Here is a 285,175-nt window from a genome sequence, read left to right as displayed (position 1 = left end):
GGCTGTATATTGATTTATTTTAGCATTTTTTTTCTTTAGGTATGGGAGGGGCTCAGTTTGCAGCCTTTCCTCCTGACTTCTGGTCTGCTGGCTCCCTGTAACTTATAGTTTGTGTGTAGAGTTGTGTTCATACAGGCTTTTGCTATCAGTTTCATTTAGCATGGGTTCCAGCTGAAGGTGAGCAGTTCATGTGCTGTGAGTAAAGCTAGCAGAAGATCCACTTAGTATGTGTGTTGTAAGTGGCCACATAAGGGAGAGCCATGGAGAGCCTTGCATATTATGGGTGAGTGCATGGGAAAGGGATAGGCCAGGATTCATCTGCTGGGGTCTTTCAGTTCCCAGAGTGTGTGCGTACCTGTATGACAATCAGATTATCACCTCAACAAGATGGTTGTAACCCTTGGGACTGTGAGAAGAACTGCAGATGTGTTCAGTGTAGGGTACCACCTGAAGGAGAGTATGTGAGGGGGACATGGCTTGTGTGATGCAAACACTGTGACCTGAACGTTATCAGGTGATGGCTGATACCCACAGGCTAAGCAAGGAGGTGGCACAAATAATCAGAGAGTCTCTCTGGAAGAAGTGGGCCTTCGAAGTGTGGGATGAGCCTGCAAACAAGAGGAAGAATGGACTCCTCAGACCTGGCAGAGCAGAGAGGGGGGAAATCTCCAGACCTGAGAGGCAGAGAGACAGGAGCCTATGGCTGTGTCCCCCAGGATTCTCTGCCCACACTTTTTTTTTCTATTCATTCTGATAATCTTGTTTTTCATTTAATGAAAATCAATTTTTTCCTCATATAATACATTCTGATTATGGTTTCCCCTCCTCATACTCCTTTCCTACCCCACTCCAATCTGGATTCATACCCTTTCTCCCTCTCCTTAGAAAATGCTGCCCACACTTTGTTGAAAACTTGTAGGCGCTGGGCAGTGGTGGCTCACGCCTTTAATTCCAGCACTTGGGAGGCAGAGACAGGCAGATCTCTGTAAGTTTGAGGCCAGCCTGGTCTACAGAGTGAGTTCCAGGACAACTAGGACTATTACACAGAGAAACCCTGTCTCGAAAAATCAAAAGAAAAAAGAAAACTTGTAGGCCTTTGCAGCTTACGGCAGACATTTCATAAGTGATTTTAGGATTCTTTTAAACAAGTATTACCATTTTGGCACTAACTGGTCATGTTGTTGTGGCTGTCTTTTAGAAGACATGGGTTGGAATGGAGAGCACAGGGTTTGAATCCAGTCTGGAGACACTGCCACAATGATGAGGATGTCTGTCAACATTCTCTGCCCACATTCTCTGTCCAGTCAAGTTGAACCCTGAAATTGAAGATCACAGGGTGGGGGGTGTGCCTGTGGAGGGAGAGGTAACCTTAGTGGTTCCCTAGTGCAGGAGGCTAAAAGGAAGAGAGGCCTGGGGTGGGGATCCCCTTTTGTTATATATCTGGGGTCATGGTTCTTAACCAAAGTTGTCCAGGGACTCTCAGCAATGTCTGGAAACATTTGGTAGTCACAACTGGCTGAGAGAGGGTAGCTGTGGCATCTAGTAGGAAGAGGCCATGAGTGCTCTTTGCCCTTTTTGGCTTCTCAGCCTTTGTCTCCTCTGGTTGCCTCAACACGTCCCAGAAGCATACAGGGATGAGTCCCAACCACTGAGTGATATGTTCTAAATGGCCTCGGGGCTCAGACTAAAGAACTCTGGCTTAGTGCAGTGAGGCATTTTCTGTTTGTTTGTTTTTTTGTTTTGTTTTTTTCCTCCTTGCTTATTTGACTGCTTGGTAAGTAACCACCTCCTCCCTTCATAGTCTCAAGCAGTGCTTCTTGGTGTGTCAACACCTTGTTGCCCCTTCAACATTAGGTCTGGACCTATGGAATTTTTGTCCTGGGCCCTGGAGTCCCACTTGTATTGCCTAATAGGTAGTCTTATGACACTTGCACTCCTTCAAGACTTAGAGACATTGCCTGTGCTTAGGATGTAGTTGTGTTTCTTGTCACCAGCCATCTTTTTTTTTTTTTTTTAATGATTTCTTTATTTTTATTTTATGTGCTTTGGTGTTTTGCCCACATGTATATCTATGTGAGGGTGTCATATCCCCAGAACTGGAGTTACAGACAGTTGTGAGCTGCCATATGGGTGCTGAGAATTGAACCCAGATCCTCTGGAAAAGTAGCCAGTGCTCTTAACTGCTAAGTCATCTCTCCAGCCCCCAGCCATCTTATATAGTCATTCAAGAATGAGTGTGCCTAGCCCTGCTACCCAGGGCACTTAGCACATGCGGCCCATCTCTGGTGAAGAACTCATGGGTGCCCGCATCCATGAACAGCAGAAGATAAAAAGGCTGCAGCATCCCACGTGGAGGTGGAGGGAGGAGATCCTCCAGGGGTGGATCTTGTAGAATGCTGCCTCTCAAGACCCTCCCAGATGGTGTGCAGGGGAGAGCAGGCTGGTCTGATGTGGGACTGGCATATGGACTGAGGTTATGCCACGTGGGTGACAGATGTTTGACACCCAGATCCAGTCTCCTGTTTGAGAAGGCATCATAAGTAAGAGTTACCCTCTTTCTGGAGAGAGCAGCCATCAAGCTTTGCTTCTAAGGGGCAAGCAGAAGGCAAGCACAGCCTATGAGCAAATGCTAGCAGAGCCTCCCCTCCCCCAGGAGGCCAGGAAGAGGGTAGTAGGAGGGGCGGTGTGATTACATTCATGGAAATGAGCCTGCTAGGAGAGGAGCCGCACACGAGTGTCAGCTGCTACTGCAGCTCCGTGCATCCGTCCCCATCCCCGGGGCTGCGCCAGCCTTCCCTACCAGGCTCTGCTCACTCCCGCCCGCTGTTTGGCCATTCGGCTTTTGTCTCCTCTGGACGCCTCCTCCCCTGCCCTTGTGTGCTGGCACACAAATGCTGTCCTTGCTCCAGCTCTCCCTGCACCCAGAGCTGGGAGAGCTCCGGGGAGCCTGGGCCTGTGGGATTGCTATACAGATCCACCATGGCCTCTGACATGGAGAACCGAGGACCAGCTGAGGCTTTGATGTTGCTGCCCAGGGCTTGACAGGACACTGGGGCCACAGAAGAGGGGACACGCCGCCGGTAAGATCCTGGTGGATGGTGCATGGAGCGGGTCTGCAGCCCCCCCCCCTTTTTACCTAGATGCAGCCTCTCCCACCCTGCACCCCATACCCTGCAGCAGGCAGCAGGAGCTGACGTGCGCCGCTGACTCTGCATGTCTGTCCTTGGATTCCTATCCTCTTCTTTCTCCTCCCAGGGATTTTCCACAGTGCTTCTGGATAGGAATCCAGTTATTTGTTGTTGTTTCTTCTTGGCCTGAGACTTAAGAGCAAGCCAATAACCAATTCTCAATTTTGGCTTTGATGAGATTAAAAATAGGGTAGCAGAAAGCCAAGGGGCAAATTCATGGCCACACTCTCCTGTCTAGATCTGCCCACCACTTGGGGGTTCTGCTGACTTGGGGCCTTTGGACCTTCCTGATTGGGGCAGCTCAGGTTCTAGCAATACACACTGAGAAGAGTAAGATTTGACCCCAGGTCCTTTCCAGCTGCTGGACAGAGAAAAGGCTCGAGTGTACAGGAAAAGTCAAGGTTGTGTAAAGGACTGGTGTGCAAACAGTCTTTAGGGAGGAGATAAAGTGACAGAGAAGTGACTTCTGAAAACCCCCAGTCTGCTTCTGTTGGGGATGCACAGGGGGTGTGGTGGCCCAGCTGTGCAGTGTGATGGTGGCTGCAGCTGGCAGGCACCAGAATGACAGTGCTTCCCCCAAAATACAAGTGTCCTCTGACCCCCAGAGGAGGGGAGCCTCATGACCTGGGTTCCTGGTAGGATAGGGACTCTCCGGCTGTCCAAGAGCTGAGAACCTAGTGCTGTCTCGGAAGCGTCCAGAAGGCTCTTCCTTTCCCAGGGCTCCCAGCTTTGTCCTGTATAGAGAAAGCTGCTTTGAATCCTGGCTGTGTCACTGCCCCTGCCAGGTATTAAAGGGTAAGGGTCTCTCAGCTGTGAGGACAGTCACTTGTGTTTTAATAAAACTACGTTTTTAGGATAAAATTTGATGACTTAGTTCTTGTTACTGCCTCGAAATCTGACCTCATTTCCCTTCATTGGGTTGCTTAAATTTACAGCACGCAAACTCAGTTTTGAGTTCTAGGATTTATTGGATAAATTGTGTTGATTCTCTTCTCTAAATGATAGTAAAATATCTTCATTTTATAAGAATGTTCTTGGAGCTTTTAAAATACACGTTCCTATTCCATGTCTACACACAAGGAAACTGGGGAGAGGAGAGGTCATGTTTTGTCCAAGGTCACAAAGAAGTCAGTGAAGTCCTGGCTGGTCCTGGGCCTCCTCCCTCCCTCCTGTCCCTGGACAGTATCCACTCTGAATTCAACAGGCAAGGCTGAGGCAAAGGCTGTTGTTAAGGCAGTCATCAGAGGGGCTATCCCTAAGCCTTGAGAACGGGACCAAAGTCTTTCCTCAAAATGCAAAATGTGGCAATAAAATCGTTAATACTCCTACTTCTAAGCAGAGGCCTGGATTGGTTTGCCTGGAAAGAATGTAAACTCGAGTGTATAAATGTCCACATTGGCAGTTTGCCCATCACATCTGTCTGGAGGGTCGTCCATGCTTGCTGCATGTGAATTGAACAGGCTTTGGTCCTGAGTGTGTGAATTTCTTTAAAACTTGTATACTGCAGGAGGGTAGTGAGTCAAGGTGTCTTTCAAGGGCCAAATCATAGCAAAAAGGATCTGAACTGGAATCAAGAGGTTAGACTATTGGCATTAAAATTTCTGTTTATTTTTAATTATGGTAAAATCCATATAACATAAAACTTACCATCTTAACCATTTGAAGTATACAGTTAATGGTGTTGAACAATGGTGGTGTATCCATCCCCAGAAATGTTCAGCACTAAAAGGTTGCCACTCTGTCCTTATTAATCTTCTCACCCACCCTCACCTCCCCAAACCGTCACTGCTCTCTCTATGAGTGTGACCCAAGGACCCTTGAGTAAGGGAACTCTTACAGTGTCCCTCTTGTGACTGGCCATTTTACTGAGTGTCTTCAGGGTTCATCTGGGCTTTTGTGGCATCAGAATTCTCTTCCTTTTAAACCCCTAATAGTGTATTAAATTTTAGAAGGATTGTGAAGGTTTTGACTCAGAAGGAAGAAATGGGGTTGGTTCTCTAAAGTTGACAGACTCTATAAAGTTGTGGTGGGAACTCAGCACACTGCTGGCAGCAAGTGTGTCACTAGGTCTCTGACACCCCTTTCCTGTGTCCACCTTCCCTCATTCTTGGATCCTGATCACTATTCCGAGGACTGGAAACAACTTCTGGCTTGCTATGAAGCCCGGAGCATCAAGCTTTGGGTTTTTCCTCTTTTGCTGTTACCTGAAAGATGGTTGGAAAGTAGGTTGCTTTCTTAGTCTTTCTGAATATGCCTCAACCCCATCACTTGTGAATGGGGAGTTCTAAGTGAGGGAAGACAGGCTCTCCAAGCCAGGTAGCAGTGATCAATAAGAAACTTGGTACTGTCTTTGAATCTGCACCTGCTGCCTTCTCTGCCAGCCCCTCCTGCCTTGCCCCCGTTCCCTGCTGTTTCTGACTCACCACAAGGTACAGGGCTTAGGGCTGTTACTTTCCCCGCTATGGTGTAAGAGCCATACTCCACTGCAGAGTGTTCTGGGAAGCAGCCTGTCAGCGTATTGTTGGTGAGGGACACACACTGATGAGAGGGCTTGCCCAGGGCCACACAGTGGGTGAGTATGGACTGTAGGCGATATAACCAAGTGGCCCTGGGCAGTTCCACAGGTGGGTGCAGTGCCCAATAGACATGGCCCTCATTAGCATGCACTCCAAAATTGTCCATGACCTCTAGGTCTTCTCTGGGACTGCTGCTCCTCCAGGAAGGGAGAGTCCGCTGTCCAGCCATGAGGCAGCAGTAGTTATAGGTTGGGTGAGTATTTGTGGTGTGTAGGCAAGAGAGGAGGCGAGTGAGCTGAATCTGCAGGTGAAGGGACCTGACTGAGATCAGGGTGCCCACTGAGCCAACTCTTCCAGCTCTTTTTCTGCGCCCAATGGTTACAGCAATGGATGGGGTACTTCCATCTTACAAAGAGGCGAGCAGCTGCTGAGCATTGGTGTGGCCCCAGTACTTGAAAATTTTTCAAAGTGTAAGTCCCTGGATTTCCTGGGTGACAAAGTGATATAGGCCTCTGGAGGGGACAGACTTTGGACTTGTTGCCAAGATCACACTGGTTAAGTCCACTTGGGGGCAGACAGTGGAAGGGTTGGTGCCTTGCTGTGGCTGGTGCTGCTGGCTTTCAGGGCTCTTCACACTGTGGGAAGTTTCAGCAGCAGCTTCCTGTATCTGTGCTCTTGGAACTAGGAGAGCCACTGTCCTCTCGGAGTGGGGGCCAGCTCTGTGAGGATGTGGGGAAACTTGGGCTTCGTTTACCACCTCTGCAGTTCTGGGCTGTGCTTAGGTTTGCCTGAGTAAATGAGAGGCAGGGAAGGAGTGGGGAGAAGGAGAGAAAGGAAATACGTATATGCATGTTCAGTCCAGGTCCAGAATAGGAAAGGCAGCTTAACAGCAGAGCTGTATGGAAATATGGGGGAGCCCTGGGCTCTGGGTTTGGGGCTATTACCATGGTAGCCATGCTTTGTATATTTACCTTCTTCACAGTGAGGAGAAGGTGAGCCCTCCAAGAAGATCCATTTCTTAGTCACTCTTCGCTGTCTCCCTGTAGTACTGCATTAAATGTAGACCCTTTTTATCCACTGAGGCCTGGGCTCTGTGGATGTTGGTTAATAATTATGGCGGTTAATAAATATGGTTAATAATAATTAAAAACAAGGCAGGTAGTGTATTTTCAAGCCAAGCAGAGAGGTGTGAGGGGAGCAAGATGATCTCAAAAAGCAGGAAGAAGGAAACCTGCGTTCCAAAGCATGCCTGGACCCCTCTGACTTCACAGCACCCACTAGGGTTGGGTAAGCGCCATGCATTTGAGTAGTGGCTGCAGTGGCTGCTAAATAGAACCTGATGTCACAGGAGCTACATCCCCAATGGGACCTCATGGCACACCACTGGGCAGCTGTGACAAACAGAGCAGGGACTGCAGGACTTCAGACTGATGCCTGCCATCCTGTGCACATTTCTGTTCCTTGGCTTGGAAAGAAGGCACCGTCCCTTTAAGATAGTCCTCCTTTGTATGTGCTGGCTGGACCATGTTTCAGCTCTGAGTTTCTGCCTACAGTTAAAATCTGCACAGCAACATTTAAATAAATGAGAGCTTCCCTTGTACGGCTTTTGCCTTCACAGCTGGGCACAATGGCTTCTTGTTGTTTGGCCTCTTTAATCCCCTTCATTAAACTGGAACCTGGGAAAAGATTGGTGAGGAGACCAGTGCAGGACTGTCCCCTCAGCCTGCTGGCTGGACACCTTACAAATTAACTTTAGAGCATGGGTTCCTGTCCCTCCGGCACAGGCAAGGGTGAGTGATGGTGTAGCAAGAGGACTCCTGAGCTGTCTCCATTGTGCTCAGACTGTGGCAAGGACAACCTGCTGCCCTGCCCAGTGGCCATTCTTTTAGAGAAAAGGGTTTAGCCGCCTCCTGGCACAGAAGCGTGGCTGTAGCACGTGGCAGTGGGGGAGGGGAAGTTGTTTGTTGTTCTGCCATCTGGCCTGTCGGAGCTCTTGTGCAGTTGAACCCTGCCAGTCCTTGGGGTTAGATAGCCTTCCCTGCTGGTGCCCCCAGGTCCAGTAGACTGGGTCACCCAGTGTCCCTTGTCTGTCGCTCCCTTCTCCTTCCCAGCATGGTTCCATTGTTCACAGCATCTGTGTTATCAGCCCAGGTCCCTGGAACCTCCATACCCCCAGCACCTTAGCAATCGTGTAGAACCCGTGTTAAATGAAGCAATCATTGGCATTTGTTTTTTTCTCTGGCACAGAGGCTTGAACTAAAGATTTGCTTTGGTAAGATTGGTGTTGCGTTGGTAAGGTTTGGTGTTACATTGGTAAGATTTGGTGCTTCAGTGGTAAGGCTTGGTGTTACATTGGTAAAGTCTGGTGCTGCATTGATAAGGCTTGGTGCTTCATTAGTAAGCTTTGGTGCTGTGTTGGTAAGGTTTGGTGTTGGTGTTGGTGAGTTTCTGCAGAGGGAAGTACTCTTTAAAATGTTATATATCTCTCATCTTACAGCAAAATTCTAGGAGAATAAAATGAGATCTAGATTGTTTTCTTGTTTTTTTTTTTTATTTCTTCTCCTAAATTCTGGTTCTTCTTTGAACTAAAATGGAAGAAGCATTGATTTCAGGTTATTAACTATTACAGAAGTAACTTAGAGATCACATAGTTAGTGTCAGGAGACTGGATCAAAACAAATGACAACAAATGCCATGGCTTTTTTGTTTTATTTTTAATGTCTTTATTATAACTGCAAACTGGCCGTTTGTGTGGCTGCCAGGACACAGAGGCCTTTTCCCTGGAAACCCTGGGTTAATGTGTCAGACAGGTGACATGTGAGTATTCACGGGAACCCCATCATTCCGTTCCGGGACCTGCTCCCCAAGGCAGCCACAGCCATGAGCTCCTTGGTGTTGGTCTGCTTGGGTCTTGAGTGGCTCGTTCCTGTGTCAGAGCCAGGGATGAATCCTGGCTTCCTCCTGTGGCGGACAGAGGCTCCAGCTCGCCTTCTCTTCTTGAGTAGTTTACTAAGTCTTCTAGTTCTTCTGTTTTACCTTTGCACGTCCCATGAGTATGTCTGCATTGTGCACTTCTCATCCCTGGTCTTTACTCAGGCTCTTGCTTCCTTTGTCCTCCTCCTCTGCAGTGGGGACCCTGATTCTCTCTCAGGTGGCCCCATCCTGTCACACCTCACTCACCATTGATGATAAGAGCTGTTCTTCTTTCTTGGGGAGCATTTGATGCTTTGCAAACAGACGGATTCTGAAAGCCAACAAGCAGCAGATAGTACAAGAGTGGAGATAATGGTGAGCTGCTCCAGCATCCCTGGCCACCCAGACTTCTCACTTACTTTCTCCCAGTATTCCTTTTAGATGTGTTTTTTTTGTTTTTGTTTTTTGTTGTTGTTGTTGTTGTTGTTGTTGTTTTCCTATTTGCAGAACTTACCATTTTGTTAAGAGAAGGTGAAGTGGTGTCTGCCCATTTCACAAACACTTCCCAGTATCTCCAAGATAGTATTGCTATATAGTCCTTGCTGGCTTTAAACTCAGGCTGCCCCTGCCTCAGCCTCAAGAGTGTTGGGGTTATAGACATGTGTTACACACCCCATTCTATTTGTAGCCTGTTTTGTTCTTTGCGATACCTTTCCTACAGTCCACAGTTTACACACCCGCCTGTTCTGCATGCTCTGCCCTTTTGCATGGCAGCTTGTTCTACATGCTTTCTGCCCTATGCCCAGTTGTTTGCCATCCTCAGGCTCCTGAGTTGGACCTGTCCCTCGTCCTGCATTGTGCTCCACTTGAAGTCACTTTAGAACATGTGGCCAGGAGACTGGCTCTCTGCCACTTAGACATCTAATGATTCTGACTTATCTCTCTCGGCTGAGGATTGGGGTCCAGGATTTTTCATTTAGAATTTTGAAGGCCTTCAGAGTCCTCACTGGACTCTGTGGATCTCTTCAGCTATGGGCTGATGAACCCCATTCCCTGCCCTGTAGAGGTCTTGGGGCCTATTTGCTTCTATTTATTTCTCTGTATGACCTTAGTTTTTACTGTGCAATGAACTGATTGGCTGCTCACTTTTAGGTCTTTTCTTGTTGTTCTTCTTATAGATTTGTCCTTTACTCCTTTCTTGACATGTTTTATTTAGATAGGAGGATTGAAAAAGGGAAAAAGATTTAATTTGCAAGAGTATGGGTTTTTGTTTGTTTGTTTGTTTGTTTGTTTTTCTCTTTAATTGCCCCTTTTTCAAGGGTCTGGGTTTTTGCTTTGTTTTGTTTTGTTTTTTGAGACAGAGTTTCTCTGTGTAGTTTTGGTGCCTATCCGGGATCTCGCTCTGTAGTCCAGGCTGGCCTTGAATTCACAGAGATCCGCCTGGCTCTGCCTCCTGGATGCTGGGATTAAAGGCATGCACCACTGCTGCCCAGCTGGGTCTGGGTTTTTTAGAGCGCAGAGTTTTCTGTTCACTATAGGATCTGTTTGTTTGTTTGTGGTCTTACTCTTTCCCACTGCAGGTGTAACTGTAAGAGAGAAGCTTAGGGACAGGTGGGAAGGCTGTGAGGGGGTTGGGTCTTAGGACTTAGGGGCTTTGCTTACTTGGAGCAGGAGGAACCTTTGCCACAGGGACTGTCAGGTCTCCAGGCATCAGCACCAAGGGCTCCCATCCCAACTGGGTCAACTACCCATCAGATAGCTTACTTACCAGCAGCTAATCCATTCTTGTTTGCTTGGGGATAGGTGTATATTCCAGTTCTTTGGCACATAGAGCCCCGTGGCGAGGTACCAGAGATACGATGGCATCCAAGACTCCCAAGAAGGCCTCTGTTCTCATGACATTGCCTTCTGAGTCCCAGGTTCCTGTCAGAGAGACTACTGATGCCCTACAGGAGTGTAGGTTTGTTGACTTTTTAGACTACCTTCCTTATTTTTAAAGTAACATCTTGAGAGGCAGATAGTGAGAAGCACAATTTGAATGTGAAATGCAGATAATGGGCCCTGACTGTCACGTGTGAATGAGGGGTGGGTTCTCTGATTCTGGAGGCAACCACAGAGTTTCTGACTCAAGTGATAAAGGTTAGCAGGCTGGGGATTGTAGCACGAATCTTAAAAGTTCTTATTAATAAAAACAAACCTGAGCCAGGCGGTGGTGGCGCACGCCTATAATCCCAGCACTCGGGAGGCAGAGCCAGGCGGATCTCTGTGAGTTCAAGGCCAGCCTGGTCTACCAAGTGAGTTCCAAGAAAGGCTCAAAGCTACACAGAGAAACCCTGTCTCGAAAAACCAAAAAAAAAAAAAAAAAAAAAAAAAAAAAAACCAAAAAACAAACCTGGAGCCAGGTATTGGGGTGAACGCTGGAAGATCAGAGAAGCAGAACCAGCCACAGCCACCTCACCTCGCCAGTTCCTCAGCTGATCCTGTTTCCTCAGACTGGAAGCCTCTCCGATGAACTGTGCTGCTCAAAAGCCTAAAAGCTTAACCAGGATCTAGTTCCTCACCCTCACGCCTTAAATACCTTCTGCTTCCTGCCATCACTTCCTGGGATTAAAGGCTCTTGTTACCACACCTGGCTTTTTCTAGTGTGGCTTTGAACTCACAGAGATCCAGAGGGATCTCTGCCTCTGGAATGCTAGGATTAAAGGTGTGTGTGCCACCATTTTCTGGCTTCTACATCTAGTGGCTGTTCTGTTCTCTGACCCCAGATAAGTTTATTAGGGTGCACAATGTTTTGGGGAACACAATACCATCACAGGGGATAAGAATTTTTTCCCCCATCAGCTTTGTAGTAAGGATCTGGGATTTATTAGTCTTGTTTCTGCTCAAATGGAGACTCATTGATAATATGATTAACCAGCTATATAAGCATCAAATCAGATCCCGGGTATTGATATCCTCATGAAATAGATACGTTTAAAGTGAACTTTTGCCTCCAGAGCCATGCCATATCAGGATGAGCGTGTGTCCATCTGTGCTATAAACAGAAGTGTCATTCCAGCTCTGAGGGGTCAGCTAAACACTTTACTCCATCACACCAGTATGTCACCAGTGTGAGGCCTTACTCCATCACACCAGTGTGTCACCAGTGTGAAGCATTATTGCAGAGGAGCTGCGCTATGCTTTTACAATCTGTGTCACACTGGGCATCATAGCTCAAGGGTGCACCTTGATTCAAGAAGAGAAGAAATATGTCTACCCATCCTGAGGATGTGGGTGCCCTACACCATACTGTGCAGAAACAGGAGCCAACACTTTGCCCACTGGATACCAGTCAGGGCTTGAGGCACCATAGTTAAAACCATTACCCATTGTCATCTGCAGCCCACAGTATTAAGTGGAAAATTCCAGAAACAAACAACTCATAAGCCTTCATTTGCATTCTGAGTGGCAGGATGAATTTTGCAGTTGCCTGCTCTACCCTTCTCTGTCTGTGACCCTCTGTAATAGTGAAAAACTGTTTACTCATTTTGCTGCTTGTACCTCAGGCTGCCAAAGGTTTGGCCACAGTGTAGGATGGTGCCTGGGCCAGACAGAAAAAGCATCCAATGTAGATGTACATGTAGACAAAACCAGTCTATCTGTGGGTCCAGAGGTCTGCTGGGGTCCTTAGAATGTGTCCTCTGAGGGTAAGGGAATACATCTCTATTCCACTCCCTCCTCAGATCACCCATGAGGACAGACAGCATGTGACTGAATGGGTTATGTAGTCTGTCTGAAATGGTGGGGATGGGGGACAGGAGGCATGGTGACTGGAGATGTGGGAACAGGGACACTTTGCTGGTTTTAATGCTTGTTCATGTGGCCATCTCTTCTGACAGAGAAGTGCTTGGAATGAGGAGCCAGTCACTGGGGGTCTATGGCAGTGTTCATGATGAGTGTGTCTTGATGGTAGGAGCACACTGAATATTCACACCAGGTTGAAAAGAGTGTTATGATCCTAGCCCCCAGAGTTAATGCTGTTTTCATCTTGCTATGTGTCTTTCTAGATTTTCTTCTCTGTTCACAAAGACTCCTCACCCCAACTTTTTCTAAAACAGCACAGAGCACTCAAAGCACTTCACCTCTGGGTTCCACTTTAGGTGCCTGGGCAGCTCCTGGGAGCTATAGTTCCACTTTTGACCTCCTGGGAGGAAGCTGAGGCCTGTCCTCTCCCAGCTAGAAGGCAGAATGGCCTGACAGATGATTAAGGCCTCTCTCCTTTCCCCACTGGGGTAGCATCTCCCTCCTGTTCTCCCTTTGGAGCTGTCCTTGCTCAGCTGTCTAAGAGCTGAAGGTCCCACCTCTCTTCCCAAACCTGCCAGAGTGATTCCCAGCAGCTATCATGTCCGAAGTTGGCTTCTGGCTTCTTTCTTGGTCATGTTTTACCTACGAGTCTTTGAATTTTTTATTTTATTATTATTATTATTATTATTATTATTATTATTATTATTATTTTGTGTGTGGGGGGGGGAAATGCTTTCTTGGTGACATGTCTCTCTTTGCAGTTCCTAGTGACCTGACTGCAGAAGAGCGTCAAGAACTGGAGAACATCCGGCGGAGGAAGCAGGAGCTGCTGGCTGACATTCAGGTTGGAGGGTGCTGGGAGGCTGGCCAATGTAGGAACACAAGGTGCCCTTAAGGGCTGGTGCTCCCACAGCTCTGACCAAAGTGTAGGTGTTAGTGGCTGCCTGTGACTGACCAGAAGGTGGAGTCTCAGAAGGCCTGCCCTGCTGCTGCTTGTCAGAGCTTGAGTGACGCTGGGCACTGTTTTGGCTCAGGTTTGCTGGCACCTTCTGTGGGTCCTGACTGCTCCTCACCAGCTGAGGGCATGGGCTGCAGCTCTGGTTCCTTTACTTCTCTCTTTCCTGGTCACAGGATGAGAACAACAGCTCCCTCACACCTTCCCGTTCTTTACAGGGTGATCCCTGCGGATGGCTGGGATTGTAGACAGCAGTGTTGATGTTTGTCCAAGTTCCTTTTCATGACAAAGGCTGTGCTGGAAAGAGGGCCCAGGAGCCCTGTGGTGGGTTATTTTCCCTCTGAGCAGCTGGATCTTTCTAAGATTTCAGGGGTGAGGAAAGGAGGGCCTGGAACCTCAGCACAGTGAGAGAGAGGACAGGCCTGCTTGCTGTTGGTGACTTGGGACTGTTTGGATGTTTTTCCCCCCAAGTCTCTGGTAACTGCTAGGAATATGGAGGAGCTTTCACCCTCCCCTCTGCATGGAGACAGTCCCTCCCTTACAAGACTGAGTGAAGGCAGTGGCTGGTAGTGATTTTGATGCTGGGGGCGAATGGTCAGCAGATTTAGTGGGACATTCCCATGTCCAGTTATGGCAGCATGAAGCAGCAGTGTAGGTCCAGCACAGCCTTTGCTGGTCCAGCCAACCATGTGTGTGGGTGCTTGTGTGCTGTGAGTTCCATCATACCTGTGTTTGGGAACTGCAGACTGTTCTGAAAGACTATGCCAAAGTGGCTGTTCTTCATTGAGTACACCTTTTTAACAAAGTACATGTGCCTAAAACACTTCTTCCCTAGCCCAGGAACCGTGGGCCAAGTAGCTGCCTTCCCACCTTTGCAGTCCTAAAAAGCTTACTGTCTGGTGGGAGCCCAGGAGACATTTGTTGAGTAAATCCATTCTCCTAGTTGACCTCTTAGAGTTTCAGCATGCGCCTTTGTTGTTGTTCTGCTGTGTCACGGTCTTGGGATGGAGGGAGTTGTGTGAAAGGCTTTGGAAGTGTCACTGAGGTCTGCAGCTCTCATCCTGGTAACTCCTGTTTACAGAGGCTGAAGGACGAGATAGCAGAAGTCGCTAATGAAATTGAAAGCCTGGGATCCACAGAGGAAAGGTGAGTCTGCCTTGCTGCTGGGTGAGCCTTGTGGGTCTAGCTCCCAGTGCACCACCCTTCCCCACATGTTCTGGCATGTTCAAGGAGAAAGTAGGTTTTCTGCCTTGAGGTCCTAGCAGATACACAGAAGCCTTCGTGGCCTTCCTCTGAGTCCTCACTACAGGGATCTGAACATAGGAAACTTTTTTTGGAGACATAGCCTTTCTACATAGCTTTGGCTGTCCTGAAACTCGCTACGTAGACCAGGCTGACCTGGTCACAGAGATCCACCAGCCTCTGTCTCCCAAGTGTTGGGATTAAAGGTGTGCGCCACTATACCTGGCCACAGGACACCTTTCACATGTACAAAACTCGGCTAGAGAATTCAAAGGTACCTGAAAACCTTAAGTCAGCTGTTCTCAGCCTATGGGTCATGACCCCTTTGAGGAACGATCCTTTCACAAGAGTCACATATCAGATATCCTGCATATTAGATATTTACATTATGATTCATAACAGTAGCAAAATTACAGTTATGAAGTTGCAACAAAATAATTTTATGGTTGGGGGTCACCACAGCATGAGGCACTGTATTAAATGGTCACAGCATTAGGAAGGTTGAGAACACTGCTCTAAGTACTCATAAAATGTTGTATAGATTATTTATTTCCCCTTCTGTTATCCACTCTGTATGAATTTTTAAATTTTCTGTTTTACTTTTGTTTAACAGAAAAGCCTAGTAAGTGCTGCTAATGTGATTTTCGAAGGCTGGTGTGCCCACTTGTGTGTGGTATAATGTCAAGTTCACTTGCACTTCCTTATGCTTAAGGGAGAAGAATGTGGAAACGATTACAGTGTAAAATGACAAGATGTCAGTGACTTTGAATGGAATTCCCAGGCCGTTTCTACTGCCTCACTCGATAAATGATCTGCTTCCAGTTAGTTCCCTATGTGTCTGTGTTTTTCTAAGCCTAATCCTCCCTGTCTGACTTCATAAGGCCCTTTGATTTGTTATTTTAAACTTGTGTGGGCAGTGCCATTAGGGATGAAGCTACATCCTCCACAGAGAGCAGCCAGGAGGGCACTGTCAGCCTCTGGGCTGTCTTTTAGGGTCACAGCTTTCTTACTTTCTATTACATTTTTTATTTTAGATTTTAAAATGTTTATGTATTGACTGTTTTGCCTGTAAGTATGTCTGTGCACTACATGTGTGCCTAGTGCCCATGGAAGTCAGAAGAGAGCATCAGATCCCCTGGAACTGAAGTTATGGATGGTTATGAGCCATCATGTGGGTACTGGGAAATGATCCCTGTTCCTCTGCAAGAGGCCACCTCTGCAGCCCCTTACTGTCTGTTAAAAAAAAAAAAAAACATAGAAATTGGTAGATTAAGAATTTATCTAGAGAGCCAGGTGGTGGTGGCACATACCTTAAACCCTAGCACTCAGGAGGCAGAGGCAGGCAGATCTCTGAGTTCAAGACCAGCCTGGTGTACAGAGTGAGTTCTAGGACAGCCAGGGCTACACAGAGAAACCCTGTGTGAAAACAAAGCAAACAAACAAACAAAAGGGTTCATCTAGATTTAAAGCTTCTGCTCTAGAAAAGGTAACAGGCTGGGTGTGGTGTTGCACACCTGTAATTCCCGCACTTGGAAGGCAGAAGCAGGTGGATCTTTGTGACTTTGAGGCCGTCCTGGTCTACATAGTGAGTTCCAGGACAGCCAGGGCTACATAGTGAGACACCATCTCAAAAACCAAAAACCAAACAAACAGGCTAGGGATGCGATTCAGTGGTAGAATACTTGTCTGGCATGTGTGAGGCCCTAGATTCAATGCCACCATCAGCAGCTCTCCCACCACAACAAGCAGGTAGTTGCTGAAGAACTAGGCAAGTCACAAAGTAGGGGAAGGTAGCTGCAGCATGTGTGTCTGAGGACGACCTTGTCCAGAACAGATGCTCACACAGTGCAGTGACACGTAGACTACCCGAGAAGATGGGCACAGATCCTGAGCAGATCGTCATGCAAGAGGCAGTAAATAATAGATGCTCTGGTCTGACGGCGGTTGTGCACGCCTTTAATCCCAGCACTCGGGAGGCAGAGCCCGGCCTCTGTGAGTTCGAGGCCAGCCTGGTCTACAGAGCAAGATCCAGGACAGGCACCAAAACTACACAGAGAAACCCTGTCTCGAAAAACCAAAACAAAAACCAAAAAAAAAAAAAAAAAAAAAAAAAAAGATGCTTGCGTGAAAGAGACTTAGTATCATTAGCTATGAGGGTGAGCAATGTAAAACTACCCTAAAACACAGCCTCACATATCCTGGAATAGCTAGAATCAAAAGATATTAAATACATGTCAAGTGCTGATACCCAGCAATTCGGGTGTTTACTCAAGAGAATGAAAATATGCCCACAAAAACCTTTACCAAGGATATTTACAGCATTCTTATTAAAATTGACCAAGCTAGAAATTGCCCACCTGTCTACCAGTAGGTGAATGCATAAGTAGGCTGGGACAATGGCCCATTACTCAGTAGTATTGGAGGAGCATACTGATCCAGTGCAGGAGCATGTGCAGGCCTCACAGACACAGACTAGAGAAGCCGTTCATATGTGTGTACATAGTACCACATGGACATAGTACATACTTCTGTCATAAAGCTGAGATGAAAACCAGGACGCACTGTTAGGAATGGCAGTGGATTCTGGCAGGTGTCAGAGGGAGCCCTGACCAGAACCTAGTGGGAAGATGGGAGCAGGCCTTCTGGGGTGGTCACCAGGGCACGCATACCTGTCAAAACTGTGAATGGGGCACTTAGGATGTGAGCCTTGCACTGAATGAGAATTATCTCTGTTGTATTTTAAAAGCGACAAGAAGGAGTCACACCATACAACAGGGCTCTTGGGGGAAGGACAGAGAAGAGGGCAGAAACGGTCCCTGGGGATGAGAATGGAGGAAGAGAAAGAGACAGGAGGTGGGCAAGGCCCGCTTTTATTATAAGGAAAGCAGTGAATGTGCACAGGGGGTGCTCTTGGTGGTTGCAGCTGAGGACATATCCTGTCAGGACCTAAGGGCAGGCCAGTACAGATGGCTAAATGCTAACAATCTCTGAATTAAAAAATCAAATTATTGGCCTTTTCCTGGTTCTAAGTGAATTTTTTTTTTATTTTAAAAATTACATTTATTTATTTATTTATTTAGTGGAAGTGAGCACATGTGCCTCAGCACACATGTAGCAATCAGGACAACTTTGTGGAGCTAGCTCTGTCCTACTGTGTGGGTCCAGGGGATTGAGTTTAGACGGTCTGCTTAGCTGCAAGTCCCTGTGCCTGTCGAGTCATCTCACTATCCAGCAATGTATGTTTATTGCAGTAAACTAGCAAAAGATGGAAAGGCATGAAGAAAGCAGATTTCCCATGATCAGCAACCCAGAGAGAACCACAATTAATATCATAGTCTACTTCCTTCATGTGTCTTTTGGTGCCAGCACACATACGTAGAATTCAGGATACTGTTTGCTTAATGTCCTGTGGGTTATCACAGTCCCAGTGGACCGGAGACCCCCCGCGGTGTCAGCAGCTAGGCACTGAGAACACTCAGCTGGTGAACTTAAGAAAACCAGCTCTCTGTTCACTGGGCTTAGTTCTTTTCATGGAGTCCTGATCTGCCCATCCTGAGCTAGAGAATCGTGCCTCGTTTGGAGATGCTCTATCTGAGTGGACAATGGGATACCGTGGTTTTGAGTAAACAAGCAACACCATCATCTGATGAAGCTTAAAACATGAAGAATGCCCGTAAAGGTGACGTGTAAGGGCGGACAAGATGGCTCAGCACACAAAGGTGTTTGCTGGGTAAACCTGCTGGCCTGAGTTCAGTCTCTTAACCTGTGTAAAGGGGATAGAGAACTGACTCCACACCCATGCATGCACATCATGTGGGTGCACACAAACAAAATAAATACAAAAATTTAAAGGTGACGTAAAGAAAAAAGACCAACTTTCATCAGTGCATCTGGTGCTTGGGAGCCCAAGAGCCACATGTCAGTGATTTTTGGTTTAAACTCTGGAGTTTAAGCTAGTTTTCCAATATTGAAGATCAAAAGGAGAGCTGTTCTGCAGATTCTGAGTGTCTGTGTAGTCGGGATTTCTTATTAATTCTGGCTTTTCCATAGGTGTGTTGTCGTGCTTGTAATCAAATGCCTAATCAGCATTCTGTAGCAATAAGTCCAAACACTATGTAAGAAGTAGAGAGAACGTAATACTGTGAGACATAAAGCTTTCTCAAGTTGACCTAGTTGATGCAGCTGGTGTCCAAGGGAGACTGTGCTGCAGTTAGGAAGGCTGACCCATAGGCACTAATGACGTTAGCCAGCCACCTACAGTGACTGTCAGTCATAGACAACAGTGGATAGCTAGGGGCAGGAGGTGACTCATGGAGAACTGGGAGCTTTAGCCAGCTGAGTCCTGGGAGTATACCAGGCAGTCATAAGCTGCAATGCCGAATGGCTGGGGTGGGAGCTGATTCATGGGGAGCCAGTGAAGTTAGCTAGCCACTCCTATAAGCACTCAGAGTGGTCAGAAGCAGCAATAGTAGCTGGCAGAGATCTGAAGTGTACTATTGAAGTCTAGACTCTTGGTTCTGGGCTTGCCAGAGGCGCAGGAAGCCTTCAGTAAGGAACTAGACCAAGGCAAAGAATGCTGAGGGCCCTTGTGGGTGTTTATGTGCCTTGCCATTGTAGGGCCTCTAAGTATTGCATACTCTAATAGGAAACCAGCTGCTTTTTTCTTGGGTTTGTTGTTGTTTGTTTTGTTTTTTTTTGTTTTGTTTTTTGTTTGTCGTTTTTTTGGTTTGTTTTTGTTTTTGTTTTTGTTTTTTTTTTACCTGAGGATCGAACTCAGGGCCTTGAGCTTGCTAGGCAAGCACTCTACCACTGAGCTAAATCCCCAACCCCTTGTTTTTTGTTTTGAAATATGGATCAAAGTAGTTTTCCTGGATTTAGGGAAAATGTAATTAGATAACTTGAGACTCATACCTGTTCATTCCAAACCTCAAGTCAGCCTAGCCAAGCATGGTGGGTTCATGCCTGTAATCCCAGTATTTGGGAGGCAAGAAGATTGTTGTGAGTTTCAGCTCACCCTGAGCTACAGAGTAACCTCCCTGTCTCAACCAGGAAAAAAGAAAAGAGGGACTTTCTTTTATTATTATTATTATTATTATTATTATTATTATTATTATTATTAAAGAGATTTTCTATTCATTTTACATACCAACTACAGATTCCCCTGTCCTCCCTCCTCCCACCCCTCAGCCTTCCTCCCTAACCCACCTCCCCATTCCCACCTCCTCCAAGGCATGAGGAGTCAGTAGAGCCTGGTACATTCAGTTGAGGCAGGTCCAAGCCCCTCCTCCCTGCACCAAGGCTGTGCAAAGTGTCTCACCATAGGTACTAGGCTCCAAAAAGCCGACTCATGCACTAGGGACAGGTCCCGACCCCACTGCCTGGGGACCCCTTAAACAGTTCAAGCGAGACGGTTGTCTCACCTATCCAGAGGGCCTAGTCCAGTACCGTGGGGGCTCCTCAGTTATTGGTCCACAGTTCATGCATTTCCACTAGTTTGGCTGGTCATCTCTGTACTTTTTCCCCTCATGGTCTCGATGTCTCTTGCTCATAGAATCCCTCCTCTCTCTCATCGTTTGGATTCCTGGAGCTCGGCCTGGCACCTGGCCATGGATCTCTGCATCTGCTTCTATCAGTCTACCTTTGGGGATTCAGTCAGTGCTGATGTGCTCCTTAAGACAATAAATAAGTTATTTCTGAATAATACATTTGCTCAGAAACTGTAAAATTACTGTTGGTTCCCAAGTGTACACCAGACTTACAGGAGGTTTTAAAAATGTCACCTAGACTCTACCCCTAAAACTTCTGAGTCACTAACCCAGAACCTGTAACTCAGTTTGTCTGTGGGATTAGATAAAATGGGCAGGAGCCCTGATCCCTTCACAGACACATTAGGTGTGTGAGTGAGAGCTGGCATTCTACATCTGACTCGCTCCCTCAGCTGTTTGTGACCACACCTTGAGAAGCATGGTCTGTGAAGTTGCATTTGTTTAGGCTGATGCACAGTTAAGAAAACTGTTGCTTGTTTGTACAACATCTTCAAAAGTTAAATATAAAAGTACTACGTGACCTGTCTCGATACAACCTTGACCCTTCTGCCCAAAAGAAAGAGAAACGCGCCACAAGGGTGGACATGTGCTGATAACAGCTCCATGCGTAATGACCCCAATCTTGGCTCTGTCTGTCATCTGAAAAGAGATGGAGGTAGACATGTAGAGGAACGTCACTAAGCAGTAGGCAGAGTGTTGTGCTGCAAACCTTGAAGACAGCATGCTAAACAAAAGTTTAGATGCTCCAGATTCTGTCCACACAGAAGCTCCAGAACCAGGCAGATCTGTGCACAGAAAGTTGACTGAGAGCTCCTGGGGGTTGAATTAGGAATGTGGGTAAACTGGAAATGGGTATGGGGAATTTTGTTGGACTGATGAAAATGTTCTAAAACTGGTTATGGTAATGGTCGCACAAATTAGCTTACTAAAAGCTTACACTTAAAATGGGCAGATTCTACAATATGTAGACGACAAAGCTTAAGAAAATAAAAATTCTAAGAGAAACCATGAATCTAGAGGGAAAGAGGGAAATGAGCCTGAGCCTGGGCCAGGGCTTCAGCTGACCATGCTTAGCTGGACCAGTCTTCCAAAGCTGCCAGCAGATGCATGTGAGGACTGCTCTAGCCCCTGCCAGAACTCCTGCTGCCAGAGCACTGATGCTACACTTCTCTTCCAGGAAAAACATGCAGAGGAACAAACAGGTAGCCATGGGCAGGAAGAAATTTAACATGGATCCTAAAAAGGTAAAAAGCAAAAACGAAAGTGACAAAGGCCAGAGTCTGAAGGTGGGGCTTTCTTAGTGGTCAGATGGGAACCAGAGGCGTTTTTTCTAAGCTACCGTTTTCTGGACTGGATGTTGGGTGGTTCCCCCCATTGTCTTGAGTCTGGGGCTCTAGTTCCTAACCTGCAATGCCTCTGTCCGCATCTACTGGTGGATGTTTCTTGGACGTGCTCCAGGGCCCATGGCAGCTTCTGCCTCCCTCGTTGTCACCGGCTCTTTCTGGTCTTTCTGCAGGGGATCCAGTTCTTAATAGAGAATGACCTGCTGAAGAATACTTGTGAAGATATTGCCCAGTTCTTATACAAAGGGGAAGGGCTCAACAAAACAGCCATTGGTGACTACCTTGGGGAGAGGTGAGGCCTTTTGAGAGGGTGTTGTCAGAATCATGGGAGGAAACAGCCCCCTGGTGCCCAAGTTCATGGGGTGGCTGTGGTACGAGGGCAGCAGTAGCCATATGGTGTTGAGTGGAAGTGTTCTGAGGAACACTAACTTACCTGTCTAGGAGTATGCACATTCCTTGCTTGTTTAGTTAGTAAACAGAGCCAGTCCAGTGTCCTCCTATGGATGGCCAGACTTGAGAGGCTTCCTGGCCTGGGACTCAGGAGATACCATCTGCTTGGGATCAGGATGGGTGTTGGCCTTGGTATCAGGGATCTTACTTGTGCTCCATCCCTGCCTCTGTTTGTTTCCTGACAGAGATGAGTTCAGCATCCAGGTCCTGCATGCGTTTGTAGAGCTGCATGAGTTCACCGACCTGAACCTCGTCCAGGCCTTGCGGTGGGTGCACCGTGGAGTGGGAGCGTGCCCATCCTGTATGCTGTTGGGTTGCATACAGTCCTGTCGTTGGGGGTTGTTGTAACTATCTTGAAGTATTTCAGGGGAGGCCATGTGCATGCCTATGAGTGGGAAAGCATTTGCTAGGACTGTTCTTGGTCTTGGGGGTGGAAGGACTGTTCAAATATTGCAATTGTTTCTACTCTTCTGAGTAGAAAGCCCTTTAATTTCTTATCCTAAACTACGAAGCTGTATATTTCATTTTAAAAAGAAAAAAAATCAACTTTTTTTTTTTTAATTTGGTTTTTCGAGACAAGGTTTTTCTATGTAGCCCTGGCTGTCCCGGAACTTGCTCTGTAGACCAGGCTGGGCTTGAACTCACAGAGATCCTCCTGCCTCTGCCTCCAGAGTGCTGGGATTAAAGGCATGTGCTACCACTGCTTAGCAACTTTAATTTTTTAACAAAGCATATTTTGTGCCTTTTGAAGAAACTGTCTTTTTAATTTTCTCTGCTGTAGGTATAAATCCTGAGGTTATTTTTTGAGCAGTAATTGCAGAACTAAACCCATGGCTGTGGGTTTGAATACTCTGTTCATTTTAAATGATTAACATCTGTGCTTCAGTTCTGAAGAGGGGGAGCTGTTCTTTGGAATAGGAAAATCTCAGTTTCTCGGTTTACCTAAGCACCTTACCTCCAGTTAAGGCCACAGTGATGGGCGGTGGCTAAATTTGCTTCTGTTCAATTTCTGTAAAAATGGACTAAAGCCTCCTCACCTCCCTTTGCCCCCTGATACTAAAGTGGACGGAAGCCCCCTCACCTCCCTTTGCCCTCTGATACTAAAGCCCCAACCAGCAACAGAACAGGTCAAAGCAATGCTCTTGTCTCCACCCTTAGGCAGTTCCTATGGAGCTTCCGGCTCCCTGGAGAGGCCCAGAAGATTGACCGGATGATGGAGGCCTTTGCCCAGCGGTACTGTCAGTGCAATAATGGGGTGTTCCAGTCCACAGGTGAGTGAGGGGTCCTCGTGTGAGTGTGGGAGGAGAGCTTTTTCCATAAGGTTCTCTTCTTGGCAGTGAAGGATTTCTAAGACAAGAGGCTGAGTCCATGCCAAGAACAGTTTCTTTTCTTTTTCTTTTTTTTTTTTTTTTTTGGAGCTGAGGACTGAACCCAGGGCCTTGCACTTGCTAGGCAAGCGCTCTACCACTGAGCTAAATCCCCAACCCCCAGAAACATTCACCTCTCCAGGTGAAAGATTGGACGCAACCAGAAGACCACCACTGAGGCACAGTAAGACCTAGTTGTGGCTCAGTGGTAGAGTATTTGCCTCATGTGCATGAGGCCCTGGGTTCAGAATTACCCAACACGTAACTGTTGAGGATGTCTCTAGAAGCCGGCTGCTGTAACGTTTGTCTGTCATCCTAGCTACTCAGGAGGGAGAAGCAGAATTATGACTGTAGTCAGATAAGTACAACCTTGTCTTGGAAAGAAAATCATGATCTTATAAAGATATTGGTGTGGGAAGATGATAAGATCAACAAAAAAGCATATGTATGTGTGTACATGTGTGTATGTATATATATGTGTGTGTGTATGTGTATATGTGTGTGTATGTATGCGTATATGTGTATGTGTGTATACATGTTTGTGTGTTTGTGTATATATATGTATGTATGTATGTGTGTGTATATATCACTTGTATATGTATGTGTATGTATTTATCCCTTATGTAAGTATGTATCCCATAGGTATGTATTGGGAGGACAGTGTGTTATAGTATCTATAAAGTGATTTTATTACATAGTCACATTTATATAGAAGAAAAAAGCAGACCAAATTATTACTGAATTGTAAACAGAAGTGGAGTTTTTCTGTCCCAACCTCCCAGTTCCAAACAAACACACAAACGCTTATATTAATTACAGAATTCTCAGCCACTAGCTCAGGCTTATTATTAACTAGCTCTTACTGTTAAATTAACCCATTTCGGGTTGGGGATTTAGCTCAGTGGTAGAGTGCTTGCTAAAAGGCCCTGGGTTCGATCCTCAGCTTAAAAAAAAAGTTACTTATTTAAAAAAAAAATTAACCCATTTCTATTCATCTATGTATTGCCATGTGGGCTGTGGCTTTACCAGTCCTCTGGCATCTTGCTTCTTGGGAGGATCCCTCGAGTCTCACCCGACTCTGCCCTTCTTCATCCCAGTCCTCAGTTTGATTGTCCCACCTAACTTTATCCTGTCTTGATATAGGCCAAACAGCTTTAGTATTAACCAATGAGAGTAATACATACTCACAGCGTACAGAAGGATCATCCCACAGCACTAAATAGAATTGTAGGTAGTTTTTATTTTTTTTATACATTGTATTGGTTTGGAGTTTTGTTGTGTGGCCCTAGATGGCCTGGAACTCCCTTAAGAGACCAGACTGTACTGGAACTCACAAGAAATCTGCCTCCTGAGTGCTGGGACTAAGGGGTGCTCCCAGCTGGCCATTTTATTGTTCCCCTGTTCCTTTCTGTCTGAAGAAACTGAGTGGCTTCAGTACACTCATGTGTCTTGCCCCTTTCAGAAGCATAAACCTGGGAACAAGAGTGTGTGCTCGGCTCACCCACTCTTCCTGCCCATGGTCTTGTATTCTTGATCTTACTCGGTTTAGTGTCTCCTGTCCTGGGTGGGTGTTTCCTTTGCTCTCACATCCTGTTCTTCTCTTCCCTAGACACTTGCTACGTCCTCTCCTTTGCCATCATAATGCTGAATACCAGCCTACACAACCCCAATGTCAAAGACAAGCCTACAGTGGAGAGGTTCATTGCCATGAATCGGGGCATCAATGATGGAGGAGACCTGCCTGAGGAGTTGCTCCGGGTGAGCAGGGCCAGAGCGGCTTCATTTCATCTGACAAAGCGTTTGCTCAGAACAGGATCATTTTTGTAGAAGAGACAGGGGATATCTTGCCAAGTGCCTGCTCTCTTAATTCATTTAAATATGTGAATTTCACAAAGGCCAGCTGAGAAACAGGAAGGGGAAGAGGCTTCTAAATCTGAAACTAAAGGCTTGAGTAGACTCCAAGCTGCTATTTTTTTTCTTCCTTAATTATCCACCAGGCATCTTATTTTTGTCCCTGTAAGCTGCTGTAGAGCAGAAAAATGGTTGGTTTTTTTCTCTAGTCCTTACCCCAGGCTCACAGTGAATGCCTGTGGAATGAGTAGAGAGGGGAGAAAAAACAGCTGCTTCTAGAATGAGACATGCAATGTCATCTTCTATCCCAGAACCTCTATGAAAGCATAAAAAACGAGCCCTTTAAGATCCCAGAAGATGATGGCAATGACCTCACTCACACTTTCTTCAATCCAGACCGAGAAGGCTGGCTGCTGAAACTCGGTAAGTAACCTTCCCCAGCTTGGGGTCCCTGCAACAGGAAGAAGGGCTGTATGCTCACAGGCTTGGGGTGTGGGGAAGGGGGCATGTCACAGGCATCCCACAGAGACTGCCCTGAGTTGTGTTCTTAAAACAGTCCACCTCCAGACAGGAAGCTGCTGAAGCCACTCACCATAGAATGGAGACTCCTGGACACAGACTTTGCCTTTATAAACATTGCCCATGTGTATCTGAGCCCTCTGTGTTCACTTCTGAATAGATGGCCATGTTCTATGAGGCACTTTCTATGATCCACCACCCGCCTCTGCCTCCTTAACCTTGGGAGGGTAACCAGCCATATCCATCTCTCTACTTCCCATCCCAGATTTATCCCTGCACTCCTGCCCCACCCAGTGCATCATCACTTCCCTCTGCATCTGGCTCCCACAGGCAGTGTGCATGGCAAATCTAGAGCCCTTGGCTGCAGCGCAAACCACAGCACTCTTCCTCATGCTCTGGCAGTGGCCCCCTTTCCGGTCCCAATCAGCCCCATTAATGATTGTGTCATCAGAAGCTGCAGGTTCATTTCTCTTCCCTCTGCCAGAAGTGAGCCTGTATTGTTAAGATTTATGGTCATGCCTTGCCAGGAAGGTGACAGAGTAACTAAACAGAAGAAATTCAGTGGGTTCTCGTGCATATTCATGTCCACCTATGGTTGCTTTATTATCAGACATATGAGAGGTCTCTGAACTCTCTGAACATGAAAATGTTCAAATTTTTTGACCACTAGAGAGCACATTCCAGTTCCCTTCTGCCTTGGCCTTTGATGAGCTGAATCCCATATCAGCAAGAGCATGTTCTATTGGAGACATGCTCTTCTTCCATCTCGGTTACTTGCCCCGATAAGCAGCATCTTGGCCATTACTGACACATCCATGGAAAGTAAGATACATGCCCTCTGCTACTAACTCATCCAGATAGCTTAGGGTTGACATTTCCTTTAAAAGGCCCAAAGCATGTGTTTACACATGACGATTCATAAATTCCTTTCAAGTACTGCTTCACAGATTAGAGCCTTGCAATGGCTGACCGTGGCCAACAGTCAGTAATCTCCAAGCAGAGGGTCTGATTGAAGGCTCTGAAATGGTTAATGCATGGGCAACCTTCTCCACATTCTTCTTGCCCAACCCAGAGAGCGAAGAGGAAATGTGCCGGGAATTTCAAAAGTGTGTCCAAATTTAGATTTACTTCCCTCCAGGGAGATTTGTTTCCATGCGAATGCTAAGTGTTGGCTTTGACAGCTGAGACACTAAAATTAGAACAGATATTATCTTGGCTCTTGTACCAGAATGACATGCAAATTCATGAGGCATCCTATATTTTTAAAAGTCAAAAATTTAAGCTGAGTGCACTGGTGCACACCTGAGATCCCAGACACTTAGGAGACAGAGCAGGAGAATCCCCGGAGCCCATGAAATCAAGCCAGCTTCGTGCTAGAGCAAGGCCTCATCCCAAAGAATAAAAATCTAACAGTATGGGACTCACTTATCGTGGGGCCATTGCTTCACATTTCCTAACTGCCTAGACTCCCGATGGGGTGTTTCCATTGTGGCACATTGAGACTCAGTCCTGTGTGTGTGTGCTGCACAGGGTAGGACTTCGTGCCATCTGTAGTTGTCTGTATATGTCCCTGTATGCAGAGAGCCATAAGCATGTGTGTCCTTGTGTACACACATGTGTACATGTATATCCATGGGTGTACATATGTGCATCCTTGCACACATTTATAAAGTGATGAGTGTCTTAAGGAAGATATTGACTTTCTCAGAAGTGCTGCACATCCCCCTCTTTGCTCTGGATTGTGAGGAGTCTGGCAAACGCTGACCTCACAATAATGGATTTGTGGCACTGTTAGGCCAGGTGTGGTAAGGCCTCCAACCTTGCTGTACAGCATGGGTGGTCCCCTGCCCATCAGTGTTTCCAGGTTCACCTCCCTCTTCAGGCATACATAAATGTGACTGGTGCGCTGCACTTTAAGATTGAGGAACTGGGTTTGATTTCTTTGTTTTAATTTTCTTTTCTCCTCATTTATGTTTCCATGATTTTGGCTCTCCTTTTCCTTGCCCCAAACTCCAGGAGGTATGTAACCCTGCAACCTGCTCGCTCACTCTGCCCAGGCCACTGTCATTGCTGCAGCGTTTTTTTACTTTGTTATTTTTGGTTATTTTGTTTTTTAATTGCTGGTAGTAGTGTTAATGCTGCTTCTAACTTACTGTACAGTCCCTAGGGAACTGGCCAGGATCAGGGGTTTGGGGCAGTGCTCACATTTCCTCTTGGTGGAGGAGAGAGTGGTTCAGCAGCCACCAGCTCGGAGGTCCCCAACTGCGAGTAGTCATGCAGTCCTAGCCCAGAGCGAGCTGAGGAGGGCAGAGAGGCACTGGCTTCCTGCTCCTTGGAATTACTGAATTCAAATTGACACCCGTGCGTCAACCTGATCAAAAGTAATTTCTGATGTGAAGAATCAGAGAAGAGGGTGCTGCCTTGTAACTTCCCAAAGCCATGTGCTTCTGACACCATGGTGGATGAAGGAGTTGAGGAAAGCCTAAATTAGATGGCACTTCTATGAAAGAGAGAAATGGTGTCTTCCAAACCCCAAAACCAGAACCCCTACCTGTAGTCCTTGATTCCATTTCTTGAGTATCAGGGAGGCCTCACAGCCTGGATCCTCTGTCTGTGTTTCTAATGGTGCAAATACTCCTCTGTTTCAGTCATCCTCAAAACCCAGATTGGCCTCTTAGTTCTCTGGTTGCTGATATGGGGGACCATATGGAGGAGCTGAGTGCTCCTCGGGTCTGTGTCTAAGCCTGACTAGAGCAGAGCTGCCCTAAGAGAACAGACACAGGCCCCCTCCAGTGCTTGGAGCAGGCAGGCTGGCCTGTTAGGACAGTGTCAGCCCTTCTGTCTAAGGGAGGGTCTGTGGAGCCCTGCGTGGGAGGGGGTCCTGTGAGTTCCACAGGGACTGTCCTAGGCGCACATTGATCTGTCTGCTTGTCCCATGTCTGTTTTTCTTTCCACGTGGAAGTGTTCCCCGTGGGCCCGCAGCGATGCTTTGTGGTAGAGGGCTCTGTGGTGCAGCCAACTGTCCAGGGGACGTAATGAAGCTTTTATAACCAGACACAACTTCCCAGCTCTGCTTTTTCTCCTTGATTTCCTGCCATCTTGTTTCTTTTGGTATCTAACTCACTTTTTCCACCATTTCCTGAGTCCCATTGTCTCCTGGGTAGTGTCCTGTGACAGAGTGCATGGGAGGTCAGCATGGGTTGACCATCCTTGTGTACCAAGCCCTGTACGAGAAATGGTCTCCCCAAGAGGCTGGAAGACAGAAGCTCTCAGCTTAGAAATGGGAAGGGTCCACTTTAAGACAAACTGCCTTCGGTTTTGAGCACACTCTTCGTCTTCCTTTTCATCTGTTCTAGTTCTGCCCAGCCCTCCCTGTTGCCAACATGCATGTCACATTACTCTTACGTCTTTTCTCATTTGTACCACTTAACCTTGGGGTGCTTCCCTAAAGCTTAGAGATCACCATGAGGGAGAGTGCCTCACTGTATGCCACGTAGGAGACGTGTTTGTTGGCACATGATTGCTTGTGGCATACTCCATCTGGAAACCTAGGTCTCAGTCATTTAGAATCTTGTAGTTAATGGTGGCTGCTTACATTTCCTTCCCTACCCCTCCAGCTCAGGCACCCAGGCAGAGCTGTAAAATACCCCAGAAAGGTCTAGGTCCTAATCTGTTCCGCTGGACCTCTTCTCTCAAATTTCAGGGATGAGCCTGCAGGCAGATGTTGGCATTTGGAAACAGTCTTTATAAAATTTCCCTGCTCTGCATGGCTATTAGCAAGAGGTCAGGAGAGTAGGCATGGCAGGTGTTCCACTCCCCTGCCCTCCTCCATGGAGGACTATAGAGAAGTGATGTTCTCCATAGTTGGGCCCTAGCAAAGGGCAAGTGCTAAGGATCAGGGAGAGGGTGTTCATGCAATGCCATGTGTGTATCAGCATGGGAAGGCCCTGGGTAATTCTGAATGGTTCGTGTCAAGACAGTCTTCCCTTGACCAGAGGTAAGTTGCGAAAGTGGGGATCCTGAGCATGATGCAAGTGAGGATAGAGTTCCCTTCAAAGTGGACAAAATTAAGCACATCCTTCCCCATACCCAGCGTAGAGTAACCTCATAGAGGATTGGAGAGGACTGAGGAAGGCCCTGGCCAGCAGCTAGTCACCACCTCCTGGCTGTTAGGATTGCCTCTTGTAGTTACATAGTTTTCAGGAGTCACATGAGTCCACAGTGGGAAGGCTCCTGAGCCCACCTCTTGGATAAGCTAGTCCTTTCCTGGGGAAGGAGTCCTGCTTCAGTTCACACCTAGAACTCTGGGGACATGACTTTCAGGACACTAACTAAAGGGACTGAAGCCAGTGTAGCACTTCACCACAGGCAGGAGGGTGAGGGAAGCCCATGGATTGGTTGTAAGGGCTCACAGTACCTCACTTTCTGGATCTTCTCTCCTGTCACTTGCGTGGAACTCCCTGCCCATGCCACCTGTGTCAGGGTGCTGACCCTCCCTTCTTCCTTTCCTTCCTTTGCCTGTCTCTATCACACAGGGCATGGCCAGCTCCTCCAGCCTGAAGTACACTTGCATTCCACCATCATCACCCTGGGGCTTCCTCCCTAGCCCATGCTCTCATCTTGCTGTCTGGGACATCTCAGGGTGTCACCCAGACACGCTTGCTCTGCTCATACCATAGACTTTCACTCTGTGAAAGATGCTTCTGTCTTGGCTGTGTCTTGTCACTGATGTAAATTTTGCCATAGTCTTAAGTGTTCTCCTGGTATCCTGCCCGATCCCATCCCCTCCCTGAGAAGAGAGCTGTGTGTGTGTGTGTGTGTGTGTGTGTGTGTGTGTGTGTGTGTGTGTGTGTTTGTAGCATGCACCTGCCTTGGTGTCTCATGTCAAGAGCATCTTCTTTTTGCTCTCAGGTGGCAGGGTGAAGACCTGGAAGAGGCGCTGGTTCATTCTGACTGACAACTGCCTTTACTACTTTGAGTACACCACGGTGAGCTTCCTCTGGTCCACCCGGGGCATGCTGGGCCAATCCTCTGCTTCCAAACCACTCTAGCCAAATATAGCTAGAGGGGACTGGAGAGACAGTCAGATCTGTCCTGTTCTGGGGGTCAGGGAAGAACTAAGGTACATCTCAGAATGCAGCACCCTAACAAGGATGTAGAGTGGCTGGCCAGGAGGCTGTGACCCAGAGCAGCACCTGGTTCTAGAGACAACAGGAGGCACAAGTACCAGAACTAAGAGGGAGCAGTGGACATAGTGTTGGGGGCTGTTTTGGAGCTGGGCTGGAAACAAGGAACTTGGGTCAGTCGCCAAGAAAGACTTGTGAAGCTAGCGAAAGGGATAATAATTGTGATTTGGAGAATTTAGATTTTCTGTAGTCCCAGAAATGCTGAGAGGTTTGATTGAGAAGGAGCAGCCCAGTGATAAGAGGTACAGTAGAGGGAAAGGAACAAAATAGGAAGGGCTGATCTGAGAGAACCCGGAGGTTTGGGGAGCTGAAGTCTCCTCACATCATGGAAATTCTGTTGGTATCCTTTATAGTGTAGGAATAAAAAGGACCTAGTACAGTTCCTCCAGGCTTCCTGTGGGCAGAACATTCAGAAAGCCAGAGGTTGTCAGTGCTCAGACTGTGACTCCCACACTGGTGACATGGCACTCTGGTGCCATCTTCCTGGGCACCTGCAAGCACAGAGTGGTTCTTCTTGCATGCATATTGGACTTGGGTCTCAAAGTAGGTCAGTGTAACTAACTTGGCTGGATCCTCACTGAGTAAAAGTCATTGATCCCACTGAGAAAACAGGGTTGAAGCCTCATTTGTGGTAAAGGTGGAACAAAATGGTGTTTAAGTAACAGTTAAACAAAAAGCAGCAGGAGGATTACCAGAAGCTTTAGGCCAGCTTGGGCTACATAGTGAGCTCCAGGCTAGCTGCATGGAGTTAGCAGGTTCAGTTCAGTCATTCATGCTAATGATGTGCTGTGGACCTGGCAGGAAATTGTTTCCAAAGTACTTCTCGCAGGGCCTCACTCGTGCTGCCCAAGTTCTGCAACTAGCTTTGCTTTTCTGTATTTAAAGTCTTTTCAAATGTTAGAACAATACGTTAAGTATATAAAAATGGTAAGAGTCTCCCTGTTCCATCCCCCAGGGTACTGTGGACAAAAGGCTCAGCAGGTTTCCTTCCGGGGCCCTTCCTTCCTTTGACTTTATAGGGTCTAGGCAGCAAGGAGAGGTTTCCCAGCAAGGGCTACGAAAACACTGACACAGAGTAACCCTAGTGAGACTGAGTGCGTGGGATGAGACAACCAGACCAGAAAAGGGCACAGCTGGTGTGGGCGTCCTGCTCTCTGACAATGGGAAAGAAGTCACAGCTGGAGTTGCAGAGTGGTTCTGCTGCAGCCTGGGCATGAGCTCAGCCCACTCCACCCTTTGGCCTGGAGGAAGACGCAGGCTGGCAAGAGTGCATGGAGTGAAGTCTGCTGTGGGTAAAGGATGGAGAGTGAGCAGACAGGACTTCTCTCTGTGGAGGGATGGTGCATTCTCCCGGGAAGCTGCCTTTGGGGCTTCTGGGAGCCAACAGGTAGAGAGTCAGCTCTTCCCTGGACAAGCTTCACAGGAGCTTCCTCCAGCTCTCTTAGGACACTGTAGAAAGTACAGAATAGCAAACACCTGGCCCCCAGAGAGTCCAGGAAAATCATCTAGGGTCACTTAAATAGTGACCAAAATGATCTAGAAGGCAGAACAGGACTTCAGCTCATGAGAGCCAGAGCTGTGCATTTCTGAATCACTGTGGAGCTATGGAGTTGTGGCTCATTCTTTAGCAAGTCTGTGAACTTTAAGGAGTGGGACATATTAACTAAGGATGTCCTCACTTTCTGCAGGAAGGCAGCAAAATTAGAAGTAAGCACCAGATGCTGGGCACAGGACACAGTGTCAGTGCCAGGAAGTCGATACCTGCAAAATCAGTTTTGTACCGGTGGAATTGTTCCCAAGATGTAGAAGGTGGGGTGCAGGTGGGCGAGTGGATGCTGAGCTCTTTCACTTAAGTCTGGGGCAGAAGTGCTGAGCTTAGCAGGCCAGGTATGCTGACATAAGGGGCCAGTGCTGAAAGTTAGTCGGGAGAATTGACAGCATCCTGCACTGAGCTGTGGAACTAAAACCAGACTACCAACGTGTGGACCTTGTGCCGAGGGCTGCTGCCAGCCACACTGAAAAGCAGGACCCATGTTGAAATTTTCTTAAACACAGAAGTTATAAAAGATACTCAAGTGTAAACTGATGCCTAAACACAGAGCTGGAACTTGGATGCACTTCGCTATAGAGCTGTTGCTAAAATTTCCTAAATACGGAAGCAGCATGGAGATACAGGGTCCACACGGAACTGTGCCGAGACCCGGAATGGATTCATGCCTGTGCTAAGTAACTGGACCCTGTGGCTGCGGGACAGGCTGGGGGTGTTAGAAACTGGAAAGTGTCAGGTGAAGTCAGTGTCAGCAGGGACCAACAGTAGGAAGAACACTTCATCTTTCAAACTGTTCAAGCTGAATCATATGACATTTTTCAAAACAGATGAAACACCTAGCAGTTTTTATAAGGCTGCTTTAAGAATGGTCTTTCATGTCAAGGAAGCATTTTCCTTGAAGTTCCATGTGTTTGCATTTTCTGCCTCAATTTTTTCTTAATAGGATATCTTTTATGAAAATACTCCATGAAATAGCCCATCCTCACAGACATGTTCTTCTCCCTCCACATCACACCAGCCCTCTATACCCCCACCCCACCGTGCTTCCATGTGGTCACCAGGTGATCTGATTTGGAGTGTCTAAAACCTTTTTCTTTTATTCTCTTCTGCAGTATTTTAAATTCTTTATAATGAGCGAGTCATGTTTTTGCAAAGATATTGGTACTTGCTGTAAGAAATCACATAGGCCAAAGGACCTGGCACTGTTTTTTTCTGTCCTTGTTGGGGACATAGATGAAACCAGTGGTGAGGTGTACCATGGGTCTGTTCCTGGACTTAGTATAGAATTATTTGGTTATTTTAATTTTGGTGTTGAGGATAGGACCCAGGTCCTCCTACTGAGCAGTTCTTCAAGCCCCTGGAAATCCACATAGAGTTATAGAATGAGAGGCCTACACAGGGACCCCATTTCATATTTTGGACTTGACATTATTAGCCAGCAACATAACATTGAGTTGTTGGGACCCACAATTCCCAGTGCTCTCCAGATTCTGTGGAATGTACATGAGTGAGCATGCTGGCTTACTTCAGCCACTGTCAGCCTGCAGAACCCCTGTGGGAGATCACCAGAGGGCCCAGTGATCTCCCTGGCTGGTCATAAGGGGCTCCAGAGCTGCTCCTCGGTCTTGGGCAGGAGATGGCGTAACCCTTTTGGTTTATAACTGCACACCTAGAACACAGACCATGTACCGTGCACATGTAGCTCATTGCCCCAGGCCCTGCAGTCTAGCAGAATAAAGAAGCCATGCCTCACAGGCTCTGCATTAGGATGACTTGACAACCCACTTCAACATTGGAGTCCTCAACATGTCCAGGCACCCCGTGGCCAGGAAATGAGAGTGGAGGGGGGAAAGGAATGGGAAGTAGACTGGGAATTGTTGAAGAAGACGGTGGCCACCCTTCCTGTGGCTGCCTGGGGGTTGGTTCCTCCTCAGGAGGGAACTACTGTGAGTCTCGGGACCAAGGGGTGCTCTTAGCACTGCTAAGGGTGGGCATTGTATGCACATAGGAGGGTCAGGGAAACTCAGGTAAGTGATTATCTCCCCTTCTGTAACTGCCATGCGAGGGACTGATACCCCAGGAGAGGGCTGTGAGGCTCTCAGGCAGACTCTGGTCAGCCGTGGGAGAGGACCCTCGTGAGCAGAGAGAGCCTGCAGTCTACACGCTTACTCGGCTTACTTAGTCCCTCACTCTCCAAATGATACGACTGGCAAGTCCAGATGCCTAAGAAGGCTTCTGACCAAGAGCAGGTGGAGGCCAGAGCTGCCTGCAGGGGGGAGGAAAGGACTGTGGGGAGCCGGAGACTGGTCTTAGAGAGATGGCCCATTGAAGCAGGGACGGGAACATAGATGTAGTGAGCCCAGGACGGACCGACAGACATGCTCGTGAAAACAAAACACTTCGGTCATAAATGCAGTAGAAGGGCTGGAAGGAACCATTGTTTCCAGAAAGAGTACAAGGACACAGAGGAAACGATACAGGAGACAAGAGCTGGCCCAAGAGGTCCCTGTGGCCCAGAGAGGATGACAGCTGTGAGATACTGACAATCACTTCAGACCATCCTCAAACGGAAAATGTGCCTCCAGGCTTACCCTGCATCATGCCTGAAAATGGAGCCTCACCAAGTCCATGTTCTTTCTGAGTCTCAGTGCCTAGAGGACAAAGAGCACAGTTTCAGCCAACAGAAAAACTTACACAGAATAGCCTGAGAGCTGAAGGGTGCCATGTGTCACAGTCTGGAGGATGCACTCTCTACCCACACTGTTCCATGCATCTGAGCTCAGGTGAAAACCTTTCCAACATGGGAGACTTTAACAGGGTTCCCCCGCCCTTGGTACTCTCCCTCAGAATACTGTTGGAAGATGCACCCTGTCAAAATGACAGTGCCCAGTAAAATGGGGGAAATCTCAACTGTGGGAACTGGGTCTCAGGCAGTGAAATAGGGAAGAGCTGCAAACTGGGGATAGAATGTCCCCAGGCTTAGAGGCCAGCTGGCTCTGAGAGGGACTTTGCCACAAAGTTAAGGTTAGAAGAATACTCAATATGAATTAGCCTAAGAAAGGAGATTTTGACAAGACGAAACACGTGCAGTTGATTTGGGTGCTGTTTGATAGAAAAGTAAGTAATGGGTGTGCACACACCACCCAATTAGAAGGCAATTTTTGAGTTGGGGGAAGGAGAGCAAATGTGTGGAGTAGGTTACCTGGTACAGATTAGCTGCTGTGTGGCATAGCCCAAGGAGCAGAGTAGTGCTGACAAGAAGCAGCATACTCCAGCTTGATTATTGAGGGGTGAGGCAGAAAGAGCTGGGTCTTTCTCAGTAGATGATGCTGGAAGCTCAGAGGAACAGCTCAGAGAGGGTGTCCTCAGGCCAGCACTGAATGGGTTGGCAGGAAGAGGGTGACTGTTCCTGCAGGGCCTGGGGAAATGGCTAACGGCATTTTGTTTGTTTGTTTGTTTGTTTGTTTGTTTGTTTACAATCAGAACTAGATTTGGTTGGTCGGTTAGTTGGTGGGATGGTTTGCTTTTGACATAATGTGCATGTGTAACTCTGATCAGTATGTTTGAGAAGCTACAGGCCTTGACCAAGGTTAGCTGGCTGGTAGGGTAGAAGTATGTCCCTGATAGGGGCCTTGCTGATGTGATGGCCAGTTCCTCAGAGGACCAGTTGAGGTGAAGGAGGGAATGAGGATCATCGTGGAGCAGCTGTCCAAAGGATAGTGTCACCCTAAGGGTCACAAATTCAAGTGATGTGCAGTGAGCAAAAGCAGTCTGAAACTCAGCTGGAGTCCCTACATCAGGCATGGGCAGGAGTGCCTAGACCTAGGCCTGAAAAGACTCCCAGGAGTTAGTGGCACAGAACTATGCTAGGAAAAGGAAAAGGAAAAACAGATACAGACATGGAAGAGGGGAAAAGCTCTTTCTTAGGGAAAGTAGCTGACATGTTGCCTGCTTGAGGTCCTATGGGTTATTGCCAGGTACACTTTGATGGTACCTGCTGAGGCCCCTGGCCTTGTGGTCTTCAGAGGGCTTTGGATTTTTCCCAGCTTTGCCACACACTCCTAACCCTGGTCCTGTTGTAGAACTCAAAGGTGGCTGAAGCCAACCTGGGAGCTTCAGGCCTGAGAGGGAGGAGTCAGGATGGGCTGAGGGAGGAGAAAGAGGTGTTTCCTCAGCTGCGAGTGAAGTCTTTCTTCACCTGTTCCAGGATAAAGAGCCCCGTGGGATCATCCCCTTAGAGAATCTGAGTATCCGAGAGGTAGAAGACTCCAAAAAGCCGGTGAGTATTCCTGCGATTTTGCCCAGGGCCAGAAGGGGATGGTCACAACTTTGCTCTAAAAAGAGTATCATTGGAAGGCATTTTAAGACAGACATGAGAACCTGAAAAACAAAGCCATGCCTTTACCTCCGCCTGTTTTGATTACCGTTAGTGTTCAAGTGAAAGATGAAACAAATAGCCTTGCTTTGTTCTGTCTGTCTGCCTCAGTGTCACCTACTGACTGGACCGTCCCTCCTAACAGGTCAGCTGTGAGCACCCATAGCTCGGTGCTGGCTTTATGACTAATGCGGTGTGTGGCATGGGAGCAGCTCACCTGCAGCTCTGTGCATGCTCCTGTCTGTCAGGAGTGGAGCCAGCAGGTGTCAGGCCAGCATCTCAGCCAACACATGGGCCTGAGACACAGTTGACATCCTGCAGTGTTCTAGTCTGAGCTTTTTCCTTAGGAAAAATACTTGTGTATGTGTGCAGGTGTGTAGACAAATTACTAAACAGTCTTATTAAATAAAAAACCCGGAGCCAGGTATCAGGGTTAAAACCTGAGTGATCAGAGGAATAGGAAAAGCCACAAGCCAGCCTCACCTTACTGACCCTCAGCTTCCAAAGAGACCTACTTCTTTTTTTTTTTTTTTTTTTTTTTGGTTTTTTGAGACAGGGTTTTTCTGTGCAGCTTTGGAGCCTGTCCTGAAACTCACTCTGTAGCCCAGGCTGGCCTCGAACTCACAGAGATTCGCCTGCCTCTGCCTCCCGAGTGCTGGGCTTAAAGACGTGCACCACCCCTGCCCGGCAAAACCTACTTCTTGTATACCCACGCCTATATGCCTTTCTATTCTGCTATATTATTTACTCTCTCCATCCAGCTACATCACTTCCTCTTCCTGCCCAGCTCTGTCACTTCCTGTCTGTCTGTACAGATGTACAGACCTACAGACCTCCATGGTTAACTAGTGTTGGAGTTTAAGGCATGTGCCACCACACCTGGCTCTGTTCCCAGTGTGGCCTTGAACTCACGGAGATCCAGACAGATCCCTGCCTCCCACGTGATAATATTAAAGGCATGTGCTACCATTGCCTGACTTCTGTGTTTAATACAGTGAGTGGCTGGCTTTTTCCTCTGATCCTCAGACAAATTTTATTGGGAGACACAGATAAACTATCACCACAGAGGTATACATGTGTTTGCACATATGCACATGAGTCATTCCTCAGGAACTGTCTGCCTGGTTTTCTGAGACAGACTCTCAGCTGGGGAGATGGGAAGTGTGAGACAATGTTGACAAGTACAAGAAGAGCCTGAGTTCAGATCCTCAGAAGGGCTGGGTGTGGTGATGTGTGTCCATAATCCCAGCACCCCTACCGTGAGGCTTGCTGACCTAGTGTATGCAGTGGGAAAACAGCAATGGGCCGGTCTCAGACAAGGTAGAAGACGGGGTGATACCCGCGGCTGTCCTCGGGGTTCCAGGCTGGTACAGTGCACCTACATTCACACAAGTGCACACACATACACACTCACGAATTCATTTATTTATTACTTACTTATTTTTGCTTTTTCAAGACTGTATGGCCCTAGCTGTCCTAGAGCTTGTTTTGTAGACCAGGCTGGCCTCGAACTCAGAAATCCACCTGCCTCTGCCTCCTGAGTGCAGGAATTCAAGGCGTGTGCCACCACACTGGCCCACATTTGGCTTTTTAAATGCAGGATCAAACTCAGTTCCTCGTGCTTCTGTGGCAAACACTTTATCAACTGACTTCTGTCCTCTGCCTTCATTTTCTGAAGGTATTCCCCGATACATATTTCTTGAAAGTAAGAATAAAGAGTCTTTGGGAAAATAAATAACATTTTCCTTGGTCAACAGCTTCTTAAAATCTGACTGTACTTTTTCATTTTCTTCTCAGAACTGCTTTGAGCTTTATATCCCTGACAACAAAGACCAGGTGATTAAGGCCTGTAAGACGGAGGCCGATGGCCGGGTGGTGGAAGGGAACCACACTGTGTACCGCATCTCAGCCCCGACTCCCGAGGAGAAGGAGGAGTGGATCAAGTGCATCAAGTAGGTGGTTCCCACTCACGGGGATGGTCGCAGTGTCCTCTCCTTCCAGCTCAGAAGGGCTTCAGGGAGGGCTCCCAGCTTGCTTCCCAGCCGGCCTTTGGATTCCTGCTCGTTAGAGCGTGAGTGTGCCATGTCTCCAGCCTAGGCACCAAGGGAATTCAGAGACCCAGAGTGGGGACAAGAGCCACTTACCTCCATTATGTGTCTGTGGGGAGACATCTCTCCCTGGTGCCTCCTCGGTGGATGGCACTTGGCTTTATTGTACTTTTTCATCCAGTGAGACTGTTCTCCCAGTTATAGACACAGAAACTAAGCCCCTAAGTTCTGAGAGCTTTGGAAAGTCACGGCGCAGTGATGCCAGGTCATGAACCATGTGCTGTGAGAACACAGCCAGCCTGAGTGGAGGGAGCTTCTCCAGGTCCCGCCATGAACTGTGGTTCCACAGTGTGAGGTTTACTACAGGGACAGGACTTCCCAGTGTGGCACGTGACTGGAAAGAGGCTTTGCAAAGCTCCCTGATGTCTTCTGTCAGCATTGTTCCCTGGGACTGACATGAAACCTGGGTTGATGGGCATCTTTCTCCTTGCACCAGGAAGATGGCCATTGAGCAGTCTGACTTCCCTCAGAAGTTATAACACCCTCTCGGCAGTTATTTCTTCCAGCAATACATCCTTACTCATCACTCTGGGGACTTTGGCCATCAGGAGTTATGCAAGTGTTTCCCTTAGAAAGCTTTGCTTGTTATCTGGGCCCTGGCGACCTGGGGAGTGAGGAAGATATACCATCAGGTCACAGGCTGCCTCTGTGTCCTAGACATAGCAAACATGCCTTCTACCCAGCTGCAGCCCGTCCTTAGGACCTGATTGTTACCTAGTCTAATTAGTTTGGGGGACTTGACTCCAACCAGTGCGCTGTTTTGGTCAAGATCAGACAGGGAGCAAGCAAGGTGCTGACAAGCTGGTGTGAAGGGCTGATGCTTTTCTCTGGAGAGACACCACTCACAGTTCCCAGGGAAAGGAAGCTGATGGCTGGGCTTGGATGCAGGTCACCAGTGCAGTCAGTCCTTGATGTGTTTGGGGGTGTGTTACCCATCTCTTCTCTGACGCTCTCAACTTACAGGGCTGCTTGAGGACTGAGGTAGATGCTGAGGCTGATAGCGTGCTGCCTTGACCTAGGCATTGTCCTCAAAAGACAGCTGTTGTGCCAGTTACGGTCCACAGATAGGGCCAGGCAGGCAGCCCATCCTCTGAGCATTGGCTCTGTGTCTGGGAAAGACCTGAGACCAGGGAACAGATCGCACCCGGAGTGTCCTGTGTCCTTTCATGTCTGTTGTTGGGAATTCATTAACTATTCTCTCGATCCAGTAACTGTCTGTCTGACACTGACTCAAAGCACTTTCCCTGGTCCTACCACGTTCTGCATGGCCCCTGACTGGCCTGTGTGGACCACTGTCTTCCCATCTGAATACACACTGCTTCTGTCACTAGAATATGCTTTGGTAGAGGCTCCTTCCCCTTAAAGCTCTTTCAAAGGAAGTTTGGCTATTTTTGTCCATTTTGGCTCTGATGTAAGTTTTTGCTGCTGTAATCAGAAAAATAGAGTGTTCTTTAAAGTCCCTCTTGGATCCTTGTGGGTGCTAGGCCTCCTCCTGGGGCTGCCAATCTCCTCTGACAACTCCCTGCAAATATTCTTGATGCTTCCCTGGGAGCTCAGGCTTGGCCTCTGGAGGATGTGCAGATGCTGGGACTCTGTAGCATGGTCTCTGCATCCCAATCCCCATGGGGAAAGCCCAGAAGATGGTAAGCACTACTCCACAGAGCACTGGGGGAAAAAATGCTTCATGGTGTTGTAGAAGGCCAAGATGCTTTCTCTTGGTAGCTGCCCTTCCTAGGGGTTCCCAGCAGCCTAAGCAAACTCCTAGTGCATTGCATGTGTCCATCTTAACACTGGGTTCAACAGAGTCCAGACTGCAAGCAGACACTCAGTAGTCCAAAGATGCCCACTGTCTGCCATGGGGATCCTGTGTCTGACAGGTGTAGAGAGGTGCGATTTCCAGTTCCAAGAACTAACAAGGCAAGGTCTAGTACCAGGCATGAAGAGGAAGTTAAACATAGCCCATAACTGAGGAGTAACTGATGCCACCCCAGTTCTTGGCACCATTTCCCAGCATATTTTCATTTGGGCATCATGGGCACTGCTGTACAAGGGCAAGCAACCTACCAAAGGGGTTGGCCGTCCCTCAAAAGGCAAAATAGAATCAGCTACCCCTGAAGATGAAAGGCCTCTGACTAGCCGTATTCCTTTGGGTGCTGATTCCCTGTGGTGGTGAGACCCAGCCAGCTCACCAGAGCTGCGGCAGGGAGAGTGCTGGGATGTGTGTGCTGTGGACTCCGGGTCACTGGTGACCACTAGAACTAAGCATCACATAGACTCTGCTTCCCTAGGAGACCAAGCACCAGCTCTGTGGCCTTAGCCACCTCCACTGTCCAGTGCAGATCACGTGTGCCCTCCCTTACTGGGCTGGACAGGCAGCATGGCTGTTCCCCTTTTGCACTAGGCCCCCAGCAGCAGTACTCATCTACATGGAGCTGGTACACATAGGCCCCAGAAGTTCCTCTGCCGTCTATGCCAGCCTCTTGAACACCATGAGTGAAGTAACTTAATGGCAAGTATTGCAACATGCCACTCGGATACAGAGGACAGTCACTTGGTTGAGAAAACCAAATCCCCACGCTGGGAACTCAGCTGAGGAGTGAATGTATAATGGTTCTACTCCCAAATGCTAAGTGATGTTAGTTTAAAATAGGCAGGAACCTCCACGCTTACTTTGTTACATGTCCCTGTGTGTCACCTTAAGCTACCACTTGGACAGAGTGAGGGTGGGCGTTCCTGGTGACAGCTGGCAGCCCAGGTTCATCTACCCCTCATGCCTCTTCTCTCCCTTTCTGTCCTCCAGGGCTGCCATCAGCAGAGACCCTTTCTACGAGATGCTAGCAGCACGGAAAAAGAAGGTCTCGTCCACGAAGAGACACTGAGCGTGCACCAGGGCGCGGCAGCCCCCTGAGCTGGCCCTTTCTCCCGCCTCCCCTGGAGGGGCGCAGCGGAGCCAAGCAGAGGAGAGCAGAGGCCTCCTCTGCCAGTCCCTGCCCGCTCCTAAAGACTAGCTTCAGCTTTTGCAGTTTTCTAAGTGGGAGAAGGGTGGGCAGTGAGGGCTGGGGCTGCTGCCGCCCCCGTGGGCTCCAGCCGCTCTCAGAAGCGCTGCCAGCAGCAGAGCAGTGCCTGCCACGGTCAGCAGTGCCTGCCACGGTCAGCAGTGCCTGCCACGGTCAGCAGTGCCTGCCACGGTCAGCAGTGCCTGCCACGGTCCCAGGCCTCAGCTCCGCAGCCCCATGGCACCGCAGAGAGCTCTCTCTTTACCTCGCAGTGTTCCTGGCCAAGGGCCTTCACCTCTGCTCCACACATGCCTGTGAGGATGACTTTATGGACTGAGGAGAAAGGAGGAAAGGAAAAGAAGCCACGCACTAGAAAGATTTATTTTTGTTTTTGTAAAGCAAACATGAACGTAGCACTGTACTCTGCCCTCCTGTGCCCTGCTTGGGAAGCTTCCCCTAGTAGGGGCTCTGGGGCTGCTGGCACCCCAGGAGCTGCTGCCTCATGACCTATGTGGGCAAGAGGTGCAAAAGCAGGGCTGCTGGCAGGGCCCAGCAACACAGGGAGGCCTCTAGGACCCCAGCAGGCAGCAGGCAGGGCCCAGCAGACACAGGGAGGCCTCCAGGACCCCAGCAGGCAGCAGGCAGGGCCCAGCAGACACAGGGAGGCCTCCAGGACCCCAGCAGGCAGCAGGCAGTCTGGGCAGCTCCTGTCCAGTGCCTATGGGGTGGGATGAAGGTGACTAGCTCCTTGCCTGGCCTCAGTACCCAGGCCCACTGCGCTTTAAAGTGGGAGTCTGCATTTTCCTAGTAACCAAAACTGTGAGGAGGCCACCCGTGCTCCCGGGTGGCCGACGACTGTTTCATAGCTGGTTTTTCTTTCTCCTCCCCAAGGACTCCACTCCTCGTTCTAGAGGAAGGAGTAGGTTTTACCTGATCCCCTTGGGGCTCCAGTCTTTTCTGCCTCAAAAGTATCCCCAACTGGACTATTCTGGTGCACTCTGTGGTAGCCTCCAGGAGCAGGGTCCTCGCTCAGCAGCGTGCAGTGCAGTCAGGCAAGGGTGAGGTGGCCTTTCTGTCCCCTCCCCCCATGGCATGCCACGACACATGTGTGAGTTGGCCCTGATCTCCTAACTCAGCGTGAAGGGAGCCATGAAGCCCAGCATCTCCTGCCGTTCTCTCAGGGACTCTCAAGGGCAGCTCCTGCTCCTTGGCCAGGGCCAGCGTGCCAGTCCAGGCAGAGCAGGTGGCACACTCCTCCGTGTGGCCAAGGCCTCGGTGGCAGAATGCTGCCTCCAGGCAGGTGGAGGAGCCATGGGCCCCCTCTAGGCTGTGTGAGCTCGGCTCCTCCAATCTCAGAAGGAGGTCAGCACCTCTGGAAATAGCTTTGCAGAGGAGGGTGAGTGTGGGGACAGCACTCTGGCCCCCTCCTGTGGATCCGGCCTCGAGTGGCTTCAGGTGCTTGATGCTGGAGTGTGTGAAGGAGACAGTGACAGAGGAGGGTCCAGGCTGGAAAACTGAGCCTCCTGGTAGAGAACCAGGCAGTGCCAGCCAGGCTGGTGCGCGGGGCAGGGTCAGAGCCTCTCCTGAACACTGGTTCTCACAGGTGTGTCCTGGGCAGACCAGCACCTGGATCAGTATCAGTCTATTTATCAGAGGTGTAAATAATTCATACATAGTTTTTCTCCTTTTAGATTATTTTGTATTTGTTTAAAAAAAGATTTGTCAAAAATGCAAAGAAATGACTGAAAGTTGTTGACAGGGTTTTTTTATAAATATTATTATTATTCCAATTGTTTTTTGTTTGTCTTTGCCTTGTAAACTAGCTCCAAGGAACTGCAGCAAATAAACTCCAAATGTGCCCAAAGCACTTCCGTTGTCTGCTTGGTAGTGAGTGTCATCTCTTGTCAAGCCTGGGCTTGGGAGCTGGTGCACCTGTAGGGTGGGCATGGCTCCATCCTGAGTGTGGTTGTGATAAGAAAGCCAAAGTTGGGTAGGGGCTGTGTTTCTGCAAGGGATGGCATAACAAGGGGGGTGGGCTTAACATTTGCCCCCCTCTTTTTGGGAAAGAAACTCAACTTGAAGGCAGAGCAGAAGTATCCACATCAGCCACCTGCAGCCTTGTCGGGCGATTGAGCGGCACCAGGAAACAGGCCACAGGTACATGACCCATGCATGTGGCAGAAGCCGGCGTCTCTGGGCTCCTTTCTTTCTTTCCTTTTCTTGAGGCAGCACTTGGTGTAGCTCAGGCTGGCCTTGAGTTCACTGTGCAGCTGAAGAAGACCCTGAATTTCTGCTCTTCTTGTGCCTGTCTCTCTCCAGTGCTGGGATCACAGTTCTGTACGGTGCCTGGTTTGTGCAATGCTGGGGGTCGCCCCAAAGCTTTCTTCGTGTGACGCAAACACTCCAGGAACTGAACTGCATCCCAGGCCTGGGGGGCGGGGCAGCAGGGCCACAGCCCTTCCCTCACACCGGTCCTCACAGGTGTGTCCTGGGCAGCCCAGCACCTGGATCAGCATCCGTTTATTTATTAGAGGTGTAAATAATTCATAGTTTTTCTCCTTTTAGATTATTTTGTATTAGAAAAAGATTTGTATTATTTTGTTTACAAAAAGATTTATCAAGATACAACGAAATGACTGAAAGTTGTTGACAGGGTGTTTTGAAAATATTATTCCAATTGTTTTGTGGTTTTGCCTTGTAAACTAGCTTCAAGGAAGTAGGTCACTGAGGGCATATTTTTGGAGACTGTATCTTGTCCTCTCTCTCTGCCTCCTGTGTACCATGAGGTAAGTAGCCTCCGCCACAGGGTTCTGCTGTCATGATGCTCTACCTCATCAGATCCCAGGATCACTAGATCCCAGGACCATGGACTGAAACCTCTGAAGCCCTGAGCCAAATGATTGTTATCCCTTTTGTTCCCAGGTATTTGGGTCACATCTGGGGAGCGCTAACAACCTGGTTAGCTCCGTGCTCAGCAAACAGACCACTGCCCTGACTTCCATTAAGGCAGACAATGTAAAGATCAAAGGTGCTGTAAACTTGGTACCAGAACACATGTCCTGATAGACAAGAACAGCCCCAGCAGATACACTATTCTTGTCTCCCTTAATCCAGGTCTCTGCATCTCATTCCTTGACATTTGATGACATTTGCTTATCTCCTCCTGGTTTAATTTTTTTGTACATATTTGATCAAAACGAATCTGCTGATGTGTATGTGGCTCTTGCTGTTTACATGGCTGCATCTTGTTCATAAGCATGAAGTCAGTACTGTGCACAGAACCCCCGTCTCTGTGGGCTCCTCAGCTTTGGGCTCTGTCCCTTCACTTCCTTTCTGAGCCCCATCAGGTGGGCTGGTTCTACCACTTCATTCTGTGTGACTCCAAGCTCTTGAGAGCTGAGTCTCAGCATCTTCTGCTTCTTGCTTGGTTAAGCATGCTCGATCCCAAGCTCTTGTCTTCTTGCAGTAGTTGCATTAGAGTGGCTCGTTCCTCACTGAACATCTTCATTCAACAAACACTGCCTGGGGTCTACCAGACTAGGAAGCCAAGTACTATGTCCATGACTTGACTCGAAAGATTGCTTACTGCTGGCCTGCCTGAGGCCCCCTGGAGCAGAAACAGAGAACAGGGCCGCAGATCAGCAGTGCTGGGGGCAGGGCAGCGGGGTTGGGCAAGCGTGCTCGGTGCTCCTGACTCACCTCTTCCTGAGCATTGAATTGACCACCGGCGCCTGCTAGAGAGCAGTGGAAGAGTAGATTGTGGACAGTGAGAAAATACCAAACCTTTTTTTTTTTTTTAAATGTTACTCAGACTGTGACACAGAGTGGCTTAAACAGAAGCAGCACTTTGGAAAGGTAGGTGGTGTGGATGGCTATCTTGCTATCTTGCTACCCCTTGTGCTGTGCTGGTCATAGGAGGTGACCTTATCACTGTTGGGTAGGGTTGTGCCCTGTCTCTGGAGTCCTTCCTAGGCTCCAGTTTTTCGGCTGGCCTGACCTTGGGCTGTGTAGCCCTGCACGGCTTGTTTGCCAGCTTTGAGCCTCCCTCCACTGTGAATGTGACCCTGAGCATGACAATCACACACATTGTTGGAGGTTCTCTGGGCCCGGTAGAAGGTGAACGTGAAAAGTTTACTCACTGGGGCCCAGCTTTCTCTGAAACTTGCCGGTGTTAGAAAATGCCCAGGGGAGGGCCAGGCTCAGGTCATTTGTGTGTCCCATCCACGGTTCTGGTCCTTCTGGTTAGAGGCTGTCTTGGTTAAGAAGGAGTACCAGTCCTTGGGTAATGAAGTTGGTCATCCCAGCATCTTGCTTAGCTGCCAAGAGCAGTCTCAGGCTGGAGCAGGGGTGGGGGTGATAGGGAAACAGGTAGCATGGAAGCACCCCCACACACCCCGACTCCGCGTCCCCCCACCCCACCCCGTCTCCATCCCAGGTTGCTTCATCACATCAGAATGTGACACAAACCTCTCGGGGGTATGTGTGGGAACTTAGCAGAAGCCAGGCTAACAGCCAGTCATGGGTATGTCATTGTTTACTCTGTAGACCTCTGCATCCCTGACGTGTGCGTGTCTGAGTGTGTCTGCTCATACCGATGCTTGGCTTGTTTTACTTTGTTTTGCTGTTTGTTTGGTCCTGGTTTTAGTTTTGTATTTGTTCTTTTGAGAGCTCACTGTGTAGTCCTCACAGCCTGGAACTCGCTATGCAAACCAGGCTGACCTCAGACTTGAGCAGAGCTGTCCCCTGCCTCTGATTCCCAAGTGCGGGGATGACAAGCCTGTGCCACCACACCCAGTCTCGGATCCTGTCTCATGAGCCTTTTGCTAATTAAGAATCTCACTTTAAGGATCCAGAAGAGGATCATCTCTGAGGAAGCCCATTGCTAAAGCACCTGAGGCTGTGATGCATACCGAAGCCCTAGCTGGTCAGGGGCAGTAGGTTTGCGTCTGAGGCAACATCCTTGATAACTAGACATATTCACACCTGGGGGAAGTAAGGACATGGTGCCTCCAGGCTTTCACATCCAGGTGAGCGAGAACATAGGTGAGAGTGATGGAGGCAATGATGGTGACAGATGCTATCCCAACACTGTAAGCGGACAGCCTTGGGTGTAAAGGGCAAGAGGGAAAAGGATGATGTGGGATGCCAGGTGGATGCCCCTTGGGAGGGCATCTGAGGGAAGTGATGTCAGGAAGGACTGAGGTGGTGACCCACAGGGAACTGCAGAGCATGGCTCTTTCCAAGGTCATAGGAGGGTACAGCCGTTGGTCATGTCACTCCCTAGTGTGATAGCTCCAGAGCATTATGCCCTACATGCATGTAGAGGAGGAATCTGGCCAAGGAGAAGGCCAGCTTCCATGAGTGGGTTGATTTCACCAAGGGCCAGGGCATCCCAGAGTAGGCAGGACCAGCATGACTAGCCAGGTCCCTGGTACTTCTAATGGCAAAGCTGGGCATGACATGACTGTTGACATGCCAAGCCCTTGATGTAGATCTGCAAATCCACCCCACCCACCTCACCCTGGCAGACTGCAGCTAGGTCACAGACATTCATGCTCTCGTGGACTCAGTCAGACTGCAGGGTAACACACAGCGTATTCTTCAGCCAGTGTGCTCCTCAGGCCAGTTCTTGGGCCCTAGGTAAGCTCTCGGGGCCAGGGCTCTGCAGGGGTGCCCAAGTCATTCATTTGTTTTTATTCGTTGGTTTTGGTTTGTGGCAGGCTCTCATTCATTGCCCAGGAACCATTGCCTTGGACTCCCTGTGTAGCCCAGGTTGGCTTCACATACACAGTCATCCTCCTGTTCCAGCCCTTTAAGTGCTGAAATTATAGCTGGAGCTCCCATGGCCAGCTTGAGTTGTTCATATTATAGTGACATGGGGAATGTTGAATGGGGCATTTAGGAGTTGAGACACTTGCCTGTGCTGGTGAGGACCTGATTTACATGAATGGACTGTGGGAAATGCAGAAACCACGCATTTCCCACGTGGTCAGAAGATAATCTGATGTCAAGTCCTTACAGTAACCTCTGAAGAGCTGCTGAGAGACAGCGAGGTAGGCAAAAAATCCAAGATTACCCCAATTCCAGCACGCTGCTGGTCAGAGCAGTCAGGGGCCGCAACTCGGATACAGAGCATGTGGGTCCCTGCCATTGGCTCCGTGGTGGAGCCAGTGACTCAGTGAACTCTGGATGCACACAGGTTGGTACAAGGAAGAGGACATGGTATCCGTTTCCTCAATTAGACAGAGTGTGAAGCATAATTGTCACAACAGTGACAACTGATGTATGTTGGCCTGGCCAACACAGCTAAAGTCCAGTGAGGAAGTCTCTTCCGAATTTCTTTAAATTCATTTTATTTTGTGTGTATGGGTGTTTTGCCTGAATATATGTGTACCACATGTGCCTGGTGCCTGTGGAGACCAGAAGAGGGTGTTAGCTCTTCACAGGAAGACAGCCTAGCCCAGAGCACTTCCATGTTGTCCACACTGCCCAACACATTGGAAACAAGGGGGCATGCACAGAGCTGGGACCCCCACAACTGGAAGACAAGAAAAACAGCAAACAAAAGCAGGTCCCATGGCAACCTAACGATGGAATCTGTTGTCACTCAGTGCCCAATAAAGTCCCTAAGGCAATCCAGTGGGGACAGCAAAGCCTTTTCCGCATGGAAACCAACTGCCTGAGTAAGCTACATACTCCCAAATAATTCAAGATGGAGTGTGACTTGATCTCGCACATAAAGCCAAGACGTTTCTAGATGAAAACACACAAGAATATACTTATGACCTTGGAGTCGGCAAAGGTTCTTCAAGGTAGAATCAGAAAGATCATAGACATCTGACACAGCAAGCATGGTGTTTGTGTAGCCCTTTTCATGGGTACTGGAGCCTGGTTTCTGCTGTGAAGAGGATGGCCACAGCACCCCAGCGAGACACACATATTTAATCCTGCTACTACCACCTAATGTGGGCATTAAGTTCAAGCGATACTGAAGTGTGTGCAAGAGAGCCTGGTCCCCAGACAAGACAGGCCCCCACCAGCTTCCTCAAACAAAACAAAACAGAAGAGGACAAACGCTGCTGTCTGCTGCTTCCTCGGGGAAAGTTAGAACTCGTTCTGTGTGAGAGCCTGAGTAATGGACGCTGAGACCCAGTCAAAACAGAACTCATTCCACGAGAAATACCGAATAACGAACCCATGAAGGGAATACACGGGTCTGTTGAGATAACTTGCCTTGTGTTACAAGAATTGTCTGAGAAAACCTAATGTGTTTTTAGGAAACCCAAGGGGTTTAGAACTGGATGAAACTCTCAAGACAGCTAGCTCGGTGCTCCCTGCTCCTCTAAGGAATGAGGAGACTGAGACCTCCTAGGTGAAGGTACACGTGCCAGGTCCCTTGGCAGCCTGTTAGGAAGCATGAACTCCGCTGGGAAAGCTTTCGCTGTAGTTCTGTGCTGAGCTGAGAGACGCCCACTGAGGTCAGTGTTTTGTTTTGCTGGCTAAATTATACAGACGTAAGTGGGATCGTTTGTGGTTACATCCCTTACTTTAACAACAAATTATTCTAAACTAATGACTCATGCGGCTTCCCGCTCCAGGAGATTTTGTTTTCCTTCCTTGCATCTCAAGTTAGTGAGAGGTGTCCTTTCCTTTGAAAGGTCCCTCTGGGGTGCTGTAGCCTTTTTTTTTTAACCCCCTCGTGTTAGAGTCTTGCTTTGTCCAAGATGGCCTTGAACTCAAGCTTCCAAATGTTGGGACTATAAATACGTACTTCATGTCCTTCATTATTTTCAAGATACGTGTCTCTCTCTCTCTCTCTATATATATATATATATATATATAGATATAGATATATATAGATATAGATATAGATATATCTATATCTATATAGATATAGATATAGATATCTATAGATATAGATATAGATATATCTGTGTGTGTGTTTATGTGTGTGTGTGAGAGAGAGAGAGAGAGCGAGAGAGAGAGATTTCTTTAAGATGTTTATCGAATTTTTGTTGATTACAGTTGTTCTTTGACAGTTTCACACACACATACACACACACACACACACACACACACACACACACACACACACACGACGCTTGGTTTTAGTTCTCATCCCTTCCTCTCCCTTGCCTCTCCCACCCTTCCCCTCCCTCATCTCTTGTTCTACTCTTGTCTCTGTGCTTTGTTTTGTGACCCACTGACTTAACTAGGGTCATCTGTGTGACCACAGGTTTGGAACTGTCCATTTTGTGCAGCTGAGGATGCTAGGCAAGTCTCCTGCCGCTAAGCCACGCCCAGCCCTACATCCATTGGTTACGGCCATTCCCTGAGATTCATCTCTAGGATGTGTCAGTGTCTCTGTCCTGACTGCTGGGACTCAGTGGCAGCCTTCTTCTTAGTTGAACTTTTGGAAGCCCGTCAAGAGAGCGTGGGTGGGAAGCATTCCAGAGCTGACTGGACTCCCCAGCAACAACACCTTCATTTCCCCATTTGGTGGAGGCCTGGAGAGTCACCAACTGTTGCCCATGTCCAGCGGGGGCTCCACAGTCTAGGACTTAGAGCACTTCCTACTTGTATAGATACCTAGTGAGTCTTGTGTAAAATCTGGGGCCAAAGAAGTGAGGTGCGTCATACATCAACCACATGTCTGTTGTCAAACCCACAAGTTAGCGGAGCTCAGCCCAAAATGGGCTTTCCCAAACCTTGCTGTGTACCAGAAGGGAGAAAGCCGTCCATTCATACAGACAAGGGCCTTTTCTCTGGCCATGGGGTGATTCAGGTTTGGCATTTGGATGTAAAGGGACTCTTCTTGGCCAAGTTATGCTTTTGAGGACCTGAAGTGATGAACACAGTTACCAAAGATGACCTGGGACAGTGGCTTCAAGCTTGTGGCTTCATACTAGTGACAATTAGAGATGCGAGTCAAGGTCAGACAGGAAGCATCAAGCTTTATTGAGGAGAATTACATAAAACTGTGAAAATTGAGGCAAAGGGAGAGAAACTGCCCACGAGTGGGAGTGGTTCCTGAGAGATGAAAAGTTGTTGAACTTCCTCATCTGCGGTCCTTATAGAGCGCTGGCAGTTGCTGGTTAGGAGACAGGTTAGTAGTTCTCTGAGCCAATAGAGGACCCACACACTCTGTGCATGTCCCCTGGCTGGACTAGATCTGAGCCAATGGAGGACCCACACTATGCATGTCCCCTGGCCCGAATAGAGAGGTGATTTTGTTCTGTTCATGTGTTGTTCACAAAGCCCCACTCTATCCATCTCTGACTCTAACTTTATTAGCTGTCAGCTTACATGTGCCTGTCTATCCATCCCCTTTAGACAGCACTAATGGACCCAGCATGACCTGGAGCAAAAGGCCATTCATGGTGTTCTCAATAGATTGCAGCCCAAGGCACATTGGTTGTATTTCCACCTGTCTCACCCACATCTCTTAGGCCTGTGCATAATCATCGTTTAACTTTCCCGCAACCGGGCGCTCTGTGGGAGCAAAGCATGAGTGTAGGGTGTTGCCAACCAGTCCCAACTGGTCTACAAATCAAATCTGGTAATCTCGTGTACTGTGTGGAATTCATCCTAATATGTAGTCAAGCAAAAACAAATATCAAGACTTAAAAAGGTACCTGAGTAGACCTTATCTCACTCTCCAGGCTGGTGAGATGGTTGCTAATACATGATAATGCATACTCACCATCTCAGACAATTGCCAGATCCGCACAGTGTGCTCAGCACACTCACGTTGTTGGTGAACCCATCCCTGCTATCCATATCCCACAGTCAACTCTGTGTCCATGAAACATTGGCTTCTCGTTCCCCTCCAACCTCTGGTGAACTTGACCTATAAGGTCCCTGTGAACTGACCACCCCCGGGACCTCATAAATGTCAACAGATGATATTTAGTCTTTGGGTCTGGCTTATTGCATTCAGCAGGCTTCCTCAAAGTTCATCTGATTGATTTTTAGCATTGGTGGTGGTTTATTGATGGATTTGATGTTAGCAAAGAGTCATCAGAGATACACAGTAGAGAGGAGGACTCACTGTCGCAGGCTGCCACCAAGCAGGAGCCAGGCCAGAGCCTGTGTGGAAACCTGCAGTCTTTAGCACTTCCAAGTTCTGGACTCAAGGCCACTGTAGGCCCACAGCCCCCCACCCCCTACCTTTCCTAGGACCTGTGTCCATCCCAGCCTGGCTCTTCCCTGTCCCCTCGCGTGCTGCTCACCGTAGCCTCCAGGACCGTGGTCTCCCCTTTTCCACACATCTAAAAACCATGTTTCCTTCCCTGCCAATAGTCTTGGCAGGGAACCTCCATGACTCCTCACTGTATTGAACATCTTCAGCTTGTTCACCTCTCTCTGACCTCAGCAGCCCCTTAGGGGTTCCTTCTCTTGGGACCACGTTCTGCCTGTGGGATTATTCCACCACCTTATTTCCTATATAAATTGCAAGGACCATGAGGGGCCTTGCCCTCAGCGCTTGGAGCTCTGAACATAGCGAGCTTGCTCTGCCCTTTCATGTCATCGGGTTCAGCCAAGCGCAGGTGGATGTTATCGCACGTGCACAAGGCCTGTTTGTGTGCACTGATGTCACCGCAGGCGTTACAGTGTTCTGGGAGTGATTCAGAGTCGCCAGGACATCCGCAGGTGACATGCAGGGACCACGTCCTAATAAAGAAGGGGCCTGAGCTGCTTGAGACTTTGGAGGACTTCCTGGAACCAGTGCCCTGTGGCTTCTATGGGACAACTATACTCATGGGAGTACTTTCACCTTTTTGTCACTTAGAATGGACTTCCTGGTTAATTACTTCCTCTGCCAACCGTGATGTCGGTCCCTGTCTTAGCCGCACAGCTCAGAAAAGACTTAACGGTGCCTTGGCCCCAAGGTCTTAATACATACATTTTATGATGTTGTGTTTCATTGTTTCTACTGTTTGCTAATAAATTATTATTATTTTTTTTTTTACTTGAGAAGGTTCAGGTATTTTTTCCAAATACTTCTGAGTACTGACGTGATCATGTGTTTTCCCTATCTTAATTTACTCAGATGACAAATCCCGTTCATGGCTAGCTGTCTTTGTCCATGGGCCACAGCATCAGTGTTGAAGCACATGTGTTCTGCCCATGGCCGTGGGGAGTCTGGGATCTTGAGTCTCCTCAGGACCCAGGCCCTTTCCTTCCTGCTCTTGCTCAGGCTCTGCCACAGCCATGCACTAGATTTACCACATGGCCTAGAAGTGTGCCCTGCTCAGGTCCTGTGTGCCAGCCTAGAGACATGGACATTGCCTGTGCTCAGGAGGTTTGTTAAAACCTGTAAGGTGACCTAGAATTCTGGAGGCCCCAAGTCAGAGTGAGGCCTCTGCTGGTGGCTCCTCTGGGGCCACCAGGCCTCTCCTGACTTCTGAAGTGGTCGGTGTTCTATCGCCTGAGTTCTGCCTGCCTATTCTTGTGATGTTCTCCTGTGTATGACCAGATTTTCCGTTTGTGTAAAGACACCAGTCATGTTGGACCTGGGCCCACCGACTCCAGCATGATCTCGTCTTCACCACCACGGTGCTGACGCTCCTTCCAGATACGGTCGGTCGCCTGCTGGCACTTCAGCCTGTGGGTGTGAGGAGGGGGGGACACAGTAGAACTCAGCAGTGGTGGGGGGGAGGACCCTTCATGGTGTCTCATTCTTCCTAGGGTGGCTGCTTGGTTCATACTCCCTGCCTCCCTTGGGCCCAGTGTCCTTGTCTGTGCCCTGCAGTCTGGTAGCCATCAATGTCAGGGTGCACAGGGATTGGGGAGAGCTGTAGTGGGTGCAGGGTCCAAGGGGAGGTGGAACTCTGCTTTTCCAGAGCACTGCAGGGCTCCAGAGCACGTGGTCAGGAGAACTCATTTGAAGATATTGTAGACTGTGTAGTTATTGCATGGACGGGTCCACACAGATCTGAATCTCTAATCTGCCTATTTGAATCATATCTATATTCTCAATCCTAATTAGTATTTTTTTTTGCTCTTATCTTCATCTATCTTTTAGCTATTTGTTTTGTTGAATCTTATTTTGTTTTCTTGTGCTTTTTTGAGACAGGGTCCTGCACCCACGCTGGCCTCAAAGTCAGGATCCCCCTGCCTCTACCACCTGAGTGCTGGGTTTACATACATGTGCCACTATACCCAGCTTGCTAATCTTTTATTTTCTTTTAAGGTTTATTTATTTTTAGCTGTGCATGTGTGTGTGAATGTATGCCATGTAGGTGCAGTGCCTACAGAGGCCAGAAGAGGGCATCAGATTTCCCAGGACTGAGGTTACAGGCAGTTGTGAGCTGCCCAACCAGAGTTCTGGGAACCAAACTTGGGTCCTCTGTAAGAGGCAGCATGTGCTCTTAACTGCTGAACCATCTCTTCATCCCCTTGATCTTCAGACAGCTGAAGTGTGTGTTTGTTTCTGTGTGTGCTTTCCCTGGGCTCAGGAGGGCTGCTCCATGGCTGCTGCTTCCTTAACTGCAGCCCTGCCTTCACTGGGGTGCAGCGGTTAAGGTTCCGCTCCAGCACAGATTAGATGGCTCCTGTGCTTCGTCTCTCTGGCTTGAGGTGGGTGTGAATCCACCTTCGCCAGTCAGCTGCATGCAAACGTGAAGTTCTATTTTTATGCTTCCTCAGTCTCGTTGACAAAGCCTCTCTCCTGCCTAGCAACAAGAAAACCAAATTTAACTTAACCTGTAAACAGGTCTGTCAGGCATCCCCACCCCCCACTCACTGATAACCAACTGGTTTAACTCTGTTGCTCTCAGATAAATATCAGCTCCTAGTCAAGTACTAGGCCCGTAACCTCTGGCTGGCAGGGGAGACCCCGCCACTCCTGTGGTAGTCTGTCCCTTCCCAGGCCTGAGTGGCCACACCTGCAGGCTGTTAGGGACATGGTGAAGGATGGAGTGGCAAGGTCTCTGGTGGCATCGGGCTGTGGCTCACTGTCACATCATTCTCTACTGGTCTCCCAGTGTTGGGCCCCTACAGAATCATGGCCGCTCATTGCCCCTCTTGCTCCTAGATCAAGAAGCCCTCCCAGCCCACTGTGGCCCGGAGGACAGTCTTGTGGCTGCCTTCTGTGGCCTCTCTCCCCAGAGGCAGTTGATAAATTGTTGCTCCCTCGCTCTACCCAGGCCCCCGCCACTCATGTCCGCCGTGCCCCGGCACTGACATGGAGAGGGGTACTGCGGGGGTGCTGCTTCCTGGGTCCGGCGTCCTTGGACACGGGGAGACGCTGACGGCTGTTTGGGGCCTGGGACCTGCTGCAGGGCGGCAGAACGACAGCGGGGCTGCAGGTCTTACTCGGCTTTCACTTACAAATCTGTCACAGTAGACGGGCTCGGGATAGGAAGATGTTTGGGGACAGAAAATGGAGTGGACGGAAAGGAAGGAAAGAAGTAGGCGTGGTCGACCTGACGGCCTTTGGTCAGTTGTAGACCGGCTGACACTTGGCTGCTTGTCCCAGGAACACGGTCGTAGCTAGGCTTTCTGTAGATGTGTATGCCACCTTAGGGTGCAGTTCCTCATGCAAGGGCGGCTGGGCAGTGTGTCCCTGGGCAACTTGGTTTAACACTTGTTGCTGCGATCTCCACAGGGCTTACTCTAACATCCAGTGGTCTGGCAGCTGAGCCCTGCGGTGCTAGCCGGTCCCTTCTGTTCAGCGGCTGTCCTCCATTGCTGTCCTCCATTGCTGTCCTCCATTGCTGTCCTCCATTGCTGTCCTCCAGCAGACCTCTGCTTTTTCTTTCTCTCATTCCCTCTTTGGTTCCTGGAGAGAACTTGTGATGATCTAGGTTGCCCAGAGGTGGCTGTCAGTGTGGGGAACGGAAGCTAAGAGGGGGAGAGGATACCATGTTTGTTAAAACAGACAAACAATAAAAACAGCCCTGCCCTTCCAGGGAGGGTGGCGTCCTCTTCACACCCGCTGTGTTCTTGCTTGGCCTCTGTCTCCGTGGAGGCAGATGGAGGACCAGGATGGATGGGCTCTTCTCCTTACTCCATGGGTTTGGCTGAGGACCATTTGAAAGGTTGCTTTCTCCAGGCAGGTACCAAGGTGTCTGGGGCAGAGGTGGGCTCCAGCATGCCTGGCTAGACCTGAGACTCCTTAGAGTCAATCCTTGGTTTGTTTTGGGTTTTGCTTGTTTGTTTTTGAGACAGATTTTTCACATAACCCAGGCTGGCTTTGAACTCACTGTGTAGCTGAGGGTGATCTTGAATTTCACATCCTCCTGTCCCCACCCCCTGAGTGCTGAGGACCGAACCCAAGGCTAGGAAGCACTCTGCCTATGGAGCTACACCCACCCCGGCCCCAGGGGAGCTTCTGGAACCCCCAATCCTTAGCACTCATGGCAAACCTATTATGTCACGGTGTCTGCAGTAGGACGCTAGATTCAGCATTGCTTAAAGGAGCTTCAGGTGGCTCAGATGTTTTCAGCTCAGGGGAAGGGTTACATACCTGGTGGCCGGTGGGCCAGACATCCCCATTAGTGAATGCCACACAAGCAGCAAGGCCCTTCCAGTCAGCATGTGGGAGACTGACAGGTAGAGGAGGGTAGACAGCAGCAGGAACCCGGTGACTGGGCTCTGCCAGTCCTGGGACCTCCAAGGTGATGGTATGCCATCTATAGTCTGTGGGACCAGGCCAGGGAAAGGGCTCCAGACATCAGCCCGGGAGACACCGTCAAGACCACAGCTCAGTGCGAGTTACCTTCTGGCATCTCAGAGCCAAGGAGAGCAGGTAGCTGGTGGGGTCTCCACAGCCTCAGGTCCAGGATGGCCATCACAATGGTGGGCTTCGCCCAAGTCTTCATCACAGTCCCGTCCTCAGCAGATGCCTGGTCTAGCCAGAGCTGGCAATAGTAGTGTCTCACTAGGAGGCACTTGGCTGGGCCAGGACTTTGGTGATCTATGTGACCATTCCTGGAACATTCTATGACACAACCCATAGCTGCTTTGGGTGCCTATAGCGTCTTCTTGAATTGAAGGAGAGGAGGTGGCTGTCCTGGGTGTCCCCAGGCATGTTTTATACTAGCAGATGAGGTATAAACAGGCAGAGCAGAGCCATGGGCTGACTGCATCGCGGAGGCGCTGGGTTTGGCTGGCCTTTGGTTCTCTGCCAGGTGTCTTAATTCCTGCTGGATCCACACATTCCTCATGGGCGTTCTGGTCTTTGTCATGTCCTCAAGTAGGGAGGGTGCCATGACCTACCTATGCTGCCTGTGCCAACGTTTCCCATGCTTACACCTTGCTGCGGCGTCTGCTGATGTCACCTTGCTGTGGCGTCAGGAGTCCTGTGCATAGGAGGTAAGGCTTGCTTGCTGTAAGCTTGTGAAACTCGCTGCTGCCATAAGGATCCACAGGACACGAAGGAGGAATGTGGCTGGCTGGGATGGCCCATCCTTTACTCGCCTCAGACCCATTCCTGCCTCACACTAGTCTACGGAAGCCCTGAAGGTAGGGGCAAGAACTGACAGCATTTTGGGTCTCTTGGTACCCCTGAGAACTCAGACACCCTGTCCAAACCCCAGAGGGTGTCAATTTGAGTGTCTCTGTCCCTCCAACATTCATGTGATGACATTCAAACCTCAAGGTAGTGACATGAGGAGGTAGAGCTCTGGGGGAGGTGATGAGGCCACAGACTGTCCTCACCTGAGGGACATTAAGAGAGCTTAGGAAAGAGGGTGAGGAGAGCACCTTGGTGCCTTCAGCTCTTCCATCTCCCCCACACTGTGAGGACGAGATATTGGGCCTTCTGCCCTTTTCCTCTTCAATGCACAGCTCCGGGAGGAACCCTCCCCGGTACCGTCTGCCAGCACTTTGATCTCGGACTCCCCCTCTAGAACTGTGTGGCTTGTCCAAGGTCTAGGATTGGGGGACCCCTCCCTGTGTGTGACTCTGTGAATGTCTCGGGGACCCTTCCCTGTGTGTGACTCTGTTCCTGCTGCCATGTTAGCCAGGTCTTGTTATTCTTCAGGTGTCCACGCAGTTTCCTCCAAGAACATGTCATTTTAGAGTCCCAGAGATCAGCCACATGTTTAGACATTGCTAGGAGGCCTCAGAGCTAAGGCCGGCTATACTGAGTCAGATGCCCAAGTGGACAGAGAAGGGAAAAAGACACATGCAGTCCAGAGAAATCCATGCCCAGCCCTCTTTATTCCCCATACCTTCTGGAAGGGGCGACCAGCCTTATCCGCAGCGAGAAATTCAGGAATAAGCATGAAATGAGGCAGAGAATGCTGGATCCACAGCTGTGTCACACAGAACCCACTGTCACACAGAACCCACTAGCTGGCCAGCTCACACGGTCCCACAAGCCTCTCCACGTGGGTCCACCTGGCTGAGGCCCTCTGAACTGCCTCCCTACAGCTTAGATGTCTCATTTGCTGGAATGCCTCCCTGCAGCCTCGTCACTGTACCTTCCAAGGTGCCACCAAAGAGGAGAATAGGGTGAAGATTGGCTGGGGGAGATTTCCGACTTTCGTCCATGGGAATGTGCTGCAGTTGGATATGATTAGTGTTCGGAGTGCTAGGCCCCCGGTGTGCCTCGGGCCTTTGAGGTGGCTCAGCAGGTGACTCATGTGCCCTAAGTATGATGACCTGAGTTTGATCCCTGGAACACATGGTAGAAGAAAATCAACTCCCAAAAGTTGACCTCTGACCTCCACATATACGCTATGGCATGTGTACCCACCCTCATAAGAAAATATAATAAAATATAAAATTTAAAAAGGAGAAATGAGGCCTCATGAGAGGTCATTGGGTCACTGGGGTACTTCCCTCAGAGGGGACTGAGGCAGTTCTCAGGGGACCCTCAGTTAGTTCTCATAAGAGGTGAAAGAGTGAGCCAGGACCCTCCCCCTCTCAGGCTTCCTATTGTCCTGTGTGGCTCCTCTCAAATGTGCTCCCCTTGATGCTATCCATACCCTTGATCTTGGGATCCTCCTGTCTCCACCGCGAGAATGGCCTGCACAGAGCTGGCGCTGCATTACCAGACTCTCATACCCCAGAACTTCTCTACCTTATAAAGAGTCCAGCCTAAAGGGCCTCGTGACGGCCATGGGAGAGACTTGACAGGGTCCTCTATCTTACACTTAAGATGAAAGTCTTAGAGAAGGGCCCTCAACTCGCTGAGTATGATTTAGAAACAGGCTCTTTCAGAGAGTCTAGACCACCCATTACGTAAATCCTAAGTTTGAGTATTTCCTTGACATGCAAGAAAAGGCCACGTAAGAACATTAGGCAAGACATGCTGTGGATTGTGACATGTGATCGCTGCATGTTATGAAATCACAGCCAGCTCTGCCTTTGTGACGCAAATGTGGGTACACAGTCTCAATGGGCAAGTCCCTTCTGTGGGGTGGTCTTGCCCAGGGCTGTTTCCCAACCACACAGCAATAATGCAACCCCCCTCACCCCCACAGAGGAACTCACTATGTAGCCCTGGCTGTCCTGGAACTCACTCTGTAGACCAGACTGGCCAAGAACTCAGATTTGCCTGTCTCTGCCCAGGGTGGCTCTGAACTCACTGTGCAGCTCAGCCTCCAGCTCTTGATCCCCTGATCCTCCTGCCTCCACCTTCCAAGTACTGGGATTACAAGGGACACCAAGCCTGGCTGGAGCCACTTGCTGTGCTCTGGAGACTCTGAGGGTCTCCCAGGCATGCAGCGTGACATCACACCTGGCATGGCTGCTGCCTCACTGTCCCACACCTCAGCGCAGGACCGAGATGGCCGCTATTTGGATGGAGGTGGGGGAGGGGCAGGATGGGACTGAATATTGGAGAGGGGAGCCAGAACCTGAGTCCCAGCACGCCCACATCACTTCCTCTGCATCCTCTTGTCCACAGTAAACCACAAGGCCAGGCTGTGGTGGTATTGTGTTCCCCAAAATATTGTGCACCCTAATAAACTTATCTGGGGTCAGAGACAGAACAGCCACTAGATACAAAGGCTAGAAAATGGTGTCACTCACACCTTTAATCCTAGCATTTCAGAGGTAGAAATCCCTTTGGATCTCTGTGAGTTCAAGGCCACATTAGAAACAGCCAGGCATGGTGACACACACCTTTAATCCCAGAAAGTGAGCCTTTAATCCCAGGGAGTGATGGTAGAAAGGAAAGATATATAAGACGTGAAGACCAGAAACTAGAAGCATTTGGCTGGTTAAGCGTTTGGCTGGTTAAGCTTTTAGGCTTTTGAGCAGCACAGTTCAGCTGAGACCCATTTGGATGAGGATTCAAAGGCTTCCAGTCTGAGGAAACAAGATCAGCTGAGGAAGTGGCAAGGTGAGGTTAGCTGTGGCTTGTTCTGTCTCTCTGATCTTCCGGTGTTCACCCCAATAACTGGCCTCAGATTTGATTTTATTAATAAGAACTGTTAAGATTCCTGCTACACCAGGACACAGGCAAGGGACATCGATGCCCACCTCCTGAGGTGCCTGCATCTTAACTTCCGCTGTGGACTTCCTGTTTCTTGCCTCCTGCTGGGAAGCCCGCGTCTGTTCTGCTTCTGAGACACAAGAGGCTCCAAGTCCTAGATGTCAAATGTCTCACGGCGCCCACTCCGAGCCCACTCCGAGCCCACTCCGAGCCCACTCCGTGCCCACTCTGTTCTTCCTCAGGCCCTATTTATTCCCCGACCACCATCAACACCCACGAGCTCTGTGTGAGCCTGGCTGTCTCGGGAATGCCCGAAGCACCGTGCGATGAGGCCTATGTCCTCCCCCCCCTTCCTGCCTGCTGTGTGCTACCCACCCCTGTTCTGAGGGCTGCCCTCCGGCTGTCCTCCCCACGCCTCCTCTGGCACTCTGCCCTCTACTGTGGCTCTCAGTTTGCTGGTGGCTTCCTGTGAGAGCCTTTGCTGCTTGCTGGAAGCCTCAGTTTGGTGAGCTCGCTGGGCTGTCTCGTGCCCAGAGCACTTTGAGGGGCAGAGCTGGAGCGATGGTGATAGGGACTGGAGCCATGGCATGTGACACGGTGATGTGTGCGTCACTCAGGATATACTGAACCATGCTCCTCTGAGGAAAGGAATCTCAGCATCACAGGGACTGCAGCTTCCTCGTGGCGTGTGCTCACGCAAGAGGAAGGGAGTTGTGGTGAGTCACGCACTGCTGCCACACGTCCAGTCACATGTCACCGGTCCAGAAAATCGTACCAGCATGCAGCTTTGCAAGAGTGCAGTGGTCTTTGCTGCATACCAGAAGGAAAACTGGAGTCTTCATTGCTTCATTACATTTTATTTTTATGTGTGTGTGTGTGTGTGTGTGTGTGTGCGCGCGCGCGCGTGCGTGCGTGCGTGCGTGCGTGCGTGCGTGTGTGTGTGTGTGTGTGTGTGTGTGTGTGTGTGTTTGTGTACGCACATGTAGAGATCAGAGGACAGCTTACAGCAGTCCATCAGGTTTGGCGGCAAGTCCTATACCCACTGAGCCATCTCATTGGTCTGCTGTATTTCTGAGACCGAGTCTCCTGTAGTTCAGACTGCCTTCAAACTCACTGTGTAGTGAGCGTGACCTGGAACTTCGGCTCCCTTTCCTCTACCTCTCCTGTGCTGGGATGACAGTCCTGTTCCACTAGCCCATTGGATGAGATGCTGAGGGGCAAGGCTGGAGCGTTAAAAATAGCAGCAAGCACTCTGCCAATGGGGTGTCTCCAGCCCTAAGAAATGCAATCTCAGAGGATAGCTCTGGTGACTGCCACACTGGGCACTTGCCCTGACGTGCCTGCTGGAAGCAGCATGTCTTGATTTATTGGTTCTTGAAGTGGCCACCTTGCCAGCTCCTGGCCTCACACGTGGGGCTCGTGTACAGCTAACACGCTGGGTTAGTTAAGGAAGGAAGGGTTTATCTGGGTTCACACTTGGAGGGCACAGTCCATCTTGGTGGAGAAGACACAGAGGCAGGAGCATAAGGCAGCTGGTCACATTGCACCTGCAGGTGGGAAACAGATGAATGCTGGTGATCAGCTCGCTTTATTCAGTGCAAGACCCCAGCCCAGGGGATGATGCCACTCACACCCCAGCCCAGGGGATGGTGCCACCCACACTCAAGGTGGGTCTTCCCTCTTCAGTGACACTTTCCACATCTGATCTTATCCCAAAGGCTGAGTAGTGATAGTTAAACCTCTCCAGAAACACGCTAGCGGACACAGCCAAAGCTGCATTTCCATAACAAACCTGAGCCCAGTGAAGCTGACCATGAAGATTGGACCTCAGGGCCTCACCTAGGTCCTCAGAGAACTGGATTGGAGTCAGAGACTGGGCTGACTGCTTGCTGTGTGACCTGCATTGGATGTTGGGCCTCTCTGAGAACTCCCTTCCAGGGGTGGAAAGTGTTCGGATGCCTCCCTGGAAGGTCAGTGGAAGACTATCTGTTGTTCTGGTTGGTTGTGAGCCGATCTGACAAAGCTAGAGTCGTTTTGTAACAGGGCCCCAGACCTTAGCAGGACTTACACCATGACAGCAGTACCCTTCAGGTAGTGAGACTCAGCACGTAGACGGCATCAACAAAGACCTACTCCGTCAAAACCCAGAGTTCTGGGAAAGTCTCTAGATGTTCTAACCTTGCTTTTTGGCTTCAGTAGTTCCATTTCGGGCTAACTGTTCTTGTTAACTGAAGAAGCACGTCAATCCAGGATGTGGCTTTGTACTTAAAAGCTCACCCTGAGAAAGGCCCGGGGCTGCACTGGAATTCTGAACACCTAGTGTAGTCACCAGCTGGCTAATAAAGATTTTCTGCTGTAGTGGTTCTCAACCTTTCTGATGCCGCGACCCTTTAACACAGTTCCTCATGTGGGGACCCCAACCACAAAATTATTTTGTTGCTACTTCACAACTGTAATTTTGCTACTGTTATGAATTGTAATGTAAATATCTGATATGCAGGATATCTGATATGAGATACTTGTGAAGGAGTCATTCCAACCCCAAGGGGTTCATGACCCACAGGTTGAGAACCACTGTTCTTTTGGCTTAAACCTGTGTCTGAGTAGTCTTTTCTGGTGGACACCCCACAACATATTGGGAAGAGGTTCTCAAAATTGAGAAAATGTGTCCATAAGATTGGCCTACAGGCAAATTTGTTGAGCATTTTCTTGGTAAATGATTGATGTGGGAGGGTCCAGACCACTGTAGATGGTGCCATCCCTGGGCTGGTGGTCCAGATAAAATAAAAAAGCAGGTTGAATAAGCCATGAGAAGCGAGCCAGTACGTGCTCCTCCACGGCCTCTGCTTCAGGTCCTGCCTCCAGGTTCCTGCCTCGAGCTCTTGCCCTGGCTTCCCTTACTGATAATGTGACCTGGGAGCTGTAAGCTGAAACCAACCCTGACCTCTGTCTTAGTTAGGGTTTCTGTTGCTGCAATGAAACACCACAACCAAAAGCACCTTGCTCAGCCTGCCCTCTGAAGACTAGAGAGGGAAGCAAGCACAGCTACCATATCGACTAATGACTTTTGATTTTAGCAGGACGTTCTCATCAGTAAACAAAAAGCACCCAGGATTGATGAGCCTTTGGGAAAAGGGGAACACATGACTCCTGCCCAGAAGGGTTCTTGGAAGGCAGAGGAGTGTGGGAGACCTGGAAGCAGAGACAAAAGATTTCATAAGAACCAGCTCTCTGCCACCCATAAAGCTCAGTGAGGGAGGAGGAAGGTTCTACGTTAACTGGGTGGGAGGCAGTTAAGGAAGGAGGCCCCTGGGTGCCATAAACCTAATGGTGTGGACAAGCTGGGACGTCATTCATCTTACTGCAATTAACGGGTCTCCAGCAACATCGTGGCACTCAGTTTATCTGGTGGATGGAGCTGACCGGTAAAGGGGAGAATGCAGTAAAACCAGGAACACAGAGGGTAGCTTTCAGGAGGCCTTGTGAGGTCACTGAGCAATCCACGAAATGGAGGCAGGGGCTCATCACAGATGGCCTGGCTGCTCTCTGTGTAGATGCTCAGTCTCTCCCACTAGGTGAGAACCTTCCCCACACCCCGACTCTTGGCAGCTGCAAGGCATTCCTCATCCTTGTATACTGATGTGATGGCTATTCTTGGTTGTCAACTTGACTATATCTGGAATTAACTAAAACCTAAATGCCTAGGTACATCTGTGAGGGATTTTTTTTTTAAATTAAGTCATTTGAAGTATGAAGACCTACTTCTTTTTTTTTTTAAACTTTCTTTTTATTTATTCTTTGTGTCTTTCACATCATGCCTCCTGGTCCCACCCATCTCCCTCCCCTTTCATAATAAAACAAAATAAAATTTAAAGGGGAAAAAGAAGAAGAACAGGAAAATCTGGTCATGGACTCTGCAGTGTGACACAGTGAGTCACGCAGTAAACCCCTTTATCCATACATTTTTACTGCAGGTGTTCACTGAGAAGAAACATTGGTCTTGTTGAGGCCCCTGGTCTCTGCTACACCATCAATGCTCAACTAGGGCCCTCAACTAGGACTTTCTCTTCCTGGACATTCCGTTGCTGCCCTGTGTTGTGGAGATTCTGTAGCTCTGGGTCTGTAGGACTGAAGCAAGATTCTAGTTAGTCTTAGAAATAAAAACCTGGAGTCAAATATCCAGGGTGAAAGCTGAAAGATCAGAGAAGCAGAACAGCCAGCCACTAGAGACTTCATACCTCTATGAAATCTCAAACCGAATGGGGTGGAGTGAGAATCCTGTCTCTATGAATCCTCAGACTGAATGGTAGGGAGATCCTGTCTCCACCCACCTTATATTTCGGTCTCCACCTCCCAGGTGCTGGGATCAAAGGCATGCACCACCACCGCCGGGCTGTTTCTCTTTTAGACTGGTTCAATCTCGTGTAGCCCAGGATGGCCTTCCTGCTTTCTCCTCCCAAGTGCTGGGATTAAAAGTGTGTACCACCACTGCCTGGCCTCTATGGTTACTAGTGGCTCAGCTCTGCAAACTCTGATCTCCATGCAAGCTTTATTTGTTAGAGCACAAACAAAATGTCATACAATACAGGACCGACCCCCACCCCCACCCCATCCCACCCCTATGCTCCAGCAGATCACAGATGGGGTAGATATTGGGGTAGGCCAACAAATAACCCTGGTTCTGGGCCTGGGCAGTAGCAGGGTTGGTCAGGCTGCCAGCTCTCCACAGTCTTCACCACCAGGGGGAGCTCTCCAGCATTGCCCCAGCTAGTTCACCCCCTGCAGTGATGAGCAAGGGGTGGGGCCAGTTCTCCCGCTTTCTTCAGGATTGGCTCTCCCACACCTACACCTTCAGGGCCAGCTCTACTGTGTTGCCCAGGTGAGGTGTAGGGACCACTCTCCCTAGTCCTGCAGCTGATGAGGGGCAGGGACAGTTCTCTCACTCTTAAGACCCCAGGGCCAGCTCTCCCACCTGTCTCAGCCATTGATGGGCACAGGGGGCATCTCTCCCCTACCTATGCTGCCACATGACAGATGAATCCATGCTCACCACCTTGGGCCTGACTCACCCACACCTCCTCCAACAGAGTCAGCTCTACTGTGCTGTTCAGGCACAGTGCAGGAAAAGACCCACTTCTAATCTGGATCTTTCGAGATGGGAAGATGTAGATGAATTTCTAAACAGTCTTATTAAATAGAAAACACAGAGCCAAATACAGAGGTGCAAGCCATAGAGATCAAAGCAATAGCCACCAACTAACCTTAGCTCACCACCTCGCCGTAGCTTCCCAAGAGAGCCTCTTCCTGTCTAACCTGCGCCTTTATTGCCTTCCTGTTCTGCCTTCTCATTGGCTCTAAGCCCAGCCACATGACTTGCTCGTCACTGCCTGTATATAAAGACCTCCAGGTCTCTATGGTTGGTACTGGGATTAAAGGTGTGTGTCACCACACTTGGCTGTGTCCTTGACCGCACAGAGACTCTGCCTGCCATATGATCGGGATTAAGGGTGTGTGCTACCATCACCTGACTTCTGTTTATGGCTCACTATGACCTCTGATCTCCAGGCAAACTTTATTTATTAACATACAAATAAAATATCACCAGAGGAAGATCTACCTTTAGTCTGGGCCACACCTTCGGCTGGCAGCCTGTATATAAGGACATGGAGGAAGGAAGCTTGCTTTCTCTGCCTGCTTGCTCTCACTCTCACTGGCAAGTCCATTCCTTCACTGGCATTGGAGCCTACTCTTTTGGGATTCCAGTATATACTGAAGACCAGCTGAGACATCCAGCCTCATGGACTGAACAACTACAGGATTCTCGAACCTTCCATTGGTAGACAGCCATTATTGGATTAGCTGGACTATAGCTTGTAAGCCATTCTAATAAATCCCCAGCCAGTGTTAAACCCACCTTCACGCAAAACTTGGCTATTGGAGCTGGGATACGATACATGCCTGTGACCACAGTTACTCATGAGGCTGAGGCAGAAAGAACACGGTGGGTGATTCCAGCCTAGTCTACAGGGTTCCTGGCCTGTCAAAGCTATGCAGGGAGACTCTGCCTCAAAATTTTAAAAGCCAAGTGTGGATACTGTGATGCCAACTACTCTGATTTTCTTCAAACATCACATTAAAATGTGACTTATTTTGACACCAAGCTTTGCAAGTCCATAATGTAAACTGTCTCGCTTGTGCTTCTGAGTCCTTGGTACTCTTAAATTTTTAAATAGTTTTCTTTGTGAAACAAGATCTTGCTCTGCAAATCATGCTGGCCTCCATCTTACTAAATATACCAGGTTGCCCTTGAACCCCTGACCTTCCTGCCTCAGACTTTCCAGTGCTGGGAAGACAAGCATATGCCACCATGGCTCTGCATGGATATTTCTTGTTCCGAAAGCTACACTGGGGTTAGACAGATATTTTTGTTGGGCTTCCAGCTCACAAAAATAACACAGAGACTTATTATTAATTATGAAAACCCAGCCTTAGCTTAGGCTTGTTTCTAACTAGCTCTTATAACTTAAATTAACCATTTCTATTAATCTATGTGCTGCCACTTGGCTCATGACTTTTACTTCTTCTCCTGCATGTCCTGTTTCCTGTGTCCAGCTGATGACTCCTCCTTTTTTCTTCCCAAAGCTCTCTCTGTCTAGAAGTCCTGCCTATACCTCCTGGCTGTTGCTGTGGAATAATCTTTTTGTACACTGTAAATATGTATTACTGTCATTGGTTAATAAAAAGCTGACTGGCCAATGGCCAGAGAGAACTCTGGGAAGAAGAAGGGCAGAGTTAAGGGAGTCTGAGAAGATGCAGAGCAAGCAGGATGGGAAGTACATACATGAGGTAAATAAGTGTAGATGAAATTCTAAATGGTCTTATTAAATAAGAAACACAGAGCCAAATACAGAGGTAAACCTGAAGAGATCAGAGCACTAGCAAAGAGCCAAGACTACCTTTAGCTTACCAGTCGCTGCCAGTGGCTTCCCCTGAGAGAGAGAGAGAGAGAGAGAGAGAGAGAGAGAGAGAGAGAGAGACCTTCTTCCTGTGTGTCTTGTCTTTTATTGCTTTCCTGTTCTGCTTTCTCATTGGCTCTAAGCCCAGCCACATGACTTCCTCGTCACTGCCTATCTATACAGACCTCTTGGTCTCTATGGTTGATACTGGGATTAAAGACTCAAGGGTCACCACGCTTGGCTGTGTCTTTGACCACACAGAGACTCTGCCTGCCATGTGATCAGATCAAGGGCATGGGCTACCACCACCTGACTTCTATTCCTGGCTCGCTAATGGCAATTTCAGAGAAAATATCCCATTATTTATCCTATCTTGGTGAGTCCAAAATTTTGTACCTAGTTCACTTTCTATGCTTAACTGCTGAGCCATCTCTCCAGCCTATACCTCCTATTGGCCATTTAGCTTTTTATTAAAACAATCACAGTGACATCTCCTTACACAGTGTAATCAAATATCTTGCAACACCAGAGACTCAAGCTCAAAACTCATGTGGGTACTTGCTGTGGAATAATCCTTTTGTACATTGTTATTGGTTTAATAAAGAAGCTGACTAGCCAATAGCTGAACAGGATAAAGTTAAGCAGGAGAGCCAGACTAGGAGAATGCTGGGAAGAAGAAGGGCGGAGTCAGAGGAGTCACCAGCCAGATGCAGAAGGAGCAGGAAATGAATGTGCCATGCTAATAAAGGTACCGCCACATGGCAGAGCATAAGTGAGAAATATGGGTTCATTTAAAATGTAAGAGTTAGCTAGTAACAAGCCTGAGCTATTGGCCGAGCATTTTACAATTAATATTTACAATTGTAAATATTTACATTTACAATTAATTAATATTAAGTTTCTGAGTGATTATTTGGGAAATGGCTGCTGGGACAGGAAAACTCCACCTACAGGTACTGGCATTGTGAAGAGCATGCTGTCCCCTTGCCAGTCTCAATCTTGCAGTCCTGGCCTGGCCTTGTACTCTTTGTCCTGAGAATGGCCTAGATGCTACGTCACTGTTCTGCATTTGGAGACCTTGTTGGATAGCGCAAGGCAGGGTGTGGCGGGGGACCAGGCACATGCTTCTGGACCCTATAAGGCAGGCTGTCATTACTGAAGGTGAAAGAGTGTCTCTGTCTCAGGGGCTTTCTCTGTCAAGGAAACAGTAGTCAGAACCAGCTGGTAAGATCTTTTATAGAGCATGAGAGTATAGAGTATCCATTGTCAGACACCTTTTTCTTTTCAAAAACATAGTCAGCACTTTGGAAACAAGCTCCTGAAGGCTCCAACCCAGGACCTCACACTACAGCCCCCAGCCCGGAACCTCACACTGTAGCCCCCCCAGCGCAGGATCTCACACTGCAGCCCCCCCCAGCCCAGGACCTCACACTACAGCCCCCAGCCCGGGACCTCACACTGTAGCCCCCCAGCCCAGGACCTCACACTACAGCCCCCAGCCCGGGACCTCACACTGTAGCCCCCCAGCCCAGGACCTCACACTACAGCCCCCAGCCCGGGACCTCACACTGTAGCCCCCCAGCCCAGGACCTCACACTACAGCCCCCAGCCCGGGACCTCACACTGTAGCCCCCCAGCCCAGGACCTCACACTACAGCCCCCAGCCCGGGACCTCACACTGTAGCCCCCCAGCCCGGGACCTCACACTACAGCCCCCACTCCAGGACCTCACACTACAGCCCCCCAGCCCAGGACCTCACACTACAGCCCCCACTCCAGGACCTCACACTACAGCCCCCCAGCCCAGGACCTCACAATGTAGCCCCCCACTCCAGGACCTCACACTACAGCCCCCAGCCCAGGACCTCACACTACAGCCCCCACTCCAGGACCTCACACTACAGCCCCCAGTCCAGGACCTCACAATGTAGCCCCCCAGTCCAGGACCTCACACTACAGCCCCCACTCCAGGACCTCACACTGTAGCCCCCCAGCCCAGGACCTCACACTACAGCCCCCACTCCAGAACCTCACACTGTAGCCCCCAGCCCAGGACCTCACACTACAGCCCCCACTCCAGGACCTCACACTACAGCCCCCAGTCCAGGACCTCACACTACAGCCCCCAGCCCGGGACCTCACACTGTAGCCCCCCAGCCCAGGACCTCACACTACAGCCCCCAGCCCAGGACCTCACACTACAGCCCCCACTCCAGGACCTCACACTACAGCCCCCACTCCAGAACCTCACACTACAGCCCCCACTCCAGGACCTCACACTACAGCCCCCAGTCCAGGACCTCACACTGCAGCCCCCCCAGCCCAGGACCTCACACTACAGCCCCCAGCCCAGGACCTCACACTACAGCCCCCACTCCAGGACCTCACACTACAGCCCCCAGTCCAGGACCTCACACTGCAGCCCCCCCAGCCCAGGACCTCACACTGTGGCTGAAGAAACTGAGGAATGGACACAGCTGCTGAATGAATCAGCTGTCTTGGAAATCCAGGAGGGGCCTTGCTGACAGCCATTTCAGCTGCCCTGCAGGAAGGCCAGTTGCTAGTAGCAGGTCTAAATTCGCGAACAGTCCACGCTTTTCCTTGCTAGGAAATGGACGGGGAAAGGCTCCCAGTGCCAAGGCTGGTCGTGCCCTTCCCCACCTGTGTTTGCCGCCTTCCTCAACACGTCTGCCCTGTCGCAGCGTTCTCTGGGGCTGGCTTCTTAGGCCTGAGGCTGTCTCTCATTGTCCCCAGAGACAGCATTGGAAGGTCCCCAGGTCTAAGTCATAATCCCACCTTTCATAAGCAGGGAAGCATCTCCTAGTCATCCTGCCTTCCTCACCCCTGCTCGGCCCAGCCCTCCTCCCCTCACTCAGGCCCAGCTCTACACTGGGATGGATGCCTTGGGTGATGAGCCAATGACCTGGTTACATGCAACCTTCCTGCCACTAATCTCATCTTGTCCCATCTGTTCCTTGTCCCCTGCCCCCTCTTTGCCTGCATTCTTTAGTGTCCAATGTCTGTCATGTCCATGATGGTCTCGGTGGCTGTGCCTCTCATTTCTTAGCAGATACTCTTGGTTTTAATTTTCTGTGACACGCACGGGTGTTTTTGCATGTATGTGCGTCATGTGTACCACAATCTGAGTTCCTTGCTTGTTTCCTGCCTCAACATGCAGAGTTTTCCCTACCCCTGGGAGAACCAGGGTCTCAGCTAAAACCAGCCCCATTACATGGGATGGACGTCTTTGGAGTCCGTCTGGAGACAGACAGGTGTGAGTCAAACCCCAGGCAGGAAATCTCTTCTCCAGACCTCGTTCAAATCTATTTTTCCTGACACATTGCATTCTTTCAAGTCACGTTCAATTTAGCAAACAGAGCTGAGACAGGCTGACAGCCAGAGGCCCTGCCAACAATATGGGCCTCACCCTCCCCTCCCTGAAGTTCAGAGCTAGGCTTGACTTAGCAAGGCTAAGGATGGAGGTGAGCAGGAGGGAGTAGCCTGTGTAGAGGTTCCTACAGCTCTCAGCCATAGGTTGCCTGGACAGTACTGGACACCTTCACTTCCATCTTGAAGACACCTTTTCCTAGCCTGACTTGATCTAGACTAAGTCACCGAAGAGGAGATCTCCTGCCACATAATTTAGATCTTTCAAAAGTATCCCAAAGGAAGGGGCTTGGCCTTTTAAGAAAGAAATATTCTTCCAGAGCTCTCCTACTTGAGGAGCTGTGGTGCAATGGAGGCCTGGAAGGGACCGGTCTCTTAAAGAGGCTGTCAACGAGGTAAACTGTGCTGGAGTGAGCCATTTGCTGGGCATGTGGCACCTCGTCCTGCAGCTTGATCTACAGGCAACAAGAAGGGAAACTGAACTAGGTGTACAAAGGCCACCCCCACAGTGACACACTTCCTCCAGCAGGGTCGTACCTACTTCAACAAGGCCACACTTCCTAATAGTGCCACTCGCTATGGGGGCCACTGTAGCTAGAGTTTTCCTGCCTGGCCCACCTCAGGGCAAATCTCAGTCACCCGCCAGTCCCACAGCCGCTCAGACCCGACCAAGTAAACACAGAGACTTATATTGGTTACAAACTGTATGGCCGTGGCAGGCTTCTTGCTAACTGTTCTTACAGCTTAAATTAATCCATTTCTATAAATCTATACCTTGCCACGTGGCTTGTGGCTTACCGGTACTTTACATCTTCCTTGTCATGATGGCGGCTGGCAGTGTCTCTCTCACCCAGCTTCCTGTTCTCTCAATTCTCCTCTCTGTTAGTCCCGCCTATACTTCCTGCCTGGCCACTGGCCAATCAGTGATTTATTTATTGACCAATCAGCAACACATTTGACATACAGACCATCCCACAGCAGGCCACTTTCTTTCCAACCACCACCCCTCTGTTCTGATCTTGGACCATCATGTAGCCAACTAAGTGTGCTTCATGCTGAAGTGGCCCGTGGGATGGTTGTTTCTTATCCTCACGAAGTTTTAAGTACAACAGGCCCCTTCTTGGCCCAGATGTTCCTGACTGAGGGACTAAGGTTCCAGAAACTCAACTGCCACCAAATGTGGACCTGAGACAGTGGTTCTGAGTGCCTTGTCCACCAAGATGTGGACACTCCTGAGAGTAAGCAAAGCAGAAGCGAGCTTTAAGAGATGGTCCCCAAAGTGGGAGGGCTTCCCAAGAGAGGGATTACCTTGTCAGGGGCTTTATAGGACTTCGGCAGAAACTGGACAGAGACGGGGGAACTTTGTCAAGACTGGAGGTCCCCCTGCCCAACCAGGCAGGTGACCATGTTTCGTTCACATGATGTCCACCCAGCTGCAGTGGTCCATCTCTGAGTCCTGCTTTGAAAGATGCCGACCCCAACTTGACCCAAGTGTTAGAATTCCTAGCCATGACCACACATGCACTGTCCAGTAGCCAGGCAAGATGCTTAGTCTTCCTAGGGTCTACATAATCCGTGCACTGTGCTGCGTGATTACATAATCTGCGTGCAGCGTGGTCATGTAATCTATGCACATGCATGACATAGCAATGTGAGTCCATATGTGCATGTATGGGGGGATGGGGGACCTATAAAAGCAGGGTCCACATATCCCTCCTCCTCTTCCTGCATGATCTTTCCACAGGCCTAAGCACACCCCTTCTGTTCCCTTCCCTTAATAAACTCTTACAGTGGGTTTTGTTTCACCTCATGGCATTTCTCTCACAGTAAACAGCACTGCTTAATGAATAACACCAAGAATCATCAGCCCTGTTGTCTCTCTAGCTGACTACGCTCTCTTATCCTTGTGTCTACCAGATTGTGTATAGTTGTCCTGTCACAGCTACCACCACGTAGCTGCAGGTGTTCTTGGTTACCTCATATTTAAAAAAAAAAAAACTTATTAGATTCCTTTATTCTATGTGTATGAGTGTTCAGCACGCATTCATGTGCACCAGTGTACAGCACGCATTCATGTGCACCAGTGTTCAGCACGCATTCATGTGCACGAGTGTTCAGCACGCGTTCATGTGCACCGTGTGCATGGCTGGTGCCCACACAAGTCAGAAAAGGGTCTCAGATCCCCTGGAACTAGAATTACAGATGGTTGTGAGCCATAATGTGGGTGCTGGGAACCGAACCCTGGGTCCTCTGCAAGAGCAACAAGAGCCCTTAACTGCTGAGCCATCCCTCCAGCCCCTGGTTATCTCATATTTAACCCCTTGGTTAAGGGGAGATTTGGGGAAATCTTGAAATAGGTGGAGGTTCGTTAGCAGCCGTTGTTACTTACTGTTTAGTTACTTACTGTTTAGTCTGTTGTAATTAGCTGCCTTAGAAGTAAGAAGATATGAAAAGGTAACAGTACCCTGCTTATGCTGGGGGTGGGCGCGTCTCACGGACGCCGGCTGCTGCAGACACTGCTCTCGCCTCTCAGAGCCCTGTCTGGCCCTGTCAGGACAGCTGCAAGCCCTCAGTGTGCCCTGCTCATTCAGCCCGAGGTCTGTTTTCATCCTGACACTTGTGAGCCCTTCCCCTTGCTACCTTTGGTGAGCCAGCTCCCGCTTCAAGCCCACAACAGTTTGAAAGCTCTGCTTCTGCCTGTCTAACCCCATTAGTTCTGGAAGCTTCTCAGGTGCCTCTCGAGGGTAGAGTTTGTTGTTGTGTTTTGTTTGTTTGTTTTTTGAGATAGAGTTTCTCTGTGTATCCCTGGCTGTCCTGGAACTCACTCTGTAGACCAGACTGGCCTCAAACTCACAGAGATCTGCCTGGCTCTGCCTCCCAAGTGCTGGGATTAAAGACATGCGCCACCACCCCCCTAAGGATAGAGGTCTTGATCTGAGTTCTATTCCCAGCAAATTAATGGAAATTACAAAGTATCTTCTATTTAGTAAGAGCAGGTTGCAGGCACCATAGTACTCGGACCAAACAAGGCACAAGGTAAGAGTGTGTGACCAAGAGACGGCCTGGGCCTCTGCTGGGGAGCTGCACACTGCCCTGAGACCTCAGTGAGTGAGGGGGGCCATTATCTGCCAACCCTTGGTTCTCACGGACATGGATAGGGAGCAAGAGAGAGCAGGCACAGTGACAACCACGTTTCTTGTCTCCAGGGGCCCAGTGCGGGGGTTCCCACAGACCTGAAGGCGCTAATGCTAAACCTGCTGAAAGCGGGCCATACCCTAGGAGGGACACCCTCTGTCCAGATCCCCAGGAAAAACCCTTCCTGGCCCCCAAGCTCAGGCTCCTGTAGTCAGGCAGTAGTCAGAGGCTCTCCTTTTCCAGCCTTCTGTGACTATGGCCCCTCCAGGGCCTTGTCCTGGGCCTGCCAGAGCAGGGTGACATAGAACCCTGCTGTCATCCCCGGCCCTTCATGTTCCGTGAAGTTTGAATGTGAAATGTCCCCCATCGGCTTCTGTATTTGAACACCTGGTCACTGTCTGATGGGGCTGTTTCTGAAGGCTGTAGGGCCTTCGGGAGGTGGAGCCTTGCTTGGGGAAGTGGGTTATGCAGGTGGGCCTTGACGTTTTCTACAGCCTAGTAGCCCCGCCTCCTTGGCGGTTCTGTTTCCTGACTGCAGATGGCTAGCTGCCTCATGGCCCTGTTGCGCTGTCTCCGCACCATGAAGACTGACCCTCAAGCTGTGAGCACAAATAACCCCTTCCTTATCAGACTCTTGATCAAAGCAACTAGAAAAGTAAATAAAGCAGACCCTTTTCAGAGACTGCCTGTAGAGACCCCAAATGAGGAAAAGTCCCCAAGACTACAGAGGCACAGCAGGGCTGTGATCCTGGGTAATTGCCGGGTTGGAGGTCCCCTCAGGTCACACTGTCCTGCCATGAACTGTCCCTCTAGGCTGCCTGGCTGCTGAGGGTGTGGGCAAGGACACCTCAGGCAGGGAGACAAGTCTGCACTTCCTGTCCTCTGCTGGGAACTCAGCGTGGGGACATGCCAACTGGCCAACACAGATGCAGGGGAGCCTGACAGACACAGATGGTCACCCCCAAGTCCCCAGCCCCTGCCTTCTTCCCCCCAGGCCTCCATTGCACTATGAGCACCCCCGCAGGGCAAGGCTCTGCAATCTGAGTTAATGGTGGGTAAATCTTTAATGAGCCCGCCTTCCTAGTTCCCTTCAGGAGGGGAGGGGATTCAGATGAACAGAGCCTTTCATCTCCTGTCTGCTCCGCCCCATACGGAAGGAGGACGGATTCCTCAGCTGGTGGCCCTGGCACAAGAACACCATCGCTCTGCCGGTCCAGCTCCAGTTAGGCAAGCGATGGTGCAGCTTCACACATGCCGCTATGGCCTCTTCTTCCAGCCTGCTATGATGCAGGCAGCATGTCTGTATGGAAAGCCAGAGCGAGAAATCCCTCACTCCCTCTCAGACAAAGCACTGGAGCAGGAAGGGCAACCTCCATGCCGTCAGGAGTCAGTACCAAGCACAGCCCTGGTGCTATGGGTGAAAGGCCTTGGTGTGCTCCCCGCCCCAGGCGGGGCTTTGGTTTCTTTTATTTTTTATTTTGTGTGTGGATGAGGTCCCGCACTATTGCCCAAGCAAAACAGTCAACTTCAGCCAGCTGTGCTGTGCCTGCTCGCAGAGATCATCACAGCTAGGCTTATTGTTTGACAATCGCTCACAGAAAGAGGGAGCGGAGTAGGTCACAGGACCCTCACCTGAGTATCCAGCTACTCTTGCCAGACAGTTTTAGGCAATTCTGCCCTAATTGCCCACGGCCTTAGGGTCTTGAATTTTTTTTTTTTTTTTTTTTTTCTTTCTTGATGTCTGCTGGCTTGGGGACAGCCTTAGGAAGACCTGCCAGGAGGCAGGATAAAAACTGATCTCTGGCTTAAGAGCCATCCTGATTACTGTAAGTTTATTTGCATGGATCCTAGCCTGCTTTCAGGCCCACCCATCTGTGTTTCTCAGATCAGCTCGAGACTGAATGGGAGGAGTTAAAGAGTTAAGGTGAGTTAAAGCCCGCCCAATGCTGGAGAGCGGAGAGCGGAAGTCAGATAGACAGAAGTGGTTGCACGTGGCAGGGAAAGAATCAGAGATGGAGAAGGAGAAGGGTTCAGAGCTTCAATAGAAAGCTTGGGGATAAGGTAACTCTTCATTTACCCGTTCTCTGGCAGAAGTTAGATAATTCCCATGAAGCCATTATACGGCCAAATTTACTGGTATCTGCCCCTATGTCCCATGGCTGCAGCAAGTACCAAGAGAGAAAAATAAAAAATTAAAATAACCAATGGGATCCCAGGCTCCTATCTCAAGTGTCCTTGAGAATAGGTAGTCTGCAAATCGGCATTAACAGCACAGGTTACCTGAACCGTCATCACGATAGGGGTAAAAGCTGGGGCATACATACTGGAAGATCCCCACCCCCAGGGGCCAGACAGCATCCTATACTTAGTCAAGATAGAATGTGTTATGGTATGCAGCCAAGGACCCGGGTCTGGCGTGAGTAATATAGCTCAGGCTGCAGCCGTGGGAAATGGCAGGGGACTCACCAATCGCATGTGTGGTGGTGGTGGCAGTGGCGGTGCAGTGGGCAAATGCATAGCGGGCAGTCGCTGGTCCTCATTATAGGCTTCCAACAACATTCAGCCCCGGATGAGTGCACGGAATTTCCTATCCAAGATCTGAGTCACAGCACCAAATGATAAGTAAATGGTGCTGGTGGCGGTACTGGTTACCAGTAGAAAAGTCATGAGCCACGGCAGAACCCACTGTTAGTTTTTAGAGCTTTATGATGAGGGAAAAAGGGGGGAGGGAAAGAGAGGAGAGCCAGGCCTGGTGGGGGAGGGAAACAGGGAGCAGAGCAGAGAACAGAGAGAGAGGGTGGGGTCCATGTCTGGCTTTTTAAGATGTAGATTGCATGACCAAGAAGTCACCAGTGCCCCCTGATGATGTAAGATGCAAGACCCCGAGCTGCACATATACAGGATCTTAACAGATGCCAGCTAGAAACTACAACTACCAGCTTCCCTTGCAGCTAGAAACTACATCTTCCAGCTTCCCATGCAGCTAGTGGTAGCCATGTAACTAAGCATGGCTCAAAGAGAGTGTGAACAGAGGGTCATGATGAGTACCTTCTGGGCTAAGTCATCAAACTGTCACCTCCCCCTTCCCCCCTTCCCAAGGACTGGTCTAGGGGATAGGGAGGAAGCCAGATCAGAGTTGTTGTCTAAATTCATTGTCATGGTGTTCATTGCTAGCATATCAAAATATATCGGCTTTTTAGACATCAATCTTGAATCTAGCTAGCCATGGTGGCACATGTCTTCAATTCCAGCTGCTTAGGATCACTTGGGCACAGGAGTTGGAGGCCAGCCTGCATAACATAGCAAGATACCATTTGAAGTACATAAATTAAAACCTTGCATCCGGGTGACTCACAGAACTTCTTAGTCCTGCTTAGTTAACTTAGGGTTTCTCAGGATTTTCTACAGACAGGATGGTGTTGCTGTGAGGGGAGGGTTTGTTCATCCTGATTTGAACCCCTCTTGTTTCTTTTTCTTGCTTAGCTTGTGGCTGGCAGCAGCTCTGGTACAGCAGAGCTGTGGTGACAGCCAGCATCCTGGTCTTGTTCCTGCTTTTGGGGGACCCTGAGTGCCAGGAATGCCCTTCCAGGAGATGCCACAAGAGGCAGGAAGTGACCAGCGGTGGAGGAAGCTCAAGACTGCAGGAAGAAAACATGAGATTGAATGTGGTGGGGACAACTAATGACCATTTATAGAGATGCAAACTACCTGGTCACGTCATTAAGACAATATGGTTTCTGAACTACAACACAACTGCTATGTTTTTGATAAAATTAAAATTTTAATTCTAATTTAATAAAATTTAGTGTATTAGAATTGATTTCAAATTTCACATGTTGGAGTTGGTCCCTAGTACAGCAGCGTTACAGTACAGTAAAAAGGCCTGGGCAGATATGGATACCAGGCTGAGACTCCAGCCTCTGGGACAGTGAGATAATAAATGCACCACTCTGCTTTTTAATAATTAAAAATGTTGCTATTACTATTGTGTATATACATGATATGGGGGGTGGCTTATGCATCACAGCGTGTGTGGTCAGAGGACACCCTTCTGAAGCCACTCCCCTCCCATTCTTATGTGGCTCAAATTCAGTTGGTAGGGCTTGTGTGGCAGGTGTTTTTAGCCACTGAATCATTTTACTGATCCAAACCTCTGTTCTTTATCATTTAACCAACCTGTGGTATTCAGCTATAGTAGCGGACAACAGAATAAGAACTCGGGGACACGCATGGGCAAGAGTCAGGGGTCAGCGCACCTTCTGATTGGTGACAGAGAAGCAAGTATTATGAAAACTACAGCATTTCCAGCTTGGGCGGCTATGAGCGCCTACAAGTGTTTAACCCTCTGGATAAGAGAAAATCCATTTTCTTTAAGAATGTGGTCATGGCAAGTCAACCACACTCCAGTGGACGGCCCCCATGCAGGGTGTATGGGCAGCACAAATTGGATTCCATGGATTGTTTAAAGAAAGGGGGAGCAAAATTGGAGGGGAAAGAGTGGATCTAGGGAGAAATAGGGGGAGGAGTGGGGGTGAATATGATCAAAATACACTGCATGGAATTTTTTAAATGTATTTTTTACATTTATTTTTTTTATATGCATTGGTGTTTTACTATGGGTGTCAGGTCCCCTAAAACTGGAGTTACAGAAGTTGTGAGCTGCCCTGTGGGTGCTGGGAATTGAACCTGGGTCCTCTGGAAGAGCAGCCAGTGCTCTTAACCTCTGAGCCATCTCTCCAGCCAGGAATTCTTAAAAATCAATAAAATATTGAGCCAGGCATGCTGTTGCCCACCTTTAATCCCAGCACTCAGGGGGCAGAGCCAAGTGGATCTCTGTGAGTTCGAGGCCAGCCTGGGCTACAAAGTGAGTTCCAGGACAGCCAGAGCTGTTACACAGAGAAACCCTGTATTGAAAAACCAAAATAATAATGATGATGATAATAATAAATATTACATTAAATAAAATATATAAAAATAAAATTATATGATCTGGCAGAATAGAAGGTCTTAATAAGAAAGTAGATGTAAATCTCATCTAGTAGTCATTCTACAGAGTAAAACTGAGCCCAGCGCTCTGTCCCTGAGAAGGCAAGTGCCTTCTGCTGTAGGCAGGCTCAGAGCCCGGACCTTTCCTGCTTCTGTGAACGGTGGGCCAGTCATCTGCTGCACTACCACTGGCTACTTAGATAGCCAAGAGAAGGTTCTAGAAGTCTCAGGTACCTTGACACGCCAGAAGTTCTGTGGCAGTTGGAGCCTCTTGAGGAGCAGAAGCCATTTCCTTACATCGTTGGGAAAGGGCTCTCCAGCTCTCTACAGAAGCACACGTTTGTGTGGATCTGGTGAGCAACTGTAAACCATATTGGGGTGTTGGAAGAGCTGAGGGATCTTGGCACACAGGGTAGGCAGCAGACTCACCAAACACTGTCCCTGATCTACACTTGGAGATGGTCAGTTCAGGCCAGCAGGCTGGCCACCAGGGCCCCACTCCTTCCTCACTCAGCTCTCTGGTACCCCTCCCTGTAGCTGCCCCTGAGCCAGCCCAGCCTCAAGCCTGCCAGCTACCCCTCATGCAGTCCCAGGGGCTGGTGGGCCTGGGAAGCACTTCATGGGACAGTGTTGTAAACTGTCACCTCCTAGCCAGCACCCCAGGAAATGGCACTGCAGATTTGAGATGAGACCATCTGTGAAACCCCAAATCCACAAAATCGGTAAACCAGAGGGTGTTCCCATCAACAGTAGTACCGTCAACAAGACTTAGAGGGGGCCCCTTAAACACGTACCAATAAACACTCAGGTTCCAATGCCTATGCTTTAAATAATGGCGTGGTGCTGGCAGGGGCCAGCTCAGCAGGAGCAGCCAGCAAGCCACGTGTGCTCCAAGACGTCACTACACGGCTCCTCCCATGTGGTGGAGGTGCTACCGTCTTTCCCCTCATTCACAGAAGGCCCCAAACCAGACAGGTTTGCCTCACAGACCGCTCTCTCTCCCCTTCCCCCTTCCTCTCTCTTTATTTTGACCTTGCCACAGAAGCCTTGGGCTCTAGGAATGCCCTGGGTCACTGAAACCACATAGCACCTTCCCACTTCTCACTCAGATGGGGGCAGGGACTGAGCACCAGCTCTGGTGTGGGATGCGGCTTTGAGAACCTGTGTACTGTAACACCTCAGAAGCCTTGAGCCTTGTCTTTGCTCAAGCCAAAGGCTGGCATCTGAGTGCTTCCAATGTGGCCTGCAAAAGCTGACATTGGCAATGGCCAGTTCTAGAACAGGCTGAAACACAGAGCTCCTGAGGAGCCCAAGTTGTGTGTGTGTGTGTGTGTGTGTGTGTGTAGGTGCAAATATCCATATATGGAGGTCAGGGGTCAGTCCTGGATAACCTTCCTCTGTTTCTTTTCAATCTGCCCTCATCCCTTTCCCCTTTTGCCTTGCCCATCCCCCACTTCCTCTTCTCATCCTCCCTACCCGCATGTCCTTCTCTATCTTTTCCAGCTTATTTAATTTTGTGGTCACAATAACACAAGTATACACCATTTACCTGATGACCCCACACCAGGGCAGGAACAGGTGCCCCTCTCTTGTCAACAGCCCGACCACAGATTAAAAACAAAGGCCAATGAACCCCTTTCACCAGCTTGGCTAAGATGGAGATTTGTGGGGTTCTGGGACTCCAGAAACCAGCGGGCACCTGTTTGTTTACAGAGGTCTGTGGTGTAAGGAAAGGTGGTTACGACAATCATGCCGGATCCCAGAATTGAGTATCTGGAGACAGTGTCTTTTATGATCCTCAAGTTCAAGGCAGACAAGTGGGGCAAACTGATCGGAGCCGAGGAGAATGTGGCCTTGTTCTCAGAATTCTTTGACAAAGTAGAAATCCCTGTGCTGGTGTTGACACTCAATCCTGCGGGCATGATCATCCCCTGCCTGGGCTTCCCAGAGTCCCTGAAGTCCAAAGGAGCTTACTTTATCAGGAAAAAGCCAGAGACCATCACCAAGGACAACTACAAGACCAACCTCCTCTATGGGGACATCAGCCCCACACCTGTGGAGCAGCTGATTGCTGTAGTGGAAGAGGTATGTGTGTCTAGACTGGGGGGGGGGGAGCTGGAGCAGCCGAGCTTGGGAGGGACTTTGAGTGAGGGACCCCAGGCCTTGCTGCTCCGACAGTGAACGTGCCCAGTGAGTGACGTCACCTAAGAGCTGGTTGGAAATGCAGACAGACCTGCTCCAAGTGAGGAGGCAGGAGTCCCAGCATTAGTGTCGCCCTCTCTCACTCTCTCAGTGTCAGTAGTCGGTGCCATCTTGCTGTAGCCACAGGTGTGGGCCATCCAAGAACCAGTAGATAATTTCCCAAGCTCCAAGACTTTGAGCTAAGAAGAGCAAGTGGTGTGGTATTTTCTCTACTTCTATGCTGCTGTCATATTCATCCTCACCCTCAGCAGGTGCAATGGGGTAGGGATGGCCTCTGGTGGGCCACACCAGCAGGCTGGGTTACTTAGCCCTGCCAGTCATCGTGGACAAGGACCTGAGACCCTGCCTGTGCTTATTCAAAGAGAAATGGGAAGCCAGGAGGCCGTTCAGCAGGGCCTAGAAGCTGAGAGTGGGGAGCCTGGCAGACCACAGTCAACTCAGCTGCCATGTGTCGGCCCAGATGCTCTTGAAGCTGGAAGTCCTGGGTCAGGGGCCAGCTGGCCCTCTTCTGCCACACCTCTGTCCTTGGCTTGTAGATGGTCACCTCTCCCTGTGTTCCCTCATGGGACGGATTTTTGTGTCCTGATCTCTTCATATAAGAACCCAAGTCCTACTAGGTTAGGGCTCAACCCACTGGCTAATTTACCTGTTGCCTCTTTAAAGACCATGTGAGGCTATGCAGAGATGGCTCCTGCACAGACATAAGGGCACATGTTCCCATCTCCAGTACCACATAAAAAGCTAGGTGTGGCCATGGTGTTTTGTAATCCCAGCCCCGGGAGGTGGAGACAGGAGGATCCATTGACATGTTGGCCAGCCAGTCCAGACGATACATGTCCCAGGTTCAGTGAGAGCCCTTGCTTCAAAAAAGGTAGACAGGCTGGAAAGATGGCTCAGAGATTAAGAGCACTGACTGCTCTTGCAGAGGTTCAATTTCCAGCAATCACATGGTGGCTCACAACCATCTATAATGAGATATGGTGTCCTCTTCTGGTGTGCAGGCATACATGCAGGTAGAACACTGTATACGTAATAAATAAATCTTAAAAAAAAAAGTTGGAAAACACACTGACCTGTGTGACCTCTACATGGTCACACAACACTGCACGGGTTCGTGTGTGTCTTACACTTACACTTACACACACACACACACACACACACACAACTGTTTCCAACTGCAGCTACATATTAAGGTACAGGTCGTGGGGCTATATATATGAGCGTAGGGACATAACCCAGCCTCCCTTAGTCCTTATCCTAAACTTCCTGCAAGGGGTGTGGCATATGCCCTATGGTTCCGAGGTGTGTGGTGGGCACCACCTCTGGGTGATGGTTCAGACACTCAGACAGGTAGCTGGACCATCACTGTTCCTAGAACTCCAGCTGCCTCATCTCCAGAAGAAAGGTTTAGCTTTCTCGTGGTTATGGGCACAGAGGTCTTCCAAATCCCCAGAAGACAGAGCTAGGCAGTCATCATCATATCTCCTTTCAGGTCCTCTATTCTCTGCTAAACCAGAGTGAGAACATGGATGGCTGGCCCCGGGTGGTCTCAGAAGATATCGTCAAACAAGTCCACAGGCTGAAGAACGAGATGTTTGTGATGGGAGGCAAGATCAGGGGGAAAACTCTGCTGCCTATCCCAGAGCACCTGGGTAGCCTGGACGGCACGCTGGAATCCATGGAGAGGTAGGCTGGGTGTGGGGGATAGGGGTGGGGGGAATCTGAGCCATGACCTCAAACTACAGACGTAACTGCAGATTGGTTCTATGCCTTGACATTCATGAGATGCTCAAGTGTGGGAGGGCACCAAATCTTCAGTAGCGGGCACAAGACAGGGGAGTAGGTACTGGCGCCCCTGGGAACCCCAGCTCCAGTCATCCAGTAGTGTCTACACCCAGGAGGGGACCCACCTGCATTCTGTCTCCTCTCCATTTGCACGTGACTGTAGTCACTGTATGGCTCAAAAGGTAATCACACTGGCTTTGAGATGCCATGCTGAAGGCAGTAGAGGGAGTGGGGGGCTGTTGGACAGGAAGATGTGAGTCAAGGTACAGAGGCTGTGGCATCCAGAGGTCAAGGGACTCTTAAGGCATCCTGGCCATTTAAACTGCCCTGTGTGTGAAACCATTAAAAAAGAAAAAGTTACCTGTGTGAACTTGTCCACACACACCTATTGAATGACGGCCCCTAGGCTTCATCCTGATTGGTCCTTCAGGGACTGTCTATTAACCCCCCCAATATAGGCCATGTTGTGTGGGGTTTATTCTGGGGTCTCTGGCCCCTTGGGCTTCTGTGAAAGCTCCTATTCCTCTTTGCTCCGGGCATTGTCCCCTGGGGATGGGGGATATCTTCAGCCTCCCTCAGATGGTTGGATCATGCCAGCGACATGAGACCAGACATGCTGCTCGTGGTGATGGTGGCGGTGGTGGTTGTGGTGACGGTGGTGATGGTGGCGGTGGTGGTTGTGGTGACGGTGGTGGTGGTGGTGGCAGTGGCTGCAGCTTGGAGTTTGTTGTTCGCAGGCTGCTGGTGGGGGGACAGGTAGGTCTCCTCCCTGATGGCACAGGGTTCGAGGCAGTCCGTGTGTGTGTGTGTGTGTGTGTGTGTGTGTGTGTGTGTGTGTGTGGCCACAAGAGCATCATCCCGACTTGGCACTTGACAGGATCCCCTCCTCCCTGGACAACTCACTCCTACATTCCATCGAGACCATTATCATTGATTGGTCCCATCAAATCCGGGACGTGCTGAGCAAGGACTCGGCTCAGGCCCTGCTGGATGGCCTGCACCCACTGCCCCGTGTGGAGTTTGAGTTCTGGGACACCCGGCTCATGAACCTGCAGTGCATCCATGAGCAGGTAGGGTCTCACTCCACCCAGAAGCTGAGTCCTTGCTGGCCCACTTGGGGGCAGCAGGCAGCTCGGTGTGGCCCTCCTAGTGACCCCAAGACACATTCCGGGTACATTCCTCAGCCCTGGCAGCCCCAAGTCAACCTCCCCTGAGGGTTGGGCTGAGAGGCTGTGGCTCTTTCGTCCTCAGCTAAACAGACCCAAGGTAAACAAGATAGTTGAGATCCTGGAAAAAGCCAAAAGCTGTTATTGGCCAGCCCTACAAAATGTCTACATGAATGTCACCCAAGGTGAGCCAGACACCATCCAGGAAGCCACTGGGCCTGTAAGGGAGGGCTGTATGGACTGTCTGTCTTTGACCCTGGGGGGTCTGTCACCCCATGAGCGGTTCTCAAGCCCACTCCTGGGGAAGAGGCTAAAACCCCCAGAGAGGCGCGTTTTTCACTGGCTCCCTTCAGCACTGACCTCCTTGTCCCTTATGCTCAGGGCTGAAGGAAGCCAATGACATTGTCCTCTATCTGAAGCCCCTGCGCATCCTGTTGGAGGAAATGGAGCAGGCTGACTTCACAGTGGTATGTGGGCAAGAGAGAACCCACTGGTGGGTGGGAGAGGCAGGCACAGGGCATCGTAGAGCCCTCAGCGGGGCGGCTGTCTGGCACAGATTCCCCCTTGGGATCCTCTTCTGTGAGAAGAGGCAGGTGGGGACGCAGCAGCAAAGGCTAGCCCCTCCAGCGATCTGGGCTGTCTCTCCCAGCTCCCCAGCTTCATCGTCAAGGTGCTGAGCACAGTCGGCTTCATCTGGGCCACCTCAGAGCACTACAACACGCCCTCCAGGGTCATCGTCATCCTTCGGGAGTTCGGCAACCAAATCATTGAAATGGTGACAACTGTCCCCGGCCTGGTCTTCCCCCACACTCCAGGGACAACTGTCCCCGGCCTGGTCTTCCCCCACACTCCGGGGACAACTGTCCCCGGCTTGGTCTTCCCCCACACTCCGTCCTTCTTAGGTCTGGGCATCCTCAGGCTCCAAGCTGGAGCCAAGCCTGAGGTGGCTCTCGAGCATTTTCCCAGGGTACCTTGCTAGTCAGCACCCTATCAGGAGCAAGGAAGGAAGGAGGACCTTCGCCCCGGGAGTCCCAGCACCCCATCACTTGGCAGAATGCTGCACAGAGCCACCTCCTATAACCCTCAACACACACTTGCCTTTCCCGTCCTCCTCACAAGTGCTGTCTGAGCAGTCACTAGCACCAGCTGAAGGACTGTAACCCAGGCCACCAGAGCATATTAAAATCATGCTTACAGCCTATCCATAGGACCAGGAGAACACCGTGTCTCTTCCATGTCTGGTGATCCCTGATCTTTGGTGGGCAAAAATCCCTTTTTACTGTAGTCTTGACACAAGATGAGCCCCAGGGGGACTGGTCCTCTTCCAGGACCCACTGTGCCAGGACCCCTCCTGAGGACTCATCAAGGATGAGTTAGGATGCCTGTCTTTGCCTGTCTAGACTAGAACCTACCTGAGCCCAGAAGAGGTGCTGAAAGGTCTGCAGGGCGAGATAGAGGAGGTCCTGAGCGGCATCTCCCTGTCCGTGGGAGTCCTCAAGGAGCTCTTCAATGCCTACGACTTCTGTTGTGCGAACATGAAGCTTTTCTTCAAGGTACCTGCAGACCTGCAGAGCCTGGGTCTCAGCAAACTGGGCCATGTCAGTGCCACACACACACACACACACACACACACACACACACACACACACACACACACCCCGACAGGCGGGTGGGCGGGACTAGCTGAAGTAACTATGGTCTCTTCTCTCCCTCACCTCTCCCGTCCTCTCCCTTCTAAAAGGACAAGCCACCTGTACCGTGGGAGTTCCCTTCATCCCTCGCCTTCTCGCGCATGAACTCCTTCTTCCACCGTGTGCAGACCATCGAGGTAAAGTTGGAATTCCATTCATCTTTGCCTCTTTGGAATTCCACTCATCTTTGCCTCTAAGTCCCTCAGAACAGACTTCCAGGGCTGGGCTCAGCAGGAGAGCACCTGCCGGCATGCATGGGGCTTCCTAACTCTGGACCTTAGCCCTGGAAAACAAAAACCAAACAGCTCCAGGATCATCCCCAGTTAGAAAATTCTAAGCGAATGGAAGCTCCTGTACCTTCGTGGAAACTGTCCTTGAGTGAGGCACCCCCCACGCCTAAGCCCGGCCGCCCCCGCTTCTCCCTGGGCACTTGTTCACCAGCCAATACAGTGGCCATTGTCAGCAAGCCAGCAGCCAAGTGTGGTGTCGAAAACCAGGAGCTAACGTCGAGCTAGATACTGAGAGGCAAAAATTTGTTGATGGCCAGGCCATATTTTCAGTCTGCCATAGTAGGAGAATGAAAACGGCCCAGATCAAAGGCAGAGGAGTCTCTTTAACCAAGCAAGCATGTGATTGAAAGTAGAATTTTGTAGTTATTTTTGTGATCATAGGAAAGGTATGCGTTATGGGTTTATGGTCAGATGGTTAACATATCACCAAATAGCTCATGGTCGGTCAGTTCTCAGAACAATGGAAACGATTTACAATGTGTAATTCACAAGATTATTGAGGAAGAACCAGTCAAAACAGTTGACCTCTAGCTAAGGCCATGATCAAAGTCTAACATTGTTTAACTGAAAAGAAAATGGAGTCAGCCACCCCTAACACCAAAGGCAGAGTTAATGCACAAAATCAGCACAAAGGGAGACTTCGGGCCCCTGCACGTGTGGACAGGAGTGACACATGTCAAGTGAGACTTCAAAAATGCGTCAAGATGGTCTCCTCCGGGGAGGAGGGACGAGAAGGTTCCAGCCGGGTAGGACAAGGGGCCTCGGTATAATTAACATGCTGTGTGTGTGGTGAACACACGTGTGAGCATGTGCATGTGCTCCTATGCCTGGGTAGAGACCAGAAGACATCTATCCTGCTCTGCCTTACTCACTTGAGGCAGGATCTCTCTGAACTTGGAACAAGGTGGACGGCCAGCGAGCCCTAGCAATCCTCCTGTCTCTACACTCATATTGCTGGGTTTTCAAACACATGAGACTTCACAGATGTTTTCATGTGTATGAGTGTTTGCCTGTGTGTGTGTGTTTGCCTGTGTGTATGTGTGTGTGTGTGTGTGTGTGTGCGCGCGCGCGCATGCAAGCATGCTCATGCCTGGTGCCCACAGAAGCAGAAGAGGTCATTAGATCCCCTGGAACCAGTGTTAAGGACAGCTGTGAGCTGCTGTGTGGGTCCTGGGAACCAAACTCAGGTCCTTTGTAAAGAGCAGCAAGTGTTGTTGACCCCTGAGCCACCTCTCTAGCCCCACCCCCATTGCGTGCCCCGATTTTTATGCAGGTGCTGGGGGTTTGAACTCTAGTCCTCATGTTAATACAAGAAGCCCTTCCAGCAGCTGAGCCTCCACCCTCCCCCACCCCTCCCAAGCCCTCTACCCTCCCCTAACTCCTACCCCACCCCCCACCCCACCTTGCTTTTTGTCTTCAAACCTTTTACATGAGGTGATTGGCTTTCAACTTCCTGTGCATGGTCCTCAATCCACGAGAAAGAGGACAAGCTGGGGGTGTGGCTCAGCTGACATTGTTTGCTTAGCAATGCACAGGGCCCCGAGTTTCTTTCTTTTTTTTTTTAATTCCTTTTTTTCTTTTTGGTTTTTCGAGACAGGGTTTCTCTCTGTAGTTTTGGAGCCTGTCCTGGAACTCACTCTGTAGACCAGGCTGGCCTCAAACTCACAGAGACTGGCCCGCTCTGCCTCCCAAGTGCTGGGATTAAAGGCGTGTGCTGCCACCACTGCTCTGCTAGAGTTTCATCTCCAGCTCCACTAAGTGCGGTAGATCACACCTGTAACTCCAGCATTTGGGAAGAAGAGGGATCAGGAGTTGATGGTCATCAACTATACAGTGAGTTTGAGGCCAGCTTGAGCTACATGAGACCCTGACTCTAGAAGGGGGCGGGGGAAGGAGGAGGGGGGAGAGAAGTAGCGTATGCTGCTCATTGTCCTTGAGAAACACTGGGGACCTTGTTGTGGAGACAATATCACACAGAGACACATCAGCTGAGGGCATGAATGTGAGGGGCATGACCCTGAAGTGTCTTCTGGGAAGGAATTACCATGGCTGGGGAGAGCTGGGCAGTAGGGAATCCTCATGGAAGAGCACCTGGGTACCAGTGTCCACCAGGCATCAAACCCCTCTCAGTGTGGGATGCTTTCCAGGGGACAGAGAACCTGAGGCTCATCCAGAGCCTGAGAGACCCCTGTAACTTCCTAGCACCTTCCAGAGCTGAGGAAATGGAGGTTAGAGAATCTAGAAAGGTTCTTTGGCCAACGTGGGGCCTGGACCAGATCCCAGGCTTCATCCCCCCTGGTTCCACATGCTCTTAATGTAGAGGTGATTCCTAGGGGAGCCCCCCGCCCCCGTAGATGTAACCAACCGTCTTATTAAATAAGAAACACAGAGCCAATGCAAAGATGAAAGCTAAGAGATCAGAGCTAAAAGCCTTACCCTCCTGCTGCAGCTAGCCTCTTCAGCCAAGATACCTCTCCGAAAGAGACCTACTTCCTGTCTTTTTGTCTTTATATAGACTTTCTGTTCTGCCTCCTCATTAGTTGTAAAACCAACCACATGACTGCCTCGTCACTGTCTGTTGGCTGTATCCTTGAACACATAGAGATCTACCTAGCTCTGCCTACCAAGTTCTGGGATTAAAGGCGTGCACCACCAACGCCCAGCTTTTGCTATGGCTCTAATAGCTCTGACCCCCGGGCAACTTTATTTATTAACATACAATTAAAATCACATTTCAGTACAAATAAAATATCACCAGACCCCCCCACACACACACACACACTTTTGCTCCTTGTTCTAGAAACAGCTGCGAAGCACATAGGCACTAAAGAGCACACCACACACACACCGCTTGCATGACTCGTGTGCACCCCAGCATGCCCCTTGCATGCCTTGTGTGCACTCCAGCATGCTGCTTGCATGCCTCATGTGCACCCTGCAGTGGCATCCCTGGGGGTGCCCCTCGAGGGCTCTCCTTGCTGGTTCAGATAAGGTCCTAGGACCCTTGGCTTTGACCCTGGAGATGAATGGACCGAACGGAGGGTTTCTTGTTCTTTCCCCCTTGTGCTAGAATCTTTACAAAACGGCCATCGAATTTCTGAAGCTGGAGAAGATTGAGCTGGGGGGCGTGCGAGGGAACATCCTGGGGAACCTGGTGACCCAGATCTACGATGAGGTCTTTGAGCTGGTGAAGGTCTTTGCTGAGTGCAAATACGACCCTTTGGACCCCGGAGACTCGGTAAGTCCATGGGCAGGGACTGTCACTGGACCAAGGAGTGGAGTGATGGTGGGTGGAGTGAGTGACGGGTAGTCCCAGGTACTCCAGGACTTTTAATAAGTTGTCACGGGAAGTACAGAAGCTGCGGTCCCTATGCCAAGGAGCAGATGCAGGAAAGGTACCTGGGGTCAGGGATGGGGAGATGGCAGTGTTGGTGGTCCAACCCAGGGCTGCACTCCACCGCTGAGCTTTGCAGCCAGCCCCGTCTTCACTCAACTCATCCTTGAGGCCTCGCAGCCTATTGGGGGTTTACGGCCACTACAGGCTCTCCCTGTCTATTGCCATGCTTCATTTCCTTTTAGAGTTTTGACGATGATTACAATGACTTTGAGACCAAAATCCAAGACCTGGACAGGAGGCTGGCTACCATCTTCTGCCAAGCCTTTGATGACTGCAGCTCCATCGAGTCGTCTGCAAAGGTAAGTGACATTGTCCATCACTGCAGGGCCAACCCCCAGGAAAGCACCACAGAGGCACATGAGATACATGGGAATACCGAGCTGGGCCAGGGGGCCTGTATTTCAGTGCAGGTCAGTAGGGAACACTTCCCCTCCAACCCCCACCAGCCCCAAAGGCAGTCAGAGTGGCCTGGGCATCCCAGGGCAATGGCCACCCCTCTATTGTCAGGGCTGGGTTTCTGGGCCTCAGCTGGAGACTGAGGAAGTTTCTCAAACTGGTGCACCAAGACCCCTCCCTGGCAGAGCCAGGTGCACCTGCCCCATGCTGCTCAACCTTTGTTTTTATAAGTGCAGAGACACTGGGGGTCCCGCGGATGCAGAGGTGGCTGACGTCTAGGATTGCTTGGCTTGGGCCTTCAGGAGAAGTAGCAATAAATGCAAATTAATGCTGTGTCTCCACAAATGTGGTTAAAGAATTTATGCAGTGACACTTGTTAAATCAAAAAAGGAACCTCATCTGTTGTTGCTGGGGGTGAGATGGGGGGCAGTTGTTATACACACACACACATTCGCCTCTGCCCAGCTCTTTACACAGACATACATCTCAGAATCTCTTCCTGAAAACCTCTCCTGTCTAGCTGCTCATCCTCTCTCATCCTCTCTCCTCAGCTCCCTCTGCACACACCCAGCACACACACTCACACTCTGCACAGCTCTTACAAAGCTCTACACATCCGCCTCTCTCTACACTGTCGCTCCTCTCATAACCGAACTCTGACAATTACGTTACATTTTCAGGTCCCAACCCATTCTCCTAACACATGATAAGTCACACAGTTTTTCTCAGGCTAGGGAGGTCGTGCTGACTGGCCAGTGAGTAGCGCTTGGCCATGCACATAGCTCTAAGTTGGAGAGGATTCCCAGACAGAAAGTAAACACTTGGCTGAACCTTGAGCCTGTAACATAAACTGAGGCTGGGCCTACGTGCAAAAGGTCAATTACTGCAGAGAGTTATGTCTACCGAAGTTGCTTCAAGCCTGACCTTGAATCAGTGATAAACACCTGGGAATTCACCCTTGTGAATTCGTCTCCAGGGGCAACCAGTTTACTTTGAATATGTTCTGAAGTCTAAAATTAGCTGTCTTTGTGGCTGAGAATATTGTTGTTTTCCTGTATCAGTTATGAAAAATATTCTAGTATTATTTTTATTCATCAGAATTATATAGCTTAAACAGAAATCATCTTCCTGACCATCCACAGCTATATATGTGTACCCAAAGATAGAATATTTTTATGGGATAAACACACCAGCAATGGGGAAATACCCATAGCTGATATTAGGGAAGAAATGAAGTGTCACATAAGAAAAATTACAGATAGGAGCAACCGGTCATTTCCAGTCAATAGCTCCACAGATTTACCAGGCAGGGCTCCCTATCAGGTGGGTCTGGTGGGTTAACCTGTTAAATACTAGTTGTCACCTACTGTATACTCCCACGGCCTCCTGCACCAGAGAAGTTGAGTATCTGGTCCCTTGACCAAGACGTGAAGAGACACCATACACATCCCAGTCTCTGAGGTCTCAAAGAAGAGGAACACGTTGGATGAAGTCTCTCAGCCGGGCATGAGCTGAGCCACCCCCCCTCATGAGTAATGCCCACATGTCACGGGTTCTTTTTCTGTGACAGGCAGGTGGGCCATTGATGGGTGGAGCCATACTCATCCCAGAATGATAAAATGTCCTATGCCAGGGCTTCCTTCCTCATGAGAACTTGGGTTTGCTTCTGTATTCAGTCATTTTCCAAACTCTCACTTTACAGTGATGCTAAGTTAGAAAAACAGTCCTGGGTGGGGAGACCTTTGGGAGTCACCTCCAGCTGTCCCTGATTTGAGGCTCCAGATGCTAGGTCTCCCTGTCATCAGCATGTCATGCATGGCCTGGGGAGTTCTAGAGCACTGTCCATGTGACCTCCTCCTAGAAGAAAGTAAAAGGACTTTTGTCCCTAAAACGAGAGGCCGAAAAGTCTGTACAGAAAGGAGGGAAGAGGACAGGAAGAGAGCTGTGATGAGGGGGTCTTAGAACCGTTTCCCCAGCTGTCACATGTCAGCCTCTTACAGGAGAGACACCCCTGGGTCACCTCGGAGGACAGTCTGCTGCAACGCCCAGCTCCCGCTTCCTCTACAGACCCACATCACTCCAGTCTACTGTCAGGGGACTGAAGAGTCCCTTCCCTTCCTCGGGTCATGTTGCGGTCTTAAAAGGTCATTTTTAGTGATGGTCATGTTTTCCAAACCAAAACCTGAAGTCAGTCTAAGATCCATGTAGGCCTCTGAGCACCTGCTAGGGGAATGTTAGGGGAGTCCACGGGACTTCTAGGTGCTTCCTAGAAACTTCAGACACCTGGTGAGTTCAGACATTAGGGGACCCTATGTTGTCCCGTCTCTGTGAACAGCCCCTAATTTCTTCTTTTTTTTTTCTTTTTCTTTTTTTTTTTTTTTTTGGTTTTTTTTTTTTTTTTTTTTTTTTTTTTTTTTTTTTGAGACAGGGTTTCTCTGTGTGACAGAGTCCTGGCTGTCCTGGAACTTGCTTTGTAGACTAGGCTGGCCTTGAACTCACAGAGATCCTCTTGCTTCTGCCTCCCCAGTGCTGGGATTGAAGGCGTGCGCCATCACTCCCCAGTTCCCTCATTTCTTTGTGTGTATGTGACTCCTAGGTCTGGAGTCCATTCTCCTGAGCTCCAGACTTAGCTGTCTCTGCTAGTTTCTGTGTCGGTGCCACCACATAAGGCAGAATGGGGTCATACAGGCTCCATTTAACGGCTACCGCATGGAGAAGGACTCCGGTGGAGTTTGTTTCAACAAAGCCTGTGTTTCCTCAGTCCTGAAGTTCGGCCATGTCTGTTTTGTCAATGGCCCCAATAACCCCAAGTTGGGGCCAATCCCAGGGCCGGTGCTGGAAGCCCGGACTCTGGCAACAGCACACCTCCTCCTGTGTCTCCGCAGCTCCTGTACATGTGTGGGGGCCTCCTGGAGCGGCCCCTGATCCTTGTTGAGGTGGTGCCCAGGTACTCGGTCTTGCTGGAGCTGTTCAACACTGAGCTGGACAATGCCAAGCTCATGTACGATGCCCAGATGGCGGCCTCCGAAGACGGCCAGATACCACCCATCCACAAAAATATGCCTCCTGTGGCCGGGCAGCTCAAGTGGAGCCTGGAGCTTCAAGAGAGACTTGAGGTGTCCATGAAGCACCTGAAGCACATTGATCACCCGTGAGTCCCAGACCACGCTGGGAAGGGCCCCGGTAGCCTGTGAATCCTGGCTGCAGGGAGAGAGCCAGTCCACCTTGATCCTTGCATCTTCCACCCGGCTGGGACCAAACAGGCTCTTCACCATGCTTGCCAGAGCGAAGGCATAACTAGACTCCTTTTCTTGAATTTGGCGGGGGTTCTGAGGCAAACTGTGGAGGGGGGTGCTCTGCAGCAAACTTGGGGTGCTGCAGGTATGCACAGATGGAGGCTGTTCCTGGGGAAGCAGGCACTCTGTGGCACTCTGGTCTAGTCAGTCCCAAGTTGGAAAGGAAGCTGTGAACTCCTAACAGAGCTGTGGACAGGTGGGGCTACTGCAATGTGGGCTGCTGTCCGGCCTCCTAGGGTGTTGCTTCGGCTCATGGGGCTACTAGAAGACTAAGAACACAGATATCTGTTCTTTCATGTGTGGCTCAGCCGTCATCTGATAGCACATTCACTCGGTCATCCTGGAAGGAAGGTAGCTAGCAGCCTGCTTCAGCACCCTGAGGCCTGGCAGCAGCTGATGGGGGTGTTAAAAAGCCCCAGAATGTGATGTCAGGGTGAAGCCTGGCACCTCACTGCTCTGTCCAACTCTGACCCAGGGTCATGTCCAGTGTGGAGGCCAAGCTAGTCTATGAGAAGTATGATGAGATGATGGAGTTACTGAGAAGCTGCCGGGAGAAGATCTACAAGCAGTGGGTGGAAGGTGTGGACCAGGACTGCCACTTCAACTTGGGGCAGCCACTCATCCAGCGTGACCCCTTCTCCGGCCTCATCCAAGTCAACTTCAGCAAGGCGGTGGGTGCCCTGGCAGGGTGGGGAGGTGGGGGCTGGGGAAGACACAGCTGGGAGAGGGAGGGGAAAGCCTAGGCCCACCATGCCACAGGCTGGCTCCACCACCGACAGTGAGCATTCATGGAGGTAGCTGTGTGTGTGCAACAGGCACCTATAGCTTTGTTGAGTGTTTTTAAGTATTTGAGATCTGGATGAAATGGTAGCATGCTTGAAATGTCTTCAAGGCTGGAGTATGGCTCAGTGGTAGAGTCCAGGCATCCATGATCCTTACCATTGAGAGAGGGGGAGGTATATTTTAAGATAGTCTTCTTTATTTGTATTCATGTGGTTTAACCAAACACAGGACCTCACACTTCCTAGGCACATGTTCTGCCACTGAGCTACATCCCGCACCTCTTTTACTTTACTTTGAGACAGGGTCTCACTGAGTTGCTCCGTCTGGCTTTGATTCATTCTGTCATGAATCCCCCTGCCTCAGATTTCTGAGTAGCTGTGATTTGGGGCCTATGCCGCCCTTTGGAAAGCTTGTCTGCCTTTCTCAAGATCCCAGGAGAAAACATGAATTTGAAAATTAAAAGTCTGCATGACCCAGAGAGATGGGCCAGCCAAGATGGTGCATTCAAGGCTGAACCCAGGCGGTTCAGGTGTGCATGTGGGGTGGAAGCGAAGTGAGGCTGAGTCCTTGCAGGTACTGCCTTGCATGACCTGTCCTGTCTGGACGTGGACAGTGACACCAGGAAGGCATGAAGAGAACCAGATGAGGGCTTCGAAAAGCTTTTCCTTTTCTTAAAATCCATTCTTCCCTTCAGAACACACTGGCTGGGCACTGCCATGTTTGTGCTTGGTACACCCTGGTGAAGCCAGGCCACAGCCTCCATCCTGCCCTCCTGGTGCTTCCCTAGTCAAGGAAGTAGGGAGGGAGTGAGCAGAGAGAAGATAACCAGTTAGTACAAGCAAAGAGGTGAAGAAGACCACCTCAAGTGCCCCGGGCAAACGAACTAGGAGGGACATGGAGAGGGCGTCACTATGGCTGGAAGAAGGGGGCAGGTGCAGTTAGACCTGAGCCAAGGCTTGCAGGAGCTCACTGAGGTCTTGATGAGAACAGCGCGGAGACAACAGTATTGGCTGCCATGTCAGTCTCGTGGTCAGAGCAGGTGTGAGGAAAGGGAGAAAGAGGAAGAGAGAGAGGACCCAGGGGAAGCCCCAAGGGAAACCTCCTAACAGTCTGGGGCAGGGGGAAGGATAAGGGACTGATGACACTATCCACCCACGATGACGATGCCAAGCTTGCCCTGGCTCGGTTCCATTCAGTAGGGTGAGGACATCCAGAGCCTGCCAGCCAGCGCCACTTCCCACCCACCATGGAGTTCCCTGGCTGTGAAAAGCCAGCGGCAGCAGGCCCATGGGTGAGGTCACCTTCTGACAGGTTCCCTGCTCTTCCCTGGCCCTTTAGTTGGTGGCGGTCCTGAGAGAGGTCAAATATTTGAACTTCCAGCAACAAAAAGAGATTCCAGGGAGTGCGGAGAAGCTCTTCTCAGAGAACGAAACCTTCCGGAAGTTTGTGGGCAACCTGGAGCTCATTGTTGGCTGGTACAATGAGGTGAGCAGCTGTTGTCTTTTGTATGTGCCACATTTGGGCATTCGCATATTCAGATGTGCCTCAAGACACTCTTCCTTAGTCACGTGCCAGAGGCTACGGAGGTGGTGATGACTCACAGCGTCATCGGCGTAAGCCCTGTCTTTACTGGGCTCTGGCTAACCTTGCACAATTCTTTGTAAAGGTTTTGGAAATTCCCAAGCTTGTGGATAATACTAACATCATCCCACATCACTTCCATTCCTTCCTTTAAAGTCAGGGAGGGGCTGAGGGGCTGGGAAATCCATCACTTGGTAAAGTCAGGGAGGGAACCCAGGTGGGAATGACAAGTCTCCCAGTTGGTGATGAGGAAGCTACATGAGGTCCCTGAAGAGGAACCATCATCCTCAGCTTTGTGGTTCAAGAATTCCTTGACTCTCTCTGTCCCTCCAATCTGGGGACCCAGCACAGGTATCACTTACAAATAAGAGTCCCAGGCATTGATGAGCCTTGAGGATAGTCCACTCTGGCAGCAGAGACAGAAACTGTCAGTGAATGGTGGGCATGGGGCATGGCAGGCAGCTCATGTGCCTGCCCTACTCCTAAATTCTACCCATAGACAAAGGCAATGTTAGTGTCTGGCCGTGTATTGGAGGCGCAGTCCTGCCTGTGGTGCTGTTGGGTGGTATGGCACCACCAGGAGGTGGGCCTTGTGAAAGGGAGACAGGACATTGAGGACACAGAAGACAGTACTGGGGCCTCAGCTCCTTCCTTCTTGTTGACTTTCTGATCTCCATGAGGTGGCCTCTGCTTCACATTTCCACCCCCAAGATGTCTGCCTCACCACAGGCCCCAAAACAATCACACCAACCTCAGAATGAAACTTTGGAAGCCATGAGCTAAACCCCTAAGTTGCATTGCTCAGATGTTAAGCAAGGCCAGGTACCATGGTCCCCCAGCCATGGACTGTGATCCAGACCGGGCACTGGCAGGCTCACCATTGCTCCTGTGACCGAGCACCACACTCCAGGGCCGGGCCAGGCACCAGCAGGCTCTCTGCTGCTGCTCTGACTTAGTGTCACACTCCAAGCAGCCCAGGACAACACAGACCTATCATCTTGCAGTTCTCCAGGTCAGAAGTATATAACCTTTCCACTATAGAGGGCAAGGTGCCAGCTGAGGGGCTGTGGGAGTGCTGCGGGTTAGGATCTGTTTGCTGGGCCTCTCTAGCTTCTAAAGGCCACCACCATCCTGGGCTAATGGCTCAGGTGTTGGTCAAGGCTCTCCAGGGAAGTGGAGCCAAGGAGAGACGGTGGTCTATGTGGAGATTAATTACAAGGAATTGGCTTATACAGTTATGGATAAAGGAATGTCACAATGCACTGCCTGCTAGCTGGTGCCTCAGGAAGGGACCATGTAATTCAGACAGCCTAAAACTGAGAACCAGAAAAGCTGGAGGTGCAAATACAAGACCAGTGCCAGGATAGGCGACCAGATGTCCCAGAGAGTGAGCCAGGAAAAGGGAGCAAATTCCTCCCATTTCAGCATCTGTTCCACTGATGACTTCAAAAACTAGATGAGGCCCACCCACACTGGGAAGGCACCCTACTGGGTCCACCCTTACCTGCCCCTTGCTAAGGGCCAGAGACAGCACTGAGTACAGAGATGTGCCAGAGACAGCACTGAGTACACAGATGTGCAGAGACAGCAGTGAGTGCACAGATGTGCAGAGACAGCACTGAGTGCACAGATGTGCAGAGACAGCACTGAGTACACAGATGTGCAGAGACAGCACTGAGTACAGATGTGCAGAGACAGCACTGAGTACAGATGTGCAGAGACAGCACTGAGTACACAGATGTGCAGAGACAGCACTGAGTACACAGATGTGCAGAGACAGCACTGAGTACACAGATGTGCAGAGACAGCACTGAGTACAGATGTGCAGAGACAGCACTGAGTACACAGATGTGCAGAGACAGCACTGAGTACAGATGTACAGAGACAGCACTGAGTACATAGATGTGCAGAGACAGCATTGAGTACGCAGATGTGCAGAGACAGCACTGAGTACACAGATGTGCAGAGACAGCACTGAGTACACAGATATGCAGAGACAGCACTGAGTACAGATGTGCAGAGACAGCACTGAGTACACAGATGTGCAGAGACAGCACTGAGTACACAGATGTGCAGAGACAGCACTGAGTGCACAGATGTGCAGAGACAGCACTGAGTACACAGATGTGCCAGACTGCAACGGGAAGAGCGGCAGGAATGCCCAGTGCCACTTCTGCTGTGAGGCGACGCGCTGAGAGATGCCTTACAGAATGGCCCAAGTACCCAAGCACTGACAGCGCCAGGCATAGATGCCGCCTTAGATGCCGCTGAAGTGAAGGCCTAGAGTGTGAGCAGATTCCAGGAGGCTGCAGGAGCCTGGGGCACCTCTGCTTGTGACTTCCCTTTGGTGATAAAAAAGGCCAGAGCTGAACGGGAGAGCCGGGTTAGAAACACCACACGCTCCCACACACACTCCATCCAGCAGAGAACTGACCGTGGCTGAACTGTAACTGACGTGTGTTCAGCAGAGTGATCAGTCAGGTGCAGGGACACACATCGGTGAGCCAAGCATGTAGAAAGCAGACTCGGCAGGACTGCTGTAAGTTCAGGCCCCGCTTAGGCCACAGAGCGACACTGTATCTCAAAGAAAAACAAAAAGTGCCACCCACTATAGGACTAGCACACAGGAGGTGGAGACAGGGGAATTGCTGTGGTTTTGATGCTAACTTGGGCTGCAGAGTGAGACGCTGGCTCAAAAAATAATAATAAAGGGCTGATGAAATGACTCAGTGGGAAAGCGACTGCTCCTGAGCCTGGTCACCTGAGTTTGATCCCCAGGATCCACATAGTAGGTAGGAGAGAACTGACGCCTGCAGGCTGTCCTCTGACTAAGATGCACGTGTGCGTGAGCACGTACATGTTCACACACGTGCACACACGCGTACACATGTGTACACACACACACACACACACACACACACACACACACGCACACACACACACATGAGATGAAAGTTTCCATTATATTTTCGACTTCCCTGTTTATACTACACCTTTAAAATGCCAGAGTCTGCCTTGCACGGACTTCCTCAACACCCCATGTTTTTCTTCAGCTGTCTCCAAGCACATGGTCCTGACTTAACTGGAACAGCACAGGGACAGGGTGAGGAGGGGCAATAGAAGCCATAGGTTGATGTGCGGGACAGTTTCATGTCAACTTGACACAAGCTAAAGTCGTTCAAGAGGAAGGAACCTCAATGGAGAAACTGCCTCCATAAAATCAGGCTGTAGGCAAGCCTGTAGGGCAATTTCTTAATTAGTGATTGATGGGGGAGGGCCCAGCCCATTGTGGGTGATGCCATTCCTAGGCTGGTGGTCCCGGGTTCTATAAGAAGACAAGCTGAGCAAGCCATAGAGGACAAGCCAGTAAGCAGCACCCTCCAGGGCCTCTGCAGCAGCTCCTGCCTCCTGGTTCCTGCCCTGCTTGAGTTCCTGTCTTGACTTCCTTCCATAATGAACATTGATGTGGAAGTGTAAGCCAAATAAACCCTTTTCCCCAACTGAATTTTTGGTCCTGGTGTTTCATCATGGCAATAGAAAGCCTCACTAAGAGAGGTGGTAAGCATAAACAGGTCTGTGGACTGTACCCAGGGCAAAAGATTTTTCTACAGCAACCTTCTCTTCCGGACAGAAGACTGCTGGGGCCCCACAGCATCATCATGGACAGCCATCAGAAGCCAGCAGTTAGTATATAGGGCTCCCCTGAAATCCCCCCACAGCCTTTGGTAACAGACACACTGATGAGATGCCCTATGACATTATCTCAGGACTCATCCTCCAAGGAAAGGTCCGCCACTGGGAGGAGTCACTGTCCTGTGTGTCACGGCCAGACCCTGATGGATGGCTCCCTCTCCCTTGGTTACTTTTGATTGTTTGGTTTTGTGAATTCACTTTTTCAGGGATCAACTACTTTTTGGGGTGCACAAGGCAGAGTGGGGCAGAAGCAGCGGGCTTTACGCCGTGGCAAACAGATTCACCACTTCTCCCAGACCCCAGCTCCCCCATGACATCACTGAACTTCAGACTTAGATTCCTGACCCCAAAGAGATTTTGCAGCCAGAGTGTCCATCACACATCTGTTTGCCCTGCTGTCATTCTTTCTACTGCATGACATATATAATGAGGAATGGAGCACATGCTTAACCTTTGGGCTAAGAATGATTTGAGAAATCAGAGCCACCTGAAATACAATTCAGTTTCTTTTTTAGGATTTTATTTTTAGCCGTGTGTGCACCATGTTTATGTGGGTATCCTTGGAGGCATCAGATCATCTGCAGCAGGAGTTCCATTTGCGAGCCACCTGACGTGGGTGCTTGGAATTGAACTCGGGTCCCTCTAGAAGAGTAATGCACACTTTTAACCACTGAGCCATCTCTCCAGCCCCGGTGTGCAAGTTAGAAACAGTTCCAAGACAATACTGATTGTGGCTGGTTTGGTGGCATTTATAAGTACTCCTTAATGCTGTTAAATCCCAGGTAGTTTAGAATCGAGATTTGGACCAAACTCTTAACTCCACGACCTTTCTTCTGCAGATAAAGACAACGGTGATGGAGGTGGAATTTCCACTGATCACGTCAGAGTTGGAAGCCATTGATGTCAAACTGTTGAGCGCTGAGACGACGTTGTTCTGGAATGGCGAAGGTACCTAGGTCACCTTTGTTCTGAGAGTCTATGTGTGTGCAGCACCTGTCCTCTGATGCTCTGGGGTAGACACTTCTGCCTCCAGGCTCCAGAGAGTTGCTTGAACTACGGTCATCCATCTTCTTGCTCAGGCCACAAAGCCTGCCCATGTCACTCACAGAACTGGGCAAAACCCCCTGGGGAGCTGCTGAGGGTCCAGCCCTTTCCAGGTGGGGTCCCTGGAGGCCTGGCCTTCCTCATGTAAGTCAGAAGAGAAGACATATGATATGGTCTCTGTTGCTCAAGGCAGATGCTGGAGGAGAGGACGGATGTGGAGTGGCAGGCTCTCCTCCCTCCCTCCGTCCCACCAGCAAACGGAGCCATCACCCTAACTCCCCCCCCCCAACCCTGGGTGTCCCCTGAGGTCTTGATAAGCCACCTTCTGCTACTTCCTTCCTCCTGAGACCTTCACTGTGCCTTCAGCAGCCTTTCCAGCCCCACCGTGTGCCACTGTCTCAACTGGAAGGTGGGACCAAATGTCACCACGTCTATAACATGCAGGCCCCTTTTCCTGCAGAAAGTGGCTACATTTCTTCCCTCATCCTCCTGCCGTAGAGCGTAGCCCTCCTCCTCCTCCCCAGGCCCTGGCAGCTTTGTGCAGGTGCCCAGTCGCCTCCTCGTTCATTCATAGTTGAGAAGGGGCTTCAATCCTAGGAGCCTGGGGTGAAAATGAAGACAACCTACCACCATAGTGGCAGATTGTGCGTGAGTTCCTCCATTTCACTCCAGGGAAGCCATGATGGCAACTCTGGCTTCATGTTCTAGAGCAGGACACTGTAGGAGCCGGCCCACCACACGGAGCACCGAGTCCATCCAAGAAGAGGGTGCATCTTTCCGGGTCCTTCCCGGGGTCAGATTGCTTGTGCTTTGTGTTGCAGGCGTGTTTCAGTACATCCAGGAGATGCGGGAGGTACTGTATAATCTGCAGAATCGAATGCAGAAAGCCAAGCAAAACATAGAAGGAATCAGACAGGCCATGCAGGTGAGTGAGCTGCCAAGGGCGAGGCACTGGGCCACGTGGAGGCCTCTGGGAGGTGCTGCTACGTGATGGGTGGCCAGGGAACTCCACCCGATGCTCTGGACAGTGAGGTCCATGTGCTCCCAAAGCAGAAAGAACCGAGTCACTCTGCAGAACTCACTCAGCTCCACACTGTTGCACTCAGTAGCCTATGCTGGGGCCGGGGGGGAGGGGCGCTGGCTGAGCCTTAACTTGAAAAACACTTGTGGCTGTGTTCAAAGGGAAGTTGTGAGTGTGTAACTAGAGTTTTCCTGCCTGGCCCATAGTCAGGACAAATCTCTTTCACCTGCCAGTCCCACAGCCGCTCAAACCCAACCAAGTAAACACAGAGACTTATATTGTTTACAAACTGCATGGCCATGGCAGGCTTCTAGCTAACTGTTCTTACAGCTTAAATTAATCCATTTCTATAAATCTATACCTTGCCACATGGCTTGTGGCTTACCGGTGTCTTCACATGCTGCTTGTCATGGTGGCGGCTGGCAGTGTCTCCTCCTTCCCTTCCTGTTCCCTTAATTCTCCTCTCTGTTAGTCCCGCCTATACTTCCTGCCTGGCCACTGGCCAATCAGTGTTTTATTTATTGACCAATCAGAGCACATACAGACCATCCCACAGCAAGAGTGAGTGTGCATGTGTTTAGTGTGTGCAAGTATGTGTACATACATATGTAAGTGTGTGTCTGTGTGTGTGCACATGTGAAGAATGGAGGTTGTTGTCAGGTGTTTTCCTCAATAGCTTTCCATATTACCTTTTGAGACAGGGTCTCCTGAACCTGGAGCTCACCAGTTGACTAGTCTGCCTAGCCAGCAAGTTCCAGGAGGCAGCTGCCCCCGCCCCCAGCTCTGGCCCCTCAGTGGGCTTACAGACATGCACCATAGCACCCAGCTTTTACACAGAATCTGAGTTGAGGGCCTTATGCTTCAACAGCAAGCATCTTATCCTTCCCACACCAGAAAGTCTTCTAAAAAATCTTTCCTCCCGTAAATTCTCAGTTGTATAATTTTATTATGTTTCAAGCACCCACACACCCACACGCAGATGCACGTGCAGGGCCTGGGGGAAAGGCAGCTCTGAGCTAAGCATACACATCCTGAAGTGCTCAGGAAGCTGAAGTGGGAGATCTTGAGCTTGAAGCTCATCCAGGTGTATGCAGGAAGACCCTTCCTCAGAAAAACAAATGGCAGCACCAGCAACAATAGAAACAAAAAATGGGAGGCTGGAGAGACAACTCAGCAGCTAAGAGTACTTGCTGCTCTTGCAGAGGACCTGGGTTCTGTTCCCAGCACCCACATCAAGTGGCTCACAACTACCCCTAATTCTAGTTCCGAGAGATCCAATACCCTCTTCTGTTCTGTGGGGACTACATACATGTGGTGTACATATAGACAAACAGGCACACACATCTACAGATAAATGAAAAATAAAACTTAAAAACAGACGGAAGAGCAAAGTCACCGCTCACAATTGTTTTATGTTTTGAATTCAGTTTTCACTTGAATGGCATGCCCCTCAAGAACTTAGCTCAGGAAGTTAGGCACAGGTGCTCAGGGTATACAGGGAAAGGCTGGCAAGAGACAAGGAGGCTTATGTCCCAGAGAACACAGAGGAGGGGCCAGACTAAGTGTATCATCTCTGAAAGGGCCGGTCTTGTGGTTTGCCAACAGGAGTGGTCAGCCAACCCCCTGTTTGAGAGGAAGGACAACAAGAAGGAGGCCCTTCTGGACCTGGACGGAAGGGTAGCCAATCTCAACAAGCGCTACGCTGCTGTTAAGGATGCTGGTGTGAGAATCCAAGCCATGGTTGTGGTAAGGAGACCCCGGGGGAGGAGGCAGGGAGGGTTGTGGAGGAGGGGTCTTTTGGAAGCTGCTTGCTCTTTGTGGAGGGGAGAGAGAGGAGGCCTCACTGAACATTTTATTCAGATGACAGATGACAAGTGCACTAATGGCCACAAAATCTATTAGCTTTCATCCAAGATGGCCTGACCCAAGAGCAGCTGGCTGTCTTCACTGAGCTCCAAAGCCTGATTCCTGTTATGTTCTGTCCTCTGTTTCAAGGTGACCAGAGCGCCACCAACCCCTGCACTATAGTCCATATGGACTGGTGATATCTTCACCCTAGGCCAACAGGGACAGGCTGCTGTGTGTTTGTGTGCATCCTGCATGGGTACATGGTGGACACACGAGGTCTGAGGAGCTCTCCCATGTGTGCGTGGCACATTACAGCCAGCATGTGTCAGCGGGCAGATGGGTTACATGCCTGCTTTGCCACCTGGAAAGTGGGTGTCTTTGACAGACCCCCAGCAGAAGGAGCAAGGCTGAGTAGATGGAGGCCAGAGAGCCAATGAGACCCATCTCACCTGTTCCAGCTTCAGCGAGACAGTGCTGTCCCCGTGCCGGGCTTTGTTACCACGTCCATCCACTGCGGTGACAGCTACTTGAACCATTCCTTTCTACCCCACACTAAAGTTACCAGAGACTCTTATCTCCTCTCTCCTTTGCCTGAGAATATGGACTGAGTTACATTCATCTTGTGTTCACCTGTAGCACTCAGTGTCTTATAGAGTCACCCATTTGTCCCTCTTCCATCTGTTACATATTTCTTCATCCACCCATCCTTCCTTCTACCCCTTCATCTACCCCTTCATTCATCCTCAACCCAACCACTCATGTATCCATCCATCCAACCATCTATCTATCTACCCATCCATCTACACGTCCATCTACCCACCTATCCACCCACTCACTCATCCATGCTTCTATTCACTCACCTCCCACCCAGCTGTTCTCCCATCAATGTTTCTATCCATACATCCACCCACCCATCCATCGACCCATCCATCCATCTGTCCATCCCCTGTGCACTGAGCCCTTTACTACTCTAACCCAGATACTGTCAAGCGTCAAAGGTGCAACTGCAGAAAGGATAATTGAAGCTCTTTGTCACAAAGATGGTCATCAAAGGACAAGATAATTCAGAGTTGTCACTTGTGCTGTAGTGGCATGAACAGCAGGTTGCTTAAGAGAATGTGGGTGAGGTCAGGGATGGGAATCCTGACCCAAGACCAATAGTGGACGCTCAAGGACAGCCATTAGGAGGAGGTCACATCTGAGCTGAAAACTAAAAAATGAGGTATACCTTACAGGAATGGGGGGAAGCCCCCTACATAAAGCCTTCTATGGCAAAGAGCCCAATACACCCAAGGGGCTTAAAACATCTGCTTTGAGTGTCTCTGAACTAAACAAAGACAGGGATGACTCATCCTGTCATGGGCTAGGCAGAACAGAGAGCTAAGTGTGCGTCAGTAAAATCACAGCCAATGGTTTGCTTCCACGCAGGAAAATGCAGAACTGTTCAGAGCAGATACAACCAGCCAGTCCTGGAAGGATTACGTCAACTATATTGACAGCATGGTCTTAGATGAGTTTGACCGCTTCGTCCGCAAATCTCTAAATTACTTAATGGACAACATGACTATGGACGTAAGTTATTGATGTGTGTGTGTGTGTGTGTGTGTGTGTGTGTGTGTGTGTGTGTGTGAGAGAGAGAGAGAGAGAGAGAGAGAGAGAGAGAGAGAGAGAGAGAGAGAGATCTGTGTTGGAATCTGTGCTTCTGATTTGCCTGAGGAAAGAGCAAGCAGTTTTGTGGATTAACAGATTCAAAGTCTGTTTGAGGTGGCCAGCTTGCCATGGTTTTAAAACTAAAGGTCCTGCAAGCCAGAGAACACCCCCAATTGCAGGCCCTCAGGATGACAATCACCTTAGATCTGCCATAACCCAAATGCACCTTAGGGTACCTGAACAGGTCTGAGAAAATGCTCCCACCTTGCTGCTGGGTGATGTCAATTACCCCTGTTCCCTTCTCAGGATTGTGGCAGAGGGACTCTTCCCAGTAACGTCAGTAGCTAAGCTTCACCTCTGTGTAACCAAGGTGTGCCAGTGAGTCTCACTGAGTTGCGTTCTCTAAGGGGATGACACCTTCCCTCCCATGCCTTGTTACAGTGTGACAGAACACCTGAGAACTCAAAAAGTAACTTCAAGGAAGAAAGATCTAGTTTATAGATCACCATCCCAAAGATTCTTGCTTCTGGGCTGTGGTGAGCAGAGCCCCATGGCGGGGAGCCCATTGATGAGCAAAGATGCTCACACCATGGCAGCCAGGAAGCTACAAATCCATCAACAGATTAGTCCATTGATGAGGTCAGAGTTCTCATGGTCCCATCACTGCTACACCAGGGACCAGGCACTTAAGCTCCTGGGCACATTTCAATTCTATACTGTAATACAACAGTTCCCAAAGGATCCTGACGCTGCCAGTAGGGGAAGGCAAAGACCCACCCAGCCCAGGACAGGGTGGCGGCATTGAGAGGACCTCCCAGAAGCCACAGAGGGCAGATGGGTCATGTGCAAACCTGACACACATCTCCATTGCTGGTCAGTAATTGTCTTGGTATGTTCTCTGCTGCTATAGCAGAATACCAGAGGCTGGGTGAGTTAGAGACAACAGGCGTACACACAGCTCACAGTCTAAGATCAGCGAGGGGCCCTTGTGGAGCAGGTCTTAATGTTGTGTAATTTCATGGAGGAAGAAGGAAAGGCCCAAAGGTACAGACTTGCAGCTCCAAGCCCACTGTAGTCAGACTCTACCCTCGTGACAAGAATTCTGCCCATCTCATGTCAATCACAGCCATAACAAATTGCAGACCTAAAATTCTGTTGATGTAAGCAGGCATTGCTCCCGACCATAAGGTTCACAAAGCAACCCCACACTGTTGCTGGATGTCAGTGATAAAGCTGACAAGGTGTCATTCACAGCAGCAGAGCAAGGGGAGTCGCCACCAAAACCACAAAGGTCCCCCTCCCCACAACACTGCCAGAGAGTTCCCATGGCCCCATGGCAGGAGCCAGCCTCTGCATTAGTGTTCAGAAAAACCTGGTCATCTTTCATGATGACTGACCATCAATACCCTGTAGGGCCTCTCAACACTAGTAAATAGCTCTCCTTGGCATAGAGAACTTGGGGGCCCAGAGTCTGTCTATCTGTCATGGGTCTGATGGGACCTGAGTCTGAGGTGGACACTTGTAGGCCATGGCACATAACCCAAGAGTCCCTGGTATAATGGGAAGAGCCCTGGCAGATGGGGCTCATACCCCGTGGCTTTGCAGCCTCACCAGAGGCATCCAGACATAGACTGGCTGCAGGCACATGGGAATATGAGAACTTACCTAGCTACATATTCTTTGTCCTCATGGTAGCTAGGAGTGATGGATGGCCACTGTCTCCATCCTATGAAATGATGATCCTGGCTTTACGTGAAGTGACTCTCCCAGGGCCAGGCAGCTGGTGATTGGCCACCCTGAGCTCAGCGATCTGTCTCCTCACACTCTTCCCTAGCCTGTCCTTGCTGGCCTTGAGCCCACGACGGTGTACCTGGCTGAAGTGGTCTGAACCAGCAAGAGCTAGCCACTCATTAGCTAGAGCCTTGAATGGGCGACTGGGCCTCATTTAGCAGCAGCTTGAGGCACTGAACCCCCAATGACTAATTTCAGGAGAGTATCGCTCCCCTGTTTGAGATCCGCATGGAGTTGGATGAGGAAGGACTGACTTACAACCCGTCTCTGGAGATGGGCGAAGAGGACGGCTTCCTGGCACTGATCGAGGGCCTGATCAATGACCTCTACAATGTAGCCAGGCTCATCCCTCGTCTGGCCAAGGGCAGAATTAACTACAAGGTCAGTCTTGGTCCACTGCCACCTTTCTGCCTTTCCCTGCTTGGGTACCAGCTGGTGATGGCCTAGCCTGGCAAAGCCTGGTGATGAGAGTAAAGAGTTTGTGGTTGCTGTCTGCTCAGTCCCCAGGCGGGAAGAGAGCGATGGATGTTGGGACTCAGCCGGCTTTCTCCCTGATGCTTTAGTCTGAAATGGTGCCTCCTGCATTCAGAGTGGTTCTTCACACCAGAGTTCAGCCACTCTAGGAGTTTTCACAGCCATACCGAGAGATGATTCTAAACCCATCCAAGCTGACCATGGAGATGAACTCTCGCAGATGCTGTCTGCCACCTCCCACACCCATCGGATCTGAGCGTGTTGATTGTTGAGTCTGCTCAGATCCTGGGTATGGTAAAACACAAAACCCAGAGTTTCGGTGTCGATCCCAGACTGGAGCCATTGGATACCCTGCCCCCATTGAGCAGTTACAATGAGCCAGGCCCGGGAAGCAGTCCTGGTCATGAGAGCATCCCTGTGAGGCTGGGGCACTGTTTCCACTGTGGTCCCATTTAAGCTGACAGAAGCCCGTCTTTCCGTGGGTGCACACTAAACTTTTGAATGCCTACTGGTGGCAGCCAGGATGAGGGCAAGGGGATATGAAGACAGACGATGTGAAGGGGATGTCAGGTGACTTTTCCTGGGTAGACATAAACAGATGTCAGTCCATCTCAGATAGAGTACCGACAGTAACCCCGGGAGCCTGCCCCACTCAAGTCTGGCTCAGAGAACCAGTGAGTTTACTGGGGTTCCTGAGCGAATTGTGGGTTGCTCAAAGGCAGCTGTTCCACCAAAAAGCCCACCCAAGGACAGGAGACAAGTCACAATGGTTGCCTCTCTGAAGCAGCTTGCAGGAGTCGCAGGCAACCCTCTCAGAGTGTCCCCTTGCCTGCACATACTGCTCAGACGGCCGGGGGTCAGCTTGGAATCCTGTAAGTGTCAGGAGTGTCCTGGCCCTTGTGAGGTCCCTCTGCTTCCTGAGTTCTGGGGGAGCCTCCTTGGAGAAGGAATGTTTGATTCTTGAGCATAGCTACACAAGGTGGAGGCGTTTCCTTCTCTAGGTTTCTGCCTCATTGGCACTGTCCAGTGGTGTGGGTTCTCTGATAGCAAGCAGCTGGAAGGAGGTGTCTTGGGGGGGGGGGAGACGGGGGAGGGCGGGGGGATGTGTGTGCACATGTCTGTTTTCGTCAGAAGATTTAAACTTGCATGATGAGAACTAGTGAAGGATGAAAGGCATCAAGATCAAAATAAAAATGAAACTTGACAGAAATCATTAGACATGTAGAAATGTACAAAAACAGAATACCACTTTCCCTAGCATTACTAGCCAGAAGCAGGGGCACATCTGGGAGGGAGTTTGAAGCGCAGATCTTCGCAGAATGTAATGAGGAATTTTAATGACCTCATAAACGGCCAGGTGCAGATCCAATCAGTTTTCATATATCATAGATAACATTTACTGAGATTTAACAAGGGGGTCATTTTCTGGGTTTGTTATGATTGGACAGATGTCCACTCCCACCTTAAGCAGTCCATGTGAGCCCTGTCTGTGTCCCTATTGCCCATCCCAGCACATGTCACACAGCCAAGGTCTGTACAAATACAGAATGGATGAGCTGGCACCCAAGTCACCTTGGGGTCAGACAGACCAAAGTCACCTTGACCAAAACTTGTACCATGAGGGTACTGCACGCAGACAGGCTCCCCATCCGGGTTACTCAGCAGCACTCTCACCATAGAGAGCTACTCTTCTGGGCTGGGAGCAAATTCCCCATCCATTGTCCCCGCTCCCCTGCCTGCAGACAGACCTGGAGGACACTACAGACCTCATAGAGATGCGGGAGGAAGTATCCAGCCTGGTCATTGGGGCCATGAAGGTGGCTGAGGAGTACCAGGACTCCTTCGAAAGGTACTCCTACCTCTGGGTGGATGACCTTCAAGAGTTTATGAAGAACTTCCTCATCTTTGGGCACGCACCCACCCTTGAGGAGCTGGACACCCGGATGGACGACACCATCCCCAAGACGCCACCCACCCTGGCTCAGTTCCAGCAGCAGGTGTGTGTGCTGGAACTGTGTGCTGTCCCCCCCGGCCCCCCCCCCCGTCATCTTCTCCTGCATCTTCTGGTAGATGACCTCGGGGCCTGATTTGAAACTTGGGAGGCATGGTTACAACGTGGGTTTTGCTGTGGCTCAGGGCTGGTGAGGCCAGGAGTGGTATGCCATACCGAACCACGCCACATGGGGGACCACAAGTGTCCCAGGACGCAGAGCAAGGTTGGGACACTAGTGCCCCTGCGGCTCCTCTATGCCAAGGCTCTGGGAAGAGCCTTCAGCAGGTTCTACTAGGCTGGTAGTGTGAACAGCTTCAGTCAGCTTGGTGAGGGTACTGTGCTGAGCTGGTCGGTGTCCTGTCCTGTGGTGACGAGGACAGGGGACTGTTGATCGTGAGCATAAGACTCCGTGAGAGCCCAGTAAGAGGTGGTTGGGAGCCCCGCACTCAGGCCGGCTCCAGGCAAGGGCTTGTTGTCTAGGAATCAGCCTCCAGGGTCAGCAAGGGCCCAGGTGTCAGAGCATCAAATCCAGAAAATGAACCGGTCCCTGCAGATCTCCACATTGAGTGAGAGGGAACCACCCCCACCCCTGTCCCCTGCAAGTGAGAGGAAGCCACCTCACAAGGATGGGATGGCCCAGAGTGGGCAAGCACTCCCGTGAGTTGAGGGGCAGCCTTTGTCCCCCAATCCCATCCCCCTCTGTCTGACCGTTCCCTTGAAGGGAAGGAGCAGAAGGCACCCTGGGGTGTTGGGACAAGGACAAACAGGTGGTGTAGTGGTCTTGGCACCCTGGGCCACCTGGCTGCCCTTCACAGCCAGCCAGAAAGCAGTGCTGGTCTCAGGGGAAGCGCGGGCGTGTGGCTGACGGAGCCCGCGGCTGTGTTGGGTAGATCGACTCCTATGAGAAGCTGTACGAGGAGGTGTCCAGGTGCGAGAACACCAAGGTCTTCCACGGCTGGCTGCAGTGTGACTGTCGGCCCTTCAAGCAGGCCTTGCTCAACACCATCAAGCGCTGGAGCTTACTGTTCAAGCGACACCTGAGCAACCACGTCATCAACAGGTGAGGCTGCAACCCACTGTTAGGACACCCAAGTGTAAGACCCACGCGGGTCTCCCTGGGACCCCTGGACAGCCCGGGAGAGAAACTGGGGCCTTCCACCTCTGCCTGTGGCTCAGTGTGTGACCAGTCGGGGGCAGGTAAGAGGGTGAAGCCAGAGGGGAAGTGAAGTACCCCTCGCGCTCCGTGAGGGAGCCTTGGGTCTGGAAGAAAGGCTGCCGGAACAGCCCGCCAGTAATTGTAGCATCAGAATCAGCCGCAGCAACATGAGCATACTCTCCAGCTGAGCCCATCTGGGAGGCCTGCTGGCCACTTTGAGCTGTGGCTTTCAAGGTCCGGCTCAGGAACCAGCCTGGTCTAAGTTAATAGGATCTTTGTGACATCTAGACTGAGGGGACCATATGGGGCCAGCGGCTGTCCCTCTCCTGGTGGTGTCTCGCATGGCAATCAAGTGTCCTTACCGAGCTGACACTGAGGCAGCACCCAAGGAGGAGCTGAGCGCCTCACAGAGAGTCCCCTTGCTCTGTAGTCTTGCTGATCTGGAAAGCTTCATGACCATCACTCGATCGGGCCTAAAGAAACCTCTCAAGGAGGGGGACTACGATGGGCTGGTGGAGGTGATGGGGCACTTGATGAAAGTCAAAGAGAGGCAGGTGGCCACCGACAGCATGTTTGAGCCCCTGAAGCAAACCATCGAACTGCTCAAGACCTATGGGGAGGAGATGCCGGAGGAGACCCACTTGAAGCTACAGGTAGGTCCCGGCGGAGCTGAAGTGCTCTGCCAGGTCACCGCAGGCTCCACACCCGCCGGACTCTGGATTCCCAGAGGTACCGAGGCAGGAGACGGAGTCCTCCTGGAGAACAGGGCCAAGGTGGTCCCCGAGGCTGGGAATATCCTACTGATGGTTTCATGGGGTTAAAACCATCTCCATGTTGCACATATCCTCTTGAGTGTGGAGGTCACTCCAGGTGGGTGTGAAAGCTGATGGAGACCAGGGCGGAGAGAGCCCCTGGAGATTAGTGAATGAAGAAGGGACCAGAGACTGTCTGTGCCCTGCCACTCACTGCTCACATGACATCCGTTGTCAACATGAAAGAAGTCTATGCTGCTGAGCTATAGGCTGAGCAGGATGGGGGAAGTCCCTCTGGGGGACCTCCAAGGAGGCCCTGCCTTCCGCCATCTCCTTCCAAGCCCATCAACTAACCTCCTTCCCTCCCTTCCCCCATCCCTCCGTGTCCAGTGGCACCAGGTCCATTCCCCTGTCTGTATGCACCAACTCTAACCACTGTCCAGACCCATGGCTCAGGAGTAACAAGGGACAAGGAGCCACAGGTCCATGGCCCTGTGCTGCAGAGGGCCCAGAGTTGGCTGGGTCTGAACCTTAAGCAACAGGCTTGTGCCTGCCCCAGCCAACCTGCTCACAGTCCAGTTGACGCCATAAGGGCTTGACGCATGTAGCCAGTTTCTAGGGGCTCCCAGGCCATGCAAGGGGGCAGCTGGGGTGGATGGGCACCACACAAGGCAGGCTGAGCAGGAATGCCTCATCCTGCTCAGGGAGGCTCGATGGCCTGGATGTTACCACCTGTTTTGTAATTTCCGGTCCTGGGTCCTTAGCCTGACCGTGGGACATACACACACCTCTGCCTGGGTAAAAGGCTTAAAACTATACACTGGTGCACAGGCACACATGCACAAATGTACACACGGGTGCTCACATGCACGGATGTGCATATAGGCACTTACACAGGCACACACATGCACACATGGATCCATACACATGTAGACACACACATGCACATGTGCACAGTGTGCAACGTAGACAGGTTCAGGCTGCTGAACGTGATGAAGGGTAGAGAAAGTTCTGGTTGGCAGAGGACACAGAGCCTTCTCGGTTCACCATTCTGGGGCTGAGTGGGACAAGAGCACTTTGTGCCACTTAGAAGTCTCTCCTGAGCCTGCAGTTACCTCACGGGAGAGGGTTTAAAAGTGAGGGGCTGGGGAGATGGCCTGGATTTAGTTCCCAGCACCCACATGGCAGCTCACGACTGTCTGTAACTCCAGTTCCAGAGGATCTGACACCCTTCCTCTGATCTCTCCGGGTGCTGCATGCACATGGTACACATATCTACATGCGGGCAAACACTCAGACATATTAAATACTTAAAAAGAAAAGAAAAAAAAAAACTAACTCCAAAGGCAAAACGGGAAGAGACCTCCCTGGCCTTTGCCTCCCACAGGAGCTGCCGGAGCAGTGGACCAACACCAAGAAGCTGGCCATTCAGGTGAAGCAGAACGTGGCGCCCCTCCAGGCCAACGAGGTTAACATCCTGCGGCGCAAGTGTCAACAGTTTGAGGTAGCCTGATGGGGGGGGCACGGGGGGGGGCGCGGGGGGGGGGAGTGCAGCTGGCTGGGATGCTCTGAACCAGGCATGGCACATACCGCCCTCCCTTGCTCTCTTACAGCTGAAGCAGCACGAATTCAGGGAAAAGTTCAGACGTGACGCCCCCTTCGCCTTCAGTGACCCCGACCCCTACAAGTCTCTGAATAAGGTACCTACATACTGTGGTGAGATCCTCGTGGTGCCCCTGGGAACCTCGTGGAGTGCCGATTAGGAACGTGGCTTAAATGAGACCGCCCTCAGGCCAAGCATGTGCGTGCATGGGACTCGTGTGTGTGCGTGTATACATGTGTAAGTGTGGACATGCAGAAGCAGGAACCCCCTCCTAGCCACACAGCCTCTGCTCTACCACACTGCTTAGAAGCTACTCCAGGGCCACTGCCCGTGCCCTGTGGGCACCCACAAGCCTCACAGGCTGCCTTTGTCACTCTCATCCCCAACTGTCTTCCCATGAAGCAGTTTCCTGTCACCCGGACTTATCTCCTGTCCCCTCCTCTCTCCCATCCAACCAGCCACCAGGTGTTACCTATGTCTCCACTCTGCTCTCACTGCCCAAATGTTAGACCCTGGGGACCTTAGCTCACTAGGCAGATGTGAACCCCACAGGGTCCCTCAAGCCACCTCACACTTCCTCTGCCCTGCACTCTCATTCTTAAAGTCAGCTCTCCTTTTCCTTCATGGCCATTTCACACGTCACTCTCCCCGAGTCACAATCTCGATGCCACTTTTAAAGCAATCCTGTGTCAATCTTGTCGTTTTTAGTAAGATGAGAATATGGTATGGAAGCGACGGGTGTCAGGGGACGGATCCCTGCAGGGACTGAGGCATCCATCAGGCTGTGGTGGTGCATACCAGTTTGTCTCAGCTCCCGAGAGGTATAGGCAGGAGGGTCAGAAGTTCAAGGGCAGCTTCAGCTACGGAGAAGGTTTTGATCATCCTGGGCTACATGAGACCCTATCTCAAAAATAAGTTAATGAATAAAAGTCAGCATAGACACGTCACAACCTGCCCAGCCTAAGGAGTGACCTACCTGGGGCTGCAGGGAATAAAGAAATGACAGACGAACAGACAGAAAAGCTGGGCTCAGGTGGGCTGTATGCTTGGATGATGACACAGCCATCCAGAAACTCAACGCACTTATTGTATAGTCTGAATCCAGGAGGCGGGTTTATTGTATACAGCCGACAGAAGAGATCAGTCTAGGATCATCTCGGTAGAGGGTCTCTGTCGTCAGCAGTCTCAGGCTGTGGACACCTGGGAGGAGGGAGGAGGAAGCTAGGGTTGATGTTTTCTGCACACACTGTCAACATCCCACACAGGGATGTTGTGGGGTCCACATCACAAGATGTGACCTTGCGGGGTTTACATCTGCCCAGCAAGCTGAGGTCTGCAGGGTCTAGACCCTGGAATGGGTGCAAGAGGCCTGTTGAGTTCAGAGCTGACCCAGGCTCTGAGAACCCCATATGTTCCTGCCCTGGGAGGATCTACCCTGGCTTGGGCAAGATGACCAGGCCATGGCCGTGGACCTGGGCATCAGATACTGACTCTAATATTTAGGCAGTGAGAACAGAGTTAGGGGCTTATCTTTACCATCTCCTTGAGCCTGACTTTGGAAAGGCCTTGCCATGTCCCTGGGTCTGAGGCACTGGGGTCCTTGCCATGGCTGTGCCCATGCCAACAGCACACATTCCCTCAGGACTTCATCTACTCCCACACAGATCTGAGTCTTTAGAGACAAGCTGCCTCTTACTACATCCCAGAGTGAGGGTATCACAGAGGCAGCTGCCATCTTTGCTGGAACACTGGTCCACCAAGGGATGGGAAGTTGCAGCTGGGGGATGGAGAAGATTGGTTAGGACATGGTCGAGAAAAGAGACCAAAAAGGCAGGAATGGGGGCAGGGTGGGGCACTCAGGTTTGGGGATGCCCAGGCTGGGGCAGCCCACTGATGTCCACTCCCATCCCATCCCAGCAACAAAAAAGCATCTCGGCCATGGAGGGCGTCATGGAAGCGCTGTGCAAGTCTGCCAGCCTGTTCGAGGTCACGGTGCCAGACTACAAGCAGCTGAAGGCCTGCCACAGGGAGGTCCGCCTGCTGAAGGAGCTCTGGGACATGATCGTCATGGTGAGCCGGGCCAGGCCTCGTGGGATGCGGGTGGGGACTCTGCAGGTGGCGGTGACAGCACCCAGAGGGACCTCTGGTTTTAAAGACGCAGCAGCAGCTTCCCAAAGGACTCATCTGGGGCCACTTCCCAGAGGCCTTTGCAGTTGGGCTTTGCTCTGTGCAATATTGCCCCCCTCCCTCCTGCCCCACCTCTCTTCCCTCCCACTCCTCCAATCCATCCTTCTCTCCTTCTCAATAAGACTCCTCTGACTTTCATGGCTTTTCTTTCTTTTTTTTTCTTTTCTTTTTTTTTGTGGCCTATTGAGTGTAGTGTAAAATTATTTACTTCAGCAATGGCAACTTACCAGTGGCTACACCACTGAGGAATATGGCCCCCTCAGAGAGGGGTGGGGCCTCGTAAGCCCCTCACTGTCCATGATTGACTGTTGAAAGACCAAGTCTCGTGTGGTTCCTGTGGGTTGTGAGTTCATGGGTGCAATCGCCACGTCCAGAAGACAGTAAGGAATGCCCCAGGAATGCACACCAGCAACCCCAGCACCAGGGAGGCAGAAACAACAGGAAGTTCAAGACAGGGTCAACCTGGGCTGCACAGCAGGTTCCAAGCCAGCCAGAGCTGCAAGGGAGTCCATTAGAGCTACCGCAGAAAAATACTACACCCTGGAGGCTCCTAGATGCTGGGTGGAGCTTCTTACCCTTCAGACCTGGGGAGTCCCAAACTCATGCAGACTTGGCGTCAGATGAGGGCGGCTGCTCCCTTAACAGACATCGGCCCAGGAGATGCCACGGGCATGAGCAGGCAGGGTGGCTCAGGAAAAGGCGTCGGAAACCCATCAGCCGGCACATACATGGTGATGAGATGCAGCGTGGACTCCGACCTGCCCGAGTCCTGTTCAGGTGAAGGTGTCAGGACTCCTGGCTCCAGCTGCACTTCCTGCAGGCCCTGGGTCATTCTGGGTCATGCATTCTTGCCATATCCAGGCCTCTCCAGTGACTGTGCCAGCAGTCTGGGTCTGTGGCTGACTAGTGGCTTCCAGCTTGGAGCCTTTTTTGACACCCTGGACAGAAGCACACAGGCTCTCAGCATCTTCTGGTGCTGTTGTCGGTAGAATTTTTTTTTCAGGTGGTTTGTTTATTCTGTTTCTTCTTTTTGTCAGAAATGAAGTTTCTTCTCTGGTTTTCTTATTAGTCAGTATAAGCTAGGTTATCATGTAGTAACAAGTGTCCTAAACATCAAACAACAACAAAAAATGTATTTCTCACGCTCCTGTTCCAGGCAGCTGTCCATCAAAGGTAAGCTTGATAATCCAAGTTGTGTATCAGTGTGGTTGACAAGGCAGATGAAGAGCATGCTGAGCCAAGTATGGTAATCGGGGCTCCTGAAGTCCTGGCCCATGTCCTGGCTGAGGCAAGTGGCGTGGTCATTCCCAGAGGGAGAGGGAGCCAAATCCTGCCAACCACTAGAAAGGCCCAGCATAGGCTTTCGCCAGCACGCGCTTTACCCGTTCACCTTTCAACAGTGGCTTCTATGGCAGCTGTTGGTTCACCCTTTTTGTGAAAGTTTGATGTCAGTTCTAGATGGTCCCCCGCTGGACACTGTTGATGGAAGAACCGGGACTGTGGTCTCAAGAAAATGACCACACAATCCAAAGTGTCATCAAGGCACCCCTGGCAGGGTCGGGTCGTGCTTAGCTTTTATTTCTAATGTAAGGGGGTCCTGAGTGGCCAGAGCTCGGCTCAGGTTCTTACAAGGTTGACCAGTCAAAGCAGCGCAGCTGATAGTAGAATACAATTGCGAGCACCTAGTGCCACCACAAACACGTATTTCCATTTTTATAAAGAAGCGCTGATCCTGGAGGAATTTGAATTTCTGCTGAGCAGCTTTTTTACAACCTCTTTATTAATGGAGTTTGTCTTAACACTTTTTTTTTAATCAAAGACAATGCATCGCGTCTTACACTCCCCACACACTCCAACAGCAGATGGAGCAGGGGCTGAGGAAGGACGGGAGGTGATGAGGATGCCCTCCCTGCAGGTCAACACCAGCATCGACGACTGGAAGACCACCAAGTGGAAAGATATCAATGTGGAGCAGATGGACATCGACTGTAAGAAGTTTGCCAAAGACGTGAGGTCCTTGGACAAGGAGATGAAACCTTGGGACGCCTTCGTGGGGCTGGACAACACCGTGAAAAACATGATCACGTCCCTGCGTGCTGTGAGCGAGCTACAGAACCCCGCCATCCGAGACCGCCACTGGCAACAGCTCATGCAGGCCACCCAGGTACCTCGACTTGATGCGGGTAGAGGGCGGGATGGCTGCTGGTAGTTGGGCTAGCCTGAGCTGCCTGAGTGGTGGAGGCGGGGTGTGCCGGTGCACGAGGTTGACAAAGCCTGGCATGGACCGCTGCTGCAGTGCGGGTTCAGAGCTCAGGGAGCCCCGCTCGCCTTCGGCTCTGCTGGTATCTCTCTTTTTAAATTCTTTGACTTCATACCGGTGCACAATGCATTTTGGCCATCTTCATCCCCCTATTACCATCCCTCACCCCCTCCTACTCCCACTGAACCCTTTCCTCTTCCCAAGCCCCCATTATTTTCATGTCTTTTTGTTTGCTTCTTTTATTTATTGTAGCTCACTGAGTTTATTTAGGGGTGCCTCCCTGAGCATGGGTGTGAGGTTATTTAACTAGAGCAGAGGTAACTTACCAGTGGTCACACCACTGAAGAAAATGACTTTCCTTCCACCAGCAAACATTAATTGCTGTGGGACCCCTCCCCCCTCATGCTGAAATCTTTACTGACTTGATCTTGTACAAGTCCTATGCAGGGTTCTCACATCGAGAAGACTGTCTCACAGTACTCCTTCCCATCCCCCCCCCGCCCCTACCCCCACCCTCCGCTCTTACATTCTTTCAGCCCCTCTCCTCTCCCTCGATGTCCTCTGAGCTTTGGAGGGCACGATGCAGATGGCCCATTTAGACTGAGCATTCAGCCATCAGCCGTTCCCAACACTTTGGCCAGTTATGAGTCACTGCACACAGAAGCTTCTCTGGCTCTAGCCAAGAGCAGCACTTGTCTTTGGGTATAATCATAAATATTTAGAAGGCAGTGTGACACCGTGTCCTTGTAGCAAAACAACAGTAGTTTGCTCCCCCTATGGCCTATGGCCTCCCCAGCTGTGGACTTCTGACTGGGTCTATAATAACAGGCAGAAGTTTCCCCTTGTGGAGTAGGCCTCACGTCCCATAAAAATGTGGTTGGTTCACCTATGGCAATCAGGCCACTGGTGCACTAGTGAGCATATCTTGTCTGGCAGGCTGATATTTGCTGCCATGACCTTGGCAGGAGAGGGAATGTACTCTTTTTTTTTTTTAAAAAAAAAAAAAAAAAAAAAAAAAAAACAAGGTTTCTCTGTGTAGCTTTGGTGCCTGTCCTGGATCTCGCTCTGTAGACCAGGCTGGCCTTGAACTCACAGAGATCCACCTGGCTCTGCCCTCTGAGTGCTGGGATTAAAGGCGTGCACCACCACCACTGGCGGGAAATGTATTCCTTTCCCTCTACTCACCTTAGGCTGACTGAGCCCTGTTCGTTGTCCTGACAGAAGTCACCTCTTGGGGGTGTGTCTTAGGGTTTCTATTGCTGTGAAGAGACACCACAACCACGGCAACTCTTACAAAGGAAAACATTTAATTGAGTGGTTTACAGTTCGGAGGTTCAGTCCATTATCATCATGGTGGACATGGCAGCATTCAGGCAGACATGGTGCTGGAGAAGGAACTTACTACATCTTGATACGCAGGCAACAGGAAATGGTCTGAGACACTGGGTGTGGCTTGAACATATATGAGTCCTCAAAGCCTGCCTCCACAGTGACACACTTCCTCTGTGGCCTCCTTCAGCTGTGACCCAAAGCCTCACTACTTCTTCTGTCACCTGACTTAGCGTGCACCTGGAGATCCAGGATGACCTCATCCTGAGATCCTCAACATCTGCAGGTCATGCCTGAGATCCTAAGTGAACTTGTGTTCTGGCGTACACTTTTCACCCCACTCCAGAGGGTTCTGTGGTTACATGGTTTTATAGGGAAAAGGGTGAGGCTTGGAGAAGGAACTGGCCTGAGTCACAGAGCCTCTGTGCTGTGGAATACAGTGTACAGATTTGTCAGTGTAAAGATTTGTCACTCAAACTGGTTTAATGAAACGTTGATGGGCCAGTAGCCAGGCAGGAAGTATAGGCGGGGCGACCAAACTAAGAATGCTGGGAAGAGGAAAGGCGGAGTCAGGAGTCACTAGCCACATGCAGAGGAAGCAAGATGAGAATGCCATACCGAGAAAAGGTACCAAGCCACCTGGCTAAGCATAGATAAGAATTATGGGTTAATTTAAGTGTAAGAGCTAGTTAGTAATAAGCCTGAGTTACCAGCCAAGCATTTATAATTAATATAAGCCTCTGTGTGGTAATTTGGGAAGCAGCTGCTGGATATTTGGGAGTTGCTGGTGGGACAGAAACTTCTGTCTACACCCTGAGTCGCAGATCAAAGCTTGACCCTGTGGCCAAGGCTCCTCTGAGGGGCCTGCTTCCTGCCACTGTAGAACACCTGGTCTCATATGAAGTGCACCTGTTTTTTCCCTAGGTGAAGTTTGAAATGTCAGAGGAGACCACCCTGGCAGACCTGCTACAACTGAACCTCCACAAGTATGAGGACGAGGTCCGCAACATCGTGGACAAGGCCGTAAAGGAATCGGGAATGGAGAAGGTAGGCACCATCGCTGTCATATGGTCTTCTCCCCAAAGGATCCTGGGACTGTCGGATAGGCTCAGTGACTGTGAGGGACTGACCTCAGACAGCCTCTGGCTCTGAGAGTTCTAGCAGCCTTCCCTCGAGAGCTCAAGACAGAAAAACCACCCAATACCTACAGACCTCAGTGTCTTCAAATAGCCCCATTCCTGGCTATTCTCTCCCAAGCACACCACAGTCACTATGAGGAGGCCCCAAGGGCATCACTCACCGGGGAATGAATCTCCTGATCTATGAAACAGATCGGGGTTTGCAGAGAGAGCTCAACAGTTAAGAGCGCTTACTGTTCTATCAGGACCAGATTGCAGATCCCATCCCTTACAGCAGAAGGTTCACAGCTGCCTGTGACTCCAGCTCCAAGGGATCTGATGCTCTCTTCTGGCCCCCACGGGCAGCCAGCACACATGTACACATAGGTGCATGCTCACATATACATACATAAGTAGCTGGGCACGGTGACACACACCTTTAATCCCAGCACTCAGGAGACAGGATCTCTGTGAGTTGGAAGCCAGCCTGGTCTACAGAGCGAGATCCAGGACATGCACCAAAACTAAAAGGAGAAACCTTGTCTCAAAGAAAAAAAAAAAACAAAAACAAAAAAACCCTAAACAGGATGGAGGTCGGTGTGAACTTAACATTCGCTGTTTCAAAATGCCTTCAGCTCAGAAGTCAGTTTGCACCCTAGCTTTGTTCCGAGTCCCAGGAGCTTTGCGTCCTCCCTGAGCTGGCCACCCCGGATGCTCGATGCTTGTGAATTAGCTGTTTTTTCATTGCTGCAACAAAATGACTGATGAGCAGTTTAAGGAAGGAAGGGTTGATTCTAGCTTAGGTGAGAGGGTACAGTCCCTCGTGGGGAGCAGTCCCTCAGGGGGAGCAGTCCCTTGTGGGGAGCACTCCCTTGTGGGGAGCACTCCCTCGTGGGGAGGCATGGCAGCAGGGCCAGGAAGCTGCTGGTCACAGTGAATCCACAGTGAAACAGAAAGTGAACCAGAAGTGAGCAGCACTGTACAGCCTCAAGTGACCCACCTCCTCCAGGAGGCGTCTCCTCCCACAGGTGACACAGCCTTCCCAAACTGCAGCTCTGGGTCGGGGCCAAGTGCCTAAGACACACGAGCCTGTGGGTGACATTTTACATTCAAAACACTCCCGATTTCTGCTCCCCTGAAAGGTACTGAAAACCCTGGACAGCACCTGGACCACTATGGAATTTGAGCATGAGCCACACCCAAGAACAGGCACCATGATGCTCAAGTCAGACGAGGTGCTGGTGGAGACCCTGGAAGACAACCAGGTGCAGCTGCAGAACCTGATGATGTCCAAGTACCTGTCCCACTTCCTGAAGGAGGTGACCAGCTGGCAGCAGAAACTGTCCACGGCAGACTCCGTCATCTCCATCTGGTTTGAGGTCCAGAGAACCTGGAGCCATCTGGAGAGCATCTTCATTGGCTCAGAAGACATCAGAGCCCAGCTACCAGAGGATTCTAAGCGCTTTGACAGCATCGACCTGGAGTTCAAGGTGAGCTCCGCCACTGGGTGTTTCCAGAAATGGCTACTGTGGACAAGATGGGCTCCAGCGCTTCTCTCCTCCCCCACCCCCCCAGGCCTTGATGGCAGATGCCGTGAAAACACCAAACGTGGTGGAAGCCACCAATAAACCGGGCCTCTATGATAAACTGGAGACACTGAAAAAGAGGTGAGTCCCCGTCTCCATGCGTCCGGCCGCGGTGTTGATGGGGCACGGTCCTGTGCCACCTGCTGTGTGAAGGCCCAGGTCACAGGCTAATAATATTCCATCCCTGAGGTGGACTAGGAGCCTTGTGTGTGATCAGAGCTGGTGAAGAATGGGGGCATCTGGTTAGAGTCTCTGAGTTCCTGTGGGTCTGTGGAGGAAAGGCAGGATGCCTTGAGTCATTGGAGAGATGGGCTGGCCGAGAGCACTGTAGAAAAGGACCGACTGGCCCTTCCCCCTCCTTCCTCTTAGCTTGGCCGTGTGTGAAAAGGCATTGGCTGAATACCTGGAGACAAAGAGACTGGCTTTCCCAAGGTTCTATTTTGTCTCCTCGGCTGACCTGCTGGACATCCTTTCCAATGGAAACGACCCTGTGGAGGTAGACAGGGCCCCAGCTGTGTGGACCCCTGCACCCAGGAGCCCTGGCTGGAGGACAAACCCTCCGTGCACTCTGCACACAGTGTGACTTTGACCACGCCAGCCGACACATGGCTGCTTGTTTTCCTCCTATGGGATGGGGGGGGGGGGGCTCCACGGGCACCCGAAAGACACACTGAGCTCTTCTCTGTGTGGCCCTCATAATCTTTGCCCTGATACATACCTGGGAATCTAGGAAGACACTTCCCAGGGCTCCTTGGAAAGAGAGAATAGGGAACCAGGGGGAGAGAAATGGTCGTGTTTCGTTTCAATAATAAAACTATAGAGGAGGCATGGAGCAGGGGAGATGCCGGGAACCTCGATGGAGGCTCTGGTAATGGTGTCCTGCCCAAGGCCAGTTCTTGCCAATGCCCGTGGTTGCCTGAGCCACGCTCAGTGAACCTCAGTCAAGGATGGGGCAAATACTCCCAAAACAAAAGAGAAAGGATAGAAGAGAGAGAGCTTAAAACCATTGGAGGGAGCCCGGGGCCATCCGCAACTCCAGGGTCCTTCCCGCAGGTGGGCCGCCACCTGTCCAAACTCTTCGACAGTCTGTGTAAGCTCAAGTTCCGTCTGGACGCTGAGGGAAAACCTCTCAAGTTTGGGCTGGGGATGTACAGCAAGGAGGATGAGTTCGTGGACTTTGACAAGGAGTGTGACCTCTCAGGCCAGGTGAGCCCGCGGGGAGGGGACAGGCCTTGTGCCTCAGCCCTCTCATCTGCCTCTCAAGGACATGCTTGGGGACCTTTTTTATCTGATTTATAAATATATCTGTGTGTGGAGGAGTGTCTGTGTCATGATGTTCAAGTGGAGGTCAGAGACTAACTTTCGGGAGTCAGTTCTCTCCTTCCACCCTGTTGGCCCTGGGGATTGAACTCATGTTGCCAGCCTTGGCAGCAAGCACCTTTATCTGCTGAAGCCATCTCCCTGGCCCCAACTCATTACAGAATCTACAAAACAGCCTCCCTACGGTGTGTAGCATGCATCTAAGGGGCAAAGGAAGGGGGAAGAGCTGGGATTGTCTGCATCATTGAATTGTTACGGTTTGTGCAAAGTGAGGCTGTGCCGTCTGAACTGCCAGTTCCCAGTGTGTGTGTGTGTGTGTGTGTGTGTGTGTGTGTGTGTGTGTGTGTGTGTGTATGTGTGTGAGTGTGAGTGTATGTGACTGTGTGTGTGTATGTGTGTGAGTGTGTGTGTATGTGTGTGAGTGTGTGTGTGTGTTCTTGTCTCATTTTGATCATGTTCGTGCCCAATCATGCAAACCCATGAGATGGTGAATAGGGAATTTTCCCTAAGAGTTGACTGAGAGGATACATCCTGGCACACTGCCCATGTGCCCAAAACTGGTCCACACTGGACTGGTGCACCGCTTCTAGATCCAGGAAGGAAGTTACTAGCTAGCCATGATCAGGGTGATTGGTGGCTCTGTTTAGAGAGAATGAGTGAAGTTCAACACAGGTCCTCGGCGGCCACTGCTTCATTAGGAAAGGGACGTGTGGAGGGCTGAGGCGGGGTCTTGGACTGCTAAGTCATCCCTACGCTTGCCCACTCAGGTGTGCAAATCCCTGGGATGGGACGCACAGGGGCCCACGAGGTCAATGTGAGGTCTCTCCCCAGGTGGAAGTGTGGCTGAATCGGGTGCTGGACCGAATGTGTGCCACACTGCGCCACGAAATTCCAGAGGCCGTAGTGACATATGAGGAGAAGCCGAGGGAACAATGGATCTTTGACTACCCAGCCCAGGTCTGACATGGATGGGACCCACTGCAGTGCAGCTCCATGGGGATCTTCTTGTGTCTCCAAGGCCCCAGGCTACCCTCTGTCTGTCTGTTGGGAATAGGTTTAGCTGCTTGGCATGAGGTCTTTTAAAAATTTGTTTTCCTTTATTTTTATTTTGTGTGTATGGATGTTTTGCCTGTGTGTATGTAAGTGTACCACTTATGTGCAGTGCCTGCGGAGGCCAGGAGAGGGCATCGGATCTCCTAGAACTGGAGTTAGAAATGGTTGTGACCATCCATGTGGGTGCTGGGAGTCAAACCAGATCCTCTGGAAGTACAGCTAGTCCTTTTTTTGTTTTGTGTTTTGTTTTGTTTTGTTTTGTTTTTTTGAGACAGGGTTTCTCTGTGTAGCTTTGGTGCCTTCCTGGATCCAGCTCACAGAGATCTGCCTGGCTCTGCCTCCCGAGTGCTGGGATCAAAGGCGTGCACTACTGCCACCTGGCCAGCTAGTCCTCTTAACCACAGAGCTGTCAGACCAGCCTCATGACCTCATCTTTTCCTTTTTTCTTTTTCTTTGGGGGGGGGGAATGAGGGGGTTTCAAGACAGTTCTCTATGTAGCTCTGGCTATCCTGGAACTCACTCTGTAGACCAGGCTAGCCTAAACTCAGAGATAGATCTACCTCTGCCTCCTGAATGCTGGGATTAAAGACATGCACCACCACCGCCCGGCTACGACCTCATCTCATTATCCATAAAGAACAGTTTCTCATGCTCTGTGTTGTTTTCAGGTGGCGCTAACATGCACGCAGATCTGGTGGACAACTGAGGTGGGCCTGGCCTTTGCGAGGCTGGAGGAAGGATATGAAAATGCTATTAAAGACTACAACAAAAAGCAGGTGTGCGATCCCTGGGCCCTGAAACTGCCAGGCAGTAGCCAGAAGCCTCTTCTTTTAATTAGGGTTTCTATTGCTGTGATAAAACACCATGACCAGCCAGGCGGTAGTGGCGCACACCTTTAATCCCAGCACTGGGGAGGCAGAGACAGGCGGATCTCTGTTTGCTCAAGGCCAGCCTGGTTTACAGAGAGAGTTCCAGGACAGCCAAGGCTGTGACACAGAGAAACTCTTGTCTCAGAAAAAAAAAAAAAAAGAAAGAAAGAAAGAAAGAAAGAAAGAAAGAAAGAAAGAAAGAAAACAAACAAAAAGCCACCATGACCAAAAGCAACTTGGGAAGGAATGGGTTTCGTTCAGCTTACAGTTCACAGTCCATCATCCAAGGAAGTCAGGGCAGGACCTGAAGCATAGGCCATGGAGGAACACTGCTTTCTGGCTTGCTCCCCAAGCCTTGCTCAGCCTGCTTTCTTATGCAGCCCAGCACCACCTGCCCAGGGATGGCCCCACCCACCACAGGCTGGGCCCTCTCAGTCAGTCACTAACTAAGAAAATGAACCATGGCTTGTCCGCAGGCTAATCTGCTGGGGGCATTTTCTCGGTTGAGGCTCTCTCTTTCAAATGACCCTAGCTTGTGTCAAACTGACATAAAACCAGGCAGCACAGGCCCTTCTCCAGGGCGTTCACTCTGTTCACTGTCTGTGTGGATCAGTAACAATCCAATATCAACCTCAGAAACACAGAACTCAGTGTCTCCTCCAGAAATCACATACCACCACTGGCTTTAAAAACAACAACAAAAAAGTGTGTGTGTGTGTGTGTGTGTGTGTGTGTGTGTGTGTGTAAACCTTAGGTGGTTCCTCAGGAAGTTGTCCACTTTTTTTGTTTGTTTGTTTTTTGTTTTTGAGACAGGGTTTCTCTGTGTAGTTTTGGTGCCTGTCCTGGAGCTCGCTCTGTAGACCAGGCTGGCCTTGAACTCACAGAGATCCACCTGCCTCTGCCTCCCGAGTGCTGGGATTAAACGCGTGTGCCACCACCGTCTGGCCCACTTTATTTTTGAGTCAGGGTCTGAAGCTTGCCCATTAGGCAAGAAGGGCTGGCCAGTGATCTCGAGAATCCTCCTGTCTCTGCCTCCCTGGTGCCGGGATTACAAGCACGTGCCACCATGCCTCACTACTTATGTGGATCTGGGAATCAAACTCAGGTCCTTGCGAGGACAGCACTTGACTAGCTGGGGACACCATCTCCCCAGGGCCACGGTCAACATTTTCTCTTGTAGCTTCAGAACCTTCCTCATGTGTAACTTGATGCATCGTGCCAGCTTTGGCGGCGGCAGCTGTTCTTACTGAATTTTCATGATCCTTCTTCTAAAGGCATCCATGGTCTCCCCACCTGGGAGGAGAGGAACCTTTTCATTTTTTCATTGTGATAAACAAGGGCTGGTGAACTTAAACACACACATGTGGAGAGGTCACTCTCTGTGCCCCCCTCCCCACCCTCCCACCTCCCAGCATCCAGTGTGGTAGCTGCCGAGCAGGGTCCCAGCACAGGCACTTCTTTCTGCAGATCAGCCAGTTGAACGCACTCATCACTCTGCTCATTGGAAATCTCACTGCTGGGGACAGGATGAAGATCATGACCATCTGCACCATCGACGTGCACGCCCGAGACGTGGTGGCCAAAATGATCACTGCCAAGGCAGGAGCACCCCTGTCCCGGGCAGGCTGGGGAGGGCTGGGAACTGGGCTTGGGGTTGACCACACACTCAAGGACTCCAGCCTCTACCCTCTCCTCTTCCCAGGGAGGTGACCAAGGAAGTTGCTGTTCTTCACACACACAGACACACAGACACAGACACAGACACACACACACACACACACACACACTCCATAAAGATCAGATGAATAGGGTACTAGAAGTTTTCATTCTTTTGTGTGTGTTCATATGTGCACACATGCATGTGCATGCATGTGTGCACCTGTGGAGGCCAGAGGGCAACCTTAGACAATGTCACTCAGGCACCATCTACCTTCTTTTTGGAGGCAAGGTCTCACATCGGCCTGGAACTCAGCAAGCAGGCGAGGCTGGCTGGCCAGGGAGCCCCAGGGGTCCTCCTGCCTCCGCTCCCCAGCGCTGGGATTACAAGCACACACCATCACACTGGCTGGTCTGGGGATTGAACTCAGGGTGTCTTACACTCTCAGCAAGTTCCTTACCGACCGGGCCAACTCCCCAACTCCAGACCTTTCTGTTTGTAGCGGGCTGAGGCCGGAGGTATCAAAACAGTTGTACATAGGATTGAGAGGGGAGCCCCAGGGACTGGCCTGGAACCAAGACACATGGGGCTTCCTTGTGCAGGTGGAGAGCTCGCAGGCCTTCACCTGGCAGTCACAGCTGCGGCACCGCTGGGATGAGGAGAAGAAGCACTGTTTTGCCAACATCTGTGATGCCCAGATCCAGTACTCCTATGAGTACCTGGGCAACACACCACGGCTAGTCATCACCCCCCTCACAGACAGGTGAGGACACGACACCCATCCCTCTACACCACACACCTCCTTGGGCCCTTCCCCACGGTTCCTCCCACCCTTGGCTCTGAGGCTAGAAGAGCCCACATCTGGGTGAGGAGGTTCTGGGCTCAAGACCCAGCCCAGTCACCAGGCAGGAGCCCAGTTTCAGGCTGTGAGTCCTTGGTCTGACACTGGCTGTGTCTTCAGGGGGTTACTTCAGCTCCCTGAGGCCTACAAAGTGGGGAGAGTCCTCGTGAGTGTGTGAGCATTGAGCAAATTGTAGGACAATAAACGCACTCAGCCTAAAAACCGTGTCTGCTGAGTCCAGAGGGCCCACTCCCCAAACCCACAGGAGGGCCACGCCTGCACCACACCATCACATCCCAGTGTTCCTGCTCTCTGCCTTTTGTCCCTCAGGGGGCTGAGCTTGTACAATAATAGCCCCACAGTTCACAGAGTAAAGCACAGTGTGGAACAGGCCCTGGGGTCACAGTGCCCCCAGTGACTGGAGGTCCTTGGCAGGTGCTACATCACGCTCACGCAGTCCCTCCACCTAATCATGGGTGGAGCCCCTGCGGGCCCCGCTGGCACAGGCAAGACCGAGACAACCAAGGACCTGGGCAGAGCCCTGGGCACCATGGTGTACGTCTTCAACTGCTCGGAGCAGATGGATTACAAGGTGTGTGGAACCCACAGACAGAACCCGGGGGACAGTGACTGGGCATTGAGAATACCCTGCCAGCACCCCCTTTTGGAGGTAGGGGGGATTGTTCCAGTAATTAGAGACCACAGATAAGGAGTGAGTACCCACTTATGCTCAGTGTGGGTTTAGGGTGAAAGTAGTGTCCAGGTGGACTCTGAAGGGGACAAGAGATGGGAGGTCAGTTCCATCAACCACAGAAACTTCAGGGTCATGTCTACTCAGAGGATGAAATGGGAGGGGAGAGCCCCCAGTGGTAAGAGTCCCACAGTCCCACAGACCACAGCGGTAACAGGAAAGGTGTGGGGGCCCTCAGTCTGCAGGGGACTCCCTCCCCTTAGATGAGCCCCACAGTCTAGGGGTCCCATCCTGAGGCCGAGGGCAGTGCCCATGACCTCTGCTGACTGACGGTCATACCATCATGTCGCCTCTCCATGAGCCCTAGAAAAGTGACATCAGATGATCCTAAAAGGTAATTCTGTTTGGACTCCATGGGTGTGTCGATTACCCTGCAGGGGACAGAATGTCACACTCATAGGCGAAGGTCCTCTAGGAGCTGGCAGCCCCAGCCCACCTTAGAGGACTCCTCCTCCTCCTCCTCCTCCTCCTCCTCCTCCTCCTCCTCCTCCTCCGTGTGCATAAAATGAGAAGGTGAAGGGGAAATGGCTGAGGTATTTCCAGCCCTGCCTGTGCCCGAGCCTTTTGCTTAGAGAAGCGCCAGGGCTGTACGAGTTAGGCATGAGAGGATGCTGTCTCCAGGCATGTGCCAGTTGCCACATGAGTGTACTAAGACACAAATCTGCTTCCTGCAGGCCTTTGGAAGTCACACCCTTCCTCTGACCTGTCTTTCCTTTCGTAGTCCTGTGGAAACATCTACAAGGGCCTCGCGCAGACAGGAGCCTGGGGTTGCTTTGATGAGTTTAACCGGATCTCGGTAGAGGTCTTGTCTGTGATTGCTGTACAGGTAGGGCCCTTCTGCTCGGTCTCTGGGTCAATGGGGGGCCTGGAGCTTTTGCCGGCTTTCATGCTATCTCAGACACCAGAGACCCTGTCCACTCCAACAGCTGGGCCCTGGACAGTGGGATGACACAAAGATGCCTCGGCCCCCTGCCCTGGTTCCTAGGGGCCCTAGGTAGTTTACACACAGAGAGGAAATAGAGTCAGAGACGGTAGACCCTGTGCTAAGGGAGATGTGGAGGCATAACTGGGTCTGCTTGAGGGTTCTAACACAGAAAATTGTGTTGGGTGTGGTAGCAAGGACTATAATCCCTGCCACTTCGTGATGCAAAGCCAGGAGGCTCCCCACAAGTTCAAGGCCAGACTGGTCTACGTAACAAGCTCTAGGTTAGCCAAACATAGATTGAGTGTTTTGAAAAACAAAGAGGGCAGATGGGGGCGGGGGAGGGAATATTTAACAACCCTTAGTTGCCTTTGTGATTGTACAGCCGGGCAGCAGGGTAAACCAAAGAGGTCCAGCAGGTCCCTTCCCACCACGTAAGCAGGCTGTGTGTATAGTCTGAGGAAGGAAGTGACTGCGGCATCGAGACAGCTGGGCTCCGTCTTTAAACATGGTTAGAGCAGTTGCCTGCCTGCAATTGGCTGGGACTCAGCCATGTGCTTCCTGAATTAAGTTACTGTGTGTTTACGCACAGGCTGGGTTACAGCGCATTCACTAGATATCCATGTAGAGAGAAACGACTACCCTAAGTTCAGTATGGACGTGGCCTCAGGCCAGACCAGTGAACCTGACAGAGGACAGCAAAGGGCTTCGGCGCGTAGGAATCGGTGGAGCTGGGCTTTGGTGAACGTGGGAGTGTCTAACAGGAGAGGAGCAGGAGGGGAAAGCACGGCTGTGTGTCGAGGGAATTCCCTAGCAGGGCACAGGACAGCAGAGGGGAATCCAAGGCAAGGCAGGAGCAGGTTCCTCAGACGAGGTGGGCAACTATGCCAGCACCCCCAGCTTTTTTTTTTTTTTTTTTTTTTTTTGGTTTTTCGAGACAGGGTTTCTCTGTGTACCTTTGCGCCTTTCCTGGAACTCACTTGGTAGCCCAGGCTGGCCTCGAACTCACAGAGATCTGCCTGGCTCTGCCTCCCGAGTGCTGGGATTAAAGGCGTGTGCCACCACCGCCCGGCTGCACCCCCAGCTTTTAAACTCACCATCACGGCCCTGCCATGTGTATTGAACAGGCATTGCCACATTTCAAACAGAAGCCCAGCAACCCTGGTGCCCAACAGGCTGGAGAAACCGTGGGCTCTGAGGTCAGCTGAGGCTGGCCTCTAATCCCCGATCAACCTGCAATCCCGTCTCTGGAACCCTAGGCCAGAGCTCCTACTTTGAAGGTCCTAATAAACCAGGCCTCAATAGGGACAGCGTTGTTGTCCTGGGTAGTGTGGGGATATGCTGGTCTGGGAAACGCTAGCAAGAGCTCCAAGGTTACCCAGGAAGGGGTGCTGGGGCGGGGTTTCCAGTCTTGTCATAAGACATTGGTCCTTCAAACCTGTTGTCCCTGGCGCAGAAGTTGACATCACAGACAATTAATCTAAGAAAAGTGAGTCAGATGACGGTCCGGGCACCCAGCTTTCATCCCGCTGTCCCTTACCCACCACCACCTGTCCCTCGAGTGACAAGTGAGTGCTTTGTGGTAGGAGCAGCAGCTAATCTTGTTGGAATTTCAGTAGGAAAGCTAGTGGGGAGGGTTCCTGACCACCCATGCAGGGATGAAGCAGGGGAGAGAGGACCACAGCCTGGGAACCTTACCTCCAGAGCTCTTGGCAGCTCCCCATCCCCCAATCTGAGGCCAACTGAGTGTGCCAAAGTGGCAAACACCCCTCACCCTCCTCATTCTGGGCTTAACCACCAGCCCCCAACCAGTACACACTTGAAGTTCCTGCCTCACTCCGAAGTCAGGGAACAAACCCTAGAATGTTCCATGGAGCAGGTTCTGCTTATGGACGAAGACGACCTGGGAGCAGAAAGGGAAAGTTCTGACAGCAGGAGATGTTCCCGGTTCTCACCCTCTAGTCCTGCCCAGGTGTGAGCCCTGTGGGCTACAAATTAGGAGGGAACCCCATCATGACACAGCCGGGCCTAGGAACCAGGCCATCAAGCTGTGTGGTGGGAAAAGAAGCCCATGGTGGAGAGACTTCCATCACGAGCCAGGAGCTCCCTCAAGTGGTGACCTTAGGGTTTGCAGCCTTCTGAAGGTTTCCCTAAAATCCAAGCAGCCTTCTGAAGGTTTCCCTAAAATCCAAGTGCTGCCCAGCTCCCTGAAGCCCCTCTATCCTGGTAAGCAGGAGGTGGCCTCAGTGACCTCTGGTAGGTTCTTGTCAGAAAACTGACAGAATTCAGCCACGGTCATGGCCAGAGGGCGCTCTTGAGACAAAAGCCCACCTGAAGTCTACTATATAACACCCATGAACTACAAAATCACCAGCAGGAATCAAGGGTGTGAAGGTCATAGCTAATTCACAGCTGTCAGATTCTGTAACTGAGGTGGGGGTGCAGGGGTGAGGCAATAATACAATCAGTAAAGTGCTTGCCACATAGACCTATAGATCTGAGCTTGATTCCCAGAACTCATATAAAAGGCCAGATGTGGGGACTGGAGAGATGGCTTGGAGGTTAAGAGCACCTAGTTCTTTCAGAGGACCTGAGTTCAGCTCACGGCTTTGGGGGAATCCGACACCCTCTTCTGGCCTCCTTGGGCAGCCAAACACACATGTACATACAGACACAAATGTACACATAAACATATTTTAAGGGTAGGGGACAGATGCTGCCAGGTGCGGTGGCACACGCCTTTAATCCCAGAACTCAGAAGGCAGTGGTAGGCGGATAGCTGTGAGTTTGAGGCCAGCCTGGTCTACACAGTGAGACCCTGTTTCAAAACACAAACAGAATCAGACACACGGGGTGTAATTGCAGTGCTGTGGGAGAGAGATGAGGGGAAAAAGGGAGATGACTCTCTGCCAGCCGGTCCAGTCGCTTGGGGAGCTCCACATTCAGTGAGAGCTCTCAAAAACTCTCAAAAGAAGTTAAGTGTAGAGCCATAGAGGAAGACGCCCATTGCCATCTGGCTTTCACATACGTGCATACCAACACACATGCACACACACATTTGCACATACAAGTGGTTCCATGTTGGTGTGTGTCTGCGTACCAACTGTCTAGGTGAAGTGTGTCCAAGATGCAATTCGGGCCAAGAAAAAGAAGTTTAACTTCCTGGGTGAGATAATAAGCCTCATCCCCACCGTGGGCATCTTCATCACCATGAATCCTGGCTACGCCGGACGCACAGAGCTGCCGGAGAACCTGAAGGCGTTATTCAGGTGAAAGGGGAGGGGCCCTAGCAGTGGGGAGGGGGGCTGAAGAGTGAGTGGGGGTGGAGGAGCCCAAAGCTAGCTGCCAAGATGGAGTAGGGGCAGCAAGAAGGCAGACAGGTCCGTCAAAAGCCCTGAGGCTCCTCAAGCCGGGGCAGTCCCTAGCTGAGACACTGGCTGCTCTCCATGAGGAGAAGGACAGCCGGTCAGAACAGGAGGAAGGCCCGGAGCTTTCTGAGCTGGGTGTGTGAGGAACGGTGGGGAAGGGCTGGATCCCAGCTCCATGTGCCCAGAGCCGACGGGCAGGGACCCATGCCCCAGTGAAGAGGGGCAAGTGGCAGCTGAGGGGCCAGAGAAACCGACGGGGAGAAAGACGGCCACTTGCTCACCTCCCAGGCCCTGTGCTATGGTGGTACCCGACTTCGAGCTGATCTGTGAGATCATGCTAGTGGCCGAGGGCTTCCTGGAAGCCCGCCTACTGGCCCGCAAGTTCATCACCCTCTACACCCTGTGCAAAGAGCTGCTCTCAAAGCAGGTGTGTTTTTCCAGTTCCTGGGGATCCTGGTTGGGCCTCAGGGGACCCACACTTCTGTCTCTGCCCTCCCTAGCCCCGAGACCCACTCCGAGCCTGGCAGTGTCAGCTGGCTGCTGTAGGGAGGTGCGTTCACATCCGTGTTCCCACTCCCCACAGGACCATTATGACTGGGGCCTTCGGGCCATCAAGTCTGTGCTGGTGGTGGCCGGCTCCTTGAAGAGGGGAGATCCCACCCGGGCAGAGGACCAGGTGCTCATGAGAGCACTGAGGGACTTCAATATCCCCAAGATCGTGACTGATGACTTGCCTGTGTTCATGGGGCTGATCGGGGACCTCTTCCCTGCTCTGGACGTGCCTCGGAAGCGAGACTTGAATTTTGAGAAGGTAATTCTCACCCCCACCCCCACCCCCACCTCCATCCATCCCAAGAAGCCTCCTCTTGGCTACAAGAATTCTGGGGCTGTGAGCTCCTTCCTGCGTCCCATCCAGGCCTGGGTTTCAGAGCTGAGGGTCACGGGAGGCTCTGGAGTTGGGGCTCTGGGGGACACTAATGCCAACACTTGGAAGCTCATCCACACCGAAGGCCATCTTCCTGCATCCCCTCCCTCCCTCCTTGTCTCTCAGATCATCAAGCAGAGCATTGTGGAGCTCAAGCTGCAGGCGGAGGACAGCTTCGTGCTGAAGGTCGTGCAACTGGAGGAGCTGCTTCAAGTCCGACACTCGGTGTTCGTCATCGGGAACGCAGGCAGTGGCAAATCCCAGGCACGTCACCAGCATCTGCCAGCATCCCCCATCACCTGCCACCCATGTGTCCCACCTGCCTCCCTGAGCTCCCACACACACTCACACACTCCTGCCATTGCCTAGGGCCATGGTGAACCCTGGAGGGTGGCACCCGGCGACACCAAGGGCGGTAACTCTGGCATTCTGAGCCAGCCAAGTGTCTGGCCAAATGCCTCCAGGGTGGGACGCTTAGGTTCTTATCAAGATCCATTTCTGAAGACAGAGGGGCCAGGGGACAGCTCAGTTAGTGCAGCTCTTGCCTCACAAGCACAGAGACCCAGTCTCCAGAACCACATAGAAGCCAAGCATGGAGTCCTGTGCTTCTTCTAATTCCAGCACTAGTGAGGAGGAGACAGGAGAATCCCTGGGGCCTGCTGGCCACCAGCCCTAGCCAGCCTGATTGGTAAACTCAGGCACAGTGAGAGACCCTGTCTCAAAACGATGGCATCGTGAAGATGATACTCGAGGTTATCCTCTGGCCTCCACATTGCATGCGCACATGACATACACATGCACACACACACACACACACACACACACACACACACCTCTGAATTTAAAAAAAAAAAAAACTAGCTGGGTGTAGTAGTATACACCTTTAATCCCAGCACTGAGTCAGAAGCAGGTGGATCTCTGTAAGTTCAAGGCCAGCCTGGTCTACATAGAAAGTTCCAGGTCAGCTGGGGCTGCATAATGAGACCCTGTTTAAGAAAGTAAGTCACAAGGGGTCCTGACAGCAAGTTATTGTTTAAAGAGCAGAAACTGTTTGTATTTGGCATTTAAAAATAGGATGTGCATGTGTGTATGTACACACAGAATATCCTTCAGTGTCCTTAAAACCCATTTCTCTGAGTGAAAAACTCCTGAGTGGTTTTCCTCCATTTCTTTTGTTTTTCTCCATGCATTACCTGTGTGGTGAGAATGGATCTCAGGTGCCTTTCCAGGTCCTAGAATAGTCTCAGGCTCGCTCTCTGGGACCAGTCAGCCCCCATCTCCCAGCCTGCACGGCTGTCCAGGGGACACAGACCCAGCCACACCTGCCTCTCACTTCACCAACACACCTGGAGCTGCAGAGGGCTGCCCCGTGTGGACTGTGTGCCAGGCTCGGGGACAGGTGGTGTGGACACTGCGTCAGTGAATGATCCCACCCTTGTCAGGTCCTCAAATCCCTCAACAAGACCTACCAGAACCTGAAGAGGAAGCCGGTGGCGGTGGACTTGGATCCAAAGGCTGTCACCTGTGACGAGCTATTCGGCATCATCAACCCGGCGACCAGGGAGTGGAAGGACGGTAGGCGGGGTGGGGGGGAGGTGGGGGGGTGGGCGGGGTGGGGCGCAGGAGTCACCTTCGGGACAGTCGCTGTGTTCAGTGGAGTAAGGCTTTCTGAGACCCACCCGGTACCCGAGCATGCTCCCCGGGAGGAGTCACAGCCTGCGCGGGTCCACACCGCTGCAGAGGAGCCAGCGGAGCCGGTGCGGGAGCACTCGGGGCACAGTGCTCCCGCACCACCAGGCAGGCAGGAGAGGGGCTGAAACTGACTCAACACAGTCCAGGTAGAGGCCTCTCACCCCAGGGGGACCCACAGGTGGAGCTGCACTGAATGTGGCAGCCTGCAGCAGGACGCCTCTGGACGTGAGGTAGGCCTCTGTCCACAAGGGCCTCAAAAGAGGGGTCAACGGTGGAAAGGGGTGGGAGGGTCAGAAGAAGGCCAAGAGCAGGGCAGAGGGCAGACACCATGGAGAGCAAGAGGGCCACCAGGGTCCCTTTAAGTGGGTACCCGCCACCTCTGAGAAAGTGAGAGCCAGGCCAAGGTCAGATCACCCGGGCAAGAAGGAGTGAAGGCCCCAGAGTGCCTGGCATGCCATTCAGGCCCTCAGATGTGGCTGTGAGTGTCACAGGCCTGCCTCCCTACAGGCCTGTTCTCAACCATCATGCGGGACCTGGCCAACATCACGCACGATGGTCCCAAGTGGATTGTCCTGGATGGGGACATAGATCCTATGTGGATCGAGTCCCTCAACACAGTCATGGATGACAACAAGGTACGTGACTCCTGGATTCCCAGCTGAACCCCCAGTCTCCACCATGAGAAGGGAAAGTGTGAGGACTAACAGGCAATACACATTGTACACACAGTGCTGGGGGTGGAGGGTGGAGGCAGGGTGGCTGGGAGGGAGTCTCTCAGGAAGTCCTCACAGAAAGTCATGAACTACAGACAGCCACAAGACATTCTCCATGGAGGACACAGATCCACGCACTCCTGAACCTGCCCATGTTTCTGCCTCAGTGTGGGCTGGAATAAAGCTCAGGACTCATTTTCCAACTCACATCACAGGAACACACTTGGGGAGGCAGAAATGGCCTCCAGAATAGTCTAGAAGCAGCTTAAGAAAATGATTCCTCTCAGCACCAGGGAAGGCGAGGCAGGAGGATCATGAGTTCAAGACCTGCCTTGGGCTGCATAGCAAGACCTTGTCTCAAAAACAGGGCTTCTCAGTTGGGTAGAAGACAACACAGAAGGATCCCCATAGAGGAGACAGCGGTGGTTTTGAAGGGATGTCAGTGTTGGCTAGGAGCCAGGCCGGCGTGCAGGGGGCTGGGGGCAAGGAGAGCTGAGAGATGCAGGAGCCACGTGGCCATATGTGCCCTCCTCAGTGGCTCCTCATTTAGAGACCGCCGCTGACCAATGGGCTTGCTCCACCCCCAGGTGCTCACCTTGGCCAGCAATGAGCGGATCCCCTTGAATCGCACCATGAGGCTGGTGTTTGAGATCAGTCACTTGAGGACAGCCACCCCAGCCACTGTCTCCAGGGCCGGCATACTCTACATCAACCCTGCTGATCTGGGGTGGAACCCGTGAGTAGTGCTTGGGCTCGCTTACTCCAAATTGTGGCAGAGAAAGTGGTCAGCGGACTGTGTCACAGTGGCATTTGCTTGCACGTGCCCATTCACTCACATAAGTACCACGGGCCATTTCACCTCATGGTCAGTGGGCTGTAGCAGGGCGGTCCATGCCTGTATGTACTATACTGTTCACCTCACTGTCAGCGCAGTAAAGGGGTGAGACATAGGACAGGAACTCAGTGACGCCACAGTGCGGCAGCTGATGAAACCTGTGGGTGCTGGGATAAGGGGAGGCCGGCCTGCTTGGAGACGCTGTTACCTCCAAAGACTGAACTCAAGGCTGCCACCTGAGAGGAAGCACTCAGGAAGTCCAGGATCTGGGTCAGCATTCCAGAAGACTGGCACTGATGGGGGCCCTGGGTGGATGGTAAACGAAGGCTGAGGGCCAGGAAGAGAGGACCATTTGTGACATTAAAAGTGCTTCCAGCCTTGCCTGTGGACAATGGGGATGGGGTGGGGAAGGCATGGGGATGGGGTGGGGAAGGCATGGGGATGGGGTGGGGAAGGTATGGGGGTGGGGAAGGCATGGGGATGGGTGGGGAAGGCATGGGGATGGGGTGAGGAAGGCATGGGGATGGGGTGGGGAAGGCATGGGGATGGGTGAGGAAGGCATGGGGATGGGGTGGGGAAGGCATGGGGATGGGGTGGGGAAGGCATGGGGATGGGGTGGGGAAGGTATGGGGGTGGGGAAGGCATGGGGATGGGTGGGGAAGGCATGGGGATGGGTGGGGAAGGCATGGGGATGGGGTGGGGAAGGCATGGGGATGGGGTGGGGAAGGCATGGGGATGGGTGGGGAAGGCATGGGGATGGGGTGGGGAAGGCATGGGGATGGGGTGGGGAAGGCATGGGGATGGGTGGGGAAGGCATGGGGATGGGGGTGGGGAAGGCATGGGGATGGGGTGGGGAAGGCATGGGGATGGGGGTGGGGAAGGCATGGGGATGGGTGGGGAAGGCATGGGGATGGGGGTGGGGAAGGCATGGGGATGGGTGGGGAAGGCATGGGGATGGGGGTGGGGAAGGCATGGGGATGGGGTGGGGAAGGCATGGGGATGGGGTGGGGAAGGCATGGGGATGGGGGTGGGGAAGGCATGGGGATGGGTGGGGAAGGCATGGGGATGGGTTGGGGAAGGCATGGGGATGGGGGTGGGGAAGGCATGGGGATGGGTGGGGAAGGCATGGGGATGGGGATGGGAAAGGCATGGACTTGAGTCTTAAGGAACAGGAGATTGATGTTGATATTTCCTGCTTGGACATGTGGCCAATGGTTGACAGAAGAGTAAAACTTCAGGGGACACAGAAGAGGTAGCTGGGAGTCAGTGTCCTTAGTCAGCTGGAATAGAAATACACACATGCTCTAGGAACCATAGGCTCAGGATGAATACCTGAGTGGGAAATGAGCACTTGCTCATCAGTCCATCTACCCACCCATCTGTCCATCTACCCACCTGTCCATTTATTTATTCATCCACCCACCTACTCACTCATCCATCCATCCACCCATCCATCCTACCACCCATCTATCCAACTGTCCCTCTATCCACCTGTCCATATATTCATCAACTTTCCCATCCATCCATCCACCCACTCACCATCTTCTCATCCATCCATCCATCTATCCATCCATCCATCCATCTACCCACTCAACTATCCATCTACCCACACACTCTGCAATCCATCTACCCACACACTAATCTATCCATCTGTCCATCCATTTATCTGCCCATCTACCCAATCATCATTAGCCCCTTTCCATCCATCCATCCATCCATCCATCCATCCGTCTTCTACCCACTAACCCATCTGTCCATTCACCTATCCCCACCCCCACCCCATCCAATCGATCCTTCCTGCACACCTTCTGTGTCATTTGAACACTGAGCATCCCATGCTGGGGAAGCTGATTTTCCAAGAAAGATGTGAGTCGTGATTGCAGAAGTTAATTTTCTGAACAAAACTCATATTGTTTTGGAAGAGAAACAGATACCCAAAAGTAACTTCAGAAGAGACACAAGGGGCAGTGGTGAGCTACAGACACTGAGGAGAAACTGGAAGGAGCAGGAAGCTGACAGGATCACACACCTCAGAGACAAGCAGGCTCAAGGAAGGAAGTTGGCCCGGACTTGGCAGCCAGGTGCCATCAATAACTCAAGATGGATCCGTGGAGCCAGCACAGAGGAGGCCCTGGAAGTGAAGCTGTCTGCAAGAATTTTGAATTTAAGTGCTGTGTGTGTGTGTGTGTGTGTGTGTGTGTGTGTGTGTGTGTGTGTGTGTGCTGCAGCAAGGGAATTTATCAAGGTGAGAAGCAGTCTTGGGTGCAGGGAGCAGGCCTGAGGTGTCCAGCTGTGCACATCCATGGTGGAGAGGAGATGGAAATTCATAGTCAGTGTCTCGTCCCTCTTGAGTGGGAGGTGAGATGTCTGCTGGGAGGTTGGCCGCAGAGTGAGGGCACCGAGGCCCTGGTGGGCACAGGACTGGGAGCTGGCCAGACACCAGGAGGCTGCTGAGACGGGAACCTCAGGGGCATCTGCCCAGCAGCACTTGCCAAGTTTCGGGCACTGCCGTGAAGAAGAGGTGCATGCCAGGCCACCACAGACAGCAGTCCATCCTCTGAGAACTGAGGCCAGGAGCCGGAGGTCACAATGGTGGCACACTGGATCCTTGGAGGCTATTGGGCAGGATTGGTCCCAACTTTTACCAGTTCCTGGTGGCTCGTGACCACCACGGCTCTCTCCACATGGCCCTCTGCCAGGCACCAGATTCAGGGTCTGCTGTAACCCAGGATAACCACATCTTGAGATCCATACCTCGATTATGCCCACAAAGGCTCCCTCCCTAGGTGAGGCCACATTTTTAGTTTATGGGTCGGTGTGGAAGGACAGCTATTCTGTCCCGTGCAAGCAACTTAGGTTTTCAGGGACAGCAGAAGACAGGAAGGACTGAAGCGAAGCCTGACTAGAAGATGAGATGCAGGAGAGAAGGCAAGTCGTGGGCACACCAAGAGATGGGAGACATCAAGTCACAGACGCTCCAGGATACAGGAAACGAGGTCACGGGACACAGCTGTGGGAAGCAGGAAGAAGAGCCAGAGGTGAAAGTGAATAAGGACAGAGGCAGGAATCGGACACTCCTGGGGTGTCGGGAGGAATCAGAAGAGGTAAAGTTCTGCTGAAGGGGTGAGGAGAGGCAGTACAGGGCCTGCAGAAGCAACAGCAGCCTCAAGCAGACGGCTACAGGGGAGGCCAGGACTCCAGCCAGGAGCCAGCCAGCCCACAGGGACATAGGCCAATGACATGCCAGAAGTGCCTGGACATGTCAGGAAGACTGACCTGTATCTTCAGGTATGTCTGCCTGAGTTTGTGCACGGATGGAAGCCAGTACGCACAGGACTGATATCCATGACACCACCAAAGCGATGTTACAGTGTGACATGGGAGTCCTCAGCTGGGGCAGTGAAGCAGCCGCCTGAATCTGTATCTGCATGCCACCGCCTGCATGTGGAGTTCACACCGCACTGCATCCTGCAGGGAGACAGAGATGGTAAAGGCTCCTCTACCACAGCTTCCTGTCCTGTGTCCACAGCAGAGCAGGAAGTCCCCAGCAGGGCTTCCAGCATGCTCATGGAGAGGCCGGTGGGTCCCGGCTGTGGACTGTGGCCTCCTGTTTCATAACCTGAGCTTCCTGCTTATGCCCCAGGCATCCTGGAAATGACGCACACCCTCAGCTCGCTGACCCTCGAGGGAGCCTGGCACTGTTTATGCTTTTAGCAGATACTCCTCTGGCACTTAGCACGGGCCCGGCTCCCTTCTGTGAGCTTTAAGAAGAGCAGCCCACATGGTCCTCTGGAGCAGGGGTGATGCAAACATGACCAGATTACAGAGGAGAGCTGTTGAGTGACTTACCTCAGGCTGAATCCGGCTGTGGTCCACCATGCTAGCCCAAACAACTGTGCTGGGGCATGACCCTGTGCCATACAGCCTGGAGTGCTTCCCAGGCGTCATCAAGTATATGGACTTGGACTCGTCCGATGGATGTGTCAAGTTCAGCTTCAGCTCACACCAAATCTCTGTCTACATGTATGTGCATATATGCACACATATGCGGATTCCAGTCACCAAGTGGGTCCTCCAGGCACAGCCAGATGCAGAGGTCCAAATGATGTCATGAGGGTCCCAGTTCCTCTTCTCTCTTCCATCCTTAGCTGTTTCCCCAACCGCAACCCCCAAATGACCTCATGAGATCTCTTAGTCCCCAGCTCTTGGCATCAGCTGCAGCTGGGGGAAGATGCTTCCTAGGTGACAAGAATGACTCAGGAGACTGGGGATGTAGCTCAATGGGTCGAGTGGGTACCTAGTATGCACGAAGCCCTGGGTTCACCTAGTACCACATAATCCAGGCATGGCCATTGTACGCCGGCAATTCTACCAGTTAAGAAGTGGAGGTAGGTGGGTCAGGATGCAGTCAGAGAAAAACGCACTCCCCACCGGCCCAGCATCCCCATCAGACCCTCTGAGGGTCTGTAGCTGGCCCTGACAGTGTCCTCCCTTGGCACTGCCACACAGTAGGCTAAATCACATCCCCTGCTTCCCTGGCCACCCCACCAGCGATGTGGAGAGCCTCTAGGAGGACTGACAGCAACCATCACTCCCCCCTCAGGGTGGTGAGCAGCTGGATCGAGAGGCGCAAAGTGCAGTCTGAGAAAGCCAACCTGACCATCCTCTTCGACAAGTACCTGCCCACGTGCCTGGACAAGCTGCGGATCGGCTTCAAGAGGATCACCCCGGTGCCCGAAATCACGGTCATCCAGACCATCCTCTACCTGCTGGAGTGCCTGCTCACGGAGAAGAACGCCCCGCCCGACTCCCCAAAGGAGCTGTACGAGCTGTATTTCGTGTTCGCCTGCTTCTGGGCTTTCGGGGGCGCCATGTTCCAGGACCAGGTGACAGGCACCCCGGGGACCTGCCATCCAGACCAGGCCACCCTGCAGCTCCCTTAGCTGAGCCCTGTGGCTCTTCCTTCCTTTTCTTCTTAACAGCTCATTGATTATCGAGTCGAGTTCAGCAAGTGGTGGATCAATGAATTTAAAACGATCAAGTTACCCTCGCAGGGGACCATTTTTGACTACTACATTGACCCCGAAACAAAGAAATTCCTGCCTTGGACAGATAAAGTGCCTGCCTTCGAGCTGGACCCTGATGTCCCCCTGCAGGTAACCTTCCCCAAAGCCATGGCCGGGAGGAGGCTCAGTGTCCCCTCCCTCCCAAGTTATAGCAGGACCTTTCAGTGGCGCTGGGGTCTTAGAAATCCAATGGAGTCTGTACACCAGCTGGAACCGGGTCTGTTGTCTGCTAGCCGCGCCCCCTTTCCCTCCCACCACTCCCCTACCACCCCAGGCCTCTCTAGTCCACACCACAGAAACCACCCGCATCCGGTACTTCATGGACCTACTCATGGAGAAGGCGTGGCCTGTGATGCTGGTGGGCAACGCTGGCACCGGCAAGTCTGTGCTGATGGGCGACAAGCTGGAGAGCCTAGGCACCGACGACTACTTGGTGCAGGCTGTGCCCTTCAACTTCTACACGACCTCAGCCATGCTGCAGGGTAGGGGAGCCTGGCTCCATCCTCACATCTCTGCCCACCACCTCCCCAGCCCATCCCCTGTCACCTCCTCCCACTGTAGGCCTGGGTACTTCTGGACTACTAGTCTTGTCCCCATGGAGGCACCTGAGTGGTGTCCTGGGCAGACGCTGCAGTGGTGGTCAGTGAGGGTCACTGAGGGTCCAAGAGGTGGCTGGTCCAGCTAAAACGATCTCACATCAATTAGGGTTGGCACCAAGGTTGACCCAGTGAGCCAGATCAAGGGTCCTGCCACCTCCACCTCCGAATGATGTTTTAATACAGAAGCTAAGTTGAGTGGCAGATGGTGGACCCTTGCTGGCTATGACACCCCACAGAGGGTCTCTCTCTGGACCAGGCACATCTCATGATCCTGACCCCTTGCCTCCAACCTCCTTCCTCCCACGGGAGACAGTAGGTCCCTGTAAGGACTAATAGGCACCAGCTTGGGATGTATGGGTAGTGAACAACCTTCTGTCCCTCCCAGGTGTGTTGGAGAAGCCTCTGGAAAAGAAATCAGGGAGGAACTACGGCCCCCCGGGCACCAAGAAGCTAATCTACTTCATTGATGACATGAACATGCCTGAGGTGGACAAGTACGGCACTGTGGCCCCACACACCCTGATCCGCCAGCACATGGACCACGGGCACTGGTGAGGGGCAGTGAGTGGGCTGAGGAGCTTGGAGGCGTGGCCACAACTCTGTGGGGGCGGGGCTAGAGCTGGGCAGCCACGTATGGGAGTAGAGGGGGTAGCAGGAGTCTGCGGGGCTGGCAGTGAGACCATGAGGTCATCGGGTGGGGGCGGGGCAGTAAGGACCATTCAGGTTCTGTCCTGTTGCCATGCCACAAACATGTCAGTAACTGAGGCCAAGGGGGAACAGATAGCTTCCCACTCAAGGAGGTGCATGTCTGCTGTGGTAGACTAAGGGAGAGCTCTGAGGAAAAGCCCCAGGTCCATCACAGAGGAGCCCCTGGTTGGTGAGCCATCAGGCAGCTGGGAGCTGGATGCTGTTGATGCTGAGAGGCAGAGGAAGGCCAGGTGCAAAGGCCCTGTGGCAGGAGGGGACGGGCCACAAGGGTGGACTGAAGAAGGAAGGGAGGAGGGTGCAGGTGACAGCTTCAGCCTGAAGCAGGGGACTTTGTCTCAGTGGCACTGGGACACCCAGGCGACACACTTAGGAATAATCAGGGCATTCAAGTCATTTACGTCTTCAAATCAGGAAGCAGCCCAGGCCAGAGCTGGCATTAGTTGAGATCAAAAGAACCCCAGAAGCCAGTCAGTGGGTTACAGAGCCCCCCTCAGGACTACCCAGAAATGGGGGGTATGTGTCCAAGGGGGCCAGGCTGCCTGTTTGAGATCACAGTCCTAACACCCCGCAGCCCCCCTTTCCCCAACAGTCAGCACTGACCCATGGGGCCCAGAGGGTGACAGCACATCCCAGGTGGTGGCTGCTTCGTGCAGTGGCTCTCAAGGCGAGTAGTGTATTAGTGAAGGAGGAGAAGGCAGCAGTGAGGTGATAGGGTGCCCCGCTCCCCCGCAGCTCTCCTGTGAGGCTTCTGAAGACTCGGTGGCCTAGCCCCCACGTGGACCCCTGCTGAGCTCTCTATCTGGCTTTGTAGCACCAAATACAGCAGACACTACTTGCCAAGACCTCTGTGCTCTCCCCTCCAAAGAGGCTCTCCTGCTGGTTAATCTCCAGCTGCAGCTCGGCCCACACTTACCTTCAGATTTTCTCTGAAGAAACTTGAGGGAAGGGAGGACTGGCTAGATTTGAGGGGTTTTTTGCGAGGGGGGGGGCGGCGGCGGCGGCGGGGGGAGGGTTGGTTTTTCGAGACAGGGTTTCTCTGTGTAGTTTTGGTGCCTGTCCTGGAACTCGCTAAGTAGACCAGGCTGGCCTCGAACACACAAAGATCCACCTGGCTCTGCCTCCCGAGTGCTGGGATTAAAGGCGTGTGCCACCACTGCCCGGCTAGATTTGGGTTTTCAAAAGATTCCTTTAGGCACCAAGCGGGATGGCTCGGCAGAGCTGGCCACCAGATCCCTGTGGAAGCAGAAAACCATCTCCTGCAGCTTGGCCTCTGCCACCCCACATACACACACAGTGTGACAAAAACCTCCCTGCAGATGAGGTCCAGGTGGCCGCGATGGCGGGGACAAAGGGATCCTACTGAGGTCATGTCAGGAAGTATCAGGAGAAGGGTACTTTGGGTGCCTGACCCACAGACATGGCGGGGACACTGGAAGTCAATCTCGAGGTTCTGAGGGAGGTGGGTACAGGGAAGGGCTTCTCAGACAAAGCTTTGTGAAGCAAAACTGGGGGCGGAAAAGCAGCTCCTGTGACTAACATCGGAGTTGTGGGATCTTGTTCAACAAGAGCGTAGGCCAACACATGACAGTTAACAGACAGGGAACCCTAACTGTGTTCAGTTGATGGAGGAGCAGGGGAGCTGGCTGGAGAATACAAGCAATTCTGGGCTCTACCAAGGGGCAGCGTCCGCAGAGAGAAAACAGTGGGAAACACACAAAGAGGTACAGCCTCACATTGGGACAGCGACATCACAGAATGCTCAGCTCCCCTCACAGTGAGTGCCACCAATCAGCAGAGCGAGAGGCTGGGGACGCGGCTCCGTGGGTAGAGTATGTGCTTAGCATGCGGAGACCCTGGGTTCAGTCTCCAGCACTGTATAAACCGAGCGTGTTCTGGTGGTGTCTGCTTGTAATCCCATCACTTAGGAGGTAAGAGCAGAGGACCACAAGTTTAGGGTCACCCTTGGCTACACGGGAGGGTTAGATACCACCGAGGATGCATGAGAGCCTGTCTCCAAAAACAAGTTGAATGATCCATAGGGTATATGTGTGGTGGCACATGCCTAGGATCCTAACATTCAGGAAGCTGAGGCAGGAGGATTACCACTAGTCCAAAGACAGCCTGAGTTATGTAATAAGACTCCCAAAACATGTGCAGGAGTGCATACATGCACACACACAAAGATACTCATAAGTACCTTACAGGTACACCTGCCTACACAGGCTCCTGCATCCTTGTAGTGATGCCCAGTGAAGGCAGGAGTACCAAGGTGCCCAGTGGTTATTCCAGTCCGACAGGGCCGACCGCCTCCCCCTAAGAGCTGGACTGGAACTCACAGCTGTGCTCAGTGGCGCTTCTGCCATCCATTTCTAAGCTCCTCTCAAGGCACAGCATCCAGCTGGCTCTCTCACACTGCCACTCTCCTCTAGCTGTCTTCCTTGAGCACCCACAGGGTGATTCGGGGGAGGGGGGCTTCTCTGAGCCTGTGGGGCAATGTTCACACTGCCCCCCACCCCCACCCCTGCCCAGGTATGACAGGCAGAAACTGACCCTGAAGGACGTCCACAACTGTCAGTACGTGGCTTGCATGAACCCTACTGCTGGCTCCTTCACCATTGACCCCAGACTACAGGTAAGCAGAGGTTGAGCATTCCTGTCAGGTGCTGAAGGCTGAGGCAGCTCTGGCCCTGGTTTTGAGCATTAGAGCTTGGGCTGGCATGCTCCAGAGAATTCCCTAGCCTTTCGGTGTCAGGAAATTGAGGGGAGCAGGAAAGGTGAGGCAGCCCTCCTCATGACCCCAGAAGGAAGCCAGATGTGCCAGTGCACACCTGTAATCCCAGCCCTCGGGACATGGAAGAATCCTGAGTTCAAGGCCAGGTGGGCGACATTGCTCGCCTGTCTCGGAACACCAAAGGTTGTGGTTGTTGCTTTCAAGAACACTTGACTAACAAGTACAAGGTCCTGGTTTTGGTCTTGTAAATGCCCAGCTGTACCTGAATTTCAGATAATCTACGATTTTTTTTATAAGCATTTCCCCTAGGACACTGGAGACAGACTTAAACCCCAAAATTATTGTGGGTGTCTGGGACCCAGTTTAAGCAGGGTATCATGTAATCTGCAGCTGTGCCAGGGCTGACCTTTTCAAATAAAGCCACACCCAGACCAAAGCCACAGGGATCTGGGATACACACCCAGACCTGGTCTGCATCATGCCGTGTCTCTAGGAATATTTTCCTGGACAGTGTGCATGGCTGCTTCACATAGGATGGGTGTTTCATGCGATTTTTCCATGAATCTTTACTATGGCCCCCCAATGGCAACGGGGTCTGTTCTCCCAAGAGGGTTAGCCATGGCCCTCCAGCTAACGGGCGCCCACGATTGTCTGTGCAGCGCCATTTCTGTGTGTTTGCCGTGAGCTTCCCCGGCCAGGAGGCCCTCATCACCATCTACAACACCATCCTGGCGCAACACCTGTCGTACCGCTCAACCCCCTTGGTGGTCCAGCGACTGAGCAACCATCTGGTGACTGCGGCCCTGGGTAAGCTGAAACCGCCCCCTCCCCGGCCAGTCAGTGGACCCACCGCTTTACGGCCAGCGGGTCTTCCTATTTCCCCCTGGTAAATATTTTATCTATTCTTTGGAATCGATATTTTTTAAATGGTGCTACGTTGCAGCTCAGAGAGATGTGAAATCCAGCTGCCTGGGGGTGGGGGAGAAGAGGACTGATTTACAGCAGCCGCCAGTGCCCGCCCTCCTCAGAGACTGCGCAGATTTCTTGGTTAAATCGTCACCATTTCACAGTCCATTTGCTTTAGGAACTTTAAGCCCTGCACTTCCTGAGGCCATTAAGAGTCCATAAGAATCGATGTGCCTTTCTCCTGTAACAGCTTTACACCAGAAAGTCGCCGCGACGTTCCTTCCCACGGCCATCAAGTTTCATTACATCTTCAACCTCAGGGACCTCTCCAATATTTTCCAGGTACTTTGTAGCTTTATGTCACGTTGCCTATGGCCAAGTGATGATGGTGACACTGAGGATGGTGGGTGATGGTGGTGGTGGTGGTGGTGGTGGTGGTGGTGGTGGTGGTGATGGTGGTGGTGGTGGTGATGGTGGTGATGGTGGTGGTGGTGGTGGTGGTGGTGGTGGTGGTGATTTGGTGATGGTGGTGGTAATGGTGGTGGTGGTGGTGGTGGTGGTGGTGGTGGTGGTGGTGGTGGTAATGGTGTGGTGGTGGTGGTGGTGGTGATGGTGATGGTGGTGGTAATGGTGGTGGTGGTGGTAATGGTGTGGTGGTGGTGGTGGTGGTGGTGGTGATGGTGATGGTGGTGGTAATGGTGGTGGTGGTGGTGGTGGTGGTGGTGGTGGTGGTAATGGTGTGGTGGTGGTGGTGGTGGTGATGGTGATGGTGGTGGTAATGGTGGTGGTGGTGGTAATGGTGTGGTGGTGATGGTGGTGGTGGTGGTGGTGGTGGTGGTGATGGTGGTGGTGGTGGTGATGGTGGTGGTGGTGGTGGTGGTGGTGGTGATGGTGATGGTGGTGGTGGTGGTGGTGGTGATGGTGGTGGTGGTGGTGGTGATATAGGTCATGTGATAACAGTGGTATAATGATGATGATAATGGTGACAGGCTGAAGATTATGAAAATTGTAATGACAAAGTTGATGTGATGATAGCAATCATATTCCCTTCTTTAGTGACTGCTTAGTCTGAACCAGGCTTTAAGTCTAGCTATTTATTCACCCATTGTCTCCTCAGCTCATGCCCTCCATTTAACAGACGGAAGATCTAAAGCTTGGGGTTACATTGTGCTGGGAGCCTTGCAAAGGCCTCTGCACACCCCATGTCCCTCCCACTGTCCCGCTGTGGCACTCACAGCACAATGCAGCATTTCCTTGCTCTCTTCCCCAGTCACATCTCTCCAGTGGAATGCAAGCTCATAAATACATAAATAAATCCATGATGGTCCCTGGGCCCAGCGGGTGTTTGGCAAATAGAAGCCTTTTAGCTAGCACCTGCTAAACCTGTCTGGGCTTACCCAGTACCCAACCTTCCCCAGGCTGGACCCACACTGCCTGCTGCAGAACCTGAGTTGTAGCTTTAGTTCACAGCCTTTGAAAAGCTGGCCCTTGTCAACCACCTTGAATGCACTCAGTGACAATCCGCCTCCCTGTACCTTCTCTATTATGCTCCTCACTAGAAAATGAACCCCTAGGCCGGGCGGCGGTGGCGCACGCCTTTGATCCCAGCACAGGGGAGGCAGAGCCAGGCGGATCTCTGTGAGTTTGAGGCCAGCCTGGTCTACAGAGTGAGTTCCAGGACAGGCACCAAAACTACACAGAGAAACCCTGTCTCGAAAAACAAAAAAAAAGAAAAAGAAAGAAAGAAAGAAAGAAAGAAAGAAAGAAAGAAAGAAAGAAAGAAAGAAAGAAGAAAGAAAGAAAAAGGAGAGAAAATTAACCCCTAACCCTGCCCTGGGAGGAAACTCTCCATGCTTCCCAGGAGACAGACACACCCTCCAGCCTCTAAGCTGTTTTTGACCTCCACAGTGAGTGGACCCCCTGGTAGCTTAGTGGCCCACCCTCTAGGAAAGTAGCCACTCCCCCATCCCTTCCAAATGCAGTGCTTGCCCTCACAGCACAGGTAGAGCTGCTGACCACCCAGAGTGGGCACAGAGCTGACCATGCATCGTGTGTCTGGGGCAGGGCATCTTATTCTCCACAGCAGAGATTCTGAGAAGCCCACTGGACCTCGCCCGCCTTTGGCTGCATGAGGCTGAGCGGGTGTACGGGGACAAGATGGTTGACGAGAAAGATCAGGAGACACTGCGCAGAGTCACCATCGCATCCACCAAGAAATTCTTTGATGTAAGTTGAGCCACCGGATTCCCCTGCTGTGCCCACAGACAGTTCAGTGTCCCGGGCTAAGGACGCCCACGGCCCTTTGGGAAGGCCCTTTGTTGGAGACAGGGAGAACTGATAAGGACTCCAAGATGTGGCAGTGAATCCAGGAAGAAAAAGTTAGCCAGAGCTAGAGAGATGGCTCAGTGGTTAAGAGCACTGGCTGCTCTTTTAAAGGACCCAGGTTCAATTCCCAGCACCCACATGCAGTTCACAAATTCTAATAAAATCTTTAAAAAAAAAAAAAAAAAAAAAAAAAGAAGAAGAAAGAAGAGAAAAGAAAGAAAAAATTAGCCATTCCAAGAGAGTGGCTTCCTGTAGCAGGGCACAGCTGCCTCAGTCCTTGTCACCTGCTGGCATGTCCCATGTGCTTTTGGACCATCCATTCATCCCACAGCATGGACCATCCCATGGAGATGGAGTGTCCAGTGGTCTGTAAGGGCTGACACAGTCATGGTTTGAATCGTTGGAAACATGCCCTGGCCTCCTACAGGCCTCGTAGGACCCATGGTGGGTGTGGTGGCCATTGTCAGGCAGCTGTGTGTCCTTTTGGCCCCAGGATCTTGGAGAGGAGCACTTATTCGCCAAACCCAACATCTTCTGCCACTTCACCCAAGGGATCGGTGACCCCAAATACTTCCCCGTCACGGACGTGGCTCACCTGAACAAACTTCTCGTGGATGTCCTGGACAGCTACAACGAGGTCAATGCAGTCATGAACCTGGTGAGTAGCATTTGAGCCCACAGCCTAGACAAGGGGCTGGGACACAGCTCTCCTTCCTGAGTCACTACATCACACCGAGACCTTCCACGACCCTTCACCCCCACCCCTTGTGGGTACCCAAACTGCTGTGGTGTTTCCTTCATGCATGTCTGTCTTAAGTGTAATTTATAAACAAACCCACATGTAAAACCACAGCTCAACAGGGCATGAGCCATTAGCCCCTACCAGGGATTAGAAAGAGCCTGTGCTCTCCGTGAGGTTGGCCCATGCAGGTGACTTCCTCTGAGCACAAACAATCATGTGATCTTGGTGAGAGCCTGTGATCTCCACAGGGGTGATGTTATGACCTTGGCAAGGGCCTGTGTTCTCCAAAGGGATAACTCTCATGACCCCTCTGACCTCTCCAGGTGCTGTTTGAGGATGCTGTAGCACACATCTGCAAGATCAACCGTATCCTGGAGTCTCCTCGGGGAAATGCCCTGTTGGTGGGCGTGGGCGGCAGTGGGAAGCAGAGCCTGTCACGCCTGGCTGCCTACATCAGTGCCCTGGACGTTTTCCAGATCACCCTCAAGAAAGGCTATGCGGTCGCAGACCTCAAGGTGAGGGCCCCAAGGGAGGCAGAGCAAAGGCCCACCATACCCCTTCCCAAAGTGAGGTCAGCCAGTGCCCTTGACCTCAGAGAAGGCCAGGACACAGTGGACTGGTACATAAGCTCCTGTAACAAGGGAGAAGAGCGTGTCTCAGTTACCCAGTGTTTCACCTCAGTGTAGGAGGGCAGAGTGGAGATCTACGCAAAGAAGGGTGGAGGTCCGTGCGAGAGCAGTGAGAGTCCTGCTGTGGTCGCTGGTGAACTCTGCTGTCCCCAGTTCCCCACGTTAAAGAATTCAGAGGCACTGCTGCGCGTCTCGTCGCATGCCAGACCCTGATGCGAACAGCTCATCCTGAATTGACTGAGTCCACATTAGTGCAGTAGGTCCGCCGTTCCCCGGGCATGCTGCTGAGCCCTGCCATTGATTTCTCCTTCCCGAAAGCCGGTCTCACAGGGAGCATGTGCCAGTCAAACACTATTAAGCCAGAACAAGTTATCGGAGTGCAGGGGAAGAAACCTGACATTGATCAGCCCACACGACACAGTCATATCTACGTTCATGCTGGAGCTGCCTCTGCAGGGTCTGGGCGATGCTAGACCAGCCCAGGGAGCCCCTAGGGAACCTTCCCCACAGCAAATACAGCAGTCCCTGGCCTGGTCGCATGGGTCTGGAGGTTGGAGAGCTCAGTGCCTGGGATGTGGGGTGCAGGTGAGGACCTGGCACCCATAGAGACCGGGGAGATTGAGAGTGCAGTCTGGGAACCACCACCTCTGGATGAGCCTCCGGCTGCTGGCCCCATTTCCTGTGCTTTTCTGTGGATTCCATGCTGAATATCACAGGACTAGCCAACTATGTCTTCAAATCCTCATGTAAAGGGACAGAGCCTCCCACACGAGGCCTTCCTGCACCATGCCAGCACACACGCTTTTGCCTTCAGTGACATCACCATGCCAATTCAAGTGCTGTCTGGATCCCCCACCCCAGGAGCCACGTGTTTTCGAAGGTTTTGTCCCATCCATCAGCCAACTCCTGTTCTGTCCCTGTGGGGGCTTTATTACCGACTCTTTGCTTTAGAGCCGATAGTGGGTGCTCAGTCTTTTACTTGTGGTCATCAGCCACAGCAGCACTGTAATTATGGTCTAGAAATCCGTCACTCCACACCCACGGTGAACAAGCTTCCTCCCTCCGTAGAGCCAGTTGAAAGAGTTAAGAAAAAGCTGGGGAAGAGAACCCACATCATAAGAGGGGCGCAATCTCCAAGCAGTTAAGCTGTCTTACAGTAGTGTCATGGTGCTGGTGTGACCTGGCATGAGCTGGTATGAGCCGCCGGCACACGCATTCATGATGCTTTACAGCAGTCCTTTAAAGTGAGTCCCGGAAGCGGCAGGCACCTGCCAGAGGCTAAAGATGGGGGAGAAGATTTCGGAGTGTGCTCGGAAGCACTTAGGATAACGTGTGGAAATCACTGGTCTCCATCCCAAGATGTGTAAGCTAAGGCCTGCTGTATCTTAGAACAAAGCAGAGACACAGTTGACTGAGAGACGCAGAGGATGGCCCGTGGGGAAGACGTGGCAGGCACACAGGAGATGGCCGGTGAACACGGTCCACCTGGGGTTTGTAAGTGCCACAGAGGATGAGAGGCGGGTGGGCTCAGCAGCACAAGAGAGTCGATTGTAGTGATGGTGGCCTGTTGCTAGAGTTTTCCTGCCTGGCCCACAGTCGGGACAAATCTCTGTCACCTGCCAGTCCCACAGCCGCTCAGACCCAACCAAGTAAACACAGAGACTTATATTGCTTACAAACTGTATGGCCGTGGCAGGCTTCTTGCTAACTGTTTTTATATCTTAAATTAATCCATTTCTATAAATCTATACCTTGCCACGTGGCTCATGGCTTACCGGCATCTTCAAATGCTGCTTGTCATGGCGGCGGCCGGCAGTGTCCCTCTCCGCCTTCCTGTTTTCTCTGTTCTCCTCTCTGTTAGTCCCGCCTATACTTCCTGCCTGGCCACTGGCCAATCAGTGTTTTATTTATTGACCAATCAGAGCAATTTGACATACAGACCATCCCACAGCAGTGGCCCCGCATGCAAAGTGTTCAGGACAAGATGCTGGACAGACCACCAGTCAGCAGAGACGAGGGACAGGGTTAGGCTACAAGGCCGAAGCTGCAGAGGTTCTGGGCAGGCCTCAGTGAAGAACATTCCTTGTGGTTTTGGTTGTAGCAGGTTCTCCAGGGAACCTGGGAGACAGGGTGCCCAAAAGGATGCAGATGAGGAGGTTCCTCACACAAGGGAACCACCTCGCCGTGTCTTCAGGCTTCTGTGGCCCAACAGCCTCTCCAGAAGCTGCCATTTTGGCCTTAGCACTCAGGTGGCAGGCTCCTTGCTGTGGACTGTGGGGGTGGGCCTGCCAGCAGCAGCTTCCGGTGTGTCATCTGGAAAGGGCTACTGTCCTTCCTGCTTCCTGGGATGAATGTTGGATTCGTCACTGAGCCACAGTGCTGAGTGCACTGAAAGATAAGATCAGTGTCCTCACTCCGACCTCGCTGGCTGTCACAGCAGGCCCCCACCTGGAGGTGTTCCTGAGGTCACTGCTGTGGAGAATTCCCCTGCAGCCTTGGCTTTTCCAAATTCAGAGCTGCTTTTTTTTTCCCTCACTTTCAAAAAAAAAAAAATTTAGCTTGCCAAAAATATGGAGTTTGAGACTTGCTTTTGACCAATCAACCCCAAAAGAGGAACCTTGGCGATGTTTCTCTAAACTGGGAGCCCTTCGGGACTTGGGCTCCTATGTAGTGGGTGAGCTAAGCCACTTCGGGCCTTTCATAGACATCTGTAAAACCTTTTAGAGAATTACAGAGCCTTTAGAGAATTGGTAGGCCTTACTAAGCAAATCAGTCTGTGTGGTGGGCACATACCTGTAATCTTGATATGTACAAGGGAAGAAACCTTGAGAGTTTCAGACTGTAGGGAGAGCCAATCTCAAAAAAACAAAACAAAACAAACAAACACCAGCCGGCTGTAGCTCGGTGGTGGGACACTTAACAGGCATGCACAACACCACAAGGCCCCTGGGCCCATCCCAAGCACTATATGGAAGAGAGGCAGGTGTGTGGGCTAGTTTTACCAACATGACACAGCCATGTCATCTTGGAAGAGAGCGCCCCATCAGATGGCCTGTCGTGCATGTTCTTGATTGATGATTGAGACAGGAAGGCCCAACTCACTGGGGACAGTGCCACCCCTGCAGTGGTGTCCTGGGTGCTATAAGAAAGCAGGCTGAGCCGGGGTGGGGTGGAGTGGGGGGTGACGCATGTCTTTAATCCCAGGCCAGCCTGGTCTACATAGTTAATTCTAGGTCAGCTAGGGATACATAGTGAGACACTGTGGAAGGAAGGAAGGAAGGAAGGAAGGAAGGAAGGAAGGAAGGAAGGAAGGAAGGAAGGAAGGAAAAGCAAGTGTGGTGGTTTGAAAGACAACAGCCCCCAAAGGGAGTGGCACTGCTAGGAGGTGTGGCCTTGTTGGAGTGGGTGTGTCACTGTGGGGGCAGGCTTGAAATTCTATGCTCAAGCTACTCTCAGTGTCACAGTTCACTTCCTGTTGACTGCAAGATAAAGGACACTTGGCCACTTCTCCAGCACCATGTCTTCCTGCACGCCACCATGTCACACCAGGATGATAACTGACTGAACCTCTGAAAATGTCAGCCACCCCTTACATTAAAAGTTTTTCCTTTGTAAGAGTTTCCATGGTCATGGAGTCTCTTCACAGCAGTAGAAACCCTGACTAAGGCAGCGAGCAGGCAGGCTGGCAGGCTGGCAGGCTGACAGGCTGAGCAAGCCGTCAGGAACAGGCCAGTAAGCAGCATTCCTCCACAGCTTTTGCTTCAGTTCCTGCCTTGAGTTCCTGATGCCCTAGCTCCCTTGATGATGTAGCATGAGTTGAGAGCTGGAAGCTAGAATAAGCCCTTTCTTACCAAAATTGCTTTATTTTTTGGCAAGATCTTTCCATGCAGACCATGGCTGTCCTCTAACTCACAGAGATTCACCTGGCTCTGCCTCCTGAGTGCTGGAATTAAAGGTATATTCCATATTGTTTTTGGTCATGGCGTCTTATCACAGCAATAGAAGTCTTAACTAAGACAGGAATTAGTACCAGGTTGTAGGGTATTGCTGTGACTGACCTGTGTGTTTTGGAGAGGACTGTGGTGGCATTTGAACTTTGGGCTGGAAAAGCCACTGAGTGCTCAGAGCTCAGTGAGCTGTTCTGTGGGATCTTGGAAGATGAGCGTGCTGAGAACAGTGCAAATGATGGAGACTTGGCTTGTGACACTTCAGAAGCTTGAGAGTCCCTTAAAGACTTTACCAGGGCCCTGCGTGTGATATTTTGAGCTAAGGACCTGTCAGCTTGCGGTGAAGAAACAATTATGAATAACAAGAGCCCAGGACCACTGAAGCAAAACCTTTGCTGGGATGGCTGAGGCTGGTCAGCTGAGGCTGAAGAATTAGCCGTGATTAAGAAGAGACCAGCGTCACTGAGGGGAAGTCTTCTAGAGTGATTCCTCAGGGTCAGAGCATGGATGCTGTGGTTCAGAGGGGCCATGGCTGCATCTCATGCTGGCAGCCAGAGTTGGGAGTGTTAAGAGCCACCCAGGTGGTGCTGGTTTTGAAGGCATGAAGGGGTCATGGAGAGCAGCTGAAGCTTGGCACTGTGTGGCAGGGCTGGAGTCCCTGAAGAGAGCCCAGGAGAGACCACTGGTGAAGGGGCAGTTATTTCTTTAAATCCTCCCAGGAATGTGGAAGGAGATTGCTGTGGTCATGCCACTCTCCCAGGGTTAGGTCCTGGAATCTGAATGTGAATTAGTTTTATTTAGGGCCTTTTTCAGAGTTTCCGCATCAGTCTTCACCTGACCCCTGTATCCTACTGTGTGTGTGTGTGTGTGTGTGTGTGTGTGTCTGTATGTGTGTGTGTGTGTGTGTGCAATGAAATGCTGGTTCTGCATTCTGCGTGTGGACCTTGTTGGCCAACCGTCCATCTCCAGGAAACTTCTAGTCTTACAAAGTTAGCCAGATGTGGCACACACCTGCAACCCCAGCTAGCCAGATGTGGCACACACCTGCAGTCCTAGCATCAGGGAGGTGAAGGTAGGAGAATCAGGAGTTCAAGTTTAGTCTTAGCTATACACCAAGCTCAGGGCCAGTCTGGGCTGCATGAGACCCTGTGTCAAAACCAACAGGACAAGCAAGATGGCCCAGTGCTTGAAAGTTCGGTCCTGGTACCCCACATGGTAGAAGGAGAGAAATGATTCCCACTGACCTTCACACATGCACACATTTAAAAATGCAATAAAATAACATCAAAAAGCCTTAAAGTTGAAACTCCCCGCCTCCCCTTCATCGGCCCTGGCACCTGCCTTTCTCCCTCCCTTCTCTGTGAATGTGACAGTTCTAGGGACCTTGTGCAAGTGGACCCTCGGTGTCTGTCCTCTAGTGTCTGACTGTTTGAAGCATGGTGTCCTCAGGTTCGTGCCTGAGGCTGCAAGCCTTCCTTTTTGAGGACTAAGAGCCTTGCACCTAGCACGCGCCCATCCATCCATCCCCAGGAAGCGGGGCTGATGGCTGCCCAGAGCATGGCAGTGTCCCCTTGAGGTCTCAGGCTCCTGGAAAGTCGGTCCGCATGTGCCCTTGCTGAGTGGCTGTGGACAACGGCCCTAAAGGAGGAACACTGTCCTTCTTCAATGCAGATTGACTTGGCTACCCAGTACATCAAGTCCGCAGTGAAGAATGTGCCCTCTGTGTTCCTGATGACAGACTCCCAAGTGGCTGAGGAGCAGTTCCTGGTGCTGATCAATGACCTGTTGGCCTCCGGGGAGATCCCAGGGCTGTTTGGGGAAGATGACCTGGAAAATATTATCTCCTCCATGCGGCCACAGGTGAAGTCCCTTGGCATGGCCGACACTCGAGAGATATGCTGGAAATTCTTCATTGAGAAAGTCCGCAGGCAGCTGAAGGTACGATTCCGCCTTGACAGCTGCCTAGGGGTTCAGCTTTCCCCGTAACCTGGGTCTTTCTCTGTAGAGTTGGGGCTATTTCTTCCCAGGACATGAAAGCCAATCAGGAAAGAGTGGTGGCAATGGGGTGCAGCTGAGGAGCTAGGGCCTAGAGTTCATTTCTTAGGGCTGCCAGAGGTACCTGGGGGCTAGAGGAAACCTTGTATAAACACACACATCAAGTGTAAATAGATTGAATACCTTGAGGGGCTGGAGAGATGTTTCGTCAGTTAAGAGTACTGGCTATTCTACCAGAGGACCTGAGTTCCATTCCCAGCACCCACATGGTGGCTCACAACCACCCGTAATTCCAGCTCCAGGGAATCCAGACCTTCCTCTGGCCTCTGCAGACACTTGTACTCACATTCTCACCCCCCCACACACACCTGTTTTCATACATAATCATTTTAAAAATTAAAGAACACACCTTTAGGGGTGGGAAGATGCCTCAGTCGTGAGCCTAGTAACCTGAGTTTAATTCTTAGAACCAGCAAGAAGGTGGAAGGACTAGACACATGAAGTTGTCTCCTGATGTCCATACACATTGTATACAAACATATGTCCCACCAACGAGATCCCAAATAAAGACATGGAGACGTATTATTAATTGTGAATGCTCAGCCTTAGCTTAGGCTTGTCCCACTAACTCTTTTAACTTAATCTGGTTTTATTCACTTACATTTGCCTCAGGGCTTTTTACCTTTCGTTCTTTGTGTCCTACTTTCCTGCTTCCTCTGGCCCCTGGCATCTCACTGGCATCTCTTTTCCTCCCCCAGCCTAAATTCCTCCTCCTATTTACTCTCCCTGCCTGGAAGTCCCACCTATACCTCCTCCCTTGCTATTGGATGTTCAGCTTTTTTTTTTTTTTTTTTTTTTTTTTTTTTTTTAAAGATTTATTTATTTATTATGTATACAGTGTTCTGTCTGCACATATCCTGCAGGCCAGAAGAGGGTGCCAGATCTCATTACAGATGGTTGTGAGCCACCATGTGGTTGCTGGGAATTGAACTCAGGACCTTTGGAAGAACAAACAGTGCTCTTAACCTCTGAGCCATCTCTCCAGCCCTCAGCTTTTTATTAGAGCAATCAGGTGTCTTAGGCAGGCAAGATAAAATGGCAATACATCTTTACATAATTAAACAAACGTTACATACCCTGACATAAACAAATGCAACACATCTTTACATAGTTAAACAAATTCAACTATGTATAGTTAAATATTCCACAACACATATGTACAATAATAAATGAAATTTTTAGAGCAAGAAAGCAACCCTTGACCTTGAACATTACCTGTAGAAAAGCAAGCTAAACTCCCTAAGACCAAAGGCACCTAGAACATTTGGCTGCTTCTCAGGGTTCAGGTGGAGTGAGCCAACCCCCTGCCATGCTAAGTATCTATGGTCATGTGCTCCCCACTGGTGCAGTAAGACAGTGTCCCCTGTGTCCCTCTCAGGCTCACAGTCCTGTCAATAGATGTTGCTTGTGGCACTTAAGCTCCTGACAGCTGCAGCCTGCCCTCACGGCCTGTTAGGGCCCTGACCACCAAGGGCTACAGACACTGTATCACCTCTAGAGAGAGCAGGAAGTCAGGTCATACTACTGATCCACACAGCCCCTTCCATCCAGACACTATGCCCCAAAAGAAATGCCAGAGTGAGCAAAGGGAGCCTGAGACTCCATAAGAAGCAATGTCCCCATCCACCAGGAGAGCCCAGGACATTTCTCCACAGCTCCCCTCCATCTCCCAGGGAGGCTTGGGAAAACAGAGCCCCAAATGGAAATCAGCCCTCAGGGACTGGAGGACATGCTACTTATCTAGCTGGGTTCAGAAGAAATCCCAGCTTCCCAGCTGTCAGTCCTCATCTGCCGAGTACAGGACCCATTCCCCACCCCTTCCTTATCCAGCCAGGTGTGGAGCTATCCTGCACTTCACGGCATGAGGTAGAGCCATGAAGCTAAACACTGGTTCAGTGAGGTACCCAGCCATGCCTCACAGGGCTCTGCAGAAGTGCCCCCATGGACACTGAGGCCCGGAGAACACTGTGCTTCCAAAGGAGCCATCTGCCAACATGACAGGATCTAACTGTAGACGAATTTCTAAATGGTCTTATTAAATAAAAAAACATGGAGCCAGATATAGGGGTTAAAGCCTGAGAGAGATCAGAGGAATAGGAACAGCCACAAGCTAACCTCACCTCACCGATACCTCAGCTTCCAAATGCGAGTGACTTCCTGTCTACCCACGCCTATGTGCCTTGCTGTTCTGCCATCTGATTTGCTCTCTCTGTCCAGCTACATCACTTCCTCTTCCTGCCCAGCTCTGTCACTTCCTGTCTGTCTGTATAGACTTCCAGACCTCCATGGTTAACCAGTGTTAATTTAAGGCATGTGCCACCACGCCTGGCTCTGTTTCCAGTGTGGCCTTGAACTCACAGAGATCCAGACAGATCTCTGCCTGCCAAGTGATAGGATTAAAGACGTGTGCTACCATTACCTGACTTCTTTGTTTACTTATAATGGCTGTTCCTATTCCTCTGACCTCCAGGCAAGCTTTATTTATTAAAGCACAAATAATATATCACCACATTTCAGCAAAAATAAAATATCCCCACATCTAACCTCTGCCAAATGACAGGGTCTAACCCCAGCAACAACAGATGGACATGGTCTAACCTCAGCAACAACAACTCCCACAGACATGTGTTTTGTCCCACATTCAGGTGATTCTGTGTTTCTCCCCTGTGGGCTCCATCCTGCGTGTGCGAGCCCGGAAGTTCCCGGCCGTGGTCAATTGCACAGCCATCAACTGGTTCCATGAGTGGCCAGAAGACGCTTTGGTGTCTGTGAGTGCTCGATTCCTGCAGGAGACAGAGGGCATCCAGGTGAGGCCGAGCACACCCAGATTCTGGCTTCAGTCCCTGACACAGGTGTCCCATCTATGCAGGAATGGCCCTGGGTGCTGGCCAGGGATGCAGCACAGGAGAGCACCTTTTCAAATCAACCAAGATTGAAACAAAGTTGTTTGGGCCATTTGTGGGGCAGAAGCTCCAAGGCTTTGTCCTCAGGGAGGATGACAGATGATAAGCCCAGGGATCCAGTGCCAGAAATGCCCAGCAATGCTTGCTGATGTAACTGGCATAGAAAAGCATGTTCTCTTGTGAGATGGAGACAGGAGGGTCAGGAGTTTTAAGGTCCAGCCTCCTCTAGGCAACAAGTCTGAGCCCAGCCTGGGCTACATGTCTCATATAACAAAAACCAAAAACAAACAAAAAAACAAAAAACCCAAAATCTGAGCTCTGCACTTCCCCAGTATCCAAGCCTGTGAAAGCATGGGAATGTGTGCACACGTGTGTCAAAATGATAAGCTCTACTGCATCCCAGACTCTAGATTAACCTCAGTGATACAAAGTCACCTGACACTCCCTCTACCCAGCTCAGGGGGCGTTGCTCTCCTGCATCTCTTTTTAGTTCTTTTTCTCTCCTTTTCTTTTTTTTCTTTTTTTTCTTTTTTTGGTTTTTCGAGACAGGGTTTCTCTGTGTAGCTTTGCGCCTTTCCTGGGACTCACTTGGTAGCCCAGGCTGGCCTCGAACTCACAGAGATCCGCCTGGCTCTGCCTCCCGAGTGCTGGGATTAAAGGCGTGTGCCACCACCGCCCGGCTTCTCTCCTTTTCTTTAAAAAAAAAAAATTTAATTAGCTTTGTGTCTGTGTGTGCATGTGAGTGTGTAAGCACACAAGTGTTTGGGGGGTGGCACACACATGCCACAGAGCAGGTATGGAGGTCAGAGGAAACTTGAGGGTGAGCCCCAGGGGATTGAATTTGGGTCTCCAGGCTTGGTAGCAATTAGCTTTACCCACTGAGCCATCTTGAAAACCCTCTTTGTAGGGTGTGTGTGTGTGTGTGTGTGTGTGTGTGTGTGTGTGTGTGTATGCTTATGTGTATGTACACACATGCACATGGAAACCAGAGGACTACCTTGGGTGCCATTCTCAGGAACATGATCTACCTCCTTAGAGAAACGGTCTCTCACTGCCTTGGAGCTTGCTAATCATCTAGAGCAATGGTTCTCAACCTGTGGGTCACAACCCCCTGTGGTGGGGGGGGTCAAATGATCCTTTTACAGGGGTCACCTAAGACCATTGGAAATATCAGACATTTATATTACAATTCACAGAATAGCAAAATTACATTTATGAAGTAGCAACAAATATAATTTTATGGTTGGGGGTCACCACCATGAGGAACTGTGTTAAAGGGTCACAGAATTAGGAAGGTTGAGAACCACTGCTCTAGAGTCTGGCTGGACGGTGAACCCCAGGGATGCTCCTGTCTCCACCTCCCCGGCCCTGGGATTGCAAGCATGTGCCACCACACTGGGCTTTTATGTGGGTTCTGGAGATCAAACTCAGCTCCTCGTGGCTGCAATGCACTCAACTGACCGAGCCATCTCCTCAGACCCTCTCCTGTATCTCTTGGCACTAGAGACAGGTCAGGCCTTGGCACATCTCATGCAGGGTCTGAGTGAATATGCTACGGCCCGCAGTGGCCCCTCTTCTTGTAGGCCCTACAGGATGAGGCTGGGGCCCCAGGAGGCATGGGTGTGTTGCATGGGGTCCCAAGAGGAGCAGCCCAGCTCATCTCATCCATCCCGGCTTGCAGCCTGAGGTGAAGACCTCCATCAGTCTCTTCATGGCCTATGTGCACACCACCGTCAACGAGATGTCCAAGGTGTACCTGGCGACCGAGAGGCGGTACAACTACACCACACCGAAGACCTTCCTGGAGCAGATCAAACTCTATCAGAACCTGCTGGCCAAGAAGAGGATGGAGCTGGTTGCCAAAATTGAGCGGCTGGAGAACGGCCTCATGAAGCTGCAGAGCACGGCTTCTCAGGTAGGAGCCAGACACCCAGGCTGCTGTAGTGCTATAGAACCTTCTCACGGCAACAGGGCTCCCATGGGGGACAGCCACATATGGAGGACAGCCACACGTGGGGTTACAGTCATGTGTGGGGCTGAACATCCCAGGCAGTGGGATGCATGTGACTCCAACCTTTGAGAACTGGAGAACCGATGTGCAATCTAACACAAAGCAACAGATGTGAAATGCTTTGATGATGTCAGCGTTAAAGTGGGCACCCTGCACATGTGATGTGTCTTAGGGTTTTTATTGCTGTGAAGAGACACCATGACCACGGCAACTCTTACAAAGAAAACATTCAATTGAGACTTGTTTATAGTTTCAGAGGTTTAGTCCATTATCATGACAGGGAGCATGGCAGTGTGCAGGCAGATGTGGCATCAGCTACATCTTGACCAGAGGCTGCAGGAAGTTGACTGTCACAGAGTGACGCTTGAGAAAAGAGACCTCAAAGCCTGCCCCACAATGACACACTTCCTCCAACAAGGTCACACCTCCTAATACTGCCACTCCCTTTGGGGGCCATTTTCTTTCAAACCAACACATGGTGGTATCCTGCCTTGTGTCCAGGGAAGCATGCTTCTCAAGTTCAAGGCAGCCCATGAAAATGCAGCCATTTCTACATGCTGCTCATACCGGGTGCCTCTCACAGGCTTCTTAGAAACTTCCCTGTACTGTGTTGATTTTCAAGGTTTCTGCCTGGCTTTAAACCCCCTCCATGTGGAGCCCAGACTGTCTCCACAGCCCCCTGCCCAAGATTGCCAGGAGGCCCAGCCGCCTCCTCCCTACCAGGTTGGGCCAAGATGAGCCTCTCACCAGCTCGCAGGAGTTTTTGAGCCCAGTCTGTTTCTCCCCCACAAACCTGCAGGACCTCAAACACCCCACCCCACCCCTGCCTGAAGACCTTCCACAATCTTCTCAACTGAAACTTTTTTGTTAAGAGTACACTTTGTAGTCCTATCCAGCCTAGAACTCATTATGTAGACCAGGTTAGCCTTAACATTTTGGCAATCCCCCTGCCTCTGCCTCCCAACTGCTGGGATCACACACTTGTTCACCTCCCTCCCCACCCTCCAGTTCAGTTGACATTTTTTTTAATCTTGTCATCTTATCTCCTAGCACACTAGGAGTGTGTCTTAGGTATGTAGCTTCATGTATACACTCGGTGCTCAATATAAACTTTCCTTGGATATATTAAAAAGGCTCCAGAGTCACTGGGAGCTGGGAGCCACCAAGGCTGTTCTCCTGAAGCTGAGGCTGCCCTCAGCAGGCTTCGGGCCTCTCCTGGCTCTGCCTCCCTAGGTGGACGACCTGAAGGCTAAGCTGGCGGTTCAGGAGGCCGAGCTGAAACAGAAGAACGAGAACGCAGACAAGCTGATCCAGGTGGTGGGCGTGGAGACAGAGAAGGTTAGCAAGGAGAAGGCCATTGCTGACGAGGAAGAAATCAAAGTCGAGGTCATCAACAAGGTGGGTCTCAGGGGCCCCTGAGGGGTCAGAGGCCACCCAGGGAGAGGACTCAAGCTGAGACATCTGTACAAGGACAAACCTCTGGACCAGGGAGGCTGGGAAAGAAGGCCCCGTGCTCGCTGGCTGGGTTCTAAGAGGACTCTCCTTAGAGAAAGCCCAGGGGCAGCCAAGTTCCTTACAGAGAGTCCCTCCTCTGCAGTACGGCCAGGCACCCCTGCTGCCCGGTCCAGCCTGGCCCTGCTCGAGGGCAGCACCTCACCTGCGGCGGCGGCGTCTTTCCCGTACTGTCTTTTGGTGTGCTGTTCTGGGTTCAGTGGATCTGGAGATGGAGCCTAGGACCTCACACATGCTAACTGAGCAGTGCTGACCACGGAGTCACCTCCCCAGTCCTATTTTGATTGTATATTCTGTGTATTCTTTCACTAAGTTGCCCATGTTGGCCTTGAACTTGAAACATTCCTGCCTCAGCACCCCAAGTAGCTGAGAGTGCAGACCCATGTCACTAGGCTGGCTTCCCTCTGCATCTTAATGGAATGCTGCATTCTGTGTGTGAGGGTCAAGGTGATGCCACCTGATTACCAGTCCTTATACTGTGGCTTCTGCTCTGGGTTCCCCCATGTGGGCAAACTGCCAGGTAGAAACACTTGCTTAGGGGAACATCCTCAGGCCCATATCTGGACAGTGGATAAATTTTAAGTCCCCACAGTTACTGCCCACTCTTTCTGGAATGGCAGCTGGCACCCATTCCCCAAGGAGCCCTTCACACCCTGGGCACATAGCTTCTCCCTGGATCAGCCAGGTAGGGCCCGAGTAGTTCCCACCTAGTGCTGGACAGGGAGACGACCCAGGTTGGGATGACCAGGAGCTGGGTCCCTGTTCTTCTTTTAACCTGCAGAGCCACAAGCCTGTGAGGGAGATAGGGAAACTGAGGCTTGGGGTGGTCCATAACTTCCCTTGGGTCTTGAACTAGTGGGTGACATAGTCTCTAAGGTTTGGACATGGGACCCGAGACCAGACAAAGACCTTGTGACCCTGTTTCTCGATGACGGCATGCAACAATTGGTGTCCTGGCTCTTTCCACTCCCTAGCCCTCCATCCACAAATGTCCCACATGGGGTGCTTTGGGAAAAAGCTAGGGTTACCCCATCACCACTGCTGATCTCTGCCTCCTATGTCTCTTCCCTTAGTTATGCCCCACGGGTGTCCCTAAAGGATCTTCAGGGAGAAAAGACTATCCTCTGTCCTTCTCCTGGGGCCCAGCCACATGCTCAGGGTCTGGTGACTGCCCCCCACTCCCCTGTCACCCAACTGCTGCTCCTGTGCAAAGACACCAAGTCACTCTGATCTCTGAACTTTGCAAGAAGGCTGAGGGTTTTTTCCAACCAAAAGCAAAGGGGTGCCCCCATGAGTGGATGCTCATGTGCACTGTTGTCCTTTTATTTAACTGTTGCTGCCTTTTAAGCCACAGCTGTCGAAACAGCAACTGAAACTCCACCACTACCTGCCACAGTTAGGCCACAAGGGCCATAGCCAGAGGAAAATCAGTTTCCTCAGGCAATGACTCTTTCAAAGCTACAAAGGGAACTTAACTAAAACTCTGTCCCTCTAAAGAACTCTAGATTCAAAGGTTAAGGAGGAATTCTGCTTCTTGGAGAGGCTGAATAGCAAGTAGCTCACCTCCTCTCCTTGTCTCTTCACCCCTCCTTAAAAACCCTTTCTCACCTGGCTCCTCCCTACCACTTCCTGTTAGCTAGTTGCTGACTCAGCCTCTTGATCCCATGTGAATTTTATTTAATCAAACATCTTTGCATCATTAAACAAATATTCCAGAGCATAAACAAAAGTAACGTATCTTAAAATAATTAACTTTAACATAGTAAGACTGTACATAAAAAGAACAATTATCAAGTAAAGATTGCATTCACAATGTAATAAATTCCAGTTCATTTGTGTTTGGCAAATTAAAAGAAAATACTCCATTATCTATCCTATCTTAATGAATCTAAAGTTTTATACCTAATTTACTCTCTACCATAACTCAGGAAAACTGCAACTATAACTATCTAGTCTTCAACTCCATCAAAGACCCCAGAAGGATAATATTATTTAAAGTAAACAAAAGGTGCATTGCAAACAACTTCCAAAACTCTAGAAATGACAGAGACATCTGGCTGCCTGGACAGTAACTCAAAGTTCCTTCTGCAACCTTGGCGCCTCCGTCTTCAGTCTACAGGCCTAGAGTATCAGGCAGACTTCTCTGTGAAGCGGGAAATTTGAAGGACTGTGCTATCTTGTTTTGGCAAAATTCAACAATTCTTTTTCCTATGTGTCCTGCATGTCCAGCCTGCACAGCACGTTGTCAGCAGTCAAAGGCAAGAACAGTTTCTTTGCCCAGTGGCTAACCTTGGCACAATAAAAGCAAACTCCATAGGAGTTTCTTCAATGTCCTATCATCTCTGAAGTAAATTGATGCTGCCAGAAGCAGATGTGTCTCATTGTCATAAAAAACTTTAAGTTAACAAAACATTTTAAATGCCACATTCCATAGGTCTTTGAAGTTTTTGAAGACCATCTATCTAAAATATATCTATTTAACCTAGAAAACATACCTAACATGTCTACAAATTTGATTATTATAAATGACTAACTACTAACCTATGTTTCTTGATTATCCTAAATAGTTCATAATAATAGCTTTCAAATTTTAACTTATATTTTTAAATGAACCGCACAGGTACAATACTTTAAACAAGAGTAAAAACATATACACAATATGTCGTAACAAAAACAACCTTAAATTTGTATCAGTATACAAAAATCCTTTAAACAAGAGTAGAAACATATATACAGTGTAACAAAAATAACTTTAAATTTGTATCAATATACTATATTCTCCTAAATAATAACAAACATCCATAACCCACCAAATAACCAAAGACCTCCTTCATACCCCAACTCTTGGGAATGTGGGCATAGTTTTCTCTAGACTGCTCTGTCTGTAGACAAAGCAGCTTTGGGGTCCCAGAGAGAAAATTTCAGATAATGGCCAAATCCTGGGAAAACCGCAGTAATCTTTGCTGTCAAGAGTCAAGAGATCTTGCCTGATCAAGCCTGATCCATATTAACCCTGAAGGAATCCACAGCTTCTCATCTCCTGTGGGAACAAAACTCCAAAGCATTTTTTATTTCCATTTGACAAATATAATTTTTAACTTTTTAAAAGTTAAGGCATTCCTAAAGTATACAGGCTGATTTATTTCAACAATCCCTCTTTCAATTCCAGGTCTCTTTGCAGCTGTCCTTTGCTTTTCAACAATCAAAAATTCAAAATCAACACAATAACATACAGGATTCAGACTCCCTGTGTATTTCCCATCTTACGTGGCTTTTTTCTTTTATATTATTTTACTCCATCTTTAAAAACTTTATTATTATTTTTAAACTATTCATTTCTTTCTATGACTATACTCTTTTTCTTTTCTTAAGCCTATGCACATTGTTAAACACACTGGAGCCTGTTTAGAGGTGTTTCTGTCTGGACTTTATTGGGTATCTTTAGCCTTTTTTGACCATGTGAGCAAACCTTTAAACTGCTAACCTACACCTGGATCCTCTGCACTCGGCTCTCAGCTGGCTCCGCCTGCTTCTCGGGTTGTGAAAACCAAGCAGGAAACTCTGCAGCCAGTGGGAGATTTGTCTGACCAGGAACTACGTTCAGCCTTCCTAGAGCTCTAGAATGCACTGTTGCAGGCTTTTTACTTAGCATTTTGTTCCTACTTAACATACTGGCTGCTGAAGGGCTCACTGACCTGCCCAGCTGAAACTCTTAAAGGAGCCATATTCCGCCCGCTCCTCCCCACTTTTTTTCCTTTTCAGTTTTCTCAGGCCCTGGGGATATTCCAGGGCCATGTTGGCACACCAAAATGTTGTTCTTTGTTTTTGCTCTTTGTCTCTTTGGGGGCCTGCCACCCAGCTCCCAAATAAATCACACACAGAGGCTTATTCTTACTTATGAATGCCTGGCCTTAGCTTGGCCTGTTTCTTTCCAGCTTTCCTTAACTTATCCCATCTACCTTTTGCCTCTAGGCTTTTCCCATTCTCTTATTTCTGTAAATCTTACTCTGTGGCTTGCCGTGTAGCTGGGTGGCTGGTTCCTGGAGTCCTCCTTCTTTGGCTACTTTTCTTCCTCCCAGATTTCTTCTCCTATTTATCCTCTCTGCCTGCCGGCCCCGCCTATCCTTTCTCCTGCCTCGCCATTGGCTATTCAGCTCTTTATTATACCATCAGGTATTCTAGACAGGCAAAGTAACACAGCTTCACAGAGTTAAACAAATGCAACAGAAACAAAAGTAACACAGCTTAACATAATATTCTACAGCAGTGCATGAAAGAATTAGCACTTGAAGTCATACGTGAGTCAGGGCTGGCGTGCTCCCATTAGCGAGCGAGCACTTGTGAGCTCCCACAAGTCCAATGCTCGCTCTCTTATGTGAATGAGGGTTGGGTGACATGTTTGAAACGCTCTGTTTCGGAAGGATCGCACAATGTGATCTCAGAGTAACGAGGGACAGGGAAAGGCTGGAGCTTCCCTTCAGTCCTGGAAGCTGGAGCTGATAGAGGGACCCAATCCCATTTGAGCATCCCATGTCCCTCAGCACATGGTTGCTCTCATCTGAGAGCAAGAGGCAGGGACCAAGGAGACAAGGCAAGAGAGGCATGTCTTACGAGTGAGCACACCCAGAGAGTCACCAGTGATTGGGGTAGCCAACAAAGACAGCAGATACATGGTATCTGTTGGCAGGAACTCAGAACCACTGGGGCTTGACTGTAGCTAGAGGAAAGTTTGCTTCATTCTCCCATCCCCCTGCCTACCCTTCTCAGATGGGAGAGTGGGTGGGAAGATGGATGGATGGATGGATGGATGGATGGATGGATGGATGGATGGATAGAGGGACATCTGCATGGATGTTTGAACAGCCTACACTGAACCTTCTTGTTTGTCTCCCTTCTAGAATGTCACTGAGAAACAGAAGGCCTGTGAAACAGACCTGGCCAAGGCAGAGCCGGCCCTGTTGGCTGCACAAGAGGCCTTAGATACTTTGAACAAGGTGACACAGGAAGTGGGAAGAAAAAAGGGAGCAGGGCTGGTCATGTGGGGTCCATGGTGACACTCAATGTGCTTGTCCCCACAGAACAACCTGACAGAGCTGAAGTCCTTTGGCTCCCCACCAGACGCTGTGGTCAATGTCACAGCTGCTGTCATGATCCTGACGGCACCTGGGGGCAAGATCCCCAAGGACAAGAGCTGGAAGGCGGCAAAGATCATGATGGGCAAGGTGGACACATTCCTAGATTCTCTGAAGAAGTTTGACAAGGAACACATCCCTGAGGCCTGTCTGAAGGCCTTCAAGTAAGCCTAGTGCAAGGCTCGGGCTGCACCTTCTCCTAGAGCTGTGGTGGGAAGGTCAAGGCAAAAGCGCCCTCACTCAGAGAGTCCTCACTCCAAGGAGCCCTGCCATCTCTGTCTCCCCCATGGGAAGGGAACTGGAGTAGATAGGAAGACCTGCAACTACACATTTAGACCATGGCTTCTCCCGTGTAGAGCTGACAGGTAGCCAGGGGACAACCTGGGGCCACAGGACTAGGGAGAGGCCAGCCCTGCCCAGAGGTCTGTCCCTGCCAGAGCAGCTGGCCACACACACACATACGTACCTAACACACATTAATATAACCACACACATGCCTGCCCACATCCCACATGTTCCTGTCGTACACACAGCCATGAGGACTTACCACTTATTGAGTATTCACTGGGGTTCTGGTGTGTGCAGTCCCACTGCGAGTGCCTTTCTAGGGGATAACACTGGGACTTGGGAAGGTGTCTTGGGGACCCCACTGACATTTACAAGGCACTCCCATTTTTGTGAATACACCAGGCTGTATGTTCTTGTCTTGTGTACCCTCTGATGACCCATCTTCAGGGGCCACTTGTCCCTGACTGGAAAAAAGGCCACACTGTGACCCCAGTATCTCCAGCCCCCATTGTGAAGGAGACAGTTCAAATACTGAAACTATTTGATCAACATGGATAACTTAAGGCACAAGAAAAGTATGGTGTAGGGGCTGGCGAAATGGCTCAGTAGGTAAAGGTGATTGTCACCAAGCCTGGCAGCCTGAGTTCAGTCTCCAGGATTCATCTGATGTGGAAGAAGGAGGGAAATGACCCTAACAGTGTGTCCTCTATCCTCCACACCATGTACACATGCATACAAACATGCACATATGCACAAATAAAATGTAATAACGTGTTTAAGTTGGGCATGGTGGTGCACACCTTTAATCCCAGAGACAGGCAAATCTGAGTCTGAGACCAGCCTGGTCTACAGAGAGAGTTTCAGGACAGCCAGGGCTACACAGAGAAACCCTGTCTCAAAATATATACACAGACACAGACACACACACACACACACACAGAGACAGACAGATAGACAGACAAACAGACAGAGCAATCATGTTTTAAAATAATTGTGTTCAAGTGTGGGCATAGGTGTGCCACTCTCACTGTTTGGTTAGAATGGAGTGTGGGTGGGTGAGTGGGTGGGTGGGTATGCAGGCGGTGGATAGAGAGTGCTGGGGTGGAACCCAGGGCTTGGCACATTATAGGCAGGCACTCAGTCCCTGGGCTATTGTCTTTCTTTCCAGTCCTTTTTCTAATACTTTCCCTGGTTGAAAGAGCACTAAAAATGTGCCTCCATATGCTCAGGACTAAATACCTGACAGATGCACCTTAGAAGGGTCTGTTCTGACTGGCGGTTCAGAGGGGACTGTCCTTCACGGCAGGGAGGGCACAGTGCTGGAGCAGTTCAGCCTCTGGCGAGAGAAGCTTGAGGTTAGTCACACGGAGAAGAAATAACTCAAGTCAATATCCGAAGAAGAAATCACCTCCAGGCCTGACCCCAGAGACCCACAATCCAGTGAGGCCACAGTCCTTAAGTTTCCACAGTCTCCCAAAACAGTGTCACCAGCCGAGGACCACGTTTCAAATACACGACCCTAGGGAGGCCGGAGGTCAATGTTGTGTGTCTTTCTCAACTGCTTGTCATCTTACTTTTGAGACAAGGTCTCTCACAGAACCTAGAGCTCACGGATTCTGAGAGAATACCTGGCCAATGAGCTCCAGAGATCCTCCTGCCTCATGCCCCACTGACACAGTGCCAGCACTACAGACGTGTGGCCATGGCTACCATGTGCAGTATTTACATAGCTGTCCTGGAACTTGCTATGTAGACCAGGCTGGTCTCGAACTCAAAGAAATCCACCTGTCTCTGCCTCCCTAGTGCTGGGGCTAAAAGGCGTGTGCCACCACACCCAGTTTGTGATCTCATACCGCTGTGAAATAGAATTCACATGGCCGCTCCTGAATGGCTGTGTGAGTATTGCCCTGTGTGGATTTCTCCCTCACAACATCTGGCCAGACTCTGACCAAGGCTGCAGCAAGCCTGTCACACAGTCTGTTCATGGGATAGGCCACAGGCTCCCCTGAGAGTGCTCTGTGAGTGTGTCCTGTCCCGCCACTTCCTGTCAGTGTTATGACAGACAGGTGCCTTAACCTCAGTCTTGTTGCCTATTAATGGTGTCATTGGCAAACTAGAACAAGATCAGCTATTTAGGGCACTAGGAACAAAGGAGGGAAACGTACCCCAAATTCTGCTTGACAGGCCAGTGTTTTAATTTGCACTGATGTATAATGGGGGCAGGGGAGGCAGAGAGAAGAGAGGACATGGAGGTGTACCGGCACCACAGCACACACATGGAGGTCAGAGGATACCTTTGGGAGTCAGTTTCCTCCTCACAGCTTGTGAGGCAGGTGTCTCTCGTGTTTCCACTGCTCTGTGTACTCCAGGCCAGCCGGCCCACGAGCCTCCCATGTCGTGGGGGGCGGGATTACAGGTGCCTGCCACCACTCTGCATGAGCTCTACAGATCAAACTCAGTTGTCCGGCAAGTGATTTTACCTGCTGAGACATCTCCCCAACAAGAGAGGCCAAATTTTTATGTTGCGTTCTTCTTTTTTGTAACCGTTAACACGTTCAGTAAAGGAGAGGGCGCTAGGGTGGCCACTCCCTAGGTAAAGTGCTTGCCGCGTAAATACGCAGCCCTGAGTTTGATCCCAGAATGTAAGTAAGGGGCCATGTGCGGTGGCATGTGCTTGCAATCCCTGCACTGGGGAGACGCAGACAGGAGGATTCCCTGGACTCACGGATCAGCCAGTCTAGCTGCTGGAGGAGTTCCAGGGCCATTAAAGGCCCTGTCTCAGAAACAAGGACGATGGTGACTGAGTCACAACCCCTGAGGTTGACCTCTGACCTGTAGGCACGCACAGGTACACAGATGCCCATATCACAAGAGTGACTGCACACACACACACACACACACACACACACACACACACACACACACACCACAAGGATTAAAAAAAAAAGACATTACTATTTCCCGGTGCTGCTTCTGTAATCATAGCTACATAAGCCTGAGATGCAGAGGCAGCCACGGGGAGTGGGGACCAGGGCTTGCTTGACACCCAGGGTTTCCTTCCAGGCCCTACCAAGGCAACCCCACCTTTGACCCCGAGTTCATTCGATCCAAGTCCACAGCTGCCGCGGGGCTGTGCTCCTGGTGCATCAACATCGTACGTTTCTACGAGGTCTACTGTGATGTGGCCCCCAAGAGGCAGGCCCTGGAGGAGGCCAACGCTGAGCTGGCTGAGGCGCAGGATAAGCTGTCCCGGATCAAAAACAAGATTGCAGTAAGTGCTCTCAAGCCCATGGCCCTGTGAGACACCACGGCACCCACTCCCTGCCAGTCAATGTTTCTGTTTGAAACACGTTGGCACAGTCTACGGTCATGAATTATTAAATGACATGAGAAAGCGCAGGCAGAGGGTGGGACCGTAGAGCAGGCCAGGGGACTGTCGGGGATGCTTGGGCCTTTGGGCCCTGAGCTTCTGAGAGCTGGGAACATCTCCCAACTTGACTTTTCAGGAACTCAATGCCAACCTGAGCAACCTGACTTCAGCATTTGAAAAAGCAACAGCTGAGAAAATCAAGTGTCAGCAGGAGGCCGACGCCACCAACAGGGTGATCTCATTGGCTAACAGGTAGGCCTTGCCACGGCCACACCTCCTGTCTCCCAGACCCCAAAATCGATATGCTCTCAGAAGGCTTGCCCAGAACACTGTCCAGAGCCACCTGCTCTCAGGCAGCACGTGTCCTTGGCGTCCTTGGGGAACGATGTCTAGGCCTCCTAGGAAGCCCAAAACCCACCTCCGTTGAACTAGTCTTCAGGCTGTAACTGTGTAAGGAGGAGCACACAAGCACAGTGGAAAACTTCCACACACACTGCCAACGTTCACACTTGGACTTGAGGACTTCACCAAAGCTCCGCCCTCACCTGGGAAGGCTTTGCCACTCCTGTGGGGCTGAGGCATTGGTCATGACATGGCCGCATCCATGTTAACAACACACACTCACTCAGGACACCGCTGGGTCCCTACAACTCTTGGTATCTCCCCTCACCCACCCACCCCCATGCTCTGTAACTAGGTGCTAATGGCCTGCGGTTTAGGCAGCTGACAGAAAGGAGCCTGCTGTGTTCAGGACAGATGCGGTGTTTCTTCCGCAGACAGTTCTGGCTGCTTTACTACAAGCTGCTCTCACAGTGACGCACATGGGTCACGTTTCACTGCTCACTTTGCAGTCTGTGCACACTCACTTTGGACATTATGCACTGCCATGGATTTGGATGGCAGGGGAGTACTGGTCCCAGGAGTCAAATATGGCCTACTTCTGTGCTTTGCACACTCAGGCAGCCCCACTGAAAAGTACGGCAGTGTGAAAGAAACTGACTTTACAGTATCTGAATCATGATCCCATCCACGTGTGATCAGTGGAGAACTACCATCCAGTCACCTTGTTGCCCCAAGCCCTGGAAACCCAGCATGGTTCTGCTGCTGTTGACACCAGGTCTCGTGTAGCCTAGGCTAGCCTCAAATGTCCTGTGTATCAGAGCTAGTCTTCAGTAGTAACTGTGACCGTGAACTTCTGATCCCCCTGCCTCTACACCCCAAGTGCTGGTGTGACAGACATGGGCCACCATACTTGATTTATGCAGTCCTGGGGATTGAACCTAGGGCCTTGTGTGTGCTAGACCACTTTTCTACCCACTGAGCCGCAGCCATAGCGCTCTTGTTTTTTGTTTGTTTGTGAGACAGTCTCACTATGTAGCCAAGGCTGACCTCGAACTTGCAGTGATTCTCCTGACTCTTCTTCCCAAATGCTGGGATTACAGGTGCATACCCACCACGCCTGGCCCTGAATGCACCCCGAGAAGGCCTGCCACCTCACTGCCACACGTGGTTCAGAGCCTCCACGGTGGACACCAGGCTCTGGGGTTCGGGTGGCAGAGTCCATTCTATGGCTGCCTGTTTTCTTATTTCCTCCCAACCTGGGGGCTGCCAGCCATTGATTAGTCAGTGATCAGAATGATTCAGGAGCGGAGGGTGGGGTCCCAGGTCACCTTAGCTGGTGACACAGATACACCCCTACCATCTGTCTAAGGGAGGTGACCTCATCAGTTAAAATCCAAACAGCCTACTGGCCTACTGGGAATCAAGGCCATTGGGCATGGCACCTATACACGGTATTAACCTGAGGCAGCACCTTCAGACCCACAGGGCACCAGTTAGGACCAGGTACAAGTCCTTCAGCTGGTGGCCTGGGCATTACCACACACACACCCCACCCTACAAGGCCAGCAGCCCTCTGGGTGCTACTTTGTCCTCTAGCCACCATGTTCTCCACCAGGCTCCAGTGCCTGCTAGCCAAGTGTGCCGGTTGTAGATGTAACTGACCGTCTTATTAAATAAGAAACACAGAACCAATGCAAAGAAGAAAGCCAAGAGATCAGAGCTAAGAGCCTTACCCGCCTGCTGCAGCTAGCCTCTTCAGCCAAGAGACCTCTCTGAAAGAGACCTACTTCCTGTCTGTTTGTCTTTATATAGACTTTCTGTTCTGCCTTCTCATTGGTTGTAAACCCAACCCCATGACTGCCTCGTCACTGCCTGTCTGTACAGACCTCCAGACACACATTGGAGCATGTGTCTCCAATGCTGGCTGTACTTGAACACACAGAGATCTACCTAGCTCTGCCTACCAAGTGCTGGGATTAAAGGCGTGCACCACAAACGCCTAGCTCTGCTATGGCTTGCTATTAGCTCTGACCCCCAGGCAACTTTATTTATTAACATACAAATAAAATCACATTTCAGTACAAATAAAATATCACCATAGCCGGTGGAGCGCGTGACATCGGCACAGTGAAGGGAGACAGTCACAAACGGCCTGGGTAGGGTATGGGGGCAGATTCAGCATCCCCAAGTGTCATCAAAAATGTGCTTTTTTTTGTTTCCTGTGACTTCCCTCCAGAACGTCCTACCGCAGAGCCGAACAAGCACTGGTGACATTGTGCGGACTCCAGATTCCCCAGGTCACCTTGCCGTCCATAAAAGCCCCCCTGACAGTTTGTCCACTGGCTGACAGGCCGCCTAGCTGGGCACTCCAGCCAGCTCTCAGTCCCAGCCCCAGGCTCTCCAGCTCACCCAGGCACTCCCCCTGTCCTTGGACTCTTGCAGGCTCGTGGGAGGACTGGCTTCGGAAAATGTGCGCTGGGCTGAGTCAGTGGAGAATTTCAAAAGCCAGGGGGTCACCCTGTGTGGGGACGTCCTGCTCATCTCTGCCTTTGTCTCCTACGTGGGCTACTTCACCAAGAAATACCGGAATGAGCTGATGGAAAAATTCTGGATCCCTTACATAAATAAATTAAAGGTAAGAAGTACAGTGGTGGTTATGACTCGGGGAGACTGAGGGGCTCCCCCCAGGGCAGACACAACCACACTGCCTCCTCACTTGGGCTCAGTCAGCCTCATCTGCTGGGACTGACATCATTTCTGGCCTGTCACAGAGCTGCTTCTATAAGCACTGTGAGGGCTGCCTCCTCCGCTAGCTCGCTCTTCAAGTGATGCGGCCAGCACCAACTTCGGGACATGGGGAGGCGGCGAGCAGTGGGGAGGTGGTTCAGCCAGCAAAGTGTTTGTTGGGGAGACGTGGGGACCTGAGTCCGGATCCCCAGCACCGCACACTCATAAAAAGGCAGGCAGGGGACCATGCACCTGTAACCCCTGGTGCTGGTGTAGGGGTGCGGGGGTGAAAACAGAGAAGGGTTCCTGGGGCCTGCTGGCCATCCAGACTCACCAAATAGGTGAGACCCTATCTCAAAGCATAAACCAAGGTGTGCCTGGGGAGACGGCTCCATGGGTAAGAGCAGTTGCTACTCTTGCAGAGGACCTGGGTTTGGTTCCCAGCCCCCACATAGCAGCTCACAACCACCTCCAGGGAAGCTGATGCCCTCTTCTGTCCTCTGAGGACACGTACATACACCTGGAGCACATAGACAAGCAAGCAAAGCACTATACACATAAATAAATTAAAAAACAAGACAAAGGGTTAGCAAAATGGTTTAGTGGGTAGGGCAACTTGCTGCCAACCCTAATTATCTGGATTTGACCCCCAGGACTGACATGGCAGAAGGAGAGAGCCAACTCCTACAAGTTGTCCTCTGACCCCTGTCCACAGATGCACCATTGTGCCCAAGCTACACACACACACACACACACACACACACACACACACACACACACACTGGGGGGGTGGAGAAAATAAAGTCTCCCTCCCTCGGCAGGTTCCGATCCCCATCACAGAGGGCCTGGATCCCTTGACTCTGCTAACAGATGATGCAGACGTGGCCTCCTGGAACAACCAGGGTCTGCCCAGTGACCGCATGTCCACTGAGAACGCCACCATCTTGTGCAACACAGAGCGCTGGCCACTGATTGTGGATGCCCAGCTTCAAGGCATCAAGTGGATCAAAAACAAATACGGCAGTGAACTGAAAGCCATCCGCCTGGGGCAGAAGAGGTGCGGCCGGTGCTGGGCAGGGCTAGGGAGGGGGCAGGACTGTCTGGGTCCGTGTGTACGTGTGCACCTCAGGCCATGTGAGTGACTTAGATGGTTGTGTGCACAGGGGACACCTGGGAGATGGCCAGGTCCTGTGTGTGCACCCGTGCCTTGGGTCTTTTGTGTTAATGGATAGCTGGGGGCCCAGGAAGCAGCCCGGGGCTTGCTTTCACGCACAGCTTGAGCCCTGAACACTTGTCAGCTGGCTCACTAACCTGCTGACAGCTTGATGCGAACAACAGTGGAGAATCAAAGCACGCCTTTCTGCCACCCCCACTTCACAGGACTGGGGAACTAGACCGAGCTCTTGGCCTCCTCTTCGGCGCGTTGTCTGCCGGGGAGGCACCGGGCTGGTCTCTCACCCCAGGTGTAGTTTACCTTCTGCTCCCGTAAATGAAACAAAAACCATGGGCACCAGGGTAAGAGTGGCTGCCAGGCAGCTGCCTGGTGCCCTAGAATAGGCCCAGACAGGGGGGGGGGGGGGCGGGGGGGGGTTGGCTCTGCAGTCTGAAGCCCCTCCCACTCCCAACCCCAGGCTCCCACCCAAAGGCCCCATCTCCAATCTGCAGGCCCATACAGATAATGAGGAGGGAGGAATTGGGCTTGACTCCCTGGTGACGTCCCTGGACACCTCCTTCTTCAGGGCCAGGGCCACCTCTTGAGGCAGGCATTGCTTCCTATGGCCCCCAGGCCACGCCCTGTCTCTGTTCTGTGCCCAGCTATCTAGACATCATCGAGCAGGCCATCTCAGAGGGCGACATCTTACTCATTGAGAACATTGGCGAGACTGTGGACCCTGTGCTTGACCCGTTGCTGGGCAGGAACACAATCAAAAAGGGGAAGTAAGACGTCACCCCACAACCCAGCCCAAAATGAACCTCTCTCCTGGGGCAGTCCCAGGACAGGGGAGCGTGGCGAAGGGCCTCCCTTCACTAAAACGCTGAGAAGGCTGAAGTGACCCAATGCTTGAGGGGACTAGAAAGGCCAGCTCTACCCCATGGGGGAGGGACCAGCTGGGGTGTGGGATCCTTAATATTGCCTCCACCTCTTTTCCTATGCATTTGAAAATCTTGAGATTTACGGTACTTTCAAAAAATTCTTTCACGTTATATCCTTGTTCCATCCCCCATTACCCTCTTGTCCTGCCCCCTCTCCCTCTGGATGGTTTTCTCTTCCCAACATGTTCCCTTTCGGCTTTCACATTGTGTGTGTGTGTGTGTGTGTGTGTGTGTGTGTGTGTGTGTGTGTATGGATGTTTTGCCTGCATGGATGTCTGGGCACCACATATGTGCCTAGTGCCTGAGAAGGCCAAAAGAAGGGTCAGATCCCTTAGAACTGGAGTTACAGACAGTTGTGAACCACCATGTGGTTGCTGGGAATTGAACCCAGGTCCTCTGGAAGAGCAGCCAGTGCTCCTAACCGCTGAGCGGTCTCTCCAGCCCTATTCTATGTCTTATGTTTTAATAGCCCCCTGAGTTTAATTATGGTTGCTTGCAAGAGCATGGCCAGCATGGGGCTACTAACTGGAGCAGAGGCAGCTGACCAGTGACCACGCTCCTGAAGAGAGTGACCCTCTTCCCCTAGTAGCCATTAATTGCAACAGCCTCTTGAGTTCTCCTCCCCTTTTCAATTTTTTTTAGTTTTCAAACTGTTTTTACCTGCATTTATTTACTGCATTTATGTGTGCGCGTGTGCGTGCCTCAGGATATGTAGGTCAAAGGCCAACTTATGGGAGTTGACTCCTACCACGTGAGTCCCAGGGATTGAACTTAGGATGCCAAGCTTGGCAGCAAGCCCTTTTACCTACTGAGCCATCTGGTTGGCCCCTCTAACTTTTTTGTTTTGTTTTGCTTTTGTTTTTGAGACCGAGTTTCTCTATGTAGCTCTGGCCATCCTGGAACTTGCTCTGTAGACCAGGCTAGCCTAGAACTCAGAGATCCACCTGCCTCTGCCTCCCGAGTGCTGGGATTAAAGGCATGTGCCACCGCCATCCTGCATGGTCCCCCTACTTTTAATTCTAAAAAACATGATTGTGGTAAAGTTGGCATTTCAGGGGCAGCTATCACATTTACCATGTTGTGTAACTATCACCTGTGTCTCGTTACATATTTTAACCATCCTACAAGGAAACCCCACGCCCACTCAGCATCTTTTTGTCTCTGTGGCTTTGCCACTCTGGACATTAATCGTGCAGCACGCATTGTTTTGTGTCTGGTTCTTCCCACTTAGCATCCATCACATTGTCAAGGATCGCCATGCTCTAGCATCTGTCAGTATTAATTCCTCTTCACAGCTGAGTAATCTCCCATTGCCTGGATCTACCACATTTAGTTGTCTTCATAACACAAAGAAAGTAAACCAACTTATAGCACAGACGGGAACCACCTGTCAGTGCTCTGGCGCATACAGAAGCCTAGAACAGGAGTGAACACCCTGATGTCTTGGTCTCTGATAAAAACCTAAAATGTGTGCTGACACCCAAGGACTGCAGGGGGGTTGCCCCAAGAAGTGAGCTCAACCAGGAAAGAAGGGGAGCGGAGCCTGGGAGGAGTGACCCACCGTGGGTCAGCAGCTCCAGGCAGAGGGTCATTGGCACACAATGGTGTTCAGCACTGACCATGGGAAAAGCTGGTTGCTCTTCCATCCAGACGCTCCCTGAGAGCAGGCTACAGACAGCTTTATGAACACCCCTGTGCAGACAAAGCGGACACCAGAAGCAGGGATAGACATGGCCTCCAGTGGCCACCGTCCTCCTGGGAGTGTGGGGGAGAGGTGGGTGGGCCGGTTTGCAAAGTGGCCCTGTGGCTAAGCTTCAGCCTGCCTCTGCTCCTCACCCACCAGGTTCATTAAGATCGGTGACAAGGAAGTGGAGTACCACCCCAGTTTCCGCCTGATCCTTCACACCAAGTACTTCAATCCCCACTACAAACCTGAGATGCAGGCGCAGTGCACGCTCATCAACTTCCTGGTCACCAGGGACGGGCTCGAGGACCAGCTCCTGGCCGCTGTGGTGGCCAAAGAGCGCCCGGATCTCGAGCAGCTCAAGGTGACTGCCTCTGACAGACATTAGCATGCGGGCCACTCACATGGTCACCGTGAGACCCGTGTCTCTAAGCTCCGTCAACCCCAGCCTTTCTTCCTTCCTTGGTACTCTCGTCATTCAGCCCTACCTCAGTTCCAAGTCAGCAGTCAATGCACTTACACCAGGGCTCAGCACCCTGAAGATCAAAGAGGGTCCCCACAGCAGCTCCATGCCGGGCTGACTGGAGCTCCTTGGCAGACCATTTGTCTAGCACGTGTGAAACTCTTGGCTCAACCCTCAGCATCATCTAGCAGGAAAACTCAGGGGTCTGGGGCTGGAGACACGGCTCAGGACGTAGACCGTTGGCAGCATAGGCTTGAGGACCTGGGTTTGACCACGCCCACCCCAGAACCCAGAACAGGCTGTCATGTGCTGGTAATCCCAGGGCTGGGGAAGTGGTGATGGGAAGGATCTCAGGGACTTGCTGGCCAGACAGCCTAGCCTAAAGGGTGAGCCCCAGATCCCAGTAAGAGACTCTGTCTTAAAAAAACAAGGTGAACTGAGTCTGAGGCGCTGGCTTTCACACATACATGTGCACGCATGCATGAGTCCGTGCACAAACACACACATGCACACACAAAGGTTATGTATAGCCAACTGTGCACCAACTGCTTCCCCAACTCTGCCTCAGCCACACACACACACACACACACACACACACACACACACACACACACACACGGCTCTCAGTCTCCACAGCAGGAGACCTGACAGCCTGGAGAGGAGGCTGCGCGTCCAGGGGTGCCCTGCCTGCTGGGTGTCCTTTCTCCTCCTGGGGGCCTATGCTTCCACTCTAGAGAGACCAGGCAGCAGAGGTGAGGCCAGGCCCCAGCTAACGTTGCTCTGCTCCTGGGCCCTGCCACCCCTGCAGGCAAACCTCACCAAATCTCAGAATGAGTTCAAGATCGTGCTGAAAGAGCTGGAAGATTCTCTCCTGGCCCGGCTGTCGGCTGCGTCAGGGAACTTTCTGGGAGACACTGCCTTGGTGGAAAACCTGGAGACCACCAAGCACACAGCCAATGAGATTGAGGAGAAGGTAAGCCCAGCCTCTCAGGCCACCCAGCACACATAAGGCTTGCAGCCTGCTGCGTATGTACACCTGGGTGCCTGTGATACAACCTAGAATTGCCAGAGAAACGAGTCATAATGAGGAATTATCTGGACCAGGTTGGCCTGTGAGTGTGTCTGTACAGTCTTTTTTTTTTTTTTTTTTTTTTTTCAAAACAAGGTTTCTCTGTGTAGCTTTGATGCCTGTCCTTGATCTCGCTCTGTAGACCAGGCTGGCCTCAAACTCACAGAGATCTGCCTGGCTCTGCCTCCCAAGTGCTGGGATTAAAGGCGTGCACCACCACCACCACCACCTTGCTTAGGCAACAGTCTTGATTGTTAATTGATGTGAGAAGACCCAGCCCATTGTGGGTGGCACCTTTCCCTAGACAAGAGTCCCAAACAGTATAAGTAAGGAGAAAGCTGAGCATTGGCACAAACTAGCAAGCATCCACCTCTCCCTGCTCTTGATTTTGAATGTGATGCTCTAAGTTCCCGCCTTGACTTCCCCATAATAACAGGTTGTAGCCTGGAACCAAGAGCCAAATAAACTCCTTCCTCCTGCTAAGTTACTTCTGTCAGGATATTTTACCAAAGTAACTGACTGGGAGAGCCAGCACCTTGCTGTCTGAAGGCCCCCTAGGGGGCTTCGGAGGAATGAAGGGATGGGGCAGGGTGGGCCCTCCTGTGAGTGGTTTGTCTTCCAGATCCCTCCAAGTTGATTTTGTCTGTTTTGAGGTCCAAGAGGCAAAAATCACAGAATCGAAGATCAATGAGGCCCGAGAGAACTACCGCCCCGCAGCAGAGCGAGCTTCCCTGCTGTACTTTATCCTGAACGACCTCAACAAGATCAACCCTATCTACCAGTTCTCACTCAAGGTCAGCCACACCGGGCAGGCGCAGGTCCAGGGATCCTTGGGGCAGGGTACCCTAAGGGTGGCCCAGGTCAGGGAGCACATGGGACTGCAGAAACCCGAGAGTACTGGAGAAGCCCGCCTGCCGGGCTAGAGAAGGTTCCTCCACCCCACCTCCCCCCAGTGCCCCAGTCAGAATTAACCAGAAGCTGCCAGGGGCTGCAGCCCCCATGTTCACACTGCCCACTCCTCAGGCCTTCAACGTGGTGTTCGAGAAAGCCATCCAGAACACTACGCCTGCCGAGGAGGTGAAGCAACGCGTGATAAACCTGACAGACGAGATCACCTACTCGGTGTACATGTACACGGCGCGGGGGCTCTTCGAGCGGGACAAGCTCATCTTCTTGGCTCAAGTCACCTTCCAGGTATCACGCCACCTTCGTACTCAAACTGCAGCCTGTGCCCCTAAAGCTGAGGATCCCCAGGCTTGTGTCGGGAGTGCAGATTCTCAGGACCCCTATCCAGGTCTGATGAATGCACACACGCTAGGTAGCCTAGGAGGACTTTGAATTTCCGATCCTCCTGCCTCTACTTCCCAAGTGCTGGTGTCACAGTTGTGTGCCTCCATACCTGGAATAAAACCCAGGGCTTCCTGCATGCTGGGCAAACACTACAGACTGAGTGACATCCCCAGACTCCACACCAGCTTTTAACCAGCTTCCCAGGCCAAGTCTGAGGTGTCTGGTGGAGGCCACTCCGGGAGCTGTGTTCAGGGGATACTGAGGAAGCATAGCAGATGTTTCCATGGGAGACACGGGTGAGGGGAGGTTAAAGCCGTTTGTACAAAGAACTATCATCAGTATGTCAGTGCTGAGTAAATGGTCCTTAATCCACCAAGGATGCTGCATACATCTTCAGCAGTAAATGGAAGAGCTTGTGGAGATGGCTCTGTGAGTCGGGGCACTTTGCTGCAAAGCCCCAGGACCTACACGGGAGAAGCAGGGAACCAACTCCCACAAGTTGTCCCCTGGCCTCACACATGCGTTGTTACACACACATGTACAAAGAAAGAAAGAAAGAAATACAAGGGCTGGGGAAATGACTCAGTCTAACCTAATTTTCAAGGCCTAGCTCCCAGTGAGAGATCCTGTCTCAAAAAATAAGGTGGACAACCATGAGCCCATGGTTGACATCTGACCTCCACTTGTGTGCAATGTCTGCACGCAGGAGCACGTGTGCCCACACACACAAACAATCACACACACACACAAAGATGTATGGCTGTTCCAAGGAAGGACATTTGCATTTGTGTGCCGGAAGTCCTGCTGAAGTTTATGTTCTGTTCAGTTGGCTAACCAGCCTGTCTCAGCCGGGCGTGTGGCATGAGCTCAGAGCCTGAGCACTCAGGAGGCTGAGGCAGGGGTAGCACTTGAGCCAGGGAGTCAGCATCAGCTGTGAAGCATAACTAGGCCCTGTCGGGAAGGAAGGAAGGAAGGACGGATAGATAGATGGACAATGGCCTCAGTCCCCTTTGAAAGCACTGCTCACAGTGATAGTGTACTTTGTCTCCTGGTTCTGGAGTCAGCCTTCCTGCTGGCATGAGAGAACAGGACGGGGTGGACCCCCTTCATAACAAGCCATCTCCCCAAGAGATGGCCCAATCTTGGCACTGCCTCCATGTCTTAGTTGCCTGTCACCTGGTCCTACATCCCAGCAACTGCTGACCTGAGCATCATGATCCCACTGTAGACCAGGTGTGATGGCACACCCCTTTAATTCCATCCCTTAGGAGGCAGAAGCAGGCAGAGCTGGGTTCATATAGCCTGGTCAGCCGGGGCTACATAGTCTCTCTCTCTCTCTCTCTCTCTCTCTCTCTCTCTCTCTCTCTCTCTCTCTCTCTCTCTCTCTCTCTCTGTCTCTCACACACACACACACACACACACACACACACACACACACACAGATCCCAATGCAGGCTGTTTATGGGAGACATCTGAATTACCGCCCAGCCACCTACACTACATGTACCTATAGCCTGAGACCTCCTTAGTAGATAGGGGATTTTTTTTTTTAGGTTGGTGGGAATGTTCTAGAACTAAGTTGTGGCTGCATACCCTTATGAGTGTACTAATGCCAATTGCCTAATGTGCTTTAGTGTGAGTACAACGTGTTTTACATGTTTCACCCCAATTTAAAAAACACAAAAACAAGAAAAGCGCTTGAGCCCCACAGCCCCCTCGGCCCACAGGTCCTGTCCATGAAGAAGGAGCTGAATGCGATGGAGCTGGACTTCCTCCTGAGGTTCCCCTTCAAGGCAGGCGTCGTATCGCCCGTGGATTTCCTGCAGCACCAGAGCTGGGGGGGGATCAAGGTGGGTCCTCGCACTCGGTACCGCACCCCTTCCAACCAGTGTGGAGGATGCCCGTGCCCCGTCACAGGTGCCAGGGCCAGAGGAGGGGAGAAGCCAGGATGTCCGCAGCTCACAGACAGCCCTGCACTCATATTGAGTGTGTCATCATGGGTCTCCGCTGGCCTGCTCCGTGGGGACCTGCAGCAAGTCCCAGGCCACCCTGTGCCGGCATCCCTACACCCTGCCCTGTTCTAGGTCTGCTCACTCCTCAGGTTCCCAGATTCATGGCCAAGAGCCCTCAGGTCCCAGGTGTCAAGTTTCAGTCCAAACTGACCTGAGGTAGGCAGTGGCCTGAGGTGGGACAGCCCTGACAGCACCTCCTTGGAGGGAAAGGGTTAATGTGAGCCCCCAGGCCACACACCCTCATGGAAGCCTGGCCTGCAGGTGACAGGAAGAATAGCTGTGACCTTAATAACAGGTCACTGTGGTCACCGAGGCACCATGTCTGACTTAGGCCTTGTCAGAGATGGACGAGTTCAAAAACCTGGACAGTGACATTGAGGGATCCGCCAAGCGGTGGAAAAAGCTGGTGGAGTCGGAAGCCCCCGAGAAGGAGATCTTCCCCAAGGAGTGGAAGAACAAGACGGCCCTGCAGAAGCTGTGCATGGTGCGCTGCATGAGGCCCGACCGCATGACCTACGCTGTCAAGTGAGTGTCCCTCAGCCCCCGGCCTGGGCCTCTGGAACCCTCACTGTCTCAGGTCCTCTCCTAGCCCAGTCTGCAGGGGACACAGGCACTGGGTGAGGTGCTCTCATCCTGAGACCTAAGCTCCTTCTTTCATGTTTTAGATGTGGTCTCACGCAGCCTAGGCTGACCCTAAATTTTGTGTGTAGCCAAGGACTTTGAACTTCTGGTCCTTCTGTCTCTGCCTCCAGAGTACTAGGAGTAGAGGTGTACACCACCACACCCAGTTTTATGGGATGCTGAGGTTTGAACCCCAGGCCTTGTACGTGCTCGGCAAGCACTTTATTGACTGAACCACATTCTCAGCCCTGATCCTGGGTTCTTGTTGACTCTTGGTGTCTCAGGGTGTGATCCGCAGGACTGCTGGCCCTACTGGCCTGTGCAGAGGGACACCCTGTGACCAGAGATGAGAAAGCAGAGTCTCCCACACGAGGCTCTAAGGTTGAAAGAAGAGAGGAAAAAGAAAAGGAAAGGCCACCAGCACTGGGGAAACTCTCCGTGCCGAAATTTAGTGTCAATTGTAAGCGATGTAACTTTAAGCCTGAGCCCTCCCAGGGGGTGGGGGTGGGAGTGGGGGTGGGGCTAAAGGAAGGGAGGGATCACAGAGGGGGGGGGGCGGGGGCAGGCTAGAGTGGGATGGGCTAGCTTCTGAGCTTTCCATCTTTCCATGCAGCCTGGACACCGCCAGGTTTCCTCAGACCCACTCACATCCCCCAGAACCCCCTCTGACAAAGCAGGGCCCTGATGCAAGTTTATTCACGATTTGAGGACCTTTTCTGTTTTGTTTGTCTTGGTTGGAAGAGGACAGGGCCAGGATGGGTAGGGAGGAAGGACAGAGTGAAAAAATAGTTGTCACTGTGGCTGAGCCTGTGAGAGTGGAGAAAGGAACCTGGAACTAGCGAGGTAAAGAGGCTGGACAAGCAAAGGCGCCCGAGCATCTCAGATGGGCAGTTCTTAAGACCCTCCGGCCTCCCAGACCCCCAGGGCCTTCTGATCATCTCCCTGCTGTGTCTGGGAGCAAGTCCACAGCACAGGAATACAGCTGTGGTGTAGCCGTGGTCCTGCTTTCAAAGCTGGCGCTGGGCAGTAGCATCTCACTAGCTCAGGAGACTTAGACTGTTAGCCACCTGTGATGGAGGAAAGTGTGCAGACACTGAGATCCAAAGGTCACTCCAAGCATTGGACCGCATGCAGGACCACCCAAGGGACCCAGGACTTCTGGGCTGGGTCAGAAAGAGGGAATCTAGGGGCTCTAAAGCCATACTCTGCACAGAGCTTGCTCGACCCGCCCCCCTCCCCCCTCACAACATCGCACATGGACCTGGAGGCCCTTCGCAGCCAGGGCGGCATCCTTCCTGCCATTCCCTGGGCCTCTGGGATTGAAGGAGGAGAGCACTGCTGATTAAGACGGGGATTCAGCCAATTGGTAGAGTGCTTGCCTGGCATGCACAAAGCCCTGGGTTCATACCCTACCCCTGCATAAACTGCATGGTGACACCCAGAAACCTGTAACCCCAGTACTTAGAAAGTGGAGGCAGGAGGAGGGTCGTAGCCACGCAGCAAATACCAAGTCAGCCTGGGCTACTGGATGACTCCAGACCTTGTCAAAAAAAAAAAAAAAAAAAAAAAAGTAACGCTGCCACGTCCTTCCCCTTGACGTCTTCAGAGGAGGTCCACCCAGAACGGCTCACCCCCCTGGACCAAAGCCACCCACACACCCCTAGCCCTGGTCCCAAGCAGGGCCCAGCTGCCTGAGGTCCACAGAGCATGTTCCCCTCAGGAATTTCGTGGAAGAAAAGATGGGCAGCAAGTTTGTGGAAGGCCGGAGCGTGGAGTTCTCCAAGTCCTACAATGAGAGCAGCCCCTCCACGCCGATCTTCTTCATCCTGTCTCCCGGCGTCGATCCCCTCAAAGACGTGGAGGCCCTGGGTAAGTACAGCTGCAGAAGTGGGCCCCTGCGGGAAGGTGATACAAAACCACAGAGAGACCCCAAACTCCATGGGCACAGCTAAATCAAAACCGGGAACTGGCAAGGGGCGCTGCTGGGGTAGAGAAAAAGCAAGCCTACCAGTGGAATAAAAAGTGGGCAGCAGGGAGGCCACTCTGTACCCCGAGTCACCACGGCATCTTCCAGTCTGAGAACGGGTTGTCCCGAAAGGTTTAGAAAGGAGGTCCACCAATAAGCCCCTGCCCTGGCTAGTTCTATGTCAACTTGGCACAAGCTAAAGTCGTCTGGGAAGAGGGAACCTCAACTGAGAGAATGCCCCCGTGAGATTGGCCTGTGGGCCTGCCTGGGGGACATTTTCTTGGTTGGTGATTGATGTGGGAGGGTCCCGCCCACTGTGGGCGGGGCCACACAAAGCTAGGGGTCCTAGGTGTTGTAAGGAAGGGAACTGGGCAAGCCAGTGAGCAGCGCTGCTCCTCCCGTGGCCTTCATCAGCTCCTGCCTCCAGGTTCCTGTGTTGACTTCCTGCCCTGACCCTTCGTGACTGGGACTGGGATGTGTAAGCCAAATAAACCCTTTCCTCCCCAAGATGCTTTTGGTCACACTGTGACAAACAGTGACGGAAATCCTGACTAAGATAACTTACCACGTGTATTTTCTCCCAACAACCAAAACCTAGAAACAACTGGCCTCGGTTACTTTTTATCACAGCTGGGACCAAAAAAAAAAAAAAAAAAAAAAAAAAAAAAAAAAAAAAAAAAAAAAAAAAACCAAAAACCTGAAAAGGTAACTTAAGAAGGGTTTATTTTGGGTACGGTTTGGGGGTTCAGTCTATTGTTGTGGGGAAGGCACCATGGCAGGAGCCTGAAGCAGTTGGTCACATTATACCTGCTGTCAGGATAGTTCTCCTTGGACCCCAGCTCATAGGGCAGTACACTCATGTTCAGGGTGGCCTTCCTCCTTTTTTGAACCACCTCATAGAAATATCCAGAAGGGAGTTTCCATGGTGAATCTATACCCAGCCATGCTAACAATCAAAATTACCCATCACACACACACACACACACACACACACACACACACACACACAAATGGATTGCGATAGTGTAGCCAGAGCTTGCTATGGGTTATGACTCTGCCATTAACAAAGTCCATGTTACTTCATGGATGGAACTTAAAAGCATGGGGCTCATGCAAGCCAGTGGTAAAGCCCCCCGGTGAAGGTCTCAGAGTGTGTGATCCCATTTATATGAAATGTCCGTGACAGGCTGATCTACAGGGTTGCAGAATGAACAGCAGCTGCCAGGCAAGGAGAGTGGAAAGGGAGTCACTTCAAGGTCATGAGACACTCTGGGGTAGTGATGGTGGTACCAGAGACAGCTGCATGGCATGACCAGTTTCCCGAATCTCCCTGGGCCAACACCTTTCCAGATGGCTGAAGCACGGTCGTGTTACGGGATGTGTGTTTTCCCCACAATAAACAAGACGGGAGGCGTATGGCGTTCCTGGCTGCAAAAACGCAGAGCCTAAACCACTGCTCTGAATCATCCTCTGCTTTTCCTGTTTTTCCCCTCTTTAGGGAAAAAACTGGGATTTACCATAGACAATGGGAAACTCCACAACGTGTCCCTGGGTCAAGGACAAGAGGTGGTGGCGGAGAATGCGCTGGACGTGGCTGCCGAGAAAGGGCACTGGGTAATTCTGCAGGTGAGGGCTCCTCTGCCGCCATGGCCATGTCACTGGGGATAGGACAGAACCTCTCCCCTGCCTGGGGTGTCACCCCCCTTCCTCACGGTGGGAGGGGTACTGGGGACCACGTTGTCTGTGCTGTGAGCCCAAGGGACAAGGTTCATCCTAAGGCTTAATTACAGGACATGCTCTTCACCAGTTAGGGCAAACAGGGTCGGCGTAGGGCAGCCACCTTGCTGGGTGTTGCTCAGGGTGTTGTTAAGAGGCCTGGGGTTGCCATGGGGGTCCATCCGGGCCTGAGGCAGGGCTCCTTGCTGCAGAACATTCACCTGGTGGCAAGATGGCTGAGCACCCTGGACAAGAAAGTGGAGCGTTACAGCTCAGGCAGCCACGAGGACTACCGTGTGTTCATCAGTGCGGAGCCCGCCCCCACCCCGGAGGCACACATCATCCCCCAGGGCATCCTGGAAAACGCCATCAAAATCACCAACGAGCCGCCCACGGGCATGTATGCCAACCTGCACAAGGCACTGGACCTTTTCACTCAGGTAGGGAGGGGGACTGGGTGGCTCTCCACGGCCAGGCAGAGGAAACCGAGGCCCAGTAAGCCAAGACTTACCTCTGAGAGTTCCAGAAATTTCTCCATACTGACCCCCCATCCACACCACACCAGCACACTCACACGCTCAAGTCACCTTAAAGTATGTCCCTGAAGGCTGGGCAGACTCACCGACCCCCAAAGCCGTAGACGCCGCATGGCCTCTGATCAGCCTCAGGATGCTGTCAGTTGGCGGCGGTGCCCAGGATTACTGTGGCTCCTGAGGCCCCATCCCATCCTGGGTCACAGCACTCCCCTGACCCCACCCTCGGGAGGTGTGAAGCTTATTTGGGGCCACCTCACTGCTGGGGCAATGGGTGACTGCCAGGTAGTGGTGACACTGTCCCCACAGGAGCTCTGGCTCCATGGCCAAGTGTCCTCTGATACTGCCCTAAGCAAGGCAGCAGGTGATCAGGTCCTCCTCCACTGACAGGTACCGTGGCTTCTTGTTCCCTCCAGAGAGGAGGGTGGATGCAGGGGCTTTCCTGGCACCCTAGGGCTTCAGAGTGTCTACCTCCCCCCGACACAGTCTCTACACACAGGGCTCCTCCTTAGACCCAGTCTCTCGGTCCTCCAGTCAGCTCTGTGACCCCCCACCGTCTCATCCCCAGGCCACTGCTCCTACAAGGCTCTGGCACCTGGCTCCCCTCATCAGTTTCCGCTACAACCTCCTGTGACACACACTGCTTCTCCAGGCTGCAGCCTAAACCTCTGAGGCTTTGGGACCCTACATCCTCCTCACACACACCTACCCAGAGGGGACGTTGAGGAACACAGAGCTTCCTGTATCTCACTTAATACGCGGAGTATGAGTCCTCCACAAACCATCCCCAACCTGCTTTTAAAAGGCCACACCGCCATCAAAGTGTGACTGTCACAGAGAGCTGTGCAGATGCAGGGACAACTGACAGGCAGCACACACCTTTAATCCCAGCACTTGGGGGGCAGAGGCAGGTGGATCTCTGAGTTCGAGGCCAGCCTGGACTACAGAGTGAGTTCCAGGATAGCCAGGGCTACACAGAAACCCTGTCTGGGGGCGGGGTGGGGGGGGAACACCTCTATTGAAGAGCCAGTGAGGTTACTCAGCAAGTAAGGGTGCTTGCCACCAAAAATCCTAACAACTTGAGTTCTATCCCCAGACCCTACATGTAGGCATGCAGGATGCAGAGAACTGACTCTGACCTACACACTCACATGCAGACATGTGCACGCACACCATGGCACACACATTCACAGTAAATTAATGTTAAAGTTTAAATATATATCAAGGGTGGGTATGCATGCCTGTAACCTCAGCACCCAGAAGACCGAGACAGGATTTTGAGTTCCAGCTGAGCCTGATAGGTAGCAAGACCCAGAGTTAAAAAAAAAGAAAAAAGAAAAAAAGTATATCATATAGGAAACACATAAACCAGGAACACAGTTGTGTGGATTTCCCGGGGAACTAACCCTCCCTGGGTTCTCAGATGGGCGCCCCTGTGGCTGCTGTGAGGGAGCAGTGTGATGGGGCCAGTCAATGGCTTTAGCCCCCCCACCGGCTGGCCGATACAGAACTGAGCATCTCAGTGTAGAATCAACCCTCTTGGCTTCCTCTTGTCCACTTGACAGGACACCTTGGAGATGTGCACCAAAGAGATCGAGTTCAAGTGCATCCTCTTCGCCTTGTGCTACTTCCACGCCGTAGTGGCCGAGAGGCGCAAGTTTGGTGCCCAGGGCTGGAACCGGTCATATCCCTTCAACAATGGGGACCTCACCATCTCCATCAATGTGCTCTACAACTACCTGGAAGCCAACCCCAAGGTGAGCACTGCACGCAGCATCCCCACTCCCTACCCCCGGGATGGGACATAATCGATCCTTCCTTGCATTCCTGGGGGTTGCTGTCTGGACCAGGTATCTCCAGATCTTGGCATCATACTCAACACATTGGAAAAAGCGCACACAGATGGGAGTGTGGCAAAGAGTTCATTGAGAAGCGAGGTTGCTGTGGTGCAGATCAAACACACTGTCGGCGAACTTCGAGCTCTGTGACTTAGTGTCCAGGGTCCCAAGTGCTAGGAAGGAAGGATCTGGTGCTGAGGGCATTTTGATGGACAGCTTGGGTCACGTGTTTCTCTGATGCACATGTTCTTCCTGACGATGCGTCTTATTTTAACTGTATACATGCCCAATTATGCACAGGCATGAGAAGGTAGATAGGGGGCTGGAGAGATGGCTCAGTTGTTAAAAGCACTTGCTGCTCTTTTGGAGAATCAGAGTTCAGATCTCAGCACCCACGACAGGAAGGGACGCCATCACCCATAACTGCAGAGCCAGGCAATCTGGCCTCTGCAGGGACCTGCATACATGTGCACACGCCCAAACACATACACACTTTATTATTTATTTACTAATTCATTCATTGGTTTTTCAAAACAGGGTTTCTCTTTGTAGCCCTGGCTGTCTTAGAATTCCCTCTGTAGACCAGGCTAACACCATCCAGCACACTTTTTTCTTTTTTTTTAAAGATGGTAAATAAAAGTTCTTCCCTAGAAGTTCACTCAGGACAGTCTGCCTTACCACGCATGCACCCGAAAGTACCCGAGGTCTGATCGGCCCATGCTGATCACTCTCATGCGTCCTGGTGTTTGAATGGAAACTGAGCACAAAAGGGAAATGACCACGGTACTCCTAAGAAAGGAGCAGCCTACCCCACTATGGGAGACCTGGATGGGCAGGTGAGGGTCCCAGGCTGCCAGGTGCAGTGTGAAGAGAGGGGTGTGTACACAGCCCGAGCCAAGCAGAAGCTTGGTGGTTAAGTTTCCATTCTCCTCCTCCCTCCCTCCCTCTCCCCTCCCTCTCTATCCTCCCTCCCCCTCCCTCTCTCCTTTTTCTCCCCTCCCTCTCCCTCCCTTCCTCCCTCTTCCCTCCCTCCTTCCCTCCCTCTCTCCTTCCTGCTCTCTCCCCTCCCCTCCCTTCCTCTCCCTCCCTCTCTCCCTTCCTCCTTCTTCCCTCTCTCCTCCCTTTCCCTCTCTTACCCTCCCTCCCTCCCTCTCTCCCTCCCTTTCCCCTCCCCTCCCTCCTTCTCTCCCTCCCTCCCATCCTTCCTTAGTTCTTTACCATATGTTTAAAAGATGTTGAGTGGGTTCCATAAACGGAAGTAAATCTAAAGACCCAGCTGTGACTCTCCCAAGGCCTCTTATGTCTGTCAGATGAGGGCAAGCAGAAGAGTCACCCTGGATCGGATGCCAGTCTCCAGAGTCCCCTCCTGCTGGCCATCCCCTTAAAGAAAGCTTAATAAATGGCATGGTGGTGCGAGCCTGTAATCCCAGCACTCAGGTGGGGGGGGGCAGGTACAGGGAGGGGACCCGGAGTACAGGGAATGCAAGGTCACCCTTAGCTACATAGCAAGTCCAAGGTCAGCCTGGGATACATGAGACCTGGAAGAGAGAGGAGAGGCAATGGTCAGGAGAGAAGGACGCTCCCTGTGGGCAGCCAAGTGACATGTGGCCTGAGGCTCAGGGGCCGCTGCACTCTCCCTCAGTGCACAGGCCCTGCCTGGTTCTAAGCAATCTCCAGCAGCGATGGCATTGGTCACCATCTCATACAGCTGTCCTCAAAAAGTCCTTGCTAGTGCCCTCTGAGGACCACTCAAGTGATTCTGCAGGCAGATGGGAGAACTCACCCCATCTCTCCTGCAGAAGGCACCACCTTCCTTGACGGAGACTGGGCAATATAATGTTGCCTGGACCACAGTCATGGCAACCAGTCTGAGCCACGGTTCATTGTCCTGGCAACACACCCAACCTGGCTGGAGCAGGAAGGCAAACTGGGGAGATGCCACCGCCTGCAGGGACACAGTCCCCACCTGTGGGTGATGAGACCGTCCCTGACTGCATTTCACCTGTGACACTCCCAAGCGAATGCAGAGAGAAGATGCCAGCAGAGGGCCTCTGGGGAGACAACCAGGAGGGGCGATCGTGCCAGGGTTGTGTGAGGACCTCAGCCCCACAAGCACATGGGTTCCAATCTGCTGAGAACATCCTGTCCTACGGTGACAGGAGTGTCCTGGCAAGCCCAGCATTCTGTCCAGTCTGCACTGCCGACCTTCCTCCATCAGAGCTCAGGCTTCAGGAGGCTCTGGACACTCCCTCAATACCGGGTCAGGTCTGATGCTAAGCAACCTCTGGCAGTAGTCTCCAGTGGCCACCATCTCATCCCCCATGCCTGTCTTAAGGATAGATCCGGGACTTGTGCGGCAGGTGAGAGAACCCACCTGTCTCTCTGGGGATCAGGCCCTGAGCCCAGCTGCTTCTGAAATGGCTGCTTAGAAAAACGAGAAGACCCAGAAAAGAAAACTCTGGTGAGGAGCTGGAGAGAGGGCTCAGTAGCCAAGAGCACTGGCTGCTTTCGCAAAGGACCTGAGTTCAGATCCCAGCACCCACATGGTGGCTCAGAAACTGTCTATAATTCTAGATCCGGAGCATCTGATGCCCTCTGAAAAACAATGATGTCATTGATGCACATCAAAATACTAAACAATCCAATTAAAAATGGGCTATGGAGCTAAACAGAGAATTCTCAAAAGAAGAATCTCAAATGGCTGAAAGACATTCAAGGAAATGCTCTACATCCTTAGTCATCAGAGAAATGCAAATCAAAACGACTCTGAGATACCACCTTACACCTGTCAGAATGGCTATAATCAAAAACACTAATGACAGTCAATGTTGGAGAGGATTCGGAGCAAGGAGAACACTCCTCCACTGTTGGTGGGAGTGAAAACTTGTACAACCACTGTGGAAATCAGTATAGCGGTTTCTCAGAAAATTGGAAATCGATCTACCTCAAGACCCAGCTATACCACTCTTGGGCATATACCCAAGGAACGCTCAGTCATACCACAAAGATACATGCTCAACTATGTTCATAGCAGCATCATTCATAATAGCCAGAACCTGGAAACAACCTAGATGCCGTCAACTGAAGAGTGGATTAAGAAAATGTGGTACATCTACACAATGGAGTACTACTCAGCAGAGAAAAACAATGGCATCTTTATTTTTAAAAATATATTTATTAAACAAAACAAAAACTCTGAAGTTAGGAAATAACAATTCAGGACCAGGTGGCTCTGTGGGTAAAGCTCTGAATGTCCGAGTGTGCCAATCTGAGGTCAGATCCCCAGCAACCACACCTGTAATCCCAGCACCCCTACAGAGACAGGATGGCCCCAGAAACTCAAGAGTCAGTTAGCCTAGGGTACACAGCAGTAAAGAAGTCCTGTCTCAAACAAGGTGGTCCTCTGACCTCCACATGCATGCCACTGCATGTGCTGGCCCTCACACAAGTGTACACACGCACACACAAGCACACACACACACATACTACACACTCATCTCTCTCTCTCTCACACACACACACACACAATGAGAACTCAAAGCACACTTGTGTTTTGAGTGAAAGTTCACAAAACTAAGTCAGATAAATGGTTAATCAACCAATTTCACTAAAACTCCATCAAGCGCTCTCAGGCAGGACACTGTGGTGGCTACAGAAATGCCAGCCACCATGCCTGGGGAGAAGGCATGCGTGTACAAGCTGTAGTCGGCTGAGGGGACTTGAGTGGTGCAGTCCTACCGCAGTGCTGCCCAGACAGCAGAATTGGGGTGCAGAGGTGCCGGTCCACAGGCTCAGCCAGAAAGAGGGCCTCAGGAACAAGACCCACCTGTCACAGGTCAGGAAGCCGCTGACTTTGCTTCAAGAGGCTGCCAGAAAATGCAGATGTGCAGCTGTGGCTCCCTGCACTCTCTCGGGCTGCTGTGGGCAGCAGGAACGGGTCACATGCGGAAAGGCCTGGCTTTGTAGATAAGGAGACATGTGAACCAGGCTTTGAAAGACCAAGCGTATCTTGGCCAGTGATCCTAGGGCGAGGGGCGTGGACTGGGCAGAAGGTAGGCTGAAGGGAACCAAGAAGACACAGGGTGGACAGTCCACCTGACCCAACGGGAGAGGCAGCGCTAGCAGCGCCAGGCTGTGAAGTGCACACATCTTTTCTAGAAGCCTGGGGAACCCAGGATCTGGCTGGGCTTGCTGAGCACCCAGCTCCCACAGAGACCCACACTGACAGAGCTGTGTAGGAAGAGGAAGTGAGGTAGCTGGGCTAAGATAGCCAATGAGAGGGCAGAACAGCAAGGCAATAAAGGCATGGGGAGACAGGAAGTAACACGCATTTGGAAGCTGCAGAGTTGGTGAGGTGAGGTTGGCTGGTGGCTTTCCCTATTTCCCTGGTCTAAGGCTTTCACCCCTATATTTGGCTCCGTGTTTATTATTTAATAAGACTATTTTAGAAATTCGTCTGCACTGCACAGCTCCATGAAGGACAGTTACTGGTAGAGTGTTATTGAATAAGCAGAGGCCACAGCTGTTCAAGATGGGTCAGAAGACCCACTGGTTCACATTAGACATGCAATTGACTGGACTTTTAGCCAACAGAAGATGTGGGGGCTGGCACCAACTCTCATGAGCAGAATCCAACTGCTGTCTGAAATTCAGACCGACGGTTGAGGCAGAGCCCAGGGAACCAGGAAGGAGTGGGTGACCCATGACACCTGGGGCACCAGCAGAGGAGCCTTCAAATTGTCCCTATGAAGGAGAAAATGAGGCTGAAGCCAGCCTGAAACCATAGCCAAAGCAGAGTCCCAGAGGGGCTAGCCTGAGACTCAGACACTGAGGTGCAGGAATGGGAAAAGGTGCCCCTTGGCAGCTAGGTGGTCACAGGTGACCCTGAAGGAAAGCAGCCAGGGAGCAGGCCTTGCTGAGCCATCTAGCCTCACGAATGTGAATGACAAAAGATGAGGGTGGCGCTCATGTCCCCCCCCCCTTTCTAAGGTGCCCTGGGATGATCTCCGCTACCTCTTTGGTGAGATCATGTACGGAGGCCACATCACTGATGACTGGGACCGCAGGCTGTGCAGGACCTACCTGGCAGAGTACATCCGTGTGGAGATGCTGGAAGGAGAGGTGCTGCTGGCACCCGGGTTTCAGATCCCCCCCAACCTGGACTACAAGGTAGGGAGAGGCGCCCTGCTTGGGGGCTCGCTATGCGACCAGGCCAGCCAAGACCAATCCATCCTGACTACTCCCTGAGGGGCCCACACCCCAAAAGACCTATCAGGTGCTAGGGGTGTAGATAATGGACAGAGTGCTTGCTTAGCATGCACGGAGCCCTGGGTTCCATGTCCCAGCACCAAATAAACTTGTCATGCTGGCCCGCAACTGTAATCCTAGCACTGGGGAGGGCCGATCCTAGGAGTTCAAGGTAGTGAGTTTGAGGCCATCCTGGGTTACAGGAGACCCTGTCTCAAAAACAACAAAAATAGCCCATCAGTAACTGAGCAAGAATCCAAGTACCCAAAATGAGGAGCAGCCCGTGTGGCCCCAAGGAAGCAGGTGGAAATGCCATCATGTCTGGGGAAGGAGGGAGGTGGTCAGCAGGATTGCCCTAGGATAGACCACGTGGGAGGTGCCACTAAAGAAGCCAGGCGGTGGGCTGGTGAGATGGCTCAGAGGTTAAGAGCACTGACTGTTCTTCCAAAGGTCCTGAGTTCAATTCCCAGCAACCACATGGTGGCTGAAAACCATCTGTAATGAGATCTGGTTCCCTCTTTGGGCCTGCAGGGATCCATGCAGGCCGAATACTGTATACATAATAAATAAATAAATTTAAAAAAAAAAAAAAAAAAAAGAAGCCAGGCGGTGGTGGCGCATGCCTAAACTCTTAGCACTTGGTGGGCAGAAGCAGACGGCTCTCTGTGAGTTTGAAGACAGCCTAATCTACATAGCGAATTCCAGACAGGCAGAGTTACACAGAGAACCCTTGTCTCAAGAAAAAAGAGAGAGAAATGCCTAGAAGACAGTGGACCTCAACAGCATAATTAACCACTCTTTTCCAGGGCTACCATGAGTACATCGATGAGAACCTGCCCCCCGAGAGTCCTTACCTGTACGGCCTGCACCCCAATGCAGAGATTGGCTTCCTGACAGTCACCTCAGAGAAGCTGTTCCGCACAGTCCTGGAAATGCAACCCAAAGAGACAGACTCGGGAGCAGGCACAGGGGTGTCACGTGAGGAAAAGGTAGGACCTGTCCATGTCCCCAGCAACAGGGACAAGCAGGGCCTAGAGGGCTAGGAGGCACAGTGCAGCCTCGCCTAGGGACAGTACCTGGGCAGCTTGTTGAGTTGGGTGCACTCAGCCTTGGGAACTACAAATTCTGGAGTCAGGGTGTGGTCTACAACTGGTTGCAGACATGACTGGCCTCATACTTTGGGCACAGAGCTGTGGGATGCAGCAAAGTGGTTCCCCTAGGACAAGGAGCTCGGAGGACAGCCTGGGCACAGGCAGTCAGAAGACTGCATGACAGCACTGTGTAGACTCCTTTGCCCGGCTTGCCTTGGCACCCCGAGGCTCCAGCACCTTCCTCGATTTCTCTTATCTCCTGGGAAAGATCTGTCACACCTCAGCTAAGCTTGGGGCGAAACAGTAAGTAGGCCAAAACTGTAATCAAAAGCCCCTGCTTGCTATCCAGGGTCTGGAATTATTGACCTAGCAATTGAAACCAGAAATCTACTGTTGAGCCAGGTGTAGATTACACCTGTAATCCCGCATTCTAGAGGATGTGAGGCAGGAGGATCTCAAGTTAGGGCCAGACTGGGTGGCGTGGTGTTCCAGGTTGGACTGAGATGACAGTCTACTGATGGATGGTGGTGGATGACCATCCTTCCCACTGTGTGTTTGTGTGTGTGGAGGTGATGGTACAGCTCCACAGAAGGCTCAACCAGTTCTGTGCCCGCTCGGGCACCTGATGTGGTGAGGAAGCTGGAGCATGTGTGCCTGGAGTCACTAGGCCACCAGGCCTGATACACTTACAGCCCTGGTAAATGTGGCTGCTCCCCACAACCCCGCCCCCTCAGGTTTGAGCAGGCCCCGCCCCCAGACACTGCTGGGGGTGTGGTCTCCATTGGTGACTACCGCAGTAACAGGAGTTTGCCTGGCATTGGCTTTTAGGTGAAGGCTGTGCTGGATGACATCCTTGAGAAGATTCCAGAGACCTTCAACATGGCTGAGATCATGGCAAAAGCTGCTGAAAAGACCCCCTATGTGGTTGTCGCCTTTCAAGAATGTGAAAGAATGAACATCCTCACCAACGAGATGAGACGCTCACTGAAGGAGCTGAACCTGGGGCTGAAGGTAAAAACCATGGGTCATCCAGGACACGGGTCTGGAGCTTGTGAAACGGGCTAGTCTGCAGACAGCCAAACAGTGTACCTCCGGCCTCCAGCCTGGCTCCTGGAGACTGGTGTGGGACCCTCTGACCCTTGTCTAACCCCTTCCTTCCCTGGTCTGGAATCCTGCACCCTCCAACACAGGCCACCAAGATCGGCTATTGCCTGGCCATGATCTCTGGAGGTGCCACAGAGAGCCATCCATGCTGGGAACTCAGGAATATAGTGAGCCCCCCTGCCCCCATCCTGACCACATCCCTCCTCCAAAATCTGACCATGTCCCTTAGGGTGAGCTGACCATCACAACCGACATGGAGGACCTGTCCACAGCTCTGTTCTATGACACTGTGCCTGAAACATGGGTGGCCCGGGCCTACCCCTCCATGATGGGCTTGGCGGCTTGGTATGCCGACCTGCTGCAACGTATCAGGGTAAGTCACAGGACCCTGGAGCCTCCAGGAACCTATGCACCATGGCCTGCCTCGGAGTCCCCAGCGGCCACCACTGCCAAAGCAGGTGGGAAGGCCTGGCCACAGTCATGTCCTCACGGTTCTTCTTCTTGATCATGCACCACGCACGCACGCACGCACGCATGCACGCACGCACGCACGCACGCAGCGTGACTTCCCAAGGAGGGAAACAGCAGAGGAGAGTGCAGAGAGCTCAGGAGAGCCCCAGAGGGAGGGCAGAGGCAAGTGCAAAAGCTGCTTCTGGGTCCAGCATCGAGCCATTCCCTCACCATTCCCTCACCATTCCCTCACCATTCCCTCACCATTCCCTCACGGAAGGCCACAGGCTTCTCAGGTGAAGCCAGCCTCAGCCGAGAACCCTCCCCTTCCCTAGTCTGTGCCCACAGCAAGTCGTTTCCTTCCAGGAGCTCGAAGCCTGGACCACAGACTTCGCCCTGCCCACCACTGTGTGGCTGGCCGGGTTCTTCAACCCACAGTCATTTCTCACTGCCATCATGCAGTCCATGGCCAGGAAAAATGAGTGGCCCCTGGACAAGATGTGTCTGTCTGTGGAGGTGACGAAGAAGAACCGTGAGGACATGACTGCTCCTCCCCGAGAGGGCTCCTACGTGTATGGGCTCTTCATGGAAGGTAACAGTCTGTCCAGGAAGCTTCTAGAGCCACTCCCATTCAGCTGTGGATGAGACAGGCTGGGCAAGCCTGGGGTAGGGGTGGGCTTGGAGCCACCCTGAGCTCTAGAGGGGACTGACGGGTAGAGGCCTGGAACAAAGACCCACTCCAAGCTGAGCACGGCGTGCATGCCTACATTTCCAGCACCTGTGAGGCCGAGGCTAGAGGACTGCTGGGATTCCACGGGCAGTAGGAAGAGCCCATCTCAAAAGACAAACCTCATCCCAGGCAGCTTGGGCTCTACCCAAGACAGGAGCATTTGTATGCAGGCAGTTGAACCAGTTTAGACGTGATGAGGAATGCAGCCTCCAAACTGAAGCAGCTTTGTTGAGTCAGGGGCTCCAGGGCACATGGGCTGACCCTCAGCCAGCACTCCTGAGGCTCCCCCAAGCAAAGGCTTCAAGGAGGAAGGCCAGGCTGCCCATCAAGCCAGGAGAGCAGGAGGGTAGACAGGTAGAGGTGCCACTAGAATCCATGCAAGAAGGCTGTGTCCTCAGACCCACTCCAGCCAATTCCCCCCGTGCTATGTCAGGAGCAGGCCAGCTGAGGCTCACACCCCCATTCTCCATGTTTATTATGGAATGCCACACAGGACACAGGAACACAAGTAGACAGGACGAGAGATGACAGCAGTCTGGCTAAGGGCAGATAGTGTTTATATAGGCATATATATATATATATAACTTATTCCCTATGTACAGAGGGTAGACATTCATTACACAGGAAGGATCAGGAAGGGACGGTGCTGGACTCTTCAGCTGTAGTCAGTCTGCTGCTGCTGCTGCTGCTGCTGCTGCCGTTCAGAAGGCTGAGATGAGGCTCTGAGGAGATGCGGCCTCAGAGCCGTTACAGCATTCAGAGTCGCCTCCAAGTCCTCAGTTCATACCCCATGTTTGGCACTTTCAGCCCCTGGCACCTGGCCTGAACTCTTCAGGGCTCCCACTTCACTGGCCTCTCTCTCTGCTGGTGCCTCCCTCATTCACAGTCAGCACTCCAAACAGGGGGCTCAGCCTCCTGTACATACCCAGACCGTCAGCTACATTGTCCCCACAGGAGCTCGCTGGGACACCCAGACCGGAGTCATTGCTGAAGCACGGCTGAAGGACCTCACACCAGTCATGCCTGTCATCTTCATCAAGGCCATTCCTGTGGACCGAATGGAGACCAAGAACATCTATGAGTGCCCCGTGTACAAGACGCGTATCCGAGGACCCACCTATGTCTGGACCTTTAACCTGAAGACCAAAGAAAAGGCAGCCAAGTGGATCCTGGCTGCAGTGGCCCTGCTCCTGCAGGTGTAGTTGCTCCTGCAGCCCGACCCTGTGGTTCCAATCGGAAACGCAGCCTTGCAACTGTCACTTTACAGGAACTGACAGCAATTTTTTTGACTTCTTACCAACTCCAGTGCACCCGGACCATGCAGAGGGCAGAGGTGGGTGGGAGCACAGATTAAAACAATTGCAATCACGGTACCAGTCTGACTGTACTCAGTGCCTGATGTCACCCAGGGCCTGGCCCAGCAGTGAAGCCTGATTCCCAGCAGCTCAGAGAAAACACCCTGGGAACCAGACCCTGAATCCTGACTTCCGGGAGGAGGGAACTTATCTCGAAAGGAGCAGCTGGGGTTAGGGAGCGGCACTCACCCTGGCCGGATACTGCACACAAAGCCCACAGCCGGGGACCAGGTGCGCCCTCCACACCAAGCTCTCAAGAAAGGGAGCGCCTGAAGTAATAATCTCAACAATGTCTTCTTCCCTAAACTCTGTCCTAGACAACAACATGCAAACCATGACGCAGGTGCCGCCATGCTCTGTATGCGGCCGTCCTTCCCCACTGAAGGGACCACACAGAACACAGTGAGAGCAGGAGCAGCGGTCCAGGGTAGCACCCACACACACACCCCGTGGTTTTTGTCTATTCTGCCCCTTCACCCTCAGTCCACACTTCTTGCAGGTGAGTGTGCACACGTCCCTGGGACTGCTCCGCTAACTGTGGGGTGCCTATGTGGGCTACTCAATGGTTTTATTTCACCTAATACACACCCCCCTTGTCAACCAAACAGCCAGTAGGCCCATTCACACAGTAAAGCCCCTGCCCCAGGTGATGGTGGGCAGAGAGGTGACACTGGCTGAGGCCCCTCTGACTGGCTGGTTGGGAGTCTGTCTGCATCAGTACCATTAGCAGAAAAAACGAAGCCTGGGCCTCAGAGACTGGTAGTGCTGATGCTGGACATGCAGCCAAGTGGTCAGACTACAAGCAGGTGGCAGGGTGAGGGGAGCTAGACAAGAGGGTGACAGGAAACAGCCAGCCAAGCCTCTAACTCCAGCCAAGGGGCTCCCTGGGGAGCGAGGCACTGCTCAGGGTTTCTAAGGCTTCAAAGCTGCAAAGGAACGCAGACCTCGCAGAAACAAACTGTCCACCCCAGCTTGTCTGACCTTCTGTGAACACTGCCCTGATGCCTGAGCCCCAAATGGGGACAGAGGAGCTTCAGGCCAGGCCTAGTTCCTGGGCAACTTCTTCTGCTGGCCAGAGGGGGTCACTGCAGCCCCACAGGACGGCATAGCCAGCAGGGTTCCAGGCAACCTGTTCCAATCCCCGGTCATAACCACAAATGGGTTTTTCCAATTTTGCCTCTGGAGTCTGAAATAAAACAGTAACTCTCCACATGTACAAACTGTCTCCATACCTCCCAAAGGCCAAGTTCCCCGAAGAGAGCTGGAACAGTCCTGGCGTCAGAATTAGGGAGCCTAGATCTGCAGAGGGAGAACCTACCCAGGATTTCCTAAAGGCCTGAGCAGGGCAGAGGGAGCAGGGCAGAGGAGGGAGCTCAGCCCCATGCCACACACTGCCAGCAGAAGATGCGGGAATGCAAGTGCTGGGTAAGCCAGCCTCTCCAGACGGTTTCTGTGACTTGTGTCAGTCAGCTGTCGCCCGGGGCAGCACCGCTCTTGTCTTATTAGCAACTAAAAGCAACAGTCCTGTGGAAGCCTAGGTGTTTCTGACTCTGGAGCCCGACCGGGGACAGCCAGTCAGCCACAGCCATGAGATCTCAAGAGGCAGCCATCACTGCTGAGGGGCTCCTCTACGGGCTGCTGTGCCTGGATCCAAAGGCTGTTCTCTGCACACCAGCTGGACTGGCGTGGCGGTAGCCAATGAAGTGTCCAGGCTGCCTCCCAGAGCAGGCTAACACAAGTGCACAGGGCATGTGCACTGGGACCTGCTATGAGGAGCTGTACCAAATATGAACAGGCACACTTTTTATTAAGCTGGAGACCTGAGCAGGTGTGGTGGTGCACGCCTTTAACCCTAGCACTCGAGCCAGAGGCTGGCGGATCTCTGTGAATTCCAAGCCAGCCAGGGCTAGTGAGACTTTGTCTCAAATAAAGTGAAAATGAAGGTGTGACAAAGGAGGAGCAGGAGTAGGAGAAGCAAAGATCCAGAGACCCTGTGGGTCACAGTGGCCAGCTCTGTAGAGGTCTGTCTGCACAGCACGGTAGCGCAAGAAAGGCCACCATGTTCTCCACCAGAGAGACGCACCACATTCTCCCAGTGCTCAGGCTCCTGGGCAGGCAGAGTCTATCCCATGGCCAACAAGAATATCACAGCTGCCTCTCAGATATCACACTAACCTGCTACGTGTCAGGGAGACAGGCTGTCCTATGTCACCGTGTCCCCTCCCACCCCAGCGCACTCCAGAACAGCTCCTCCACCATTGAGCACTGTCTGCTGCAGGGCCACACTCAGCAGAGAACAGGGAAGGAAAGAGGCCCCTCTGCCCCTTGCCCCACGGCCTCTCTGGATCCTGGCAGGAGCAGCAGAAGGGAACAGAGGCTGCTGGCCTACCCTAGGTGGCTCTAGGCCTAGGCAGCAGCAGCAACACCTAAGGGGAGGGAGAAACAGCCAAGTCCAGCGTCTGCTTTAAAACCACTGTCCACAGCTGTAAACACTGCTCTGTGGCAAACGAAGGAAGCAGGGGAGAGCCAAGGCCACAGGGTCCCCTCAAGAGCTCTAGCCTTGGCCACACTGGCCTACTGAGTTCCCAGCACCTGCCTGTTCTCAGAAGAAGTTCTTGATCAGCGGAGTCACCATCTTCACCCACAGCTTCACCTGCCGATCTGGCTGATCAAAGGTGGCAGAGGAGACCACGCCCGATCGCACGTAGAGCTGCTCTTGTTCCTAAGGAAGAGAGGGGCGTCAGGCACTAGGTGTGGGGTCAGCCTGTGACTCCTCAGAACACTACCTGGTACAACAGTGACGCCCATGAGGCGGGTCAGAGATGCCACCACACCGCCTCCTGAGGACTCCGGCCAAGGGGCTCCATCACTACACACTGTGGATTTAGCTGAGATTACAGCTGGTGGGAAAACTATTTTAGATGTTTACCCCTCACAAAATAGATTAGTACAAGTTAAAGTAATAAACTGGTCTGGGCGGATTCCAATTAGGGGTAGTATCAGCCCAGCAAGGGCACAGACCCTGAGTTCCATCCCCAACACGGAGAACGGTGTCTCTTAAACAAACCGCTGGTTACACTGTGCTGTCAGCATCGGCCAACGCTGCTGATGGAAAGTGACACCCACCAGAGCTTATCCCAAGACAGCACCTCTGCATTCCACCGCACACTAAGATCTAGAGACACTTGTGGTGCCACATGTACAGTGGGGGAGGCTGGAAACCACCTAAACATCCAACATTCGCTTGTGAATTAACCCAGATGACAAAGCAATGTCAGACTAACATCACAGAGGAAAGTGACAGAAAACTAGACACGAGATGTACAGCACACACCTGGTCCCCAGAATCCACGGCCACTACAGATTCTCAAGCCCCTCAGTCAGATGGTGGCATGTACATCCTCGTGTAGATCTGCTTTTATCTTTTCTTACAGTGCTGGCAACTGGGCCTAGAGCCTGCTCTCCATGCCTGTCTCAACTCAGGGTTCTTTAAAGCATCTAATACAGTTGTAAATATAAGATGTAATGTATCAGTGCCATGTAGGATGTTACATTTCACTCTTCAGGAACACAAGACAAAGTCTGAGCACGTCCAGGTAGGAGGGCAATTCTCCCTACGTATTCCCACCACAGTGGTTGGCTCCTTGGACTTGGTACATACAGGGAAGGAAGGCTGAGAGTCGGGCCTCCCCACAGGCTCCCAGAACAAAGACAGAATGATCCAAAGGAGTCAGATGAAGAAGCGTCTTCTGTTGCAAACCATGTTTAAGCTTTCACCTCTCAACCCAAATTCTAAAACACACCTGTGGACTGACAGACAGCTGCTGGTAAAGGCACTGCCGCCAAGCTGACTACCTATACAGTAGGAGAGAACCGACTCCTTCAAGTTGTGCTCTGACCTCCCTCCCTCCCTCCCTCCGCAGTACGCATGTACACAAATACACAGGAGGGTGCCGTCAATCATATTAGGTTGTGGGTAGCCTACAAATGCTGTCCTCTTCTGCCTCATGTCCCTGAGCAGCTGGGGCCATATCTGCACCCACACTGAGGGTCAGCACAGGAGCCCTGACTGACAGGGCTTGCAGGGCCAATATCATCCACAGGAAGGAACATACTCCTCAGCAGTTCCTCCAACCAACAGAGAAACCCTGCACAAGTGTCTGAGGCTTTGCCCATACAGAGGTGGAGACCTAGGGCCTGCCTTTACCTCTCCTGCACCTCCCCACACTTGTGACCTTCATCATGAAAGCAGCACCCTGAGGCCATTGTCCACACCAACCTTTCAAACTATGTCCCCACAGCTGGCTTTTCCCATCATGACAGTTCCATGTCATGAACATCAGCCTAAGGTTCTATGGGCTGGGCCTGCAGAGGAGCCAGCTCTGGTCTAGGGAGGAGGACGGCCTTGCAGAAGTCTCCACAGACCCAGCTCCAGGTCGGCTCTTTAGTAAACACCCAAGATCTCAATTAAATTACCAGAAGTGCTCCAGTGTCCTCACAGATGCCACAACAGGGATGGAGAAGGAAGTCAGCTGGCAGAGGTCACAGCACTGTGCAAGGAGTCTTTCTTAGGTCACAAGTGGAAAGCTGTGTTCTCTGAACAAAACCAGGAAGCTTTCAGTTTTTATTGTTGAGGGAGGGACTCAGAGTTCTGATAAAAATATCTTCCATTCTCAAGACAGGGCCCTTCCCTGAGTCCCAGGAGAACTCCAGCAGGCCTTCTGAGTACAGGGATCACAGACTGCAGGACTATAAGCTGGGGGCTGGGCATGTGCAGCACCACATGGGGCAATCAGACACTGGAGGGTCAGGAGGCTAGCTGCAGGCCTTAAAACATACCGAAGCAAATGGAACCATCTAGAAATACATTTCTACACTTCACAGACCCTGAATCAATACGCATGTGCTGCCACCTTCCCACCATCAAAAGCCCCTGGGAGGCAGGTTTGGGAAGAAAATATCCCAAGTATGTCATTTGAGAAATCAGCTCAGACCACAACCAGCCAGGCCTTTCTCAAGATCCAGGATGTGGGTTTAGCCCCCCATCTCAGGAAGTGGGGTCTTGTCAGCACTAGAGAGCACAGCAGGCCTAGGCACTTGCTCACCAAACTCTCCCAGAACTCGTCCTCGCCTGGAGAGAATCATTACCAGCTCTCTCTGCAGAGGCGTCTGTACACACAGCTCTCTCTGCACCCGTGAGAACAGTCCAGGAGACCCCACGGTCCAGAGCCAGACTCATCTCTTCTCCACAGCCTGGCTCCAAGGCCAGCAGTTGCCCTGTTATGGGAAGTCCTCAGCTTGAGAGCTTCCTCAGTCATTTGCCATAAGCCTTTCTTCAGAAGGAAATCTGCTAGCACACCCGTCACCCCACTGGCCACAGGGCATGGCTGTTGTCACTTCCTCTTGCCCAGTCACAAAGCCCTTACTGGCACCTGGCCCTCGGTGACAAGATTCCCAGACACAGGAGCAAGTCCAAAGAACAAAGCCACGGCCACTTCCTCCCCCATCAGCAAGGGCTTTGAGAGTTCTGTAGCAGTGACTCCCAAACACTGGAGTCTAAAAGTCAGGATGGCTCAGCACATAAGGAGGTGGCCCCACAAGCCTGAGACCCGAGTTCAATCTTAAAACCCACAGTAGGAAAACTCACTTCAATAAATTGACCTCTAACCTTCACACAGATATCATGGCACATGCGCATCATACTCACACACATCCCATACACATATAATAATATACAGTTAAAAAATGATCAAAATAAAAGCCAGTGGGTGCTGTTCCTGAGGTCTGGCTGGGAGCAAGGGTCCTGCATCCCAAGACCCCAAAGGAAATCTGATCCAACCCACACAGGGGTTCCTGCAAAGGACACAAGCTTCCAAGACCAAAGCACAGGGTTCTGAAGTCAGAGCCTACTGCAGGAGAATTCACAGGAGAGCATGCATGAATTCTGAGCTTTCTGTTGTCTGCTGCACAGGGAGGGCCAAAGCCATGGCCAACCCATGAGATTCACCCCTGCTTTTAGAAAAGGCTGGACCCCATTCTACAATACCCATGTCCCAGTAAGGAGATGGTGGTCTCTTCCAGCATGGAAAGAGGGAAAGGCCTGGGGTGGGGTACAAGCCTGTCCCGCCTGGCCTTCCAAGGTTCCTCTTAGACTCGAGGGACCCAGGGTCGGTCGGTCCGTCTGTGTCTCTGTGTGTGTGTCTCCCCCCCCCCCCCCCCACTGTCTAAACTGACGAAGGCAGAAGATGCCTGTGAGGTCAACAACGACATGACACCAGCTGCACCCCATGTACCCAAGAACCCCACCACTTCAACACACCTGGTGGAGCTGCTGCTGCAGGGCTCGGCTCTCCGTCACGATGGCAATCTGGGCTTCTAGGTCCCGGTGAACTGACCTGTACCCAAAATTAGGAGAGCCAATCAGCGTGAGGCAGGGCAGGCTGCTCCCTGCCAGGTACAGCCAGAGGCCTGCAGGAAAAGGAAACGTGCAGACAGGAAGTGAGCTCAGCATCTGCCAGGTCTTTGCCACACACTGTCTCAACCTAGGAGGAAAGCAGCCAACAAGGGCGAGCATCAGGGAGCTGGCTGAATCAGGCTCACCCTCCTGCCTACCACTGCTAAGGTGCTGCAGACTGCTGAGTGCAAGGCCATTCTGCTCTCTGCTACGTCTGCTGTGGTTCATGTCCCGAGCAGGGAGGTGGCTCCTTCAAGGCCACGTTGGCAATGCTGTCCTTGGGGTCTTTTCTGACACCCCTGCCTTAACTACTCCCTGGGCCCCTCTCTAGAGAGGCCACTAGCCCCAGCTCTTCCAATTGCCTGCTGCTGGCAAAGTGCAGCTCAAGGTCCCTGAGGGCCAGAGCCCGCCATCCCTCCTGGGAGCTCCAAATAACCAGGCAGATGGGCTCTGCCCTACAAAGCACCAGAGGGGCGTGCGTCACCTGGAATGCAGAAGCACTGGGCAGGACCAGGTCTGCCTGTATACACACTGCCCACCTTTTCTACCTCCAGACACCCAGGAGCTCATCCACCTCTCTAGTCATCATCTGGAGCACAGAGAAGCACTGCTGCTAGTGGGTACCACAGGGCACACCAAAGCTGCCTTGTCACACCTCACACGGGACACTCCTGTAATGAAGGTCATGGGTTCTACAGAATCTAAAGCACCACTAGGTATGCCCATGGCAGGTACCATTCTGTGCCCTTTTCCATGCTCTCAAGGTCCAAGGCTTCACAGCCCAGCCACCGAGAACTAGTCCTGAGTCCTCCCCAGGCCTAGCCTGGCCTCTACCCTTCCCCTTACTAGCCCAAGAAAACCTATCTGGGCAAACCCAGTCAGCTCCAGGGAGACCAAGCACTCCCAGGCCTGCCACAGCTCATCCATCAGCAGGAGCCTCGCAGTGGCCCACAGACATGCACGAACATCACAGACAGACACCTGGCCGGCATGTAACATACATAGCTACACCAAAAGACAGTTTCCTACTGTTCACGTAGAGCAGAGTTTCCAAGAACACCTTGGGCAGGAGCTGAAAAAGGCTGTCGCTTATTCTGTGACTGGTCCCCTGCCCTAAAAGGCCACATCAAAGCCACCTGCCTGCAGTAGGCCTCTACTTAGGCAGGAAAGTCAAGAGGCCAGAGAGACAGGTGTCCCTCCCCACTTCCATGCTGGCAGCTCTGTCTACATGGCTCACCCTACCCAGGGATCCAGGCCATGCCTGCTCTTCCACACCTCTGGCTTTTCAAGTACTTAAGCCTCTCTCTGTCCCCAGAACATGGAGCTGGCAGAAAGAAGCCTCAGGACAGGAGCCCCAGCAGTCTCAGAAGACGGAGCCCCCTTCCCACCTGCCGCTGTGGGGCCGTCGCCACTGCTCCCACACGGTGTCGCTTGGGACCAACCACCCTCCTGACACCTGCTCAAAGACGGGAGGGGCAGCCCCTGCCTGGGCCAGGCTGGTTCCCATGTACAAAGAGTAAGACTCTCCTTTAGCACCCACTCCCTAAGCACCAAGCCCTGAGACACCATGACCCTGTGGGGAGGGTCTAACTGCTGCCCTCTCCATAGCCTCCTCGAAGACCTTCGGGGCCTACTGTCCCCAAGTCCCAGCTCCTAGGCAGACCTTCAGGGCCTACTGTCCCCAAGTCCCAGCTCCTAGGCAGACCTTCAGGGTCTACTTACTGTCCCCAAGTCCCAGCTCCTAGGCAGACCTTCAGGGTCTACTTACTGTCCCCAAGTCCCAGCTCCTAGGCAGACCTTCAGGGTCTACTTACTGTCCCCAAGTCCCAGCTCCTAGGCAGACCTTCAGGGTCTACTTACTGTCCCCAAGTCCCAGCTCCTAGGCTGACCTTCAGAAATGTCTCTTTAGAGACATTTCTAACTTACTGTCAGGCCCTAGCTCCTCACTCCAGAGCCTGACCTTTGGTCCTAAGGTCTCCACCTTTCCAGGAACCAGCAAGAAAGACTATAGTCTGGGAAGGAAAAGGTGTCTAGGGCGTGGAGTAGGGCAGGGCTATTCCTAGACAAGAGAAATTATGTAGCACTGAGTACCAGAGACAGCTAGGGACAGGAGGCCACTGAGGTCACTATCAGGCTTGGTACTCATCACAACATGTACCTAGCATAAACACAGTGACCTGGACTCAGAGCCCAGAGACCCTTTTGGCCTGAGGCCTGAAAATACCCTACCTAGCGCCCCTACGGGCTTGTTCCTGTCCAAATGAAGTGGGGGGGGGGGGACCTCAGCTGGTAGAGTGCTGGCCTAGTGTGCAGAAGAAGTCCTGTGTCTGATCTCAGCATAGAGTGGGAGTCCAGGAGGTAGAGGCAGAAGGATCAGAACATCAAGGTCATCCTGGCTACAGCATCACATTTTTTCTTTGTAAGATTATCACTACATGTGTGAGAGACACTGTGGGGGGAGGTTCAGCACAGACATCAACTTAGTGGAGTCTGTTCTTTTCACCTCATGTGGTTCTGGGGACGGAACTCACAACGTCAAGCTTGCATGGCAGGCACCTCTGCCTCCTGAGTCACTTTGTCAGAGCCTACAGATCAAGTTCAGGGCTAGCCTGAGGTACAAAAGACCCTGTCTCAAAAACAAGTTGATAAGCAGCAGGGCATGGTAGCACATATCTGTAAGCCCAGCACTCAGAATGATGATTTCATATCTGAGACCATTTTGAGCTACAGATTCAAGTTCCAGGCTAGCCAAGGCTAGACCTATAATACCAGCCCTTGGAAAATGGGGACAATAGGAACAGATGTTTGAGGTCAGATTCCCTCGGCTACATCAAGAGTTCAAGGCTAGCCTAGGCTGCATATGACAATGTTCCCCACCTCTCTCTCTCCCTGCCCCCGCCCTTGCTCGCGCTCTTTCTCGCTTTCTCGCTCTCTCTCTCTCTCTCTCTCTCACACACACACACACACACACACACACACACACACACACACACACACACCCTAAAGAGAGACAGACGAAACACCGCTGAGAGATACTGCCCATGTTATGGACAGTGGTCGGTCACTGGTGCTGAGTCCCAGGGAAGCCTGTGGTGGAATATTTGTACATTGAGTGAGGATGTGTTGCTGTGACTGGTGTAATAAAAAGCTGAACGGCCAATAGCTAGGGAGGAGAGATAGGTGGGACTTCCGGGCAGAGGAGGAGATAACCAAGGCACATGGGAGACGCCAATGGAACAAATGGGACATCCGGGACAGAGGAAAGGAAACTGAGCCATGTGACAGAACACAGATTAACAGAAAGGTTAATTAAGTTATAAGAGCTAGTCAGAAAAAAGGCCTAAGCTAAGGTCAAGCTTTCATAATCAATAGTAAATCTCGCCTGGGGGTGGTGGCACACGCCTTTAATCCCAGCACTGGGTAGGCAGAGGCAGGCGGATCTCTGTGAGTTTGAGGCCAGCCTGGTCTACAAAGCGAGTTCCAGGACAGCCAGTGCTACACAGAGAAACCCTGTCTCGAAAAACCAAAAAAAGAAAAAAGAAAATAATAATAATAATAATAATAACTCTGTGTCATTATTTGTGAGTTGGTGGCCCAAAGGAAAGCCTGTGAGGCCAGCATGCCAGGAGTCTCCACTTTTAGACTCCAAGTCAAGAGCTTCAACCATTGGCTGATGCCCTGGGGACCCATCTTCCTCGCTTGGTTGGAGCCCAGCTGTGCCACCAGCTCCCTCCAGATGCAGGGGAGGCTCTGCAGGCAGGAGGAGGAAGCACACTTCCAGCACAGGGCTATAAACTGGTCATCAAACCCCAATTCCTCACCCCAGAGCTTAACCTTTGTGCCCAACGTCTCCACAATTCCAGGAACCAGCAGCTTGGGGAAGGAACAGTGCTTTGGGGAGTGAACTGGGGGTAGGGCAAGGGAAACTCTGTAACCCTGAGTACCAGCGAGAGCAGGGAACAGGGAGACCTCTGCAGCCACTGTCATGCCGGGAACACTAGAGGTGGCACAGGCCTCAGAGACCAAGTACCCTCTGTCTCTCGACTCTGAACTCTTCAGAAAGAAGCCACCTTCCTGGGAGTGGTGGCTCACACCTACAATCCTAGTATGAGAGGCTAAGGAGGGATTCTTAGGAATTCAAGGCCAGTCTAGGCTACAGAATAAGATCCAGTGTCAAAAACAAGAAGATGAGGCCACACATCTGTCCTTTTCCAGGCACCTTGTGCCTTACCCAACAGAGGCTCCAGCACATTCAAACAGACCCTGGTCATCCTCTGCCCTGGCACAGACTGCACTCCTACTGCATCCAGCCAGGCAAGCAGAGGCCTGGTGACTTCGCTGTCCCATCTGCCCTGGGCAGGCATGATGTGCCCTACATTCAGGCCTCTGCACAGAGAGGCCTCCCTGAACTAGACCCCCTACCAGCATGGATCCCTTCTGCTTAGGGCTCTTGCTTGCCACAATCTGCACAGGACCATCTGCTAGCTATGTGTTTCCTGTGAGACAGAAGTCTCAGGAGAGCAGGAACCACAAACCCAGTGAGCATGCCCAGTGCTTTCCATGATCCATGCAAGGCACATGGATGCCAGATTAATATCAGAGTGGTGACTGCCTCCCAACTAAGTAGATTAGATCACATGTTTTTAAAAAAAAAAAAAAAAAGCAAGAGTTTGGGCTGAGAAATGGCTCAGCGGTGAAGAGCACTGGCTGCTCTTCTAGAGGACCTGGGTTTGGATCCCAGCAACCACATAGTGGCTCACAACTGTAATTCTAGTTCTAGGGGATGAAACATGCTCTTCTGACCTCTAGGGGCACAGGGCACACATACATACATGCAGGCAAGACACCCACACATGTAAGATAAAATAAATAAACCTAAAGAAAATCAGGAGCTCTGCATATGCAGGCTGGAGTCTTCTCTGAGAACTTCTCCAGAAAGATGAACTTCCTCCCACAGCCCCAGTGTTCTTCGAGACCCTCCAGAGTCTCAGACCCCTGCAGAAACCAGGAGAAAGAAGACATCACAGCCCTGCTCTTCCACAGGGGAGCACCAATCAATTCTGGTGTCAGAGGGATTGACAAACTCCTGAGAGCTCAGGGCTGGAGTCTACTGCCTGTGATGGCCATGTCCACCACTGCCCCCATTACTCTTAAGCACATCTGCCGAGTCCAGGTGACAGCCATGCCACATGGAGCCCAGGTAAACAGGGTGAGGCTGCCAGGCTGCCTCATCAGCTCACCTTCGGGCAAGATGCCAACCAGCCTGTCGGGAAGACAATAAAAATAATGGCATCCTGTCAGTCATTAACAGATTCCATCTGCGCAGCCAAAAGTCTCTTAATCCAAAGATCCCTGAGCACACAAAGGGTTTTGTTAATCTAGAATGCTTCGTCCAAGAGAAATCAAGTCAGTATGCTCAGTCCTTCCTGATCCCCCACAGATGTGCCCCCACTGAGCCCATGGCCCTGGCAAACAGATGGGCAAGAGTAGCTTAGTACACAGTGAGCAAGGGTGTGATCCCTGCCTGACAGGGCTCAGCTCTCAGGACAGAGCAGGGACAAGGCTGACACGTGTCTTGCTCAGGGCAAAAAATCAAAATGATGGCCTGAACATCACAGGCTTCACCATGGGGCAGAACTGAGACACAGATGCAAAACACTCGCACATGTGAAATGCTAACACTGCCCCTCGGGCGCCGCGGTAAGCATGCTGGAGCTCAGCAGACTCCACTGGACTAATACCCGTGTCCTAACCCCACTCCCCATACTCCACCAAGACCCAGTGGACGCAGTGAACCCACAGCACCTGCTTAGACAAATCTGTTGAGCATCTGAGAAGCAGTCAGACTCTAGCCCAGCCCCTAGAACCCTTCCCCCTACACCTACAGGCCAAGCCAGAGACTGTCAAACCAGCAGTCAGAGGCACAGCCAGGAGCCTAGCTGTGCCCACCACCTGCTCCCGAGGACTCTCTGCAGCCAAGGACAGAGCTTCCCTTCACAGCTAGAGGTACAGCAACAAACCTGCATACAGATAACTTAGGACGGCCCACCTAGTTCACAAGTGTTTTTAGCTTCCTGATGGTGAGAAAGCAAAATCCATTCAGAAGAAACCACACTCCAGCTGGGGCGGGGAGGTGCTGCAGTCTGAGGACAGCCCTGGTGCGTCTGAACTCTACCCCAAGCCTCTCACCTTTACACTGTGAGCACGGACCCTTCGCTCCTGGTGGCAGCAACAAGTCACAGCACTCTTGGGCTTAGATGGTAAGAAAAACCCTCAGTACACCACAGCTTTCTGTGTGGCTAAGCTAGGACCACTGTGAGCTAAGACACCGATATGCAGGTGACAAGGCCAAAGACCTACCTACACTGGACCAGTCATCCACTCTGCTCAGAGGGAGCCCTCACTGGCTGTGGGCTGCTGGTCACTTAGACACACTTGCCGTCCCCAGAGGACGGGGGACGGCATGCCATCATCGCACTCTACAGGAGCTCCTGTAGGATGAACTGAGCTCTAGGGACCACTTCCAAAAACTTCCACATAAGAACTCAACGAATAAGCCACACTGCAAAAGAAGTCTCCAAGGCAAACACTGACACTGTGGGCCACCCCTGTGGGTTACGATAGCAGCAAAGCCTGTAAGTGACATGAGTTCTACCAATTGCTTCAGCAGCCAACTGCCATGCAATCAACTTCCCAGCAGGCATTCGAGCAGCAGCGAGTAATCCAATCCTGCTGTTCTGTCCATCCTGGGCTGGCCTCCATCCCTACCTCTGCCCCCACTGTTAGGGTCACAAGGCTGCACCCAGCTCCCCAGCAAACACTACAGAGCAACCCTAGTCTTCTGAATCGCCGCAAGGAGACCCACAGCGCAACTGGTGTGGTCATGTGCCAAGGCAGCTTCCCAAGGAAAGGGACCAAACCATCTTTCCTGCTAAGCCACCTCACAGGGCCACCAGCAAGTTCAAAAGGTCCTCCTGGCACCCTATGCCTGGTCCCTGGGGAAAGCTATGCTGTTAAGTTATATCTCTTGAGGCACACGGATCCAGACAGATCTAGAATGCAGTGTCCTGGCTTCTCAGGCATTCTTCCTCTGAGGCTTTTTGGGAACAGGAATAGTTGAGACCAGCCCAAGCCTGTCCTGTAGGAGCTTGGGCAAGAGAACCCAGATATCAACTACATAGTAATGCGCAGGAGTTTTCCAGGAGCCCCAAATAGACACAAACAGGCCCATGTCCTGTATCCAACACAGGCCCTGCAGGACATGGTCCACTGCACCAACCATCAAAAACCAACAACCACCCTGTGGACTCCCTATTCATCCCATACTGATACTGAAGCTGTCTGCAGGTGTGCCAGAAAAGGGCCGTGACCCACTGTAGACAGCAGCCACTAAGCAGGAAAGGGTGCTGGCCTTTCACCTTTGCAGAGTAACCTCTGACCTCTGATTCCTGGAGAGACCCCTATTCAGAAGAAACGGCTTCAAGCCGGTTGTAATCCCAACACTCAGGAGGTCCAAAGTTCAAGGTCATCCTCAGTTACATAGCAAGTAGCTCAGGCCACCTAAGACCCAATTTCAGAACCAAACTTCCAAGCACCATCTTCCCCCACCCAGCTCCACCATCTCATCCTCCGTTCAACAATTCTAGGATCCAGATACGAGGCTCTCCCTGCCCCCCTACACACACACACACACACACACACACACACACACACACACACACACACTGATCCTGCATTCACAGATGGCAGGGCCCCACCCACATCAGGGCAGGCAAGAGGGAGGGAGAGAGGGAGGGAGAGAGGGAAGGAGCAGAGGGTAAGAGCACACAGTCCGGGAAAAGGCGAGGCGAGGTGCACAGGAAAAGCCAGTTGGGTGTAACTGGGGTGTCACCACACACATGAAAGTTGATCAGTGAGGCTTCAGGGGAACACGGCAACAGAGACCAGAGTCTCTCCAGCTGTAAGGCTGGGCTAGGGCCTGAGGCACAGTGGACTTGGAGGAGCATCTGTCTGGCCTGCCTCGCTGTGCAGGGACCTGTAAATTACCATGCTTCTCCAAAACTCTGGCTTCACCCGGTTGCTCAGTTCTTCCCTCTGTGTCCCCACCCTTGGGCCCTGTTGTCGCTCCCAGAAGGAACTGGGCCAACCTGAAAAGACTTTCCATACACACCCTCTGGCCAGCTCTACCTGCCCAGAGATAGCGAGACCGCAAGCTTCACTCAGCCCACATGTTAAGCTGAGACCAACAATGGGGCAGAAGCTTACCACACAAACAACGTTGCCTGCCTGGGCAGGACTGAGGGCTTCCATGCACAAGCAGGGCCAGCTGGACAGGCCAATCACTTCCCCAGTCTTTGGGGTATTACGTCCTATGTAAGGCTGGGGTGGAGTTCAGACAGGTAGAGAGAGTATTTGATGCATACACAAGGCACAGGAATTCATCCCAGCACCACAAAACACAAACAAAATAAAACAAAGAACAGCGAGATGGGTCAGTGGGTAAAGATGCTTGCCACCAAGCCTAAAAGCCTAATTTTGATTGATGGAATTCACTTGATAGAAGGTGAGATCTCATTCCCACAGCTACCTTCTAACCTTTATAAACAGGCCATGGCATGTGCACACTCCAACAACACACACACACACACACACACACACACACACACACACACACACACATACACACAAGTGAGGGTTTTTTTTGTTGTTTCTTTTTGTTTTTTGACACAGGGTTTCTCTAGGTAGCCCTGTGCTGTGGGATGTCTTCCTGTACGCTGTGAATATATGCTGTTTCCATTGGTTAGTAAATAAAGCTGTTTTGGCCTATGGCAATAAAGCTTACAGCCAGGAAATCCAAGTAGAGATACAGAGAGAAGGGTGGACTCAGGCAAACAGCAGCCACCGCCCAAGGAGCAACAAGACGCCAGCAACCAGTAATACCACGGCTCCGTGGCAACTTATAGATTAACAGAAATGGGTTGTTATAAAAGCTAGCTAACAAGAAGTTTGAGCCATAGCCTATCTAGTCAGTAACTGATATAAGCCTCTGTGTGTTTACTTGGGTCTGAGCAGCTGCAGGACCAGGCCAGACACAGGAAACCTTCCGACTACAGCCCTGGCTGTCTGGAACTCACTCTCTAGACTAGGCTGGCCTTGTGCTGTGATTAAAGGTGTGTACAACCACTACATGGCTCAAATAAATGTTTTTTAAAAATAACTAAAACAACAATACAGATAACTGGATTCAGCTCTAGGACAGCAAGGAACTTCATTATTTCTTAAAATATATCCCCACTAGCCAGGCATGGTAGTGCATGCCTTTAATTCCAATACTCAGGAGGCAGAGGCAGGCAGATCTCTGATTTCCAGGATTGCCTGGTCTACACAGAGAGTTGCAGACCAGCCAAGGGTACATAGTAACCCTATCTCAGATAAGTAACAACAAAAACAAAAAAAGTATCCTCACTGAAAATGCTGGATTCGGAGAGTGAAAAAAGTTCTATCTGAAGAGTCAAAGATGGCCTCAAATTTCAAGAGCCCAGATATGTGCTCAGAGGCCAGACACTACCTGGAGAAGCCACAAGAAGCCAGCACTCCACAGATACTGTCCACACCTCTGCCACCTGACAGAAGACAGGCACTGGGGTAAGGTGACTCCTCAGGCAATGTCATCCTGAAGCCGGCACCCTCAGCAATACTCCACAAGGCAAACTGTTGTCAGGTACAAGGTTTTCAACACGTTTCATCTACCCGTCAGAGAGGTACTCCCAAGAACCTGCCTCACCTGGGCTGTTCTCTTTGGATCACAGCAAGTACCCACTGCAGACTATAACCATCTCTACCACAGGGCTGAGTGTGGATGGTCCAGGGCACTGGCTGGGTGCCCAGCACAGCTCAGTGATGGACACCTTCCTAGCACGGACAAGGCCTGGGCCTCAGCCCCAGAACCACAAAGAAGAGACCAAAGGCTACATGACTTCCACCGCCCTGTCAGGACTACACACTGAGCATGTGCTTCCAGCTTCTGAGTATGGGGAGAGGAGTGCAGGGGCTGGCAAACAGGGACAGAATCCATCACAAGGAGGCATAGACAGGAGACCGGGCTATTCCCAGGACAAATCAGCAATGTGCAGTGAGTCCTCTGTGCAGCAGGCAGGTATGAGCCCCGAAGACAGAGAAGACGGAAGCAAGCCTTCCATGTTTCCTGGTGTTCCTCTCAGCAGACAGGAACATGTTCCTCAACAGGCACCAAAGGACTAAGGACTGAAGTAGGTCAGCAGCAGAAGTGAAAGCCTGGGGTTGGTCCCCAGAACCAGGGGAAACATGGAATATTCACCGAGTAGTTTCCATTTTTAAAGTTTTGTTCACATAAAGGGGAAGTATTCTGTACAACTAAATTCTGTCCCCAAAACGGGACAGAATCACCCCTCTAGGACATGGGACAAGCAGGAAGTACCTGCAAGGGCTGCTGTAAAGATAACACAGTGCAGGACTCTCTCCCACATGTATTCACAAAGACCCCAGATCTGTGTGGAACATCCCCAATCCCACGGGGGGGGCCCTGGCCAGCCCCCACCTACCTTTGGCGTGAAAGGTCCATCCCCTGCGCCAGTATTCCTGAAGCCGGACCCGATCCTGCTGCCCCAGGCTACACACTTCACTGTAGAACTGTCGCTCGATGTGCACATAGGCAGCAGGGATGGCGCCGGCCACGCCCTTGGCCCCAAAGAAGCCATTCACCTCTGGTGAGGCTAGGAGGATCTGATACTCGGCCCGAGTACCTAATACCAGGTCCATGTAGGCCTGGGTCAGGTTGAAGTAGCCAGTGGTGAGGAAGACCTTAGCTCCCCGCTCAGCTTCCGTCAACAGGGTCTCAGTGACTATCTCATCTATCTGAATCTCAAAGGGCTTCATCTGGATCAGTGGGTAAATCCAGGTGTCAGGTGCTGGTCTCCGGTCACCAGCAGCCGCAGCCTCTTCCTGACTCAGCAGAGAGTCACTGTGGAAGGTCTGTGCATGCAGCATCTGTTGTCGGGTCCTGGCTGAGTGGATCACATCCATGACCCGTTTGTTAGCTGCTCTGCAGTACGCAGCCCGGTCACCTACAGGAGACATACGAAGAGGAAAAAGAACAATGGAGAACCACGTAGTGGTACACACCTATAATCCCAGCACGTGGGTGGTAGAGGCAGGAGGATCAGGAGCTATGGTCATCCTCAGCTACATAGTGAGTCCAAGGCCAGCATGAGCTACATTAGACCATTTAAAAATCATCAAGACTCTGCTGGCTCGAGGCACACACCATGTGACAGCTAAGTGCAAATGCACAAGTTTTTACTGGCAGAACACAGACTAAGCTCAAGGAGCAAAGGAGGCAGCAGCCAGCAAGGGCCCTGCCCACAGGACCCATGCAACGAGACGTAGTAGGGCACGACACAGGTAATTCCAGCTACAAAAACTCAAAGACAGGGAAAGGAATGTGGGGGTGGCAAACACCAGGTTTTTGGTACCTTGGGGATACAGCTGGGGGTTAGGTAGCTCTGGGAAGGCCGCTGAGCTGCACCTCTGTGGTGGCTGTCTGGTTCGCACGCTTTGTGCTTCATAAGAAAGATCATTGAAATAAAAGACATGCGTCAGGGATAGGTGTGGTGGCACCTGATTACAATACTGGCACATGGGAGGAAAAGGTCAAGGCCAGCCTGAGCTACACGAGACCCTGTCTCAAAGGAAAGAAAAAAAGTGAAAAGTTAAGAAAAAGGACGTGTTCACATTAAGAACAGAGAAAACACACAGCAAATGCACGCAGCACAGAATGCACAGGGCAGGAAAGCACGGGCACCATAAACAGAAGCCCTGAGGGCAGGCTGGACTCTGCAAAAACACCTTCCCCATAGGGACAGGATACAATGACACACACTCTTCAGACACACTGCAGGGAAAGACACAACTTCAGGTGCTGTCACTGGACGAGAAGAGGCTGAGAACTGACTGTGCCTGAAGTCTGGGGAGAGCAAACCAACACTGCAGATCAGGAAGACGACCAGTCCACAGACAGGCCAGAAGCAGGAGGTCAACATCAGACTCAGGAGACAGAAGTCTCTGGCAAGGCTAGAGAAAAGCAGCACCAAGTGGAGCTGCTGGGTCACCTACGCTCACGCAGTCTGCACTAAGAACAGAGGCAGACACTTGGGTGCCTCGGGACTAGACTAGGAAAAGAAAAGAAACCAACTGTACAGAAGTCCATCCTGCCAGAGGGAGCAACAGCCAGACACTGAGCAAAATGTCCCTGTCCCTGTCCTAAACATGACACATCTCAGCTGTCCCTAAACACAGCCATTCCCACTAGCTGTGCCTAGCCTGGCACAGTACACCAGGGCCTAAGCTTTTCTTCAAGGCCCAGATAGTATATATTTTAGGCTTGAGGACCAAAAGGTAAACCTAGGGATACACAGAGGGAAAGAAATTTTCCACAAAATGTTTAACTGATGCCCTTCAATGCACAGTGGTAACAACTAAACATTCCCTGGGGCAGACCGGGCCATCAACAGACCACAGCCTGGCTGGGCAGTCACAGCTCCCTGGTACTGCACAGAGCTGTCATCAGGCAAACCACCTGACATGAGAGCTTGTCCCCTCCAAGGGCCAGGTTTTACCCCTTCCCCAAGTTGTCCCTAAGCCGTGGAGTCTGCTGCACACTCAGCAGCAGCCCTTTAAGGGCAGGAGAAGCCGTAGCCACAGGAATCACAGGAATGCAAGTGCCCAGAAATGCGGCGCAAGGGCTTGCCTGCAGCAGAGCTCAGCTCTCCCATTTCACTTTCCAGGCAGGAGGCCGCAGAACTCACTGCTATGATAGGAGATTTGGGGAAGAGGCTGACTGCTTCCTGTAAGATCAAGGCAGTCTCCCGGCCCACCCTACCAAGGTATAAGACCTGACCCAAACTCCCACCTTCCCAGGCTGGCTCTTGCTTACAGGGCATGTGAGCATGTGAAAACCAGTAAATCACACTCTCTGGCTTAGAAACAAGTGCTGAAATCCCTGATGCCCCGTTTCCTATACCCGGGCAAGGAGCACAAAGACGTTCCTATACCGTCAGTCCACAGGACGATGTCAGCAGCTGCTGCAGGCTGCCCTACCTTTGTAAGGGTGCACCATCCCATCCAGGACGTCCACCGTGTCATCCCCCTGCAGCTGAAGGGACACATCCCCCACTGCATCCACCAGCTCTGTGAAGAAGTCTGCGATCTCAACACAGTCTTGTAAGAACACATAGCGGTCCTGGCGGTTGGTGAAGTAGGAGTCACTCAAGTTTGCACTAGAGAGAGAAGAATCGGGTGAGGACGCAGCCAGGAGGATGTGTGGCCCAGTGACCCAGGCCTCGGGGTGAGTAGGTGAGCAATGACAATCCCATGGTGTGAGGAAACCAGAGCAACCTTGTGTAGGACACGAGCCCGGCCGACACTGAAGACAGGACAGGGATGGCACCCACCAAGGAGCCAACCCGGGCAGAGAACAGGTGCTGTAGTCCACAGCTGTCAGTGACATCACAGCCCACAGACCTGGACTTCCATCATGCTCAGTCTGTGTTTCCTGGGCTCTGTCTGGCAGTTATGTGTCCTCTCTGGTCTGTTCTCCTCACTTGAAGTGAGGAGCAGAGTGACAGCATCACCAAGAGCAACAGTGACCTGGTGCAGAGGCTCAGCATAGCCGCCAATGCTAACACAATGCTAAATGGGGGCTGGTCTTCCAATCGACCTTCCACACAGGAGGGGCTACTAAAGAGAGGAGCGCCATCGACAACCTGCACAGCACCCCCTCTAAGGAGTTAGGGGGCAGACTGGCCTCGTGCCTTGAACTGGACTCCCAGCTAGAGAACACAACAGAGCGCTCACCCACTCAAGATGATGTTGTTGTCAAAGAGGTACACCTTGATGTGCTGAAGTCCGATGGTCTCGTTGAAGCGCTCGGGGATAAGGAGTCGGAGGAGTCCTCGGAGATTTGGCGTGTGGAAGAGGGAGACACGCACGTGCTCTGGAAACCTCTGCAGGAGAGGGAGCAGCATGGTGCGCGAGTTCTTCCTACCTGTGTGTGAGCGGCAGAGGAAACACCTGTAACTTTCCCACCAGGAAAGACAGATGCCCTGACTGCCAGACAGACCAACTCCCTGGGAGCCTCACTTTACCTGGGGTGGCGTAACAAGCCACATCAAACGGTGCTGCTTCTCACCACAGCACACCATGCTCTAGGGCAGGACTGGCCCTCAGCCACACTGGCTCCCCGTCCTGGGGGCCACTCCCACTCAGTGCCCTGACCTCTCATCCCAGTTCCAGACGAAAACATGCCAGCCTGAGCCAGACACGACATTAACTCAGATCTAGTCCATTTCCTACAGCAGTCACTTAGAAACTTTGGCCTGAATCTCAGAGAAGGAAGGAGACTGCCTTCCAAGAAGCAGGTGTCCTGGGAACTTAGCCTCAACCACCAGGGACCCACACACACAGCCTTAAAATAAAGCAAGGCCAAAGGAAGCAGGGAGGAGACAGACCCCGAGTAGCCACGGACTCAGGAAAGCTCCTTTTCTGCCCTGACTGTTCCAAGCTGGGCTACATACAGCTACCTGCTGCAGAGGAATCGTGACTGGGACCAGCAGGCAGCCCTACACAGGTCTGATAGAGGGCAACTCCTCAAACCAATGAGAGAGGAAGTGCGGAGCACCTACCTCTTGAGCCCCGGGTGAAGTCTAGGAGGATGGAAACCTTGAGGTCAGAAGGAAACTTCGATTGCAGTGATTTCTCCAGAGAACTTTCCAGACAATCCACCTATAAGGAAAGAATCAAAGGGACACGTGTGAGACCAAAGGGCTGTGTCTGCCCCTGAGAAATGAATCCACTCACCACACTATCCGGAAACACGGAACTACTCTACATGAGCTATCAACCACTGCCAAGCTCCCTCTCCAGCCTGGGCTCCAAGAAGAAGGTTGAATGCAGGGCTGAGGTACCCTGTGCTTGACAACCTGGAACTCTCATATCTCCATAAACATTCTCCTCCAGACACAACACTGGTGCCCTACCCACAATGGGAGGTACTAGTTGAGTATCCACTGAATGATGAAGAGATCCAAGATGTAACCTGCCCCCTGCCTTCCCCTGTAGTTTGGACATTACCTCCCTCTCCCATGAGAAGAGATGGGCTTCCCAAGTTTGCCGTCGACAAGAGAACTGGAAAATGGAGGGAGGCCTCTGCTCCAAGTCAAGATGTGGAAGTATTCAGGCTAGCCTACCATCCCCCTGGCTCCACATACCAATGCCTGCATCATTTCCCAGCTCCAAACCACCAGTTTCTAACTACAATAAATCCAGAAAGAACACATACCTCAGGCACCACACCTTCCACCCCACGGAGAGAAAAGTGCCCACTGACAGGACAAGTAAGCCATGTTCACAGGCTCCAGCTCAACCCAGACGCTGCCTGCCATGGGCAACTCTACAGAGGCATCTCTGGACTCATTAGGAAGCTTAGGCTCCTCCCAGCCCTCTCTTCCTTACTGAAAATCACAGCTATGGCACACCAGAAAACCCAGGGAGAACAAGACTGACTAAACCCTGACACCCACTGCCAGCCTTGGTACACCCAGCAGCCAGCCAACCAGCCAGCCCTAACTGCACTTGGGCTCATCTGCCTAGAACACAGTCAGAAAATGTTTTCTGAAAAGGTCCTCGGAGTAAATATTTTAGGTTTTGTGAGCCAGAGATGGTCTCTGCCAGGAAGACTCAGCTGTGTGGCTGTCACAGGAGAGGAGGAGTGTGCCATACCCCACTACAGCTGCACTGACACAGGAGAGGATCAGTGTGCCATACCCCACTACAGCTGTATTGACAAGTGAATGTCATGCACCCTACATGACTCACACTCTTTGGTTTTCTTCCAATCTCTTAGAAATCAGTTGCCATTCTTCAGGCCACACAAAAGCAGGCCACAGACCTGATATAGCCTCTGGGTTATGGTCAGGTAGAGCAGCCCAGAGAGCCCTGTAAGGGTTGGGAAGCTGTTGGCCAGCACATGATTGAGTCTCTCATACCATCTTCATGCACTAATGAGACACCTACATGTAGAGGCCAGAAAGGCAGCTGGAGTCAACTGTGACACTGTGGAGCTGGCTCCACCTGCTGCTGGGACCACCTGCCCCTAAGCCTTACCAGTTCCTGCTCCAAAGGTCCTGTCCCCAAGTAGAGGGATGCCATCACAACTCGCCTCTTGGCTATTTTTATCTGCCCCTGGAAGAGGAGAAACAATTCTACATTACAATCACTCATCTTTTTCATAGTCCAAATGGAGGCAAATCATACTCTAAGGTGAATGGCTCTCCATCCTCACCATTAACACTCCAAGTAGCCCAGTTCAAGGCACCTAATGGGACAACAACATGCAACACAGCCACTAACGAGTGAAGGATATCACAAGCGCGTGCCTGCGTGTGTGTGTGTGTGTGTGTGTGTGTGTGTGTGTGTGTGTGTGTATTATGTATTTATATATGCATATTTGTGTGAGTGCTGGTCACATGTAAGTGTGTAGACATGCATATGGGGACAGAATCATCTTGGGTTTTTCCACCAAATGTTTTGTTTATTTTTGAGACAGGGTATCACTAGCCTGGAACCCACCAAGCAGGCTGGCTGGCCAGCAAGCCCAAGAAGTCCACCCAGCTCTGTACCCCAGCCCTGGGATTAAGAGTGCACACCACCTCACCCAGCCTTTTCCCATAGTGCTGGGTACGGAACTCAAGACCTTCATGACTGTGAGGCAAGCACTTTACCAACTGAGCACATTTTCCAAGCCCAGGATGAAGGAATCTGTGTATCCTGATGAGAACTCACCCCCACAAATGCTGCTAAAACAGAATACACACAACCTCACCAATAAACCCCACAGGCACACAGCTGCACTCATGTGCATGCATGTACATCCAGGTCCAAAGGAGCAGAGAGACTTCTAATCTCTCTGAGAAGCAGGAGCGGCAGAAGGGGAGGGTGCATGCAGCTGCACTTGCCATCATCTCAAGTCTAGCTGCCTGTAATCAAGCGTGGGTCCACACATGCACGCACACGCATGCACGGGCACACATGAAAAGACAACACATTCCAAGTTGTCTCCACAGCCGGTGTCCTCTCCCCAGGCCCTGCCCCATCTCCAAAGCCCTAGGCAGCCCCACCCCAGAGATGTTAGCAAGCACACAAAGCACCAGAGTGCACACCTGTCACACCTGTCCTCCCAGCTCTGGGGAGACAAGACAGGAAGATCAGGAGTTCCTATCAAGTTAGGGGCCAGCTAGGGCGACATGAGACTGTCTCCAAAAACTACAAAGCTCAACTCTAAAGGACACAGGAGAGCAGAATTAGGAGGAGGAAGCCACAAAGCACAGCACATGCCTGCGACTTAAGAAGGGATATCACCCAGCTAGTGTTGTCCACTCAGGAAGTTGGGCATATCGACTAGACAGATGTATGAACACACACCCTGGGAAATGCTTAGGCACAAGGAAAAAACAAACAACATCCTCAGGCTGCTACTTCCTTTGTTTTGTTATCTATTAAAATCAAGGTTGTAGAGAAAAAACAACAGTCAGTCCAGCCCCAACCACCAAAGTGTATACATGGCTGCTCACTACAGGACCCCAGGACCCCAGACAACCCCTGCATCAGGAAGGCAGAGGACCAGCCAAAGACCAGAGCGTCAACATCTGTCACATAGGTCAGGGGATGAGAGTCAAGCAGCCTGTAGGCCCCCAGTCTGCCCTCCTGTCCAGGACAAGGTACAAAGGCCTTGCCTCTTCTCAACCCAGATCCAGGCCCCCTGCTGCCTCCTGGCCTCTTCAGCTTCACCGACGTGAACAGGGGCAAAGCCTCCTGACCAGAAGAGTCTGTCAGTCAGTCAGCATCTGGAATAACCTGTTTCTTCAAGTCAGAGGGAAGACAGAAGCAAGAGCACACTGCAGGTTCATCCTCATGAACAATGAGGAAGAAGACAGAGAAGCAGGGTGTGAGGAGAGCAAGGGGGCCCCCATTGGCATTGGCCCACACACAGGAATGAACCCAGATCAGCCCCTGCCCGTGGGCACACACACCAAGAATGAGCCAGCCAGAAACGTAGCTAAGTGTGGATCAGGCAGACAGCAGGCTTTCTGCAGATGAGCGCTCCCTTTCTCCAGAGGTGAACCTGCACCTGTGTCCCCTGCTGTCTCCCAGCACCCTGCTGGCCACCAGCCTCAGCAGATCTCCATTCCAGAGCCATTGTTAATATGAATTCAGAGAGTTCACATAAAGATTGACTAGTGCTGAATTACTTCATTCCGATTAGCAGTCCAACCATGAGCTAGACGTGTAATGTGAACCTGAGTACTGTGGAAAGCAAACCCTAGGTACATAGTGATCCAGGAGGCCAGGACCCCAGGCCGGGGAGTACAAGCCTCCTAATGTGAAGTGCCTTGTCACCAAGCGGCCACTGCGCGTACACATCAGATCCTACCTCAGATCCCCACAAGGCAAACACAGCTACCATGATCAAGCTGCCACCACGCAGGGGGGTTCACATGCACAGCCCCCTTATCTCCAGCAGAGAAGGACTGGGGGCTACAGTTCTCACTGCCTCCAGGCTCAGGTTCTAGCCCTGTCCTCGCTCCTCCCTGCTGGGGGACACCAGCTACCAGAGAGGCACAGATGAAGGGACACTGACAGCAGGAGCCACAGGCTGTATCTGCAACAGGTGTCAGGACCCACCAAGCCCTGCCACCCCCATCCAAATCCTGCTCTTGGTCCCTCAAGCAACTTACCTTCAAAAGCTCGAAGAACTCTGCCGGAGAAGAAAGCACCCTGACGTGAGAGCTGGAGACTCCGAATTCCGGGACCAGGTTTCTGATCCACTGAAACCTGTGCACACCCTCGGGACATAGGCAGCAAGGTGGGGAGGTGACCTGAGGAACAGTTGGGGACAGCAAGGGAGCCAGTAACAGCCATGGCGACCTGGTTAAAGAGACATGAAATGAGCTACTCTGTCCAACCTCTCTGGGGACTGACTGACTCCTGAAGGTTTGGCCCTCCAGATTTTTTCCATATAATTGAAGTCCCCCTCCCTCCTAGCACCTTAAGGAGTCAGTGTTGCACAACCAAAGTGACAATGCCTATACACAAACACCAAAGTGACAATGCCTATACACAAGCCCGGCCAAACTCACCCCCAGTAACTCAGGGACTAACTAGAAGCAACCACAAGGAAGCTCGCAAAAGTTCCTGCCTGGCTCACTCTGCCCCTTTGACAGAAACACACCTCAGAAAACTCCTACCTACTGTGGGATATCTCCCCTAGGAGTTAGTTACTTGTCAGGGATGAGGCCCCCAAACAACACAGGCTATTGCTGTTGTTTTTCTTTTTTTTTCTAAGATTTATTTATTCATGTATATGAGTGCTCTGTCTTCATGCATATCAAGAGGAAGCTGATCCCATTATCGATGGCTGAGAGCCACCATGTGGGTGCTGGGAATTGAACTCAGGACCTCTGGAAGAGCAGTCAGTGCTCTTAACTGCTGAGCCACCTCTCCAGCCCTTGTTGCTGTTTAGTTGCCCCCATAACTAGATAGCAAGACCCTACTGCTGAAGACACAGCACACTTTGGCTGCAGGACATAGAGACATTCATCTGGGACTGACCTGAAAACTGCCTCCCTTCCGGGTGGCTTTAACAGTGCCCAGCGGTGCTTTGTATCCACTGGTGGAGAAAAGTCATCAATGGGTCTTATCCAGCAGTGACCCCTGCAGGCTACTATACTGACATGTCAGGCAAAATGTGCCCATGGTGCAACAGTGGCATGAAGGTAATGGGGTAACCAACCACCTTCTGTTGGGATGTAAGGCCTGATCCACAGGAAGGAATTCATTCGTGGTACTGTAAATCTGATCACGGTCCATGGCTTGGGAAGCCATAGGCTCTGGAGGAACCTATCACTGTTTTGTTTTGTTTTGTTTTCTGGTTTTGTTGTTGTTCGTTTTTTTGCTAAATGGATGTGTTGCTAAACTGCCTTCTAAATACCTATGGTTATGTCCATGGCTTGCTCTCAGCAGTGGGCAGCAGTTAATGGAGACTTGTAACTGATGCGAAAGCTGAGGATAAGTGATTGCTGAGTGCTCAGTCTAAACTGGACATCTCTATTGACCTCACCAAAGCTCAGAGAGCATCCAGGAAGAAAACAGAAAGGACTTAAGAGCTGATGGGTGAAGAGGAGCCCTGTGAAATGGACGTGATGTGGCTGCTGCGGTTATCAGCACAAGATCGAGCCAGTAAGATCAGTCCACATTCCAGCAGGCAGCGCTCACTGGGCTCACTGGAGGAGGAGAGCTGGAGTAGCAGCTCAGCAGTTAGGGGATCTTGCTGCTCTGGCAGAGAACACAAGTTCAGTTCCCAGCACACTTGGTCAGCTCACACCAGCAACTCCAGTTCCAACGGATCCAACACCCTCTTCCGTTCACCACAGGCATCAGTACATGTAGCTCGGGGCAGAAATAAAAAGTAATAATAAAAATTGGTTTTACTCAATTACTGGGCAAGCCTCAATGAAACATTTCACTATTAGGATAAGAATTTATACTGTATCAAGCTGATAATAGAAAAATAAATAAAAATGAAAAAAAAGGAAAGGATATGAAGATCCTGCACAGACAGGATCAAGGCACATTGTATAAAGCATGAAATTGCCAAAAAATAAGTAAAAGACACATGTTTTTAAATCCTGCCTACGGATACTGGAAACAAGGTTAGCCTAGAAGGATGAGGATAAAGACTCAGCCGGGAGGGAGACTCATGACGCATGGGGCTTCCTTCTGTTAGAGGTCCTAGAAACATCCATTTTCTCTTTACAACTCAGATTTGGGGAGAAAGGCTGTTCAGTACAGTAGGGAAGAGACCTATCTTTCAAGGGGCTGGCCTTGACAAGAAGGGCCCCTTAACTGTCAGACACATCCTTCCAGGGTCCCACCAATACCAGCCTGACTGCACAAAGCATGAAGCTACACCCCAGGAAGTTTCAGTGTGTCCAAGCTGAGCCATGCCCCTGCTGCCCTGGGCAAAACCCCACACAAACCACTCTAAATCCCAGGCTGCAAACAGCATCAGGAGACCGTTTGCAGTGTGTGACTGGGAAAGGTTCTGGGCAGCATTTCCTCAGCACCCTGGGGCTCAATGAGGATTCCAGGAAGATGATTTCACCACTTGGTCCAGGCTCCAGCAACGAATCTCCCCAGGGCTCCAGCACTGCAGGGATGCCAGACGGCCCCCAGCTGCACTTCCCAGAAAGCCCACCGGTCTGTCATGACCAACTCACTGCCAAGAAAACTTTAGTCAACAGTGGAAGGTACTGGGTCTGGGTCCTGGGAGGACTGCAACAGGCCCTGGCCACCACCCCTACAGAGGGGAGAAGGCAGCGGTTTCCCTGCTCTCACTATGGAAGCTGAGGGCACCCCTCAGTGTTTGCTGGCTTCCAAATAAAAGTCCTGAGGGTGAACAAGGGATTGCTGCCTCTGTCCCCCATACTGACCAGGCTTAGAGAGAAGAGGAAAAACCAGGAAACAACAGGGAAACCTCACAGCTAACCTGTGAGGCCCCCAATAGGTACAGTGCAATATTCACGAGGGGAACATGGTCTGTGTGCAGCAGTGAGCTTCCAGCTCACAGCACATTGCCCACCTTGTAGAGTATGTAGGGAAGAACTAAGGGTCTGCCTGCTTCACTCCATGCCACATCCTCAGTCCCCACACAGCCACCATGTGGGCAGAGAGATGCCAACCAGCTCACAAGGAGGAAGATGAGGAAATACCCATGCACACCAGACAATCCAGAACAGGGCCAGAGTTCCTGGAACCCTAACTCATGCCACCATGTAAATACCTAACACACTATGGAAATGTGCAGCCTCTGTCTCCACACTTGTAAAGGACTCATCAACTCACACAACTGGGATTACAGAGATCCAAGAGGAAATGCTAAAGGTGATCAGATAAATGTCAGATAGACATGGTCAAAGGGGAGGGGCAGGTGATGCCTGGAGCTGCTGGGAGGCTTTCAGCAGGCAACCTTGAAAATCTTAAAAAGCAGCAAAATTCAAACTGTACACAGAAGGAAGGGGGCTCTGGGCAAGGTGAAATGTGAGCAACAGAAACTTCCAGAAACCAGTCCAGAGACTGTGTGTACCCATACTCATACCCTACAAAGTATCAGAGCAGGCCTAAGCAGTCACCATGGCAGGCAGTGGCTGCATGGGTGGCAACCTTGAGGAGGTCTCTCCCCTGACAGACAGCTCTCCCTAGAAATGTTCCACCAGGGCCTTGGTCCAAACGTTGTTGCAGGCTTCTCTGCAATGACTTCCTGTTTAATCTGTGCACTGACAGGTTTATTTTTGCGAGCAAGAAGGAGCTTTAAGCCAACCAGCGTTTGCCGATTCACTGTAGAGGCAGCCTAGACTTCACGTTGCTTTCACACACTGAAGTGGGTGTGCACAGTAAAGGCAGGGAGCATAAAGGACCCCACAATGACAGCACACGTAGGAGACCCATCTGGACTGGAGGGAGCTTGAGTCCCAATGAAGGGCAGCAGCCTGGTCTGCTCTGGGGCCAAAACTGTGGAGGCTGGCTCCTGGCTTCTCATAATGCAACTCCTGCAGACTGTCCCAGAAAAAAAGTTTGTCCTCACAACAGCACTAGCCCCACTGTATAGTAATCTAGTCTCCAGGGGCCACCCACCTGCACAAGTGATTCCCCTAAGCCAGGAGGTTTACTAAGAAACCACACGGCGTGGGTCAGTGGTAAGGCCCTTGCTGACAAGCAGACAACCTGAGTTCAATACCCTGAAACTCATACGACAAAAAAGAAGAGAGAACTGAGTACAGCCAGTTAGTGGCACTCACACAGAGACAGACAGACAGACATACAAACACACAACATAAAAAAGGATTTTTTTTTTTAATGAAAAAAAGAATGTGTCCCATCGAAAACTACGTGTGAGAGTTTCAAGGCAGAGGCTGCGATGACAAAGAACCAAAGTCATCACGCTCACACTTAAGGACCCGAGCCACTGCACATGCAGTTTCCACTCTACAGCTGCTTCCCTAAGTCATCTGCCTAGATACCATCTACACCCAGTTCCAATCACAGAGGAGGAAGTGGTACAAACAGACAACCAGGTTCTCTGGGCCTTGCTTCTCTGAAGGCCCCTCCTTTCTCCTGGAATGTCCAGGGAGTAGAGAGAACGGGGCCTGCAGGCTAGTGGAGCCCCCCCTACCCGACACCCAAGGTCTAGGAGCACATGTCACTCTCAGCATGAGGGGCCAACAGCGCAAAACCATCCTCAGCCTGTAGTTCTGAGGACCCAGGACAGCATCCTCTCGCAATTAGCTGCTTAGGTCACACCCACAGGATACCTGACAGTGGGTGAAAGTTCAGCCAGACTTAAGGCTTCCTGTAGACACTGCAGATAAATTCCCTGAATTCAGGAATGACTGGAAACCCTACCAGCAGGGTCCTGTGAAGTGGGCACAGTGAATGTGAAAGCAAGGGGATAAACTAGGCAGAGAAATAGGTTTCTTCCCACGACCCCAAGGATCTACAGATTCAACCAACCCAGAGCACAGCATGGACACTCTTCTGAGCCCCTGGACAGATGGTGAAATGAGCCTGACATACCAGAGTCCTAGGCAAGACAGTGTCCTCCCTCAACACTCCTCCAAGAGGGGTATGGGACAATAGTATCAACTGAGCTCAAAATTGCCAAGCTGCCACCCAACAGAAAGCCACACGCCCTTGGGTGGAGCAGCAGGAATGATCATCACACCAGCATTTAGGGGCTGCATGCATTTATGGAAAGACACTGGCTTGCCTCACCTGTGGGTGGGCCACAGCGAGACCCAGCCTAGCTCCATTCCAGTAGAGACAACTGAGAAAGGCAAACCCCAGAAGCAACTGTTTTCTACACTTCACCCTCTGTAGCCCCCCAACACCCTGGAGCCACTGTCCCCAATGCCTCCTACCACCAGTGGGACACTGGGACTAAAATTCCTTCCCAGGGGTGATGCAAAGCCTCATCAACAAACCAGGGAATGAATGCACCAAAGTTCACCCTGGGTGAGTAAATGAATTTAGTGGACTTTACTTACTGGAGTATATGTGCTACCCACAAAAAGGCCACATCAGAAATTCTTTATCCAGCAGGGACAATGACTTTCACACTGACAGCCGAACAGTTCCATTTTCCCCAGCCTATACCCTAGCCCCTCTCCAAGGCTACATGCAGTGAGAGCAGCATTGCATGCAACAGGTGTTATGGAGACTATTTACTCAGGTGAGGTCTCTTGCCCCCCCCAACCCTCTATGAGGGGGTGTGAACAGTCAGTAAGCCCAGCAGGGATGATCTTTTCAAGCCGGCACAGCTGAACACCCCAAGATGGCGGTTGTTGGACTCAGAGGATAGACAGGTACAACAGGCAATGGCAGGGCTGTGGGCGGAGGCAGGGCCAGGCCGGTCCTGGGTCATTTTGCATCCTTCTAGTGACTGTTTACTCAGGTGAGGTCTCTTGGCCCTCCCAGGCCCTCTGCGGGGGTGTGAACAGACAAGCACCACTTAGACGACAGTTGTTTGGCCCTGAGGAAAGACCTGTACAACAGACACAAGCTGTAGGTCAACATGCAGGGCTCTGGACAGAGTGCTGTGAATCGGGAAGACAGCTTCCTGACCCTGCCAGAGAATCCACAATGGCCAGGAATGCTTTGTCCTGCACAAGATCTCAGGGTTCCTTCCCTCTGGGAAAGAGGGTTCCTGGCACAGATGATGGAATCCCAGTCAAATCTGTCCAAATGGCCCCCTCAAAAAAGTCTTTAGAAGAAACTGTGGTATTTTGTCATCACATTTTCAGAAACTACTTTTTAAGAAAAGTCCACCCTCTGCCCGCCCCACTTACACGTCATACACATTTAAATGTAAAAAGTGAACTGATGAGAAGAGCAAGAGTCATAACTTCCTGAGAAGCCCATACTTCCTGCAGCCCTGGCAGCTGGGCCCTCCCTGACTTCTGCAGTCTGAGCCCCAGCAAGGGAAATGATGCTGTAGGTTACTCAAGACCGTGGCCACTGGACTCCCCCAGTAAGTACCGCTCCAGAGGCCCAGCTGCCAGCATCCAGCTACACGCTGACCACAAGCCAAAAGGAAGTCCATGACATTGGGGGACTGAAGAGCTAAAACGTCTTTAGAACCATGGCTAGCGAGGCATAACAGGAACAAGGTACACGACACGAACCAACCATGTCTACCCTCACTGGGCTCCCGCCAGGCTGCCTCCTTTACCATTTATCAGTATTTACAAGGGGATTAGCTATCAGAGCATTTTAATCCCAGGCTGTTCTCCATCTGCCTAGCAGCACACGGCCAGCTGGACCTCACTCACCCCAGCTAAGATGCATTCAGGGACACCGTCAATAGCAACTGACCAAGCTACAACTGCAGTGAGTCAGTTGAGAACCAAACGTGAAGTCACACAAGGTCACATCTGAACTCTGAGAAAATTAATTCCTCTTGGACTCCAGATTATCTCCCTCCCACCCAGTCTAACTGCATAAATAATAAACCAAGAGGGGACTGAGGACACAGAGCAGTGGTAAAGTACTTGCTTAGCATATGCAAGGGCCTTGTGTTCAAACCCCAGTACAACAAAAAACCTTGACAAATTCATTAGAGCCTAGTACAGCGGCATGTGAAGTACTCAGAGGCAAGGGGGTCAATCAGTGTCCACGGTCATCCTCAACTACATACTGAGTGTGAGGCTAGCCTGGCCTACATGAGACTGTCTCAGAAACTAAAATAAGCCGGGTGGTTTCGCACGCCTTTAATCCCAGCACTCGGGAGGCAGAGCCAGGTGGATCTCTGTGAGTTCGAGGCCAGCCTGGGCTACAGAGTGAGATCCAGGAAAGGTGTAAAGCTACACAGAGAAACCCTGTCTCGAGAAAAAAAACAAAAACAACAACAACAACAACAAAAAACCCTAAAATAAACCAAGAGACAGAGCTGTAGTGGGTTGGGAAGGCTGAGCCCCAACACCAAAAATGGCCAAAGAAAAGTAACTGCTGGAGTGTGATGGTTCCTCGGAGTAGAAATTTCTCAGAATGTACCACTAACCTTCCAAAGGTTTTACAAAGTAAGAAATTCCAACTCAAAAGAGCCTTCTGTGGCCACCTGTTTCCCTCTCACAGGCCAGGAAAATTAGGAACAATGTCCCTGTCTCTCTGCCCCTCCCTAAGAAAACAGGCTTAAGTTTAAAAAATAAAAGACTTAGTTACACATATAGCTAAACTAAATGTAGTTTAGGAGGAAAATCTATAGGCCACAAAGAATACTTCCTTATATGGCAAACAAAGTCAAGGCTAGAAAAGAATGCCAACTTGAGAATTTCCCATAGCTCTCATCTGCTCCAGTCAAGGAGCCCGTTCTGTGCATCACTCACTCCAAAGCCCTCCATCCAAGATGTAGCCCTCTCCTGAGCACTGGGCACCACTACCTGGATGCACCTGAATGAAGCTCAGGAGCCAACAATGGCCTTACCATCATCCCCAAACCTGCAGCTTTTACTCCCAAAAGCTGGTTTAGTTAAGTGCTACAACATAAGCATGACGTACCTCAGCCTCACTACCCTATACCCAAAGCAGGACTGACCAATCTGGCCCTCTAATTTTATACTCCCACTGCCCCTGACTATTCATAGGAGCACCCCAACCCCCTAAAACTCAGGCTGTACCATTCACAAAAGAAATCACACAAGGCCCTAAAATGTGCCTTCCTAGGTCTCTGGTCCAGGAGGCTGACTTGCGTCTAGCTCCTCTCCTACTTAGCAACCCTCTATCAGTTGTTAGAAATGATTCAAGGGCCTGGTGGTGGCGGTGGCGGTGGCGGCGGCACACGCCTTTAATCACAGCTGCTCCGGAGAATTCAAGGCTAGCCTGGTCTACAGAGCTACTTCCAGGACTGCTCGGGCTGTTTCACAGAGAAACCCTATCTCGAGAAAAAAAAAAAAAAAAGAGCTTCAGGTGCTGCCTGCCACACTCCTGTTCACATCATTTGCCCCTTAAACACCTACTCCCCTTCTTCACTCCAAACAGCTCTGTGCTGCTCCACCAAGTAGCCTTCAGTATCTCAGGAGCCTCTCCAGGGTGCCGCCATGACCTTACTTTCCTGGAACTGTCTGCTCACAGGTCAGGGCAGTGTAAAGACAGGGCTGTGTCGTTATCTCACTTAGTACCTAGCAGAGCGATGACCCATCCACACGAGGAATGAATGAACTGTCTCATTCTCCCAATGACAGTGAGTCAGACACTCGCTTCAGAGAAAGCAACAGGATTTCAAGATCACTAATAAGATTTTCTCATGTTCCTAAGTCTCTATGGGCACCTCTAAGCCTGAGAGGAAACCACGCTGTGAAGAACTGTTCCTCCTGCTGGCCGCAAGGATTCACCAAGCCCCCGATGGCTGAGTCAGACTGGCAAGCCAGAATCTAAAATAACTTAAGCTCATGACTACACAGAGCTATTATCAATGAATCAGTGATCAGACAATTACAAGAAACCACACCATTCGGGGAATGAGGGATTGGGAGGTACAGGAGAACAAAGGAGAATTGAAAGCTAGCAGCTCAGAGTGAGTGGCCACAACTGACAAACACTACAGCCCCAGAGAACCGGAAAAGCTGAAAGCCAAAGTAGGCAGAGGCAGGACAAAACCACGCAGGGTCACTCACTGGTGGAAACACTAATCCTCTTCCTACCCTAAATGTTATCACTGTAAAACAAGAGCTTCTGAATGCCTGGCAAAGAAACTCAATTTCTGGTTCTGACTCACAGAAATCCACCAATCAGGATCTGGCCAGCTTTAGTCTACAGAGTAAGATCCAGGACAGGCACCAAAACTACAGAGAAACGCTGTCTTGAAAAACCCAAAAAAAAAAAAAAAAAAAAAAGAAAGAAAGAAACCCGCCAATCAATCCCGCACACCTCTACACCCCCTGGCTTAACTGTAGGCTTAATCTTCTGATGGAAAGGCGCAAAGCTACACAGACAAACCCTGTCTCAAAGAAAAAAAAAAAATACGGGGCCACATGTACTGTGAAAATTTTGGGAAGCTGTGGTGATTGTGGTGGCACATGCCTGTAATCCCAGAACTCAGGTGAAGGCAGGAAGATCAGGAGTTCAAGGTCATCCATCTTCAGACATAGCTAGTTCAAGACCCACTTAGGAAAACGAGACCCTGTCTCAAACATGAGTCTTGTAAAACCAACTTAGACTACCCTCACTTCCACACTGCACCTGCAAGCCCCCATCCGTAAGTTTAAGGCTGTCCTTAACTACATAGCAAGCCTGGTCTACATAGGAAGTTCTAGGACAGCCAGAGCTACATAGTGAGATCCTGTCTCAAAACTATATTAATGGGCTGGATAAATGGCTTAGCGGTTAAGAGTGCCCACTACTCTTGCAGAGGACTTAAGTTTGGTTCCTAGAACTGACTGCAACTTTAGATCCAGGGGATCCAATGTCCTTTTCTGGCCTCCAAGGACACTTGCACTCACATGCACTTACACACACAGACACACACATAAATAAAAATAAAACCTTGAGCTAAGTGTGGTGGCACACACCTTTAATCCCAGCACTTAGGAGGCAGAGACAGGTGGATCTCTATGAGTTTGAGGCTAGCCTGGTCTACATAGAGAGTTCCTAAGTCAGCAAACTATATAGTGTGAACCTGTCTCAAACAAACTAACAAAATCTTTTTCTTTTTTTAATTTTTTAAAGGGGCCAATGAGATACCTCTGTAGGTAAAAGTGTCTGCCACCAAACCTGACAACCTATGTTCAATTCCTGGGACAAACACATGCACACACAATGAAGTTTTTTTTTCATTAAAAAAATAAAATAAAAAGGCAAAGCAGGAGGAAGACAAAAAGAAAGTGTCCCAGCTGGGCATTGTGGTACAAGCCCATAATCGTGTGCTCAGGAGACTAAGGGAGGAGGACCCAGAGCTCAAGGCTAACCTGGGTTACACAGCATGGGAATTGGGGGTGTAGCTTAGTTGGTAAAGTATATATCTGCCTAGCATGCACAGAGCCTGGAAATTACCCCTGGCACCACATGAAACTGGGCACAGTGACACATGCCTGTAATCCCAGTACTCAGATTGTAGACAAAAGGATCAGAAGTTCAAAATCTTCAGCTACAAAGCATGTTTGAAGGTAACCTAGGCTACACGAGGCCCCTCCCCTCCCCACCCCACCCCCCACAAAAAAAAAAAAGTAGCTTTAGGAGGAGTACAGCTCAGTAGTAGAGTGCCTGCCTATCCTGGATTTGATACCCAGCAGTAGTGCGGGTAGTTTGTGTAGAATGCCTCAGCACCCTTCAGTGATCAACACCAAAGCTAAACAATTACTAATAAGGCTTCAAAACGAAGAGGAAATTAACAAAGCTTTCTAAACCCCTCATCTTTCAGGCTGAACTTCTGAAAACTTAAACTTAAACTAAATTTTTCTGTGGCCTGATAGCATGATGTAAGCATCACCCGACTTTACCACCCAATAGAATGGCCAGGTCTTTCGTTGTGCCTCAGTTATGGAATACGGAGTGGCCACCTCCTCTACATCCGGGAAATCAGAGACATTCTGATCAGTAGGCATCCAAGACTTACTTTCTGCCTCGAATCTGTCACTTGAAAGTTCCTCTGAATCAAACCTGTGCTTGGCTGCCAAGCTCCCTCTGTTAGTCTGTGAATCACTGTTCCACATCTGGAAACCAACACAGGACACTGCACCCCTAGCTGTCTAGTAAAACCACAAGATCTTACCCATGGAACTCAGATATCAAAAGCTAAGAGAGTGGACCACTATAGCTCACACCTGGGACCCCAGCACTGGAAAGGATGAGGCAGAAGAATCAGGAGTGCTAGCTAGGCTAGCCTGACATACTTAGCCAGTTTAAGGCCAGTCTGAGCTACATGAGACCATGTCTCTAAAAGAACTGGGGGACCATGGAGCTTGCTGCTGCGCCCAGTGACCTGAGTTCAATCACCTGAACTCACATGATAAAAGAACCAACTTCCACAGGTCGTCCCTACTACCACCTGAGCAGCAACGGCATGTGAGCACTCTCACACATTCACACACAAAAAAATTATAGGGGGTAGGAAGGGAGGGGGGTGGAGGAGGGGGAGGAGGAGAGAGAGGGAGAGAGGAAGAGAAAGAGAGCCCGAGAGCGCCAGGGATGGTTCTGGGTTTGAGTCCTAGCACCAGAAGAAAAAGAAAACACACTTACAAAATCAGAGCGCTGAACATTATTTCAACTAATAAGGTAGGTTCAAAGCTTTCGTTAGAGCCAGGGTCTCTAAACATTTGCACACAAGAGAATATATCTCTCTCTCTCTCTCTCTCTCTCTCTCACTCACTCACTCTCACTTTCACTCTCTCTCTCTCTCTCTCTCACACACACACACACACACACCTTTTTTTTTTTTTTCTAAATATTAACAATAGCATCAGGCCTCTTGGGTGAGCCCGTTCTTGGCAAATGTTTACTTTAAAGGACCACTGCCCGAACAAACTACTTCAAAACCTACTTCACCCACTGCAGTTTACACAACCCACTTCAGTACTTTCCCAGAAACAGGCCCTTTGGAAACGCGAAGAAAGGGTTCCGAGAGTTTCCTCTTCACCGGCCTGAGTGCTGACTGAGTCAGGATTGAGAAATGGCTCGGGCAGGATATGTGGAAGTCAGCCGGCACCCGGTTCCCGCAGGGCTGATTCACTCCCGCCAAGTCACCGCGTTAGCACAGACCGCCGCGCTCACCCCGCGGGGCCAGAGAACACCGGCCTTCGCCCCGGGGCCCCGCCACAGCCCCGAGCGCGCCCCGGGTGGCTCCTGCACGGTGCACGCCCACGGGAGCCGCGGCGGGGCCGCCAGCACGCGGAGCCGCGGCGAGGCCCCCGCCCGGCCCGCCCCGAGCGCTCTCACCTCCGGCGCCGGCGCTCCCGGCTCCTGCCCAGGCGGTCGGAGAGCCGGCCCAGGAGCGCGGCCAGCCCGGGCCGGCCAGGCAGCAGGCCCAGCAGCCGCCTCCAGAACACCGGGCCCGCTGCCGGCGCCGCCATGGAGACCCGCCGCTTCCGCTTCCGGCGCTCGAGAACTTTATTGACAGCGCGAGCGCCGACTCGGAGCCAGCGCGCAGGCGCGGAAGCGGCGGCCGAGGCTGTAAGGGCTGTGCAGCCGGGTGTTGACTCGGTGTGCCCTCTGGGACCCAGGGTCGCGCCAGGGAGGGAGCTCCAGGGCAGGCAGCGTGGACCACGGCCCTGAGCTCACCTGCACTGCTCCAGCAGCGCCTCGAATCCGGTCAGCTGCGGCCCTGCACCCTGCACTCCTCCGCCTTGCTCCAAGAGGAAGGAAGGTTGCTCAGCGCGCCCTGACACCTATCCTGTCAGCTGCTGCCCTGGGCTCACTGGAGGGTCCAGGAGAGAGGATGTTGTGACACCTCAGCGCCCTGACACTTGTCAGGTTGATAGCTGCTGTCCTGAGCCCTGTGCCCTGCACTCGCCTGCCTTGATGGCTCAGCACCCCAAACCCATCAGATTGCCAGCCACTGCCTTGCGCCCGCATTAACCTGCATTGCTCCAGGATGGTGTGGGCTCAGCACCCTGAAGCTTGACCCTCCTCCGCCACCTGTCAGACTTACCTGCCACTGATTCCTTCCTTGGCTCTCGCAGGCTGGGATTCAGAAACTAGAAACATTGTAAAACATAATCATAATTCTTTTTTTTTTTTTTTTTTTTTTGGTTTTTTGATTTTTTGAGACTGGGTTTCTCTGTGTAGCTTTGCGCCTTTCCTGGAACTCACTTGATAGCCCAGGCTGGCCTGGAACTCACAGAGATCCACCTGGCTCTGCCTCCCGAGTGCTGGGATTAAAGGCGTGCGCCACCACCGCCCGGCCATAATTCTTTTTACCCCAGAGATGTTGGGGAGTTAAAACTGTGGCACTTAAACTGACATTCTGAATTTCACTTCCACCAAATTATTCCAGAGGAGTTAATCACACATTCCCACAAGAATATTTATCTCAGCATCTCGCACATTATTGAAAGTGTAGAAACAATCTCAGTGAAGAAGTTGATTAGATACACTGTGGTGTATCAGTACATTGGATGACCGTATCTCCGTGAAAAAATGATATCCTAGAAGAAGGGACACCCTTTACAAAATTACCGGGGGCTGGCAAAATGGCTCATTGGATAAAGGTGCTTGCTACAAGCTGAGTTGAAGCCTCAGAACTCACATGGTGGAAGGAGAGAGACCCGACTCACAATTTGTCTCTGACACTTATGCCATGGCACTTCCACTGTGCCCCCTCCAAATCATGCATATGCACATAAATAATAATAGTACTAATTTTTAAAATAGTCTTAAACAGGCATGATAGCCCACATTATAATCCCAGCCCTCATGAGCCCTCAGGAGGCAAAAGCAGAAGTATCTAAAAAAGAAAGAAAGAAAGGAAGGAAGGAAGGAAGGAAGAAAGGAGCCCAGCAGTGGTGGGGCACACTTTTAATCCCAGCACTCCGGAACCAGAGACAGGCAGATCTCTGAGTTTGAGGACAGCCTGATCTACAGTGTGAGTTCCAGGACAGCCAGGGTTATATAAAAAGACCCTGTCTGTAACAGGAATCTTAAAAGGTCTTATTAATAAAAAAATAAATAAAATAATAAAAAAAAACCTGGAGCCAGATATTGGGGTGAAAGCTGAAAAATCAGAGAAACTGAACAAGCCACAGCCAACCTCACCTCGCCAATTTCTCAGCCTCCAGAGCTAGACTTCCTGTTTACTCTCGCCTTATACACCTTTCTGTGCCCTGCCATCTTACTTTCTTCCTAGTGCTGGGATTAAAGGTGTATGTGCTTCCCAAATACTTGGTAGCAAAGGCATGAGATCTCAAGTGCTGGGATTAAAGGTGTGTGCCACCACACAAGGCTCTGTTTCCAGTGTGACCTTGAACTCACAGAGATCCAGACAGATCTCTGCCTCTCGAGAGATAGGATTAAGGGTGTGTTTCACCACTGTCTTGCCTCTATGTCTAATCTAGTGGCTGGCTCTGTCCTCTATCCCCAGATAAGTTTATTAGGGTACACAATATATTGGGGTACACAATATATCACCACACCTGTCTCAATAAATAAATAAGTACATACATAAAAAAACCTACCTAATTTTGTGAAAGGCAGGGAGAATACAACACTACCAACCCGGGTGTTCTCATGGATCAGCTGCTGATGTTTAGGAACTTCCAAATCACTTACAGGCAGTAAGTATTTCAGATTGGCTTTAATGTTTAAGTATATAGTTTTACAGATACTAGGTAGAATTTGATTTAGTTCTTCCAAGTTAGAAACAGTGAATCATCAATTTCCTAACTTCCAGTAATCAGTGTGAGATTATGGTGTTGCCTTAAGCCTGTTACGGAAGGAGCAAACATGAGCTCATCAGCTGCACCTTCACCCTCCCGCTCAGTGGTGATCGTCACAGGGGTCACAAAGCCTCCCGATCATGCTGAAAAGAAAAGAAGCTGCCTTGCCCATGCGCTTCTTTGCTGTGTGAGGCAGTACCCAGACATAGGGCTGGCTCACTGGGAATTTCTCCTCTAAAATACATTGCAGTTACACACAGTGATAGTGACTCCGTGGGCGAGTGAAATTAATAAATATTTTCATTCCTAGTAAACACAGAAGATGGCCCAGCCCGTTCCAAAACCACACACCTAGAGCCTTGAGCTTCGTGCCTAGTCTAAAACCAGAAGCAGACTGAGGCAGCCATGACTCTTCCAGGACATGTATGTCTTAGAGATTCCAAAATTTTATAGACTGACTCTTACAGATGGAGCAATTTTAAAATTCATTTTCTATCTTTTAGATTTTTTTGTTTGTTTGTTTTTTTGAGACAGGGTTTCTCTGTGTAGCTTTGGAACCTGTCCTGAAACTCACTCTGTAGCCCAGGCTGGCCTCGAACTCACAGAGCTCTGCCTACCTGTGCCTCTTGAGTGCTGGGATTAAAGGCGTGCGCCACCACCGCCCAGCTACAGCAAGTGCTTTTAATTTATAAGCCATCCATCCAGCCCATTCATTCATTCATTTACTTTTGGTTTTTTTTGTTTTGTTTTGGTTTGGTTTGGTTTGGGTTTTTTGTTTGTTTGTTTGTTTGTTTTGTTTTGTTTTGTTTTTCAAGACAGGGTGTCTCTGTGTAGCTTTGAGCCTTTTCCTGGAACTCACTTGGTAGCCCAGGCCAGCCTCGAACTCACAGAGATCTGCCTGGCTCTGCCTCCCGAGTGCTGGGATTAAAGGCGTGCGCCACCACCGCCCGGCTACTTTTGGGTTTTTGAGACAAGGTTTCTCTGTGTAGCCCTGGCTTTCTGGGGAAATCACTCTGTAGACCAGGCTGGCCTCGAACTCAGAAATTTGCCTGCCTCTGCCTCCCGAGTGCTGGGATTAAAGGCATGAGCCACCACACCCAGCATCCCCTTTATTTTAAAATTAATCTTTTATTATTTATATTTATATTGTTAATAAAAAATGTTTTATCAGAGAAGCTAGGGACGGAGACTGGAAGCCCTTGCCCAGCTGGCTGCACATAACAAGCGCAGCATGCCTGAGAAGAGCTCCCCATAGACAAATGGAGAAGCGCCCTTTTTTTTCTGTTTTTTTCTGCCTGCAGCAGAGGGAGTTTTAGTGTGGCCCAGTCATTTCCTTTTAGATTGTGCATCTCTGCTTCTTGGGCCTGAAACACTAATCACGTGGGGAGGTGCGTGAAATGCACTAGTCCATTACCAGCTTTCATAGTGTCTAAGGTGGGGATAGTTAGCTTAACTTCCCCAACCCCATGACAGAATCTTTATTATAAGAGGCCAGGGGCACTCTATCTCAGAGTACACATCCAGCCCTTGTCTCCAGGTTCCTCTTGAACTGGAGGCTGATGCATCCAGGACCACAAGGACAGAAGGGCTTGGTTAACTTCATTTACTAATAAAATTGTTTAACTTTTAAATTAATTAAAAGCAAAAAACAACAACAAAAAAAAAAACCTCAATGGCTGAGAAGATGCTTCAGTCAGTAAAATACACATCTCCAACCATGAGGATCAGAGTTTAGATCTCTAGAACCCACATAAAAGGTCAGTCATAGTGGCCTGTGACCCTATCAACGGCAAGCTGGGTGATCAAAACAGATGGGTAGCCGAAAGCTCGCAGGCAAGCTTCCTAGCTTACGTAGTCAGGTCCTGTAGTAGGACAAGACCACAAGGTCGAGGAAATTGGCTCAGATCAATTGCCAAGGCATGCACATAATATACTTCTTACGAGCCAACGTGGAGTCTGCCTGAGGGCCTAGCAACAGGAGCTGTCAGAGTGCCTGGTCATGCCCAGCCAATGAGGGACAACCACACAGACTAGGTGCTGGGAGGAGGGTATATGAGGCCTTCCCTGTTATTGAATAAAGGATTTTATTTGTCTTTAAAAAAAGTTTTATTCTTGGACAGTTTCATGTATGTAAATAGTGAACGTTAGTCCTTTCCCCTCTACCCTGTCTCATCTCTTCTTCTTCTCCCACTGAAACCATCTTCCCAGCTTGGCCCCTCCCCCCTTCATGTCTTCTGTGTCTGGGACCCCACGGAGTTTAAGTGGGGTTGCCTGCACAAGCGTGGTGGGCAACTTGTCGGTGGCTACACCACTGAATATAGTGACACCTGATACATCTGCAGCTGTTAACTGTCAGTACCTCTGTGTGGGAGGCCAGCTGGGAGACTGGCTCCCACATTTTTCCCCAGGGTACTCTTGAGGAGAGAGGGATAAGAGATTTAGATAGAAGGATAGAGGGGAGAGAAACAGATAGAAACACAGGATAGCCTCGGGAGGGCCTGGATCCTTATCCACTGCCCCCTTCTGTCTCTTCAAAAGGGCTTTTTATAGAAATACCAAGAGGTGGAGCAAAAGACCTCCTCCTAGCACAGCCAAGTGTAGACCCTTCCAATCACCTAGAAACCACGCACATGGTCAAGCAATCCTCTAATGCAGCTCTGCTGGGTAAGGCAAGCTCAGATCTCACTAGGAAACCTTGTGGGCCTACACACTCCTGCAATAATTTATAAATTTTATTTTTGAGGGGCTAATGGCACGCATGCCTTTAATCCCAGCAGAAGCAGGCAGATCTCTCAGTTCCAGGCCAGCCTGGTCTACAGAAAGAGTTCCAGGGCAACCAGGGCTGTTATACAGAGAAATCTAGTCTTGAAAACCCCTCCCCCCCCAAAAAAAAATGTGTTTTATTTATTTATTTTTATGAGTGTTTTGCCTGCATCTGTATATGAGTACCACTTGCGTGTCTGGTGTCCATAGATGCCAGAAGAGAGTGTCAGATCCCCTAGACCTGGAGTTACAGATGGTTGTGAACCACCCTGTGAGTGCTGGGAACTAGAATGGGTCCTCTGCAGGAACAGCAAGCGTCCCTAATCTCTGAGCCATCTCTCCAGCTCCTGGAGCGTGTTTACATTTGCACGGTGACAGAAAGTACATTCTTCCTGCCCAGAGACCTTGTCTCTGAGTTGGTTGGTGAGAGCAACTCGGGGAGATGAGGCATTTTCAGATGACACCAGGGCCTAGATGAGCTGCCTGGGAGGGCCTCTGTATCCCAAAGCTGCTCAGAGGGCTCTGGATTGGGGGGTGAGCCATTTACTGTGAGTGGAGTTTTCTGATGCACACCTTGAGGGTGTCTTGCCCCAGACAAGAAGGTATCTGTCATCTTGGAGCCCACGCCTTGGAGACCCATCCACTGAGTCCTGCCCTGCCTCCTGCCTCCACCCACCGCCTTCTCGTTAGTTCCCCTCACTTCTTCCCAAACAGGAGGTGCCAGGGTGAGAAAGACGGTCAATGGGCTTGATGACAGACAGCATGTCTTCCCAAACGGAAGAGGAAAGCCATTCATTGGAAGCAGAGTTGACGTCAGGGAGCAGGGGCTAATGCCCCAGAGCAGGCTGCTCTCCCAGGCAGGAAGCACCAGGAAATCCTGAGCCAAGGGCCCTTACTGCCTCTGATTCACTCCCTGAACCAACATCCACAGCAATACCAGAGGAAGGCCATTGTTCCCCAGCCTGAGCGAGATCACTCCCTGACAAGAACTACTCGCAAATTCAAGGACAGAGGGGCTGGGGAGGTAGCTCAGTGCTTTCCTAGCATGCACAAGGCCTTGGGGTATCAACCCATCACCACATAAATCAGGCGCACATCTGTAATACCAACACTTGAGAGGCTAAGGCAAGTTTAGGGCTACCCTGGTCTACATATCAAGTTCCAGGCCTGCTTGGTGACTCAACTGAGACCCTGTCTACAAATAAATGGCTAAATGAATAAATAAATAAAATCATTAAATGTATTCTAACTTCCACATTAGAAAATAGATCGCGCCGGGTGGCACACGCCTTTAATCCCAGCAATTGGGAGGCAGAGGCAGGCGGATCTCTGTGAGTTCAAGGCCAGCCTGGTCTACAGAGCGAGATCCAGGAAAGGCACAAAGCTACAGAGAAACCCTGTCTTGAAAAAAAAAAAAAAAAAAAAGAAAGAAAACAGATTGCTTGCTGGGTGGTGGTGGCACGTGACTTTAATTCCAGTACTCAGGAAGCAGAGGCAGGCAGATGGATCTCTACAAGTCTAATCTGTATAGAGTGGTCTACAGAGGGCGTTCCCAGGACAGCCAGGGTTGTTACACAGAGAAACCCTGTCTCAGGAAAAAGAAAGAAAGAAGGAAAGAAAGAAAGAAAGAAAGAAAGAAAGAAAGAAAGAAAGAAAGGAAGGAAAGAGGGGGGAGGGAAAGAAAAAAAGGAAGGAAGGAAGGAAGGAAGGAAGGAAGGAAGGAAGGAAGGAAGGAAGGAAGGAAGGAAGTCTTGCCAAGCTGAACATGGTGGCACACACCTTTAACCCCGGCCCTTGTGAGGCAAAGGCGGGCAGATGGCAGATCTCTGAGTTCAAAGCCATCCTGGTCTACAAAGCAAGTTCCAGGACAACCAGGGATTCACAGCGAAACCTTGTTTCAAAAAACAAATACAAAAAAATAACTTGCAAAAGCCAGGGACCCTACCCACACCTATCATCCCAGCAGGTGGGGAATTAACCGCAGGAGGAATTAACTGACAGGAAGATTGCCACAAGTCTGAGGTTAGCCAGGGCTATAGAATAGACCCTGAGGAAGAAGGGATGGAGGCAGGGAGGGAGGGAGGGAGGGAGAGAGGGAGGACTGGTTAATTGCCAGAAAAGAAGTTGGAACTTTTATGAAGGCTTCTACCAGAACTAAGTGATTAGAACTAAGTGACTATGGAAAATTGGAATGCTGCATGTCCAGTAACATTATCTTGGGCTATCTCTAGCCCTGTTAATAACCACTCCTCACCTACCTCTGTGTTTGACCTGACATCCTTGTGGCTATGACACAAAACCTTTGGGGACACATTCATTTAAGAGAGCCCTAACTTCCACCAATCCAAACACTAAATGTCATCTGAGGGCACCTGATACCTACAGCAGAGACTTCCACCAATGAACTTGAAAAGTGCTGTGACATATGATTTTCTTCTGTTCTGTAACTGTAAAAACCTCAAGAGATGGGCTGAGGGGCTGGAGAGGCAGCTCAACAGCTAAGAGCACTGGCTGCTCTTCCTGAGGACCCAGGTTCAATACCCAGCACTCGCAACCATCTATAATTCCAGTTCCAGAGGATCTGACACCTTCTTCTGGCCTCCAGTGGCACCAGACATGACATAGTGCAGGAGAAGCACTCATACACATAAACAAAATAAAATTAAATTAATGCCAGGCGGTGGTGGCACATGCCTTTAATCCCATCACTAGGGAGGCAGAGGCAGATGGATCTCTATGAAGCCAGCCTGGTCTACAGAGTGAGATCCAGGCACCAAAACTCCACGGAGAAACCCTGTCTTGGAAAAAAAATTAAATTAAAAAGAAAAAGAAATAAAGCCCTGGGTTCCATCTCCATCATGGTCTAAAACACATACTTCCAGAACTGGAAAAAATAGTCAGCAGGATTAGAAATCTCAACTTATCCTTGGCTGCATAGGGAGTTTGAGGCCAGCTTGGGCTCCATGAGAACCTGTTTCAAAAATCAACATTTTTCTTCATTTATTTTATTTATTATTGTTGTGTGTTTGCATGTGGGGATGATATGAATGTCACAGCATGTGTGTGGAGATCAGAGGACAACTTTATAGAGTTTATTCTCTCCTTCCACCTTTATGTGGCTTCTGGGACTTGAACTCAGGTCACTGTAGTATGAATCCTAATTGGTCTAATCATAAAAACCCAGAGTCAGATATTGGGGTAAAAGTTGATAGATCAGCCGGGCGGTGGTGTCGCACGCCTTTAGTCCCAGCACTAGGGAGGCAGAGGTAGGCAGATCTCTGTGAGTTCGAGGCCAGCCTGGGCTACAGAGTGAGTTCCAGTTTTGGACAGGCTCCAAAGCTACACAGAGAAACCCTGTCTCAAAAAAACAAAAAAAAACAAAACAAACAAACAAACAAAAAAAGTTGCTAGATCAGAGAAGCAGAGCAGCCAGCCACTAGTTCTTACAACTCTACAAAATTCTCAGCTGGAAGGGCCCCCAGCTCCTGTCTCCTCCCACCTTACATTCCTGTCTCTGCCCAGTCATATCACTTCCTGTCTCCACCTCCCTAGAGCTGGGATTAAAGGCGAGAAATCCCGAGTGCTGGGATCAAAGGTGTGAGCCACCACTGCCTGACCTCTGTGGCTAACTAGTTGCTTAGCTCTGCACTCTGGTCTTCAGGTAAGCTTCGTTTGTAAGATCACAAACAAAATATCACCACAGGTCATTTTGCTTGAGCAGCGAGTACCTGTATCTGAACCATTTCACCTGCTGCCTAAAACAAAAATGTTCATTGGAACATGTTAGTATAGCCTAAATCCTGTTCTGTGACCATAGTCATTCATATTTGACTCCAGAATCAACTGTCCTTGGGGCTATTGAGATAGCTCATCAGGTAAAGGCACTTGCCAGCCCAGGTACCAAGCCGGGCAACCTTGGTTTGATCACTAGGACTCACGGGGTTGAGGAGAACCAAGTGCACAGTGGTCCTCTGATCTGTGTCACACACACACCACACACACACACACACACACACACACACACACACACACCACACACATCATACACACACCATACATACACACACCACACACACACACACACACACCACACACACACACACACACACACACCACACACACACCATACACACACACACACCACACCACACACACACACACACACACACCACACACACACACACACACACACACACACACCACACATCATACACACACCATACATACACACACCATACACACACACACCACACACACACACACACACACCACACACACACACACACCATACACACACACACACCACACCACACACACACACACACCATACACACACACACACACACACACACACACACACCATACACACACCATACACACACCATACACACACATACACCATACACACACCATACACACACACACACACACACACACACACACCATACACACACACACACCACACCACACCCACCCACCCACCCACACACCCACACACACACCCACACACACACACACACCATCCAGGCATGAGGGGGGGGCGGGGGGGGGGGGGGCGGGGGGCAGGTTGCTCTCCCACATCTATAACCATGCACCTCTCAAGGGTCCTTCTGACCTACAACTCCAGTGAGGGGAAATTACAGAGGCCTTCTAGAATCCTGGGACCAGGCTCTATGTCCTCTAGAGCTGAGGGGATGCCTGAAGGAGCCAAGGCCATGAAGAATTCCTTCCCAGCATGGAAGTTTAAAGCAGCCACCTCCCTGACCCAAGAAGGCTGCTGCTGGCCAAGGTCTGTCCACTTTTCATTTCAGCTTTTCAGTGTCGAAAAATCTTGTCATCAGCAAAACAAAGCATCTATTGCTCAATGGCACCTTACCACAGGGCAGCCCTGGACTTTCTGGGATTTAACCAACAAGAAGTCAGAACCCAAATTTCTGGAAACGCCTCCGGGGCACAGCATCCTGGTTGTTTCTCTGTCAATGTGAGGATAAATGCAACTCTTGGTTTCAGGGGACTCTTGGCCTCTTGTGGTGTGGCAAGCAGCCAGCACCATAGAGCCTTGTGACCCAGCAGCCCAGCACATGGGGAAACACAGCCGTCTGTGGGAATTGTCCCAGGGCACCGCACTCTGTAGCCAGAGAGGTATCTGAGGGGTCCCCTCAGAAGCACACCCTGCCTCCACCTCCCCAGCTTTTGCCTACCTGGCCCATGAAACAGAAGAGAGAGGCTGTCAGGAGGGTCCTCCTATTGGTACTAGTCTGGCTTGAGAGAGAGGCAGAGTAGGCCAGGCCAAGGCAGGGGGATTGAGAGCCTTTTAGCCTGGAACACAGGGCCAGGCTGAGTAGTTGTCTGGCTTCCTGACACTCCTGGCCAAGGAGAGCAAGGATAAGACAATTGCACTGGGGGAGGGTTAGGGCTGGAGAGTCCAATATCCCAATAAAGGGCCAATGGACGATGCTGGATGCAGGCCCACCAATGGACCATCCTGGGTGCGGGCCCACCAATGGACCATCCTGGATGCAGGCCCCCCAATGGACCATCCTGGATGCGGGCCCGCCAATGGACCATCCTGGGTGCGGGCCCACCAATGGACCATGCTGGATGCGGGCCCGCCAATGGACCATCCTGGATGCAGGCCCGCCAATGGACCATCCTGGGTGAAGGCCCGCCAATGGACCATCCTGGGTGAAGGCCCACCAATGGACCATCCTGGGTGCAGGCCCACCAATGGACCATCCTGGATGCAGGTCCGCCAATGGACCATCCTGGGTGCGGGCCCGCCAATGGACCATCCTGGATGCGGGCCCACCAACAGAGGCCAAAGCCCCAAAATACAGATATAAGGTTTCCAGATTTTTGTCATTGCTTTGTTTCTTAAAGGTTTACTTATTTTTATTTTATGCATATATGTAGTCCAGGCTGGCTCACATTCACTGTGTAATCAAGGGTGACTTTGAACTCCTGGGATTACAGATGTGTGGCACAATGCCCAGCTTGTTCTCTCTGCCTCTGTTTCTGTCTCTGTCTCTCTGTCTCTGTGTCTCTCTCTGTGTGTACAGAAACATGCCACAGCACAAAAAGGGAAGTCAGAAGACAATGTTGTGGTATTGGTTCTCTCCTTTCATCTTTACATGGGTTCAAATCATCAAGCAGCAGGCTCCTTGACCTGCTGAGCCTTCTCACTGGCTCATTTCCAGGTTTTAAATGCTGTCTCAAAAAAATTACGTTTTAATCCTATGTGAGTGAACCAATCCACTTACACACTGTGGTTCAGCCTGGCTATCACTTCCTATGTTTCTGTCAACAAAAACCCAGGCAATCCTAGGGAATGGGAAGCACAGGACAGAACAGGAGAACCCAGCCACTAGCTTGTGCCTTTCAAACGTGGTCCCAAATGGCTGCTTCTCCACTGCATTTTCAGTTGACTAAGTTCCAAGGAGCCCTGATCCACCTCCCACGGACAGAATGAAGTTGAAACTTCTCATCATATTGAGTAGCTGCTTAGCGAGTGGAAAGGTGTGTGAGCAGATGTGAGCCCAGAAGACACTGGACAACAGAGCTCTGGGTACCCAGAGCTGGTGAGGAGCCAGGCCTATATGCCCTTGAGTCTTTCCCTTGCCTGGTTGTACAGAAAGTCAGCCAGGACAAAGGAGCCAGGCTCCAGGGAAAGCCCAGGAGTTTGATGAGCAGTCTGGGCCCCAGTGTGGCCCAAGTGGGGACACTTCTCTAGACACTTCAGCTTCCCATCAGTCTATCTCTGTCACTTCCTCAGGGAAGCCCCTTTGGATGGTTTCCCACAGTGGGAACAACTCTGGCTTTTTCCACAATGTATTGACTCTAGAGCCTTCTGCATGCTAGGCAAGTGCACGCGCGCGCGCGCACACACACACACACACACACACACACACACACACACACACACACAGAGCCTTCTTTTATTTTTCATTTTAAGACAAGGTCTCAAACTGGCCTTGAACTCTAGGCCAAACAGGCTTTAAACTTTCAACCCTACTGCCTCATCCTCCCTAGTAGTGGTGATAACAGACCTGGGTCACCAGGCCAGGCTTATGACATCTTCATGGCACTTAGCACCATCAAAATTAATCAATTCAGATGTCAACTGTGGAGGAAGCTTGTTTTGCCAGGAAAGACCTAAGCCCAGACTGATGAATTACTGAGGCCAGCTCAGTTCCTGACCAACTGGCCAATTAAGGAATAAATGAATGATTTTGTAAAAATAAATGTGAAATAAGAGGCAAGATGTGCTCGGGAGGCAGAGGCAGGCAGATCTCTGTGAGTTTGAGGCCAGCCTGGTCTCCAAAGCGAGTTCCAGGAAAGGCGCAAAGCTACACAAAGAAACCCTGTCTTGAAAAAAAAAAAAAGAGGCAAGAGGTAACTGTAAACCAGGCATGGTGTTACATGACTTTAACCCCGGTGCTAGGGAGGCAGAGCCAGGCGGATCTCTGTGAGTTCTGGGTCAGCTGGTCTACAGGGTGAGTTCCAGTAAGCCAGGCCTCCAAAGTGAGAGACTGTTGCAAAAAAAATAAAAAGACTAGCTGGGCGGTGGTGGCGCACACTCAGGAGGCAGAGCCAGGCGGATCTCTGTGAGTTCCAGGCCAGCCTGGTCTATAGAGATCTAGGACAGACACCAAAACTACACAGAGAAACCCTGTCTCGAAAAACAAACAAAAACAAAAAAAGAACTAATAAAAATTAAGAAAGGAAAGAAAAAGAAAATGAAAGAAAGGAAGAAAAGAAAGAAAAAGAAACTCCAAGCAATACACGGTGGGTGGGGACGTAGCTCAGTGGGGGGAGTGCTTGCCTAGCATCCACAAATTCCTGAGTTCAGTTCCCAGCACTGCATAAACAAGGTGGACCAAACGTGAGTGCCTGTAATCCCAGCTCTGGGGAGGGAGAGGGGAAGGGCAGAGGTTCAAGGTCATCCTTGGTTACATCCAAAGCTAGCTTGGGATTGAAACCCCGTCTTTGATAATCGTGGTGGTGGTGAGACAACCTGGATTCTGGTTCCCAGGTCCACATAACAGAAGGAGAAGACAGATCCAAATGGGTTGTCCTCTGACCTTCCCGTGTGCTGCGTGGGTCACATGTCCTGACACACACACAAACAAAGACAAGTTAAAGAATTAGCCGGGAGGTGGTGGCATGCCTTTAACTCCAGCACTCAAGGCAGAGACAGGCGAATATCTGAGTTTCCCGGCCAGGCTGGAAAAATTCTTAAAAACTCAAAAATACTCCAAGGAGGCTAGAAAGAGGGCTCAGTGGTTAAGAGTTCGTGCTGCTTTTCCAGAGGACATGAATTCAGCTCCAGTGCCCCTGTCAGCTGCCTCACAATGCAACATCCTGTAACTCCAGTTCCAGGGGATCCAAGATCCTCTTCGTGATTCCCGGAGTTACTTGCCCTCACATGCAAATTCCCACACAGACACTTATGCATACATACAGATAAATATATTTAAAAACCTCTAAACAACACCCATATTGGGGGGCGGGGTCAGGGAAACTACCTCAAGGTCAGTCCTTGGAGAGCCCCAGCCTCTCACCTGACCCACTTGTCCTCCATGAGGCCTGAGACCTTGGGAGGCAGAGGCCTGTCTTTCTACTTTGAACCTGCCTAGGGTTCAGTGAAGCCAAGTGCACAGCGGTGCCTCCTCAGAGGCCAGGTGCTCCGGAGGACACCTGAGATTCCCCTACAGAAGGTGGGCAGATGTTGCCTGGGTGAGGAGCACCGTCCTTAGAGCCAGGTCCTCCCAGCCTTGTAGCCCAGTGGCCTCTCTGGAGGGCTTCCCGGTCTGTTTTAGCTCATCACCCCACCCAGGCTGGGCTCTCCTCCCCGGGACAGCCGCTTCTGCTCTCGGCATGTGGCCAGGCCTCATTTGCATCGAAACCCAGATGGCTCACCGCAGCCTGGCTTCCCAGAACTGCCCAGCTGCCTTGGTGTCTGTTCCCTAGTGCAGCCCCAGCTTGGCCTTTGTGGGTGCTTCTGAGCAAACAGTCACTTCCCACCCCATCCCTGGACAGAGCAGGGTGTGTTGGTTTGGAGGATGGGATGGCAGGGTAAATGCCTGGAAGCTGACTTCCCTCATCATCTACCCCCAACTCAGAACTTGTGGACTCCTTTGTGATAGACAGGAAGAAACTTCCCTTCTCAGCACCCCATTCTATTCTCTCTGCATCCTCCTCCAGCACCCAACCCACATATACCCATTACCCCCCCCCCAAGCTCTCTGTGGGCGGAGGATTGGTCCCCAGGGCAGGGGTCCTGGCACTCAGGCCAACCCAGTCCCTGGAGGGCACCAGGAATCTGAGAAGTGAGGATTGAGTGAGTGTGTGGTGGGTTGCTGAAGTGTTTTCTTTTTCTTCCCCTCCTCTGAGTTTTCTGGGAAACGCCAGAGGCTGCCGGGCCTGGAATGTCAAGCTTGAAAGGACTCTTTAGCTGCCGCCCCACAGACATCTGACCCGCAAACCTTTTCTTTTAGCTTGAGGCCCCTCCTGCCTGCAACAAAGGCCTGCCAACTGGAATGTTGCTTCCCGGCCACAGGCCATTGTCCTAGACTCCCTCCACCCCTTCAGATTGTTAGCAACCGGAAAGGAAGAAATCGGGGTCAACTTGATATGTGACCCCGGAGCTCTTCTCCTTGAATGAGAAAGGTTCTCTGTGACAGACTTGTTCCAGCCTTTCCCCTGCTCCTCAAACAATCCTGGAGGGCAGAGAGAGAACCTAGGCTGCAGCTGAGAGGTGCACCCACGGCAGGCCTCGGGGAGCCTTGCTGTAGCTGCAGGGCGCACAGGAGAAACAGGCTCCCTGCCTCTCTTTCCGGGTTGACCCAGAGAAAGTGGAGTAACGGAAAAGCAGGCCCCTGTCCCATACTAGACCAAATTTCAGGACCTCTTGATTCCTGATTTGTATTCCCAGATGTAGGCGATAAACTAGCATGGAGTTGGGAACAAACGGACAAGGACCCGATGGCCACACATAAACAACCTCCAATATCTTTGAAGACAGGGCACCCTGGACTTGGTTTTAGTAAGCTTATGATCTGAGGCAAGCCTCCCAACCCTGCAGATCTGGCCACCAAAAATGGTGATCTTAGCATCTGTGCCCAAGGTAAGTATGGCACCTGGGGCCACCAAGTCATACCATTGCTTCCTGCCTGCCTAGGCGCCAGCATTCCTCTCTGGGCTCAGAGGATGATCTCAGCAGATGTCCCTTGCCACAGGCTGGCAGCTGAAACCACAGGGCTCTTCCTCTCAACTGCAAATGCTTATCTTTATTTTTTTTTTTATGACCCTGCACCTTTGCCTGGAAATGGGATTCTGAACACATCCAAGTTCTGCAACAGGAGAGATTAGAAAAAGGTGGTGGCCTCCTGATCCCTCAGACGGGAAAAATGCTAGGTGGAGCTCAGGGGCCAGACCGAGATAACTGGGTCTTTTTCCCTTTCAGCTACCCAGCAGATAAGAGGGGATGCAGACAGTGTTTGAGCTCTGCCCTTGGTCTGTCATCTCTCAGTTCAAGTCCTTGTCCTAGCGTGGGTCCCTGGAAACGTGCCCTGCATTAACCAAGTGTCTCCTCCCACTTTTCCAGGCTGTTTATCTTCAGATTAGCAGTCTAATAATCGCCAGTAAACTAGCCATGGGGCTTCCCAGAACCCATACCATCTAACCCAGAAACCAGCAATTCAGAAGAATGCGGGTTGTGGCATCTAAGACTCATAGGAAATAGAAATCCACACACACTGGCCCTTAGGGTCGTTGAGGACTTTCAATGCACCAGGCTCCAGGTTCACAAAGGAAATGAACCCAGGGCTCGGTGGTTAAGAGCCATTGCTGCTCACAGTGACCTCTAACCTCCAGATCCAGGTGAACCAGATGCCTCTGACCTCTGTGCACATACCCACAGGTAGGCATACACATACACACTTAATTTTAAAACAACAATTAAAATTTCATCCAGGCGGTGGTGGCGCACGCCTTTAATCCCAGCATTTAGGAGGCAGAGGCAGACAGATCTCTGAGTTCGAGTTCAAGGTCAGCCTGGTCTACAGAGCCAGTTCCAGGACAGCCAAGCTACATAGAGAGACACTATCTCGAAAAGTAGAAACAAACAAATATAAAATTCAAAATACACACACAAAAAAAGGAAATAAATGCAACATCTTCCCTCAAGATTCTCCCTGAATAAGTGGTCAGAACATTTTGATGAGTGTGGTGGTTTTAATGCCTAATTGTAAAGAGAAAGTCCAAATCAACCAGCCTGGGAGAGGTAGTTTCCTTCCCAGGGAAGCAAGTAGGCAAAGCTGGGGGGTGGGGGTGGGCGGCCACAGAGCACACATGGGCTACTGCACCTGCGGCCATGCACTTCTCAGGGAAAGTATAAGGTTTTCGTTCATCATCCACTTCAGAGATACCACATTCTGACAGCTGGTGGCTAGGAAGGAGATACTTAGTGTCATCTTGACACAGGGTTGTGGGTTTTGTTTTTTGTTTTTCCGTTTTACATATCTTCATTTTATGTGTGTGGGTATTTTGTCTGAGTGCATTTATATGTACCTCATGCATACCTGGTAGTTGTACAGGCCAAAAGAGGGTATCAGGTATCAAATCTCCATTGGAGTTAGAGACACTTGTTAGTTAGCTGTTACGTGAGTGCTGGGAATTGAACCTGGATCCTCTGTAAGAGCAACCAGTGTTCTTAACCACTCAGCATCTCTCCAGCCTCTAGGGGTGTGATTTTGGTTGTTGTTTGGTTTGAGACAGTGTCTCACATAGCTCAGGCTGGCCTCAAACTCCATATGCAGTTTAGGATGACCTTGAATTTCTGGTCCTCCTACCTCCATCTTTTGATTGCAGGGATTACAGACGGGAGTCACCAGCTTGAGTTCATCCACTGTTCATTAGATCCTGGATGCTGCCCTTGCAGAGATCAGCCAGGCCTTATACCCCATTTAATAGGTACCCTAAGCTTCTAAAGTCCCAGCATGTAGCATTCCAAAGGTAGAGTGGGGTGATAGGATTAGCTTCCTAAATTATGATCTGAGGCCCTATCTGGAATTTTCACTAGGCCGCTTCCCGTCGAAGCTCAGAGCCGATTATCCTCAGAGTCTATAAATGTAAGGAATGTCCTTTGTTCTGGGTTTTTGCCTCTGGATCTTATTTCAGCTTCTCCCAGTGCAAGGGGGGCCAATGTTATAAAAAGGTCTGGCCACCTAAAATCCATCTCAAGGCATCTCTACTGAATCTGGAAAGAATCCTCAATATTTAAAGCAGTTGAGCCAGGTGTGGTGGCGCACACCTTTAATCCCAGCACCCCGGAGGCACAGGCAGGCAGATCTCTGAGTTTCAAGCTAGCCTTGTCTACAGAATGAGTTCCAGGACAGCTAGGACCACACAGAGAAATCTTGCTTGGGAGACGGGAGGTGGGAGCTGGGGATGGAACCCAGGGCTTCCCTGGGGATGGAACCCAGGGCTTCCTGCGTGCTAGGTATGCATTAAATAGTGACCTCAGCCATTTGTCCCAGGCTCTGAGACTTCTAACAGTAAGCACATCAACTGAGCCACATCTGAAGCCTCAAAGGTCCTGTCCTAAGCACCATAGTCCTCACAGGAACTGGGGGGGGAGGGGGGGGAGGAGGGCTGCAGAGCTGGTAATGTCACACAGCTACTGTGTCACACAGTTACTGTGCCATGGAGCCAAGGAGCAGTGGAGGTTCCTAAGACCATGCATGGCACCCAGCTTACCCATCCATCTGCTGCTCTGACCTCTCTAGCCACAATAGCCACACTGGGAGAGCAGAGGCATGCCTGTAGGTCTTGTCCCACATCTCCTCTTCAAACACTCTTGCCCTCTACTCTGAGTTGAGTCCCCTGCTGGCCCTGCAGAGTGAAGGCTTTCTTGACAGCATGTCCTGTTAGGACTTGTGCAGAAAAATGAGTCTCTCCAGGCAAGCAAGGACTCCCAGAGTGCCAGCCCCATTCCTGCCCCCTCCCCCTCTCAGATTCATTTGTTTATTTAATTTAGACAGGGTCTGTCTATGTTGCTCTGGCTGGCCTAGAACTCTGTCAACCAGGCTGCCCTTAAACTCATAGAGATCTGCCTACTTCTGCTTCCAGAGTGCTGGGATTAAAAGTGTGCTCTACCAATACTATGCAAGGCCCAAGATTTTTTTTTTTTTTTTTTTTTTTTTTTGGTTTTTCGAGACAGGGTTTCTCTGTATAGCTTTGTGCCTTTCCTGGAACTCACTTGGTAGTCCAGGCTGGCCTTGAACTCACAGAGAGCCTCCTGGCTCTGCCTCCCGAGTGCTGGGATTAAAGGCGTGCGCCACCACCGCCCAGCTCCAAGATTTATTTCATTTGAATTGTGTATATGTGGGGAGGGGGTGGCATGTGCACATGAGTGCAGGTTCCCAGGAAGCAGTTGAGATCCATCCTACATGGGTGCGGGGAACCAATCCCGTCTTCTGGAAGTGCAGCATGTGCTCTGAAGAGCGAAGCCAGCTCTCCAGTCTCTTTATTTCCCTCTTACCCCACCTCAGGAACCATCACTGCGTCTCACTGGGTCACAGTCATTGACTAGTCCTTTCTCATAGCCTCTTCCCTGCTGCAGGATCAGCCCGGCAGCCCTGGCATCCCAGCACTTCAGCCCAGGCCCCACAGAGTCAGGCTCAAACGAGGGTTTGTGGAATGGCTGAATGAACTTGACTTCTGTCAGGGCACGGTAATTTACAAAGCACTTTCCCGTCCATTAACTCCAGGGCTGTTCCCTAAGAGTCTCCCTGTCCTCCACTGCCCTCAGCACAGAAGCATACGGTCAACGCAGCTGCTGCGTAACACTCCCTGGATGAGATGAAGGCGGGCTTGTCCGCAGAGGAAGGGAGAATCCATTTCAGGCGCCACCGCCGCCGGCAAGTGTCTTGAAGACAAGGACCCGCTCTCACAAGTTATCTCCATGTGTGAACAATGCCTGGCCTGTCCGCACAACGTCTGAGAAATATTCTAAATGAGGCCCCCAAGCCTCTTGAGTACTGGCATTGCTAGGGTGCATCACCATGCTCCTTCCTATTTAACAATGACAAGCCTGAGCCCAGAGAGGCTGTGCACCTGCCCGAGTATTAGTTCCCGGGCATCAGGGAGCATATGGGGCACAGTGGGCCAAGACACTGAGGCACCTCCCAATTCCACAGGAAGGGGAGCAGGCAGCCCTCCCTTCAGGCCCAAGCTACTGTGTGTAGTCATCTCGTTCCCCTCCAACTAGTATTACACAAAGCCTGTGGTATCTAAGAGGGCGGGCCAGAAAGCCGGGTGAGAGCAGCCACCTCGTGTGTCACTTAGCTGGTTCTCAGGTGGCTCCAGTATCCTGCTGCCTGTTGCAAAACTTGCCTTCAGGCCTTTATAGGTACTCAAATGACCAGGAGCAAGTCAACCTTTCACCTCAATCACCTGCTCTTACCAGTAGCCCCGCCAGGAAAAGTTCGGACACTCACTTAGAGGCAAGGGAGGGCCCACCCTAACACCTCAGTGGCCACCTGCCAGTGGGCTGAACCCATAACAACTGCTCTGTGGACGTTCTGCCTATTCGACATTCCCAGGTTTGAACCTGGCCTGGAAGGTGAACCTCCTCTCTTCCAGGTTGCCCATTTCTGTTCTTGAATAAGGAGTCCCACAACCTCTTCTTTCTCCAGGGCCTGGGAAACAGCAAAACTCTGCTCGCCTACCAGACTCCAGTGCGCCCTCTAGCGGACTAGGGCGCGAGCTGGGGGGGGTGTCATGGTTTCCTCCCTCGAGCTCCCCCGCCGAGCCGAGAGCACCTGGGTGGACTAGCTCACCATGCAGGTTGGGAGACTCAGATGAGTGATAGGGTGATAGTTAGCGGCTTCCTCCACCTACCCCCCACCCCACCCCCCGCAAAGGGCATCAGCACCCACGTCTGTCACCAAAGAACCAGGCAGTGGGCCGGTGAGCCGAGGCCCGGCAATTGCCTCGAAGCCGGGGTCTCCTTCACTTCTGGATCTCCCAGCTTCATCTTTTGGACCTGTCCACAGGTTAAGTGTCGCGCATCCCCCACCTTCATTTTGTAGGTCCCCAGTGAGCTGGCTGTGGAATGGCCCTACTTCCCTTTTGGCTGGCACGGGGCTGCTTGGAACTGTAAATGAGGACCTCGGGGTGGCCTGGGTGGGAGCGAGGGGAGCGTCCCCACGCAGGATCCAAGAAAAAGGGAAGGGGTGCCGGGAGCTTCTCCGGGCCGGCCTCCTAGAACTGCCCGCGCGCTCCCATCGCGGCGCCCCCGCCTCTGCCAGAAACCAGCCTTCTTAGAAGGGAGGGGGTGGGGGGGGGGAAAGTGTGAATGAGAAGTTGGGGGCGGAGCGCGCGGGGGAGGGGCCGCTGCCAGGAACGCTCGGCCACGGCTGGCGCCGCGCCCGACGGTCGGGCAGCCTCGCGCCGCGCTTTGTCTCCCTCTTGGTGAGTCTCGGCGGGTCCTGGAGGCCCCAGCTCCAGGCCCGCCCTCCGCCGCCCGCGGCCCCTCCCTCGCCCTCCGCGCACAGCCTTTCAGTGCAGAGTAGTGACTAAACATTACAAGAAGACCGGCCGGGCAGTTCCAGGAATCGGGGGGCGGGGCATGCTGGCCGCGTAAATACCCGCGCGCGCGGCCTCGGCGGCGGCTCTAACTCACACTCTTCGGCTCTCCTGCCCTCACCACTGCTGCCTCTCCGGGCTCCCGGACGCCCCCTGCCCGGCCCAGCTCTCTGTCGTGGCCCCTCGCCCGGGTTCTTTGCCTGATCCATCCCGGGGCGCGCCTGATCGGCCCTGGGGGCAGCGAAGCCAGAGGGGACGCACGCTCGGGGAACCCTTTGTGGACTTCACGACCGCCAACATCTGGGCGCAGCGCGGGCCACTGCTGGCCGCCGCCTCGCCTTGGGGACCGTAGGAGGAGCAGCCCCAAGGCCGGAGACTTCGCTTCGGGACTAGGTAGGAAGGAGGGGCGCGGTGTGGGGAAGGGTGGGGGCCTCGATCCAGCTCGGGAGCTTTTCCCGGTTTCTCCTCCCCTTCCCGGGTCATTCCCGGTAGGGAGGGGACGAGGTAGGGAGCAGAGCGGATGAGAGGCGAAGATCCCGGGTTCCCGTAATACTCGGACTAGGGCCCTTGGGCTTCTCCAGTCCCCTCTCCCACATATCTCGGGTTTGTCACCCCCCTTTTCGTCCTCGCCACTGAGGGCACCGGACTGAGCGACGCCCTGAGCGTCCCTGGGGCTCTTGTCTCGCTCCCCATCCTGGCGGTGCTCCTGGAGACCCAACTTCCACTTGGGAGTTTCTCTCGGGTGTTCTTCCAGAGCGCGCTGGGGAAGGGACTGTCTGGGGTTGGCTGGCAGGGACCGAGGTTGGGAGAGCTCCGCGAGGTGGCTGGGTCTGAGACACAGCCTTCTGCCGGGCAGCCGAGTGCCCCGGGCGCACGGCGGAGGTTGGAGGGCTGGGCACACTGGAGGGTTCTGAGCACTCACGCGCCGGGCGCTTTCCTCTCCGCAGCTCCCCGGGATGCGGTAGCGGCCGCTGTGCGGAGGCCGCGAAGCAGCTGCAGCCACCGCCGCGCAGATCCACGCTGGCTCCGTGCGCCATGGTCACCCACAGCAAGTTTCCCGCCGCCGGGATGAGCCGCCCCCTGGACACCAGCCTGCGCCTCAAGACCTTCAGCTCCAAGAGCGAGTACCAGCTGGTGGTGAACGCCGTGCGTAAGCTGCAGGAGAGCGGATTTTACTGGAGCGCAGTGACCGGCGGCGAGGCGAACCTGCTGCTCAGCGCCGAGCCCGCGGGCACCTTCCTTATCCGCGACAGCTCGGACCAGCGCCACTTCTTCACGCTGAGCGTCAAGACCCAGTCGGGGACCAAGAACCTACGTATCCAGTGCGAGGGGGGCAGCTTTTCGCTGCAGAGTGACCCCCGGAGCACGCAGCCAGTACCCCGTTTCGACTGTGTACTCAAGCTGGTGCACCACTACATGCCGCCCCCGGGCGCCCCCTCCTTCTCCTTGCCACCCACGGAACCCTCCTCCGAGGTGCCGGAGCAGCCACCTGCCCAGGCGCTCCCCGGGAGTACCCCCAAGAGAGCTTACTACATCTATTCCGGGGGCGAGAAGATTCCGCTGGTACTGAGCCGACCTCTCTCTTCCAACGTGGCCACTCTCCAGCATCTCTGCAGGAAGACCGTCAACGGCCACCTGGACTCCTATGAGAAAGTGACCCAGCTGCCTGGACCCATTCGGGAGTTCCTGGACCAGTACGATGCTCCACTTTAAAGAGCGAAGGGGTCAGAGGAGGGCCTGGGTCGGTCGCCTCTCCTCCGCGGCACACGGCACAAGCACAAGAATCCAGCCCCAATGCTCGGTAGCTCCCAGTGAGTCAGGGGCAGGTAGGCTTCTTCCTCAGGCCCCGGCTTTGCAAAGTGGGGCAGACAGGACCTGGAATGTGTGAGGGGAGGGGAAGTTGCCACCTGCTTTCCCACCCTCCAGCTCCTCTCAAGAGGATCCATTGACAAGTGACTCTCCTCACCTCCTCCCTTCCTCCACACCCCCTCTGCTTCCCGGGGAGCAGAGGGCGGGAGGGAGGACACCTCCAGTGTTGAACTAAAGAGAGCTGCAGGGGAGTCTTCGAACTTTCCCACGGAACTTGTTTGCCCTTGGATTTGGCTGAATCCTGAGCAGACGCCAGGCCCGGGGGAAAGATGGAAGAGAAGAGGGCGTGCAGGGCTGCAGGCTGGCCAAAGAAATGAGCACTCCCACGACCCAGCCTAGGTGAGGAGCGGTGGCTCCCGGCACAGGGAGAGAGGCAAGGGGTGACCTGGAGAGAGCCATTCTGGTGCCAGGCTCCTCTCCCTTGGGGCAGCTAGTGAAACCTCCCAGAGCCCTCCCGGATGCAAAGAGTCGATGGCATGTGGGAGGGAGACGGATGGGGCTGGTCAGCTGGCCACCTTTTCCAACACCAGAGGGAGGCAGATGAACAGATGAGCCGTCTTGGAGCCCAGGTTTCCTTAGAGAAGATGGGGGACTCTTTGTTTCTCCTATGTCAGGCTGGGAGACTTGCCTTAAATGCCCTCTGTCCCATGGATAGGGATTGGCACATGAGGAGCCAATCACAGCCAACAGGCGGAGGAGCTGAGGGATTCTCCAGTGGCTGCAGGTCAGGGGAAGTGGGTGCAAGGAGGAGACCCTGTGTGATCACTGGGAAGAAGTTGGCCAGTCCTAGGCACCTCTTGGCCAGCGGAATCAGCAGGTCCCAGGGCCCTCCAGGTCCTGCACAGCCCCCTTTCTCACCTGGGTGGGGGGAGGCAGGAGGTGACGGAGAAACCTTCATCTGCCACTCAGCAGTGGCCACTCACAGGAATGCAGCAGCCATGGAATTACCTGGAACTGGTCTTGTTTAGGGGAGAAACAACCAAGTTTTCTGAGTCAGGTATGGGGCTGGGTGGGGCAGCTGTGTGTTGGGGTGGCTTTTTCTCTCTGTGTTGTTTTGAATAATGTTTACAATTTGCCTCAATCACTTTTATAAAGATCCACCTCCAGTCCGCTCCTCTCCCCATTCAGGCCTTCGAGGCTGTTTGAAGATGCTTGAAAAACTCAACCAAATCCCAGTTCAACTCAGACTTTGCACATATATTTATATTTATACTCAGAAAAGAAACATTTCAGTAATTTATAATAAAGAGCACTATTTTTTAATGAAGAACACGACTCGAGCCTTCTTTCCCTGACAATGGAATGCGGGGAGGGGGCTGGCTGTGCCTCTTGGGTCCCTGCCCACAGCTCTGAGGTAGAATCAGAGGCACTCTCACATCACCGGCAGCTCTCCTGTGTCACTGGCGGGCTATGGCAGCCACCTAGACTGTTACCGATGGTTAATTCCTGCCAGTCTGATTCAGCTCTGACCAGAATATGCAAAGCAAGTTTGCGAAGGAAGTGCGGCCTTCAAAGGGCTTGCAGGGGGCAGGCTGCACTGTGGTCAGAAGCTGGTAGAGGCTCCAAGCTATTAGCGCTCTCTGGCTGGGCTGCTTGGCAGGGAGGTGTTCCGAGAAAGCCTAGATGTGGGGTCCTGATGGTGACTCGTGACCTCAGCACAGCGTCACAGATGTCACAGCACGTAGGGGGAAGGGTGATCCCCATACAAGGCTGGAAAGCAGGTGGGGCCCTGGGACAGGTGTTGATGGCCTTGCTCCCCCATACACTCATCTTGTAGCCTTAAAGGTCCTACCTGGGCCATGGACCACCAGCCAGGCTCCTGGAAGACACCCATCTATTCACCTTTAAGTCCTACATCTGGGCCCGGAAGAGGCTGACTCGGGCACTCGCATGAGACACAGCTATGCTTCTTTGTAAGCAGGAGTTAGCACAACTTAAAGTCGTCATTTCTGGTGCCTAGAGAGGTGAAGGGTAAATATTTATCCACTGAGTTTGGGGCTGACACGACAGACACGGGTTCAGGGAAATTAAGCAACCTGCCAAGGACACAACACCCAGGAATGTGGGGACAACAACAAAGGATTGGTGCTGAGGGGCATTGACTTCCCACATTGTCTCCTAAAAAGCCAAATGCTCGCTCTCTCTCTCTCTCTCTCTCTCTCTCTCTCTCTCTCTCTCTCTCTCTCTCACACACACACACACACACACACACACACACTCAGCAATAAGCTTCTGCTAAGAAAATGAACACCACACCATTTGTGAGATCTTCTGCTACCCAGACCTGAAGAGCTTTGAGAAGAGTGTGACCTCCAGCTTGGGGGCTCCTCAGCCTCCCTGTCTGATACTCAAGTGCCCGAAAGAGGCTGGAGCTTCCTTTGGTCCCACAGCACCTGATAAACAGCTGCTCCGAGTCAACTGTTTAAAAGGCAACTGGAAGACTAAGCAAGACCATTTTCTTTCCCATTTCCTGGGCCTTGAGGGGAAATGATCTAAAGAGATAAGGGGCTGGGCCAGGCATGAGACCAATGTAGACAGCATGCCATACCCACACTAGAGGAACTGTCGACTTTGGAAACAGGACTGCAGAGTAAGGCAGAGTCACATCTCTCCCAGAGTCCCCAGTGTCTCAAAACCTTCCTTGTCCTAAAGCCTACCCAATGGCATCCATCTGCCGCTTGTTGCTGCAGAGGGCCACTTCTGTGGAAATTACAGCCTCCACGGAACCAGGGAACCTGGCCATGCAGTTGGCCCCTGCCCTTGACCCAGAAGGTGGCTGTTTAGCCACGTGTCCATGTTCATAGGACAGGGCTCCTATCTCTTGCCTACCTCCTGGAGGCTCAGTTTGGTTTGGGGAAGTCAGGACAAAGAAGGGGTTTGTTTTCCCTGCCTGCAACTCATGGTCCATCTCTAGCCTTCTGTGTCTCCAGCTCAGATCACAGCCTGAGGACCAGGAAAATGAGGTCCAGAGGAGCAGAACTTACATCCACACAGTGAACCAGTGGCCACAGTGAGTAACTCTCTCTCTCCCTGGCCAGTGCCTCTTTCCTTTCTTCTCTCTTCCTCCAATCCCTGTTACACAGCCCTTCTGTGGCTCAGTCCTTTCAGGGTAAAACTCTCCTCCAAAAGACCTAGTGAGGGCACCTGGGTCCCGAGGAGGACCAGCACCAGCCAGAGGAGGGGCTCCTGGCTCCAAAATGCTCTATAAAGGGCTTTTAGGGAGTGGGGCCATCCCATGTAATTTGGGCCACAGAGACCGGGGAGGCTGCTCCCTACCTCTGTACTCTTTTGCCCTGCTTCTAGGACTGCAAGAATCCACCCGAGAGGCCCCATTCTCCCTGCTGGTGCTGCTTTGGGCTGGCCTCCTGAAGACTTGAGCCAGGAATGGGAAACCCAAGGCCTGCTTGTGGGGAAGGAGGGAGGGAGGGAGGGAGGGAGGGAGGGAGGGAGGGAGGGAGGCCACCGACAGGGAGCTGAAGATGGAAAATAAGCCCTCACGAAAGTATCCTAGCGTACAGAATGAGTAAAGATGTCAGTCAGGAAGGGGGTACTGCGGGGGTACTGCGGGGGTACTGCAGGGGTACTGAGAAGTAAGGCAGCCGGAGCAGAGACACAGGGGGTGAAGGACTCGGCCCCCAGGAACCCTGGCTGGGTAATGGTAGGGGGCAACACGCACGGGGACGTGAGGTGTGCCCACCGAGGCCCAGGGTGGGCAGAACCTCCTCAGAGCCCCTTTATGCGCCCCGCCCGTCCTCCTCCTGTTTAGGGCTCTGCGCTACGAGCCGCCCTCTGCCAGGAAGAGTCACTTCCCGGCCACCGCGGGAGCCCAGGAGCAGCTATGCGAAGAATGTCCGCGCAGAGCGCAGGGAGGGCGTTCCCTTCAGGCCCCGCTCCCAACACGCCCTCTCCACAAAACCACGCCCCCGACACGCCCCCTCCCGCTCAGCGCCGTCGCCAGGGCAACAGGATTACAGGCGCAGAGCGCTGTTTACTCTCAGCCTGGTGCCAGGAAACTCGGCCGGGAGGCGGTCAGGCGCACCTCCCTGGGTGTGTGTGTTGGGTGGGGGGAGCCCGTCATTGGTCACAAGGGTCACTTACCCCCGGGAGGCGACACAGAACGCCCTGACTTCCCTCCCGGCTAAGGATGGTTCATGTCTTCTGGCCCTGCCGGAGCGGAGAACACCTTCCAGGCTAATGGAGCAAAGCCTGCCCTCCCCGTCCAACCAGGGAGCCCCGCTGCTCCCTCCCTTTGCCACTCACTCATTCGTCCACTCAGCAAATATCTGCCCAACACATCCTGTGTTTCAGGGAATGTTCTAGGTCCGGAGGAGTTCGGCAAGACGAGGCCTGCTGGGGTTTGGCTCCCCATTGCTTCCCAGGAGTTGAGTTTGAGTGGGAGAAAGCCAGCAATAAACTAGCAAGCATGTAAATTAAATAAATAAGGACTGCCAGTTGCACTATCAGATCGAATGTTCCCTACATATCCACAACTTTGCCATGGGAAGCCACTGGCTTGGTTAACCCCCAAAGCCAGACTAAGGGACAAAGGCACCGACTGACTCTTCTGTCAGAACATATCCACACGTTCTGATAGAGAAACTCAGGCCCTAAACCCAAGGACAATCCTTCCAGGATCATGGAAAGGATTAGACAGAGTCAATGAGACTACCTAAACCCCCTTTCAGTCTGCCTAGAGTCCCCCAATACCTCCCAGACCTCCTGAAGGCAAAGAGAACCATGGCTGGGCCCCAGGGGGAGTAGAAAAAAAATTGCCTGATTCCTGGACTCCAACCGCAGCGCTTGTGAATCACATACAGGAGGGAAACTTGCAGTCTGAGAATCCCCAGTTCTCCTGGGTGACCCACCTGCTGCTCACTTTGGGGAAGGCAAGCCTGTGTTTCCGCTCTTCCTGGAAAGGGAATTTCCTCCTAGCACCTTGACTAAGCCCAGGCTGGAAAGTGAAGTGGGGAGGGAAGGCCTGGAGCTCACCACAGCTGTGACAAGCCTGGACAGGCACAGCCCTTTTAGGTCCCCAGGCTCCAGACCCGGAGGCCCTGAGCCCAAGGACAGCAGGGGTTGTGGAGGAGGTTACTCCTCCTTAGCACTGAGCCCTCCCAGCTGTGCTGTGCTGGGAACAGGCCAGGCGTTTGTGAAATCCTCGGGTGAGCCTGACCCACTCTCATGAGGACGGCCTGTGGAAGCAGTGCTGGGAGGGGGAGGGGGCTGTTCCCAGAAGCAGGGAGAACTCTGGACTTCCCACTCCTGCACTCTCTGGACTGCAGCACAGACTTCAGCAATTGCTGCAGCCTGGAAGGCAGCTTGCAGAGAGAAGCTGAGACCCCAGGCTTTTCCAACGCGAAGCCAGGGTTCTGGATGCAGACAGTGTGGACAATAACCGCTGTCCTTCGCAGCAATGCAGGCAAGCCAGCTTTAGGAGCACTCGGATCTTATTTTATTACACTCATTTGTTGTGTGTGTGCATGCCTGGATGCACACTTGTGCCACGGTGAGCCTGTGGAGGTCAGAGGACAGCTTGCAGAAGTCAGTTCTCTCCTTCTATCATAAGGTTGTCAGGCTTGGCTGAGCCATCTCATGGACCCTAGAAACACCAAGAGTTTTTAAAAAATCAATATATATATATGTGTGTGTGTGTGTGTTATGGCATATATGTTAGATATGTATGACATTATATATACATATATAATATATAATATATAATATATATGCCACCTGTCGTGGTGTAAGCCTTTTAATCCCAGCACTTGCAAGGCAGAGACAAGAGGAGCTCTGTGAGTTTGAGGCCAGCCTGGTCTACAGAGCTAGTTTCAGGGCAGCCAGGGCTATACATAGAAATCCTGTCTAAACACTACCCCTCTGCCCCGGGGACAAAGAAAAAGTGCACAGGGACTGAGGAAGACACTCAACATTTACTTGTAGCCTCTAGACATGCATATTACACACACAAACAATAAAAACATTTTAAATTTTAACTATTGATTTATTTGTGTTTGGTTCTTGGAGACAAGGTCTCACTGTGTAGCTCTGGCTAGTTTGGAACTCACCCCACCATATCCAGCTCTACATTTTTTTTAAACAAATTACATTTATTTATGCATATGCACCTGTGTCCACATGGGTGCATGTATGTGAGTATGTGCATGGGCACATGCGTGTGTGCACGTGCTGTGGCACCCATGTGGAAGTTAGAGGACCTCCTTCTAGCACAGGGTCTGGGGGATGAAACACAGGTCATCAGTCTGGTGGCAGATGCCTTTACCTGCTAAGCCATCCCCATGACCTTCCACCTTCTTTTGAGACAGATTTCTTCATTGCGTCTGGAACTGACCGATTTGGTAAGACTGGCTATTGTATGAACTCTAGGACTCTGCCTGTTTTCACTTCCCCGTGCTGGGGTTACAGGCATATTCTGCCATGCCTGGCTTTTACATGGAGATCTGAATTCATTCAAGTCTCCATGCTTACAGCAAACGCTCTGCCCATTGGACCATCTCCCCAGGCCCCAAATACCCAGATTTAAAAGGAAAACACCACAGTGCAGGTTTGTTAGTACAGGCTGACCTCCGACATGTAGCCAAGGATGACCTTGAGTGCTGGGATTATGAGCATATACCACCACATCCAGTTTGTGCATAGTGGGGGTTAAACCCAGGACTTCACACATGATAGACAAGGAATCTACCAACCGAGCTACACCCTAGCCTGAGAAACATTGTTTAGCATGTATAATGTGAATATGAAAGCTACAAGGACCCTGTCTCCCAGGAAGCTGCTGTACTACACACGTGCCAAGAGTGCTGTTCACAATACAGTCTGTGTGCATGAAATACTAAGAGGCTGCGAGATGAGGGACTGCAGTGATCCTGAGCTTTAGGGTGCAACAAGTACAGCCTCAGATCGACACAGATTCGTGTGCGCGCGTGTACACACACACACACACACACACACACACACACACACACAGATAATTAAATGTAGACTTCCCTCCCTCTGTGGGAACTCAACGACAACAAGATAGTTTCCTGACTTCAGGTTCACAGTCTGAAAGGGGAACCAGGCTGAAAGCTGAGAAGGTACCCTAAAAGGGAATGGGTATAAAAATAAAACAGTTTACAAGGTACAGCTTGGGGTGTCCAGAAGGAAGTGACTGACAGTGGCTTCCCAGAAAGGGACACGGAGCTGAGGCCGTCAGCAGGTGCTTTTCCACGTGTCTGGGAGAGAACAGGCATCAGACACGAGAACAGGGGAAATGGCAGGAAAGAGGAAACCGGGGGAGCTGGGAGAAGTTTGGTATGTCCCAACAGGGCACATCCACATCAGACCTCATCCTCTAAAAATACCACTTTTGTCATGGCACACGCGCAGCCCAGCCCATGGAATCCACGAGGCTGGTTCCCCTTGGTGCTCTCCACCAAGCCAAGTTTCCAAACCTTCCAGGCTCTAAGTACAGCAGAAAGCTTGCTTTCACCTCTGCCGCTCCCCCATTCCACCCCACACTGTGAGACAAGTCTTCCCAACAAGGTGACCTCCACACATGCACATCCCATGGCTGCACCCTGTCCTTCCAGTCACTTTCCTTGACAGCCCCAGCCCTGGAGACCTCCCTCCCTCCCCAGCCTCCCGTGTGTACGACAGCAGCATCCTAGCCTAAGTGCCAGGAGCAGAGCACAGTGGTTTTTAAAGAAGTCAGGCTTCCAAGAGGTCAGATTTACCAGGCTGTAAATTTTAGCACTTGGGAGGCTGAGGCAGGAGGATTCCATGTTCTACACCAGCCAGTGCTACATAGCAAGGCCCTGTCTCAAAAGAACAAACAAAATAAAGGGCTAGGGATGTCATTCAGTGGTGGGATGCCTGTCAAGTATTGTCAAGGCCCTAGGTTCAGCCTTCAGTATTGGCGGCAGCGGGGAGACAGGCAGACAGACAGACAGACAGATACTAATAGGCTGTTTCATTCCAACATAAGTACAAAATAACACATTTTCCAGATGAGCATTGTTGAAGTTTGGACCTGCCTCCAACCACAGACAAGTGCGTGGTTTGACTTAGAATCCAGACCCTTCCACAGTAGCCCCTTCCTGGAGAATCTCCATTCACACCACCCAGAGGCTCCACAAAACACTGCCAGTGATGGCTGGCTGCAGCTGGCTGTTACTGATGCCTTGGTCAGCCCTAGAGGCAAACCCTGCCCTCCTGGAGAACTGTCAGCTGGTCTCATTGGGAGAGCCTCAGCAGCTCCCAACAGGAAAGGTCTCTACAGACACCCGGAACCCCAGCAAGGGCTCTGGCCACCCACTATCTGGGACTTGGGTCAAAGGTCCAGGGCACCCCAAGCTCCTCCAAGTTATCCTTTCTGAAGCCTAAGGTGGGGCTTGGGAAATGGCCTCTAGATTCCTTTCTGTCTAGAGTCCTATGAGAAGGAGTGAGATGGAGAGATGCTGGCTAGTCCTGCAGAGAGGCAGGCTAACTTCCAAGTGTGGTCCCCAGTTATTCACCGTCCTTTCAGAATCTCTGAACCTGCTGAAAGTAGGCAAGGGGGTCTGGCAGGACAGCTGTCCAGTCAGTACCACTCAGGCATGGGGATGGCTGTGAGTGGCCCTGAACTACGGCTCTGCAAGTCATGGGTCTGGGTTTCCCCCACTGGACTCTGCAGGCCACTACAGGACCAGGGTTTGACTTCCAACTCAGCAAGGACCCTGAGCAAGCTTGGACCAGAGCCCTGTAGTGGAAAGGTTGGGGCAAGGGCCCAGATGAGACCTCCCCTGGCCCTCGTCCAGGCCTCTCCAGCCTAAGAGAAAGAGCTAGGTCAGCTAGGGGCCCCTGTTGCAGGAAGAGATCTTGTGCTGATACACAGGATAGGGCCTGAGCTGTCAGTCTTGAATAAAAAAAAACAGCAAGGCCCTCTGGTCACCAGGCCAGACTCTGTGGCTGGTAGGAAAACTGCCTGGACAGCAGCCAAGTCAGAGAGCCAGATGCCAGGCAGAGGTTGCAGGCCCCTGGCAGAAAGATGGGGAAGTGGCCAAGGATGACAGAAGTTCCCGGAGGCCAGGCAAGGCACAGGGGTGTACACGTTGCTGCACGCACACTGTTGCTCAGCACATTCTGAAATCCTGTGTAAAGATGACAGACAGACAGTGCACTGTACGTGGTCTTTCTACGGGCAGTGAGTGGCTGTGAATCACTCTGGCCTAAGTTCCTTTGTGGGCAGGAGAGTCAGCCCAAGACATCAGCTAGTTCAAGGTGGGGGCTCTGGCAGGGCTCCAAGCTTTCCACCAGGGGAAAGCTGGCTCGGAGCAGGATCAAAAAGGGATCTCAGGAGTGAGATGGCTCAGTTGGTAATGTGCTTACCATGCGAGCATGAGAACCGTGTTCAGCCAACACACATGTAAACAGCAAGGCACAACACTCCACACATACGATCCCAGCACTGGGGAAGCAGAGACAGGAGGATCCCTTAGGCTCACTGGCCAGCTAGTGTGATCAAATCAGGGAGTTCCAGAGTAAGCGGGAGACTTGGGTGTAATGGCCTATGCCTTTAATACCAGAACTTGGGAGGCAAAGGCAGGCAAATCTCTGTGAGTTCCAGGACAGCCTGGTCTACATAGTAAGTTTCAGGGCAACATAGTGAGACACTGTCTCAAAAAAAAAAAAAAAAAAAAAGTGGAAGCCAGGCATTGTGGTACACATCTTTAATCTCAGCCCTCGGGAGGCAAAGGCTAGTCTGACTGACATAGTGAGTTACAGACCAGCCAGAGCTACATAATGAGACCTTGTCTCACACGGTGGTGATGGGGACAATGATGATGACGGTGCAGAGGTGACGATGATGTAGCGATCCGTTGAAGATGACATTGATGTTGGTCCCTGCCCTCCATATGTGTTCACGTACACATGCACACGCACACACACACTCATCATCATCACCATCATCATCATCATCATCTTAGTCTAGGCAGCAAGCATTGAGGACCTGAACCAGTCTACACAGTCTTGGGTGTGCTGTCGGCTGTCTCTGGAAGATTCCGTTAGACACAGATGAGAACTGTGGGAGATTATCAATGGCCCTGGTCGCCTCTTGGCCCGCGGAGGGGGAAGATGGGTCACTGTGGCTCAGCCCTCCTTGGTGCTGGCCCTGCTGACCCGGCCTGCTTTGTTTATCCCAAACACTCTTGCAGCTGTCTTTCCAATGCAGTCAGCACGTGAAATGTGGCAACTCAATCAACTCTCCTGTCACCCATGAGTTAGGGTTTGTTTTGTTTTGTTTTTGAAACAGGGTCTTACTATGTAGCCTTGGCTGGCCTAGAACTCTCCATGTAGACCAGGCTGACCTCTAACTCAGAGATCCACCTGCCTTTACCTCCAGAGTTCTGAGATTAAAGGCACATGCCACCAAGCCCAGTATTTGTCTTTTTTTTTTTTTAAGATTTATTTATTATGTATACATACTGTCTGCATGTATGCCTGCAGGCCAGATCTTATTATAAATGATTGTGAGCCATCATGTGGTTGCTGGGAATTGAACTCAGGACCTCTGGAAGAATAGCCAGTGCTCTTAATCTCTGAGCCATCTCTCTAGCTCCCTTATCCTTATTTTTTGATGAGAGTCATGTAGCACAACCCGGTTAGGAACTCACTATGGGAGCCAAGGCTGGCCTTGAACTCATGATCTTTCTTGCCAAATTCTGAGATTATAGCGTGAACCAAGCCATCTCCCTTGTTTGTTTGGTTTTGTTTTTGAGACAGAGTGTATTTTATCCCCTGGCTGGCCTGGGACTCCCTACGTAAATCATAATGGCCTCACTTGCGGCAAACCCCCACCTTAGCCTCCGAGTACTGGGATCATAGGTACTAGCCACTATGCCCAGCATGTGCCAGCGTTTTCAGTGGAGGGAACCGTGGAATGGGGGGACAGCATGACCAGCCTAAGGTCACTCAGGCAAGCTCAGGTGGCGCTGGGGCCCCAAGCTGAGTAGTCTGGCTTTAGCACCTCCTTCACACTAGGACACAGGAGCCCTGAACTGTCAGGGGCTAAGTGGTGGGAGCAGAAAGGCAAATAGGCTTGGGTGTGCCCCACAGCACTGTGAAAGGTTCATGACCTTGGGCAAGTCCTTGGGGTTGTCATCAACACCTGCTTCTCAGGCTGTGGTGGGAGTTTAGGTCACTATCTTTCCCAGGGACCTAGCCAGATCCGGATACTCTTGCATCCCTGTCCACATGTCCACATGGCGTTTAAGCACTCATCCTCTTGGAGGGAAGTGGCCACTTCTTCTGAGGCCATTTCTGTGGGGAGAGGAGAAAGCTGCAGAGACATCCTTCTTGCTCCCCACTTGTCCCCCAAGTCGCTGCTTTGTGTGGCCTAATCCCTTTCCGTCTGTCTTCTTTACTGGACCCATGTGACCTGCATTCATGGTAACTAGTGTCCTGGGGCTGTCATTATAGAGTGCCACCAACTGGGCAGCTTGGGACAACAGAAACTCCTCTCTCCATTCTGGAGGTCAGAAGTCCAAAACCCAATGTGGTGCTGCACCAGGCTGTCTGCATGCTCTGCCCAGCTTCTGGTGGCTGTTGGGAGTCCTTGCATTAGCCTGGCTTGTAGATACCAACCACTCCAGTCTCATGGCTTTCTTCTGTGTGTGCCTGGGTCAAATCCCCCTGCCTCTGTGTGTCTGTATGTCTGAGAGGGTAGAGGCCAGAGATCTACATCAAGTGTCTGTTGTTATCACTGTCAACCTTATTTGTTTGTTTTGTGTATGGGGTTAGGGTGGACATTTGTCGTGGTGCTCTTGTGGGGATCAGAGGACTTTGGGGAGTCACTTTTCTCCTTCCACTGTATGAACCCCGGGGATCAAACTCAGATCATCAACATCAGCGGCAAGCGCCTTTCTCTGCTGAGCCATCTTTCAGCCCCTGCTGTCAATCTTATTTTTTGAGACAGGGTCTCTCAGTGAACCTGGAGCTTACCAGTTGGCTAGAGTGGCTGGCCAACAAATCCTTGAGATTCTCCTGTCTCCTACTTCCAGGGCTGGAATTACAGGTGTGCACAGCCATGCCTCACCTTTTTTGCGGATGTTGAGGATTTGAACTCAGGTCCTCACCCTGTGTAGCAAGCACAATACCCACTGAGCCATTTCTCCAGCCCTACATCCTCCTCACCCCACCCCACCCCCAGTAACCAAGAAGGCTGATGTAAGAGGATCCCTTGGGCCCAGGACCAACCAGGACAGTATAGTGAGAACCCTTCTCCATATGAGGGTGACATGGGGGAGGGAAGATGAGAGAGAGACAGAGAGAGGCTCTGTAGGGCACGTCGGTGATCCTGGCACTTGGGAGTGGAGTGTGAGTTAAGGCCAGCCTCAGGTACTGTCTCTAAACCTGCTCCTACCTGTATCACGGAGGGATGACATCTTTTGTACATCTGTCAGGAGGACCTGAAAATTATGGCCCTCCTTGTTTTTATCCCCACTAAAGGTGCCTTGGGTACCAGGGCAGACTGGAATGATGTCAAGGGATGGGGCAGGTGGGTGGCCTGGCTAGTGGTGGTGGGGGCTGGCATGTGGTGGTGGGGGGCACACGGCTGCAGCCCAGCATGTGGTGGGGGGGGCTGGCATGTGGTGGGGGGAGCACACATCTGCAGCCTGGCATGGCTGGGCCTGCTCAGACATTGCCTCACTCGCCACAGGGATGTTTCCTGTGTTGCTCTGGTAAGGAGCTCTGGACCCGGCAGCCTCAGATGACCCCCTCACAGGAACATCAGCCTCCAGAAAGCTTCTTGCTGAGTTCCCTCAGGCAAAAGGGAGGGAGGAGAAACCCAGGAGCTGCACACAGGAAACAGACAAAGCCACACTTGTGACAATGTCATTGAGAGAAAAGTTTAGATGACCAACAGTAGCCAAGACCTGCTTGATCTGAAATAGACAGTGTTGGGTGGAGAGCTCACCCCTGAGGGGCTCCTCTGGAGTCCAGATGGCCAGGCTGGGGAGAGCTGGAGAGAGGAGGCTCAGGGGATCAAGGGCATCTTTGCGGGGAGGGTTGGAAAGATAGTTAAGTGGTTAGGAACACTTGTTGCTCTTCCAGAGAGGTTCAATTCCTAGCACCCACATGGTGCTGGGAATTGAACAACTATTGGGTACACAAAGATCTAACTCCATTTCCAGGGGATCCAATGCCCTCTTTTGACCTACTTGGGAACCAGGCATACGAGCAAGCTCATACACATAAAATAAAACAAACAAATCTAAATCTGTGTCTGTTTTTGAGACAGTGTCTCTCCACATACCCTTGGCTGTCCTGGAGCTCACCATGTGGACCAGGTAGGCCTGTCTACCTTCCAAATGATTAAAGGAATGTGCCACTACACTCTGATAAATTATTTTTTTAAGCATCTTTTGTGGGGCTGGAGAGATGGCTCAGCTGTTAAGAGCACTGTCTGCTCTTTCTAGAGGACCTGGGTTCAATTCCCAGCACCCACATGGCAGCTCACAACTGTCTGTAACTCCAGTTCCAGAGGATCTGGTACCCTCAGACAGATATACATGCAGGCAAAACACCAATGCACATAGAAATAAATAAATCTTTAAAAAATAAAGTGCCAGGCAGTGGTGGCACACGCCTTTAATCCCAGCACTTGGGAGGCAGAAGCAGGTGGATCTCTGTGAGTCTGAGGCCAGCCTGGTCTACAGAGCTAGTTCCAGGACAGCCAAAGCTACACAGTGAAACCCTATCTCAAGAAACCAAAAACCATAAATAAAACAAAACAAAATAATAACAATAAATAAATAAAGCATCTTTTGGGTTGGAGAGATAGTCAATAAAATGATTGCTTTGCAAGTGTGGGGACCTGACTGAGTTCGAGTCCCAGGATCCCCTCAGAAAAGGCAGGTGTGAGACTCTTCAGGTGTTCAAGGTGCTGAATTAAGGATATGAGTGGATCCCAAATGCCTCTCCCCACCCCACACACACACCAAAATAGGAAAAAGGCGGGTGTGGTGGGTTTGCATGTCCCAGTGCTGGGATGAGACACTGTGTCCAATAAAGGGCTGGTAAAGCTGGAGAGATGGCTCAGCCGTTAAGAACAGTGGCTGCTCTTCCAGAGAACCCAGGATTGAATCCCAGCATCCACATGGCAGCTCACAACTGTCTATAACTGCAGTTCCAGAGATCCAGTGGCCACTTCTGGCCTTCATGGACATCGGTCATGCAGCAGTACACAGCAGGTATACATTCAGGAAAAGCACCTATAACATATAATAAATAAATAAATCTTTTTAAGAAATAAAGGATGAGTGAACAGCAACTGAGAAATGAATCAGAGGTTGTCCTCTGGCACCCACAGGCGCGGTCACATGTGTGTTCACCCACACACATCTACACACACACCTACACAAGCATCATTTACTTCTGCATCCTTGAGCTTTCCAGAGAGGCAGAATGCTCGAGAATGCCTCCACGTGACCTTGGAGAGCTGATAGAAGTTCTCCACAACCTTCCCAGCCACGCTGGTAGCCCTCTTTCTGCCCAGTCTGTCCCTCAGCTGTAGCTCAAGATGCTGGACAAGCCCCTGGAGAGACTTTCGGGGTAGCTAAGTTTGACTTTCAGAGTGTGAGAAATAGGAGTGGAGGATGCCAAGAAAGCATGGGGTTATGCCCTCCCTGAAGCACAGGAAGGGGACCGCCCTGCCCCCACCATACCCACAGCCACTCTGCTCTTCCAGGGACAGGAAGTCAGCTGAGTGCCAAGCAAGCAGGTGCTGTGACTGAAGGGGGAGGTGGAAGGCACCTGGCGGTCAGCTGGGCCACCCACTGCTGTTCCTGGCTTCATTGGTTCCCACACTCAGGACAGATAGAGAAGCTTCAGGAGCCTTGGTTTCTACCCCAGTTTGCCTCCTCACACCTCTGAGATCCAGATCTGCGAGCTGTTCCCTTTGTTGATCCTGGGGATAATAACTCCTACGTTCAGGTGTGATTGTGACAGTTGGGTGAGCCGATGTCATGGTGAGTACTCTGTCACCATGGGCAGCTCCAAAGCCCTCAGGCTCCCCGGGCAGTTTTCTCTTTTCCTCACAGACCTTCTCAGGTTAGAAGTGCTTCCCCCTAATTCACCCCCACCTGGGTAGATTTCCACAGCAAGGCACTGAGGTACCTCCCTCCATTCTGCAGGACACACACTGAACCCTGGCAATGGGATGGAAGGCCTCCCTTCTCCAGGGGCCTCTCCCCCTGGCCTATCCAACCTCAGCGCCATCAGGCTTGCAGCCAGGGAATTACAGTAAATCAGGCCCGCCCTGCTTTACCCAGGGACTGCTGTTATCCCGAATCTTGGCTCTCAGAGAGGAGGCTGACATTCAGAGAGCCTCTTCCCAGACCAACGCAGTTAATCCTACACTCCCCAGACACCATGGTCTTTGAAGTCATTTCTAGGGGGCTGTGTCACCCTGACAGCTCAGAACCAGGCTGCAAAGGACAGCAGTTGCTGCAGCTAACTTCAGAAGGCCAGGCTGCTCCATTCCAGCCAGGTGACCTGCCTTTCACAGACTTGGACCTCAGCCCGAGATCCCTGCAGGTTCTGACAGCAGGTTACACTGTCCACTTGAGTGTTCAAGGTAAACATCAAGGGAGGTTCTACCAATGGTGTCTGTGCCCACATCTTCAAGCTTTTCCCCACCCCCACCCCTGCATGCACACACACACACACACACACACACACACACACACACACACACACACACAAACTACAGGGGTGAAGCAAGTTCACCTCCGAGCAAGATGGAGGAGAAGCAGGTGGGGCCCAGGGAAAGAGGGCCACATTCACAGAGTTCCCTGTGAGGCAGATCTGACCAATCCCTGGCTAGTTGTCCAGGAAACTGAGGAGAGGTTAAGGAGGTCAGCAGCTGGAGGAGGGCAGGTGAGGGGCGTGAGTGCAGAGTGAGGTGAGCATCTCTGTGCTGAGGTGGTGGCTGTCCATCCTGGGGGTCCTAACCATCAGCATCTGTAAGAGGGGGAAGAGGAAACACTGCTCTTTGCTTTGTTCCCTACCTGTATGTCTGCACACGTGTGCACCTGGTGCCCTTGGAGTTCAGAAGACAGCATTAGATCCCCTGGAACTGGAGTCACAGACAGCTGTGAGCCACCACGTGGGTGCTGCGGACTGAACATGGGTCCTCTGGAAGAACAGCTAGTGCTCTTAACCGCTGAGCCAGCTCTCTAGCCCCATTAATAAAAAGTTTTTTGAGGTCTTTCTACATAGACCAGGCTGGCCTTGAACTCACAGAGATCCTCCTGCCTCTGCTTCAAGAGAGCTGTAATTAAAGGCATGCATCACCACACCTGGCCTGTTTTTCTTGTTTGTTTGTTTGGTTGGTTGGTTGGTTTTAGCTTTTCAAGACAGAGTTTTTCTGTGTAGCACTGGCTGTCCTGGAACTTGATCTGTAGACCAGGTTGGCCTCAAACTCAGAGATCTACCTGCCTCTGTGCTGGGACTAAAGGCGTGTGTCATTACTGCCTGGAATTTTTAAAATTTTATTTTAAAAATGTTATGTATGTATGTGTCTGTTAATGGTATAAGTGAGAGCAGGTGCTGTCTTGTGCATCTGGAGGTCAGAGGGTGATACTTTAGTGCTGATTCTCTTCTACCACCTTTAAGTGAGTCCCAGGGAATAAACTCAGATTGGCAGACCTGTGTACCAAGCAAATTTACCCACTAAGCTAGCTTGCTGGCCCTGCTTTATTTTGTTTAGACAAGATCTCACTGTGTAATGCTGGCTGTCCTGGAACTCACTGTGTAGGCCAGGCTAGTCTTGAATTCACATAGAGATCCATCTGCCTCTGGAGAGCTGGGCTTACAGATATGCACCACTATGCCCATCCCTCTGTTTGCGTTTGGAGATAGGTCTCCTGTGACCCAGATTGGCCTCGAACTCACTATTAGGTGATGACCTTGAATTCCTGATTCAGGTGTCTCTACCTCCCAAGGGCTGGGATTACAGTCCTGTAACACTAGGCATTGCTGCGGATACTGAATCCTACAGGACCCGGGGGATCTCCCGGTGCCTGCCTGGGATGGTGCTGATCCTCCGGCCTAGGTCCGTGGCCATGGCAACCGCTAAGCTGTTGCTCCCTCGTCTCGCCACGTTGAGAGCTGAAGGGAACGCGTTCACACCCGACCGGGCAGCCAGCTGCGAATTCCTCAGGCCTTCCATCAGCCAGGCCCCGACGGGCTTCCTCGCAGGCTGTGAGGTCAGCGCCCGCCCCACCCGCCTCCGGGCTGGCCCCGCGCCGGGGATCCCGGCCCCGGGTCTCTACAGTCCGCCCCTCCTCCGTGGTCCCCGAGCCTGGGTCCCCGCCTTCGCCACCTCCTGCGTGCAGCTGCAGCCCGCTTTCCTGCATCCTAGCCCTCGCCTCCCCATCTCCGAGCCTGGGTCTCGGCCTCTGCCTACAAGCCCCTTCTTGGTCCTTGCATTCAGGTCCCTGTCCCGTGCCAGGGTCCCAACTGCTTAGCGCCCCCGCGAGCTGGGGCGGCCCCTCCCGCCCTGGCCACCCGACCCGCCGGGCCCTATTTCGGGAGCTGGCGCTGCGGGCCGGGCAGCCCTGCCCGGAAGGAAAGCTATTCTGGGCTGGGCCGCCAGAGTAGTTGCGACCCCAGGGCTTCCCGGCAGGGTGCGTGCTGGGGACAGAGGGCACACTAGGGCAGGGCTCCCCTCCCTCTTCACAACCCCACCTTCCTCCCAGGCCGCGCCCAGCTCCCTCCTCTTTTTTTCTTTTGGCTAGACCCAGGACCTTTCCTAAGTTAGAACGTTTTCTGGTACTGATCACCAAGTGTCCAGAGCGTTCAGTCACCCGGTTCCCTCCTTTAGGGTTCACTCCACGTGGACCCCTCTGCCCCCCCAACCGCTATCTGTGGCCCAATCTTTGTCCCTTTTGTGTCATTTACTTGCTCATCCTGACTGTAGCTTTTGTCCTCTCTGATAGTTCAGTGTTAGTACCCAGAGTCCACTTCCAGGCATGGCCCCTGTATAAGTGATCCTGGTCCCCTGGGGTTCACTCACTACACAGGGATCCCTGGCTGGACTCTCGGGACTGCTAATTTCCACGAGGGTTGTGAAGAGACTAAACATTTGCCACATCACTGGAAAACAAGTCGCTAGCTACCCAAGACTCTAAGCCAAGTGCATTCCGGAACCTGAGCGAGGCCAGTTATCTACAGTCGGCCAGGTATTTAGATTTTCTGTTTTCATTTGCTTTAGAACTCACTATTTCAACTATTTTATTCTATTAAGAGACAGGGTCTCATGTAACCTAGGCTAACCTTGAATTCACTAGGGAGCTGAGAATGACCGTGAACTTCTGGTCTTCTGCCACCACCTCCCCAGTACTGCTATTACAAGCATGTGCAATCACACCTGGTTACAACAGTGCTGGAAATGGAGCCTAGGCTTTTGTGCACGCTAGGCAAGCTCTACCCATCCAGGCCAGCCCCAGCCCTCTGGCCAGTGTTTTCCACTCTCGAAAGTTAGCCCCAATCAGGGGACTCTTGTTAGAATGTCGGCTCTGGGGTTTCAGCTCCAGGGCAGTAACTGCTACATTTGTAGCCAATCCCAGTGTGCACCTCTCTCCAGTGCCTAGGATGGAGCGCAGGACCTCACACATCACCTCTCTCCAGTGCCTAGGATGGAGCGCAGGACCTCACACATCACCTCTCTCCAGTGCCTAGGATGGAGCGCAGGACCTCACACATCACCTCTCTCCAGTGCCTAGGATGGAGCCGAGGACCTCACACATCACCTCCCTCCAGTGCTTAGGATGGAGCGCAGGACCTCACACATCACCTCTCTCCAGTGCCTAGGATGGAGCGCAGGACCTCACACATCACCTCTCTCCAGTGCCTAGGATGGAGCGCAGGACCTCACACATCACCTCTTTCCAGTGCCTAGGATGGAGCCGAGGACCTCACACATTAGGCAAGTGCTCTCTGTCTCTCTGTCTCTGGAGCTGGCTGGGAGAATCCTCAGGGCAGTCCTGTGAGCACATCATCTGGTCTTCAGATGAAAATCAAGGGGGATAGTGTGGCTACTACAAATCCTGAATGATGGTTGGTCCTCAGCTTCCTCAAAGCCACAGCAACCAGGGCATGGATGGGGGGCCTCTCTCTGGCCCTGGTAACCTCCATCCTTCTCTTCTTTCATTAAAAAAAAATTTTTATTTTACATGTATGAGCGATTGCCTACAGGTATGTCTGTGCCCCCATGTATATGCAGTGCCCACTGAGCCCAGATGTGGTGTCAGAGCCTCTGGAACTGGAGTTAGAGACAATTGTGAGCAGCCATGTGGATGCTGGGAACCAAACCTGGGTCTTGTGCAAGAGCACCACTGAGCCATCTCTCCAGTCTTTCCTTTTTCTTTTCAAGGAGGACAGTGATGCATGCAAATCAGAAAATGTACGAGTGCTAAACTAACATTGTTATCCTGAATGGAAACAAAAGGGAAATTCTATATGAGCTAAAAATGAAAACCCTTAGGGCCACGGCTCAGTCGTTAGAGCACTTACCTGGCATGCAGGGAGCCCTGGGTTTGATCCTCAGCACTGCATAAACTAGATGTGATGACCTGTGGTAAGTATGGTAATCCCATCGCTGTGCTGGAGAAGAAGAAGGCAGGAGGATCGGAGTTCAAGGTTATCCTAGGCTACACTGTAAATTTGAGGCCAGCCTGTGTTACACAAAACCCTGTCTCAAAATAAAATATTTAATGTTGTGGTATATGGGTTAAAAAAAAAACCTGGCTTAAGGCCTGGGATGGAAATCTCCTGGGAGGAGAAGGTGGGAGGGGGATATGAGAGAGAAGTGTGTTTCGAGGGCCCAGGAAGAGTGGAAACCACTTTCTCCCCAGGGCCTTTCCTCTATGTCTTGGTGAGCCTAAACAGGTGACTGGAAACCCACAGGGCCAGCACCCTGCTTCTGAGGAACTGACAGCCACCTATTGCTTTGACTCACTCATCAATCATCGGGAATTAACTTCCTTACTGAGAAGTCAGAGCCTTATTCTCCATGGAAGAGGATCAATGGGCGATGGGAGTTACCAGGAATGGACAGGGTCCTGCAGGGGTGTGGCTTCACAGGGGCAGCAGGTGTGCTCAAATACACCAACATATCCCAGGGGTGCAACCTAAGAAGCTGGTTGGTCCCGTCTCTGTGGCTGAAGATTGGTTCTTGACACTCAAACACTGAGCTGCCATCTACAGCTACATTGAGCATTCTAGCGAAACCTTTTCTTCAGCAAGGGGGATCATCTCCTTTTACCTGCTCTCCAGTCCCCAGATCTGTAACTCAATTTTGAGGCTTCAAGGAACCATACCAGGCTGGTTTCGTTTCAAGATGGATATTTTTTTTCTTTCTTTCTTTCTTTCTTTTTTTTTTTTTTTTTTTTGGTGTTTCAAGTGTAGCGCTGGTCATCCTGGAACTTGCTCTGTAGACCAGGCTAGCCTCAGACTCAAAGATTTGCCTGCCTCTGCCTCCTGAGCCCAAGGATTAAAGGTGGGGACAACCACCACCCGGCTTAAGATGGGCATTTTCAAAGATGCCTACAACTGAGGAGGGTCAGCTCTCATTTCCAAGAGGGAAAGAATGAGAGGCCCGTGGGGGAAGGGCTGGGAAATCTCACCCGGTCTCACTTCTGTTTTTCGAGTCATAAACATGGGCTGCCCACATCTCTATGGTCTCATAACTTCCTCCGAAAGAGCCATTTGCATGCATCTCACTGAAATTCCGGATCAGAGCTTCCCCCCTCCTCCTGCGGCCCCCAGAGGACCTCAGAACATCACTGGGGAACCAAAGGGTGGAGATGGCAGTATATGACAGTGTTGACCGCCGGAGCCTTCCCCTGAGTGATTCACTCTTATTCAACAGACAGCCATCTTCCTAGAATGTTGCAACAGGGGTATTAGGGTTTTCCCAGAGATTTCCACTCTTGATTACCCAACCCTGAGCCCCTCACATGGAACTCAAGGTGACTCCCACCCCTACTGTTATATCTGGGCACTTGCTCTATGAACTTGATATCCAGTCCATTTATTTACCCCTAAGTTCAAGAGCTCAGCCTCTTGGAAGTGGGCCTACTGTGAGCCCTGCTCCACACACCCTCAGCTCTTGTCCTGTGACTTTTCTTTTTTAATATAAATTTAATTATGGATGACTAAGCCCTTATAAAGAAACAGGAAGACAACAGTTTTACATTTCCAAAGGAAAAAGAAAACTATCCAAAGATACCACCTCCAATCTTTATGTTCGTTCAGTTTTTGTTTTGTCCTTTTAAAATTTTCTTCTTTTTTGAGACAGAGTCTCCTCATGTAGCCTGGATGGTCTGGAACTCCATACGTAGACTAGGCTGACCTGGACGTGGCGTATTCCTGTCCCAGGCCCCTGATGCTGGATTACAAGTGGGAGTCGCCAGCCCAGCCATCCGTTCACTTTGTTGTTGGTTTTTTGCTTTTGTTTTTGTTTGTTTTGTTTTGTTTTGTTTTTGAGACAGGGTTTCTCTGTGTAGTTTTGGTGCCTGTCCTGGATCTCGCTCTGTAGACCAAGCTGGCTTTGAACTCACAGAGATCCACCTGGCTCTGCCTCCCAAGTGCTGGGATTAAAGGTGTGCGCCACCACCTCCCAGCTCACTTTGTTTTGTTTCTAAGTCAGGGTTTCTCTATGTAGCCCTGTTTGGCCTGGAACTCTCTATGTAGACCTCACAGAGATCTGTCTACCAAGTCCTGGGATCATTGGTATGAGCCATAGTACTTGACTTTTTCCTTCCTTTCCTCCTTCCTTCCTTCCTTCCTTCCTTCCTTCCTTCCTTCCTTCCTTCCTTCCCTCCTTCCTTCTTTCCTTCCTTCCCTCCTTCCTTCTTTCCTTTCCTCCTTCCTTCTTTCCTTCCTTCCCTCCTTCCTTCCTTCCTTCCTTCCTTCCTTCCTTCTTTCCTTTCCTCCTTCCTTCTTTCCTTCCTTCCCTCCTTCCTTCTTTCCTTTCCTCCTTCCTTCTTTCCTTCCTTCCCTCCTTCCTTCCCTCCTTCCTTCTTTCCTTGCCTCCTTCCTTTCTTCCTGTCTTCTTTCCTTCCCTCCTCTTTGTCAAACTTGCTGTGTAGCTGAGGTTGACTTTGAACTCCTGTCTCCCCTGTCTGGGGTAATGGGATTACAGCTGTGCCCCACCACACCCTGTTTATCCAGGGCTGAAGCTGGGACACAGAGCTCGTCGGTGTTGGATAAGCTCTCTACCACATGAGCTGTGATCCCTGGCCCTGCTTCACTGTGGATCATTTTCTCCAGCCTCAAATATGAAAGCTCTTAGGCTGAAGGTTCAAAGGTCTTCCAGTGTGACAAAGCCTTTCTGTCTCTCCAGCCCTTCTTGGTCTCCAATCTTCCAGGAGGTGCTCAGTAGACCCTGTTGTATCCATTCTGAGTCTGCTCATAGAAGGCTGGTCATCACACCCTTCCTAGGTGATACCTAATTGGCTCCTGCTTCAGTAGTATTAGGCCCAGGGCCTTCCAGAGGACTCTGGCATTCTGTGGTGTTGCCTGGTTGACACAGGGCACATCTTCCTTCCAATGACATGTCACTCATCTGAAATTGTGGCAGGAATTCCATTGAGGGATCCCCTTCCATTCAGGGCGAGTCCCTGTGGGTGACAGCTCAGGAAATAAAGAATGGAAGTTGAAAAACTTTTTGGGGAATTTTCCCCCAAAAGTCCAGGGAACTCTAGGGTGGGGGGCACAAAACAAAAGCTATAGGTCCCGAGAGGGAAAGTGGGAGAAGAAAGAGCTAGGGGAAATTACACAATCCAGTCAGAAAGAATCCATGTATGTAGTACTGAAAAAAATACTGATAGCCAGGAATGAGAGGGCAAGAGGGAAGGGGAGAAGGAGAGGAAGGCAGAGAGAGGGAGGAAGGAACAAATATAGGAAGGAAGAAGAGAGAGGGAAGGAGGGGAGGGAAGAAAGAAGGGAAGGGAGAAGTAGGAAAGACAGGGAGGGAGAAAAGGAGAGAATGAAGACTGGGCTAAGAGTGAATGTAGAGTGCAGGGTGCTGAGGATGCAGGGTGAGGATGCAGGGTAGAGGAGGATGCAGGGTAGAGTAGGATGCAGGGTGAAGATACAGGGAGGAGGATGCAGGGTGAGGATGCAGGCTGAGGGTGCAGGGATGAGGATGCAGGGTAGAGGAGGATGCAGGGTGAGGATGCAGGGTGAGGATGCAGGGTGAGGATGCAGGGTGAGGATGCAGGGTGAGGGTGCAGGGATGGGGATGCAGGGATGAGGATGCAGAGAAGAGGATGCAGTGTGAGGATGCAGGATACACGGTAAGGATACAGGATGGAGGATGCATGATGAGGATGCAGGGTGAGGATACAAGGCGCAGGAGGATGCAGGAGCATGAGGGGTGCTGAAGGATGGAGGGTGCTGAGGAGTGGAGGGTGTGCAGGATGCAGGACATCATTAAACTTCTGCTCTCAGTAAAGTTTCTAGGAAGACAAAATTAATATAGAGGGCTAAGTCAGGGCTGGAATAAAGAGCCCCAGACAGGTCCAGTCTGGAATGAGAAGACCAAGTTGTTTCCAATGGCAGAAAAGGAAATAATGGAATCCATTCTTATTGAGCATGTACTGCATACTCACATACAAGGGTCTGTCACAGTAGAGGCTATGGTATCTTTCTACAAGGGAAGTGACTTCATTGTTCCTCAAGGGTACACCCACCTACCTTAGGGTCTGTCTGCATCTTGGGCACACTCAGAGGAAGAAGGGCAAGGGAGATCAAGAGGGCACGGAAGCCCAAGGCTGGGAGGAGACTGTGGCAGTGTGCCAGAGGTTCTGCACCCACTCCAGGGGCTGCCTGGACCCACCTAGGACAGGAGGGAGATGGTACCCCTCACACTTGGGAGCTGTGTTCTGTCACCCTGAAAGCAGAGCAGGGAGGGCTTATAAACAGACCTCCACGTATACGTATGTGCATGTGCACGCGCACACACACCCAATGTAGTTTTTTAATTTATTTTTTAAATTACACTCATGATATTCATTAATTACACCCATGATATTAATTACATTTGTGATATTCATTGATTACATTTGCAGTATTCATTCAATAATTATATTTATGATATTAATTAATTACATTAATTGTATTGATTTATTATATTCATGATATTATGTCCTGATACTACTGTCCATTTGTGGGGCTTTTCCATCACATGAAACAGAGATTCTGTACTTAGGAAATCATTGCTCTATATTCCTTTCTTCTCCATCTTGAGATAACATCTAATCTTAATGTCTCTATGAATTTGTATATTCTATATATTTTATGTAGTACAATTCTATAGTATTTGTCCCTTTTTTAATGTAAAAACATTTTATGTACAACTGCAGGAGAAATAATACACAGATAGCTTGAACATAAAAACAGGTTACAATTCAAAAGTCCGGGGTTATTTGAAACTGGAAAATATTTTCTCTGTAGAAAATAGTAAAAATGATAACATTTCCTATTAAGCCCTTTTAAGCCAAATGATAGCTGAATATATATATATATATATATATATATATATATATTCTTCTGGGATACAGAAGAATCCTGACTTCATCTGTTCAGAGAGCTATGTTTTACTTAAGTTGTGTAAGTGAGATTCCTATTCATCTTCCCCTTCACTGTTTGATTTACGGCAGACATTTTTCTATAGGCTAATCCATAATCTAAAAAGATTTTAGCCTTCCCTCCTGAAAGTATGGCCAGCATTTTCTTTCATCAGCTTGATATGGTACAAATTCTTATCCTAATAGTGAAATGTTTCACTAAAGCTTGCTCAGTGATTGGGCAAAACCAAAACTTATTATAAGCCAAAGTCATCCTAGGGTCCCCCCTGCTAGGTAGCCTCCCTGGATCTGTGGGTTGTAGTCTGATTGTCCTTTGCTTTATATCTAGTATCGACTTATGAGTGAGTACATGCCATGTTTGCCCTTCTAAGTCTGTGTTACCTCACTCAGGATGATATTTTCTAGTTCCATCCATTTGTGTACAAATTTCATGATGTCTTTTTTTTCTCTGCTGAGTAGTACTCCATTGTGCATATGTACCACATTTTCTTAATCCATTCTTCAGTTGACGGGCATCTAGGTTGTTTCCACATTCTGGCTATTACGAATAATGCTGCTATGAACATAGTTGAGCATGTATCTTTGGGGTATGATTGAGCATTCCTTGGGTATATGCCCAAGAGTGGTATGGCTGGGTCTTGAGGTAGATCGATTCCCAATTTTCTGAGAAGCCGCCATACTGATTTCCACAGTGGTTGTACAAGTTTGCACTCCCACCAACAGTGGAGGAGTGTTCCCCTTGCTCCGAATCCTCTTCAACATTGACTGTCATTAGTGTTTTTGATCATAGCCATTCTGACAGGTGTAAGGTGGTATCTCAGAGTCGTTTTGATTTGCATTTCTCTGATGACTAAGGATGTTGAGCATATCCTTAAATGTAGCATGAACAGGTCTTATTAATAAAAATAAGCCTAAAGCCAGGTATTGGGGTGAATGCTGGAAGATCAGAGAAGCAGAACAAGGCACAGTCACCTCACCCCGCCAATTCCTCAGCTGATCCTGTTTCCTCAGACTGGAAGCCTCTGTGTCCTCATAGCCAAATGGATCTCAGCTGAACTGTTGCTCAAAAGCCTCAAAGCTTAACCAGACTTACTCAGGCTAGTTCCTGGTCCTCACGCCTTATATACCTTTTTACTCCCTGCCATCACTTCCTGGGATTAAAGGCTCACTTCCTGGGATTAAAGGTGTGAGTCACCATGCCTGGCTGTTTCCAGTGTGGCTTTAAACTCACAGAGATCAGGATGGATCTCTGCCTCCCAAGTGATAGGATTAAAGGCGTGTGTGTCATCATTTTCTGGCCTCTATATCTAGTGGCTGT

General features: G+C 51.3%; 4 protein-coding genes and 1 long non-coding RNA gene across 7 annotated transcripts in view; 3 read left to right on the top strand and 2 right to left on the bottom strand.

Moving 5' to 3' along the window:
* Cyth1 (cytohesin 1) overlaps positions 1-42,009 on the top strand; it is an 88,988-nt gene extending 46,979 nt beyond the window's left edge. Inside the window, exons 2-13 of the mRNA XM_059272220.1 lie at positions 13,162-13,244; positions 14,437-14,501; positions 21,321-21,387; positions 21,660-21,778; positions 22,122-22,202; positions 23,095-23,207; positions 24,913-25,061; positions 25,466-25,577; positions 30,585-30,661; positions 36,616-36,687; positions 38,581-38,735; positions 41,692-42,009. Of these exons, the coding sequence (XP_059128203.1) occupies positions 13,162-13,244; positions 14,437-14,501; positions 21,321-21,387; positions 21,660-21,778; positions 22,122-22,202; positions 23,095-23,207; positions 24,913-25,061; positions 25,466-25,577; positions 30,585-30,661; positions 36,616-36,687; positions 38,581-38,735; positions 41,692-41,770 (1,172 nt within the window). The 3' untranslated portion in view covers positions 41,771-42,009. The remainder of the gene's footprint in view (positions 1-13,161; positions 13,245-14,436; positions 14,502-21,320; positions 21,388-21,659; positions 21,779-22,121; positions 22,203-23,094; positions 23,208-24,912; positions 25,062-25,465; positions 25,578-30,584; positions 30,662-36,615; positions 36,688-38,580; positions 38,736-41,691) is intronic.
* A 34,238-nt stretch (positions 42,010-76,247) lies between these two features.
* Positions 76,248-80,576, bottom strand: LOC131918001 (uncharacterized). 2 transcript variants are annotated; one of them, XR_009380809.1, is made up of 3 exons: positions 80,295-80,576; positions 78,980-79,106; positions 76,248-76,357 (listed from the first exon to the last, which is right to left on the bottom strand). It is a non-coding gene; the product is annotated as an uncharacterized LOC131918001 (long non-coding RNA). The 2 variants fall into 2 exon arrangements; XR_009380810.1 differs by lacking the exon at positions 76,248-76,357 and adding an exon at positions 77,300-77,397.
* On the top strand, positions 80,488-199,057 carry Dnah17 (dynein axonemal heavy chain 17). 2 transcript variants are annotated; one of them, XM_059272217.1, is made up of 80 exons: positions 80,488-80,830; positions 82,440-82,633; positions 83,610-83,802; positions 83,984-84,083; positions 84,280-84,365; positions 84,548-84,673; positions 85,299-85,451; positions 85,640-85,726; positions 88,950-89,117; positions 89,459-89,575; positions 92,558-92,823; positions 93,444-93,639; positions 95,090-95,236; positions 99,865-99,973; positions 100,891-100,994; positions 102,696-102,836; positions 104,367-104,510; positions 106,578-106,760; positions 108,596-108,850; positions 109,737-109,906; positions 110,433-110,655; positions 112,142-112,258; positions 112,368-112,454; positions 114,275-114,427; positions 116,460-116,708; positions 119,058-119,180; positions 120,394-120,741; positions 120,827-120,918; positions 121,207-121,333; positions 121,891-122,043; positions 122,989-123,114; positions 123,879-123,986; positions 125,547-125,678; positions 126,339-126,499; positions 127,013-127,169; positions 128,050-128,154; positions 131,362-131,519; positions 131,907-132,045; positions 132,202-132,429; positions 132,670-132,807; positions 133,986-134,118; positions 134,743-134,870; positions 135,536-135,684; positions 140,387-140,669; positions 140,766-140,939; positions 141,124-141,331; positions 141,834-141,999; positions 144,686-144,788; positions 145,547-145,694; positions 146,044-146,135; positions 147,858-148,019; positions 148,612-148,776; positions 149,184-149,375; positions 155,108-155,374; positions 158,137-158,298; positions 160,076-160,309; positions 161,639-161,803; positions 166,816-166,911; positions 166,996-167,213; positions 170,401-170,608; positions 170,844-170,959; positions 173,492-173,684; positions 174,598-174,833; positions 175,592-175,714; positions 177,714-177,918; positions 178,826-178,990; positions 179,740-179,880; positions 180,110-180,280; positions 182,104-182,226; positions 182,720-182,913; positions 184,730-184,878; positions 186,474-186,601; positions 186,904-187,131; positions 188,790-188,981; positions 194,052-194,231; positions 195,116-195,298; positions 196,229-196,411; positions 196,734-196,877; positions 197,321-197,546; positions 198,639-199,057. In XM_059272217.1, the coding sequence occupies exons 1-80, from the start codon at positions 80,495-80,497 to the stop codon at positions 198,884-198,886; spliced, it is 13,380 nt and encodes a 4,459-aa protein (XP_059128200.1). In that variant the 5' UTR covers positions 80,488-80,494; the 3' UTR covers positions 198,887-199,057. The 2 variants fall into 2 exon arrangements, with proteins under 2 accessions (XP_059128200.1, XP_059128199.1); XM_059272216.1 differs by lacking the exons at positions 80,488-80,830; positions 82,440-82,633; positions 83,610-83,802; ... (10 more) ...; positions 99,865-99,973; positions 186,904-187,131 and having other exon boundaries at positions 100,895-100,994.
* Pgs1 (phosphatidylglycerophosphate synthase 1) lies at positions 198,361-236,715 on the bottom strand. The gene is made up of 10 exons (XM_059272218.1): positions 236,565-236,715; positions 224,321-224,510; positions 221,691-221,768; positions 220,211-220,310; positions 219,384-219,573; positions 218,628-218,806; positions 216,074-216,595; positions 205,359-205,507; positions 201,636-201,761; positions 198,361-198,731 (listed from the first exon to the last, which is right to left on the bottom strand). The coding sequence occupies exons 1-9, from the start codon at positions 236,696-236,698 to the stop codon at positions 201,642-201,644; spliced, it is 1,662 nt and encodes a 553-aa protein (XP_059128201.1). The 5' UTR covers positions 236,699-236,715; the 3' UTR covers positions 198,361-198,731; positions 201,636-201,641.
* Positions 236,716-258,211: 21,496 nt separating this feature from the next.
* Socs3 (suppressor of cytokine signaling 3) lies at positions 258,212-260,467 on the top strand. The gene has a single exon (XM_059269849.1). It carries the CDS (start codon positions 258,389-258,391, stop codon positions 259,064-259,066), a length of 678 nt encoding a protein of 225 aa, XP_059125832.1. The 5' UTR covers positions 258,212-258,388; the 3' UTR covers positions 259,067-260,467.
* The last annotated feature ends 24,708 nt before the right edge of the window (positions 260,468-285,175 follow it).

The sequence above is a fragment of the Peromyscus eremicus genome, chromosome 8a (genome assembly GCF_949786415.1).
Source record: "Peromyscus eremicus chromosome 8a, PerEre_H2_v1, whole genome shotgun sequence".
Classification (NCBI taxonomy): domain Eukaryota; kingdom Metazoa; phylum Chordata; class Mammalia; order Rodentia; family Cricetidae; genus Peromyscus; species Peromyscus eremicus.
This window is presented reverse-complemented; position numbering and strand designations above follow the sequence as displayed.

Coding starts and splice junctions, on each gene's coding strand:
- Socs3 (XM_059269849.1), top strand. CDS start 258,389: ATGGTCACCCACAGCAAGTTTCCCGCCGCCGGGATGAGCCGCCCCCTG.
- Pgs1 (XM_059272218.1), bottom strand. CDS start 236,698: ATGGCGGCGCCGGCAGCGGGCCCGGTGTTCTGGAGGCGGCTGCTGGGC. Junction 221,769..224,320: donor AGTTCTTCGAGCTTTTGAAG/GTAAGTTGCTTG, acceptor CTCCTCTTCCAG/GGGCAGATAAAAATAGCCAA. Junction 205,508..216,073: donor ATGGACCTTTCACGCCAAAG/GTAGGTGGGGGC, acceptor CTTTTCCTGCAG/GCCTCTGGCTGTACCTGGCA.
- Dnah17 (XM_059272217.1), top strand. CDS start 80,495: ATGCCGGATCCCAGAATTGAGTATCTGGAGACAGTGTCTTTTATGATC. Junction 121,334..121,890: donor ATGGAAACGACCCTGTGGAG/GTAGACAGGGCC, acceptor TCCTTCCCGCAG/GTGGGCCGCCACCTGTCCAA. Junction 145,695..146,043: donor TCTGGTGACTGCGGCCCTGG/GTAAGCTGAAAC, acceptor CTCCTGTAACAG/CTTTACACCAGAAAGTCGCC.